Source organism: Thermobia domestica, chromosome 5 (assembly GCF_964235325.1).
Source record: "Thermobia domestica chromosome 5, izTheDome1.hap1.1, whole genome shotgun sequence".
NCBI classification, from domain to species: domain Eukaryota; kingdom Metazoa; phylum Arthropoda; class Insecta; order Zygentoma; family Lepismatidae; genus Thermobia; species Thermobia domestica.
This window is the reverse complement of record NC_137458.1, coordinates 219,833,164-220,075,698: the sequence shown is the minus strand read 5'-3', so window position 1 is coordinate 220,075,698 and position 242,535 is coordinate 219,833,164. Positions and strand designations below refer to the sequence as shown.

The following is a 242,535-nucleotide window of genomic DNA, read 5'->3' as shown; positions in this document are numbered from 1 at the left end:
GTAAAGTGATAGCACTAAAGTAAGTTGATCAGTTACTTCTTGACGGATCCAGTTCGGAGGTACGTGTCTTTCGTTAGCCTCGATACTTCAAGTTATCACGTCACGTTTACTCCATCTACTTTCTGTGGAAGAATATCACACACATGGGCTATAAGAAAGATTAAGAGAGAAAGAGAGAGAGAGAGAGAGAGAGAGAGAGAGAGAGAAAGAGACAGAATTCATAGATCACGTGCGCTGGCCAGGCTTTTAATGGGCTCTTGTTGATTCCTCCAATAAAACGATTAAAAAGCAGTTTCACGCAGCTAAGCAAGGCTTACCAACCGTTCTACTGTTTGCCCTAACCCCGATACATAAATTAGTTGTCTGCGGTATTCGCATATATTTTCTGACCGAAACGGCACACGCCGAAATTACGAGAAACAAAATATTATATATATATATATTTTCATATTTCGTGTGTTTTGTGACTACCAGTTCAATTTTTTCAGGTTACGCTTTGTTGATAACTTGGAACATGATGGGTTTGAAGAAAAGAGTTTAAATTGACGACCTATACCTTTACTGTAGACAAGCGGTGGCTGCGGTCAGAAAGATTACGAAAGGCATGGAAATTAATATGGCATATTATACGGTGGTTATAAAAGGGGTGGATGACACTTTAGGGGTGGATTGTGACACCAAACACAATTCGAAGCTTTCTTGCACCCACTGGAAAACGTGAAGTATATTAATATTTATTTGCATATATTGTTATTGTAGACTTTTCCCATAATGGCCACCGACTAATATTTTACAAAATTTGAGAAATAAATTTCACTTTTTATTTTGTTGTGAATTTGAAGGCATTTTGTTATACTACCATTGAGAAACCCATATACATCATATTGCGAATCAATCATTATTGAAAAATTTCATGTGTTAAACGCAGCAGTGGTACCAATCTTTGAAAGTTTCATTTACAACATTTTCCTTTTGTTTATTTTTTAATTGGTTTTGTGAGTAATAGTGCATTCAGTATAAAGGTACAATAAGATTTTCTCTCTCTCTCTCTCTCTCTCTCTCTCTGTGTGTGTGTGTGTGTGTGTGTTTCTAGTTTCCGGCGTAAGAGTGTGGATACTACCAGTTATACTTCCCTGTGTACATATGTTAGTGTGTGTGTGTGTGTGGCGGGGGTATATGAAGTATTAATTGGGTTCGCGTAGTGGAACTTATCAATATTAGTACGTATATACATGCGGCCGTTACTTCACACGACAACTTTGGAAGAATGCAAAATTTTTAATTCTGCTTTTTGCAATAAATAAGTAGAGTGATTCCTCTCGAGGGAGTTTGTCAATAGAGGTGATTCGCCAACTGGAAGTGGTAGAAATGTGTCATTTCCGGTTTCAACGTTGATCACTATAGAGCAGAAATGGTAATAAATAGTAAGAAGCAGTTTTCGGCAATCGATAAAGGGTATCAGGGATAACTTTCTGCTTCATCCTTAACATCCTGGTAAAACCGGAAGAGATAGAAATTAACTATGATTTCTGGCTTCAAATTAATCTACATAGTGAGATAAGAAGAAGCTGTTTTAAGAATGAATTTAGCATTGTGGGAATAAATATCGTATTATCTTTTAAACTCCTAATCAAATGGGAAGTAGCAAAATTCAACTACTTCCCATTTTACTGTTGATCACAACAGATTTAAACGATAGTAAATAGCGAAAAGAGGTTTTCTTGAATCAATTAAGTGTCCCAACAATATGTTCTATCTCCACCCTAATCTTTCTACTGAAACTTGAAGTGGCAGAAATCAATCGCTTCCGGTTATAACATTGAGCGTTATAGAATGGATAGCGAGAAGGCTTTTTAGGTAATTCATTAAGTGCTCCAAGAGTATATTCCATCTCGGCAGTAATCCCTCTACTCAAATCGTAAGTGAAATAAATATACTAGAACTTCTGGTTAACAAACCACTTCAGAAAATTTAACATGTTCCTCTTTAAGATTTTTTTATTATTAGGATCACGCAGTGGAACTTGTAATATCGTAATGTTAGTAGGTACGTACACTCATGTCCAAAATTATTGTCTCATGTCTATAAGTATGTTGTTGTAAGAATATAATTTGATAATGAATTTGCCCGGTATTTCTTATAATGTTAGTATGTGTATAATTGGCAAGGACATATATGTGGCAAATTTCATGTCAATAGAGCAGAAAATAAGAAAATTAAAAAAAAATTAAACTTTCTTGTCCATTTAGCAACATTTCGTTTTACTCATTCTAATTTTCGTATTTGTAATTATTTTCCCTTGAAATTTACCTCAAATATGTATTTCCCTATTATACACATAGTATCAGTATTAAAAGTACCCTACATAATTATCAAATTATATTCTTACAAGAGGACAGTTATACATATGCGACAATCATTTTGGACACGAGTGTACATATATATGTCCCTTACTTCGAACGATAACATTTGAAAGGATGCGAATTTTCTAATTGTTTTTGCAATAGGTATATAGTGTGATTTTCAATAGGTATATAGAGAGTTCATTAATAGAGGTGATTCGACAAACAAAACGGTATAAATGAGTAATTTCAGATTTTAACGTTGATCAATATAAAACAGAAACGGTAATGAATAGCGAAATCAAGGTTTAGTGGAAATCAAGGTTTAGAGGAAAAGCTACTTATGTCCATGGGAAAAAACTAGTAGAAAACATTAATATATTCTAGTAATTGCTAGAACATTGACATTACTTTTGCTATTTGTAAGTCCTACGATGTCTTGACTTTCATCCCGGACAATTTTCTCTTGGTATAGGCAAAGAAAACATGAGACTATTTCTTTTTTGTTGAACATGGATCAATAGTTTACTGCTGTGACATACCAGGACTTATAAAATAGATTGGTGTGACTTACAATGCTTCTGATCATAGACATTTTATCAATTCATCCAAATCAAGTTCAAAGGTTTCCTATTTAACAACGGCAATGTCGTGGGTCTATTCCTGTTGCATGTTCTACTCACATGAAAGAGACATATGAAAATGTAACTTGTTTGCTACATTCAGCGAATTACAAACAACACCAATGGCTTTCGTGTGGCGATTTTAAAGTTACAGTCCTCCTGCTGAGGCGTCAATCAGGATACACTAAACGCCCTTGTTATCTCTGCGAAAGCGACAGTCGTGCAAAGGGTGAATATAAGGTTAGGAAAGAATGGTCATCGCGAAATGTTCTGTCACCTGGAGTGAAGAATTGAACGTTCAAAAATTTTACTCCCTCCCCTACATATAAAGTTAGGCATCATCACAAAGTTCGTGCTCTAGATAAGGTCTTAAGTGTTCGCAGTACATATGCAAGGCATTTAGTACTATGACCTTCGAAAAACTCACAGCTGTATAGTTATTGATCCACAGATAAGAAAACTTATCAAAGATCCACGTTTTCAGAATCCAATGACCCAAATGAAGAATAAAACATGACAAAGCTTCAGCAATTAAGAAGAACTTCTTGAGTAATACAAGACTCTGTGATTACGAACTTATTGTAGAAAAGTTGCTGCAAGATGTTAGAAATCTTAGGTGTAATATGAGTGTCTAAATACAATTTTATATGCACATTTTGAAAATTTCCCACACAATATGCTTATAATGAAGAACACGGAGAACGCTTTTACTAAGACTTACAGGATATTCAAAAATGTATGAAGGTGGTTGGAATATTAATATAATGGACGACTATCGTTTGCTGCTGAAAAGGGAAAACACAGGCGTTGTAACTCCTCGAAAATTGACCAAACGAAGGAAATTGTTTCGAAGTAGTAGGCTTTTGTATGATTAAGTGTACATATTTGAATAATTTTCGAATTTGTTTGGATCTGTGCGTGTTTAGTTACTGTTGTAATTCTGAAACCACTGTATGTATTATCTGTCAGGAAAGTAAATGTACACCTGTTTTTTGAGTCTGGCATTCCTGTGCTCCATCCATGGAGAGCATGAGAATTAAATCAATCAAATGTTTACCGAGGGACAAGAAGAAATGTCTAATCTGAATAAGACATTGCAGAGTGTAAATAAAGGACGACACCAGAAACAGCTGCTAAATGAAAAAAAGAGCAAAAAGTGTCGAAGTGGGAACATAAAATACAAATACAACAAATATGCTAACAACTAAGCCTTTAACAAGCGACGATCTTGGTGTAGTGGTTAAGACGCTGTATTACAAATCTAAAGAACGGTGGTTCGAATCTGCTCCAAGTAGTATATAATTTTTTTTTTTAAATAATGCATACAGCACATGAAAGGTGGTAAAAGAGAGCGTATTACCCGTTTAATATGTTAAGTAAAAACGAGGTATAAATTTCGATAAAATTTATTAGAGAAGTGAGACAATGTAGATGAGGAAGCAAGTATATTTAATCAGGGGTTGTATCAGAGAGTGGTGACCGGAAAAACTGGAAATTTTCCCGAAATTCGCCCATGTGAATCTCTACGAAAGACAAATTTCTTTAGAAATGTGCCTATTGCAGAGAGAGAGAGAGAGACAGAGAGAGATATGCTCCCGGAACTGAGAGTGTGCTGCTGTCATTCAAATCAACGAGATGACAAATAGACGCTTACATAATAAGAAAATGAAAAATGAAATGAAATCTTTAAGTTTTACGTCCCACGATTATGCCGGTTAGGCTAAAGGAGACGGTGATGATGAGTAATGAATGAAATGGTGGAATGAAGAAAGTGGGAGGAAACGGGAGAACCCCAAGAAAACCCACGCACACGGTTACATAATAAGAATGCCGAATACAAACAGCCATAAAACAGCAAAGTAATAATTGCAAGCGTTATCACCTAAGGTTCCAAGATCCGAACAATATATCACTAATATCCCGAATGCCAAAATATTGTGACTTACACAACCCCCTCTCCCCAAATGTGTCCTGTGAAAACAAACACAAGTTTTGCGGTGAGGGACCATATTGAGACTACAATATTAAACTATATAAGTAGACTTTTACCAGATTCGTATTCAGTTATTTTTTTCCACAACCAGTTTTATTGATATTCATGACAGCAAAAGCACTATATTTGTTAACGACAAAGCGAAGTTATTGCAACACTGCGTTACACAGTGAGTCATGCATATTACACTCGTAAATTTTGCTGTGCACATGCTAGCTACCGAGCCACGCTGAATAACGCCTGAAGGAAGCAGCGAGAATAGCGATACAATAAACGGAACAAGCAATGCATTACAGACATTTCAAGAGGAAAAAGAAAGATCCTTCTTTCCACATTTCATGCTGTAGTTTTAACTTCCCCATCAACGTTACATGCCTAGACTATTATACATTGCACTTAATCCATTGCCTTCAAACAACTGTGTTCTACGAAGGGAAACGTAGAACACTACACTGATAGATATACCATACATAGACAGTTAAGTAGTAATAGATGAATGCAATTAACCCCACATAATATCGATTGTCTAAATATACATAATTTTCAAACAATTAGACACATAACGAACATTCAGAAAACCATTATAACCTATCATATGTTAATTCCACTTCACAAAAGGTAGAATGAAAACCGTAGACCGACCGTGGAATGAAAACCGTAGAAACTAGAATGTTTTTTTTAATTACAATTATAAACACAAGTTATTGAAGGAAACAATGACAGTCAATGAAAGGAGGATAATCCGAGGTCGGATTTCGAAAAATAACTTGATAATGAGATGGAAACAGAATTTTATAAAAGGAATGGTTATGATGCGCTAGGCACAATATGGTTGCTGTTTTATCTCGTCATGTGAAAATATATCGTTTTAGAGAGGCGAGAAAAAGCCTGTGTTTCGCCTTTGCAGTGGCGGATCTAGCTCGGGAGGATCTAGCCTTGGACCCCCCACTTTCAGATTGACGAAAATAATTTAAGCTATTATTTATATAGTTTTGAAAATTTATAGTAAGGTCATGATATACTTATCATAGTCTCAATTCAGTCAGCCCCCCAGTTTTTATCTTCTAGATCCGCCACTGGTTTCGTAGCTATCCCGGTGTCATCTCGTGTTTCCGAAACGAGACAAATTGTTATCTAATCTCCTTTCGTATAATTTTCTTTCGTAAACCTCATAATAATAGAAGTAAAATTGGATGCCACGCGGCTTCGAAATGTAACGAAGTTTACAAGTTAGAATTGAAAATCGGACAAGAGAGGGCTATGGAATGCTTTCAAGACATTTAAAACGCGACGAGTCCAGACAAGGACCTGTCACGTCTCGTCTAGGAAAACGACACGAGACAGACGCTTTGTCTCATCTCGTCTCGGATTTAACAAAACCTATATTGTCTCACCCATGCTTGATTGGAAGCCTCTCACCAGAGATGAAGTATATCGTGGGCCGTGGGTCAACAGGACGTGACCCATTGCAACCCACCCTCCGCCGTGACCCACCATAACCTACATACCCACTACGACCCACCAACACACTCTGCTTAGTGCATTGTATATAGCATCCTTTGAAAAGTGGCGAATTTCTCTAAATTTTACCTTTAGGATCTCCATTTTCCTTTTCTTCTTCTTCTTCTTTTGCATTTGTTTCTGTTTACTTACCTGAGATGAGTATGTCTAACAAGGACAAGGCAGACTTTGTTAAATGAATTTAGGGGCCATTTTTCGCTAGGTAGTAGTGCACATTTAAACTGGGAGAGCGCAATAGCCAGAAATAGCTTAGAAAAAGTCTCAAAGTTTCGACTCGCCGTATATATGGTATGACGCCTAAAATTATAAAGTGGCGGTGTGGCAGAGTGTGGAGCATTTACGATTCTCGTGTAAAGGGTCCAGCGTTTGATTCCCGCTCGAGTCAACTTGTTTTTGCTTTTTACTAATAAAGTAGTCATTTATAACTACAAGTAAAATATTAATTCACTATATGTTCATATATTCTAAAGATAGGAATTTTCAGATCTGTTTTAAAACTTTTAAATGTTTTATGTGAACTAGATACAAAATATAACCTAATTCATAAATATATTGATATGACTAGCTGTATAACGGTTACCACAGTCGTTGTGTCCCCAGTTTCGTGTCTATATCTGTGGACAGTGTGCGAATTGCAAGGGGGCTGAGGGGAAAATCCGCTAGGGAATACTGGATGTATGGTATACCCAAAGGGGATTTCCGAATATTCCCCCTTGCAATTCGCACTCTGTCCACACATATAGACACGAATCGTCAAGAAAATTTTTCATTTAACGATTTTACGAAATTGGTTATACTTGTATCTAGTTCGCATGAAACATTGAAACGTTTTACAACTGATTTAAAAATTCCTATTGTTTCATGCAGTATAAACATATGGTGAATTAATATTTAACTTGTAGTTATAAATGACTACATTATTGGTAAAAGCAAAAACAAATTGACTCGACTGGGAATCGCACTTGCGATCCTTTACACGTGAATCATGAATGCTCCACGCTCTGCCACACCGTCACTTGGGAAGTTTAGGCGTCGTATCATATATATACAGCGAGTCGAAACTTTAAGACGCATTTTCTAGGCAATTTCTGGTTATTGCGTTCTCCCAGTTTGTAATATTAACATTTTAAATATGCATTACTACCTCGCGAAAGTTCATTTAACAAACTCTGCTTTTTCCTTGTAAGATATAGTCATCTCAGGTAACTAAATAGAAACAAATGTCAAAAAAGAAAAAAAGAAAATAGAGACCCTAAAAGTAAAATGTAGACATATTCACTACTGTTCAGAGGATGCTATATACAATGCACTAAGCAGGGTGTGTCGGTGGGTCTTAGTGAGTCTGTAGGTTATGGTGGATCGCTGATTTATGGTGGGTCACGGTGGGTGGTGGATTCCAGTGGGTCACATCTTGTTGACTCACGACCAACTAACCGACTTACACATCTTGACCCACATGTCTCACTTGACACAAGACCCACTTCAATTCTGGTGAGAGGTTTCCAATTCAGCATGAGAGAGACAATATAAGGTTTGTTAAATCCGACACAAGACGTGGCATGTCCTTCTCTGGACTCGAGAGCATTCCATAGCCCTCTCTTGTCCAATTATCAATTGTAACCTGTAAACTTCGTTACATTCCGAATTCGCAGGGCTTCCAATTTTACTTCTATTGTTATGAGGTTTACGAAAGAAAATTAGAGGAAAGGAGACGAGATAACAATTTGTCTTGTTTCGGAAACACGAGATGACACTGGGTTAGCCACGAGACGAGACCAGGCTTCGTCTCGCATCGCTAAAATGAAACAATTTAACATGAGGAGAAGAAACAGGCAATCATGTTGTGTCTAGTGCATCATAATAATGTATTTTCTAAAGTTCTGTTTTCATTTCATTATCAAATTATTTCTCAACGTCCGACATCGGATCATGTTTAACTGACCGTCACGGTTACGGAACTTTAGGTGATAATGCTTGCAATTATAACTTCGATGTTTTATACTTGTTTCTATTCCGCATTCTCATTATGTAAGCGTCTATTTGTCAACTCGTTGATTTGAATGGAAGCACCTTACTCTCAGTTCCGGGAACACCTCTTTCTCTCTCTCTGTCTCTCTCTTTCCGTTTCAGAGGTGATGATAGACAAAAGGCCAAAATTGCTTTGAACTTTTACGGCATTTCTGGCAAGATGGTCTCTGCGATAGGCACATTTCTGAAGAAATTTGCCTATCGTAGAGACTCACATGTGCGAAATTCGGGAAAATTTGCAGTTTTTGAGATTACAACCCTCTGATACATACCCCTGATTAAAATACCTGCTTCCTCGTTTTCATTGTTTTACTTCGATAATAAATTTCACCTAAATTTTAACTCTTTTTCACTTAACGTATTAAACGTATAATCCGTTCTCTTTCACTACCTCTGATGTGCTCTATGCATTATTTTTAAAACCTAAGAAAAATATACTCCTTGGAGCAATTCGAACCGTCGTTCATTGGATTTGTAATCTAGCGCCTTAACCACTACACGAAGATCGTTGCTTGGTAAACGTTTAGTTGTTCGAATATATATCTTAGTATTTGTATTTTATGTTCCCACTTCGACAATTTATACTTTCTTTTTCTCCGCTTTCTCTGTATTGATTTAATTCTCATATTCTAGATCGTTAGAACGCAGGAATGTAGTGGCTAACAAGCTAGATTGAAAATACAAAGGACGTAAGTTCGAATACACTACAAATTGAATGTTTTTTTTAAATAATGCATACAGCACGTGAGAGGTGGTAAAAGAGAGCGTATTACCCGTTTGAGATGTTAAGTGAAAACTTAGTAAAAATTCCACTGACACTTATTAGAGAAATGATTCAATGAAAATGAGGAAGCAAGTATATCTAATCAGGGTTATGAATCAGAGGGCGGTGATCGATAAAACGAAATTGTTCCGAATTTCACACATGTAAGTCTCTACAATAAGCAAACTTCTTCAAAAAAGTACCTATTACAGAAACCATCATATTCCACCGATTGCGAGAGCCAAAGTTAGTTTAAAATAACAAATGGTGTATTGTATTTTCCTTAGAAAGATAAATTAAAAAGTGCATACTGCAGATGAACAAAGTGATTGGAATGTCCTAGTAATTTCCTTGCCCTTTCCCAATTAACATGCGTAAATCGTCTCTATCATTATACAAGTGTTCTTTCTTAAGGATTGCTCATTTAATACGAAAAGTCACTCTTTGATTCTTCACGATTGCTTTGAAAATGGAACTTGAAAAGGTTCTGAAGCTATATTGATTATCTGTATTACTCACAAGTCCAGTACTTCACCCTTACATTATCATCTCATCCAACATCATAAGCTAAATATTGCTAAGTTCAGCTCTGATGATTGGAACGAAACGGTAATGCTCCTCTAATGACATTTCCACCAAAGTGCATGCCGAAGTTAATTTATTCGATGATCTGGAGACAATTTAGTGCCCATTAATAAACTAAATAATATACAATGGAGTAAAATTACACAAATGATATTATACAGTAATTTCGCCGCGCAAGTTCAATAGTATAATAATAATAATAATAATAATAATAATAATAATAATAATAATAATAATAATAATAATAATAATAATAATAATAATAATAATAATAATTTTTCATTGGAAAGTGAGATTTAAATCAATCACATGTGTAGACAAGGTAAGGGGAAAGCCTTAACTGAATAAGACATTGAAGCGGGTCACAAGCTGGGAATAAGAATAGTGCATGGTGTAAATAAAGGACGACACCGACAAAGAAATCCAGAAACAGTAGGTAAATGGAGAAAAAAAGTAGAAATTGTTGAAGTGGAAACAAAATACAAATACGAATACGGATGAGCACGAGTCGAACCAAAATTCGACGCGACTCGAGTTAAATCCGAGTCGAGTCAAAGGCATTTTTCTTGAGTTGAGTTCCGAGCCAAGGCGCTGTTTTCGAGGTCGAGTTTCGAGTTGAGTCGAGTTTCATAATGGCTCGCTCGCTTGTTCAGCTCGTTTTAACTCGTTTTGAAATAATGGCCTGATTAGACTGCAAAGCGAAAGCCATGAGAATTGTATGGAGTAATGTGGAATACTTTTACTGTTGCTCACGACAGGGGTGCATCTCGTCTCGTAATTTTAGTGCATCTCCTGGGGCATTTTTAGTGTATCTCGTCTCGTCTAGATGATGAGAGGACAAGAGTTTTTTTTATTATTAGGAGACAGCCTCAAATGTCGTAGTCACCGATATTAGTATATACTGTAGTTCTTAAAATCAAGGCTGAGACCTGCACGGTCGAATTCTTGAGCCCAAGCAGAAGACCAACCCGGATAGTGATATCAACCAGTTCGGCTCGTATCAACGGAGCGAATAGCTCGATTCGGCTCGGTTGGGATGAGCCGTCGGCTGGGCCCAATTAAGCCGATGACCTGAGCCGGCTAAGTTGAAACTAGTTCATCGGCACGGTTTGACTCAGCTCAACTAAGCCGATGGCTCAAATCGGCTCGGTTGGGTGAGCTGTTGGCTCGACTCACTTCTCGGTTTGGTTCGGTAGTGAATATAAGCCGAGCTGCTTGAGCCGTTGAGAAGCCTAAACCCGGTCCCAGTTGTTTTGAACATGTTTGGCTGAAGCCTATAACTTCTAACAATTTTTGGCTCGAGCCCGAATACTTGCCCCTTCGGAACTCAAACCCAGAACGTGTCCTATGTCCTTGCCTCCTGAAGACTTCTCGACGACCGAGATCGACAGTCAATTACCTTTTACTATTCAGATACAAACCGCATATCTTTTAAAGATTATACACGGTGTTGATATAATAATAATAATAATAATAATAATAATAATAATAATAATAATAATAATAATAATAATAATAATAATAATAATAATGGCATTAAAAGTTTTGAACTTGCCGTAAAATTTGGCAAAACTTACTTAAATTAGAGATTTCGGGGCAAGGGTTCTGTACCTTCAAAACACACCTCTGCAACTACCAAAATTTTAAACTAGAGTGTTCCACTGAAGTTTCATGTAGAAAGTATTCTACTGTTTGTTTTAAGAACAATAACTAATAAAAATAACTGAATATCACGCAACAGTAAGGCATATAATATACTAATTTTTATGATATGCAGAGGTAAATATAAAACCTTTGCTACAAAAATACCTACACAGACCATAATTCAATGAGCTCTGAAATACAATGTAACGAAATAGCCTATGAGATTCAGTCTACAGAGCAATTGTTACTTAAACAATGGACATACACTATTTCGGGAATCGAGACAAGACGGGAAATATTTATGATACTTTTCGTCTCGTCTCGATTATCATCTCCAAATTTTGAGTTAGCCTTGTCCCGTCTCAGATATAAAATGATAATTCTCATGTTATTTTGTTTGTTTTAGAAGCGAGATGAGAAATTCCTGTTCTCGTGGGCAACATTAAACCAAACCGAAATATTCTTTCCAAATGTCACGTTTCTGCTTGTAACGGTATGACCTGAGCGATAATTAACTCCTAGCTTTTAATCTTCTACGAGATAATAATAATTATTACTAGTTTATAATTATTACTATTATTATTCCTGAAAATTTGATAGTTCAAGTATTGAAACATCCGAGTATTCAAATATCTGAATATAATAAAACGTATGTCATCGCCGATCAATCGCCAACAAAAATCCTAAAGTAAAAAAAATGCGACGTGGATTCGCACAAGCAGCTTGACCACTGAACCACGATCTTTACGCGTAAACGATTCGTCTTTAGTCTGGTTACGTTAGGTTTCTTTGTCTCCGCTTGCAAACTTGTATGTTATATTTCTTTGATTTAAAATGTCTTTCGTATTTCTTTCATGATGTCGGGAAAGTTTACATTAATAACTTAAGCTGTTTTTAAACCGTTGGTTCACAAATTTGTTTTCTCTCCACATGAAACTACAGATATGACAGATTGAATACTCGCACTCTCCATTTCTTTCACAGCAGTTGCTATTACCTAGTCAAAGACTTAATTCCGCCATGATTCATATTAACCAAAATAAATTCATTTTTCGGAAGCGGAGTTTTCATTTTCCGGATTTCGGATAATTATGGAATTCAGTTAAACTCCGGAATTGAGAAGAATTCCGGAACTCGGAAAGAATCCGGAATTTAAAAAATTCCGTAATTGAGAAAAACTCTAGATTTCGAAAAAATACGGACTTTTTCGAATTCCGGAATGTTAACAAAATCACAAATTTCGTTCTAAATTTCGGATTTTTTCGAATTCCGGATTAATTCCAAAATCGGAATTTTCCGAATTCCGGAATTTGTCCGGGTTTACTTTCGGGAGTCCGGAAAGTAAAAATTCCGGATTTGGCCTTCCCTAGTTTATACATAACCTTTCAGAACAATAAGCAAGAAGCTTTCTACAAACAAACAAGTAATGCAAAGCATTTTGTATCTTGCAATACGTCATGTATTAAAATCAGACAGGAGTTTCAGTATGTAACCAGAAATTGCATGTATCTAGCTACTGGAAGCTGAGGTATGAAGAATTGCATTGTGTCTTATCATTTTGTGTCTTATACAACCCAGCAAACCACTGAATATCTAAACGGATTTCGTTAAATCCAATATGTAGTACTCCCAGTTTCAACCATTTGTGTTTATATGATCTTGTTACTAAAGCTTATTATATGATAACGTAAGTTAGTATTTCCCTGCTTTCCCCTAAAATTGTGATACGATCTATTGCATGATACAGAACGAATTATCAATTTAACCAAGTTGTTGTATTACTACACGTCTGCTTCCGCCTCTGTCAACTATGGTCGATCTCGTTGATCGCGACATATTTGCTTTTTTATACCCCTTTCTTCGTTTACTGAACTAAACAGTAAATATTCTGAATTATACTACTGCGCATGCCTCGTAGATAAATATTTCTGATGCCAATAGTTTCCGTTTTGTCCAAGCAATGTTCTTTTTCTTATTCTTTTTCTTATTACCCTTTTATTACATTATATGAAGAGCATGTAGGTCTAAACACCTCAGTAATTACATAGAATGTAGGTTTAACACTTCCAGGAAAGAAGGAACATGTGATCATAGTATACAGCCCACAGAAGTGATAGATGGCAATACATTGGTAGAAATCCCTAACGACACAGGGGTGAGCGGTGTCCTACTCGCTGGTCTAGTGGCTAGCACGTGCGCCTTTGTGTATGGTGTCCCGGGTTCGATTCCCGTTGGGGGAGCATTTATGATTGTTAACTGTCCTCGATGTTTCTTTGTTCGTGTCCCTTCGTTATAAGTTATTAGAAAAAACAAAGTTAAACGAGTGAAGCAAGTAAAATAAGCAATAAGTAAGTTACTTAAACATGTTCGGTGAGTCAGTTAAAAAAAAGCGGACAAAGCACTGGGTTTTCGCACCGTCCTTCCGAATTCGAATCTATCTCGGCTTGATTTTTTATCCATTTGAGAGAAAGTATTGTTTGTTTTTGCTGCAGGTAGTCACTGTTTTCATATTTTTTGCCGTTCTTCACAGTTAAAGTAATTGGCTATTCTTATTCTTTCTACGAATGATGGATCTTCTCTTTGGTTTCATGTCAAACATGCACACGTACCGAAAAGACGTTGTTGATAATAATAATAATAATAATAATAATAATAATAATAATAATAATAATAATAATAATATGAAATATTACTAGCTAACTCGAGTGTGTATTTCGACAATATAATTTTATATTATTATGTGGAAATAAGTAAGGCTGTCTAGCGCCCCCCACTCTTCTAATTTTTTCGATGCGCCTTATGGGTCCACGGTGTCCAACGTTGGTCCCATCCCACTATCATCTCCTGTTCTCTCGATATAAGTTATCGACATTTTGCCTAAAGAGGGTTCTGCCGTGGCCCTATGACTCCCCATGACATGACCCTTCGTTCATTTTGCATTGAAATCGCTTATTTTTTCAGTACTATGAGTGCATACTGTCCAACGTTGCTCCCATCACTATACAATTTCCCGTTCTCTCGATATAAATTGCTAATATTTTGTTTGTAAGGGAGATATGGTGTTACAATCATTACGTTTGAAGAAGAATTGAGGAATATATTCCCTTCCCACAAACAACACCTATTATTATTATTATTATTATTATTATTATTATTATTATTATTATTATTATTATTATTATTATTATTATTATTATTGTTGTTGTTTTGCTTATCACTAATGTTGCCTACCTTTATTTGTAATGCAATGTGTTACTAAAAAGCAAATCAAATAACACTTCTCGCCATTCACGCTCCCGAACTCGAAATACATGATTTATAGTTCTCTTGTGTTAGGGGAAAGCACATTTATTATATTATTCTTTCAAATAACATTTCCCAACTTACTTCACTTTCAATGTGTAAATTAATATCGTCACTAATAATCATCTTGTTCCGATAGGAAAATATCCCCACTCTTGCAAAAAAAGCCTGACCATAGCGAAAGGACGTGAACCTTGTTTAGGCGATTAATCGGCTCCAATATTTCAATAAAAGAGGATAAGTCTCTGCACACAAATACTTCAATAAAAGAGGAAAAGTTACTCAATCTTTTTGAATACCTATTTATGGGCGAAATTTGGTTCCCTTGGAACTTTTTAAGAGTTTGAAGGGCCGCCATTTTGAACATTTTCATCTGATTATTCTGGTTAACGAACTCATCAAGATATTTCAACAGTTAATGTTTGTGCCAAGTTTCATCTCAATCCGCTGAAAATTAGGGTGGTTTTGGCATTTTAAAATAGCGTTATATATATATATATATGTATGTACCGATAGGTAGATAAATAGACACACAGAGGGAGAGAGAAAAAGTGTTTCGCTCCCTTCTCCTTTCTCGCACCTGTGCGGCGTCATAGGTAAACCGGGCTTCTTTGCAAAACGTATTGACCAGCCTAACCTAAACACAAGCTTGTTATTTGTTAACGTAGGAACATGGTCGAGAGGTGTAAGGCATGTAGGAATTGTATTTTTAATAACCATGAGTATGGGTGCGAACCCCTCCACTTCCATATTTTTTACTTTTTGCAGCTACGTCGAACGTTCAATTTTTATTCTTTACTAATTGCAAATGGCGTTTACATTCAAAATAAGAGGAATTTTGGTGGCATTTTTTCGAATATTCTTCTCTTTCGAAATGAAGACAAGAATAAAAGCAATACGCAAATACAAAAATAATTATCAGTACTAAACATTTCCAATAATAATTGCTACGAAAGACTAACTCCGACTTCTTTTACCATTTCTCATGAGCTGTATGTATTATTAACAAAAATTTTCAAAAATGTCCTTGCCGGGGATTCGAACTGACGTCCTTAGCATTTTTAAGCCAGCACCTTAACCACTACACCAAGATCATGGCGTGTTAAATATTTAGTTTTCGGCGTATTTTTTGTATTTGTGTTTTATGTTCCCACTTCGACAATTTTACTCTTTTTTTTCGTTTAGCAGCTGTTTCTGGCTTTTTCTTTGGTTGTCGTCCTTTATTTACACTATGCATTATTCGTATTCACAACTTGTGCCCCTCTGCAATGTCTTATTCAGATTAGACTTTTCTTCTTGCCTCTCAGTACACATTTGATTGATTTAATTCTCATGCTCTCCACGGATGGAGCACAGGAATGCCAGACTCGCAAAATAGATGTAAATTTACTTTTCTGACAGATAATACATGAAAAATATATATTATGTATTCTGTATTATAATGTATTTTGTACGTGTTGATATAAACGTGATGTGATGGGGGAGGAAGGATTTTCGGAAATATGTATCATTAGGGGCGTAAATACCTTTTTTAAAGGATAGTGTGTCTTGCTAATCCATGATGTAAGGAAGATGAAACTGGGCATATAAACTAACCATCAAAAATAACTGAACATGTTTCTCACAGTTTCGGTAGATTCCGCACCTAAACAAGGAAGGAGTAATTCGTATAACAATAATTTTTCAAATGTATTTTATTTCATTTATTTTTTGAAAATGATAAATGTAAGACTTCTTTATATTGGACACGTGCAATTTCAAAATTAAACTCATTTAAAAACAAACCATTACATGTACAGCTTTTCCGAAAATTATGTCCTAAGAGAAGGATGAAGGATAGTATCTACCTATTAACTTTTCTGCATTTGCTTAAGTTTGAGGTGTGAAATTTGGCTTTGACTTCTTAACCAAAAATAATTGAACGTATGTTTCCGGAAATTCCACTATTTTAAAGATGGAGAAGACAGCGGATTTCTATAATATTAAAATGTACCACTATTTATCAGAAAAAGTCATAAAATGTGAAATTCGCTTAAATTCGAAATGTGAAACTTGGTATATAAACTTTGAACTAAAAAGAATGGAATACGTTTCAGAGTTTTCGAAATTCTCCTTTTAAGCATAAGGAAGGAAGAAATAATTTAATTATATCTCAACATTTAAATCGGCGTTCGCTGTCTTATCATCATAGAATGTTCCAGGAGAATTACTGAACATATTTAGAACTATTCTAGAGCATGGTATCATCATAACACTTTCACTGAAATGCGTATCCTAAGGGGAGGAGTCACGTCTAAAATATTTGCTAAAAGTACAGTACCATACAAATCTCTCATGTATGAACATGAAATTTAATATAAAAACCAAATAGACACGCAACCCAGCGTTCTAGGAAATTGCACTTCCGTCTCATCTCATGAAAAATGATTGAGAATTTTAGAACATAGTTAACACTTGCTGAAGCCATTTATTAACCATGTCAGTTTCATTAAAATTCGTATCCTAAAAGGGTGGAGGAGTAAATATATAAGGCAAAAATTAAATAACCTCCAAGCCAAGGAGATGAACTAGGTATATAAACCTTTTACTTAACGACGTCACCATGTGAACATGCCCCAGCATTTTCGAAAATTCTGCTTCCAAAAGAGGTTAGAGGGTGTTAAAGTGTTTGAAACGTCTGAAATAAATTATAAATATATTTAGCACATGGGACATTTCTATTTTATAAACTCACTTTGAAAAAAAGAATCGTAAAAGCAGAAGAGAATTTAGATTTCTTGCAACGAATAAATACTGCATCGTATGAAACACATTTTTAAACATAGTCGAGCTAGGGGCTTTATTTCACTTTTGTTCAAATAAGTTACGTAACGGGGAAAGGGTGATCAAAAATAACTTTTAAATATTTCCCATAAACCTATTCTACCCGTACGAAGAACGGGCTTGCATATAATAATAGTAAATAATAAAAGCCATATTCTCACAAATTTATATTTATTTCCAGCAAGACTCCTGCATAGCACTATAGTGCAGTGGAATATTATATTTTACCAATTTTGCCCTTAATGAAACCACAGTTTTTACACATTAGTTATGTCGTGTTTAAATGATATTTAATTTAATGTTTGTTACAACATTCGTAATATTTGTAATTTTAAATTTAGTTCTGTCAGAGACTCGTACACCTAGATTAGGAGCTACATTTCTAAGGACTATCTAGAAACTTTGAATTTACACCTACATAGGATTTGTGACGTGGTGTACCAGTAAGAAAAATTTTTGAAAATTCACGAAAAGAGGAGGAATTGGGATGAGACTTATTTTAATATGATACCCTTATCTCCGAAGCGTATAGGACTGGGAACTTAAAATTTGGTATTTGGATTTCCAATTTAAAATAATTTAACACGTGTTTCAGCATTTCTTTTATTTCTTAGTAATAAAGGCGAAGTAAAAGAGGAGAATAGGAATTATTACTCATATAATAGCATATTGGTATCTCAGAATCCCTGAAAGTTACAAACATGAAATTTGGCTTTAGGACTTCTTATTTAAAACAAAATCTCTTAAAGACAGTAAACAGGACCACCCAATATTTGTCAATTAAAATTGAAACCAGAAGTTGTAGCAGATATCTACCACTTAGTTTTATAGACTAGTGATTAGAGTGGAGATGGAATATATTATAGGGACGCTTAATCAAATACGAAAACCGTGCCTATTTATTGCCGTTTGTCATATGCAGTCTTGTTCAAGAAAATTTTGCCACTCACCTATCTATGAAAATGCCCGTAGTCTTACCTACAGTTAAAATTAAATCAAATAAATGTGAATTTTGTTTGGTCGATTAAGAAGTTTATTTAGAGTCACAGCATTATAATTTCCTTTTGCGGTTGCAAGAATATCATCTTTCATAGCAGGGTGAGTGGTCAATACTTCTCGAGCAAGACTATACAACGATGAACGTTAAAACCGGAAGAGGTTGATTTCTAATAATTACGTTTGATTACAGGACAAAAGAAAAGAAGGTACCTATTTTAAGAACGCTAACTCCTTTTCTTTTTTTTTAAAAAAAAAACTCTTCTCGCTGTCTCTTATAGGTCATGTTGTATGTATATTACATTTAAACTGGAAGTCATACTGGATTACCAGGGTGTCTATCGGTCACGAAAGTGATTTTAAAAAGTCACGAAAACAGAAAACAGTCACGAAAGTCAAGAAAATGTCATGAAATTTTGCTTTTGTATCACGACTCATTTTATCTGTACAAATATAAGTACATACTTGAAACTGTTGTTCTATAAAACGTCAAAATTTACCACCAAAAACGTCTATGGTTTTAGACGCTACCAAATCACAAGCAAAGCACGCTTCTATCTCTTACATGAAAATTGGTCCAAGTCGCACTCGAATTCGCTTTTGAGAATGTTACTAAATGTAATGGTTTGTTAAAGAAAAGGTCATGAAATTTTATTTTGGAATTTTAGTAGACACCCTGTCATTTCTGATTTTATTAGAGTGTTATGGATAGACAAAATGTATTCTTGAGATGTTCAGTCGATTGTCGAAAACAGCTTCTCGTTCTCTATTACAGCCTTTGCTCCACAGTAATGGAAAGTAAACCGAAAATTGTTGATTTCTACCGCTTCTAGTTTTATGAAAGTGTTAAGGATAGAAATGAAAGGTGTTCTTGCAATCTTTTAGAAGATTTCTCAAAACTGCCTCTCGGTATATATTACTATTTTCCCCGTTCAATGTTAAAACGGGAACTAGTTTATTTCTGCCACTTTCTATTTCAATACAGTATTAAGGATGTAGTTGAAATGTATTCTTGGGATGCTAAATCGACTGCCGGAAACGGTTTCTTGTTATCTATTACCCTTTTTGGTGTACAGGATCAAGGTTAAAAGCAAAAATGGTTGATTTCTATCACTCCTGGTTTCTGATCCACAACATCCTAGTTTATGACCCTCTACTAACGAACTCTTTCGAGATAATTACTCTAGCTATCAATTACAAAAGAAGAGAAGCCAAATTCAGTTTCATTCAAGAGTTTCGTGCGGAGTAATGGACGGAATGGACCAAAGTACTAACTGTACAATATTATTATAAATCTTACTCTGTAATCCCAATAATTAGATACATATTTCAGCGTTTTTGATTGTGATCCAAAAAGGAAGAAAAGTGTTTGGAAAAGAATAGAGGTGGATATTACAATTATTATTATACTAAGATGTTTATATCTCGGGATTGCGTAAAGTTGAAGGCATGAAACGTGGTATTTGAAATGAAATTGGTATGCTTCCAGATATATAAAGTGCAAGGCCATAGGCCGAACAAACACGGTGGCCTGGGAGCAAAGCCCCCAGGTATTTCAACTGAAATTCAGTATACTTGCAGGTATGTGAGGTGCGAGGCCGTAAGCCGAGCAAACACTGATGATTGCAGGTTTGAGATGCAAAGCGTTAGATCGAACAAATTTGCGGGTCTGAGAGCAAAACGAAGGCTTGTATTCAATAAATTGATGAAGTCACTAAGGAGGCTCACACAATATTTTCTTAATTAATAATGAAATAGGAAGTGATAGTAGATTTATACCACTTTCGGTGTTAATAGAGGGATTGGATTGGTGACACAATTATATTCTTGCGATGCTTAATTGATTGCAGAAAATTGCGCCTTGCTATCTACCTCCGTATAGAGGTTGATATCTACCAGTTCCAGTTTTAGTAGAGGGTAAAGGATGAAGATGAAGTGTATTCTTAGTCAATTGTAGAAAACCGTGTTACGGTTTCTGCTCTGCAGTGATCAACGTTAATACCGGAAAGGGTTGATGTCTACCACTTCCGGTTTTAGTATAGGGTTAAGGATGGAGATGAGAACGGACGGTTAATCGATTATGTGAAACAGCGTTTTGTTATCTATTACAGTTTTTCTTCCATAGCAATCAATGTTAAAAACAGGAAAATAGTTAATCGCTACCACTTCCTGTTTTAGTTGTAGGTAAAGAACAGTGATAATATGCATTCTTAGGACTCTTAATCGATTTTCGGAAACAGCTTCTAGCTTTCTACTAACGTCTTTTGCTCTACAGTGATCAATCTTAAACCGGAAGCCGTTGATTTCTGCCACTTCCAGTTCAAGAGTCACCTTCATTATTTTTAAAACATTTTTCCTACATAATTATGTAACACTTAGTTTAATTCCAACTACACTTGATACATATATGTCTTACAATCTTGAAAGAAATACTCGGGAGGGTAAGGAACCCCTAGTATCCCAAGGAGTGGGGATGGAAGAGATAACAATTTAAAAATAATTGTAATGATCGATATTCGTGTTGAATACATAGTTTTCGGGTCAGTCGCTGATATGGATAATGACTGTTTCCATGCCGTTCAAGTTCATCCCTGAAGAATCGGGAAGAGTGGCATTTTAAAAGTAATCGAAAATGACGGATATTAAAGGCGAATCCATAGTTCTCATTAGTGCTAAGACGAATAGTGGTACTTTTGATACAATTTAAAAAGAAGTTAGAATGCAACTTTTGAATTTAATTAATGTAAACTTTTGCATTAAGAAAAACTGGACTATTTGCCATCCAAAGGTGTAGGTGCAACTGTAGAGTTTATTACTACTATTATTATTATTTTTAAAGTATAGTTTTCAAATAGCACCACAACATGGGAGGGAGAGAGATTGAGAGATTTCTGGCCTTTTCAACATATTCTTAAACGATTATAAAAATTTTGTTAAGATTTTCTTATAATTTTAATGTATGTTTTTTCTTATATTGCAAGTACACACAACTTGTAAGATATAAATACAACTTAATTTTGAAGAGACTCGAAAATGGTGACGCCCTTTCCGTTGCTCTAGAAGCTAACACGCGTGCCTTTCGTGCACGTAGACACACGTTCAATTCCCAGTGGGAGTCTCTTACAAAATTTGGACGATTACTGTGTTTGAATTTCATCACAATCTTTGAGTCTACGTCTCATATAACCTCGAAAAAGAAAGGGAATCCTAAACTTAAATAATTAACTAACTCGAAACCGATAAGAGTACAAAACTCAAGGTTTCGGCAGAAAACTAGCACAACAATTCGGAATAGAAAAAGTATCAAGTATCAAGGGGGAGGGAAAGGATGGGATCACGGACATAAGACCATAAAACACATTATTGAAATGGCAGTCAGTGATGATTATAGAGGTGGCTCTTGGGCCTAGAGCTTCGAAATTCCTTCTAGGGCATTTCCCGAGCGTGCTAAATCTGAGTTAACAGAATTTTCACAGTACTATATTCACCCATCGTTTATTCAATCCCCCCGCACTGGAAAACCTGAAATGAACATTGTCTCCTATCGTGCTCAATATGAATTACCTGTATTTTTGCAGTACTGCTTTTCACCTCTAGTGTAATGAAATTCTTCCACGAAAAAGTCTGTAATCAACACTCAGCCACGTAGCCAAGGTGGGGTCGGGGGATCCGAATCCCCCTTCGAGACCAGAAATGAACAATTAAGAAAGGATAAAACAAAATGAAATGACAAAAAGGAGGATCAGCGTTAAAAATTAAGAAAACTACAGGAAGCTTTTGCTTACTCTTTCTTATGAGGAGATTTGTATTACTTGCAATATACTGGCGAGGTAAGCGAGGTATTCTGGAAGAGTCAGGGAATTAAAATTTCAAGAAAAGTTCTGGAATTCTGAGAGTTCCTGCTACTTGTCAGGAAGATTTCAAGCTTTCGAAAGCACAAGGTGCCGTTGTGTAACAGCGTGGACAATTTTAATCATAACTTTTCGTCATTGTATCCTTGCAGTATCAAACATGCTATTTCAAGGACAATTTTATGTTGCTACTTTAACCTGTCATTTAGAACCGACAGTAGTTGACGGAGCAATAAAAACAAAAAAAAATATGTTGAAAGAAAGTTCTGTTAGCATTTGATTCAACAGGAGAAAGGAACGCATATATTGTAAAACTAGTTGAATATACACATGCTTCGCACAGGGGCAGTATTTGGAAGTCAACGCTTGTGGGAGTATCACCATTGATCTCAGTGACCGCGAAAAGTATGGATTTGATACTAATATTTGTCATTTTGGGCTATTTTTTTTTACATGTCTCGGTATCCATCCCCCGCTGACTCCCGGCCCGCATACTTGAAAGTCATCGCTAATGGAAGTATCACCATTGATTTCAGCGACCGCGAAAACTATGGATTTGACACTAATATCGGTCATTTTAGATTACTTTTAAATATCTTGGTATCTCACCCCCCTCCGGTGACCGCCGGCCCGGAGCCGAATAGCGTGAATTTGGAAGTTAATGCGACTGGATTTTCACCATTGATTTCAGCGACCGCGAAAATATGAATTCAACCCTAATAGCTGAAATGGTAGAGCGTTGGCTTTGCATTCGGGAGGTTGTGGCTTCGAATCCCGCTGCCTATCATTCTGACTGAGGTTTTCCAGGGTTTTCCTCAGTTCTGCTAGGCAAATGCCGGGATGGCACCTATTAAACAGACCCTGGCCAAGACCTTCTCAAATTCTTTCCATTGTTAATGTTGTTGGATATTCAATGTAGAATGGCCTCTGAGCTGTATCTGGTGATTGCTAAATAAATAAATAAATATTGGTCATTTTCAACTATTTTTACATGTCCCGGTAAACGCGCACTGAGACCCCCTGGTTCTAATTTCGACAAAAACGTTTAACTCTGGACTGGAGCCTGGACCAAGGTATTCGTGAGTAAAATTTGGTAACTCTCGGTCAATTTGTCTGGTTCCCAAGCCGGTTCCGGTAAACGCATCCTGAGACCCCACTGTTTCGAAATTTAAAAAAACGCTTCCCCTTGATCACAGGCCTGGGCCAAGGTACCCCTGACCAAAATTTGGTAACTCTCGGTCCACTCGCCTGGTCCCCAGGCCGCACACAGACAGACAGACAGACCAACACACAAAGAAATTCTTTATTTTATTTATATTACAAGATAGCTTACAAGAGAGTATTCAGTATGTACTGTTTATTATAATTGAGGTTATAACGAAAGGAAAATTGTTATATTTGAATAAACAGGTGAAGGACGTAAATATTGCAAAGTCTTTTTCAATGCTTTTTTTTATTATTTTGCTCGAAATTTTTTCATAGTTTGTTAATAAAGTACTTGCCAACATATCCTCATTTTATTGTCCTAACAAACCAATATATGTTGATAGTAAAATAGTTTAGAGTGATCGAGCCCCTTTTGTGATGGCCACAGTATTTCATGTCACGGACCCTCCCCTTCACGAAATTCTGGCTACGTGCCTGGAACACTGTCAGTAGCTACGTCCTCGACTAATATGCATTTACAAGTACAGCTTTATTTTCGTATTTTTTCAACAGTTAATCAATTTAAAACCGTATTATAATTCAAATTATTTATCATATTCTATCCTAAACAAGAATATGTAGTGAACTTCTTAAATACTTCGTTCCGCAGGAACCCGTTCAGCGCGTGCAATAAGCAAAAACAACGTTTGGCGTCTCACAAATAACAAAGGACAAAAAAGAAAAGCAAAACCAGCCTAGCAGTGCCTTATCGTAGTCAGAGCTGACAACATAGTTTCGGTCGCCACTTACGCCAATAGACCTACAAGCGGTATATAAGAGTTATACAGTTACCATATACGTTGTGCTACAGTAGCGCTAAAGGCGGAATGTGTTTCTACAAATGAATATGTTTCTTACAAGTATCAATCACTGTTGCACCCTCTTTACATTCTACACATCCATTTTTCTCCCACTTTTTGACCTTGACAAGCAGAAGTACCAGGCTTTCCGAGTTCACAACATTAACCTTTGCAATTTTAAATGTAAAATACCAATATAGAGCCTTGAAAATGCCGTGAGGATATATATATATATGTAAGGTTGTGTGTGTGTATATATATAAATGATATTGATATATTTTAATGCGTTACAACAGATATACAAAGTGATGTATTAATTGCTTTGATTATTTCAAAGCACTCGGAAATTAAAAAGTATGTATTTGTATCGGTGTTTGTATATACAATGCATCTAGTTAAATGTTATCCATAACGTTAGTGGTAGTCATGAACTCAAATTCTCCTAAATACGTATTACTGCTTCACATTTCTTTCAGAAACAAATCAAGTATTTTGGATGTGGTTGTAGGAATTCCAGTGATCACTTCTCCAGACGTGGAGTCAATTAACATAGTAAAAATAATAACACATGAAGGGTACGACAATGTGTTATACGATAATGACCTTGGTCTTGCAATATTGGAAAAAAATATGAAATATAGTGAATTGATACACCCAATATGTATCGCAATGCACGGTAAGTTACTGAAGTTCTATAATTTATCAACTAATCACAATTGAACATACATCTTGAAACTTATGTGTATATTTTGGAAATTGAATGTGCTATGTGGGGACATTAAAAATGTTCAAAAAGGAAATAAAAGAAATAAAGTACGTAACTCCAGAGTAAAACTTAATATCTAAATTTTGGTCGTGACATCATTTAAGAATAGTTCTGTGCGTCAAAAAGTATCCTTAAAGGAACATGTTGGGAAAACGAAGTGTAGGCTTCATCTTGCGTAAGTCATCCTAAAATATGCCGAAGTAAGGGAACAAATTGGGCCGTATTTTCATTCGGATACTTCAATGTACAAAGGAATAAAATTCGATTGTTATTATTTTAGGTAAATTTCACCTCTTAGACTTTATCTGAAGTATGAATCAGTATTTCTAAAATTATATCCGAACATTGTTGGCAACTTTCACATGGGGTTAGGATTGCTGCATATTATGTATGTTGTTTTTTTCTCTCGCAGGCTATTTAACTTTATTTAATTCCCTTGTGCTCTGAACGCCAAACATCTTCTTTGAGCCTCCTAGCTATTATGTGTATGTGGCAACATTTAGTTCTTCAAACACATATAAGGCATGTACAGAATGAAGTTGAAATGCAATAAAAATTACTGTACAATAATTTTATGTCAACACTTCTACAACTTGTGTGTTCAGTTGCAGATAATAAAACGTATTAGTAATTAATGGAAAAATAGAGTGAAGTAAAACGTACATTGTAAGGACAAATAACATACTGTTCTGAAATCCGATTTGTAGACTATAAATTTTAACTCAGTAACTGTCTGTTCGTCAATGGTGATCAACGTGTCCAAAAGTGTGAATAATATCACACACAATCCCAGATGAACTGTATACATTTGATCATCAGTGAAGCATAGTTGAACATGTGTTGTTTTATTGATTTTTTTTCCGTGAATATCGAATCATAGAAAGGAGAACAATTACAACTGTTTATGCGACAACCCATAATGAAGAAATTAATGCAAATGTGTAGGAGGACAGAACTTTATGAGGTGCGAAATAGGTAACAGAACCAGTTTAGGTCTTGTGTTCATTTAAGGTAGAAATAATGGGCACCGGTGTGGAAACATATTACAGGAAAAACTAGTTACAACGTTAATGAATAAAATTAGAAGCTAGTGAATACAATTAGTACGTTACAAACAAGTAACAAACTGTATATAATAAGTGAAGCAAATGTAACAAGTTGTATATATTTCATAAGTACAAGCTTTGTAGTCGTTACAACTTTCTGAGAAATGTAAAAGAAAAGAACTACAAAAATAGATTATAGAAAATCTCAGTAAACATTCACTTGGTAATTGAAATATAGTACTTGCAGTTCATCAGCTAAGAACAAACCAACAGAGTATTATTTCTTCAACATCTTTATTGGTCAATTAGCAGACTAGAATGTTTGATGCTTTCGTTTGCTCACACTAACACTTTGAAATATACAAATGGCGGTGCAGTAATGACATATAAATACTATATTAAAATCATGTATATCATTTAACAGCTGTATAACTCGTAGGTAAATCAGATATAGAGATTTAAAACATAGTTTCCTAACTCTAAGATAATATTTGTTTTCCGAACTTAAAAACCTCTATATTTATTAAAGTTCTACATTTTATTAAGCGCAATGTTATAGAAAACCAAATATATGTAAAAATAATTTATTTTTTTTAAACGGATATTTGTATCACTAAACAAAACGGTACTTCAAATAAGATGAAATGATTATTCATGTAACCATCAACTTCATGTCATGTCGTGTGTTGTGTGTTACCTAAAATGAGTTTCTTACTAATGTTGTTTCATAATGTAGTATACTGTCTATACACAGATAAAGTTCTGTCATTTCTCTTTATTACATCAGGTAAAAATGTGATTGAATTAATGACTTAAATTTAAATTCAGAGTTAAAGATAGACTGAGTTCATTCTTTAAAAAAATAACTTTATGTGAATGATGCGTTACGCAGGTTGCAATCTACAAATTGACATCACACTCTGAAATACAACTTACAGTTCTTTCATTTAAGTGATACTGTAGTCACAATTTCTTCTCCTGTGGCTATGTATATACACTTTTTCTTGATACTAGTAAATTTAGCGACACTTTCTCGCTGATTGGTAAAGGATTGTAAAAGTTACTGAAGGGGAAAAGAATGAAAATAAAAGACTATATAATTTTCAGGGATAAGGATAATAAAATGCGTATTTCCCGTGTAATGATGTGATGGAGTGATTTTTTCTGCGTAATAATCGCAGCATTTGATTGTGTTCAAACATCCGCTGTAAAACAATAAGTAGTTACACGCATTGAAAATTTGCAGAATACTATAATATTTTCAACTATTTAAGTAAGGCTAATTTTGTTATTTAATCCAACACTTGCTGCTATAAAGAGTGTACTAAAATCATTATAACTAATTCAGTATGACATAATGCCCGTCATCTATACAGAAAACTTAGATATGGAGGCCTCAACAATTGCAGTATTTCCTCATCTCATGGATTTACATCACAGCAGTATCGATTAAATCATCCAGTCTATATGTTCAAAAACTTGGACCCAATGCAATACAGTGTATACCAATATAAGTCAATATAAATGCAACTATCCAAAGTTTCTTTTTCAATAGACGTTCATAAGAAAAGAACGAAACATACTACAATGCGTATTGGTAATGAAGAAACGATCAAATGAGAAATTCTGATACTATATTTTTCTCTGTAATTTAATGTAATGGAAGCCGTGCGTTCGGTGACAGCACAAGTCCACCTTTTGGCACAGTATGAATTATATATATCGTTGTAATCGTCTAACTGAACTCTATCGTTTGATACTCAAAACAACACAAGTTCCTTATCTTCCGCATATTACTGACGTGTTGAGTTTCTTTAGCACAGTAGTCCACGAACCTGTATTGTTCTAGAAACCAATTAACCTAAACGTGTTTACCGTGACTGTAAATCATAACAGCACAATTCCATTGTCGCCGTGTGTAGGCACGTGTATCACGTAGTATTAATGCGGTTAAAATGGTACAAAGTATGATTAACCAGTTTTTCCCGGTGTTCCAATATTGAAACAATTTTAAAGATGACGCAAATACCTGCTGAACTGGCTACAATGTATCGCGATTAGTTGGGAACGTGCCAACTGCATTCACAAGGGATGGAATGAAGAGGTGATGTACTTGTTTCCTGCTCTATTAGCTTTTGCACCTCGCGGTGGTGACGTCATTGTTAAAGAAATTTTTACATACACCATGGAGGAAAGAAAGTAAGAAAATATTCTTTTATTTTTATACTTTAGTCCGTTTATTGCCTCAGATACCATGATTAATAGTTGTTCCAAGTCATATTAAAGATTTATAAAGAAAGTAATAATCTAAAGTACAATGTTCCAATAATGGAACACCAGGAACGAATGTGTCCATTATTTTCATTATTGTAAAATTTAATTTCTGTCTCCCAACTTGGAATGTATATTACTCTTTTATTAAAATACAAATGCTTTTTCCTTTCCGTGCGATTTCTACTTATATTTACTTTGTTTCCAGCTGCGGCTCAAGCACTTATATCATTCTAAAAGTATCGAAACTAGCTCATAATATTATTTGGTTGTAATACTATTTGCACTATATATATCTTATAAATTATTGTCTGAAAAGGTATGGAGCATTGATGTATGCTGGATGTATAATTCTTCACTGAACTAGTTTGTATCACTCATGTATTTGCTGCACTGAGTCCGAGGTTCAATTCCCTTTGTAGTAGGATTGTACATTCTACAGAGATACCTGATGGTTTTATGATTTTTTAATTGAACAAAAAACACTTCTCTTCAACACTGGACTTAGAGCTTAACATGGGATTTAAATCACATATGCTCTTGCAGAGAACGGAATTTTGTCTCTTGCACCAAATGCGAGAAAGTATATAGTAATAAGATATTATTATTATTATTATTATTATTATTATTATTATTATTATTATTATTATTATTATTATTGTGTAACAATTCATTTTTTTATTTGTGTGGTGTATGTGTGAACTTCGAGGATACCTGGTACAGTTTCAGCCATACGTTGGACGAGATGTAAATACACCTAAAGACCCTGGCTTGGGAGAATACGTTGTTATACAGTTGTCAGCTTGAATTCCAAAAGATACGCATTTCAAGATATACGCGGATAGACTATTTTCATCACCTTCATTAGAAAGTGAGTTAGCGGAATTGGGTATTGGTTTCACTGGAACTATTATAAAAAACCGAATAGAGAATTGCCCACTAAAAGATCTACAGGAACAAATAACGAAGGTGGGGGCATTTGTTTCAAACCCGACGCAGCTAGCAAATGCATGGTGGTGGAATGGAATGACAATCGTGTAGTTCATTTGGTAACTACATGCAATGGTGTGGAGCCTGCAAAGAGATGAATTGCTAGGGAGAAGAAATTACTAGTTCCACAGCCTAATACTGTTTTAAAGTATAACAAGTTCATGAGAAGAGTGGATAGGATGAATGAAAACATTGAAAGTTACATAATTTCAAGAATCCAGAAAACGATGGTGGCCTGCTTTTGAGTTCTGTATTGATACCCCTTTCCACAACGCTTGGCAACTCTACAGAAAAACAGAAACAAACCCATCATTAGATTATCTCGGCTTCACAAGAAGTATAGTTGAAATATTTTTGCTGAAATATAGTTCTCTACCATCTTCAAGCGGAAGGACGAAAACAAGCAAGGAATTTCTGTCACGCATCCGTTGAGGTCTAAGACATGACATTTCTGATCACTGGATAACTCCGGCTTCACACATTACCACACACATATTATCAGATCTGTCGGGAAGAAAATCAAACTTTATTACCTAAATGTTAATCTATATTGATTTTGCATATATCTGAAAATTTAACGTGTAAAAATTTATCCCTATACCTCCCTATAAGAACTATAGGATACATAGTTTAGAATAAAGAGTAGTAAAGAATATTTATATTCATATTCTGTAGTAAACATTTATATTTTATACTGTTCGTCCTGCATTTAATACTATAATATTCGTACGAAGTATATTTGCAAAATAAAAATATAAAAATTGATCGCTTGTTTTATTCAATATTTCTTTCTAGAAAAGGTAGAGGTATAGAGGAATGTTCTATTTGTAGAATAAATAACATATATATCAAACATAACTGTGACGTTCGTTCGTAATGTCAGTTTAGGAAAAATCTTACTGCTACCGTTCGTTCCTGGTGTTCCAATATTGGAAGAAATACTACTGGTCCCGTTCGTTCCTGGTGTTCCAATATTGGAACATGCCCAAACAGCCTAATTAATTACGAAAAGTGGCAAAATGTAATATTAATCGTACAAATAGAAGCTTCTCATGCAGAAAAACACAAATTTTCAGAAAACTCGAAAGTAAAAAAATTCGGTCAAGAACGGGTTAAACCTTTTAAGACTGTTTTTTTAATTAAGACCGCCTCCACTTACAAAACAACAATAAGTGGAAACTGACATTTTATTAAAAAAATTAACCCAATCAAAAACCATAACTACAAGCAATACATCAAGTGTCTCAGTTACAGAAACATTCACGGTGACAGGAAAAGCAATAATTGAGAAAAGAAACTTGGAGAGAGTAAATAGAGCTGAAATTCATATGAAAACTGCTAAAGACAGAGGTATTTAAAAATACCTGTCCTCAAATTTATCTGCACAGTAACCTCACTTGTGGAGCAGTATGGTAAAGATTAGAGTCCGAGTACTGAGGAATCAGGAAATGAAGTGTGGGATTCTGATTAAGTGAAGGTATGATATGAGCAAAGTAAATGTGTTGTTCCTGTACTACATTATTTTGAAAATAGAGGCTAGTTGTATACACAGTGACTGCTTGTTGTTTCATTTCCAAACAATATTGCATACATATTAGTATAGTTTCCTTTTTACAAATTATCTAAAACCATGTAATAGAATAATGAGTCACAAGGCCAGTGTTTTCATTGCTTGTAGACACATTACATGTAATGCTCGTTATTTTAATACCTACTTACTTTTGTTATTCAACAAAGTGTAAGTTTGAAAAAATCTGATTTCTAAGTTCACATTTCCAAGAAAAGGTAAGCGTTTATTGATTTTCTCAATATCCCTGCAGCTAGACTTTTGTGGTTATGGGAGTCACGATTTGAATGTGCGCAGGCTCACCCTGGTTTTAAATTCAGGTTAAAAGGAATAAATACTCTCTCTATTCCGAGGGTTCACTTCCATTGTTTTGAAGATGCAGCGGGAAATGCTATTTGTTGATGAAAGTAAGATTCATGTTTTATATCTTGTCGGATCCACTGAGTTTATGAAACCAACGGTGTTTGATTCACCGATTAGCCATTTCTATAATCAATTTCTATTCTACGAATTGGTGCAGAGTGTTCCAGTTTGAACTACTAACGGAAAACAACTTCGAATCGTATGTTCTCTGTGTTTCAGTTTTAATTATTATGTTCAACAAAACACAATATTGTGACTGAGTGGACACTCTAATTTGTTCACTGAGATCCCAAACTGTGACTTGGTATATCAAATCTCGGTACATCCTTTATAGAGACAGTTGTTTCCGGCGGGGTGTAAACTATTAATTTCACCAACCTAGAAGATATTCATTTTTTTTATTACTTTTTCATAGCTCTGTAAGAAATTGTGGTTTTACTTTCCATATATTAAAGTTACAACTTTACAAATTCCAATGAACTTAATTATTTATAACCATTTAGACTGAGTATCTAACTTTGGCGAGCGAGGGGAAAATACATTTGTAATCTAGTGACAAATTTGATAATTTATAAGCAGAAATAATATGACAATATAACGATCACATTTCTAATAAAACATGAAGATTTTAATATATGTCTAAGGTCTTGTTAAGGCCTTGTGAATTTCTATTACATATGCTCTTGTCTTTATGTTACCATCCCCATCTCCCTTGACACATTTTTTTTGCCTTCCAATACAAACCACTTACATATTTCCTCCATCTCTTTTACAATCGAAACCGTTTAAAAAGTCCCTAAATTAAGTGGCAGCCTAGCTGTGTGAGTTGTACAAACTTACTCGTATACAAAGTTGTTTTCCAATCAGAAATTTAAGCGAATATTATGGAACAAATTGAAGTTAATTATTAGACAGCAATAGCATTTTACATTCTCTGTCTCTTCTTTTTATATATAAAATAAAAAATTCTCAACATTTCCTTACAGTAATATCCCTATTACTTTAACATGAATTCTTAAACGTTGCACAAAGTTTGTATAAATGGAGTTGACTTCAGAAAATATATTTTAACTCAAACTTGGAAGATAGCTTTCCATATTTTTCTCGTACTGAACTATCGGCAAAACTTCTAAGAATGCCTAATGAGAATTCGTGGATTTCTATCAAAAATGATGCGCAAGAATAAAAGGTAGGTAGTAATCTTAACATGCCTTTTGTTTGAAGTTCTGTGATACTGATTACTCAAAAATATGATGTACGATTAAACACGCCAAGAGATATTTAGACAGGCAACTGATCACACAAATATTTAATATCGGAATGAGATGTTATCTCATGCTCACAATAGACTGTGTAGTTAAATAAAGGTAGTAACCGAATTCAGACATTTAGAAGCGAAGGAAACATGCATTATGATGCAATGAGTATGTGCATTGTTACATTGTGTCCAGATATGTTTCGATTGTAAGGTTTAAAAGGTCATATATAGCAGTCATATTTGAAGCAGTGATCATGCTCTTTCAAATAAATGTCAAAGGCGAGTTTGATGTTATGTTTATAGTCTTAGTGTTAGAAAGTCAGGTGTGGAAAATTGGATACATGGCACCAACACTTTCTGTGTGCTGCCACTTATGTAAAGTATGCACACATACACAAAATTTACTTTGCACAGAGCCGAGACAGAAATGAAACTGTTGCAAATGACGAGAGAATTTTCAAAAGTGACCACTCAGCGAAGTTTGCGTGACAAATTGATTATACTAATTATGTAAAAATTACTCGTAAATTGAACCTATTACACAACAAAGCAATTTATGAAAAAATGCGTAAGTATAGATTAACCTTCAAGAATAAATTGTTCATCGTTCGTGAATTCATATTGCGGGAACGTTTCGATAGATTTGATTGCATTAGCGGATGAAATATTGCAAGTAAGGGTGCCCACATGATCATTATTTCCAATACTCATAGAGTGTTTTTTTTCAGGAGTTTCAGCAGCAGTATTGCTCTCCTATCGTGGGCAGGAGATATACCATTAGGCCTTCACAACCCACACAATCATAATTCAAATTCTTTAAAACAAGTAAATTACCTTTGGACCGTTTTGTTTCTTTTAACGAGAATGTAGATGCGCTGGTTGTAGAATGTATAAAAATGCTTGAAAATGAAGTATTTTTTCTAATTTCTTAGGCATATATATATTTGTTAACAACAGGAAATGCATTGTTCCAAGTAGGAAACAATAATAGTGGCGAATACATTGCTTGGTGTTTACTTTTGAAATACAGTGGTGTATTCTGTGGGAGGGTGAGGATGAGTTTGTTCTTTTGCTGACCAATAGAAAAAAAGAAATCGTGGTTTCAAACTGTTATTGTTATTTCAACTTTTCAATTTGATGATTATATCCATAAAATTTGTTTTCCGAAATAGATTCATGTTCAAACCTTCCTTTTGGGGACATAGATTGCCCTTTTCCAGAAGTTGTTGCTTGTTTGTGTTATCCGTATAAGAGATAGGTAATTGTGTAGAATATTTTATATGAATTGGGTTGCAATACCAGAAAATAAGGGTACTGTTCTTGGCTCCACTTATCTGGTAGTATCCTTGGAAATAAATGAGGACAAGGGAAAAAGTTTGACCTCAAACAAATTAAATATATTACAATGAATTATGACATACACATTAAGTAACAAATGCTGCTGAACTGCAACCACTTGCCTAATAACTTCTTGGTCCAACTTTTGCTACCATCAACTTACATAGACATGACGCCCTGGAAATGGTGTGACACGGATTTTTGTGATGGTTGATATGTTTCCACGGCGATCTCACATCATATATTCCTGATGGCATTCCGCAGGAGTCATAGTGTGAGTAGCACGTTCCGCTACATCCCATATATGTTCTATTCGATTAGGATCAGTTTACTTTGAGGACCAATTCATATGCTACAGTTTCGTGGAATTTTCCTTAAGCCAAACAAATAGAGATTTGGCTTGGTGTCAACGTGCATTATCGTAATGGGAAATGGCGTGCTCGTGTGAGTAGAAACATTGCATTTTAAAGTGCACTTAGTTTTAAAACACCTGCAGGTAAATTCATAGATGTCTCGTTGTCGCTCATGCACAACAATAGCTTCATTCTATACCAGCTCAAGCATTCCCAAACCGTACAGTAGCCTTTATATGCCTGTGCAATACAGACCATGCTCGAGGGACCAATTACTACGTGTTGAGGGCGCCTCAAATGCACGTTCCTGTCCGAGATAGGTTAACACAAATCCTGACTTATCAGAACAACAATCCCTTTCGGAGTCATTCGCGGTCCATTAATCGTGTTTGTGTGCCCAGATGAGACGAAGTCAAGGGCGAGAAGTGTGAGGAGTTTTTAACGAGTCTGTCGCTTGCTGTGGAACTGCATAAGTAAGAGCATACGCAGTATAGGTGCATGAAATATGACTGTTTCCATCAAACATTGTATTGGTAACGTGATTTCCACACACTGATCGTTCGTTTGTGTGATAAGACGCTCGCATAACGTTTGGATCTTCAGTACACCCATTTACTTTCGGTTTTTACCCCATTTTCTTCCCTCTCTTGTACGCCTTCTTTTCAAAAAAGTAATGCTGTCTGGTTTATTGACGCATCTATTGCTCGGGTACTCTATTAATATGTAGATAAAGCCTGTCCATCTTCTATTAATGTTGTGCAGTTTACAAAAATGTAGCCTCGTTGTGTTCTTTCTCTCAAATATTATTAGTCGTGGTGTTATGTAATTACCTCGGCTGCTGGTCACATTTTCTTGTGTGGAGGGGTAGTTGCAATTAATTGAGAACTCAGTGTATATCCCACAATACTTTATGATATATTTTGTTCCCGTAGTCTTAACTGGGTCCCCTTCAGTAAAGACAGTATATCTCTAAAGAGATATTTTGCAAGAAAATCTTTCGCGTTATCCATAATCTTTCTTACCACCTAGAACAAGCACGCATTTCCATAGTTTCACTCGAAGAGTGTTATGGAATTATGATCAAAGTAGATAAAAAATAAAATTTCGCTTACATCGCTATCAAATAAGACTGTGATCCACATACGTGTACGCGTTTTGTTGTCTTAATAAAACTTTTACGCTCATAGTGTGATTTCGTATTCAAAGATCAGAAGGTCCTAAAGCAATATACTCAAAATGTTCTCAAATGCATTTTAACATACGTAATATTTCGTGCGTACAGCTTTTCTAAACAACACCAACAACGTTTGAGATGTGATTCTTCTTACAATGTTAAGAAACAATATTACAACCTGGGTTTAGAAATTCTTACTCCTGTCTCATTGACCAGCCAAATGTTAGTCATAAAATACAAACTATCGGATGAAATGCTGAAGAAAGAAAAAGTTCTTATTCATGTATTCCATGGTGACTAATTCGATTGGTATAGGGGCGGCGCGGATTATTCTTAAAAGATTTAGATAACAATTAGTATGGTTTACCAAAATTTCAAGAGAATGAGGAATCTCAAGAACACTATTTCAAGAAAAAGAAAAATAAGAAGATTGTTAGAATTCAAATAGAAGAAAAGGTACATATGTTTAGTTAATTTACTTTTGATCAGTACAAGAATAAATTCTTCGAAATAAAATTAAAATTCCAACGGATATGTAATATCATTTACCAAGATGGGACCCGGTGACTAATGAGGGAATTTTTTATGAAATAATTGCTAAAATAAGCGTATAAGTGGAGTCGTGAGGATCCCGAGAAAATTCATGGACCAGATGTTGTCTAGAAAAAATTTTAATACCTAAAACCTAATTAGGTAGCCCCCACAGAGACGATTATCATTGTGTCATTAATGCCACACCATGGAGGATGCATTAATACAATAAGTACTTCTTAAGGAAAACGTAATATACAAAAGTAATGATGGGCAAAGTCAGTAATTTGCAACGTTCTCTTCAATCAAAAGCAGTATGTATCTCCCTCTTATACAAATTCTAAAAATTAAAATACTGTTAATAGTGCATGAACCCAGCATGTAGGTACGTCTCTGACTTACTGAGTCTTGGTTATCTAAATTATTGGATGACTGAATGATACTGTCAGTTCTCTAATGATAGTGAGACGAGGAACGCTCTGCAGCCAAAACAAAAGATCGCATATCTAAATATATGTAGCTGAAAGGTCTCTCATTATTATGCGATTAGATAATGATTTCCTATCAAGATGTTAATCTTTTAATCGTTGTTTCAGAGTTAATTCTTCGAGACTTATCCAATTTACATTAATGATATGTTTGTGTCGATTGTCTCATCGAATAACAGTGATTTCTTTATTTCAGCGAATATTATATTCAATTTGAAAGAAATCAATCCAGAAGTGTCTGAAGTTTTCTAAACTTTCATATCATTGCAAATCTCTCGAACGAGATAAGTAATAAATATTATTCGATAATCGCAGCTACAAAATTTAAATTCAGGACTTTCAAGGGAAGATGGTAAACATAGACAGAAAATTAATGCAATTGTCAAGATAATTATGAATGGTAGGAAGTTGAAATTACATTAGTCCAGAAACTTAAACCTAATAGGACTAGAAGAAAGGATGTAGCAACACCAAAATTACTAATAATAGTGAATTGTTTGCAATGTACTAAACACGTATAATGAGTACATTAAAAAGTATTAATATGCCACCTAAAACACATATATACCTAGATTTATTCCAAACACTTGTATTTATTACACTCTAAGAGTTAATATGTGTATCGAATGTAAGTTCATTCTCTGAATTTATTCTGCATGTACAGAAAGTAAACTTCTAAAATAATATATATTTTTTCTTCGAATTCTGTGTTATTTTAACAATGCAGAATGACTTTATTAATTGAAATATTATATTTGATTATTTATTAATGATAATGCATTTCAGAAATTTCCTAATATTTCTTTAGATTACCCCTAATCAACTACTGCCCCACATAAAATTGACATTAATGTAATAATGGAAAAATATCGAATATTACATTCTTATCAATTTTGAAGGGATTTTTTAATGCTAGAGTTCTAACAGTTTTTTTTGTAGTGGTGTCAGGGATGATCTTATGAAGCTTACTATGACATTTAGACACATATTATATTCATACAGAAATAGATTAAACTAAAATCGTTTTACCATTCCTACTTTTCCTATAATTTCTATAATTTAGGGCAGAACAATATCTTTATTAACCTTTAATTAAAACTCTATTTGCTTTATTATGTAATTGTTACTTATTATGTAAAGTTTTATATATGTTCATTACTTAATAATATAACTTATCGTACTTTAATGAAGGCTAGAGAGATCCTTCAAGGATTTATAATTTGTTTATATAATTTATTAGGTACATTTTACAAGCAAAATTATCATATAATTATGTAATTAGCGAAAACTCCAATAAGTTAATAGACAGGTGATGAAACAACATTCATTCATAATAATTCAGTTTAATATAATGCATCTATTTCAAAAAATGGCAGCTTTTACGGACTTTAATGCAGTTAATTACTCATTCTTATCCTCACATTTCATATGGTATATGACAGATAATATAACTAAAGTATATGCAAATATCGCACTTTTCAAGAAAATGCTAAAATACTTTAATAGTACAGAGCGTTTAGAAAAGCGTTTATAATACATCTAATTGTTGCCGTTTATCATCTTTAATGGTAGAGAGATCCTTGTATTGGTAATTCTTAGTTATCCTTCAACACTATGAATTCATGACAAGATACACTGTATTATCTCAATAAAAGAATCAGGAACTTCGACGCATAAAATATGTTATAAAATATGAAATGAATTTAGAACTTGGCTACTTTGTTATTCAAACGATTGAAAATAAATTCATTAGTTTATGGTACACTTTGTCTTCACATCACGAAAATTCATTCGTGTGTACTAATTTTAAAAGTAGGGATGTTAAGCTTAAATATGATAAACCTAAAATAATATTAAATGGAAACTATAATACACCACTATATTAATGTTCAATAAATTTTCAGTTGTGTGCGAAACGAGATACGAGTTGATACCATAAAAGCTATATTATTTTATGAAGTTAATAAATAGGAAGTATACTTCAATCATTACAAAATGTAGATGTGGGAAAAGTCAAGAATGTATTTACACATTTACTGTAAACAAATACCTAATTTATATAATGTAAAACTGTGGAACGGGAATTTAATTAACTTGGCGATAACTTAAATCACTTTAATTTTCTTCTGTTTTGTTCTTCGATATATAATCTAAATAAACCTCGTATTGAGAGGTGATGGCTGGACATTGGTCTCGAAGATTTCGGTGAAGAAGAGGCCGTTATAGCTGGCTGGGTCTAGAGTCACCCAAGGGAAATATTACTTATAAACTGAATGAAGCTGTTTTGTCGTTAGTTGCTATTCATGTTTGTCGTACAGCAACCACATAACGAAGTACTGAAATTAGCGACATGATATGTGCTGGGTAAGAGGAAGGAGCAAGAGATGCATTTTGGTAAGTAAATTACTTTCCGATATTATAGAAAAAGAGTATTGATATTGTATGCTCGTCAGACAAGACACATAGTATTTTCACATATTTGTAATATTAACATATGTAGTACCTGGTAACAGGACTTTTAGGAATGTGTTATATATTGTATTTTATATCATAATATGGCAAATTTTGAAGTATATCTATCTTTCATATTTTGCATTTACTAAATCTACTGGTCTTCATGTACATTGATTTTGTATACAGGTACATACATCAATTGCGTAGATTAAACTATCCCTTTAGTTATCTCGTTATACATTCTACACAAGCATGTGTTTGATTTCTTAATCATTTTCTCGCGGATAGTTAATCATTATATTGCAAATGGAACTTATTTTTATGCAACTAGAAAACTCTTTTTCATCTTGTTTTACTTCTTCAAAGTATGAAAAGTTACTACAACAGAACGATAGTTATTAATATTATGAATCATTCCGGAGAAGGAATTCATTTCAGGTTCATATTCTATATTTTTCTCTATGCATATACATCTTATACTTCTCTGTTTTTATACTTATCCTTCCCTTTTTCTCGCTGTCATACTTACGCAAGATAGTAAGGAAACCTAGCTTTAAGTCTTTCCGTTGTGTGAGGTATTTTCTGTGTTCTTACACATAAATAATAAGGTATTTTTAGATAAATAATTAAGAGAAGTAAAAGCTTGGTGGTGCATCATTCACTTGATATGATGTTAGTAAATACGAATTACAACGAATAGCAACTCCCTAATTGAACTTTCATATTTGGAAAATATAACAACTAGACTTGCTCATATTTCCCAATACACTGTTCCTTGAATGTCAACGATTCTTTGATATTGAAACCGTGTCCGTGTCATCTTAAACACATTCCTCTGCACAAGCAGATATATTTACTATAGTACAGGAATCGCGAGATATTTTTTATAATATTCACGAAACTTGTTTCTCAAAGCTGATGAAGATATTTAAGAGTTCTACAGTAGATTTATGTTTTACATAAATCTACATGAAATTAATCACAGTATGTAAAGCCTCAGCTATTTTCAAGTAATTATTTGAACCATAAACGACTTATCTATCATAATGGAAATTCATAATTGAAATTATTCCTGACAAGTGAAACTTTGTGTGCGACATTACCTTCATGCGTAAATATGGTCCATCCCATCACATCCCATCAGAACTGAAGTTTTAAAATTATACCACACAGATATATGCAGCATTGCGAATTAACATTTGGTGTTCATGCTACACTACAGAAAATGACGCACATAAATATTGAAAATTATATCACGACCGGTTGCCACTATTGGTTTATTTTCTATTATTATTAATCGTTCTTCAGTAGATTCCCACTTGTAGTGTTATCTGCTACCTTATCTGAAGATTAGTTCAATGCCTCTAAGGAATTTTGATGTTTTTACCATTCCTTCTAAGTAAACATATGTTGAACACATTAGTTCATACATTGTAATAATGTACCAAGAACAGTTCATACACAATATTAGCCACAAAGTCTCGATACTGTAAATTTTAATGTGAAAACAATATGCGCTGTATAGTGTTAGTTGAACTTTTATGAAACGTACTTTGATGCTTTGACTCTTTATTCACACAATTGATGTAAGAAACAACTTTGTTATGTACTTATAGTTGTCAGATGCACTAAGGTTACTCATGTACGTTCTTTTTATTCTTCTGTAATTATCTCTCTTTAATCACTATTACCATATCTATAATGTTGACCGCATTACGGTTTCACCTGGGTAACAATCTAATTTGTCTCAAATCTATATGCTGTTTTAGCTGTTTTCTCAAGGGCGAGTAAGCTTAATTTGTCCGAAAAGATAGAACGTAAGCGTCAATGAAGCATGATTAAATAAAATAAAAGAACTTAATCAGAAAATTAGAATTATTTTACAATAAAAAAACACTCAAAGTATTAACTTATTTTTCTCCTATTGTTCTGAAATATCCTGTTAGAAGGATAAAGACAGTTGACTAAATGTAGTTTTCAGTAAAATATGAGGTTCATTTCCATTATTTTATATTTTAACTTACGTTTGAATGACAAATATGTGAAGTTATAGTTGTCACTGTTAAGTAAGGACAACATAACCGATACAAAGCTACCCGGTTCCAAAATGGAATACCAGAATCCAGAACTGTGAGAAGGAAAGTCACCTTCAGAACTCAACATCAATTGTTCGGTTCGTGGATCGAGAATAAGTACCTGAATTTAGAAAACTATAAATTCTCACACTTGCATTTATTACTTGTCTTACTCTGTTTTCTGGCTTGAATAGGAATGACCAAAAAATTCGAATTCGTCATTTCCGGCTCCAAAGTTAAGGCCAGATAAGGCAGAATCGGGTACCCGGTTCAAAACCGAGACAAAGCTACGCGGTTCCAAAATGGAATACCAGAGTCCAGAACTGAAGAGGAAAATCACTTTCAGAACTGAACATCGATTGCTCTTTTCGTGGATCGAAAACAAATTCCTGAATTTAGAAACGAGAATTTCTCACACTTGTATTTATTACCTTTCTTATCCAGTTTTCTGACTTGAATTTTAATGACAAAAAAATTCGAATTTGTTATTTCCGGTTCCAATGTTAAGGCCAGATAAGGCAGAATCGGGATACCGGTTACATAACAGAGACAAAGCTACCAGTTTGCAACATGGAATACCATAATCCAGAACTCTGAAGAGGAAAGTCACTTTTAGAACTTAACATCGATTGCTCGGTTCGTAGATCGACAATAAGTATCTGAATTCAGAAACAAGAATTGATTGTCTTGACGAGAACCGCAAATCACATAGCCGAATCTGAAGTTTGAAAATTGTGAAAAGTGTCGAAATAACAAAAGAGGAGATATAAATTTGAAAATACATTTATTTAGCTGACAATATTGCACAATCGCCAACATTGAACTGCAAAAGGAAACCATAGTGTAAGATCCTGTCGAAAAGAGAACAATAAGCAATGAGGATGCACATGACATTTACATGTAATTGCCTTTTCTATAGCTAATCCGAAACTGCTGTAGAGCTTTGGCTTACTTCTACTACAATAATGATTTAATAGTATTGGGCCCAGGTGCTCCAGACATGTTTCTTGTTCTATTGCAGCTCAGTGCTTATGTGAGAGCAGAGAAGAATTGGTCCTCGGAGAAACAAAACTTAATACGATATTAGCAAGAAAATTGGTGTTAATTTAGACTTTTGCCAGGGATTGGGCATTGAAAAATTTCTCTTTAAGAAAAATAATATGATCAAGAAGCAGATGAGACATATATATATATATATATATATATATATATATATATATATATATATATATATACAGTACGTGTGTGTGTGTGTGCCGTGTAACGTAAGCTGCGAATATACTGAATAAGCAGTCGCGGACAGCCGACTAGGAGTGGTTTTCCAGCTTGGGGGTTTGGGTAGGGCTAACAACCTCATCCTATAAAAAAGAAACACTTGTTCAGAAATATTCACAAAAGCCTCGGACAAGGACTGATAAGTTCGCACGACCTCAGCAAAAGAAAATGGACATGAGATTTGGAACATGGAATATTATTAGTCTTTATAGGGCAGGCGCGTTAAAATCCGTAACGAGAGAGTTAGAGAAATACAGGATGGACGTTGTAGGAGTTCAGGAAGTTAGGTGGGAAGGAAATGGATCTGAGAATTCCGGAAATTTTACATTCTTTTACGGGGAAGGAATTAAAAATCAGCAGTTAGGAACAGGGTTTTTCGTTGATAAACATATATTACCAACAATTAAACGGGTTGAAGTTGTTACTGACAGACTTTCTTTTATTACTCTTAAGGGACGGTGGTGTGATATTATTGTTTCAAATGTACATGCCCCAACTGAAGATAAGGATGACGATATAAAAGACAGTTTTTACGAAGAAGTGGGACGGATATTTGACCAACTCCCGCGATACCATATGCAAATTCTATGAGGGGATTTCAATGCGAAGGTAGGACGAGAGGATATTTTCAAACCGATTATAGGGAACAAAAGTCTGCATAAGGAAAGTAATGACAACGGTGTCAGACTCGTGAACTTCGCAACGTCCAAAAAACTAATCGTGAAGAGTACAAAAATCCCACATCGCGACGTTCATAAATTCACTTGGACATCACCAGACGGGAAAACACATAATCAAATTGATCACGTTTTATTAGATAGAAGAAGGCAATCTAGCATAATTGATGTCCGGTCGCTTAGAGGGGCTGATTGTGACACTGACCACTACCTGGTAGCAGCGATAATACGAGAGAGGTTATCGTTGAATAAAGGTAATATTCATTGTCCGGAAACGGAGAGATTCAATTTAAAGAAATTAGAAGAGAACCAGGTAAGAGAGAAATACCAGATTGAAGTTTCGAATAGATTCTCGGCTTTAAAAGATTTGGACTGCACTAGTGTCAATGATACTTGGATTGAAATTAGAGATAGCATTAAAATATCAGCAAAATAAAAATTGGAACACGCGGAAATACGTAGGAACAAACCATGGTTCGACCAGGAATGCATAAAACTAGCAGAGAAGAGAAAACAGGCCAAATTACTCTGGCTACAAAATCCGAATGAAAAGACTACACAAAATTTCGCAGATATCAGACGGGAAATTTCCAAAACTTTTAGAACAAAGAAACGCGATTTTCTGAATGCTAAAATTAAGGAACTTGAAGATAATTGTAAAAATAAAAACATACGGGACATGTATAAGGGAATCAACGATTTTAAGAAAGGCTATCAACCTCGATCTTATATATTAAAGAAGTCTGACTGTTCAGTTCTCACTGACACGGATAACATCTTAAATAGATGGAAAGATTTCTTTGACGATTTGCTTAACACGCAACCAAAAACTAGTGTGCGTGGAGAAAAGGAGATACACACCGCAGAACCGTATATTCCAGAACCCAACCGAATAGAAGTAGAAACCGCTATAAAGAAATTAAAGAAACACAAATCTCCGGGTGTAGATGAAATTCCGGCTGAGTTAATTTTAGCTGGAGGCGATAAATTGTGGAACAGAATACACAAACTCATTCTCCTTATCTGGAACAAGGAAGAATTGCCACAAGAGTGGAAAGAATCATCATTGTTCCAATTCACAAGAAAGGCGACAAAACTGACTGTAATAACTATCGAGGCACTTCTGTTCTGTCAACATCCTATAAAATCGTTTCAAATATTCTATTAGCAAGACTGACCCCATACGCAGATGAAATTATTGGAGATTATCAGTGCGGATTTAGACGAAATCGATCAACTATCGACCAAATATTTACCATTCATCAAATACTCGAAAAAAAGTTGGAATACAATACACCGGTACATCAACTATTTATTGATTTTAGAAAGGCGTACGACTCGGTTAGGAGAGAAACATTATACAACGTTCTTACAGAACTTGGAATATCGAGAAAGCTAATTAGATTAATTAAGATATGTTTAAATGAATCCCAAAGTAAAGTCCGGGTAGGAAAATTTTTGTCCACGAGGTTTCACGTCGAAAATCAAAGATAGCAACCAGGGCCTAGAGTTGAACGGTATTCACCAGGTTATGGCATATGCTGATGATGTAAATTTAATAGGGGATGATAGAACAATAGAAAGAAATGCAGAGATCTTATTAAACGCTTGCAGGGACATGGGTCTAGAAGTAAATGCAGAGAAAACTAAATACATGGAAGTGTGTCGGGACCGGAATACAGCAAATTATGGATGTGTTAAAATATTAAATAATACTTTTGATAAAGTGGATACTTTCAAATATTTAGGATCGATATTAACAGACGAAAATCATATTCACAAAGAAATTAAATGTCGACTAAAAGCAGGGAATTCGTGTTACTATTCGGTTCAAAATCTCTTGTCGACGCGAATTCTGTCGAGGAATTTGAAGCTTAAAATATATAAAACGATAATCATGCCTGTTGTTCTATATGGCTGCGAAACATGGTCACTTACTCTAAGGGAAGAACATAGACTGAAAGTATTTGAGAACAAGATCCTGAGACGAATATTCGGATCTAAGAGGAACAGGAAAGGGGAATGGCGGAAACTTCATAACGAGTAACTACATAATTTATATGGTTTACCCAACATTGTTAGGGTAGTCAAATGTAGGAGGCTTAGGTGGGCGGGTCATGTAACTAGAATGGAAGAAAGTAGAAACGCTTTCAAAATCTTAACTGGAAGACCGATCGGAAAACGACCATTAGGAAGACCTAGGCGCAGATGGGAGGACAATATTAAGATGGATCTCGCAGAGATTGGAATACAAAGTAGAAACTGGATGCAGTTAGCTAAGGATAGAAGTCAGTGGAGAGCTTTTGTAAACGCGGCATTGAACCTCCCGGTTCCATAGGCCATAGAGTTAGTTAGTTAGTGTGTGTGTGTATGGTGTCTATTGACTTCTTACTTTAGCCTTCAGAAACACGTGCTCATATTTAGATTTATGAGTAGGATGGTGGCACTTGACGTAATTTTTTTAACTACTGCGTATGCTCAATTTGCCCCAGTTCCTGTTCCGGTACCCTCGGGGTAGCCTACGCAGCGCGTAGGCTTTTACGACTATGAACACCGCCGGAACACGCAGGCGCAGAGGCATTACACACAACAGCAAAACTATGAACGACGGCCTGACAGAGCCGGTGGTGTTTTTTCACATATTATATAACATCAGGGGTATACTCGTTCAATTTTACGAGCACTTTACTAATGTAGAAAAAAGATAATATCAATATAGTAGAGTAAAGATATAAAAAAAATAACAACACCATTAAACGAGTCTGATTATTCACACACACACACTTACACATACTTGGTGGAGCACGCGCATTTCTAATTTAGTAGAAACTGTACTAAAATGCAGAAAAATTGCAATTCAACTCCTGTTTCAGCAACACTTCTGGTTCCGATTGAACACAGCAGTAGTAGCAGACTAGGCAGCCCTATTTAACAGCAGAGTTTGAACATAGCACATAGTCTAATCCTATGTAACAGCAGGGTTGTATTTATCTCTCTGATGCCTTTCACAATTTAAGAGTCAAAGTCCCATTAAGAAGAGAATGACAGATCTGAGACCCTCAAATTCGTGATCAGCATATCATCGGTATTTATTGGTGTCGAATTCGAAATCTCAAAAACCGAGACCGGACGTGCAGTTCTATGGGTCAAGATGACATCGTAGTCGATGGTTTCAAATTCGTGATCAGCGTATATGACATCGGTATTAAGCGGGTTGTGTCGATTTCGAAATCTCAAACATCAAGACCGGAAATGCAGTTTTATGGGTCAAGATGACGTCCTAGCAACTTGGTGATTTCAGATTCATGATCAACCTATATGACATCGGTATTAATCTGGTGGTGGCGGATTCGAAATCTCAAAAACCGAGACCAAAGTGTGGATTTTTTGGAAGGTGACTTTGTAGCGACTTGGTGATTTCAGATTCGTGATCAGCGTATGTGACATCGGTATTAATCAAGATGACCCCGTAGCGACTTCGTGGTTCCTATTCATGATCATCGTGTAGGACATTGATATCAATCGGGTGGTATCGAATTCGAAATCTCCAAAGTCCTGGCTGGAAGTGCAGTTTACGGGTCAAGATGACCTCGTAGGAACTTTGTGGTTCCAGATTCGTGATAAGCATATATGACATTGAAATCAATCGGATGGTGACGAATTCAAAATCTCAAAAAATCGTTACCACAAGTGTAGTTTACGGGTCAAGATTTCCTCGTAACGACCTGGTGGTTTCAGATTCGTAATCAGCGTGTATGACATCTATATCAACTGGGTGGTTTCGATTTCGAAATCTCAAAAAATCATGATCAGAAGTACGGTTTATGGGCCAAAATGACCTTCTGGGGACTCAGTGGTTTCAAATTCGTAATCAGCGCAGCGAGTTACATAAAAATAATGTTCCAAATTTTCAAAATTTAGGGGTCAAGGTCCTCTTTGCCGGCGAGTGACAAAGGTGCTCATAATGGTTATACAGAACAAAACCAGATGTCTCTGCTGGCCAGATAATGCGATTCTTATGTCCTATATTTTCAAATTTAACACTTGATTTGATATATAAACAAATTTGCCACAGTTTTGTTGCTGAAGAGGGTATAAACTAACGAGCGTTTTGTGACTACTTGTAATTATAAATCAGACCTGTAGATGGTAGTAAAAGACATTCAGAAAAGAATGATTTAAAATTCTGCTAATAGATGGCATTTCTTCATTGCACCACTTATTAAAGTTTTTTTTCCATTCGGAGATATTTCGCTGTGCCAACAGCGCATGTAATTAGAAATAAGACCAACAGATGGCAGTAAAATACAAGCAGAAAAGAATGGTTCATAAACTTGTTCATAGATCTCATTTTTCTACTTCTTAAATATCTTTTTATTCAGAGATCTTTCGTCTTTCCAAATGTGGCGCAATTGGTAAAGGCAGCAATCTAAAGAACAGATATTTGGCTGATAATGTAGGTTCAAATCCTGTTTGGAGCCGTATAATTTATTTCCTCGGACGGGATATAAAGGATTACTTCTCCATAGATTGCTGAAGAAAAAACTCTATCTCTCATTGGCGTGATCCGAGCATCCGAAGACACATAAATCTGTAAAAAAACGCAACATGATTAAGAATTGTCCAATTCATCCGCGGGATGCCCCGTATGGTGCAAGAGTCGATGCAATGAAACTTTACAAAAAGGTGAAAAGGGGAGAGCTTATCATCTATACCGACATAACCTTCCTCTATCGTTATTGTTGTAAGGTGAAAAATATCCTGCTGGTAATATCAAAATTTATGTTTGAGATGGAGAGTGCCGCGACATTTCAGAATTTGATATAATAATAAACTGTACAGTATTAGCTTCAGACAATCTCTATCGTGACCTATCGGAGTGGTGGAAATTTATAATTTCCCCTATGCCGACCATGAGAGGACACTCTGAATCAAGAAGAATGCACACATTGGGATAAGGAGAGAGCTTTGACCGGTATATGGGTTGTAGATGAGTCGCGGTTGGCTGTTGAGAAAGGATACAGAGTGATAGAAAAACAGGAGGTATGGTGCTATGAGGTCGTAATGTATGACGCTGGAAAGAAAGACTGCAGTCTTTTCATGGAGTACATTAAGATCTTTATGAAAATCAAGAGTGAATGTAACGGTTGGCCCGCAGGATGCACCATCGAGCAATGAAAAGAACAGTTCATACACGAGTATTATGAAAAAGAAGGCATGCACTTAGCCGAAAAAGATTATTCGCAACAAACATAAGAAACGTATTTCAAAGCTGGGTGTAAACTGCCTGTGGGGTAAATTCGCTAAAAGAGAGAACATGTAGCAAATTGCTATCGTTAAAAATCCCGAGTAGTATTTCGATAAATTAACAAATCGGAATATTGAAGTTAAATATATTTCGATTGGCGATAAAATCCGAGTGCTCAACTGGAGTGTAAACGTTAGCGTTAACGCTCGAGCTAAAAATATCAATGTGGTAATAGCCGCATACACCACGACACGCGCTCGCATCGAGTTATTCCGTTACTTAGAATTACTTGGCGAGTGTGTATTATATCATGATACCGACAGTATTATTTACAGCCAATCTCCTGGCGAGCCTCAGTTAAAACAAGATTGTATTCAGATTGGAAAAATGAGTTAGCGGAATATGGTTCGGATGCATATATCGAAGAATTTTGTGCTTGCGGGCCCAAATCTTAAGGCTAATCCGTTGTCAATACTCCTACTGGTAAAACAAAGTCAATATGTAAAATCAAGGGAATCACACTGAATAATAAAACTTTAAAATTTGTTAACTTTGAACACATGAAAGATATGATTTTAAATAATTCACCATCTATTAGCGTTCCTCTCGGCAGACAAATTATACGTACTAAAGATTATAAATGATTACTAAACCGGAGGCGCACAAAATCACCCACGTTACTGCTAGTAAAGGAAAACGAGGAGATAATTTCATACAATTCCATATGGGTATAAAGGAAACGTATAGAGTAAATACTGTATTAGCAGAATCATTTTTAATTAAGTAGAGAGAGAGAAAAATGGATAATCAAACATCAAATCAACATTAGTATCTTAATGAAATCGTAATATGTGTCGGTCTAGCATACGATAATGATGGAGAGAATTTTCTGTTATTATCTCTTTAGATAATTACTATAACAGTATTAATCTTTCAATTGATGAGTGGTATACTTTTCTATCATATTATCTATACATTGAGAACTACTTTTATGCTACTAGAGATTCTTCATTGCCTACACAATTTACCGTTGATGAAAATTATGAGATATTATTGTCAGATACTCTTAAAGGTGTTTGTTAGTGTTTTATTCTCTCGTCAGATGGCGATAGTAATGGTCAGGTATTTTTTTCTGTTTATACATGAAGAAACCTCCATCTTTATTTGCTATGCATTCAGTAGGCCATATTTACTCTCTCAATTATGTAAAGATGCAAGAAAGTATTCTCAAACATGTCTGAAACAGAGCACTAATACTACCATTCCAGAATTCACTACTACTAATCTACTATCTGAACGAATAACACAGGAACTATTCAATTTATTGAATCGTGATAATAATATTTTATTATATTCTTAATTATTTTGATGTATTAGAATATAGAGTTCGAACACCCATTTACCTGTATTATAGCCGGCCCAACCGCTTGTGGTAAGTCATATTTGGTAAAAGAGTTTTTAAAACACTATCCTGAAAAATGGTAAGCTATAGTATAGTGTTATGGTAAGTGGCAACCTCTGTATGAACCTCTCTCCTTAGGTTGTACATTTTAAGAAGGACTGCCAAAACTAGATGAAGTTTCAGCGGAAGATGGTTCGCATCTTATTATAATTGACGATTTAATGGGCGAGTATAATAATCAGGTTGCAGACTTTTTTACTAAAGGTAGCCAACACCGAAATTTAAGTATCATTTTTATAACGCAAAATATTTTATCAGACCAGAGGTATACGTGATATAACGTTAAATAATCATAATTTGATATGCTTTAGAAATCCACGTGATCAGGCACTATTAACTACCTAGCACGTCAATTGCATCCAGATAACACAAAACGTGTGCACGAAGCCTACCAAGACAAAACTCGAGATCCTTTTGGTTATTTACTTTTCAACTTAAAATAGAATACAACCGAAGAACATCGTGTTCCAACAAATAGTTTCCCCATAGATTCTTACAATTTTGCTTATGTAGCAGTAAAAAATATTCTCAATTTTGTATATATTTTAATAACCAGTTTTACTATTATAAGCAGTAAAAATGATTAAGAAAGAAAGTGCACATTTACTGACGCTTTTAGCTAGGGGAAAACCTAAAGTACGTAAAGGAGTACTACAGAATGCAGATCCTTTTCTAATTCGCTCCATTTGCGAATATGAATATAACGTATTGCAAGGAAACTTTCCTTAAAATAAAAAAGAGAAAATAAACATTAAGAGGATATAAAAAAGGTCTTAGGTATTTAGTAAAAAATATCCGTCATTGAAACAAAAATAATAACGAATTATCGTACAAAAAATGTTTTTATCACTGCATTGCGGTCTACTTTAATTAAATAAATATACAGGATGCGAAAAACTTGTTTTAATTGCACCAGAAAAATTGCATCAATATCAGACAATATCTAATCTAGATAACGAAATGAAAAATATTTTAAATAATAAGAGTATGAGTGTTAAAGAAAAATGGGTAATGCTAAAAGAGGTACTGAAAAAATGTATACACCTCCTACAGGAACCTACAACAACAACGACACCAGTTAATGTTGAAACAGTAGAGAAAGACGAGAAGAGAGATGGAGAGAATGATGAAATACCATCTACATTCTTTGAATTTGCTTGCGTTAAGCAAGACCTCTATTACGTAAATTAAAACAGAATCCGAACATTGATTGGGATGATAATGGTAATGTTTATATTTATGATAAAGCAATTCCTGGTGCTAATATAGTATATTTAATATTGGATTTTGTTAGATGTCGTAAGAAGAATATTCCAACAGCAGGATGGGAGCCCTTTGCTATACTATTAGCAAAATCTAATACTCCCTTAGAGTATATAGCTAATCCTCATCGTATAGCATATATTCGTAAGTTAACAACTGGAAAAAAAGAAGACGAAGAAAAGGAGGAGGAGCCACCACGTAATCGTAAATGGCGTGACTATAAAATATGAAGAAGCTAGCTGCCGTTTATTATAACCCCTCAAATCCTGCATTATTTTATACTGAATGGCATTATGGAATCCCGTAAAGAAATCAGTACCATTACACCGTGTGGAACAATCGTTAAAAGAACAACAGACATATACACTGCAAAAGCCTGCATGAAAACAATTTTCACGGAATTCGTATCTAGTGTTTAATATTGATGATCAGTGGCAGGCTGATTTAAACGATATCCAAAAACTACAAAAATATAATGAGGGGTACAGATATATTTTAAGAGTAATAAATCTATTTAGCTGGTATGCATGGGTCATGTCTGTGCGCACAAAACTAGTGTCAATATTGTATGTAATTTATGAAAATATTTGCATCTACCCGACGTAAACAGCTAAGTGTAAAACATTGATGAACAGAGTTTGTTAACAAACCATTTTAGATGTATTTGAAAAGTAAAATATTCAGTTTTTCACAACAAAAAAGACGGATATTAAGGCAAGTGTAGTGGAACGTTTTAATCACTCTCTTAAGCAGAGAATATGGAAACATTTTACATCGAAAAAGACGTCCGTTACATAGACATGTTGCCCAAGTCGGTTTAAGCATATAATTCTCGTACACATAGAGCGCATCAATTACCACCATACTGTGTAAACCAGGATATGTTTCAACAAGTGTGGAATAAATTAATATCGCCTCATACTAGTGTTGTTAAAGTTGCAAATATAAGGAAGGTGATGTTGTGCGCATTACTAAAGCAAAGCGTCATTTTAAAAAGGATTACAAATAAAATTGGACCGTGGAAATATTTTAAATTAAACACGTGCAATATAAAGAGAAGAAAGTGGTTTATGTGTTGGAGGTCTTAAATGATGAAGATATTGACGGTACATTTTACGAAGAGGAACTACAAGAGGTACCCGTACCCTCTGTGTTTGAAATAGATGAGGTTTTAGAGGTGAAAGGTAAACGTGTGCTTGTTCGCTGGCTCGAGTACCCTGTATTATTTAATTCAGGGATTTCTACATCGTATTTAAAGAGTGTTTAGCTAGAACAATAACACATCATTATAAAATATTAATATATTTGAGTACATGGCGAAATGAACGACCCTTATTTTCAATATTATTCTCCTCAGGCTGGTAGTGGTTATAATGTATATCGTGGTGCACCCTTCCGAGAAGAGTATGGTATTAGTAGTTTTCTAGGTGGTTTATTTTGTAGTGTATTTCCATTATAAGAACAAAGTGCAAAAACTATTGGTAAAGAACTGTTTCGTACAAGTATTAATGTAGCCGGAGATGTACTGGATGATAATACACCTATTGACGAGGCTTTAGAGTCACGGTGGGAGGAAGCAAAAAGTAATTTAAAAACAAAAGCTCAAAATAAATTAAATCAGGTATTAGACGGGTCAGGTAAGAGAAAAAAAATTAGATTTGCTCAGACAGGTGGTAAGAATAGGAGGAAGAAGAAAAAACAAACTTTTTTAAATTAAAATATGAAACAATGTAGTTTTTACCTCACTCTCCCCAGTAACAGTTCTATGGAATATTTTCCACAAAATATTTTGTTATGTTAAACGACGAAATTATTTCATAATCTTGTACTGGAGAAAAGTATGTGTGAAACAGCAGTTGTTGAGGTAAATTATATAGCTTCATTTCAGAATGTTTCCAAATATACTAATAGCATTTATTATCGTTTAACAAATAAAGAAGACTGGCGCATAACTACGATTTTGGCATGACACTATTATCAGGTAGATGATATTCGTTCGCAAATTAATCATAAAAGCGATACATTGAACTTGCATTTGAAAGTTAAAACATCAGCAAAAGGAATTGAAGTTACTAGACTGAGAAAAGGTTTGGGTGAAAATATAGAAATACGACTATCTCCCGAATTAGCCTAAATACTAGGTTTTGATCATGTACAAAAAGAAAATATTACACTTGTCCATCACACGCTTTACACACCTAATTTACAAAAATTACTACAAGTAAACATGTATATTTATAGCGATATTGTAGAACCACAACTGGTGTCGATATTGTAACTCCACTGTTAAACAACCAGTGTTGTTGCTCCATGCAAAAACAACAAATCTTCAGACTACTGTGTTTTAAAGATACTGCAGGTCATATGGATAATGTGGCCGATAGTAGTGTGGGGTTTAAACAGCGTCATCTTCTTACTGGGTTAAGTCAACCATTTGAATTACTGGGTTATTGAATGGTGTACAACTGCGTATTAAGCTAATTCCCGCAAAAGCGTCTTTTTGTTTAATGGCGAAACCGGTGCTGAGGGAAAAGTTAAAATTACAGATGCAACACGGCTGGTGAAAAATGTTGATGTATTCCTAGATGTAAAAATAGTACAAAATAAAGTATTACAGAATCCTAAATTTAGAGTGAAATATCCTATAATGAAGGTGCAAGTAACAAGAGAAACTTTACCACAGGGTATTATGGATAGCACACTTGCAGATCTGTTTTCCGGAAAAGTGCCTAAACGTATTATTATTGATTTTGTTACTAATACTGATTTTAACTTTACCTATACGAAAAATCATTTTAATTTTAACCATTTCAGTATGAACACCTATTCCATCCAAACCGTTACATCCAGATTTTGATAATAATCTATATATGCAAGCATATTCTACGTTATTTACAGGGTGTGGTATTTATTATTCTAATCAAAGTAAGAATATTTCGTTTGCCGAATATCCTAATGGTTATACTTTACTAGTATTTAATTTAACTCCTAATTCTAACGCTAGTGCAGCATTTCATACTAGTGCACAACGACGAGGAACTATAGTTTAGAGGTTCATTTTAAACAAGCAATAATATCTACTGTAACAGCAATTATTTACGACGAATTCTCTTCAGAAGTAGAAATTGATTTCCAAAGATAAATATATATTGATTAACATGTTGAATACAGTTCAACTTTATGAGGCGTTATATCAAAATATGTCTATCGATCATTTTATCGGTGTATACGCTGCAGAGCAATTACCACGTTTTATTCACACATTTCCTGTTACGATAATAATAAACATTGATTCTAGTGATAAACCAAGTGAACAGAGGGTTGCCATTTATATTTCAAAATTAGGGGCTGGTGAATATTTCGATAGTTATGGTCTTCCACCGTATATATCATATTATATAAGGTTTCTAAAGCTTAACTTCTTATTTTATACATGTAACCATAAACGCATTCAATGTGATTTATCTCAATTTTGTGTACATTACTCTCTTCTGCATTTACCATGTCGTGCATATGGTTATTCATTACAGAATTCCTTAAATAAATTTTCAACATCCACCGTTGACGATAATGATATTATGTGTTATTCATTTATGAATATATAAGTCACTGGAGCGGGATTAAGTTCTCCGTAAACCATATGTGTGTGTGTGTGTGTCGGTCAGTAGAGCGGGATTAAGTTTTCCATAAATCATGTGTGTGCTGGTCACTGGAATGAGATTAAGTTCTCCGTAAACTTTGTGTGTGTGTGTATGTGTGTGTGTGTGTGTGTGTGTGAATAACCAGACTTACGCTATATCGTTATATGGTGTTATTTTTTAATCTCGGCTTTGCTATGTTGCCATTGAAAAAAATGCTCGTAGACGAGAACGAGTATATCCCTGGTGTTATATAATGTGTAAAAAAACATCATATAACATCATATAAGAATACGTCCCAAATTTTGTAATTCGGGAACATCTTTCTTTAAATCCTTGAATTTTAGGTCTCCTGCATTGATAACGAGTTTCATAAATTAATTGGTACTGGTGCTTTAATCGTTTTATTATATACTTTTATATTCCGAGTTAACCCTTCAGATGTCGCGTTCTAGTTTCGTAACTGAGAGGTCGCGCACGGTCTTTTGAACCGTGCTTCTGAAACTAAACTTCAACGAAAACATCGTATTGAAAATATTATTTACATTACCTTGACATTATTCTCAAATGAAGACTACAGGGGAAAAAGGAGGTAAGTCAAGATATGGTCGAAAATGAGTTAACAGCAGAATAATGTAGCCTGAAAGGTGTAGTTTGCATGCACTAAATCTCAAGGTAAAAAGGAAATTAATCACTAAGAAATTTAATGCTAAAGACTTCGCCTACAGGGGAAGAAGTAGGTAAGTCAGTGGAAAAAAGGTCAATTGTGTAAAATCATAAACAACTGACTTACCTCCCTTTTCCCCTGTAGTCTTCAAATGCATTTGAAGATTCTTTAATGATTTATTTTCCTTTCATACAAGAAAAAAAAACAGTAATTACAGCTTCCAATAATACGTGAAGAAAACCACCGGTATTTTCTGTCATTTGTAGTATAAGGTACAGAAATGAAATTCAGTACTTATAAAGCGCTTGTATGCGTGTACTGTATTAATTTTCGTTAGCATGTTGGACGCTTGAGTGAGCAATATTCTCATTAATAATCAGAATATATTTCAAAATACACGCACTTAAATTGATTAGGTTATTTGAAAAGAAAGTCAATAATATAATGATTCCTTATTACTATTCCCACAATAAACAAACAACAACTAAAAGGAAATGATAACTCGCGGTGGCTCAGTGGTACAGTATATAGCTCTGACAAGTGGGCTCCCAGGTTCGATTCCAGCTTCTGGCAACAAGATTTTGTGGTTTGAAAACCCCTGTGCCCGGGTTCTCTCGAGTTTTTCTCGTTTGCTCCCACTTCCGTGCTTGCAGCACTATTATTCACCTCATTACCACAACCTTCCTAAGTATCGATGCATAATTGTAAGATGTTAAACTCAGAAAATAAATAAATAAATAATAGAAAGTTATAGTAAGCATAAAAAACAGTAGTAGTGAATATATATACTACATGTTCATCACAACTTAACATCTTGAATTTGATTTTATTTAACTAGTGGTCAGTTTCAACTTCAGAATCAAGACTTTCGGACTGTTTTACTCGTTGACAGTGATGATGTCAGGTGTTGGCATGGCGGATTAAAGTCCCCAGGAGCAGGGAAATTTACCCGAGATATGTTTACGATTGGATTGAAAGTAGATTTCCAATAGTTTTGTAGTGATACTTTCATCCCAAGTTTATTCAAAGTCACTTCCCGAGTAAATATTTTGAAATTACTATTGCACGTGGAGGTCACGTGCTCTCTACAGATATACAGAGTGATGACAATTTGTCTTCGGTTTCCTGTTTTTCTTCCAGTCACATTTTCCGGGAGCATTTCTGTCATTAGTGGGTGGTGGAGTAATGTTAATTTCTGAACTCTGTTATTTTGTTAAGCTTATGTTTTGTGCACGTATGATGTATTTTATTTAGAGGATGTCTTCCCAAATATTCACCGTAATTATTTTTCAAGCTTTTTCACACACTTTTAATATTCCAGTTCACTGCTCTGTCCAAGCACAATAAACCTATTCAGTCCAGTGTTTAATAGACTAACAAAAATAGCATTGTCCATCGTTTCGATGTTCTACTACTGAACCACGTCCATTGACCTCGCCTACAGTATCCACTGCTCCTTTAGTAAAATTATAAAATGTAAGCACAAAACGTTTTCTCTGCTCTTCTGATTGTGGGTCGATATTCTCAGTAGACAACAGCAATACTATTTTATTAATTCTTTGATTAGCTGTACTTCATACAGCGTAGAGTTCGTAAGAAATACAGTCCATGCCTCACATAATGTATTTGCAGCATCTTCTCTCTATTTTACTACAGAAAATCTGCATGCTAAATTGCATCCGCTCGTCCTATGGGTTAGGGTAGAACAGCATACGTTCCATAATGTCTTGTCTCCTTTTCATTTATATTAGAACAGATAAACTTGTGTAACCTATTTTAATATTTGTGTTGTCACCAACTAATTCAGTCATGATATCTTCTTCTACAATGTCTTTTTCATCCTCAAAATCCAACATAGAATTGAGTTCTATTACAGACAGATAATTTAAATAATAATAATAATAATAATAATAATAATAATAATAATAATAATAATAATAATATCCGTGAAATCGGCCGCACTTCTCTATAACTTACAGAAAATCCAGAGTTTGGTCACTTACGGCATAAAATTTATTTGTCAACGCGACCTAAGTGGCTTGTATTCTTTTCTTCTTTGCCACCCATGTATTACGTTCATTCATTATTCACAAATATCACTAAATTCACAAAGAAGGCAGTAACACATTAAAATAAACGAACAACGTTAGAAAAGATTGTTACAAAACAGTACTATTTTTACGTAATGCGAGACACGGTGCTGTCGACTAGGTTACTTTACCTCGAGGAGTCGCGCACGGTCGAAAACACCAGTTAGTGAACAATTGCTTTATTACGTGGAACTTATTAGAGCTAAACGGAAACAATAAGATTATATATATAGGGGACGAGTTGACTTGAAGGTATAGAAGGTGATAGGTAGATGGGAGCAGTGACATGTAACCTATGCAATATAATTCTTCAGCGCGGTCTTTAAGACCGTGACACGCCCTCCGAAGGGTTAATAGGCATATTCAGTTCCCAAAAGACATACAAATTGTATCTGGTTTTGTTTTACAGGGTCCTTTTAACAAAGTTTCTTAAACCTTTTTAGGACATACATTGGAACAGATGCAAACGTGGAAAACCCACAGGCGAAGAATGATAATCACAACTTAAGGATTTTGTAATACAGAAATGGTGTTCAAGAGATCTATACTTAATTTCGAGACATGAATGTGAATTCTTTACTCAAAAAATATACACTTCAATGTATCTTGAGAGAAAATCTCAATTAATTCATGATTCTGACTGATGTTGAAGTACTGCTCATCGTATTAAGAGCACAGACAAAAATATGTGTACTGTATGAGATATTAAACCTTTGTAACGAGCTTGTGTTGGAACACTTGTATTTAAAGGATAAACCATTAGATTTAACTCCCTTTTAAATTATCAGTGCTTTTGCTGTCTTTGACTCCCGGCAAAACACTGTTGCGATCGAACTTAAGAACAGCAGCAACGCTGTTGCTGACAATCTGGAATGCAAGCGTCCCATTCCTTTCTTTTTAAAGATGTGGATTCTGTGTATGCCTAAATCAACCAGGTAATTTATGGGAGTTAGTTCTTTGGTTACTAAGGAATCTTCACTGAACAATGTTCAATAAAAGTTGAAACCGATGAACTCCTCTGGAAACAAATATCCTTTTCATAACAAAACTAATTTGAGTTACATCAGTAAATGTGTACCAAAAAACTCGAAAATATCCCCAATTTTCTCTCAGGATCAGCAGGATTTAAAATAGAACCCCGCAAAACCCCTTTTCCCATTAATGCCTAAAGATTTCCCTAGTTTCATTACTTTAGCATATTGTTCTTCAATTTGCAAAAATTACTTGCATTACAACTTTTGAAAATATGACACAAGATGTTTCATTTTTGCTGGCGTAAGCTGCGATTGGTTGTACTCAATTGTCAAGAAGAACACCAAACATGAAAACTAAAGTACGATACGCAATGATTTTTCTATTACTCTAAATTTATTTGTGAGAAATGTACGAAACCATCTATTTTAAATAAAGCACTGATAAATTGAAGTTATTCTCTAAAGGTGTACCCCATACCACAGCAAAATAAGTTTGATTACAGTCCAGTTTAGCTAATAGTATTGCAAAGTTATGTGAATACCATTACTTCAGAGTGGCATTTGAGTTCTTTGCATAATCCTTGGCTACTTTTTTTTTAAATGTGAACATTCCTTTGTATATATGACTCCTCTAATGTGGAATATTCCTGACATATGTACACAGTTTTGGAAACTAAACACAATCTGCTGGTCACATCTGAGGCGATGGTAGAACATGTATTTTTTTTTCTAAATTCTCCAAAAACAAATTCGAAACTATGTTTGATTTCTTCGCATGAGACACATGTGTCCCGTTGCTAGTCGAAGGGTTGAATGTAGTTCAGTGGAAAAAGGCAAAAGAGTCAGTATCCACTAGGACACTTTAGGTTTAGTAACAAAGCGAGCTGTTATTCTTATTATAATTGAGCTGTTCAGTTTGCATCTTTAATAATCGAATTACAAATATGATTCTTATTCTGCCTTATATCATCACTACAGTGACAGATCTCAATTGTCAGCTGATTTTTAAACTGTTTATCTCAGCTTTAGCTGAAAACAGATTAATTTTAGATTATAATGTTTTCAAATTCGTAAGTTAAGTATTCAAATATTCTAATTAAACCTTGTAATTTTGTCTCATTGAAATGTATGTCCAATTATTAAATACTTTCTGATAATTATGAATTCCAGAAGTAATTCAAGAGAGCGTAATTGAATTTCTACCATTCCACTGAACGGTTATTGAACTGTATGTCTATTTTTTGCATAATTTTGTGTTTGATAAAATTTTTGTAAAGATCGTATTTCGTTTGCCATAAGCAGCAGACTGCGTCACGTGGTCCGGTCAAAAGTCACGTTGCATGCTAAATCAAGTCTGGAGATTCCAAATGAAGATGTGTGATATTTTAAGCATATAAGCTTCATGCGGAGACCCCTGGTTTATCTCGGCTTTATCTGAAAACAGATCAATGTCTTAATTTACTGTTTAGATTTTTAATTTGACTTCTAATAAATTATATTTTCTTCTATATCAGTAAATCGGTTGTTGATAAATCAATTTACCAGAGCAACTTCAAATCTTGGTAGAGCATAATTCAGCGATAAACGATGCAATGTTTCTCATCTCGGCTTGTTTCAAGTTATTTAGGTTTGATATAAGATTGGAGACAATAATTGATATTGATGAAAAACTAACCTTTGAAATTAAGCGTGTTATAATATAAATAGTCGGAATATAACTTATGTAGCTGAAGTTAAAATTTAAATTGCTACTTCATATTTTGTTTAGTCATAAGTTATAATTTAATCTAGTAGATAGTTTTCGCCCTATTTTGTAGATGACAGTGAAACAGCTTTCTGTAAGGATGATTAATTTCGTTTCCTTTTAGTTGCTGCTACACAGTTTAATTTGATTAAAATTACTAGCATTATATATTTAACAAGTAATAGCTGTACTGCTTGACTCCTGGGTGAATGATGTAAACATCAATGAATACGTTATATTAGAATTGTTCAAAGAGAGTGACGATATGGTTCCTAAATCATGGAGAAAACTCAATGTTTAACACAAATTTGATCTTTTACGAATTTGAATTTGACAATTTTTTAAAAAAAAATGTACTTTATTTCACATAATACTGACGTTAATTTATAATTTCATCGGGAAATATAGAATCTTATAAGAAGCCCTAAGATATATAGGGCATATTGCGACTAAACTGTAAATACTTTCACGAACTTTCGAAAAGATAATAAAAATAAGAATTCGAAATTCTACAAAATGCATACCCAACATTATATACCTTCCAAGATGAATGAATTCACACCCTGGTTTCTAAGTCTGAATAAATATATGACATTTCGAATAAACGTCTGAACATTTTTATGAATTATTTCATGACAAATATATTTAGAAAACTAAAGTAAATTGTTCCCTATCATTCCTGTCAAATTGCAACGTCATCTATTGAATATATATGGGAACTGTCGCAGAAAAAGTTGTCATATGGTATCAAAATTTAAATGCTTCATCCGAAAGTTTTGATTTTCATATAAATTTATGTGCATATGAGATCGTTAATAATTCTATTTCTTATTCTTAACCGATTTGAACTCATATATTGTGCTTCGTTCCTAAGGCCAGAGCAAACATTTTAAAATTTCGTGAAAGTCAGTTAAAGGGTCACCTGGTTCAATGATGTATAAGGAATTTGCGGGAGAGAGCTGAAATTCACTAAAATGTAGACGAGATAATGCAGATTCTATATTTGAAAAAGAATTGTTCTAAAATGGATGGAACATAGTAAAGAAACATTAACGATAATATCAATGGTATAAATAATGAGATACAAATAAATATTCCACTTAAGCTGATTTCAAAAATGAAAAAAGGGAGATGGCTAAAATTCAGCTCAAATGTAAAAGAGACTACGTAGATGCTATATATCAAAAGCAAACGTTTTTAAAGATAGATTGAACACTTTCCAGAAGTAGGAAACATTACATGAATGTCAATGGAAAAAACAATGACAAGCGAATAATTCCTCCATTTATCTCAAAAACCGAAAGAAGGAATTGGCTGAAATTCATCTTGAATATAGAATAAACTATATCGATAATGTTTTCGGAAAGCAAATTGTCCTAAAATGCATGCAACATAGACTGAAAGCACGAAACATTAACAATAATGTCAATGGAAAATCAATGAAAACCAATAATGTCGCCACTTATCTCAGACTGAGGTTATATTGTATTTTACTTAAATACATATTATACGTCACTTCTATTCTTACGGCCATAATATTCTTTGAGACACTTCCTACCATCGTCTTCTCGGTATTTCTAACGATATCAAACCACACATGAAGTTCATGTGAATTGTCTAATTTTTGGCCAGAGTTTTGGGGTTTCTTGCCCACTGTGCAACGGGGCGACAGATATGCCAGGCTTTTGATGAAGGTATCGTGACTATCCGGACAGTACAACGGTAGTCTAACATGTTTAAGGACGGAGACGAAACATATTCTTTATCTAGCACAAATAGTTGAAGTTATTGGAGAGATTAAAGACAGTTGACGATGCCAACACCAGTCTATCTGCTTTCTCAACTTATTGATATTTACAATTGAAACTATAAATGAAATGACATTTTGGTTGTACGTTCCATAATACCGTCCTTTATGGTAAAGATTAGAGATGAATGATAGCAATTGTATTATTGAATAATTCGAGGAAGAATATGCGAAGAAATAGAAAAAAGCGGAAGTAATTGCACGGAAACTACATTGTGCATTACAAACTTACATGTAAGTGGGATCAAAAAAGGGGTGAGAACTCTGTGACTGCTTCAAAGCGTTTCCCACTCAACTGATCCTATAAAAATCATTCTGATATAAAAATCATGAACACTCTCTTGTTTAAATTTAGACGAACACAAGAATTAGGTAATAGCATTTATCGTTTATTTATTTACTTACTTCTAAAATAGAGACAGGATAATACTTTCATGCATTCAATTTCGATCGTTTCTAAAGTGAATGTGAAATTAATTACACTATTCGTTTTCTACAAAACCTACAGCAGACCCACAAATGAACGCAGACTCTTAGTCACACTAATTCTTATCGATATTCAAACCATGCCGAACATGTGATGCAAACCAGATTGCATGAGGGGGCATCAAAATTTGCATCAAGTTCTACAAGTTTAACTGCAACCGAAATTATTGACCCCCCATTTCTCTCGTCTGTAATCAACCTGCTCTGCATGACGTGAAAATTGACTATTCTGTACTTACTGTTATTTCATAACTTAAAATTGCGATCATAACACTTACATATTTCTCCGTGGATCATTTGTTTGTGTCAACAGTAAAGAAAGCCCGTTTAAAATGTATTTAGAGATATTGAATCATTCTCTAAATTCTTTCCCAAAAAATAATTACACAAACATTGAAATTTTAGTTAGGTCAAAATTGCAAAATAAATTAGGAATTGAGTCTTCTTTTTTCCCCTTCATATTGATTTTGATATGGGCATAACAAACAATGATTCGAAATTCTAACGTATATTTTTTAGTCTTTGATGTAATGTAAGTTGTTTTGCATGTGTGTAGGGCAAATTTAACAAATCCACCCAACTTCTCTCAGGTCGAATACGTGAGAACATACCCACGGGGTTTATTCATCGCCTTATTTCGATTTCTCCCGTTGTTCAACATGCTGACAGAAAGTATTCATAGTTTTCCGTGATGAAAATTACGAAATTATATGTACGTAAGGCCAAACGATTAAAGGTCGTCTTTGTGAGGCAGGCGACCGCTAGAAAAAAAGAAATCATCACGTGTGTCGAGAGTAACATTAAATATAGTGACTTACACTATGTTGTGTTGCAAATACCACATTAAATAACTAGTCTTTCTTCTGTCGTTCCTTATTCTCATACATTGATAAATGTCCGCATCTTTCTCTGTTTAATTTGCTTCACATTTATTCAGAAGGCAGCAGTTTCTTATTACAGTACAGATCCATCCTTGTTTGCTTGTGAATTAAAGGTTAAGAAACCATATGATGAACAATTGTGAAAATTATCCAGTAGCAGATCTAGATAGTGATGAATGGTAGCTTGAGGCTCAAAACGTTGAACGAAATGTTTACTTTTAGATTTGTCATCTGCAGTGAGGCCTGTATTACATATTAACATGTATCCTGTACTACATTGTCCAGTTTTGATAACCTTAACTGATAATACAGACTCCCATGCAGTTCATTCTATGGAAGAAAGGGAGTATATAAATGATCTATATTCCATGTTTCTCCATCAAAATAGCACCTACTAACTTAAGCAGATCTCAACATTTTCCTTGAGGATTTAAAATTGTGTAAACAATAAGCCGAAATATTAGGATCGAGGCTCAAACATTGGGATTTAATTGGAAGATACAAGAAAGTGCATTGTGGTAACCACGAAACTGATTTTAAAAGCAACTTGTTGCAAGAAGATGATGTATTATTTTGTTATACTATTAGAGTAGTTCTAGAGGCTCATGGACATAAACACTCTGAACGCATGGCAATTGTTCGTAGACTCCTCGAAGATTACTTTGAAGGGGTACTTCTGCATAATGGCAATGCGTTAGCATTAAAATCTGCGTCCCATGCAGCTGATGTGAAAGAGACATCTAAGAAAACTAAATGATATTAGATAAGCTAGAGCACACAAAATTTTACCTGAATAACTCTGGTGATTTAACGAACTAATTTTTTCACTTGGGCTTGCAACTTGGTTATCCCAAATTCTGGTGTTTGTGTAAATGAAGAGCTGAAACAGGAAGGCACGATACTTTAAGAAACAATGGCATTAACGCAAAATTCTTAGTTCTGGGGGCAAACGTTTTAGATACATCCCATCCAACCGATTGTACATTTGTTAAGATGAGCACTTCGAAGAATATCGTGAAAGCTCTTCAGAATTTCTTTTCTGAGTTAAATTTTTTTAATATACATTTTCCAAAATTAGTAATGCAAAAGGGACGAAAGAAATATGTATTAAGGCACAAATGCAACCATTTTGGATTTTGGCAATTTTGAGGAACAGTTTTATCCCCGGGAAACAAAGAGTGCAATAGTTTCAGATATAAGTCGTAGTTTTCTTGCAAAATTTAAAGTACCTTGAAATAGTAAGTCTTATGAAGCTATGGTATGCATTTTGTCTTTAAAAAACTCACTCATGGACATATAATTTTACACATATAATACACATATACACGTCACATATATTTTTTTTTTTCAGAAAATCTTGGCTCAGACACGAATATGGGAGGAGACTTCATTAATAATTTACTACAATGGAAAAGTGGTTCCAAGGCAAATTCCGACCCCAATGCTGACTGACAACTTGCGGTTATTGAAGAGAAAGACCTCAGAAGCAAAATATAGTCGAAATTCAGCATTTACAACTTCTTAAGTAAATAACATTTACTTCTTCTTTACTGTACAAAAAAACATCTTCGTACAAACTGAATACCTATATGTCATGTGTGTCCCATAAGGTGTTTAACGTTTTAAGGTGTGCTTCGTAAGATGTTCCACTTTATAATTTTGTCGCTCGTTGTTAAAGTGCAGTAAGGAAGAGGCAATTGCCCAATTAAAAGTACAATTACCACAATATTTTATCGAAATCCAATTACTTTACACTTTATTATGGGATCGATTACATCATCGATAGAGCATGAAACTTCCGCAATAATTGTATATCTAAATCATTCTTTTACATTAATAAACAGATGAGGTATGTAACTCTGAAAATATTAACGCTACAAGAAAATGTGGTCTTTTTTGCGTATACCGTAAAGAAAAACCTCATAACAAAATTTTGTTTAATGGGAAAAGGTTGATTAAATATTGAAGATAGAATATGAAAGAAAATTACATTTTGTTTCTTGTGTGAATTTCCTTCTTGTGAAAGGGCATTCATTAAAGCACATCAGTGTAATTATTTGTTCCACTAATTGCTGACATATAAATTTCGACGATTTTTAAAGATTGAATTTATTTGAAATTCAAGACTGTTTATAAGTAGAAAAATTCAATATGGACACAAAAAATCAGTTATTCTTCCTGGATATCAAAGTGGCATTACAATAGACGTCGGCGTGAAAGGGAACGCTGAAAGGAATCGATTGTTTGAGAAGTTTAAAGGCCATCTCTTGAAATGAATTTTATGTCAAGACAAAAAAGTCGACTCCTGGTAAAAGTGCCCTATACATATTAAATTTAGTATCTACTGTCAGTTGTTTACAGAAGTGTTTCTAATTTTCAAATTGTAAAGCTCTAGGAGATATTCTATGAAACATATGTTCTCAATTTCGAAGTTTACTTTCTTAGTGTATTACAAATTAAATTATGTTTAGTTATATCATAATAACTATAGGTTATATTTAAGATGTTTTGGACTTATATATATATATATATATATATATATATATATATATATATATATATATATATATATATGCTTTACGGTAGGTTTTACAAGTAAGCCCTGGTGTAACCTGTAGGAGAAATTGCAGAAGGGGAAACACCACTGTTCGGCCTTTCAAGATAACAATTATTATCTAAGAGATTTAAATAAACACGTTTATAGCAAACACTTCCTATATAATAAGAAAAACAATGAAAACGTTAAAAAAAGCTTTTTTTGTCAAGAAACTTCCACGTTTTCTCCAAACTTCGTTCGTACCTGAATTTTGCAAATAAATTAGTTCAAAATATTGATTCATTTAATAGACAGCGCGTTGGTCAGTGGTTGAGCGTTCCCCTCTTCAATAGTATGAGCACTAAGCTCATCCGCGATCAAATATGTTGTAGCTTTGTGCTCATCATTCTGTGCAGACATTTTTGATATTGTTTTGAAATTAGAAAAAGATAGTGTATGCGCATAAATAATAAAAAATAAACTATTAAAAATGTAAACGAATAATACGAACCTCACAATGTAAAAAATGAAAACTGATTTTAAATAAACATGCTCAGTGCGCGCTTGGTTCACCCCTCGACCAACCGTGTGACACAAATCAAAGCCGGGCTAATGTCAAATTTCCTTTCTTTCTCTCCTAATAATACTCAAGATTTAAATTGCATTTTATTACCCACGAATAAATTCAAACCCAGCATCAATAATCTGCATTACACAACACTGAAACAAACTACTTTTCACTAGACTTGCACTAAAACATACACTAACATCTACTGTTATCAGAACAGTTTTTGTTGAAATTCTGAATCTATACGTATTGTTTCATCATCTTATAAATTGACTTTCTTCATAGTATATCCTTCTCTCCCATGATGCCCATATTAACATGTTTTGAAGCGTTTCAAAATGTCTATTAAAAGTAATTTAATTTATTTACACTTCTCCAAAATATAATTATACAACTGTATTTTAAGTTTGGTAACTACTCTGTCGAAATAAGAGGAAGGGAAGTCAAAAGGAAAACTATTGAATCCTTCCCAACATAAGTTGGAAAGTACTCAGGTTCAATTTCATTATTTAATGTAACGTTAACTTCTGAACAAAAACGTACTTGACAATCCAGAAAACATTGTTTAGGTAAATAAAACGTTTTTCTAAATAATACGCATATTTTCTAAATTGGAAAGTACTAGAGTAAGATCACTACTTATTGCAGAATCGAGCGCCCCTATTTGGTTTCAAATTTTATTTGCTAGTTTTAATATTAGTAATGTTACACCTTTGTTAGATACTTGTTCTTTGCTATGTTTCTATTTTGAACAATTTCTTATCCATTCAGAAACTCAATACCTTTTTTCCGATTATTAAGTCTTCCAACGTACGTCTTCTTCGTCCGTAATGATTAAAATCACCGATTTTTCATTACCATCTTCATACATAATTTGAATTGAATTGAATTGAAAATGCCTTTATTCACGAGGCGAGGTTCAGCCGTAGGCTGCTCTACCACCTAACCTCAACAAAAGTACAATCAGGAATGTCACATGGGAATATATATAAAGATATTATACACGTACATATATAACGACAATAAACATATAGCGTTTAGTTAACTACAAACTAATATTATATATATATTGAAGAAAACCAATAAGAAGTAAGAATATAATAGTTGTTCAGATACAATAGGCCTAATACTTGTCCTCTATACTACAATATGCATACAAAATTGGTTTATTTGCTGCAGGCTAAGGCGTAGGTGTTCAAGCTAAGTTTCTGTTGATGTAAAAGATGATCCTTTACCCTACGTTTGAAGGTCAAGAATCCTTTGCACTCGATTACGTCGGAAGGTAATGAATTCCAGGCTCTCACAGCTGAAATAGAGAATGATTTCGCTGCTTTTGTTAATGTATGCCGCGGGATGTCAAATGTACGGGAACGTTTTGTTTCGTATGGATGGATTTCATTTCGGAACGTCAGCTTACTTTTAAGATATAGGGGGCCATTATTGTGTATGACCTTATGTATCTGGCAGTACAGATGCAACAAACGCCTCCTTGACATTGTTAGAATGTTGTTTTGATTTAGTAAGGGCAGTATATGTTCACATTTTCGCGTGTTATAGATAAATCTCATGCAGGCATTTTGAACTTTTTGAATTGATATTGCTAAGGATTTAGTAATGGCTGGTCCATATACAGAATCACAATAGTCGAACAGTGGAAAAATAAGCGTGTTCACTAAATACAGTTTTGTGTTCTGATTTAGAAAATCATTATATTTGTATAATAATCGCAGAATTGATATTGATTTATTAGATACAGTAGATATATGTCGCTTCCAGTTTAACTCACCATCTAGTATTAATCCGAGATTTTTTACTGCAGGTGAGTAATCTAACGGCGTGTCTCGAATGGAAATATTAATTTGTCCAGTTTCCAATTTCCTAAGATTTTCTCTTGTTCCCATGACTGTAAACATACATTTACTTGCGTTTATTTTCAAGGAATTGGACAAGCACCAATCACTAAATATTTCTAAGTCCTCATTGATGAGGGCTGCACTTTGTAAGGCGTGCTCTGGAGACGTGGCTAAGCAGAGTTGTGTATCATCCGCGTACAGATGTATTCTAGAGTGTAGCTTTGGTACGTCTGCTGTATATAGACAAAATAGCAGAGGTCCTAGTATTGATCCCTGTGGCACTCCTCTTTGAAGACTGATTCGGTTTGATACTGCAAGTTTAGGATCTCTTAGTACCACCCTTTGTTGCCTATCTGAAAGATATGATCTGAACCACTGGATCGTGTTGGTGGAAAAGTTATAATATTTCATTTTAGCTAGGAGTAAGTCGTGATGAACTGAATCAAATGCTTTAGTAAGATCTAATAATACCAGGAATGATATCTGGTTGTTATCTAATGCTCGAAAAATGTCGTCAGTGATATGAAGTAGGGCTGTGGCAGTGCTATGTGAATTGCGAAAGCCTGATTGGTGTAGGGGTAAGATATTATTATTAATGATGTAATCATTGAGCTGGTTATGCACAAGTTTCTCCATAACTTTGGACAATATTGGTAATAGGCTAATAGGCCTAAGGTCGTTTAGAGATGATACATTTTGCTTTTTCGCTATAGGCATTACAAAAGCTTCTTTCCAGGTTAATGGAAAGGAGCATGTGGTTATGGAATAATTTATTATATGTGTTAATGATGATATAATGTGTGGTAAAACAAGTCTAAGCATATTTCCTGTAATGCCTTCGTGTCCAGCTGCATTTGAATTTAAATTTTTAATAGCATTCTGAACATCAAAGTTGCTTATATTACGGAGTTCGAATGAATTCATACTTGAACAGAATTTAGTATTATTATATACAGTTAGGCGGTTTTGAACTGCATTCTCGTCGATATTTCTATCATTACAAATTTCACCAAAGTGCGCGTTAATCTCATTGCAGTCTGCAAGATCATCTGGTAATGCTTGGGAATTTTTTCGACTACTAATACCGAGGGTTCTTAATTTATTCCATACGTCCTTGGAGCTCAGATTATAACTATTGAAAAACTGTGTGAAATATGCTCTTTTCTCTTGTCGTATCACGGCTGTAGTAAAGTTCCGTAGTTGTTTGTATTCATTCCAAAGAACATCAGTTCTTGTCCTTTTGAATTTGAGATATGCACGATTTTTTAATTTTATTAAAAGCTGGACGTTGTCAGTTAACCACGGACTGTTGTTTTTTGTAATCCTCGAAGAGCATAGAGGGGCATGTTTATCAAAAATGCTAACTATGATGTTTTCTAAGAATTCGACTTTCTTATCTACGTCAGGTAGGTTTTCAATTGGTTTCCAATCTATGCGTTCTATATCACTAGTGAATTTGGACTGATCAAAATACTTAAAATTGCGATATGTCTTTATTTTGCTCTTGTCTTTTGTTGGCTTTTCTAATTGCAAACATATATATGCTAAAGAGTGATCTGAAGTACCGATTGGTAGTTTTACTCCACTAGAATGAATTATATTGACATTACTAGTAATAAATACATCAAGAAGTGTTTCAGTGGTTTCAGTGATGCGTGTTGGTTCGTTTAAGATTTGCGTTAGCTGAAAGCTATCAAGTATAGAACATAAATAAGCTGTGTCGCGCTTCGAAGGCGTAAGGAAATCACAATTTAGATCTCCTATGATGAGCAGATTATCAGTCATAGAGCCTACATTCGTAATTACTTCTTCGAGCATCGCCAATTTAGTGTATGCAACGCTGGGTGGTCTGTATATGGCACATATGCCTAACCTAACCGAATTTATGGTAATTTTGAGACATACACAGTCAATTTCGTCTTTATGCGAGACATCAACATTAAGCAGTTTCACATTTAAATTACTACGGAAATATACAGCAACTCCTCCTCCTCGCCTGTCCGTCCGATCACTTCTCAACAAACGATAGTTGTTTATTTCAACGGCTGTTGAGTTTAGGGCACTATCGAGCCATGATTCAGTTATGACAATAATATCGTATTTTTCCTCGTTTGCCAAGATTCGCAATTCGTCAATTTTTGGAGCAAGGGAGCGAACATTTGCTTGAGCAATGCTAAGCTTCGTTGATTTTTTATCGGGAGGCCTATGCTGTATAAAAGATTCATTAGTACTGTTTGTGAGAGTTGTATTGGTTCCTACTGTATATGGTGTTCTATTCATAAATTAGAAATCTACTGGGTATTGCATAAAAATTGAATATAACCTGAGTGCATGGATGACTATGTAAATATATGGAGATATTTAACTTAAGATATTCTATTAGCTTACCTTGACCTGCAGCAACCAAACAACCAATTAAGATACACACATTTGAGCACATTATAAATATTATACCTATACAAACACTAGAAATATAATTGTCACTATCAAAAGTAGAAAATACGAATTGCAAAAGAATAAACGTATCAATATAGTAGACGGTAATGAGTACAAACTTTGCGGCAAAATATCCGTGCTTACAATTTAGCATGGTTTATGCTTGTTGTGCTGTAGTCCCAAATTGTTAAATACATTTAAAAAATATACAATTAAAAAATACATAGGCCAGAAATATAACGAAATATTATTTTATGAGGTGTGAATTTTTACAATTATGGTTAGTAAATGATGTTTACACTGATATTGATGTTATGGATGAGTGTTAAAAACCTATTTCAATCTCTTGAATATCGTAATAGCACTATAACAATCCTAGCATCAGTTTCGCTACATTAACTTACAAACTTACTCCGCAGAAGGTTTACATATATTGTAGTAACATTTAGGAGAGAAGTCTGTTTTTTTTTTTTTTTTGCTATAGTATTATGAATGAAAATTGTATAGAGTTCATGCTCTTTTTTTGGAGTAGGTTAGATTAGGTTTTCTTTACCTGTGCATATATTTTTGAAAATGTAATGCTTCTCCGTTAAACTTGGATAAGTGAAGCAAGTGGAATAACCTAACGATTTGCATTTACTATATTTTTCTTGTTTTAGTTCACAAAGCATTTTGTTATGCTTTTAATATTTTGATTTTACATCACTTAATCAAGAGTATAGTAGACCAATCAAATAGAAAATTGAGTCATTTTAGAACAGGTTATTTTATCTATAGTGATGCTATATTAAAATTGACAAGAGTAAACCAACGATTCTTCTTCCAAAGTTGGCATACATTGGGCGGAACGTTCCAATGGTGGTTTAACAACTTTGGCATGCGACTTTCACAATTTACACACGAAATTTTACACACCATTTGTATACTGTATTAAATTGTGATAAGCGTAAATTAACGGTTCTTCTTCCGTAGTTGGAGTACCTCGCAATTGAAAAATTATAGCACACAAACTATGGACATTTATCTGAAGTAACTCGTAAACAATATCCACTTTAATTCACTGACTCTGCTTAAAAGCTAAGGTTCGAAAGCTGTTGCAATGTTGTTATGAAATACTTAGAATCACCATTCACAACCACAATTTTGCCGTCTTGCGTAAAAACTCTTTTTGCCCCATATTTGCTCGAAGCCTTCCTCAGGAGCTCCAGTCTTGCCTGGCACAGATCTTCTCTTATTGTGATGCCTGTGTTTTTTAGTTTCCTCTTGTTCTTGAAAACCAAGGACCGTGTCCTGTAGCTAGTGAATTTCACGATTATGGGTCGATGTTTGTCAGCTGCTCTAGGACCAATTCTGTGGCTTCTGGATATTTCCTCCTCGGCGACTTTTATTCCCAGACGTTCTTCAAACAAGGAAACAACAATTTTGTCGGTGTTTTCTGCCTGGGTTTCAGGGATACCAAATATTCTGATATTATCCCGTCGTTGGTACTGTTCTAGTTCGTCAACCTTGTCTCTAAGTTCTTCTATGGTGTCGTCTCTTTGCTTAATTTCTCTTCGCAGTTCCTTAACTTCTTCTGTATTGAAATTTATTGTTTCCTCTAAATGCTGCACTACGAGTTTTGTGACAGACTCAGTTATCGATTCCACAATCGCTTTTATAATTTCTGGTGTTTGAATAGCATTTCTGACTTCTTCGCAAACCTGTCTGAAAAGATCGTCTTTATTGATGGAAATGGTACCAGAGTCTGCAGTGCGTTTTCTAGGCGCCATGTTTACAAATATTTTTCGAGAGACGTAAAGCTATATGTTGACAGAATTAACTCACATTCACTCGCTTCTTAAATTTAGAGATGATAATTTTACCACGAAGTGCTCCAGCCATTTAATGATTAGATACTGCTCAAAATATTGTAATATGTTTCATAATTGCACTAAACACAAACACATTTGGGAGAGCACAGTTACAAGGTTACCGACCGTCCGCCATCTTAATATCCATATCCCATAATTATCAGTTTCGAACAAATTGTTCGCATATTTTTGCTATATTTTCCAGAAATGATTCAATTCGTGAAGTAAACTGGTAAGAGCTATTATCCGAATCCAAAATATTTCAATACAGTTATCCAGGGATGTTCGCACTAAATGATATCAACTATTTTATATTTATATTTCTGTTTATTATAACTCTCATTGGTTAATTTTTATTGATTAAATTTCCTAATTTAGCAGCTTGTACACAGAATCAATGTTTATTTGTCATTCTTGTAATTTTATCATTTCTTTGTAGAGCTTATGTTGGACAATCAAATTTATGATTTCCATTTCTTCTAAGTGTTAGATTTCATCCATTACTATAATGTATCAATTGTATTTACGTGCATAACTTATATTGTATTACTGTACCATGTCTCTACTATTTAGTTAAGCTCGCATTGTTAATGATTCATTGATAAAATGATTTTTTTTAGTAATGTGGAAAACCTATTTTGCGATCATATACCATTCGTTCCATGTAAGCACTGAACTCTTTAATATTCTCTTTAGATCGAGTGATTTGTCACCTGTTTCGTATACTTTCTAGAATATTTCTCATGGATTTTTACACCAATGGGTCTCCGATATGATTCATTTTTCATCTATATCTTCTAATTAAGGAAAGCATGCTGCTATTCCCAGTTTGTTGCACCTTGTGATCTAATGTCTTAATAAAGTTGTTAACATTCAAAGCTTTTCTAATCTTTGAAGTAGTATTTGTAATTTTATGTTCTCCTAAAATTCCATTGTACCAAGTTTACTCCACATGAAGATTTTGGCTATTGATACTTTGGCATCTTTTCAGTTACTTTCAACCTTTTCTCTTTCTATTTTTTAGCTTAGTTGTGATACCTAAATTTTGAAGAATTCATTATAACTTTCCATCATATGTGCAAAAAAGGTAAAAAATATAATTATTAACTGATCTATTGCCTGACACGAACTCAGTCTCCAAGATTACAAATCACACACACTGCCCTCGAACACTTAGGAAAATGTACTAAATAACCGTAGCAAGATTCCCAAAAGTGAATTCATGATATAACGCATTACATCTTTGGTCAGTTAAGTTGAAAAATATTTTAGTCAACAAATTGCACTAACAGATATGTTAACGACCTCGTTCATAGTACTTCAGTACTGGGTATTTTCGTATGGTACGCACTTTTCTGCCTACTCTTCAGTATTTGACTATTTTACTATTGAAAAAAGATTATTTATATAAGAAAGTAGCAGACATTTCATATTGTATCGAGATATTATTATATCTGGTATATTTGTAATGAAACATCGTTCCAGAGAGGAGAAATCATTAACTCCATTCCTTCCAAACTTTTCTATCATTTTTAGAGTAATCTTTCAAGATGAAAAGAGTAAACAAACTACAAGAGCTCCCGACTCTGAAGTAATGGTGCTTGATTCTACGGCGTCATAAGCATTCCGAACCTTGGTAAGTTTAGGTATTTCCGCATTGAAATATTTCCCGCGGATCTACGAAATTCTCCCCTCGGCAATACATTCCTACATGTTTAATGGAAATTAGCCCGTTTGATCCCAGGGTCCTCAAATGAAGACAGCCTACTTAAATTACGATTTCATAAAAGGTACTTTGCCTTTAGGTCTCTTATATATTTAATATGTTCAAAGAACAGTCAGAGAGACTGAAGTAATATATACTCTCCGAAAATAAAGATACGTTTCATCTCAATGCGAAAACATAGTTTGGTCGTTTAAAGTGTTCTCTCATGTATTAATTATACATTTAATTTTGTTTTTGTGATGATTAATCCTAAGCAATCGAGCTGTAATCGAATACGTGATGGAGGGATTGTAATTTTCATCGGAAACTTGGCTTTTGTAATTACTTCAATTTTTCCTGCCAACACTTAAAATAAATCGGTGGGTTCCTTAATGGCATGTTTTCGTTAAATGCTAAAATGCGTTCTCTACTGTTATTAAATTGCATGTTCTCATTTAATTTCTGTATTGTGGTCAGTAGATAGCACTACATTTATTAGTTGATTACTAAGTTTTTACACAGGAGCTTTTGACTACTTTAAATTACTTATCAGTTAAATAAAGAAAAAAAATAGTTTATTTGTAATGTGGAATTTTGATACAAAATCAATGGAAACTGCTTTTGTTGGATGTATACAAAGTCTCGTAAAAGTTATTTTGATCCATGCCCTTATAAAGAGTGGTCCACCTACAATGCGTGATGTTAACTGTAAATAAAACGCAAAGTTTTCAGTGAATAATCTTAATATTTTTTATTATGATAGAAGAATCTATGACAATTATGTGTGAAACATAATATCGGCCAAATGCTCGCCACGGCTTCGGTGTCAGATTTCTATCCGATGGTCCATATTTTCAATGACTCTGAGACATAATTGAGGTTCAATATCATTAATGTACTGAATTATCGCATCCTTTAGCTCTTGAATTGTTCTTGGCTTATTGACGTACACGTTTTTTCATAAATATCCCCACAGAAAAAAGTCCAATGGTGTCAAATCACATGATCGTGGCGCCCAGTTAACATCGCCACCACGTGAGACTACACGGCCATTGAATTTTTCGCGCAAAATAGCCAATGTTTCGTTGGTTGTGTAGCACATGGCACCATCCTGTTGAAACCCCATACCGTCCAGGTCCATACCCTCAATTTCTGGCCACAAGAAGTCCGTTATCATCTCGCGATAGCGAACACCAGTCAAGCTAACTGCTTGGCCGACCTCATTTTCAAAAAAGTACGGCCCGATGATGCCGCCAGCCCATAACCCGCACCAAAGAGTCAATCTTTGTGGATATATCGGCTTTTGAACAATTACTCGTGGATTCTCATTTATCCAAATGCGGCAATTCTGCTTGTTAACGAATCCACTGAGGTTCTCGCGGTGTGCTTCGTCGCTGATGATGATTTTCTTTGTGAAGTCACCATTCACTTGTGTCTGTTCAACCAACCATTCGGAGCATTGACGACGCTGAAAATGGTCAGTAGGCTTCAGCTCTTGAGCCAATTGAACCTTGTAAGCGTGTAAATTCAAATCTCTCTTCAGAATTCGCATCAGTGATGTTCGTGAGATGTTCAATTGTTGGGCACGACGACGAGTCGAGGTTGACGACTCTTCTGCCACACTATAGCGAACAGCAGCAATGTTTTCCGCAGAACGAACTGGGCGAGCATGCACAGCTGTCTTCACATTTCCTACAGACCCTTTTTTCTGAAATTTGTGCACAATTCTCCCGATTGTTGACACATTTGGTCGATTATACTGACCAAAAACATCACGAAGTGCACGAAATGCATTTTGATTTGAACGTCCATTTTCGTAAAAAGCTCCAATAATCTTCAGGCGTTGCTCAATTGTATACCTCTCCATGGTTGAATTTGCCAAACCCTGAAACAAAGAAATGTCAAATTAAGTTGGGCAAAAACCTTGACGTTACGGTGTGACATATAATTAACATCGTGCATTGTAGTTGGACCACCCTTTATTTACTATAACTGTGCTTCCAAGGTTTGACTCGTGAAATAACCTCCACGGACATACAGTCCGTCATCAAGCGGAAACGTAATACTGCACCAGGATTCGACCAAATAACATACAGATTACTTAAGGAATGTTTTCATATTTCTAGCATCGATATATACATTTATCCTTCAAACTGGTTTCTATCCTCTCGATTGGAAAGTATCTACAGTCTGTATGTTTCTGATACCCAACAACCACCGCATTCTGTAAAGTCCTATCGTCGATTCCAGTTAACGTCCACGTTGGGTAAAGTCTTTGAAAAAATACTCGTATCTCGTTTACACCCATACATTATACATCTACAACTTCTACCTCTCCATTAAACTGGATTTGGACCTCATTATGGCATAAAAGATCAACTACTTGGTCTAACAACCATTATTACCAGTCACTATAATAAGCATCTTCCGTCCTGTGTCGTTCTAATGGATTTGGAAAAAGCTTTTGATCGGATTTGGCATTATTGATTATTTTATAAACTTCTAAAACTGGGTCTTCTTGTTACATATCTCCGAATCATATTTTTTATATACTCAACCGAATAGCCTACGTCAGCATAAACAATTCATTTTCACATCCGTTCTTCACATACACAGGAGTATCGCGAGGCTCTAATCTATCTCCTCCTTTATAGATACTCAATGCTTCTGATTTACCGTTTCCACCGCCGAACACTTATCTCTTTCAATATGCTGATGATACAGCTTGTCTTACACTGGGAAACACGATACAGCAGACCTATACAAACTTTCAGACTACAATTACTAGCTTTCTTAATTGGTGTAGTAAATGGAGACTTTCAGTTAATGAAGACAAAACACTTACGCTTGTTATTTTACCTCCTAAATGCCGCAGCAAAGTTAGACGAAATCAAAATTTACTACAGATACGTGTGGGAGATCACTTTCTTCAGCCAGCTAAAACTGTAACATACTTAGGAATTATTTTTGACAATAAAATGCAATGGACACCCCAGCTTCAGAAACTTGTTATCATAGCAAAGAACCGCTTTCAACTTCTTCGTCGTCTTGTTGGCCAGTCCTGGGGTTTAAATTCCAAATTATTGCTTAACACATACAATGCATTTATGAGGAGTAAACTTACATTTGGACACAGCCTGGTGTTAAGCGTTTCCAAAATTTTACAATAAACTTGAAATTCTGGAGAGGCATACCATTCGTCTTCCATTTAGGATCAAAATTCCGTATCATAATATTGACTTGTATGATAAAATTATCTTTCCTCTGCTTGTTCAACACATAGTACACTTTCGTCATAAGTTCATAACTATCAGTCTCCATGATCGTAAAGATACCTTTCTTGACACCATATTTACTGATTTACAACAAGAATCTCAATCTAAGTACTGCTATACACCACTTAGAGTTTTGCTTTCCATTTACATCCGCACTCTTCCAGCAGATCACCATGCCCTCTTCTTCCGTAACCAACTCATCCATCAACATCTTCCACATATTTTTCCATCATAGCACTTGTCTTTCTACAACACTAATCTGGGCTTACCCCATGTTTCTCATCAGTCCTGAGAAACTCCAGGACAGAATATTAATCTGCATTCGTTTGTACTAACACTTATATGTTGTGTTGTGGAGTTACGAGCACCTCACTCATCACCATTTATCCATTTTTGCATTTTCTACGTTATTCATTAGTTTCAGAGTTTTTTCCCACACCTTTTTGTTATATTTTTGTATGTGAACCTTTCGTTACTAGTTTGTTATTATTGATATATTATTAATGTTATTGTTGTTCATATCTTTAATTTTTGATTTTTGTGTTAGTGTATAATACTAATGATTGTTTCACAACTCCTTGACCAGCTATGAGTTTAAAAAAGAATAATTAATGCTCCCACACACTTGGCCAAGAGAGAGGGCATAACCCTCTGGTGGCCGTTTCTTTTCACGCATCGATTCCAAGTTCTTCAGCAACCAACAAATGTTTTACTTAAATTGATGCCCACCACCTTCCAACTCAATAAGTAAAATACTGTTTCTAGCCACACTCTAAAAAAAAGCTTCTAAGGTATAAAGTAAAAAGTTGCTCAGTTATATGATGCTCAGTTGCTATGATTGCAACAATCTAGGATATCGTTATCAGAGGTGGCTAACATTGAAAGAAATTGCTGATGAGTTAGCTCGAATTGATTCAGCAGAAATCATAACCGATGCTGTTCTTACTATTCTCCCGCCAAGTGCCACAGGTGATATTACATAGGAAGACGAAGGTAATGACGAGGATACTGGTGAAGTGGACGTTATCGTTTTTCCGGGGAACTCAAGTTGGAGGGTACTGTTGTTGATTATCTATGTGCTGATAACCAAGACGATAATCTGTCCACTAATAGCAAATGTACTTTTGAGTATCAAACGTCTATATGGAGGAAGAAAGAACCGTATTATTCGAAATGTGTGAATAGTCACTGTGATGCTGCTGCAGGAGCATCTCAGAATGTCAAGGACCAACTACAGAGCCATAGTTTGCCCCAAATTTTTGAAGAGTTCATAACGTTTGATGTGTTAGAGTATATTGTGAAAGAAAATGTTCTCAATGCTACTATTATCACGAATGGTACCAAGTTAGTGTTTTTAGTGGAAGAACTTACTGTTTAGTTCTCCTTACTTACTGTCTACTTATTACTTAGAACTTAGTTCCGTGTTTACCTCGGCATTTTTATCCTTTCAGGTTACAATAGATTGCCACAACAGAAACTATACTCGAGTCAGAGTGAAGACATAGGCGTTTCCGTTGTATCGCAGTCAATGCCAAGAAATCGGTTTCAGAATTTGAAATTATTTCTACATTTCTACGAAAAAGATGATGGTAATTTTGACAAGGTAATCAAAGATCTACCATTCAACGATATGCTAAATTCAGGTTTTCAGTATTTGGATGTATTCGAAAAGCATATTTCAGTGGACAAAATGATCGTAAAATATTTTGGCCTCCAGAGACTGAAACAATTCATGAAATGAAAGCAAATTCGATTTGGTTACAAGTTTTGGGCTATATGCGGTGCTGATGGTTACGGCTCCAGTTTTGATTTGTATTGTAAACGTGCACCTTACGATAAGAAGGATAGAATACCACTTTGTACAGAAGTTGTTGAAAACCTTATCATTATTGTAAGTGACCCGCTCTCTTACGAACTTTTTAATTAATTATTTCAGTAGTTTCCAACTGATGTGTGAGCTTAGTTTGTTAGGATTGAAAGAAACAGGAACTGTTCGTGAAAATAGGTTGAATAAATGTCCGCTTGCAAGCAACAAGAAGCTCCAAAAGAAAGGAAGGGAAGCCTATGACTTCAGATTTGATTCAATAAACGAACGTTTAGTGGTAAAATGAAATGACAACAATTCTGTCACCTTAGTAACAAATTATGATGAGATAAGTACTACTCTACAAGCCAGAAGATATTGACGTTAAAAAAAGAAATAATTACTAGTCCACAACCTCAACTCGTTGCAAATTACAACAAAAGTATGGGAGGGCTTGATTTACATGATTGGCTGATATCAAAGTATCAATTTTCTATCAGTATCAAAAATTGTATTTTCAAATATTTGTCCGAATGCTTGATATGGCTATATTCAACGCTTCGCTGTTACACATAAGGATGAGTTCGCAATTACTATGCTAAACTTTAGAAGAACAATAGCTTTGGAATTGATCAAGACAAAAACTCCAGGACCTCTTTCTACATCAGTTGTATCAAGAACCAAATTAAAAGCCCAACTTCCTCGTCAACCAGATGACATTAGTTTTGATGGAAGAAACCACTTTCCTGGGAAGAGAGAAAATCAAAAGAGATGTCAGCAAGAAAATTGCAAAGGAAAACCGCGGACCTTTTATACGAAATGTAATGTGTCATTGTGTATTGAATGTTTTGCCGTTGACCATACGAAATCTAGGAGAAAGAAATAACTAATAAACAGCAATAATAAAATGTCATGTTATCATACTGACTGAAAGTTTATTCCAACATAAATTTTGTTCTTATAATTCCTGAAATGTATGTATCTATTATAAAGTCTATTGTTCTAATTCCTGAAATATCATTTTAAATAGTATTTCAATACTGCATTAAAGAATTGTGAAAGATAGAAAATAGCAATGCAATATATGTTTATTCCATATGTATGTAATGCGTTTATTATTGCATATGGAAATAATAATAGAACTTAGATAAATATTTTTATTTACGAAATAATATATTCTAACTTATGTTAAAGAAAATAAATGTTTAAAGCTAGGTGCATTGTTAGAAAATTATCAAAAAAGAAATTCAGAAAAAATATATGAAAGTATATCATAAAAAAAACACTGTCCTCAAATGAGGACGGGCCCCTCGTGCTCCCGCTTCATCTTGGTTCTTAGAAATTCTGTCAAACTGCAAATGCTTATCGTTAATACGAAAGGAATTTGAAAGAAATTCCAAACTTTCTTTTAAAAAAATATGTACTTTGTGCTTAACGGATTAACATATTTTCAAATGATACTTCCACCTTCTCGTTTATTTTAATTCCCATTTTTCCACACACAAAAGAAAGACTGAAATAACAACTGGTCGGAATCTATACAAGAATTGACTATTATTCAAAGTAGTGTTTGGAAAGTACTTTAAGAAATTAATCAAACTCTACCATCCACAGAGAGGTCAATGATGGAATATAGCTAGCTTCCAATCTCCTGTTGTATTATTGAGTAGCAGGTATAACGTTTTCTAGCATACTGTGTGTGTTATGTCTGTACTCTTCACGGACGAGACGTGAATTCGACATTGAGCATGTATCTACTTGAAAAATTACAGTGTATACATGTAATTGTACCTTTCTATAAGACATAAAGATATCCTAGTTTTGAGTAGGGTATCCTTAAGCAGCATACTTTCACAATCCACTTTATCTTTACTTGAATTCTCAGTTGAAACAATGCAATATTTCCTTAGACTGCACCTTGATTCAACCATTCTATCACGTGTGATTGTCAATGATCTCTGAAAGTTGTACATAAAGTCATGGTGCCTTCAATGTATATATATATCTTTCCATTCCTACTATCTTGTTCACGATTTTTACATGATTCTACTTAGAAAATACACTGATTAGAGTTTATGCATATGATATTGTTGTACTTTGTATAAGAAACGCGGAATATGGTACTTGTCTCTGAAAGTAAAATTGTGCTTTTCTGCTGCTCATTCAGTTTTTTTCATTAGTGGAATCCACAAGTGCCACATAAAACACTTTCCCTGACTGTACCCACATCCGACTATTCTTTCGCTATTAACATTTCTGAATTTCAACAAAGTTTCTGTGATATTGCTTAGAACCAATGAATTTTTCGACTATAATTAAATATCTCAAATCATTTCTTCTTTCATTGTCCATCGTCTTAATTTCAATGTTTATAAATCATGTGAGTAATTTAGTGTTGTTGAACAAAGACCGTGTGTCTGGAAGCGCGTTAATGATGTGAAGGTACATACTAACAGCAATATTTGCTTATTAACACCATTTGATGTGAATTTACCTTTATACAACTATCTTCATCAATATTATATAATTACAACTCAGAATATATCGTATAAGAGATCTTCTTCAACGCTGGCAATACAGCAAATAATATTAGTTACTGAAATTCATAATATTCCTAAGTGGGGCGAAATTTGTTTGAAACAACGTTGGTTACCCCTTCGAATTATATCAATTATGTTGTAAAATTGCACAAAGTTACACTTAATACTACTTTCGATGCTGCGTTATCCTGAACTACAAAGTAAGTGAAGTAGTGTGTGTTTTTTTTTTTAAGAAATGTCCCAAAAAACACCTTGAAACTAGTTATCTTGGATTAGGATACTGTCAATTTTCAATTAATAATTCTCAATTTAGCAATGTGATCCTCATTTTTTTAATGAGATTAAATTATCCACTCAATAGAATTTAAAGCATACTGATTGAAAATTATTCATGAAATTTAAACAATAATTTACCAACCAAATCGCAACATTAATTGCATATTTCTTTTATCAAAATATATATTTCCATTGATGAATTTTAAATAATATCAATGTATTTTTATACACTGTTTTCTTCTACATAAGAAACCCTAGATATTTTGAAATAAATCTCCACTCTACTTTATATATATATATATATATATATATATATATATATATATATATATATATATATATATATAGATATAGATATAGATATAGATATAGATATAGATATATATAAGCACTAATTTGTTATGTAATGTTTGTCAACATAGTTTTGAAAAAGAATACCGAAATCTTTTAGGAACAATTTTTGTATGGGAATCATTTCTTTGACATACACTAGTCAAAGTAAAAGCTTCAAAGCATGTATTGTATCGAGAAAGTTTATGCATATGAAAGAATAGGCTCAAAACTCCTTAAGTGGGGAACTTTTAATCTTACCTGTTTCAAGTGTTCAATGCAGTTTTTCAAATGATTCATAGGTTTTTTGATTCAGTCAGAAAAAAGGTTTTTCGGCTGCATCTGTAACTAATTTTGCACCGCATCAAAGACTAGCCAATGGTTTACGTTTAAATTTCTTAACTTCTGGTGATGACAGCTGCTTTCAAACTATGCTACGCAGCCTTATTTTCCGGTTCGGGATGATATATTCAAGTTCCTCACTCGTTGAGGTCGATGGCCTGAAGGATCTTTCTTGTCACGTAAAGAAGCTCTTTCTTGTTTGAAACGCTCTATCCATACTTAGCTCTTTCTTTGCAATAAACAGCTGTCGCCATACTGGGCTTGCATTCGATAAATAATGTCCGCAGGTTTCACACCTTGAGCATGCAAAAAGCGAATCACTGCTCTAATTTCCTCCTAGCTGTAGATCACCAATGAAGCTGTCATGTTTAACGGTCTGCGACACTCCAACGAATAATGAAGGAATAAAAGTAACATATTGTCTCGAAATGTTGCCAACTAATCTCACACAGCGCCGGTTACTAGCAGTTTGCCAATCCCTGAAAAGAGAAATTGTGAATGTGTCTTTACTTTTTGAATTTGCCTCGTATATTTACAGACGTGTTCAAATTGTTAGACTCACGCCCGAAAAGTGGAAAGTTGGTGTTGCAGTTCTAATTTCGGAGTTCTAGAATACGTAATTTAATTGCAAACCACCAACAAATGATCCTTAATTTTGTTACTGTACAGTTGAAGTGGTAATAACACCGCTGAAAAGCATATGGCACTAGTAGAGAGAAGGGAGTTCTGAAAGTGATATTTCAGTTGCAGACAGCTATTGTGGTTTCTGTCAACAAATTAGAAGCTGAAGTATTTTGGTTGCAGTCGTAAGCGGTTCCGTTCAAAAAGAAGTAAAATCTTTGAGTTTTACGCCCCACGATTATGCTGGTTAGGGTAAAGGAGACGGTGATGATGAATAATGAATGAAATGGTGGAATGAAGAAAGTGTAAGGAAACGGGAGAATCCCGAGAAAACCACGCACACGGCGGTTGCATTCAAACCGTTCGACAGTTCGAATGGGCAAGTTTAAAGTGTCTTGACATATTTTGTGTATTAATCTTTTATTCTGCGAAGTCCTGTAATTGCGGAATGGGAAAAACCAAAGACTGTGTAAAATGGAAGTTGTCAAAACCCTTCTGGCAGAACGAAGATATAAACAACGACCAATTGCTAGAAGAGTTGCGCTAGGGTAAAAATCTGTGAGTAAAATATCAATTCAGGAGAGTAAGGAGGAAATGTATCAGCAAAATTGGGTTGGGAAATGTGGTCGAAAACTCAAGCTATCCATTACAGGCATCAAAAGTAAAGAGATTGTCTCTGGGAAACGCAAAGGCAATTTCTAGAGACTTAAACATAAAAGTGGCTGAGTATGGTGTAGATAGTTCGCCTGAAAATGTTCGAAGGATTCTTTTTGCTGAGGGAATAAAAATACTCAGCCCAAGAAAGAAACCGAAAATTACTCCAATCATGGTGAAGAAGTGCCTTAACTGGCACGATGCCCAGAACATTGAACTACTGATGATTGGAGAATAGGTGTTTCAGTGATGAATCATGTGTCTACGTGTCTGATGAATGTTCACAATATGTGCGACGTCGACCCAGGGAGAATTCAAGTTGGAATGCCTGCAACAAACTTTGAAGCATCCTACATCAGTCATGGTTTGGGGTTTGACGTTTTGTCTTGGAGTTTGGAAAAGTGTATATAAAACAGGGAACAATGAAGCACGACCAAAATTTCCCAGACTGAACACATGTTTGATGCACTTGTTATCTTTATGCGTGATGCAGCCCTATTTCACGTGGTACTATGTGAAAATTCTTCGAGAACAACGAAATTACTGTTCTTCTGCGGCCAGGCAATAGTCTTGATATGAACCCGATTGAAAACACTTGGAGCTTCAGAAAGAAAACCTAGGGAAGAAGCGAAAAAGCGTATTGTAACCACACATCAATTGATCGGGATCAACAATGTGTGCTATCATGATGCTGAATTGAAGTCAAAATATGTTAACCTCGTGTATAGCAAGCCACAAAGGATTAAAGACTTAATAAAGAATAACGGATTTCATACCTAATAGGGTGGGTCGAAAAAAAAACTATTTCTTTCAAATCGAATTCTAATAGTGCGGAAAAGTTGGACCATCTATCGAAACGTGTAAGTGTATTTTTTTTTAAATCGCGTAATATCTTCAGTTCGCGCATCCAGGTTAAAGTTTCACCAAATTGTCAAAATTCATACTTTTTTGGAACACCCTGTATAGAACACATGTTACTTCTGATAGTTGTAATACAGCGCTAATTCTCAAGTAGGCATGTAACAATACACAGAAGAAAAGAAAATCAACATTGGATAATATCTTCAGTTCTTGCTCTAAGGTCAAAATCTCGTGAAATTGTAAAAAAAAACGTACTATTTTAAACACCCTGTATAAAATAGTTTATGTTGTTATAGTTTTAGTATAGTGGTTATATTTTTCCCAACCCTGCGGGAATATTCAGGAAAAAAGAAAGTAGAAATTGGATAGTATCTTCAGTTCGTGTATTGGAGCTTAAAAATCGAAAATTTTACGAAAGGAATCATTTTCTGTTTTCGATCTGACCGTGCAGCTCTTCGCTCATTTCTGATCTTAGAAATGAGCCAGAACTCACCACGAGGAGTTGGCTTCACTTCGAGTTCCAACCATACCCTTCCCATCCACCCTACCATTGCAGAAGTTTCAAATTTATTTCTTTTGTATTTCGGACATAACTTTTAAAATCAGACTTCTTACTAAAATCTGGCATTATAGAGCGTGACAAAAGTATGGTCCGAATAAAACCATCTCTGTTTAAGGAGCCACACACTTTTGTAGCAGCCTCTGTTACAAGTTTAACACATCTTTCTACGGACTGCGTGTGACATGCAAATTTTATGTAGTCAAACTCTGGTAGTTCTTTTGTCTTTAGAAATGACAAAATATGCGCTGGTGTTACATGAACCATTATTGGTGGTGATGAAAGTTTACACGTTGACCAATCTATCAATTCGGTATAGTCAGTTGCTTCAAACTTGAGGTCAGGTGGTAAAAAGTTTCTCACAATTTTACCTGATGGTGGTTGATTCCTCCATTTCAACTATTTTCTGAAAGCTAATTCTCTTATGTGTTTCCGTTCATCCATCGCCATGGCCAAAATAAGGTTTTCAGGGTGCGCGATAAAAGCGTTTTGCTGTATTACAAGATCGATTATTTCTAGTAAACTTTCCGGTAGATATTGTGATGTCTGAATCAATTTAAACACATGTTTTGCACCATCTTTTACAGCAGAAATTTGTCTAATAGCAAATCAAGCTGGTGCATATGTTTTCAAAATGTAAGTCGCCTATGTCTTCAGCTCAAATAAAGGATCTTCCGTCGAAATATATAACCTTAAAATACGATCGATATAGTAAGCCACCATGAATGACTTATTGGGATGGATTCTTGACTGCAAGACCACTTGGACACTCGCGCTGTTTATAGCTCTAACAATATCAAGAAGATATTTTTGGTCTTTGCTCAGGTCATTTTCTTTTACGGAGATATCTTCGGTCTGAATATTCTCATAAGCAACAACAGGAAGCTGCTCACAGTGTTTCAATTGTTTGCCTATAGTTCCAGAAAATGATTTGGAGACTGAAGTGTCATCATATAGGTACTCGAAAAGATGTGTGAAAGATAACTCATTAAAATGTAATGAACGGAAACACATAAGAATATTAGCTTTCAGAAGATTGTTGAAATGGAGGAATCAACCACCATCAGGTAAAATTGTGTGAAACCTTTTACCACCTGATCTCAAGTTTGAAGCAACTGACTATACCGAATTGATAGATTGGTCAACGTGTAAACTTTCATCACCACCAATAATGGTTCATGTGACAACAACGCGTATTTTGTCATTTCTAAAGACAAAAGAACTACCAGAGTTTGACTACATAAAATTTGCATGTCACACGCAGTCCGTAGAAAGATGTGTTAAACTTGTAACAGTGGCTGCTACAAAAGAGTGTGACTCCTTAAACAGAGATGGTTTTATTCGGACCACACTTTTGTCGCGCTCTATAATGCCAGATTTTAGTAAGAAGTCTGATTTTAAAGTTATGTCCGAAATACAAAAGAAATAAATTTGAAACTTCTGCAATGGTAGGGTGGTTGGGAAGGGTGTGGGTGGAAGTCGAAGTGCAGCCAACTCCTCGTGGTGAGTTCTGGGTCATTTCTAAGATCAGAAATGAGCGAAGAGCTGCACGCTCAGATCGAAAACAGAAAATGATTCCTTTCGTAAAATTTTCGATTTTTAAGATCCAATACACGAACTGAAGATACTATCCAATTTCTATTTTCTTTTTCCTGAATATTCCTGCAGGGTTGGGAAAAGTATAACCACCATACTAAAACTATAACAACATAAACTATTTTATACAGGATGTTTAAAATAGTACGATTTTTTACAATTTCACGAGATTTTGATCTTAGAGCATAAACTGCAGATATTATCCAATGTTGATGTTCTTTTCTTCTGTGTATTGTTACATGCCTACTTGAGAAATAGCGCTGTATTACAACTATCAGAAGCAATCTGTGTTCTATACAGGGTGTTCCAAAAAAGTATGATTTTTGAAAATTTGGTAAAACTTTAAATGGATGCGCGAACTGAAGATATTACGCGATTTCAAAAAAAAATACACTTACACGTTTCGATAGATGGTCCAACTTTTCCGCACTATTAGAATTCGATTTGGAAGAAATCGTTTTTTTTCGACCCACCCTAATACCTAATATTAATAATTGTGTGAGTGATCATATTCTTGTAAATATTGCATTTCATTTCATGTTTCCAATTTAGATACACACATTGTATAGTGCGTATATATATATGTATATATATATATATATACTTGAATGTCACGTTTGTTTTATTGGTATTGAAAATCATGTGCCATGATCACAAAAAATTAGAAAAGAGTTACAGTATAGTAATTTGGACTATGTTAAAACACGTTTTCTGTCGTAATGTTGTAAGAACATTAAAAAATTCAGAAAGTGAACGTTGAGTCTAATAATTTTCCCACATCTCTATATTAAAAGTTTCCTTTGCTTGATTGCAAACAATACATACAAAAGATCGTTCTTCCTATTGGTATACAGTGTAACATCCTGTATGTCTCAAAAACTATGACAAAAATTTACAAGGTTAACGTGGCAATTATGAACAACTTTCTAAAATATGTTTCTTTTCAGGTATCATTTCATGGAGAAGAGGATGTAGAATTCCACGCACCCCTGGTATCTGTACGAATATTGCTAGATATATCAATGGGATTCAAGCCATGTTCCGATTTAAAGTTGCGTAACGAAATGCATTGACTAAATTCAAGAGTTTTATCACAACTTTTTCAGGAACTAATTGAAATAATTTTAATTTTAATTTGTCGTTTTTTATTACTTTGTTAAAAATCAAATAGACAGACGATCATTGTCTCATACCAACATTTATTTAAGTTCAAAATAGAGTGGCATGCCTTTGAAGTTGCATGAAATCTCAGTTTTTTTTCTTTTGTTATTTAATTACCTAATAAACTAACAAATATGTGAGCACGTTTTATTGGACAAAGCACAGTAAACTCATTCTAGTTATGCTAAACTAATATAGTATAGAAAAATATAAATTTTAGAGTGAGCTAGGTTTTGTTTTGTGATGTGAAGAACTTATAAATAAATAAAAATAACACAAAGTAGCCAAGTTTATAACATGATTGTAAAGTTGAATAGATTAGTTTCTAATTTATTAATGAAACTGAATCCAGTTGGAGGGTTGTATTGGGTTGTGGAGAGTCGTCTGTATTCTACTGCCCATCATCTGTAGTTCATGTTGTTAGCATATGCGAGGGAGGTTGTGTAACTATCAAACCAATATATTCAACTAGTGAGATATCGTGGGAAATCGAAGGCCACGGATGTAGAGGATCATTGTGTCGATACAAAAAATAAAGGATATTACGCGCAATATTAAGGTCCAGATGATCCCACCGGAATGTGGTCCAAATAATATCTGCTCTAAAGAGAACATGATCGGGTCCAACATCTCGCCAATCTTTACTTCACTAGTAAGTGTCCGTCAATACGTACAAATATAGTACTACCTCTCACCGTAACGCACTTTGATTCTGCTATAACATTCCCGCAAACAAAAGCGGGATTCGTATGAAACGAAGATGTCCAGCCATTCGTCTGAAAAATAAGGTGTCCAGCCATTCACCTCAAAAGAAATTGTCCAGCCTTTGGGCTGAAATGAAAATGCCGACTATCGACGTTATCGCTACCAGTGTCTCATCCTATTGCATATTTGTAGAGTCAATAAACGCGCATCAATGGTCAACACACAAACATGGCACGCTCTGTCGAACGACATAAAATATATATTGGTATAATGGGTGCATTACAAATTCTTCACCTTTTACTCCAGTGTACGATATGTCCCTCTACACTTCACGAGAGTCATATTCACAATAATTTTTCGCAGCTTTTAGGATCTGATATCTCATTGCATAATGCCTTCATTGAACCGATGGGTCAGTAAGCGCAGCACTGCGGCGAAGTTTCACACAACGATATATCACATTCACGATACACCACTATTCATCTGCAATCAAATAGCGAATCCTGTTTGAAAGACAGCTGCATCAATAAACTGGCATCTTTTGACCACCCTGTCAAGTCTCATCAACCTTCATCAACTACTGTATTGTAACTGCAAGAAGTTTCTGCTTGTTATTATCTAGATGATATATCCCGTATTTGCTGATTGAAGGAACTGAAGCCGTGACGAGTCGTTTACTATTCCCTGCTCCACTTATTCTGCAAATTTTGATTTCCTACGCTGTCTGCTCTTGGTATTATAATTTTAATGGCCAGCAGGTTTTTGAGAGCTTATGAAAATGATTAAAAACCAATAAACATGAAGTTAATTATGTTTGACTTATGGTTGTTTACTACTTTGTTTTCTTTCTTTAAAGTTACCTAGCTTAATAATGTTGAGCACAGAAAGAATCTGAATGTAGTGTGTGCTAGAGATACTGTTTGACTGAGGTGAATACAGTCAAAATATATCATCAATAAGTTCTCAAATGTATGTGTTACGGTGGCATTCTGTAGTAAAGTGCTTCATATAAAGTGTGGCACGTAGCAAGTAGATAACTACAACTTTTCGATGACAAAATTGATTTTCAGAGAGAGTGTTAAACAAAACTATTGTCTTTTACTGATTGCGTCCTGAAACAAACAAATACTAATTGGCAGGTATTCGGTCTACCCAGAAACAGATATATTTGGTGGGTCTATTATCATGTTTAATTATGTACTTTAATCTTAACCGGAGAATCTTACATATTATGTGCAGTTTGGAAAATGGTAATGTTTCGTAGACTCGTGAGAGAATGCACTTACACGAAATTTTACCGACGATGTATTCATGCTTTAGGTTCAGATTTTATACACCTGCAGATAGCACACTCATATGACAAGGTGTGACTTTGTAAATGCATCCTGAATATATTTTGTTTGTCAGACGAAGGTCACACCATCAAATTCAGTGTCACATATTGTACAGTTACTAAGAGATGCTGAAACATCGGTATTATACTACTCTGTTTATTGGAAAGGATAGTATGTCTTTGCTTTTTAGATAAGCATGTGCGAAATTACATGCTATTAAACCTCCATTCACAAAAGGGAATCTAGATACTTTCCTATAAAGAATTGTTTTCATTGACTTCCTACTTGTTTCAAGGATGAGAAAATCGTACTGAAACTTGCGTATATACATTGCGATTAATATAACAAGTTGTTTCAGTTTGATTGTTATTTTATGTTCAATCATGGTATGGTTTCATTATGTATATAATAGTTTCGTAAAGTAAAAATGTTAATATCAAACTTCACTTAAGAATAAAATGAGATTCTCAATTCTGGAAAAAGATCATCCTTCATTGATGTAAAAAATATATGTTGTGGGACATTGCTCTGCAAAAATTTCGTTAACTTGAAAGTTCAAATTTAATGGCTTATAACTCAGTATCAAAACTCTTTTGTATAGCAAGCCCATCTCTACCATAATACCGAGATCCATCTACTATTGTTACGATTATTCAACTTTTTTCCGAAATTTGGAATCGAGAGCTTACACACCATAATATCACATTTGACATCCTTGTGTAGTATGTCGAGCTTTACATCATATTGCCAACATACAACGTTGGATACGATAAAAGTTGTGATGTTAGTAATTATTATTAATAATCGAAAGGTTTTACAACTTGGACTGAATTTGGTTAAAACCAACAGGAATTCCACTATACAGGATGTGGAAAATAATTTGTTTCCAACTCTGTTCAGTCTATTTTTCCAATTGGAACATCAATCGATTTTTTAAAGCCCACAGATTATATTATCGTTAATAAACTGTGTCTGTTCATTTGGAGGAAAATTTGAAATAAATATCTAAACCTACGAAATGGTGTAATCTTTTCTACCATCATTACTCTTGTATTTAATTTATTTCTAAACTTCTAAAATAGTAAACCATTATATTTTCAAAATGCATACAAATCTAATTATTCACTCGATTTTGGCAGGGCTTAAAGTAAATGGTTAGTTCACATGGGTACGCTGCAGAATACCCTGGTCCGAATATTCGTGGAAAGTCTTATGGTTCAGACCTCCATTAAGCTGTACGTGCATGTCTTAATCGATCTTTGTCCCAATAACTATCAAACTAACTAACTCTATAACCTATGGAACTCGAAGGTTCAAAGACGCGTTCAAAAAAGCTCTCCACTGACTTCTATCCTTAGCCAATTGGATCTTGTTTCTACTTTGTATTCCTATCTCTGATCCATCTTAATATTGTCCTCCCGTCTGCGCCTAGGTCTCCTTAATGGTCGTTTTCCGATTGGTCTTCCACTCAAGACATTGAAAGCATTTCTACTTTCATCCATTCTAGCTACATGACCTGCAAACTGAAGCCTCCTAGACTTGACCTGCAAACTGAAGCCTCCTAGACTTGCGGTATACCGTATAAATTATGTAGTTCCTCGTTATGAAGTTTCCGCCATTTCCCATTCCCGCTTCTCTTGGATCCGAATATTTGTCTCAGAATCTTGTTCTCAAATACTTTCAGTCTATGTTCTTTCCTCATAGTAAGCGACCACGCTTCGCAACAATAAAGAATAACAGGCATGATTATCGTTTTATATATTTTAAGCTTCAAAATCCTCGACAGAATTCGCGACAAGAGAGTTTGAACCAAATAGAAACACGACTTTCCTGCTTTTAATCAATGTTTAATTTCTTCGTGAATATGATTTTTCTCTGTTAATACTGATCCTACATATTTGAAAGTATACAATTTATAAAAAGTATTATTTAATATTTTAACGCATCCATCAATTGCCGTATTAAGGTCCCGACGCAAATCCATGTATTCAGTTTTGTCTCCATTTACTTCTAAATCTATGTCCCTGCAAGCGTTTAATAAGATTTCTGCAGTTCTTTATATGGTTCTCCTATCACCCTCTATTAAATTTACGTCATCCGCATATGCCATAACCTGGTGAATACCGTTCAACTCTTGTCCCTGGTTGCTACCTTTATTTGTGTTTATGGGATTTTGGAGCACAAATAATAATGCCGAAATTTCATCTCCTTGTCCCAGGCCATTTTCGACGTAAAATCTAGTGGACAAAAATTTTCCTACCCTTACTTGACTTTGGGATTCATTTAAACACTACTTTATTAATCTAATTAGTTTTTTTCTCAGTATTCCACGTTCCGTAAGAAGGTTGTATAATATTTCTCCCCTAACCAAGTCGTAATCCTTTCTAAAATCAATAAATAGTTGATGTACCGGGGTATTGTATTACCACTTTTTTTCAAGTATTTGGACATTGGTAAATATTTGGTCAATAGTTGATTGATTTCTTCTAAATCCGCAGTGATAATCTTCAATAATTTCATCTGAGTACGGTATCAAACTTGCTAATAGAACATTTGAAAGGATTTTATTGGATGTTGATAAAAGATTAATGGCTCGATAATTATATAGTTAGTTTTGTCGCCTTTCGTGTGAATTGCAACAATAATTGATCCCTTTCACTCTTGTGGCAACTCTTTGTTCCAGATAAGGAGGATCACTTTGTGTATCTTGTTCCACAATTTTTCGCCTCCAGCTAAAATTAAACAGACATTACAACGGTATGTTGTATATTTTTACTTGTAACGATTATTAACTTCTAATTTTGGGCCGTAAGGTATTTTAAATATGTACTAGGCTGATTCTACTATTAGAAAAAGAGAAAGAAAAATAAATAAGTTAGATATTATGTATATAAAAAATGTTCAAAAGTTTTTAAATAATAGGATTTTGGAATGTCGTTGTCAGGACAACCAAAAATAAATTGTTTTACTAAGTGAGTTAAGCATATATATTAGAAAGTTGTGTAAAAGGTATATGTACACTTCTTCATCATATTTATTAAAGATAAGTACATAAAGGATACATTGATGTATGATGTATTATAATGGGCTCAACAATTAATTTGATAAACAAACCGTTCTGAAAATTGGTACCGAAACCTCGGGAACGCGAAAAAAAAGTGCATCGTTTAGAAGTGTAGTAAATGAGCACCATTGAGCCCAACGTCAATCTCAATATTTTATGAAGTCAGACAGAAATGACGGAAAGGAATTCTCATAACCTGATAGATGTCTTAAAAGAGATATCGCGACAAATTAGGGACCAAGCTCAACAAATTGAGAAGTTAGATCAAAAAATGAATCTACAAGCACAGAAATTAGACCAAAAATGGTTCTACAAGCACACGAGTTAAACCAAACAATGGAACATTTCGATGAAAAGCTAGAGCAATTACAGCAATGCAACGACGGCAAATGTGACCAAATACAGCAGCAGTTGATCCAGATAAATCATCAAGTGGATGCAAAAGTTGAGCAATACAATAATAAAATATAACGAAAGGATCAGCACATGAAACAGGTTGAAGAAATCTCACCACATGTTAATACGAGTAATGAAAAAGAAACTGAACCTTCTACAGAAACAACGGAAAATGGAGATTTTGAGTTTACATTAGTGAAAGGTACTAAGTTCTCGCAAAAACTTACTGCCGTATTAGTTGGATCAGACTATCTCATCTTTTCTTTTCAATCGAATGTTTTGATTGTCTTATGGATGCTATGTTTAATGAAGATTTTGGTATGCATCAAAGTGTGAAGAGTTATGATCGTTTTCGTCTAGTGAATGCTATTGACTACTTGAATTCACAGTATCATGTTGAGTATATATCATTTCATGATATTAATCCTGAAGATGAAGTAATGATAATAGAATAATTTAATGGTATGTACTCCCATGCGCAAAAAAAATTGCGCGTATACTGTAACTCAAGATTTTTCGCATTTATTCCATTTTCCTTACGTTTATGGGTAAAATTCAGTTATTAGTATGTGGAGATAATAGAAAGCAATCCATCTAAGGAGATATTTCCAAAAAATATAATAAAATAATAAAAATATAAACAAAAAACAAAATTATGCTCGGTTTTGTGTATACTGGCAACGATGAATTCTAGGGATTTTTTCAGTAGCAGATCACAATTGCGGAGGGAATTCAGTAGGGGAATCGAGGAGTTGGATCAAGGAACTCGATAGTGGACTAAAATGTTGCATTTATTGGTTAAAACCTAGTGTGTAGATTGCCTGCCAAATATAAATTAGCTTCTGTTACTAAGATGTCGTACGAAAATATAGAATTAAACAGAAAAACTCTTATCTTAAGGTTCGAAGCGATACGCACAATGGTTATGAAGATTATTTCTTTTTAAAAAAGAGCCAACACAACGTAGCCTCCGTGGTTAGGTGGGTAGAGTGGCGGAGTCGTAGTTATTTTATTATTTTGACACCACATCGAATCCCATCCCATCCCATCCCATTTCTTTCTTTTTTTTTTTTTTTACAAAGCATTATAATTTTCATGTTAATAAGAACCGAATTAATATAATAAGGACAACTTACTGATATTTTGCTGTAATGACGTATTTATCCAGGATTAGAAAACTATTGTTAATAGCTATTGTTTTCTATTCATGCTGTTGTATAGTTTCTCTCATCCTGTTTTCTTGGGGAAAAACAATTTTATCTCCAACGAAGTGTGAAGGGTATATACGGATATAAAAAAGACATCTTAGTACGAAACGTGATTTATCGTGATGAAGTGGACTAGTTTGCCATTATTAAAAAAAAATGGAGTTGGCTTTTCTTTAGGTTTTAGCTAAAAAAAATTTTTTTTATAAGACTATACTTTATGAGGCAAGGTGTGTGATCATACCCACAAATTTAGCTAGGGAGTGAAAGATAATTGTTTATACAAACATTTTACAGGTTTAGTTGCGTGAAACACCAATACACCATGGTCTCGCTTATCCGACCATCCTTTGTTCCACATACCATATGATCCGATATATCATTGCAAATAGCACCAATCGGCAAGAAGATCTCCAAGTTGTGGTCTTAATCTATTTTTCATGCTGTCGAGTCTATCGCCTAGCGCGCCCGTCTACACCTTGACTCATACGTCTATCATTCAGTGCAGACACGTATCCAGGTTTTCTATTCGGATTGGGCCCAACACGAATCCTCGTAAGCACGTAATTCTAATGTTTTTAAATATCAATAATAATTAATAATAATAATAGTAATAATAATAATAATAATAATAATAATAATAATAATAATAATAATAATAATAATAATAATCATAATGCAACAGTTCTGTACCTCTCTTAAACTTTTTTCCTACTTTTCATTTATAAACCGGTTTATTTTGGAAACTGCATTATAGCACAAACAAAATGAAACATATTTTCGAGAGAAATGTAACTAAAGAAAACTGTCTGCTACGTATATCACATAACAAAAATAGCAAGAAGACATGGAGTGTCTCGTTCTAATATATTAAAGTTAAAAACAGAACGGAAACGAAATGTTAATCCTATTTAAGACTGTTCTTTAATTCCACCTGGTCAGTGGCGTATTTACGATTTTGTTTCGGGAGGGGCTTTGCTAACTTTCGGGGGGGGGCTTTGCCTGGAAATGTGAAAATTGTGCAAGATATTTCATTTACTTTACTATACTAAGTAAGATTTCGTGGGGGGCTTAAGCCCGAAAGCCACCCCCCTAAATACGCCACTGCACCTGGCATAATGGCATTATGGTATGTTCTTAGAATTATAACAAGACAACAGCACATTGCCCAAAGTTTGGACACTGACTACTAGTAAACTGATATAAAAGAACCTCAAAAGGGTAAAGGCAAGTTTATTAAAAAGTGCTTGAGTTTCGGAGAGAGACAGCTCTCAGGCCCTCACGCTGGATACGTCCCTGATTCAGTGCAGTGCAGTTATTTGTTATAAAACATTATTATTAGATGCGTAATATGTAAAATTATATCATAAGTTTTACTTTTAATAGGTCTTTTCTTAACACATCCATATTATCCAGCGTTCTGCCTGCCTGTTTATGTCGGATAAGCGAAACTCTACTGTATTTCCAAAGCTAGCATATACATGAACTAGAATTGTATCGTCCTAGAACAGACAATAGTCTGAAATGCTTATATTAAAAGGCTGGAATAAAAAAAGCATAAGTACTGTTTTGGAAGCGTGAGAACAAATTAAGAACAATTCAATATATTTCCTAGGTATCAGATTATCATCTTATTATGTCGATGTGTATTTTTTTTAAACATATTTTTAAAAGTTATACCATTCGCAATATTCCTAAGGAAATCTAAAGAAAAACTTCTTGTGCCTCTTATGGCAAAGCGGCTTAAGTGCATGGTCCGAAACCGATTCCCACGTTAAGGTATAGATAAAGTTCCCGTACTTCAAAAATGCAAATCCGGGACGCTACTAAATTACGAGAATCTTTGAAATGCTTAAAACTGAAAGAAGTGTTGAATACTAATTTGCTTTCCTCCATTAGATAGAGTTGTTCAAGTATTACGTTATCACATTTTTATTCATTTCACTAGATCTTCCAAGGACGCCAATTTCTCTGTAAATTGGGGGGGGGGGGCATTCAAATGCAGAAGAGATATATATATGAAGATTTTAAGACAAATTACACTCAAATAATGCCAAATATTGTATATTCATAAATACAAAGGAGGCCTACATGAGATTTGAGCGGGCCCGGCCCCCAAGGATCGGCGCCCTTGCCTTCTTCCTAGTTAAGCAAACGTAAGCAGATGATTTATTCACTCCCCCTGGTAAGCAAAATTGTGTTGTTTTTTTTCCCTCAAGATCTGTTGTGTTTCGTGAAATAACAGCAGGAATTTCCTGATTACTTAACCATCTAAATGAATGTTTTCACTTAGAGCCATACCGTCGATTCGCGTTGCCTAGGACTAAAATAAATTAAGGGTCAATAATGAAGATGAGACTTCCATATCAAACATGAAGAGACATGTGGATCGGAGATCTTTCTTTGTTCCAAGTTTGATTTTTTCAAATCCATGATGGGAAATTATATTATGAGTACAATTTTCGAAATTAATAGTATACAATCGTAAAAATATCTCACAAAACGATGGTTTATTGCAAAATACTTTGACTCAAAGAATAAATTACAAGTAATAAACTTGTTACTTTTCCTGAAGAGTCTAAGTCGTGAATGAGACGGAAGCTGTCGAGCGTAGTGCTTGGAACGATTGCCTCACGTGTTCTACCTTCCCGTGGCGCAGCCTTGATTCGACTTGATCCTAAACGGATTATTCAGAAGTCGAAGTCGGAAGATGTTTCCCATTTTTCCAAAACACTCTTGGTCGATTACAATCTGCCTCACTCGTGAGGGGACAATCAGATGCCGTAAGCGTCGGTGGACCACCGATAGGCAACTAGTGACATGTCCCCAAAAATTGGCGGTCCCGCAGCCAAAAATTGGTCCTACTTCCGTTTTGAAAATTATACCACCACCAGCAGAGAAGCGACGGAACGCCAACGAACCACAAAATTATTCCCCTAAAATACGTTAAATCGCCGATATGCGTAATTTCTTTGCATCAAGATGAGTCTAAAAACATTTTTAAAAAAATAAAACGAAAGTGCCCTGAGCTGGGCGTGAACCATCAACCTTAGGGTTACTAATTGCGTGTTCTTCCGAATTCGTCACGGAGGCGATTATGAAGACACAGCTTGTAGAGTGATAAATCGTTGAAGTCTTTTTAATATTTCTAATCAGAGTGCTTCTTTAACCGTGTATATTTGAAGACAACTGTTCGGAATCAAATCAAATGCACTCGTCATGTAATTTTATAACAAAATGGCAAGCGTCTATTTACTTTTTTCATAGTTCTTTCATATTCACTTGCTAGTGATCGGCGACAGTTGCCAACTAAATTCATACAATTATACGCACCCACCTCAAGATTTTTCATTTCATGATGTAAAGGCAGGAGTTACTCTTGACCCCCGGAGCTCAAATATTGTCCTTATAATAACAATTCGTCAGGGAAAAATAATATATAATAATAACCGCATGCACATGACTGGCGATAGTTCATGTTGGTCCCTTTACGATTCTCCGTGACAAATCAAACGAGCGCGGACCAAAACGAAGTCCTCGTTCTTACGTTGTGGTAACTTCAATACCCCCGATTCTAGATATCTGCTTCGACTCGACGAATCCCTGCCACTAGTGGCACGCTAGCGGCAATCCTTCAACGCGTCGCTATATCGACGATCGCCATTTACCGGCAAGTGAGCCACTAGGAGTTGGCGACGTTTACGGCATGGGGAAGCTAATAAACGAACAAAAAAATAATAAATCTAAAGCCTTATATAAAAGTTTTCTGAAAAGTTACATCTAGCAAAATCATTTGTTGGTATTCCAGAACTGTGAATTCACCTTTATTCATAATTTACTTCTATCGTAGTTTTGATATGAGAATGATATGTCTGAAACTAACACAGGTCATTAATACTTTTTTTTTTGCTTTACTCGGATTTAGCAGTTTTACTTAACAGTCAGTCAATTTGGATCTGTGATATCAGAGTTTTAGAGATTTCCTTATTTTTTTCATTTCTAAAAAAGTTTGCAAATAACACCATTAACGTATCTCTTTCGATATTTCCATATGTAATGGCTTGGTCACTCCCAATATATTTCAAACAATAAAATATTTACGGTGTCTTACTCCATTAATCCGAACTACATTTTATATCCAACAACTCTGTGCATTTTCCCTTAAATCTGCAAACTTTCTACTAGGTTAAAACTCAGTATTTTCTATTTTCTTCCTTTCTTGCTAAAACGAAAGTGTTCTTTAGACAACCTGGAATGATGACTCTATACTACATTATGTTGCATAGAGCATTTTATGTAGCATATCATTTGACAGTTGGACACTTTCTTTTTATATTGAAAGCAACAGGGATTAAGTCCTTCTACACTTATATGATAAGTAAACACATTCTTTTTAATTCGTGGAATTGTGCCAATGCACTAGGTTCAGAGAGTTTTTAATTTAAGATGATAATAATAATAATAATAATAATAATAATAATAATAATAATAATAATAATAATAATAATAATAATAATAATAATAATAATAATAGTAATTATTATTATTATTATTATTATTTTATTATTTTATTATTGACTTAGGTTTTCCTGAATATTAAGCAATATTTCACAAAAAGCTGATATTTTTAAACAAATGTGTACGATATCAAGTTTTCATAAAAGTAGTCACTCTCTCCTATTAATAATTTCAGAGGGGCCGCGGTGGCTCAGTGATAAAGCGTTCACCTTTGGTGCATGGGATCATTGGTTCGACCCCAGCTCGCACCAAGTGAATTTTGTGGTGGAGAAACACCATGCGTATGGGTTTTCTCGGGGTTCTCCCGTTTTCTCCCACTTTTTCATTCCACCATTGCATTCATTTCTCATCATCACCGTGTCCTTTAGCCTAGCCGGTATAACCGTGGGTCGTAAAACTTAAAGATTTGATTTCAAATAATTCCAACCCAAACAGTTGCAGGAAGTATGTCATTTCGAATAAAACAAACTACTCTATAAAATTCTGAGTATTATTATTTTTTATATATACAATTCTAGCGGACCTTATTTCTAAATCGAAGGGTAAGAAGACTAAATTCACTCTCTTATTATTATAAATTCATTTCAATTGAAGCAGTTAAAATAGTTGGGAAAAATTAGAAAGCCATACCCTATATTCCAGTGTGCCACAACCGGATAACGTGGCACACTGGCGTGCCCAGCAAAATGAACAGTGTGACGCAAACTTTTACCTATTATTTACAAGAATATTTGTCGAGTTTATTTTATTTATTATTATGAACGATTCTTCCACGGATCAGCTCTCTGTATGCAATTAAACAAACAAGTATCACATTGAGGGAATGAGTGTAATTGTTTACTTTAATAGTAATAGAAATGTGTATATATATATATATATATATATATATATATATATATATATATATATATATATATATATATTGTATTTTCTACCGGAAATAACTGCATCCGGTCTAGAAAGCTGGGACTAACAACAAAGGAACCCGATGTGCTAAACATACACCACCTACGCACTTCAATACACCAACGAAGGTGCAGACTATTCATGAATTAAAGTCTCTCACCCAATGTATTCTCCTAACATGTCTCCCAGCGATTACAACATTTTTTGGTATCTCAATCACTTCCTAGTAGGATAGCTTTACCTAGAGACCACTGATTAACCTGGTACTGGATGTTTCACTTTCTTACCTTTGGAGTTGACAGTCATCGGTTGGACAATCTCACACGCAAATATCTAATATTAACAACGTTTCTTCTATAATTTCGTAATATTGTATTATTTCTTTGTATTATTTATTAGGTTGGTTAGGCTTGTTTCAACACTTTTCTCTTTGCACCTACTTATTACCTATACCTTAACGTTGGATAAAATTACATTAGCTCTCACCGGGAATCAAATCCAGAACCAATGGACTTGAACCATTTGGCAACAACAAGGCACATTTAAATAGAAGTTTCGATTTTGTTAGGAAAATTGTGATTAGGTGTAACATTTAAAAATATATTTAAGAATGGGTACGGATGAAACGCACTGAATTTTCTCGCTCGAATTTCTTAAACTGACTCGTGTTAGGCTGCAGCTATTACTGAAACATTTATTTGGGAAATGCGAATAAAATAATGTGTTTCTGGAAAACTTTGTTCGAAGCAACTTATGTCCAAAAGTAAAGTACCCATTGGTCATATTTCTGTTAGAAATAACTTATGCCATATATTAGAATTATTAAAGAAATAATTGTATGTGAACTATGAGCAAAAGCGTCTGAGTACTTTCTGAGAAATCGTCAAAAAAAGTCATCCCCAAGAATAAAATATCCCTTGTGTATCTTTTCAGGACAAACGAGTTAGGCTATTTATGAAATACGAACAAAATTGCCAGAGTCATTCTCGACAAAATCGTAGGGTAAAAATTGCCCCGAAAAGTAATATACCACTTCTAGCTTTTTAGGATAATGGGATTATACCATATCGTTAGGTTATTTATGTGACATTCATTTATGAAATATGAACAAAATTGCGTCAGGCGTTAATGGGAAAATCGTCGGAGAAGAGTAAACTACCTCTTCTGAATGTTTACAGGACGAACGAGTTGTGTCATATTGTTAGGTTATTAATGATACAATTATTTATGAAATGTGATTGAGAAAATTGCTCGAAAAAACGAATCCCATACAGTAAATTACACCTTATGTATTTTTTTCAGAGCAATGATTCAAACTATATTTGTAAAAAAAATAAGCAAAATCTTTACAGCTATTTTTGAAACAATTTAATTATTTTAAATTTTCATCCTTCAGTAAACTACCCTTATTTTTAGGTGTCGGAGAATATAGAATTCGAAACGATAAAGTGTTATAAAAACTTCATGTCTAGACTTAGGTCCAGATACGTCGAACAGTATGGCCTCTATTTGAATGCATGTAAAAGCGTGACGAACCAACAAACGAACAGATGGACAGGCATCAAAATAACTTTTTCGATATGTGGGGGTGTGAAACTTGAATTCATTGAAATCTCGAATTCGATTTTTATCACTATTACTACAATTTCTTCTTTCGTCGCTTGAACGTGAAAAAGAATAGGAATACAACGACACGTAAGGTGATAATTTGTAATTCCCAAAATTTAATGAGTTACGTTTAATGTGTTGCCATGCTAGAAAAAAAGCTTATGCCTGTTTGTTATATCATTTTAATATCAGTTTTTCACGCTACTATATAATGTAGAAATATGGTATGATTATCGTTCATATTCATTCTATATTTGGAAATATTCGTGTTCCGTATACATAGATCTGTATAATTTAGTTACGTTCAACGAAAGCATTCTTGCACTTGTGAATATGAAGAAAAAGAGAGAGAAAGTCAATACTCTAAAAAGGAAAAAACAAGCACACACACACACACACACATAAACGATCATTTAACATCAGGTCGATGTAACAAGGGGTAAGACTGCACAGATTTTCAAGGTCGCGTATGTTCTTCCTGACACACAAACCCGAAGTGAGTTGTCTGCTGTTCAAGAACGGGAAGTAACATACAAGACTATAAACTGAAAACAATAACTGCTTCCAATAGTACACGTATTCTAATACTGAATAAATACGTCGATTAAAGGATACTACCAATAAATTTTTTCCTTATTATATTGTTTCGGTTCTTATTAACATCAAAATTATACACTTCCTATAATGTTTTGTAAAAAAAAAAAAGGGATGGGATGGGATGGGATTCGATGTGGTGTCAAAATAATAAAATAACTACGACTCCGCCACTCTACCCACCTAACCACGGAGGCTACGTTGTGTTGGCTCTTTTTAAATAAGAAATAATCTTCATAACCATTGTGCGTATCGCTTCGAACCTTAAGATAAGAGTTTTTCTGTTTAATTCTATATTTTCGTACGACATCTTAGTTGCAGAAGCTAATTTATATTTGGCAGGCAATCTACACACTAGGTTTTAACCAATAAATGCAACATTTTAGTCCACTATCGAGTTCCTTGATCCAACTCCTCGATTCCCCTACTGAATTCCCTCCGCAATTGTGATCTGCTACTGAAAAAATCCCTAGAATTCATCGTTGCCAGTATACACAAAACCGAGCATAATTTTGTTTTTTGTTTATATTTTTATTATTTTATTATATTTTTTTGGAAATATCTCCTTAGATGAATTGCTTTCTATTATCTCCACATACTAATAACTGAATTTTACCCATAAACGTAAGGAAAATGGAATAAATGCGAAAAATCTTGAGTTACAGTATACGCGCAATTTTTTTTGCGCATGGGAGTACATGACATTAGAAGCAAGAAGAAAGTTGAGTCCAGTATCTGTGAAATTCAGAAGGAAGACGTGGGTTCCCACCAATGTTTGTATTGATTGGCCGACTGAGTTGAATTAGTTGAACTGTGCATTCAATGACAAGACGAATATGATAATCGCGAACAATCCGATGATATCTTTACGGAACATGATACAGTGTGTTGATTTCAATCATCTAAGTATGACATCGCGATATTTTGAAAATCATTCAATGGTCAAATACAGTTATAATTTGAACCAAACGAACCCTAATCGAAAGCAACTTCGATACATTCATGTGAGATTAAAGAGTGATCCCAGTGTACAAGATAATGTTACATACATATGTACCGGTAATGTTACCAAACCTAACAACAGAGATGGGAGTCAAGATGATTGGCGAAGAGAAGAGTGGATCCACAAAAGGAGAAAGAAGTCAGACAGAAATTATCCGCCTGACAACAATGCGGCTATATCTAAGAAGCACAACAAAAAAACCATCAGATGCTCCGAGGAGTCTTCGCGGAACAGAAACCATGGCAGGACAGACTACCGTGGATGTTATGTAAAGAACAAGTGCAGATCCATTAGGAGACACGATATTTCATCACCAGTGAAACGAATGAGAACCGAACTTAATTTTACCGGTAATGTAAATGAACCTAATCCTAATAGCAACAGTGATAGTAATTGTATAACCGAACCTAATCTTGGTAGTAATGGCAATAACAGTCGCACTACATGTAGAAAGCATGTTGTCATTAGATATGACTTTCTTCGAATTAGATTTCGTAGAAAAGTCATAGATGGCAAAAATTCTCAAAATAGGAAACAAGGAACTGTAGATGTAAACAACACGCAATACTGTATTCCGGTTTACGACTTTCAAGGTAACCTAAACGAATGCGTTGTTCAAGTAACTTAACCTAATCCGAAATGATATATTCAATTGATTCTTGTTTCATTTCACTATAAATATCGTTTATTAATACAAATATAATCGTATAGTATTTGGATTGATAAATAGAAGTTATGTTTTATTTGATATTGGCATTTTATATTATTCATGTGTTTTCCTATGCTTGCAAAACGCAATATTAATCGCATTATTCATGTTTCATATTATAAAGTATATTTGAGAGCATCTTTGCAATGCTAGAATATATTGAAGTTAATAATTTTTGTTTTCTATAAGGAATTTGTATTTAAACAATTCTTACTTGTGTGTTCTTGTTACATTCCAATTATATGTTAATAATATAAATGTTAAAGAATAAAAGATGATATTTTTAATGTAAACGTATAAAAGAAATGACCATTATGTAAAATTGATGTCATGTATTTCATGGAAAGAAGTACGAGTAATCAAAATCAAAATTTGTACGTTTTTCAAAGAACTTCGAAATTAAATGTTATTACGGATTCAGTTTTGATTTCCCTAGAATAAATGAATATCAACATCTTTAGTTATTGGCCCAAAGTCAAAGATTTAAATTTGTTAACAATTAACCTTTTTATGCCCATAACGGACTTAAATTAAGTGACCGTAATTTTTTTGTGCCTTGTTATCAACGATTATTATGAAATATAATTAATAATAACGTTTTTAATGTAAAACTAAGAAAATGCATGTGTATTATGATATGGTATATTTTGTATGTACAAATGACACTTAAAAGGTATGTTAAGGGTAACGGTCCAGAGTTCTTTTCCTTTTATTAAATAAAATAAATAAAAAAGTCCGTCGAGCGCCATAATATACTACGGTATGTTATATATATTTACTTGTAACGATTATTAACTTCTAATTTTGGGCCGTAAGGTATTTTAAATATGTACTAGGCTGATTCTACTATTAGAAAAAGACAAAGAAAAAGAAATAAGTTAGATATTATGTATATAAAAAGATATTCAAATGTTTTTTTAAATAATAGGATTTTGGAATGTCGTTGTCAGGACAACCACAAATAAAGAGTTTTATTGAGTGAGTTAAGCATATATATTAGAAAGTTGTGTAAAAGGTATATGTACACTTCTTCATTATATTTATTAAAGATAAGTACATAAAGGATACATTGATGTATGATGTATTTTAATAAGCTCAACAATTAATTTGATAAACGAACCGTTTTAAACTGTCGGTCACCTTTCTTTAATATATAAGCACAAGGTTGATAACATTTCTTAAATTCACCGATCCCCTTATACATGCCCCGAATATTTTTCTTTTTACTATCATCTTCAAGTTCCTTAATTTAGCTTTCAAAAAATTGCGTTTTTTGTTCTAAAACCTTGGAAGTTTCCCGCCTGACATCTGCGAAATTTTGTGTAATTATTTCATTTGGATTTTGTAGCCAGCGTAATTTTGCCGCTTTTCTCTTCTCTGCTAGTTTAATGCCTTTCCTGTCGAACCATGGTTTGTTCTTACGAATTTCCGCGTGTCCCAATATTTCTTTTGCTGAACTTTCGATGCTACCTCTAATTTCAATCAAAGTATCCTCAACACTAGTGCACCCCGAATCTTCTAAATCCGAGTATCTATTCCAAACTTCAATTTGGTATTTTTCTCGTACCTGACTCTCTTTTAATTTCTTTAAATTAAATCTAACCGTTTTCGGACATCGAATATTATCTTTATTCAACGATAATCTCTCTCGTGTTATCGCTGCTACCAGGTAGTGATCACCGTAAACGACAGTACATCAATTATGCTAGATTGCCTTCTTCTATCTACTAAAACGTGATCAATTTGATTATGTGCTTTTCCATCTGGTGATGTCCAGGTGTATTTATGGACGTCACGATGTGGGAATTTCTGCTCTTCACGATTAGGTTTTTGGATGTTGCAAAGTTCAAGAGTCTAACACCGTTGTCATTACTTTTCTTATGCAGACTTTCGTTCCCAATAATCGGTTTTAAAATATGATCTCGTCCTACCTTCGCATTGAAAGCTCCTTATAGAATTTTAATGTTTTATCAAGGGTAGTTGTTTAAATAAACGTTCCACTTCTTCGTAAAAACTGTCTTTTATGTTGCCATTCTTATCTTCAGTTGGGGCATGTACATTTAAAGCAATAATATCACACCACCGTTCCTTAAGAGTAAGAAAAGAAAGTCTGTCGGTGACAAATTTAACTAGTTTAATTGCTGGTAATATTCATTTGTAAACGAACAGCTCTGTTCGTAACTGGTGATTTTTATTTCCTTTCCCGAAAAGAATGTAAAATTTCCGGAACTCGCAGATCCATTACCTTCCCACCTAATTTCCTGAACTCCTATCAGGTCCATTCTGTATTTCTCTAACTCACTCGTTAAGGATTTTAACGCGCCTGCCCTATAAGGACTTCTAATATTCCATGTTCAAAATCTCATCTCCATTTTCTTTTGCTGAGGTCGTGCCAAGTTATCAGTCCTTGTCCGAGTCTTTTCTGAATGATTCTGAACAAGTGTCTTTTTTTTACATGATGAGGTTGTTAGCCTTACCCAAACCCCCAAGCTAGAGGAGCACTCCTAGTCATCTGTCCGCAACTGCTTATTCAGTATATTTGCAGCAAACCTCTATATCTAGAGGCCTTCTCCTCGATCCGCAATCTGGGGACGCGCCATGCCGTGGTGGCAGGGACCCACGTTCTTTGTCCCAATAATATAACTTTTTTTATATTTCAACATAATGTTTTCATAGTTCAGTACATACTAATTTTAAACATGAGAGGTAATAAAGATATAAGGGTAAGAATACCCTATAGTCTTTTTCTTAAAAAGAAAAGGTTATTTACAGCTTCCAAAATTGTAGGAATAATTGGCAGATAGTTTTTCGAAGTTTCGCTACATTCCCAATCGATGAAACCATACAGCCACATAATAAACAAATTTTTGAAGCTTCACCTTATTTCCAGCTATTATGCTTGTGAAATAAACAAAGATATGTAAAAAATTATTTATTCACCGTAGAAGTGTAGAGTCGTCATTACATAGTGCGTAAAGGTAGAAGTTTAATAAACCGTTATGTCAACGCGTTATTACGAGAAGGAAACAAGCTGGAACAAATGGGCACAAGGAACATCAAGCATCTTGACTTCTACTTTGTTGTCAAATCTCGAATGGGCATTAACGCATTTATGCCCTGGTGGGTCGTTATCGACTCAACAACTATTACGGATAGTTCATGCTTCAGGGTTTGTAACATTGAAATGACACCGATTTGTTGCTAAAACTAGACCAAACAATAAGAAGTGATGTTTGTTGCTTTAGTTGGGCCACTGGCTGATTCACAGGAGGCCTGAGTGTGAAAATTGTAATTTTTCAGTGTAAGTAAAAATGTTTCAAAGTAAGTTTTATTCTCATCATAAATGATACGCTACATTTAATGTTTTGTTTATAATCACAAAACATGAGAGGTTAATACTGCCATAAGGGCAGTTATTATATTTTTATATTTTTTTCAAAATCGAAGATTATTTTCGCAGTAGGTCGCCAACGATCCGCTGGGCATGACCTGCATTGATTCCGAATTGAGAATATTGGATTTCATATTTTGTATCATTTCATGTTCTCTCCATAAATTATGATTTATATTAGGTTGACGAGGGCCGTACGCTAGGAGGGAGGGATCTGGGGTCCAGCCTCTGTTAAAAAAAAGTCGATGTTTCTGTACATTCCTTCTAATTTGGCGGAGAATTCTATATGTTTTATACATAACTTTACATCTTGATATGGAATATCTTTCAAAACTTATGAACCTTCCAAGGATAAATTCCTGCGTACTTCTATAGCCATTTCCCCCATTCAAATAATTTCAATTACTGTTGAAAAAAGACAATCTTAATGTTAAGTAGATATCTTCAATGTGAATTTCACGGAGTAAGGTTCAATTTCTTTTTCAACAATTTTTTTACAAGTGGTAAATTATTGGATGGTCTCAAAGATCGTGATATGAATGGAACTGGGAGTGTTAGGGTCAATAGTACAGGGCACTGTCTTATCCCCACAGAAAAAGAAGCTTTGAAGAGGTGAATTTGAATCCATGGTTGACAAATCTGTCAGGCTTGTTGTGGTAACTTGCAAAGATAATGGTGTAATGAGTACTATGTCAAATCATACTGGCGTGGAACCATTACAAAGTGAGTATACATTCTTTGCAAGATAAACGAAGAATCACATTGCAACAAGTCCATGCCTTTAACGAGTATGCCCGCAACATGGTGGAAGTAGACTTTATGGAAAAGGACATATCAAACCATCGTATAAGAATTAGAGAAAAAATGGTACGTGCCTATTCTGGTCTGGTATTGGATATTACGATGAATCAGGAAAGGACACTCAGCCCAACTGACGAAAAAAATCTGGATGATATGGGTTTCAGGCGGGCGTGCACTAAGGCTCTTCCGCAGGAATATAAAACAGCCCCAAGATCTGCAGGTCTATGAAGAGGTCTTGATAAACATTAAACCCCAACCCAACTTCAGCACATGGGACATCTGATTATTACACGTTAAAAGCTCCGTCATTTGAAAATTTGTAGTAACAAGATAGAAAAGCATGCAAAATCTGTGAAGTTTTATTGGATGATGGGTGCTTCGACAGTTATTAAGAATAGTAAAAGAAACGAGAAGACTAATGGGTTAAAATGAAAACATTTTATATTATTGTGTGTTCTAGTATTTATATTACTATGTTAAATATTGTTCTTTTGGCTTAGTAGATACCACGAATTTCACCTTGTAACATCCATCTTTTAGTATCTAAAATAAAAAAGCTTTTGAATAATGCCAAACATTTTGAATAATGTAATATAATGGATAATATACTAACAGAATAACCTCATATTCATGTAATAATATATTTCGAAATTTAAATTATTTTTTGCAGCTAGCGCCCAGCGGGTAATTAACGACCCATGCGATTTTGCGGCTTTCAAATTTTGAAAATCTGAAAAATAATAAATTTCGTGTTTATTAGTGTTAAATGAAAAGATTTATGACAGTTTTTTTTAAGCAATTCTTGACAAACAATAATTCTGGGAATAAATAGGTTAATCAGAGTTCCACACTGCGCATTACGAAACCTAACATTGTTGTTTCGTCTTCTTTCAATTATGTACAAAAATACTTGTCCATGTTTATTCTTCTTTAACTAGTTTTCTTCGTATTAATTTAAAGTAACATTAGTTATAAAGCTACCCCTTCAGTAATCCATAGCATCTACGGAGTAAATTAACTGAACATGGATCTACAATCTTTGTTGTTCGCAACAAATCATGAAGAACCGCTTATTAGCATTAAGTATCACCAATTAAACACACAGTATGCAAGCATAAAGCATTTCCTATGTAAATTTGTGATAAGGGGCAAGGGTGCATCAGCCCTTCTAACAACAACACTGAGATTCATCATTGTCCCGATTTTATATAATATATTAAATCAATATCTGGTTAAATTATGACATATCAGATAAGACAGATATCAAAGAGGGGAAATGTATATAATTAACCAAACATGATCTTCATAACTAACGCATCTGCATACTATTTTCTAATTCAATCTCAATCCATTCTATCCAATATCTCTATATCAAAGGCTGGGCATTCACCATTCTGTTCGCCCAAACTGCTCATATATATATGAGCAGGAAACAGAATATAAAGCGCCACTTCCTATAATATTGAGTTATTAGGTGGATCATAGAACAGTAGGTAGGTAAGTTAATTCTGAAAAGTACCTCCAGATGGCAGAGGAAAATTTCTTTGTTATGTGTCATTATACTAAATTATATAGAAATGAACTTTCTTTTCAGTCATACTATTTCCTTCCGCTAAACCGCTCATATGTGTATGTATGTGTCGGCCTGTCATCATCTTTCAACAACAAAGTTAACTATATCAATGAAAGTTTGTATGTTCATATGCGCTTTTTTAAACATCCGATTTGTAGTTCTCAAGATATTCAAAAATACGTTTTTAAATTCCTCAACCTGTATATTCATCAGATATATCCGTGCACGAAGTCACTTTTTCTATTCTTTCTTCGGAAGATTTTCTGACATGGTAGAAATGGTGTATGTTTCTGGATGTTTCTATGAATACCTTGTATATATGCAACAAACACTAAAGTTACATAGGACTCAATTACATAAAATATGAGCGATGTTTATTATTAGTGTTAATTTAAAGAGTAGTGCAAATAACCTCATTGGTTGCTGACAATCCCAAGATTATTTAAGCATGGATTTGCAGAATACTTCTCTATCACAATAATGATACGAATTGAACAACTTGTAAACATAATCTAACCCAACCAATATTTCTATTTTTTTCTGAGTTACTGAGATGATTGTAATACTCTCAATATCATTAAAGTCTAAGTTTAGACAAGAATATTCACGTGAAGTACCTGGGAATTGACATACGCAACGACGACGATGATACCGACGACTCTGACCAGAGGAAAATCAAAATTGTTTTTTGTTGTAATTCATTTCAATCATATTGATGAAGTGCACTATATATTACTCTTTGATCCTTTTTACTAAAATTGACAAGAAAAATGCCTAAGGAGATGCTCTTAGTTGTTTTTGTATTTCATTCACAACGAGATGAACGTCTCGTTTGCTCTTCTTAACTTTTATTTATTTCACAAACTTTAACAGAGATAATACCTACGTCGCTTTAATTAGTCACTTATTTATTTCACTATTTTAAATTCAAATATTTTAATGGATCTTATGTTTCCTGTACGAAAAAGATGTATAACAGTTACCAGGAAATATTGTTCGTCTCATATAGCAAAATCTATACGAACGGCCACACAGAGACGGAAACTAATACGGTCTGTCAATCTGTGACCACCTGTAAGAGGTTATAGTCGATGGCTTCTCGAATTCTATGGCAATTAAAGTTGGGTATTTATGGTCTGCCAAAGGGAGCTTATTATTCCAAGTACTAACATCATCATAGACAATGTTTCTTGGTGAGCATTGGTTGGAGACTCATTTTCAGATGCCTAAATGCTAATACCAGTGTAGCGTAAATTAATCACCGTCAATTATCTTTTTAAATATCATCTATATATAGTGCATTAATATTTGTGGTTTATTCATTACACAAATTTAGAGCATTGTTTAAAAAATAATTATCGAAATGTTCAATTCATAAGTAATCTATTGTAATAAAAAGTGATTTCAAAGTATTAATAATAAGCATTATATGATAATTTTCCAGTTCTCGTATCAATCAATGCTGGAAAGGTCAATGTCGGAACAAGAGCTTTATTTGCACTGTTGTATAAATTTGGATATATTTTTCATTATTTTAATAACTCTTGTGTCAGAGTGTTAAACCAAGGAATGCTCTACTGATGCTTCAATTTATGTTAAGTTTCTGATTTAGATTATGTACTATATTAAAATCGCTACATTGTAATTTTGTCTAAAACACGTCCGCTTAATCGACTGTCCGTATGTCTAATTATATCATCCACAATTTTAACGCACATTGATTATTGTGATGCGAACAGTAAATTAAACAGTTTTTTCTTGCTTTTCGTTTCAAATGTAAAGTCGAAAATTGTCCTAGTGCAGAAGTTCTTGTATACAACAGTAAATGTATTACATGAATTACTACCTTTTGAATTCAAAAACTCTATCTTTTACGTGGTTGAATGACAACGTGAGCCACATCTTTACTTTATGTTTATTTAATGAGATGTACAGGTAAAACAACTGTGCCATTCAGTTGATTTTTCTAAAAAACATATTCAAAATATAATGCATAGTATATTATATACATATATATTTGTACCTCTTCATCATCAGAAAGCCATTACTTCGAGTTTAAGCATAAAGAAAGAATGGTGCAAAATATTTCTTAAACTAGTGACTTCTAAAACTTTTATGCTGAAAATTTGTTAACTTACATTCTGGTACCAATGTTTAGGTACTACCCTAGGAATAGAAGCAGAAAATATTCAAATTATAATTTAACCATTCAAATATTTAAATAGAAACAGACATAATGATACTTAATCATTATTCAAGTTATTCTTCAAGTAGAATAATTATACACATCGTGAAGAAAAATCAGAATGTATATCGCATGCCTTATGCGGGCTAATTTTCACAAAAGTGAAGGTATTATTAGTTATAAAATAAGAGTAAAAACTTTAATTCCTAATTCAACTCATAGTATTTAAACGTTATATTTCTTTTAGAAATATGTAACAATTGATATGTACTATCTTTGTTTGCTTTCTTATGTAGCTGAGTAAATATATATATATATATATATATATATATATATATATATATATGTGTGTGTGTGTGTGTGTGTGTGTGTGTGTATTTCGTTTATATCATTTCCTACTTTCTTAACAACTTTTGGTGTTCCTTTTATTAGTTACCTTTTATAATATTGAAATAAATTGTATTCATTTCGTACTCTGATAAAATAATCACACAGCATTTATGCGGAACACCGATCATCAAATGAAACACAGTTCTTTGCATTTCATCCAAAACGTAAAGTTAAAGAATTATTTTAAAAATCATCGTACATAATCATAACTTCAATTTATACTTTGCAAAGAAACAGAAAACAAAGAATGTTGAATATGCATTCACATTCATGCATACTTGAATTCGTTAGTAGAATAAAAGAACAAATTGATAACCAAAATATATATTGCTAGTGCGTTCTCCGACTATGTTTTCAATACCTCAGAAAGATAGATACATAATTAAGAGTACTAAATATAAGCCAATAAACGAAAATGTCTTTGTACAATGACAGTCAAGAAAGAAATTACGATGTACTTGTTGCAGCATTTTGAACAATTAGGTTTCTTTTCCATTTAATACCAAATACATTATGAACAGTACATACCAGTAATAATAATGTTCGGCCAAATCGATTGAAAACCAATTCACTAAAAATCGGGTATATCACAACTAAAAAGCTAATTAATTATTTGATACCAAATTTGATCACAGTGAAATTGTAATATACTATATACTCAAGATATCCACAACTGGTGATACGAAACTCACCTTGTAATAATCCACTTTACCACATATATACGTCATCATATCAAGGTCTATTACAGCTAAAGCAGAACGATAGTAATCAATAAACTATTAAATATCAGCAAGAGAGTTATCGCATAGGGACCTAAAGTGAGTAAGTTTATAATGATGTGCGTATCCAAATATTAAAAATCGAAATGAAACAATTTTGGTAATCATTGATATATGGCATTTTATTAGAATAAGGTTTATTGTATGACACCTCGTATAAACGTGAAGCAAGCAATAAGCCTTTCCCTAGTTTATTGTCTGAGACTACACCGTGAAGACTACATACTTTTAACTATTTCCTAGAAGTTATGAAAATGATTCTAAGTTTCTGAACAAAATATTTGGAAATTATTAATATAAAAACACACGCCCTACACTATTCACATGACTGTAACCCTATAACTTACTATCTAAATTTAGGGGTAAAAATAAACTAATATGCCACCCTGAATTACCAACTTAATTAACCAGTATTAATTGACAGAGGGATGATTCCATAATGCGGTCCCATATAGATTTAGAAAATGTAATATTGAATAACCAAAAAAATACAAGTATACAAATATGTAATAACCCTATCCAGACGGGAAGACCAATGCATGCTAGCCGAGATTCCGATGGAAAAGAATAAATTAAACAAAACTATCAGTGTGTGTGTCTGCACTTTCTGTAGCCACATTAGCAGCAAGCAAAGCAAAGATGCATACTCTTTTTCCGTAATGAGAGACGAAAAGTAATTGAAGATGGAAAATGAGACAGAGGAATGGTAACTATTGAATAGTGGTTTTTAGTGAATATAGTTTGAATTATTGGTTATATAAAACGAAGAAGAGGACCAATCGCTATTAAATAACTGATTTTCGTTATTGCAGATTTCCTTTAATCAAACAAGTGGCCATTTACTTTGTTCTCTCCAGCGGGGGTGACTATTTTTTGTCTGGGGTGCTTATATATATATATATATATATAAGCAGACCGGACAAAAATTAGTCACCCCCGCTCGAGACGAAGGCTGCGTTGGCAAACAGGTACAGATGGTGTATTTGTCGAATCACATGGCCAAATGTGTATACCCTGCCTCAAGGCGATCAGAGGGCATTATTGTGGAGAGACAGAGAACCGATCAAAGCTGTGTGTGTGTGTGTGTGGCAAGATGGGGAAGAGTGCGGACGTGACAGTGGGAAAAAGGGGCAATCGTGTTTGGCTGTGCCCATGGCCACACAGTGACGGAAGTTGCCCGATTTGCTGGTTTTTCGCTGCGGACTGTTCACCGTGTCTACAAGCAAAGGCATAACACACGTGGCCATGAAACATGACACCAGAACTGTGGTCGGAAAAAGATCCTCACAGATCGGGCCCGAAGACGGCTTTCCAGGCAAGTGAATCGAAATCGCTTCCAAACCCGCCAGGAATTACTGCAGTCCGTGAATGGAGGCCCAGTCCAACCTGTCAGCGGGAGAACATTGCGACAGGAACTCCATGCAATGAACATATAGAGTCGGGTACCTCCCAAAAGGCCACTGCTGACACGTGCACATAAAGTTGCTCGTCTGCAGTGGGCCAATAGTAATCAAACATGAACAGTAGCAGACTGGCGCCGTGTCATATGGTCTGACGAATCACGATTTTGCCTGTATTCGAATGACGCCCGGCGTCGTGTCCACAAACGGCCAAATGAAGCTTTTCACTTGAAGTGTGTGGAAGGTCATATGCAGGCCGGGGGTGGGTCCTTCATATTCTAGGAGTGTTTTTCGAACTATGGGGTGGGCCCACTCATTGAGGTGTCCCCGAACATGAAACAGCACGTTTATTTTAACATCCTGGGCAAGCGGGTGTTGCCCTACAGTCACTTTCTTCGCGATGACTTTGCTATAGACACCCCTATTTTTCAATACGACAACAGCAGGGTTCACAGAGCTGGACCCATATGTGACAGGTTTGAGGAACACACAGGTACTCTACCACACCTCGAATGGCCCACAAAATCACCGGAACTCAACCCAATTAAGGATCTGTGGGACCAGTTGGAACAGCGAGTGAAACGTCGATATCTGCATCCCCGACGTTTCGTGGAATTGCGTGACATTATCCTCCGTGAGTGGGTTCAACTGGATGTAACGGCCTTGCATACCCTTGTGGACTCCCTTCCCGACCGCATCCTCGCGGTTATCCAGGTCAGGGGCGGCGCTACTGGTATTAACCTAAGTACGAAGGGGGTGACTAATTTTTGGTCCGGGGAGCTATATATATGAACAAAGCCCCTTTTTTGACTAGAGACATCTTTGGACCAAGGGTTTAAAATATCACTAAAACCAGCAAATCAGCAGCATTGTGGACGACAGTTATGTAGCAATATAGAAAATAAGTTATACCAGTCGGGTAATCAGGACACGAGGTTAACATCATTATTTCGACTCCCGACTTCAGAAAGGTTCTAAAACTGTCACGAGATTCTTTGTATAGCAAGCATATATATACAGTTCCTTGGAACCTAGGGCATGATGATAAATCATAGCTCGTTATTGTATTGTTATTTTGATTATTGTTATTATTAATTATTAATCATGTTAGTCATGATTCATTATTTATATAAACGGGCAACATATTCCTTTTTCCTAGGTTGGAATGATGGAAGTTGGATTCCTCTTTGAATCAATAATCCGTTGGTAACAAAGTAAAAAAGTCAAATGTACGAGTGTTCGTGCCAACCGAAATCTATAATTGGTAAGAGAAATAGTGGATCTGTATTTCTTGGTACAGAATATATTCTAAGCTACACCAAGAAGCCTTGAGTACTCCACATAATTTGTGGTGTTCCTAGAAAAGTTTCTCTCTCCATAAATATTAAATAACATATTTAAGAAAAGATTAATAAAACTATATGCGCCAAATCTTCGCAGTTCTGTTTTGTCTTTTCACGCGTTAGTTAGTTGTGTGTGAAACGCGGTGCTGGATTTTAAATGAGGCGCACTTTGTACATTAAATGGTAGGATTGATATGTAACGTAGACAGACAACTCGATTCATTGATGGTCTGCAAGGATTTAGTGTTTGACGACGGAAATTGGAGATACTTAGTCGTACCCAATGCCGCTTGCCCGAGATTGCTTTTCGCACGACAGTTTACCCCGTTGTAGCAATTGGAAAATATCTAGTGTATCGGGAAGTGGTTTACTGTATTGTACATGTACTGATTGACACTTAGATTTAACTCGCAATTCTAGCTATTATCCTAAACAAACAACGCATTCAGAACTTAACAGTTTTTTCTGGAATTTACTATTCTCAGTTCTAAGATTTTACTTAGTTATTTTGAAAAGAAGAAACACAATATTCAGTTTCAAATTATTAGGTTCATTCAATCACTAATTTATATAATTTAAAACTCAAGGCAAAATAGTTCACTCAATCGGGAGAATGAAATATAAGTCACTCTTTGTAAACTAGAGATAAGTTACTCAAACGTCTATAAAGAAATTCATTTGGTTAGTATTATTATATGTATTTCTTTTCAACTCTATCCTAATAAAATGGTTAATAGTGGAAATCGGTTGTTCAATTCTATTCAAAGAGAATTAATAATGTCCAATTGGAACTAGTTAAATGAAAGTGAATTAAATGAGTGGACACTAGTAAAAGGCGTCTGACAGGACCACAGTAGGAACTTTTCCACAGTTCATACTCTGTTTAAGGGAGAAACGCTCGAAAGGTATGACGCAATAATCCCCGGTACCAAGTGATTCTATGTTCGGGAAATAAGTTCACAACTAATAGAATAAAGTGTTCGTTTATGAACCGACCCCTAACACAAAAGCTGGAAAACTTGTTGTTCAGCAAAATCTTTTCTTACGCTCGCAAATAGACACATAGAGTTGCGAGTTTGAGATATGGATTTCATCTCTCTTAACCAATAGTGGCGTGGTTTCAAATTTCACACATCTCATTTAAGTAAATGAAGAGCAACAGGCAAAAAATACAAACTTTCTCCTACTCACGCTTTTGAAGAGAAAGAGTATTCTTTCAAAGTCCCTAGACGCATTTTAATCTCCTCAATTTGTGCTTGACTGGCATTGGATTAATAACAATCTATAACGAAGACGCTATATTTACATATTTTCCACTAATCTTCTTTGCCATGAAAAATACTTGATGAACACTGGAGTAAATAGCTAACTGACTTTCCAAATGTAGGAACGTGTCATTCCACTCGTCAGTGACTTATCATCATACTGGCGATTGATTTCTAAAGCTGAATGCAGGTTTGTAAACGAATGTGCTCGTTGGAACTTGCTCAATTAAATGGCTTTGTTTTTCATGTTTTATACCATGATATAAAACACTTTCAATAAAGCAAATGTGCTATAAGCATTGCACAAAGTACAAGGAAGTTAAAGCGAAACACTTTGGTCAACTTTTCCCTGAATTACGATTATATATAGCTGATTCCACGTCAAATGCAAATCGTTACTCGTCAGTTTGTACTCTTATGATGAATCATTCTGTACAAATTTGATATATTCTTACTTTAGATGGTGATAGATTGAAGCAATAAAATGCCAGAAAAAAATTTTGTTCTGTCTTTAGTGTATTCAAAATTTAAATGAAAATGAATCCAAGTTCCAGAAAAGTACAAAAAAGATTGGAAACTAGACCCTAAGAGAACTTATATGCATATTTTGATCATTAGAAAACAAAATTAATAAAACTTCCAACAGAAGAGAAATGTGTACTTAAGTACTCAAATTGTCATTTTACGTTTTAACTAGCCGAGGTTCCAACTAATACGTTTGAAACACACAGGATATCATTGATGATCTATTACTCTATACCAAATACATCCTCAAAATATTTTGATTTGATTTTGAGTTTAACGTCTCGTTCAGCAGCGAGGCTGTATGAGACGTGGACCTACTTATTAACGTGCAATCCGAACCACATGATCTCCCGGCGGGAATCAAACCCGGGTCTACCACGCCAAAGGCGAATACGCTAATAGCTTAACCAGGAAGTGCAATCTCAAAAGATTTATCCATTCTAAACAATCTCATGCGGAATGTTGAGGTAATAATACTGTTCATGTCTACTGTATACAGCTATACCTATGTATAAAAACGTTTCCTCTTCTATTATAGTTTCATAATTTTGAATGACTGATAGAGTAGTATGTCGTAGAAACTGAAAGAGATTTTCGAGTATAGGTCAGAGGATGGTGTTTAGATCTTCCATCCTAACTCGGTATGTATGCTACAAGAGATATTTGTTCACTGCTAGTAGGAAAATGGTAAACACACTAAAGTGGTTGGACTTTAAACTGTAAAGCTTCTATCTAGCACCGTTGATCATTAATGACGAAAATATTTATCAATCAACAGAAGGAATGATCGAGGAAAAATAATTCGTAATGAAAAATGAAAGAGCACTGAGAAACTTAAGGATGAGGTTTATTGCATTAATAAAGATGTACACACAACAAAAAGATATAAGAAAAAATAATTTTGCTTATCAACTTTATAGTGCGAAGTACGAACGACATAAATTAATTCAACTCTGAACCCAATAGCTAATTAGAAAATTTATTCACGGTTCTTCTAGCACAAATCTAATTAAGAGAAAATAATCTAATAGAAACACAACGGAATCTCCAAGGAAGGATACTGAAGTAAGAAGGTTTGAAATTTTGGACTCGGAAGAAGGTGTGTGATACGAAAAAAGTTAAACGAATTTTGTAGTGAGAAAAATATGAAAATAAATATTATTTCCCGCACCTAAGAAGAATTCTCAAGCATTTTCAATATTATGAAAATAAACTAACAACAATGTACAGATCTCCAGAATATATGGAGATCTGTAACACAAGAACATTTTCGGGACAGGAACACAATGATAATGATTTGACTGTGTGATATAGCATAGACACTCAACATATTACAGAGAAGAGCACGTTAATGCCCGTGTTTGACACCTAACGTTCTTTGCAACAGACAATCTAGAACTCCAATTGAAAATGATTTAGTCGTATTTTCACTGGTATGTAATAGTGACCTTCCCGGTCAACTATTTTTTCTCTGTTGTAAAAATAATTAGAACTCTGTTAATTTTTTATTGTGATTTGCAAGATCTTGTTGCAGTTGTTTGTTTTATAACAATATCTTCCATACAACAGTTTGTATATTGCTTTGGGATAATCACAAACGGTATCGTTGTGTGCAATAGTAATGTGGAAGCAATTGGACTATTTCAGATGCGAGCAGCAGTTCCCGGCAATGGTGAAACAGTTTCCGGTATAAGCTCCTCTACACACAACTTAACCAACTTTAAATATTCCGTCGTTACTTAGCGAACAGTTACATTATTTACCTTCATGAGATCTAATATTATCTCAAAACTTGCATATTGGTTATTCAAAATGACATCTTTAAAGCTACGAATCATTCAGTTGTTCTCGGAGATCTCATTGGAACTGGGAGATTACGAGTTCAGTAATAAATCTAGACACAATTTAAACAGTAAGAAACCAATTGCCCACACAGACCTTTCTCAATATCACAATTTTTTCATTCCACTATACACGGAGTGAGCACACAACTCGAAATTTAATGTGTGTTTGATTGCTGAAATAGTGACGAGTTATGGCAACTGGGATTTATATCCAACAGAATCATAGCGACATATGAATCTCAAAATTTCTGCATGCTTCCAAGGTTACACGCATGATGTAACTAGTATGGAAAAAATTGTCACCGAAATAGTACATCTCTTTCCTAATTGGATAGCTATGTGCGTATAAGAAGAGCTACAACAAATCGTTGTAAGAGCCTTTTGCTTCAAAATAGACAGAAAAACAATTCTCATTTAATTCTAAAGTGTAAAAATCAACGATTTTCCAGCTATTATCAACATTAGCTTGTAAGTATATAAAAATAATGCACACTGTGTTTGACTGGACCTTAATCCGACATTTAAATCTCGAGTTATGGTCATTCTTGTACCGTTGCGACAAATTGTTTGCGGCCTCTATCTTCAAAACGACGCATTTGTGGACACTAGTTCCTATCCTTAAACTGCTTCTTTTGGCATCGTCTTTCATCCCCCTGAATTTTGCACAGCATCACGAAAACACCCGTTTGGTCTCCATTATAGAATAAGATTATTTTTCTTTTGATACGCCCTAATTTTTTTATCTTTACCATTACCAAAAGTTTATTAGTTATTATTAGTATTGCATTTATGCTATTACTTTTGTTATTTGGTTGTATAAGTTAATGTTGGATTATAATTAATCTGCGCCACCGGTGTACTGGCGTTAATGGCTCCGAAATTATAGCCAGTTGTATTCTTTTCCTCTGTTGAATTGAGATTTTCTGCTGTTTATATTATTAGTGATTGAAATAAAAAAAATAGGCGTGTGTATATAATAATGTATTTCAGAAGAGAAGAAACTTAAGTATATCGTACTAGATCCAACAGTCTGGAATCATGAGGATTCCGTAACTGGATTATCTTCTCTCTCCTGTTTATTAGTTATATCTTCCGCATCAGGAAGAATAAAATATCTTGCACACATAATTCGGATGCATGTACAAATATGATAGGGTACTCATATAATAAATTATTGTGTTTGCCATGTTAAACTATTCATTTAGCTTTCTATGATGAAATGATCATCCCTGTGCTGTATGCAATGGTCAGTATAAAAGTAATATAAATGTGTATTCGTATATATGTTTACATGAAACACGGTGATTTAAAGGATTAAATATGCATTGGAATACGATGACGTACCTAAAAATACTAACTATGTGTATTGGTGGATGAGTCATTTAAAACGAGAGTACTGGTATAACTTAGATGCTAATGTGAATAAGTTTGGAGATGTGTATGAATGTGTACACTATTATAATCTACTGGCATAACCGTGTTAACTGTAGCCTATATGAGATGACATCAGTTGTGTGCTATATACAATGGCGGTAATAAAAGCGGCTCAATGTTCTATAGTTGTATTCGATTTCCGTTGTAATGTTATGAAATGTATGGTGTGCTTTATTCAATTCTTTATGAAGTGCTTTATTCAATTCTTATGTCATGTTTCTTTCCTTGTAAGCCTGTCCTACGTTGGCAACGAATCAGCACTCGCATTCCGATGCTTTAATGTTAACCATAACACTTATTGTAGGAGTGCCTGCGTCGTACCAGAACGGCGGATAAAAGGGCATCACATAGTTTGTAATTACTACATTTATTCTTCCTTCATGGAATTTTCAAGTACCGAATCCTGATGAGTGTTCTCTGATCTTCAAATGTTGAAATAGTCTTTCCTCTTTAACATCCATGCAGTTGGAAAGGGCAATAAACTTCAACGAAGAGATAATTTATCCAAAATTAACTACGATACAGTCCTCTTCAAATTATTTTTTTAATTATTATTGAAAAAGAAACTGGTTCATTTTAGACACTCAATGCAATGTGAGATGACAAATTGCAATTTCTTTTGTTTTTTCTTCGGATAACAAAATTACTATCAGTGCAACATATGGCCATTTAGCTACATAGTAATTAATGTTAACTCTGCATTCATTTACTTATCTTTTCTAGTTGAAATTCCTGCTTTCAGATATACGAAAACTATTTTCTGTCCTCAATGACCTACATTCGCTTCCAGCTTTCTTGTCTGATATTAATACCTTATCTCCTGAGGTAGTGCTGGCAGATATCTAGTTAGTATTCTCTTAACATTTAATTTTCCACATTTCTTTTGAGTAACTATTTGTTAATTTTCTAGAGCTTTAAAGAAATAAATAATCTTTTCCAGAAATGCAGCAATATGAATTGAGTTAATAGAATACATAATGAAGATATTCTTTTTCGGTTTCCTCCTATCAAATATTACATATTTATTCATTCTTTTAATATGTATATATTTTTATTCAATTTTAGCACAGACCAGAATCCAATTTAATTTCATAAACAATTTTATCTTCTCATTTTTGTACACTGCGCATCAAAAAATGCGACAGCAAACGCCGTGCAATTAGGCCACCCAATACACACATTCTTATCCCGTAATCGTGTCAGGTAAAGAGACCTCTCTCTCTCCTCCTTTCTTCTCTCCAATACTAAAATAAGCTAACAACATGAGCGCAATTCTAATTTCAAATTACACATGTATTACATTCGATAAAATAAAATAAAAAAACCGAGATGAAACAAGATTCATAAGTTGATGTAGCGAGAAACTGAAACACACACAATGAAAAACTGAACAGGAAATGAGGCAGAGAGAGAGAGAGAGAGAGAGAGAGAGAGAGAGAGAAATTGAGAGAAGAGGACAGAAGAAGGAAACGAAAAGGAAGAACAGATAAAAAAGTGGAATTAACACGTAATAAGAAAAGAACATAACATTATAAAGTTTCGTTTCCACAAATGTAACAATAATAGAAAAATAACGTTTGATTTTACATATTTTTCAAGAACTATTCGAATATATAGAAAATGCTTGAAATATTCATTAAGTCACTTTCATAAAGAATACCATACTCAACTTCCTGTAGATCTGTAGATATCCGAGACACATCTAGGATCATGTCAAAAGTTTCAATCACAATGTTTGTTTCTGCGTGGTTCGATTACCAATTCGGTAGTGTTTATTGGACGTACTGATCCAAACTACATTCTGATAAATCCAGTAGGTAGTGTTGGTCGTATCCTCCATTTCAGACTACTAATACAAACAGAACAAACAAATAAAAACGAAAAGAAAGAAAAACCAAGAAAGAGACAATTGAATGAGTGCTATTTTGCTACTAAATTTCTACTAGAAATACACTATATTAAAAGTTCAAACTGTATCGTAGTGAAACGTAACAAATGTTGGAAAGGAAAAGTTTCTGCTTTTCATAGATGTAGCATGTTTCAAATTTTAATGTAACTAAAACACATTGAATTATAGGATGGAAACAATTTTATTTGACGAACTAGTATAAATCTAATTTTGTCTGCAAATATCCAAAGAGATTACCATTTTGTTGTCATTTCCTAAGATTTATCTGTTCCGAACATCCAGCATCGATTTCCTTTCTTGTGGATATAAAGTAATTTGCGCAGAAGGAATGAACAGTCTAGAGCTCAAACGGATCATTGTGTCAGTTTATGATGTTGGTTAGGTTATAGACCACCACTGGGTCGTGGAATGAAAACCGTACTGACCCGGTAATTCAACTGAGACTCGGTAACCTAGAGGATAAAAAAGAGATTTCACTTATTCCCTTGCGTGTAAAGAGTGTTTCAATCAGAGATGACCAGGACTGGAGATATTATCCGCAGAGTACGAAAAACACGACGCCGAAGTTTATAACGCGCCCGTAAAGAATCCGGTCAGCAGGAAAGAAAAAAAACAAAACCTTCATCAATCAGGCGCTTTGGGTGCGGGACATCTAAATCTTCTTTTATATAAGATCTCAGCTCAATCCTCCCCAACAACCCTTACCTTTTATTGGTTCAATCAGTGTTTCTTTCTCCTTCAACTTTCAGTAGAAAATAGCGTACAAAAATTCGGCTGCAAAAATATAACACAATCATACATACACACAAATTCTGGAAATAATCACACCAAATCCTTGATTTTATAGTTTTTATTATATTCCAAAAGTAGATAACAAATATTTTATTAGAATAAAAAAAAATAAGCAAAATGAGTATTTGAATACGATGTGAATAAACAATAACTTCAACGATTAATAAATATATATATTATACGACGTATTTGAACGTTACGTTAATCAACAGCAATTTAAGGAGAAATTTAAGTCTTTTATTAAATTCTTTGAATAAATACGAATTCTTAGCAGTTCTTAAAGCTATCTAGTGAGAATCTGAAACAAGCAAATGTTAATCGATACTGATTCACAAAATATGGGGGGGGGAAACCTCCACCTAACCTTATGTATTATACAATTGTACTTTAATTTCTTTCTTTTATTGAAAAATTTGAAAAGCAAATCAAGACTGTATAGACAAGAGACAATATATATGAGCGGTCACGCCACACACTAATAACAAATGGTACTGGGATTGATCCAGTCAATTTATTAATATTAAATTTTTCAATAACTCTCTTTCTAATACAAACGTAGTATTTCCAGACAACAATGTAATGTTTCTCCTTCTTCCAATGCTGAAAACGTTATTACTAAGGATCGAGCTGAGATTTATAGTAAAAAGACGGTAATTGAATCCGATAACAGATCAGACAACTTCGCATTTATCGAACAACGGAAGAATCCTGCTTAAAGAACGAATACTACGAGACAACCAACAAGTACTAATGAAAACATATCCCTAACAGTTAACGAGGGTCACAAGGAAGTAAAATTGAAATAGTTCTTACCTTCTCAATAATGGTCTTATACCTTTCGTTACCAACTCTGTCTCGCTGTCCTCCTCTGAATGGAAATCGACCTTCGTTCTGGCTTACTAAACCAACTCCAAATACCACAAATAAGTAAGGAAAGACGTAAGACTATCCTCTTAAAAGGAATCAAATAACGTATTTAAGTAAACGGAATAAAGTGGAGTATTCGAATTTATATCGAATCTTGCTGCAATCAACGATCTGGTAATATAAGTAGTTATACAAAAAAAATCATTCACTTTAAATTCTTTCTTTTCAATACCAGAATTGAATTGCACTAGGAATTAAAACAATCCCTTGATTTTCACGACCGCACTTTCTTGCTCCACTTATTTTTTTTTTTTTACGAGAGTGTTTTCGGTTCACTCTTTCTTTTTTTTACTTCCCGATATAACCGTTATTAATAATTATTAAACTTTGTCTCCTTTGAACCAAACATGCAAAATTATCACGAAGTTACTAATACCGATTGCACAAACTCGTGTTCGTATTACGATTTCACGTTTCCTCTTGTTCACACTAGCCTCCATTAGACATCTTCACACCTTACAATTCCGAGCGCAACTCACCGGCCGGGAGTCCGCTACGCCCGGAGGAAAGAAGAAATCAGTGTTGCCTGGAAATACTATAACAATATCACCTTTTATTTTTCTCTTCTTTTTAATCGCCAGGATCTTTACTTTTTCAAAAATTTAAAAAAATATGTTACAACAATTTTTCTCTCTTTCCTTCGATGTTTTACAATATAAATTAAATTATTTTTAATTCTTCTGATTTGTAATAAAAGTCGTCCTGACGATTTTTCTCCAACTCAGATTCAGTGGCGGCTTTTGTTACAATTTCCCCCACCTCGAGGGAAAAAAGACACATCTGGCAGCATCATGAACTCAGGATACAAAACAATGCTAGGAACACAAAAATTCTCATTATTATATTGCATATATTAGAAATTTGTGTTAAAAATTAGAGAAACACATTAAAATTTATTTTATTCTTTAAAACTTTCAAGCACCTTATTTCGACTAATAAATTTGCATTTATTTATAATTAACATGTCAAACTTATCTTTTTATATGTAAATTATTACTAAAAGTAATATTCTTGGAAAGACTTATTTGAAATATACAAAAACTTACGTATACCTTAATAAAAGTTTATCTTTGGAAATATTTATTTACACAATACAACTTACTGATGCCTTTAAAAAGTTTTATCTTTGGCCAAAGATAAAATACATTTAATACACACAAAGATACTAAAACACTATTTTGTCAGTTGATATCGAGCATTGCTGTCTATTTAAGCGTTACTATCATTCTGGTTTCTCCTCTGAAAATATTTCTGCACTTCGGAAACATGAGCCCTTCTATATGACTCTTGGTCATCATTTTCATTCGAAAGTAAAAGTGTATTGGGTGTAAGGAATCTCCTAATCACAAAAGGTCCGATCCATTTGTCGCTAAGCGACTTAGATATATTTTCTCTTATGGACGATTTTACATGACTTCTAACTAAAACTCTGTCATTAATTTGAACAACAACTGATCTTCTCCGTTGATTCATTAGTTTTTTCCTCTTATTCCAAGCCTTTTCCATATTGGATAAGGCATTCTGCCATAACTCCTTACCTGATTTAACTTCAAGATCAAGATCTGAAATGTGCCAACGGTTTTCTAATGGTGTAAAATTCGGACGTCCATAATAAAGTTCCATTGGAACACCTTTCAGTCCTGAATGTTCGCAGATGTTTAAAGAATACTGGAGTTCTGGAATAAGATTTGACCATTGTGTTTGTTTGTCTGAGCAATAAGCTCTCATCGCCGATTTCAGAGTTTTAATGTATCTTTCCGCTGGATTCGCCTCTGGGTGGTATGGGCTAATTCTTATATGTTTAATACCCAGTCCAAAGAGAAACTTAGAGAAATACTCCGATACAAAAACCGAAGCATTATCAGTTGCTAGAGTCTCCGGATACCCTAGACGACTGAAAATGTCCATAAACATCTTAGCTAACAAGGAGGAAGTAATCTTCTTCATTTTCTCTAAGACTACGAACCTGCTTGCATAATCTACCCCTATTAAAATGAACTTGTAGCCCTGTGAGGATGGGAGTGGACCAATAATATCATAAGCCCAACAGGAATTTATTCTTTTTGATATTTTAGATTCTAAAGGACCCATCCTCTTTTGATTCGATTCCTTAACACGCTGACAAATATCACACGATCTCACATATTGCTTTACATCCATCACGACATTATTCCACGTAAATCTTTTCATGATTTTCCTTAAAGTTCGAAAAGCCCCAGAATGAGAGCCCGTAAGTCGATCATCATGAAAATATTCAATAATAATACGTTGTAGTCCTTTTGGAATCACTATTTTGAAGGGATTTATGACAGAATTCGTTCTTTTCATCAAAATCTTATTATTTAAGGAATACCCTGTAACTTGTTCACCTGTTTCTAGTCTTTCTATTATTCTCGATAGTTCAGGATCTTCCTTTTGCAAAACATCTATTGGCTCCCTAACTAATGGCAAACGCCAAGTATTTGCTATTTTCATATTATTCCTAAATGAAGGCAAACCAATAGGACTGTCACAAATATTGAATTCAAAAGGATCATGCATCCGTGTTAAAAAATCGGCTATAATGTTATCTCCTGAGCGGATGTGGTGAATAACAAAATTAAATTGACACAAGGTCTCTACCAAAGGGCCATATTTCAACAATCTCTTTGAGTTGTTTAGGATCCAACTCAAGGCTTTATTATCGGTATATATATCAAATTCTGAAATTAAATAATGTTTATATCTTGAAATTGTTTTTACGAGACTGATAAACTCAATCTCGTAAATACTCCTATGTTTGTCTGCTTCCGAGAGTCGTTTACTATAAAATGCGACAGGGACAGCTATACCTTCATCGTTTTTCTGAGCGAGGACCCCTCCAATCGCACGTCCTCCCCCGTCAACATGAACTATGAACCTTTTATTTAAATCTGGTGTTTTAAGAACTATATTGTTAATCAACAGATCTTTCAACTTATCCAGAATCTTTTGTTCCTCACTTGTCCAAGTAAATTTTCTATTAATAGACTTAAGTTCACTTAAGGGAACCATAATTTCCTGCAATTGAGGAACAAATTTAGAGTAATATGAAAAAAGTCCTAAAATCTTCATTAAACCCCTTCTATTCCTGGGTGGAGGTATATTTCTTATCGCAGAAACTCTAGATGGATCTATTTCCATAGTGCTACCGTCTATAATATAGCCAAGGTACTTAATTTTCCTATAAAAGAACAAACTCTTCTCTGGAGAAATTGTTATATTATACTTTCGAAAACGATCAAGCACCTTAATCATCAATTTCTTATGTTCTTCTATAGTTTTTGTACTTAAAAGGACATCATCAAAATATATGCGTACACCCTCACTAACCAAATCTCCGAGAATCTTTTCCATTGCCCGGGCGAGTATATTACCTCCAGTCTTAATTCCGACCGGAATTCGAGTAAATTGATAACTACCCTTAGGTGTTACTATGGTAGTTATTTCTCTAGAGTCTTCATGGAGGTAGATTTGTAGATATGCTTTCTTAAGATCCAGTCTGGAAAACACTGTATTACCCGCCAAGGCAGTCAAACATTCCTCGAGATTAGGCGAAGGATATACGTCATTAACAATCAATGAATTCGCTTTACAGAAATTCCCGACTAGACGATGCGTACCGTCTTTGTTTTTCACGAGGAAACAAGCACTGGCATAATTAGAATGATCGACTTCGACTAAAATCCCTTGATCAATCAATTCCTTAATTTGAGAATCAAAAATCTGTTCCTTTTGTCGAGGTATCGGAAATGGTGTTTCTTTAAAAGGTTTTTGTTCTTTCAAGTATAATCGACCAACGAAGTCTTTAATACATCCTACTCTTTTATTTATAACATCATTATAAGATGTTTTAACCTCAGATACAAAATCCTCAATATCCGAACCCGAATATTTCCAAGTCTTAAGTTTATCTTCCTCTTGAGTAGGTTTATTCACCTGCGTGTTAATACAATCACTTTTAGTAGGTTTATTAACCTGTGTGTTTAGTTCAGGTTGGTTCCTCCCCTTGTGAGTTAACTCCGGGTCTAAATACTTTTTATTTCGATGTAATAATTTGTAAAAGTTATTAGCCTGTTCTAAATCAATGTCCAAAGCTTGCGAATCACTTTCAAAATTATCCACCGGAGAAACGACCCTCTGTGTTAACGGATTCTCTTTTGATACCATCTGGTTACAGGTGACATCATCACTCTTCTTTTCAACCTTCCTTTTCTTCTTTTTATTCTTTTTCCTCTTCTTTTTCTGTTCAACACAAGAAACTATATCTTCTTCCCGAATATTAATATCCTCAACAGGTGACAACACCTGTTGGAGTGCCTGGTCCCTTCCACGTTGATTGACGTTCACAACACCACTGGGTTCAACTAGATCTTCCATCCGGCCTGGGACTACTGAAGCAAAACCATAATGCGATGTGTTAGTTGAAATGTTACAAACGTCTGCTTCAATCCCATTATCGCATATACTTCGATCCCCTATAGGGTTCTCCTCCATATTACGAACCAGATCTCTAAGTTCTTTAAAGTTGGAATCATTTGGAGCAGTAATATGCAATAATTTCCGTTCAACGTCATCTAAACTTATTTCACATTGCACACCAATGTTCTGAAATCGATTAAATTTCTTCTCCGAACGAAGATACAACGAAACCATATGTTCTTCATAGCCATAGGATACACCAGGATGTGAGTACAAGAGATCATCACTCTCTTTCATAGCTACATGTCCATCATCCTTACGACGTTCTCTATTATCCATCATTACTGAACTTCGACCATCCGAACGTTGGCCATCACGATCACCCGATGGTAATCTGGAAAAATTTCTCTGTTTCGATTTAAATTTCGTAGAACTTCCAAAAGATGTTTTAGAACTATCCTTTCGAAAGTGGCCTACCACATCTCCTGATTTAAATCTAGATTGCGGATCCCGATGGTCAATCCGATCGCCAGATCTAACTTCCGATGAAGATTGTCTTAAGGTTCCCGGAACCTTAAAGTTCCCGGAATTACTATTCTGTCTTGACTGGTCACCCCTATCTCCGGATCTAAATCCTGAATAATCACCATCCACATGATTAATTCTTTTAAATTTTAATCGAATACGTTTATTGCCATTCCTAAGCACTAAACAATTCGATGCATAGTCTATGGTCGATTGAGTTCCACGTAAGAATGGTGTGCCTAATATACAGTCACATGGCAATTCATTCACCACTTTAAATTTAATTTTTTCAAAGTGTCCGGAAAAATTAAGAAATAAAATAATTTCCGCATTCGTCGAAAATTGTAAACCAGATGCTGCATCTACAGTTCGTTCGGGAACTTTTCTAATATATTGAAGTGCACCACACTTTTTCACCAACCTATATGTTGTTAAATTAAAAGATGACCCACTATCCAAACAACAATCAACTCTCTGTCCATTTATAATTCCATCGATAAAAGAAGCTACTGTATCACTTCGTTCGGAAGGAATAATCTCTCGACCTGGAAAACACGGTACTTCAGACTCGATTATTTGTCTCTGAGGTTTTACAAAATTTTTATCTGACCCCGAAAAATCATGAACGGAGATTACATTATGTCCTGAAAACTTTCTATTATCAAATTTCCAAGAAGAACTAGGAATAATATTGTTTTGACCTTTACTAGATGTCATTCTTCTATTAAAGTCTAATTGACTACGTTGTCTTAATACATATCTCTCAGAAATTTCAATCAGTTCTGATCGGCTTTTAGGTACATAATCATCTAACATTCTAAAACGTATTGAAGGGTTCATACCATTCAATATTAACTCAACTAATTCGCCTTCAGACCCTACAAATCCTAAGACCTTAATTGAATATATAATTGATCGAACATAATGGTCTACTAATTCCGAAAGACCTTGCCTACGAAATATTTTCTCCGATATTAAAGTATGTTTAGAAACAGAAGTCATAAATACTGAGGTAAATCTCTTACAAATTTGATCCCAATTTAAATGATTTTGTAGGGCACACTGTATTTCTCTCAAACAGGCTCCATCACATTTCGATATAAGAACAGTCAGAATCATTTGTATTGAATAACTAGTGGAATTCAACAACTCTTCAATTCTATACAAAACCTCAAAGGTCTGTAAACTATCATCACCACTAAAATTTTTAATATCCCGGAACCTTTCCTCAAGATATTGACTAGTTTTATTAAAAGTATACTTTAACATCAAGTTCCCTTCAATACCTTGATATAAATCTTGCCTAGAAACTCCAGCTTCATTAGACTGCAAATTATTAGGTTGTGAAAACTGAACATCATTACGCTCGGGAAATCTGGATGTCAAAGGGTTAAAGTATGTAGTATGAGCAGTAAAACCTTTCGGCGTCGAATTCCTAATCTCAGTTACTCTTTGATAAAAATTACGCATATTTAAATATCTATGATCCTGTGCCTGACCACTCGTATTATTCTGATTTGGCATTTCAAATTCGACTCGCCTAGAATAGGGATTAACGTTATTTACAGAGGAAGCATTGACATCTCGACTTGCCCTTGACAAATTAGAACACCCTGTATTATGCTCACTAAGATTAAGGCTAACGTTTCCCAACCTTCAATAATTATTAATCCCCCTTATATTCGATGGAGGTGTAAGAGACATTGATATTTCATCAATATTACTATTACTATTATCGGGAAAGCCAGTACGATCAACCGTAACGTATTCCGAAAATTCCTCAGGAATATCAATAACACAATCATTCAACTGCGAAGAACACATGATTAATAATATAACTAACAATTTATACATAAATATTAATATAAACAAATAATATATTATCAACAAAATACCTAAAGTACGGTAACACTACAGAGATAGTACCACTACACCAGCAACACCACTCAATATCAACTGAACAAAAGTAACTATGACTGCGATCAGAAATTTCGTTCATAAATATGAAATCCTCATAAATATTAATGCAAATTAAATCCAAATACTTATTTATTCAAGTTTCTGATTATCAATTCCGTGAACAAACTGTTTATTAACACTTAATACTTATTCACTTAACATCACAGTCCAAAGCAACCGAACTCTACTAAGGAGTAAACACTTATGCGGTTGAGTGTACAAATTAATCTTATATTGAAAAAATAATGAACGCTATTTCTAAATAAACTCGTATTCTCTTTTTTTTTTACTACTAAATGAATCAAAAAAAACTCACTGAATGAACCGGAGTTGCGCTCGGAACTAACTTATAACGCGCCCGTAAAGAATCCGGTCAGCAGGAAAGAAAAAAAACAAAACCTTCATCAATCAGGCGCTTTGGGTGCGGGACATCTAAATCTTCTTTTATATAAGATCTCAGCTCAATCCTCCCCAACAACCCTTACCTTTTATTGGTTCAATCAGTGTTTCTTTCTCCTTCAACTTTCAGTAGAAAATAGCGTACAAAAATTCGGCTGCAAAAATATAACACAATCATACATACACACAAATTCTGGAAATAATCACACCAAATCCTTGATTTTATAGTTTTTATTATATTCCAAAAGTAGATAACAAATATTTTATTAGAATAAAAAAAAACAAATAAGCAAAATGAGTATTTGAATACGATGTGAATAAACAATAACTTCAACGATTAATAAATATATATATTATACGACGTATTTGAACGTTACGTTAATCAACAGCAATTTAAGGAGAAATTTAAGTCTTTTATTAAATTCTTTGAATAAATACGAATTCTTAGCAGTTCTTAAAGCTATCTAGTGAGAATCTGAAACAAGCAAATGTTAATCGATACTGATTCACAAAATATGGGGGGGGGGAAACCTCCACCTAACCTTATGTATTATACAATTGTACTTTAATTTCTTTCTTTTATTGAAAAATTTGAAAAGCAAATCAAGACTGTATAGACAAGAGACAATATATATGAGCGGTCACGCCACACACTAATAACAAATGGTACTGGGATTGATCCAGTCAATTTATTAATATTAAATTTTTCAATAACTCTCTTTCTAATACAAACGTAGTATTTCCAGACAACAATGTAATGTTTCTCCTTCTTCCAATGCTGAAAACGTTATTACTAAGGATCGAGCTGAGATTTATAGTAAAAAGACGGTAATTGAATCCGATAACAGATCAGACAACTTCGCATTTATCGAACAACGGAAGAATCCTGCTTAAAGAACGAATACTACGAGACAACCAACAAGTACTAATGAAAACATATCCCTAACAGTTAACGAGGGTCACAAGGAAGTAAAATTGAAATAGTTCTTACCTTCTCAATAATGGTCTTATACCTTTCGTTACCAACTCTGTCTCGCTGTCCTCCTCTGAATGGAAATCGACCTTCGTTCTGGCTTACTAAACCAACTCCAAATACCACAAATAAGTAAGGAAAGACGTAAGACTATCCTCTTAAAAGGAATCAAATAACGTATTTAAGTAAACGGAATAAAGTGGAGTATTCGAATTTATATCGAATCTTGCTGCAATCAACGATCTGGTAATATAAGTAGTTATACAAAAAAAATCATTCACTTTAAATTCTTTGTTTTCAATACCAGAATTGAATTGCACTAGGAATTAAAACAATCCCTTGATTTTCACGACCGCACTTTCTTGCTCCACTTATTTTTTTTTTTTTACGAGAGTGTTTTCGGTTCACTCTTTCTTTTTTTTTTACTTCCCGATATAACCGTTATTAATAATTATTAAACTTTGTCTCCTTTGAACCAAACATGCAAAATTATCACGAAGTTACTAATACCGATTGCACAAACTCGTGTTCGTATTACGATTTCACGTTTCCTCTTGTTCACACTAGCCTCCATTAGACATCTTCACACCTTACAATTCCGAGCGCAACTCACCGGCCGGGAGTCCGCTACGCCCGGAGGAAAGAAGAAATCAGTGTTGCCTGGAAATACTATAACAATATCACCTTTTATTTTTCTCTTCTTTTTAATCGCCAGGATCTTTACTTTTTCAAAAATTTAAAAAAATATGTTACAACAATTTTTCTCTCTTTCCTTCGATGTTTTACAATATAAATTAAATTATTTTTAATTCTTCTGATTTGTAATAAAAGTCGTCCTGACGATTTCCTCCAACTCAGATTCAGTGGCGGCTTTTGTTACAAGTTCCAAGTTAATTAGATTTTCCAGACCCAGTATATCGGGCTCTTGCTCCGTTTTAACTTTGGAGCAGGCAAACCCATATGAAGTGCGTGTTTGTGTAAGAGAGAGAAGGGGAGAAGTGAAAGAAGCAAAGACAGGATAGGGAATTGCAAGAAAGAGGGAAACGAATATAAATATAAACACACTTATCATTACAGTGTTTGATATATAACACACACACTGTTTACTTCAATTATCGCCAGTGATACCTTGTAAGTTCTCAAATAGAAGATGGATCTCTATTTACAGCCATTATTTTATCCGAAACAATCATACTACTTGATGGAGAGTCGAAGCAAGATTTTCCCTTTGGAAGTCTAGCACTTTACCACTACACCCCCAAACTGTGCTTTACCCAAACTGTGTTTAACCAATGATGTAATGTTTCCTTCTGTGAACGATAACACTTAAAGTATATCTTGCAGATCAATGATGTGTTTTGAATGTCTGCTAATTCCCTTGTCCTTTCCCAACCAACATTCGTAAATCGTCTCTATCTAGATACTGCTGTGCGTGTTTGCTTCCATATTGTTATGTATTCCTATTCCAGTATGATAAGTGGATTCTTAACAATCACTTTGTGAAAAAATCAAGTTTGGCGCAAACAGGATTTGAACCTATTTTAGATAGATGTATTATTCATAAGACCATTACGTTAACCCTACACTATAAGACACCTTAAACTACAAGCCAAATATTACTTACTTTCGCCTAGATTTTTGGAACGAACCGGCTTCTACCTCTAAGGTTATTTATAATAACGACATTCATTTATTCCATCACCTAGAGAGAAATTAGTGCCCACTAATAAAGGAAACAACATACAATCCAGGAAAAAATACAGAAATGAAAACATATTATGCAGTAATTTTAGCATGCAAGTTGAAAAGTACGCAAATAATAATGATAATAACCTATATTATAAAATTGAAAGTAACTATGTTTGTTCCCTAATCTCTTAAACCATGTGGCCGATGTCGATACATTTTGAACATTGATGAGATTCGTCCTGGGAAGCTTTTTTATCATTTCATTTTAACGGTAGAACTTAGGGAGAGAAGGGGGGAGACGTATAAAAGTGAATAAAACGTAGTAACTTTTGAATTACCAGAGTGATCTTTCTCGTACTTTCAACATAGATAAGGTTCGGATCTGGTATAACTTTTATCATTTCACTTTGACAGAGCAACGTAGGGGCCCGAGAAGGTAGATGTATGCAAAAAAAATAAAAAACAAAGACTATTTGTCTTTGTGACTTCATCACTCTTGAACCACCCGACCGATCTCGACCAAATTTTCAACTTAGATGAGGTTTGTGCCTAAGATGATATTTGTTTATTTACTTTGACGATATAACTTAGTTTTGAGGGGAGGGAGAAGTTAAAAAATAAATAAAACTTGATAACTGTTGAACCAAACGACCAATCTCGATCAAATGTTTAACATAGATGAGATTTGGGCCTGAGATGATTTTTATAATATCACTTTCACGGAAGAACTTGAGGAGTGGAATGGGAGAAGGAGATATATAAAAATAAATATATGGGGAGGGGAGCTACATTTAAAAAAGAACGAAAAATCGCCGGTAATAGTGGCGAATGTAAAACTTTTGGAGTCGCTGACACATCTGATGCTGTTTAAATCAAATTCAGCCCCGCAATTTGGTGGATGGTGAGACATAAAAATGATCGAAATAACCAATATCAGTTTCGAACTTATAGTTTTGGGCTCGTTGATATGAATAGATAGCATGCTTCACAACACAGGGTGGGAAGTGGATATATATCACTCATATATGACCGATATCAGAGAGCGCCTTAGTAACAGTACAAAGTGACTCAGTTTCAGAACATATTATTATTATTATTCGTGTATTTTTTGACATGTACTGCGAAATTAGTGCAAAATATGTTTTATTTCTGTAATTTCTCCTGGATTATATGTTTTTCCTTTATTGATGCTCACTAATTTCTCTCTAGGCCGTCGAGTACATGAATTGTGTTGTGCACTTTGGTGCAAATAACCTTACAGGTAGAAGCCGGTTCTTTCCAAAAATCAAGGCAAAAAGTAAGTAATATTTGCTTTGTAGTGTAAGGTGTCATTATAGTGTAGGGGTAACCTAATGGTCTTATGAATAATACAGCTATCTAACATAGGTTGAAGTACTGTCCGAATCAAAGTTGATTTTCTTACAAATTGATTGTGAAGAATGCACTTATTATACTGGAATAGCAATACTTAACAATGCGGAAGCAAACACCAGTATTATGATAAAGGCGATTTACGAATGTTTGTTGGGAAAAGGCAATGGAATTAGCAGACATTCGAAACACATCATTGATCTGCAATATATACTTTAAGTGTTATCGTTCACAGAAAGAAACACTACACCAATTGTTAAACGCAGTTTGGATAAAGCAATCGGTTGTGTAGTGGTAAAGTGCTAGACTTCCAAATCGAAAATCTTGGTTCGATTCCCCATCAGATAGTATGATTTTTCGCATAAAACAGTGGCTGCAAACAGAGATTCATCTTCTATTGGAGAACTTACAAAGCATCACAGGCGATAATTCAAGTAAACAGTGTGTGTGTTCTATATCATACACTATAATAACAAGTATGTATCATATTTATATTCGTTGGCCTCTCTCTCTCTTTCTTGAGTTTCCCTACCCTGTCTTTGAATTTTTCAATTCTCCCCTCCTCTCTTCCACAAACATGCACTTCATATGCGTGCGCAGGTTCCAAAGTTAAACGGAGCAAGAGCCCGATATACTTGGTCTGGAAAATCTAATTAACTGGGAACTTCGGCGTCGTGGTTTTCGTACTCTGGGGATAATATCTCCAGTCTTGGTCATCTCTGATTCGAATACTGTTTACACGAAATGGAAGAAGCTAAATCTGTTTTTTTATCCTTTACGTTACCGAGTCTCAGTTGAATAACTAAGTCACTACTGATTTGAATCACTACGGATTTGAATCCTCGATCCAGTGGTGGTCTAAAACGTAACCAACATCATCCGACTGGCACGATGATCCATTTGAGCTCTAGCCTGTTCAGTTCTTCTGTGCAAATTATGTTATATTCGCAAGATAGGAAATTGATGCTGGAAGTTCGGAACAGGTAATCTTTGGAAAAGAGTAGAAAATATTAACCTAATTTTTTATTTGAAACCAAAATTTTATTTATACTAGTTCGACAAAAAAAATGTTTCCGTCCTATAATTCAATGTGTTTTATTCACGTTGAAATTTGAAACATGCTATATCTATGAGAAACAAAAACTTTTCCTTTCGAACATTGGTAACTTTTTAGTACGTTACAGTTTAGACTTTTAATATAGGGCATTTCTAATAGAAATTTAGTAGCAAAATAGCACTCATTCAATTTTCTCTTTGTTTCTGTCTTTCTTTTTCTTTTCTTTTCGTTTTTATTTGTTTGTTCAGTTTGCATTAGTAGTCTGAAATGGAGGATATGTCCAAAGCTAACTACTGGGTTTATTAGAATGTATTTTGGATCAGTACGCCCAATAAACACTACCGAATTTGCAATGAAAAGATGGAAAAAATATGTGCATGAAACTTGAAATTATCCTAGATGTGTGTCGGAGATCTACAGTTCTACTGGAAATTGAGTATGTTATCCTTTATGAAGGTGATTTAATGAATGTTTATAGCACCCTCTATATATTCATACAGTTCTTGAAAAATATGTAAAAACAAACGTCATTTCTATATTATTGTTGGATTACTGGAAACGGAATTTATAATGTTATGGTCTTTTCATATTACCTTTTAATTCCAAATTTTTGTCTGTTCTTCCTTTTCGTTTCCTTCTTTTCTCCTCTTCTCTCTCTCTCTCTCTCTGCCTCATTTCTAAATCTCAGTGTAATAGACATTCATTTGTTTCAGTTTTTAATTGTGTGTGTTTCAGTTTCTTCGTACATCAACTTATGAATCTTCTTTCATCTCGGTTTTGTTATTTCATTTAATCGAAACTAATACATGTGTAGATTTGATTAGAATTGCGCTCATTTTGTTAGCTAACTTTACTATGGGAGAGAAGAAAGGAAGAGACAGAAGAGGGGGTCTCTTTACGTGACACGATTATGGGATAAGAATGTGTATATTGGGTGGCCTAACTGCCCGGCGTTTGCTGTCGCATTTTTTTTGATGCGGAGTGTACACATTCATTTTCATTAACGTCAACTAATATTATTCAACTGTCCACCTTCACGATATTTTATCAAAATTAGTAGGGGATACATGTATGTTCTGCAGACACTTTTCCCCTTCCACCCCCTAACTGTCAAAAAAATTATGAAGCCACCCCTGGCTATTGTACTACAACACAGAGGGATAACCCAAAGTGAGATTGAATAGGTATTTATGACATTTAAAATCAAACAAAAATGAGCTAACTACTTTGGATATTTTATATTTAATAAATCATGAAAAAATGTGTAATTTGTGGAGAATTAAAACAATTCCAAGAGTTCGCTAGAAATGGAAACAAGAGGTCTGATAACTGTAAAAGATGTTATAGAGTAGAGAATCTCAATAAAGAAGTTGAACAGGATTTCCAATATTCCGGACCGTTGATAGATTATTCACTCTCATCAATAGAACGAGTGGTTGAAAGACATAATAAAATACTAGAGCATGACTTTATAAAAATAATGTATCTTTTCTTTAAGGATATAGATACACGATTTAAGATTTTAAGACCAGCTACATTATCAGAATGTAAGTTTGTAGATCCAACATATAACCCCGTAGATTTTACATTACCGGCACCACAAGTTATTTTATTTAAAGATATAATACGTGTTGGTTTCCCACCATATTTTACTAGAAGGAACGAAATTACATCTTGTTATGACTTAACTAATGAAAGTAATATTAATAATAAATGTGTTGTATGTGGACTTCCTGCACATTATAATGAGAACTTTTGTTCCATATCCCATATAAAACTACATGATTGGATACAAAAAAAGATTGTCAGAATTTAAAGAAAAGGGATATATCATCACTAACTACAAATCACCACTAGATGACTAACGTAATTACTAAGCCCTTTCTTTGAATATTTTTTTTGCTTTAACATTAGTTGACTAGGACATAAGGACCCAAGAAACTAATGCAAAGTATTCCCATAACTACAATGTAAAGTGAGATTGCATAGGCTTTTATGGCATTTAAAATCATAAAAACTTACATCTAAAACTTATAACTTATAGTACTGTCTTTAATTTAACAGATACTTTTTATTTGATTAAAATTGGTTCACAAATGCTTGAGTAATAAGAAGATGAACTTTAGAGTGTATATGAGTATTGAATAAATGCACAGCCAAATAGTATATATATATATATATATATATATATATATATATATATATATATATATATATATATATATATATATATATATTGTTATATATGATGTTGTTTTTGTTTTTGTTCAGAGATTGGCGTAGCAATTGTGTACACTTTCCTTTGTGAAATCGTAATTGAGATCACTTCTTCACTCTCCACCCAGTACGACGAAGTTGGTTCGGAGTCCAACTCCCTAATAGCCTCGGTTTTGAAAACGTCTTTAGCCTACTGGTTCGAAGATGATGAGAAAGTGCACTAACAGTGGTAGAGCTTGGTACTGGAAAAATCGAAACCCAGGTAACACTTGAAGACTGTGAGTTGAATCTAACTAGGTGGGATAGCTTGACTGAATCAAAGAGACCATTTCACTTTACTTTTTATTAAAAAAAATAAAAATAAGAATACAGATGAATTTAACAAAATCGGTTACTTGGAGTTACAACTTGGAAGTTTTTCCTACATTATTCAAGTGGGAGCACAACCCTATAATACTCAATGGGTGCTAGAAGGTATTAGCACATACCTGATTTTTCTGAAGAGCGTCCCTAACCAGAGCGAAGTTCACTGTTAGCCGTCCGTCCATAGAATCAACCGGTGCGGCAGACAAGCCTCGTTTATAAAGGCGCTTCGTCCCACGCATTTCTGCCTTTTCTGACGTAGCTCGAAGGCGACGTCACGAGCCTCATCGAGCATGGGAGAGACTTCTTCACGCGCATGCTCAATAGTGGTTAAGACTTCTAGTATTTCTATGATTTTTTCTCTATCACGCCGGGATTGAAATTCCTATTTTACATTTCTTTTTACAGTTTTTGTTTTATACCTGGTTCTAACTACATAATAGATTTCATATATTTATTGCTCTCGTGGTATTTCCTAACTATTGCCTCTAGGACCCAGCTCTGTGATCTGAGTAAAATCAAAGCTAGGGTCATACCACTAATACATGCGTGTGGATTGGTGTCAATGAGGCATCAGGTTGCTAAACCAATTTAAACCTCAACTGACTCCGCTCTCCCTATCTCTCTTTTCCTTACTACACATACAATTTGAAAAGCGCGGGCGTCTCGCCCATAATGTGAGTCCGGCTTAGGACTACGAGGCACAACTGTGTAACAATATATATATTCATCTAACTCACTGATACATGTATTCAGACACACACACAATCCAGCCAAAGTTATCTACTTCCATTGTATATGAGAATGATTCCACATGCAAGTTGTGTACGTGACTTCCATATGAACATAGCTGTAGTAGAAGTCACAAGTTGCATTCCCCTCAGGCAGTCATGCATGTTTTTCTTTTCTTTCTTTTTAGTAATCAAGCAGTATATGGAAGTGTAGTAATAACAATAACAACTCTGTCACGTTACATTGTCACGTTATATCCTTACAGTTTTCTCTCTCTTCACAATCGAAAAAGTTTTAAAATTCTTAGTTGCAAAGAGATTTTTTTACCTTCACGTGACAAAAAGGGTTGGAAACTAATTCTATTTATCATGTTTTTCCAGAATTGTTAAAATAACGAATTAAGCTTTGAAATTATTACGTATGAACTAGTACTAAATAAGGTAAACATGATAATTTTTTCGGAAACGATAACCAACCCTGACATCAATGGCGGTTCATAAGGGAAAATATCTCCAGATCGTTATAACTTCGTTGTTTATTAACCGATTTTCAAAATTCAAACGACAATCGATAAAGAAAAAAATGCTATTTTTTGACTGTATTGCGGATTGCATAACTCTAAAGATACTATTTCGAATTTGTTATAACTTCGTCAAATATTAACCGATTTTCAAAATTCAAACGGCAATCAATAGAGAGAAAAATTTACTATCTATCGAATGTCTTATAAATTGCATAACTCTAAAGATATAATTATAAAAAACTCAAATAAATCCCTTATTTATATATATATCTTTAAAATTCAATTGATATTATGTTCTGTATATCGAACGGTCTTAGTTTTTTATAGTCTGATACTATAAAAACACTTATACACTTAAAACATACTTAAAATTACAAGTTCGGATATTGATAATGAAACCATAAAAACACTTATACACATAAAACATACATAAAATTACAAGTTTTTTTGTTATTTTTTGGATTCATTTCTAAAGTAAAACTGATGTATTTTAAAACCATTATCTAAATCTTTCAAACCTTCATACTTAACAAACAGCTTATACCTTTTCAAATCTTTCAATACTTGCTCAGATTCATCATTATATCTTTGTGGTAATAACGTCTTATATTTCTCATCTAAATGTACTAAAACTCTCTTACCATAACGCTGTGTGTGAATCAATTTCCATAATGTTATCTCGTACGCTTTACCTTTTTTCTAACTCATCTATGCGAAGGAATCTCAATGCTTTAACATCATTTTTTTATTCAAATAAGTATCCATAGCTTATTTGTTATAAGGAAAATGTTCGTTTTATGAAAATATTCATAAAACCAATCCTCATTTACATACAGAAAATTTACATAAAATTTACATACCCAGTGTATTTGATTTTTATTCCATCTTTAATGATCTCATCAATCATTTTATCTGTTAAGTGTTTTGTAAATCTAGGTGGAAGAAAAACCTTAAACTCCTCACACTCAACTAAAATACTCTCTCCAAACTTAGTTTTAATCTTTTCCGTTTTCACCATCTTATATTCTGTATGTAATTCTAATTCTCTTAATCCAATAACTTGTTTTTGTTCAAGATTTCCAAGTTTATTTAAAAGCTCAATATGACTCGTCATCGTATTTATTATATAGAAAATCACTGAACACTCTTCATTTTTTCTCTTCACCAAAAATATTCAATCACTTTTTATCAATTTCATTTATGGAAAAACTTGCATAAATCAATACAAACATACATTTAACTATCTAAAACTCTTCTACTACTTTCTCATTCTTGGGATCATATGTAAAGTTCTTTTGTCCAACTAAAATCGCATAACATAGAGTATCAGCAGCCACAGCTTCTGGAAAGTCTACTACAATCTTTATATTTGTTCTCTCATTTACCGATACATTCTTCCCCTTACTACAATTAATCACATACATTGGTCTGTTATCTATAAACTCTTTATAATCATAGTACATTTCGGTGTTGCCACATGTTATTCTCTTAAATGCAGTTTAATCTTCGTACATCTTAAAATAATCCTTGTTAGCAATATCTAAGTTTCTTGATTCTTTTGGAAATTAAATACTTTACTGATCTAATTTGTTTGTAAGTGCATAATGAAATAAAGAACATGGCTTAAACAACTGTGCCTTATTTCGTCCAAAATGAGCAACTACTTGCTTTAAGATAAGATAATGATTATAAAGTGACTTTAGTAGTTACAAGAAGCAGCAATTGAATGTATCAAGAAGTCGCGTAAAACATGCTGCCGATATCTCGCAAAAGTAACTAGGTATATTTCTGACACTTGTACTGAAACAGTAAAGGTTTATAATGCTTAGATTAATGAGAGTTACAGAAAACCTCACGTGCTGATTCTGCCTTAAACATTTTCAGTAAATCAATACCAACTTTCAAGGCTGAGATGGTTCAAGGTAGAGCACTAAGCTCTTGCGCGTGTGGTATCTTATTCAAACAAGCCTAGCGTCAAATGTACCTTTTGCTGAATGAAAACCTTGTACGTTAGCCTCCTTGCGATCACTTCGTTTTCTCCCACTTTACCCACACCAAGTTTTCATCTATTTTCGCCCTTTTATCACGACCGTCCTTTTTCGCGTTATAGCGCAACGGTAGTAGGTAACGATACTTTTATTGTTATTGCATTGTGATTACTTGAATATTAAGTAGCTATATTCCGATTGGTTAAACCAAATGAGTATATGAGTGGTAATTAATAAAATAATATAAATAATGAAAATTACAGCTCTAATAATAAAAATACTACAATGAAGTTAAAATTTGAAAAATAAAGGGACTTTTATGCGAGTGATTGTCAGTATAAAATTAATTTTATTTGCCAGCTATGTAGAACAAAACAAAATATTGAAAATAATTCTAGTTAGTATTTCAATTAAATATCGTGAAAATGGGAATTTCAATTCATCATGGTATGGACGTTGATTAGAAAAGAACGGATCTTGGTATGACAAAATAAGTAATATAACAGAAGCATGAATGTAATAATTTAACAAGTAAGTGAATTATAATAAACATGATATAAGTATTATTTGTGGGCTATGACCTGAAAAAGATAGATATTGAGATGAATACTAGTAGGGGATACACGTATGTTTTAGGACACATTTCCCCTTCAACCCCTTTAACTACCAAAAAAATTATGAAGCCACCACTGACTATTGTACTTTTAACACAGAAGGATAACCCAAAGTGAGATCGCATAGGCTTTTATGACATTTAAAATCATAAAAACTTACAATCTAAAAATCTACATCTAAAATTACACTACACTACACTACTTATAATTACACTTTTACTCTATCCCATAATGATACCAAGCTAATGTTTTTATACCATCTCGCATAATATATCTTTTATCGTCCGAATAATCTAATGCTAGTTTATGAACGGTTATGCTATATATATCGTGCTTATAACTTCTAATGAGGTTTATGTCTTTATACGTTTTAACATTTTTAAATAAGCTTTCTTTATAATCATTAAACCGCAACTCCTTTCATATTACAGCTTTAGTAACTCCTTTAGCTTTTTCTCTTCTTTATTTTCTACTCTATAAGCATAAATCTTTGATCTCAATCCAATAAACTCCGTCATTATCTTACCTTTATTCTCATCTTTCATTTCACCTATTACTTTTTTGTTTATTAGTGGTAGTCCACATATATTATTTTCCTTCTATTCACTCGTGTCAAACTGGTCAACTATTTCTGCTATATCTTTATAAAAGTCTTCACTCTCAATCTCATATATAAAGCTATCGGTATCCATGTAACATAAATCTATATTGTTTCGATATTTTGGCTTCATAGTGTTATAATGAAAATCGTACATTAATAGCTTAGATAGTTCTAACACACGCATACCAACATATATTTGTTTATTAAATGTCAATCGCTCTTTTTTTCATATGTATAGGACACAAATTCTCTGTAAATATTGTTCTGTAATCAAAATTAGGTTTTGCAATTAATTTTTCTACTCTTTCAGGATCGCATTCTAATTGTATGGGCTGCCTCTTTCTAATATTTTAAATTGTTTTTCCGAATACCGAGTTATTCATGAGCTTATAAAAAGTCTTCTTCAAACATGTTTTTAGCTTGCGTTCTCATATTTGTATTTAAGTCAATGTAATTCTTTAGCCAGTCTGATTGTTTGAATTCTAATATTCTATGCACTTTCTTTAATCTCATTCCAAGCGACATATATAGTTTTAAGTTTCTATAGTGAATTACTTATCTTTCCTTATTATAAAGTGTCGTTTATAATTTTGATTGTTTAGATTCTGGTGGACACGTATTTTCTCGAGCTAATGGTAAATCAGAATGTTTGTTGTGTAAATACTTCGGATACTCTAAATCTACTTCCAATATGTAGCCGGTTTCAGAGTCATCTGGAATGTTCATTATATCTATGTAAGGTTTAACCCACTTAAAATCTTTATAGTGCATGTATTGAATCATTGCCCATCCATATAGGTTTTTTGCGTCTAGATATGCTAGGTATGTTGAACACTCATCTTTATTATAATCTTGCATATATTTGTTATTTGCTTTTACATATATTTTACTACATTGTGAGATTCCTCCTCGTATACCCTTTTCTAACATTAGTATTTTATCATAATCAGTCAACATTTCTAAGTTAATTTTAGTCTTTTAACATTGCATCCCACGATAGACCCGGTGCTGTATAATACCAAGCAGGATCTAATCCATATGCCTTTAAACACACATCTCTAAAGTTTTCAAATATATCTGTTAATTGAAAGACATCTGTTTTGTTATAATGTTCAGTTAAGTCCCTCACTAACTTCAGATCGAATTCTTTACAAACTTGAACCTGAAGCTTATGACGTTCAGGACTCATTTTTTCTCCTGTTAATCTGTTTGTAAATTTGTCTGGAGATAGTGGAACGGGTTCTTCTAATTTTTCAAATGAATCAACGAACTCAAATGGATAATCACCTTTAGTATTAAATAGATCAAGCTTATCAATCGGGAAAAACTTTAATGTTTCTCGAAATTGTTCCGGCTTTAAATTACTAGTTAACTATGCTAAACTCTTTGGCATAAATCTAAATGAATCAACAAATCTTAAATTTATTCCATCTTTTTTGATCTTGCTTTTACATATTTTCCATATGTTATGTACCTTTCCTCATTATTAGCGATCAGTTTAATTTTCTGTGTATCATAAGCTAACTCCTTAATAAACAAATGCGTATCATAACCAGTTAAATTGTGAAGAAATACAGAAACAAAGTTGGGATTTTTATAGTTTAAATTGCAATAACTGTGAGCTGCACCTCTAGACTTTCCAGTTAAATGATCATGATCTCTTACTTTTGCTTTATTTTTATACAAACACTTTTTTAAGTCATGCTTCCATTCCTTTATTTTTTCACTCATATCATCTTTATCCTTGTAGAACAGTATTTTCTTGTTTAATATATTTTTTTTTCTCAATAGCTGGTGGTAAGTCGTTCAAGTTTTTCTCGCATATATGACAAGTATCCGAACTGTTATAAGCTTCTATTTCCTCCTCACTAAGCGGGGTCATATCAACTACCCTGTTATATATTTCCTTAATTTCTATTGCTTCTTTTTGTAACATTTCGATAAATACTTTCGCAGCATCTGGACATATATAACTAACAGGGGCTTTATAGTTCCCATTTGAATATTTGACATAGTAACAAAAACTCATTGGTTCCTGCTTTTGATATTTTACTGTTTTACTACAATTATGCTCCATTTTTAACTTACATAAGATACATTCAAACTCGGCAAATATGACAAATGGAACTCTTAATGAACGATTATAGTTTTGAAACTGTATTTGATTGTCGTATGGTTTTGGAAGTTCTATTCTAACAGCCTCATGTTCTTTACAATAAAGCTCATGGTTTTGTAACTGCTTCTCATTTCAAAAGTGTCTTGTTAAACATCTATCTCAAAAGTATAACTTCTCAGTATGTCACTTGACTTCTTATTAATCGTGATAAGTCTTTTATCCAACAAAAATGACAGTTTTTTCATCTTTTACATATAATAAATTGATATGAGTTTCCTGCTTATTTTTTGTGATTTGAAGTGGATATACATTATAGTTCTTGTCATAGCTGTAAATATTGATGGAGATATTACTTCTTCTTTCAAATTTTGGAATATCTTTTAATTGTACAGGAAATTCAATGTTATCACAATACTTCTTTTGCAACTCATTAACAAGCTGTTTATAATGTGACGGTCTTTCAGGATGTATTTCAACAGGTTTTAAGTAACTTGCAATAGAATACAAGAAACATTTATTGTCCTTATTTTTAATATTAATCACTGCTTTCTTATCTTTAATTGGTTTAGGAAGTTCAATATAGGAAGAAGCTCTTAATGGTACATATTTGTTTAATCTGATTTGTAAGTATTTAATTTGGTGTAATGTCTATCCTGATCCTCTACCTTCAAACTCGTCCATTCCTCTACGAAGTTTTTGTTTTGTATGATGTATATATTCACTTAAGTCAGTTGATTCTAATATTCTCTCGTTTGATGTTTTGAAATTGCGTTCTTATATTTCTTTATCTTTAATATAGTCACAAATGAAAACAAGGTTAACTTTAACAGGGTGAAATTTTAATTCTTCTTTAATTTTGTTAATAGCAACTCTTCCACTTGTATCTAAAAATTTTATTGGATTTTTATATCCTCCTATATTTTCAACTTTAATAGTTTGTAAACGCTTCTTGAGTGCTGTTTCTTCTAATTCTACTTTTATAGGTATACGTGCTGGTTTCACTTCTTCAATTACTTCTTGTTTAAATGGGAATATATTTCTAATTTGTCTTCTGCTTTGTTCATCATCTTATTGTTTAAGAATGTTTATTAGTTCATGTTTTCTTAATCGGGAATATCTTTGATTCCCTTTTCTTTACATTGTCGTCTTAACTATATTACAGTAAATCTACTATAATTACACATCTTATTTACTATATAGAAAATCTTACTACTCAAATTTTATCTTCGCCGGATTATTACTATTCATTTTTGTACTATTTTTAGTTCCATATATCCTAATACAACGCTTAACATTGTACACTCCTGCCATTGTCTACAGATTACGCGTTGTATTAGAACACGACTTTGATGAGAATAACCCATTAAAGTCACATATACACACATTAAAATTAAATCATTTTTGTAAACTTACTCATCATTGCCATAATCATCACTACCATATTTATATTCATCATCACTACTCAAATCAGGTGCTTTTGTTGCATTATTAATAATTCTCTTTCCTTTAACAGTATTTGCTCCTCTAGTAGTGCTGCTAAGAGTTTAAGATCATGATGAATTAGTTTAAGTCTATCATGTAATAAATCAAATTCTTTCTCCATATTTATTATATAAAAAACCAACAAAAATGAGATAAATTTAAAAAATCTAAGAGTAAAAACCAATATGACTAGTGCTAAGGAAATATTATCTTATAAACCTATATTTGATTGTGTATGTAAACATTTAGATACTGGTGGTTATAATGATGAAGACAAAATAAATTTTAGCGTGTCCATAGGTATGTTAGATCATTTGTTCAAGAAAGCAACTAAAGAAAACAACTCATTTCTTATACAAAACATTCTCTATGCAAATGTTATGAATTTGTCTGATGAAATATTAGATTCAATGAGTGATGAACAATGGTTATCTATAGGTTATGATGATTATGAGGAGGACTATAACTATGATCACATTACAGAAGATTTCATACGTAAATATCTGCAGAAAGTTAATTTGAGTGAAATATGTTCATGGAAAAAGTTATCGGAAGAGTTTATAAGAGAATTAGCTGATAAAGTTGATTGGGAGATTATTTCAGGAAGCCAAGACTTATCAGAAGACTTTATAAGAGAATTTGCAGATAGAGTTGATTGGAAAGATGTATCGTATAATCAAAACCTATCTGAAGAATTTGTTAATGAGTTTATAGATAAAGTTGATTTTGATGCTATATCTTATGGAAACAAACTCTATGAAGCCTTTATACGAGAACATGCAGATAAAGTTTCTTGGGGGCGCTTATCTGGAACTCAACAATTATCAGAAAACCTTATAAGAGATTACGCTGACAAAGTAGATTGGGAAATAATTTCATTGTTTCAAAATTTAACAGAAGGATTTATTGCAGAGTTCAAAGACAAAGTTCATTGGCATAACATTTCAATTTATCAACACCTCTCTGTAGAGTTTATATATTTATTTAGACATTACGTAGATTGGAGAGTTATAATAAGAAAATATCATAATAATATTTAGGTAGTATATTGAATTTAGCATTCGATGTTACAAAAGGTGGTTTGTTTAATGTTTAAGTAATTACCTTTTATGACTATTATATCACAAAAGTCGTAACCTTAATTATCTAATATTAACCTTAATCATCTTTTATGACTATTATATCATAAAAGCTGTAACTTTGTTTATCTAATATTAACCTTAATTATCAGATATTAACCGATCATATAAACAATCAATTTCTTTAACCATTTCCTTTTCTGATGAGGTGGTCCAAAAACTCATTACCCTTACCTTTACGAATATCTACTTCTTCCTGCATTAGATTGAATAGCTTAATACTGTTAGGATCTCTAAACTTATCGTATATTATTACATGATTCGGATATTTTTCTTCTGCTTCATTAAGAGGCTTATATAGACTTCTCTTTTGACATCTAATATCATAATAAGGGTAAGGATCATTAGGTTTGTTCTTCTTATATATGATTAGACAATTATCTTTTAAATTATTGCTTGTATATGGTGCTGCGATTTCTTTTAAGCCCTCGTTTTTAATCCTTGTTCTCTCCATTGTTTGTTCTATTTCTTCTACTTTTCTTTGCAACTCTTCTTGGTCTTCTTGAATTTGTTTAAAATTAGAAACGAAATAGTCTTCGATAATATCATAGCATTTGTCATAGAAGTCTTGTGATACCCATAAAGCAATAGCGAGAAATATCTTTTTATACATATATGTTCCTGAGATTAGATTGTTTATTTCGTTAACAGCTAGTTTTACTGTGTAAGATGAGTTTCTGAAGTGGCCGGAATCCTGGGAACTTCGAATTTTGTTGTAGTAATCTAATAACTTTTTTGATCCTTTATTTTCTAACCAGTGATCAAACCTTTTTCCACCATTTTGACACAGTTTAGTAGCATTGAAATATCCTGTACTCTTATCTATAATCAATTTAAAATCACCAAAAATACCATACTAATAATTACCTTTAATCTGTTCATAGCAAATATTATTTAAAATAAGAGAATTATCCATATTACTCATATTTATTATATAGAAAATGTTAATTTTTTAACTTTTTTTGGAAATATATGCTATGAGAGTAACGTTCTGTTACCCTTATCTCATTAAAACTAGCCTTTTGTGGAATAATGACCATAAAAGACAACATTTATATTTACACTACAACATTACTTTTATCTATCCAACTATTATGTGAATCATCAAAACCTAGCCATTTAACATATATTTTATCACCTTTCTTTCTTAACACCTTTTCCACCAAGTATTCATCTTTATGTTTCGTCTTTAATAGTTCTGGTTCGTAAAATCTACCTTGTACATCCTCTTCTTCTAAATCTTTAATTCTATATGTAGGTGGAATAGATGGAATAACTTCACTAATAACAAATACTTCTGTTGACCAATTAGGTGTATATCCTTTCTCAAATAACCCTTTCGATTTACTTATACGAATATGATCACCTAATTTGTATTTGGGTTTAACACGCTTATATTCTTTCTTATACACTTTCTCCAATATTGTTCACTCATTCTTCTTATTAACTTCTATAGGCTTTAAACCAATTGTTCCATGTACTCTATTATTATACTCACTAACCAATGTTGGTAATATCTCTATCCATTTATAATTCCCTTGTGTTGTAAACCTTTTCCACATATTTTGTTTAAGTGTTCTATTAAATCTCTCAACAACAGAAGCTTTCTTACCACTATAGGTTGAGTAATGATTAATCTTATTTTCCTGCATTAACTTCTTAAACTCTTTATTGTAAAACTCTTTACCTTGATCAGTTTGTAAGTTACTAGGTTTTCTCATTCTTAATATGGATTCGAATGCTTCTGTAATATTTTTACCACTCTTATCTTTAACAGGAACAGAAAATGCATATTTCGAAAACACATCTATAATCGTTAGCAGATACTTATAACCTTTATTTAATTTGGAAATACCTTTTAATACTCCACTATCCATTTCAACAAGATCAGCTTGCCAAAGATCATCGATACCTTTTATAACTACACTTAATCTGTCAAAGTTTTTTCTAGATGGTTTGTGAATTTCTTCTATAATTTCTTCTCTAACACCTTTACCTTCTTCTAGTCAATCGGGCTTTTTAACGAATTGAGTTTTAGCAACACCACATACAGAGCAAATACCTTTCTTTAGATATCTTCCATTATTTGTTTGTTCAATTCTAATGGTATCTTTCTCTGTATCTCTCGATTTCTTGCACTTAACACAATGCATCATCATTATTTATTGTATAGTAAATCAACAAAAAATAAAATTTATCACTACCTAATACTATACTTTTAACATTATCGTCATCATTACTTGATTCGTTTTCACTTTCATCTTCTATTTCTATATACATATTAAGCAATAATAATTTACCTTCTTTCAATTCAGAATCTTTGGATGGTCTAATTGTAAACTGATCATTTATATTAAAGTGTAATGGAAAACTTTCAACTAAAACGTCATTTAAAAATAAGTCAATAAGATGTTTATTAAGACTTGATTCTATATCCAGTAACCTACCTCTATAAAGAAATTTCTAGGCAGCAGCTAAATTATATACAAAAAAGGCTGGTTTCCCAAGATCATCTTCTGCCAATCGACATGGAACTTCAAAAATGTCTTCTCTTGTAAGTAAATTAAACTCTTCTTTCACTGATTCAAGCTGTTCTAATGGTACATCATCTTGTTTATCGATAGCATTAGCTACATTAACCAATCTTTTATTTTTAAAATCAACCCAGGATGTAAAAACGTTTCTAGATTCTTCCATTATACTTTTAACATTATCAAAAATATCCATTTTTATTATATAGCAAACGTCCTTAGGAAAGCTCTCTTTCTATGTACATTATAACAAACAAAAATTGACCTTCTTCCATAGCTGAATTTTTATTAGGTGTAATTGTAATTATATCATTCTTGTTAAAGTTAAAAGGTACATTTTCAATCAAAGTATCACCTAAATATATGTCTAAAATGTATTTATCCAAACTTAATTCCATGTGCATTATTTTTCCATTATAGAGAAATGTGTAACCATTAGTGAGATTGAATATTCTAAAGATTGCTCCCTAACATTCTTAATTCTCAATCGATATAATAGAGGTATAGTTTCTTTTTGCATAATCAATTTAGTAGTATCCATCCTAATCTTTTGAAAATCTTCTTTCTTGACGTATGTGTCTAGTAACGTTTCTAATGCATCTTCAAATCGTTTTCTATCGTCCTCTAATTGAGCTTCTATTGATTTAAGTTGACTTACGCTAACAACATCATTTAAATTCTCAAACAATATTAATTTTTCTTCACTAATATCAACATTATCTTTTCTATCTTTAACATTACCAAATATATCCATACTCATTTATTATAAAGAAAATGTCCATCCTAATTTTTCAAAACATTTCTTTAACATCTCTATTTGCTTAGATGTATGTTTAAAATCAATATCAAGATGAACATCGTGCTTTTTCAACAGATAGTACAAAACACATTTTAAGTTAATAAACAATACTCTTTTCGAATACAATTCTTTAATGATTTCGTATAAGTTTTCGAAGTCGTTTATAAGTGTTTCTTCCATATGTCGTAAGTTTAATGGTTTTTGATCGGTAAGGTGATAGTGTATTAAATAAACATCATCATAATATTTTGTGTATTTGTTTTCCTTTAGTACTTCTAAAATATATTCTGTTAATATTAAATCTTTTGATATATCTCTAAATTCATCATTTAACACCTTGAATAACTCTTCAGGAATAATTCTATCCTGTAAAGCTTCTAAACGAGATAACTGTAACTTAAATCTTTTTATAGTATCATACCATGGTTTTCTTACGCAAGCAGCTCTCATTCCTTCACAAGTACTGTAAACCCAACCATTCGCTACAGAACAATTATCACAAATATATGTAATCCAACCTTTTGTTAATGACTTACTACCACAATTACTGCATTTTAATGGTGCGGTGCTATAATTTGATAACATATCATTTAAGGTAATTATTGGATATAACTTTACCAACTCTTCTTCCGTATACAAAAATTTAGATATTAACATTTTCCATAACTGAACAACTGTATATGCGTTGTTTTTATCTTTTAAGTCTATCTTACTAACATCCCGAAAATACCAATTAAAATTAAATCTAACTAGTGCATCTAGTTCATCCACATGCTTCTCAAAATAATCTAAAAATCTATTGTGTATAGCTTCCATATTTATCTTAAAACAAAACTTTTATGAATATAAACCATAAAAGTACTTAAACTTAATAATATTTAATCATTTTTCATCATATGCATAACATCACTAAAAGAATACCCTTGATTTAGAAGATTTAAAACCTTAACACAAAGATGACCACATATAACTGAATTAAAGTCTTGTGTTCGTACGTCATTGTAAAATAAGTTTTCAATATCAAGATATTGTACTAGTTGTTTAGGAGGAACACCATCATAAGAATCGAACACGTACTTTATGTTGTTATCTTTCCAATAGCATATCCAATGAGTACCAATGTTTTCTGATTTATCAAAGTTAACTACACCACACTCATTTATATAGGGTTTTTGTGGAAATTCATCACTCATAAATACACCTCTAGATCGTTTTATCTTTAATTCTTTAACCAACCTCTCTATATTGAAGTTGGTCAATGGTTTTAGTTTTTTGACTTCTTTGGTTTAATTGCCCCCTGCTTTTCTTCCATAGCCATATTGTGCCTTTTATGTTCTTCAAATTCTTGTTTATTCTTCTTAGCATCAAGTACAGTTTTAGTAATCGCTGCTGCACCACCTGCTAATGAACCGACTGCACCTAAAGCTGCCAAAACGGCTGGAATTGTAAAAATAAAACCACCCATATGCTCTTTCTTAATATTTTTCATTTGTTTAGTAGTTAAAGTTAAATTCATTCCTTTACCTTCTTTAATTTTCTTAGATTTATCGCTAAGTTGTTTCCTTGTTAATACATGATCGATATTTAAATCCTTTAGTTCGTTATAAGGAACACTAAACATACAACCTTTAATAGAACACATCTTCCTATTTATTTAAGAGAAAATCTTGGTTTTTAAAAGTACAGTTGTCGTTGCTCCACCAAATTCAATTAAGGAATCATTCTCATCTGTTATCCTTATCTGAAAATTATCAACCTTGTCTTTGGATATAGAGAAAAATAATGGATAAGTAGGCTCATAAATAATACTATGTTTAAACTCGGCATCTGTTTTAAATGATGCTATAATTCCTGTTTCTCTATGTGTGTATTCTGTATCTTTAACAAACATACCATCTGCTATATTACAGTGAACATTAATTGTATCGAATGGGTGAAACTTTGGTATCTTATCTCCAACATGTTCTGTGTTTCTAACTAACTTCTTCTCACTAAAACCTAATACAGTATTAATGGTATCTAAGGTTATATCACAATACTCGCTAAATATTTTAACTCTATTTTTCTCTCTGTCCTCAGTAAATTTAATATTTTTAAAAGCATCTTCGGAGTATGGAAGATTTGATTTAATATATTCTTCTAATTATTTTAAACTATATTAACCAGGTTGAACTAAGAGTTGTTTTGTAAGATTAGGATGAAGGTTACTACAAACTGTTAATTTATTATTTCTTTCTCTAATGTTTGGAGTTAAGTATGTTGTGTAAAACCCAACTAGTCCTATACTTAAATAGTTGCTACTGTTGTCTAATTCGTAATGGAGTTTCTTCCTAAAACAGAAGTATCACTCGTTAACTTAAATACCTTAGCCATTTATTACATAATAAATTAATGAGTTTGATTTACCTAGAGATATTCCAAGAGAGAAAGTAATCAAGTTAATAGAAGATGTCATTCAAAAGTTAGAATACAGTTTAAAGAAGAAAAAGAGAAAACTGCGAATTGTTAAATATGCATACTACACTTTGATCACGTTGTCGGTTATACATTCTGCAACAACTGGATTTATTAATATTTTTATACCTGTAACAATTTACTCAATATTGATAACATCTCTTGCAACTGGAAGTGCTATAATAACAGGTTTGTCTTCTAAGTTAAACATAAGCAAAAGAAAAGATGAATATAAAACCATTGTCACTTGTATTAACTCATTTAAAGTACAGTTAGAGATGGTAATAACATTAAATGGTGAAATGGATAACGAATATATAAAAGATACATTGCTTAAGATCAGAGAACAACTTAAAGATATAAGATCATAAAAGAGACGATTTTCTCTATAATAAATGAGTAAGAAAATTACTAATTGGGATGTAAAAGAGATGATAAAAGAAACAACAGTTAAGAAAAGAAATGAAGAGTTTATAGCTGATGATATTCGATGTCTTATAGTGGGTTCAATTGGGTGTGGTAAAACTTTTTTGTTATTTAATTTTTTATTACAGCCAGCCTGGTTAAACAATAATTACTTCTATATATATTCTAAAAGCATGAATCAGCCAAAGTATGAGCAATTAAAAGATCGATTTGAAAAAGCAGAACTAAAGTTTAAGAAGCAAATAGCAACGTTCTTAAGCGGTAATAATCGTATTGTACCTATTGATGAATGTGAAAAATACTATATAGTTGTGTTTGATGATTACATTTTGGAGAATCAAGATACTGTTAGAAATTACTTTACAAGAGGTAGACATAGACATTTAGACTGTTTCTATCTTGCACAAACATATTCAAAAGTACCTAAACAGCTTATAAGAGATAACGTTAACTTCCTATGCATATTTAGACAAGATGTTACTAATCTCAAACATGTGTATATTGAGTTTGTTGGAGGAGATACGTCTTATGATAAATTTAAAGAGATATGTTCAAAATGTTGGCAAGATGATTATGGTTTTATAGTAATCGATATGGCAAGGAACGTATGCAATGGTAAGTATAGGAACAAGATAAAACACTTCTTAAACGTTTGACTTTTTTTCACGTTTATTGATGTTCTTTGACGTTTGTTGACGTTTGTTCGTTTTTTATATAATAAATGGATGAGAAAGATATTAATAACAATATCAAGTTAAAGGAGTTCTTGATGAAGGGCTTCAAATCTTGGAAGAAAGAAAGAGCAGGTATATATAAATTTAAGACACAAGAACAACCTGTAATTGATGCTACCCAAAATTTGGGAAGTGAGATCAAAAAGTAGTAGAACAAAATAAAAATCTAATAACTGAACTTGTTCCAGTTGTACATAAGACGGCCTCAATAGATCCTAGTCTACTAGAAACACCTAAAAAGATAACATATGATAGTTCCCCAAGTAGTAGTGATACACCTATAAAAGGAGAAATAAAACAAATGAGAAAACAAATTAAAGATAAAGTTGAAGGAGTTGAGCCTTTAACAACAGCACAATCATTTGGTAAGATTGCAACGAAATACTATAGTAAAAGAAATGATAGTGTGTTTGGAATAAGAACTGTAGAAGATCATCGGGGTTATTATGATATTTTCTTATTATAACTCTCCAATCTACGTAATGTCTAAATAAATATATAAACTCTACAGAGAGGTGTTGATAAATTGAAATGTTATGTCAATGATCTTTGTCTTTGAACTCTGCAATAAATCCTTCTGTTAAATTTTGAAACAATGAAATTATTTCCCAATCTACTTTGTCAGCGTATTCTCTTATAAGGTTTTCTGATAATTGTTGAGTTCCAGATAAGCGCCCCCAAGAAACTTTATCTGCATGTTCTCGTATAAAGGCTTCAAAGAGTTTGTTTCCATAAGATATAGCATCAAAATCAACTTTATCTATAAACTCATTAACAAATTCTTCAGATTGGCTTTGATTATACGATACTTCTTTCTAATCAACTCTACCTGCAAATTCTCTTATAAAGTCTTCTGATAAGTCTTGGCTTCCTGAAATAATCTCCCAATCAACTTTATCAGCTAATTCTCTTATAAACTCTTCCGATAACTTTTTCCATGAACATATTTCACTCAAATTAACTTTCTGCAGATATTTACGTATGAAATCTTCTGTAATGTGATCATAGTTATAGTCCTCCTCATAATCATCATAACCTATAGATAACCATTGTTCATCACTCATTGAATCTAATATTTCATCAGACAAATTCATAACATTTGCATAGAGAATGTTTTCTATAAGAAATGAGTTGTTTTCTTTAGTGGCTTTCTTGAACAAATGATCTAACATACCTATGGACACGCTAAAATTTATTTTGTAATAGTTTGTATAAAAATAAAGCAAAAGTAAGAGATCATGATCATTTAACTGGAAAGTTTAGAGGTGCAGCTCACAGTTATTGCAATTTAAACTATAAAAATCGCAACTTTGTTCCTGTATTTCTTCACAATTTAACTGTTTATGATACGCATTTGTTTATTAAGGAGTTAGCTTATGATACACAGAAAATTAAACTGATCGCTAATAATGAGGAAAGGTACATAACATATGAAAAATATGTAAGAGCAGGACCAAAAAAAGATTTAATAAATTTAAGATTTGTTGATTCATTTAGATTTATGCCAAAGAGTTTAGCAGAGTTAACTAGTAATTTAAAGCCGGAACAATTTCGAGAAACATTAAAGTTTTTCCCGATTGATAAGCTTGATCTAGTTAATACTAAAGGTGATTATCCATTTGAGTTCGTTGATTCATTTGAAAAATTAGAAGAACCCGTTCCACTATCTCCAGACAAATTTACAAACAGATTAGCAGGAGAAAAAATGAGTCCTGAACGTCATAAGCTTCAGGTTCAAGTTTGTAAAGAATTCGATCTGAAGTTAGTGAGGGACTTAACTGAACATTATAACAAAACAGATGTCCTTCAATTAACAGATATATTTGAAAACTTTAGAGATGTGTGTTTAAAGGCATATGGATTAGATCCTGCTTGGTATTATACAGCACCGGGTCTATCGTGGGATGCAATGTTAGAAGACTAAAATTAACTTAGAAATGTTGACTGATTATGATAAAATACTAATGTTAGAAAAGGGTATACGAGGAAGAATCTCACAATGTAGTAAAAGATATGTAAAAGCAAATAACAAATATATGCAAGATTATAATATAGATGAGTGTTCAACATACCTAGCATATCTAGACGCAAACAACTTACATGGATGAGCAATGATTCAATACATGCCCTTTAAAGATTTTAAGTGGGTTAAACCTTACATAGATATAATGAACATTCCAGATGACTCTGAAACCGGCTACATATTAGAAGTAGATTTAGAGTATCCGAAGTATTTACACAACAAACATTCTGATTTACCATTAGCTCAAGAAAATATGTGTCCACCAGAATCTAAACAATCAAAATTATAAACGACACTTTATAATAAGGAAAGATATGTAATTCACTATAGAAACTTAAAACTATATATGTCGCTTGGGATGAGATTAAAGAAAGTGCATAGAATATTAGAATTCAAACAATCAGACTGGCTAAAGAAATACATTGACTTAAATACAAATATGAGAACGCAAGCTAAAAACAAGTTTGAAGAATATTTTTATAAGCTCATGAATAACTCGGTATTCGGAAAAACAATGGAAAATATTAGAAAGAGGCAGCCTATACAATTAGAATGCGATCCTGAGGTAATCCTGAGGTAAAAAGTAATAGGTAAGATAAAAGATGAGAATAAAGGTAAGATAATGACGGAGTTTATTGGATTGAGATCAAAGATTTATGCTTATAGAGTAGAAAATAAAGAAGAGAAAAAGCTAAGGAGTAACTAAAGCTGTAATATCAAAGGAGTTGCGGTTTAATGATTATAAAGAAAGCTTATTTAAAAATGTTAAAACGTATAAAGACATAAACCTCATTAGAAGTTATAAGCACGATATATATAGCATAACCGTTCATAAACTAGCATTAAATTATTCGGACGATAAAAGATATATTATGCGAGATGGTATAAATACATTAGCTTGGGGTCATTATGGGATAGAGTAAAAGTGTAATTATAAGTAGTGTAGTGTAGTGTAATTTTAGATGTAGTTTTTTAGATTGTAAGTTTTTATGATTTCAAATGTCATAAAAGCCTATGCGATCTCACTTTGGGTTATCCTTCTGTGTTAAAGTACAATAGTCAGTGGTAGATTCATAATTTTTTTGGTAGTTAGGGGGGTTGAAGGGGAAAAGTGTCCTAAAACATACATGTATCCCCTACTAAACTTCATCTCAATATCTATCTTTTTCAGGTCATAGCCCACAAATAATACTTATATCATGTTTATTATAATTCACTTACTTGTTAAATTATTACATTCATGCTTCTGATATATTATTTATTTTGTCATACCAAGATCCGTTCATTTCTAATCAACGCCCATACCAAGATGCATTGAAATTCCCATTTTCACGATATTTAATTGAAATACTAACTAGAATTATTTTCAATATTTTGTTTTGTTCTACATAGCTGGCAAATAAAATTAATTTTATACTGACAATCACTCGCATAAAAGTCCCTTTATTTTTCAAATTTTAACTTCACTGTAGTATTTTTATTATTAGAGCTGTAATTTTCATTATTTATATTATTTTATTAATTACCACTCATATACTCATTTGGTTTAACCAATCGGAATATAGCTACTTAATATTCAAGTAATCACAATGCAATAACAATAAAAGCATCATTACCTACTACCGTTGCGCTATAACGCGAAAAAGGACGGTCATGATAAAAGGGCGAAAATAGATGAAAACTTGGTGTGGGTAAAGTGGGAGAAAATGAAGTGATCGCAAGGAGGCTAACGTACAAGGTTTTCATTCAGCAAAAGGTACATTTGACGCTAGCCTTGTTTGAATAAGATACCACACGCTCAAGAGCTTAGTGCTCTACCTTGAACCATCTCAGCCTTGAAAGTTGGTATTGATTTACTGAAAATGTTTAAGGCAGAATCAGCACGTTAGGTTTTCTGTAACTCTCATTAATCTAAGCATTATAAACCTTTACTGTTTCAGTACAAGTGTCAGAAATATACCTAGTTACTTTTGCGAGATATCGGCAGCATGTTTTACGCGACTTCTTGATACATTCAATTGCTGCTTCTTGTAACTACTAAAGTCACTTTATAATCATTATCTTATCTTAAGGTAAGTAGTTGCTCATTTTGGACGAAATAAGGCACAGTTGTTTAAGCCATGTTCTTTATTTCATTATGCACTTACAAACAAATTAGATCAGTAAAGTATTTAATTTTGAAACGAATAATATAACTATTAATTTGAACACTCGTTTAATTTATGATCTAACATTATATTCAAAATAGTTATATTTATTCCATAGTTTAGAAGAAAATTGTAGTACGTTTTACAAACTGATTAGATTATTTCCATATAGATTACGGCCAAGAAAATGGAGCAATAGCAGGTTGGGGCAAAAATGATCATGATGACGAAGAATTCTCCAGAGTGGTACATGAGGCCATACTTCCCATTATTCCTATACACAGATGTATAAAAGAATCCCGATACTATTTCAACGAACTTACTGATAACATGTTTTGTGCTGGGCACATGAATGGAGGAGACGATGCCTGTGAAGTAAGTAACCTCTTTCATTCTACTCTTTGTAAGAAAAATATTTTTAGATCCATCTCCTAACAGGAGATAATTATGGAAGATGTATTTAGGTTCACTCCGCATCAAAAAAAATTGCGACAGCTAACGCCGTGCAGCTAGACCAACCAATATACACCTTCTTATCCTATAATCTTGTCTGGTAAAGAGACCCCCTCTCTCTCCTCCTTTCTTCTCTCCCATACTAAAATTAGCTAACAACATGAACGCAATTCTAATTTCCAACTACACATGTATTAGTATCGATTAGAAATACGTAGCAACAAAGCATGGTTCAACCAGCAGAGAAGAGAAAACAGGTAAAATTACGTTGCTACAAAATCCGAATGAAATAACTACACAAATTTTCGCAAATATCAGGCGGGAAACTTCCAAAACTTTTAGAACAAAGAAACGCGATTTTTTTGAAAGCTAAAATTAAGGAACTGGATGATAATAGTAAAAATAAAAACATCCGGTAGATGTATAAGGGGATCAGCGAATTTAAGAAAGACTATCAACCTCGTCTTTATATATTAAAGAAATCTGACGGTACAGTTCTCACTGATACGAATAGCATCATAAATGGGTTCAAAGATTTCTTTAACGATTTGCTCAACACGCAACCAAAAACTAGTGTGAGTTGAGAAAAGGAGATACACACCACAGAGCCGTATATTCCAGAGCCCAACCAAATAGAAGTAGAAAGCGCTATAAAGAAATTAAAGAAACAATAATCTCCGGGTGTAGATAAAATTCCCGGCTGAGTTAATTTTAGCTGGTGGCGAAAAATTGTGGAACAAGATACACAGACTCATGCTCTTTACCTGGAACAAAAAAGAATTGCCACAAGAGTGGAAAGAATCAATCATTGTTCCAATTCACAAGAAGAGCGACAAAACTGACTGTAATAATTAATGAGGCATTTCTCTTCAGCCAACATCCTATAATATTCTTTCAACTATTCTATTAGCTAGATTGACCCCATACGCAGATTAATTTATTGGAGATTATCAGTGCGGGTTTAGAAGAAATAAATCAACTATCGACCAAATATTTACCATTTGCCAAATACTCGAAAACAAGTGGGAATATAATACCCCAGTACATCAACTATTTATTGATTTTAGAAAGGCGTACGAATCGTTTAGGAGAGAAAGACGATACAACGTTCTTACAGAACTTGGAATACGAAGAAAGCTAATTAGATTAATTAAGATATGTTTAAATGAATCCCAGGAGCTTTCACGTCGAAAATGGACTGAAACAAGGAATGCGTTGTCGCCATTATTATTTAACTTTGTTCTGGAACACGCTATAAGGAAAATAAAACATAGCAACTAAGGCCTAGAGTTGAACGGTTCTCACCATGTTATAGAATATGCTGATCATAAAAAATTAAGGGGATGGTAGGAGAACAATAAAGATAAATGCACAGATCTTATTAAAGGCTGGCAGGGACATGGGTTTAGAAGTAAATCCAGAGAAAACTAAAGTTACATGGAAGTGCGTCAGAACCGTAATACAGCAACTTATGGATACGTTAAAATATTAAGTAATACTTTTGTTAAGTGGACAGTTTCAAATATTTAAGATCAGTATTAACAGAGGAAAATCATATTCACCAAGAAATTAAATGTCGACTAAGAGTAGGAAATTTGTATTATTATTCGGTTCAAAATCTCATGTCGTCGCAAATTCTGTCGAGGAATTCGAAGCTTAAAATATAAAAAACGATAATCATGCCTGTTGTTATGTTTGGTAGCGAAACATGGTCACTTACTCTGAGGGAAGAACATAGACTGAAAGTATTTGAGAACTAGATCCTGAGACGAATATTCGGACCCAAGAGGAACGGGAATGGGGAATGGCGGAAACTTCATAACGAGGAACTACATAAGATATATGGTTTACCCAACATTGTTAGGGTCGTCAAGTCTAGGATGCTTAGGTGGGCGGGTCATGTTGCTAGAATGGAATAAAGTAGAAATGCTTTCAAAGTCTTGACTGGAAGACCAATCGGAAAACGACCATCAGGAAGACCTAGGTGCAGATGGTAGGACAATATTAAGATGGATCTCGCAGAGATTGGAATACACGGTAGAAACTGGATGCAGTTAGCGAAGGATAGAAGTCATCGGAGGGCTTTTGTGAACGCGGTTTGAACACCCGGATTATAGAGGCCATAGAGTTAGGTAGTTAGTTTTTTAGACAGTAACGACTTTCCGCTTACAATTTGTTACCGTTGCTGGGATTTGTGCGAATATGAAATGCATATAATTACACATAGAATGCACTATTAATTGTACTTTTAATACATAATTGTAGACACGAACACGTTTCTTCCCCATTCTAATTTCCTAGTTACACACACAGAATATCACCATATTAAGTGTTTCAATGTTTTCAACCTATAGGAGCTCTAGTTCGTAAGGTGGTACTGTGATTCATAAGTTTTGCAATCAGTTTTGAGAGAAAATATCTCTTCGCGAAAGCCATTATCATCTATACGATTTTGTTCAAAGTACAAAATATAATAATACACAGTGATAGTTACAATATTCATTGGTTCAATTGATTCGTCTCTTGGCTGTTCTCACGTTATTTTGAAGACTAATTATCATACAATTTTTTTCATCTTTTTCTTTGTTAGAAGTGATATTTTCTTAAGACATTCAAGCATTTCTTCCTTGGTAATGTTACTAACCTTACTGTTCTACTGATATGGTAAAATAATCTAATTAACGCTATCGAAATCACTAAACAATAAGAAAAGCTGCAATCTGCTTTTGTATTCTCTTTTCAAAATCAAATTTATGATTATACGCAAACACACACACAAAACCCGAGTTTAACTTTACCTTTTGATGTGGAAAACAATGATCAAAACTGACATGTACTTGTTGTGTATGCTTCACGGGATGTAAATGATGAATATTAAAAAATTGGTTGAAGAACAATTTGAGACCAGCTATACGAGTCAATACTTCGAGCGGCAACAGAAATGCTCAGTACTACAAGCCCAGTATTTTTTTTTTTTTTTTTGGAATGTATTCTTGCTCATCAAACAAGACTAGAAATCATTGATGTAAAGAACAAACATTGCCTTAGGAATACCATAACGGTCATTTCAAATGAAATCAACACCAAAAAAGCACATTTTCCCCTCACATTTTCGGATTTTCAACAATTTCATGTCACATGAAGGTATTATAGCAAGATTTAAAAATACCAAATTTAAACCTTCCAGGCTGATTAGTTTTCAAAATTTGACAGTTTGAAATATTTCAAAAATTTCATATATTACGTTTTTAAGTTTAATATATCTCGGAGCTGATTAAAATATACCTTACTAAGACTTACGTCATTGCAAAGCCGTTGTTTTAAACTTTTTTCGGATATATAAATCAATGGGTGTGTACTAAAATTCTGTTTCGAAAATGCGAATTCGAAATTTGAAATTCGAGTTTCTCGAAAATGGGCAATTTTAAATTTGTGAAAAAATCTCATATGTAAGTTAGGTCTTTATAAAGATACGGTGAAAATATAATTTTGGAATCGTCATGGGATCACGAGATTCAAATAATAGAAACAAACCGGGTGAAGGCTTTCCACTAGAAAACGTCCAGCCGTCAGGGAATTCTACCAAATTGCTGACATTTCTACAACTATGCCAGGCATAAAAGACTCTCTTTCAGTGGGAGACAGTATTGGAAACAAAGTTTAATGTTTCTAAACGTATTTTTTCTGTAATTTGCGGGAGGTATATTGGTTATCTAAAAAATGGTTTCCTTATATGATCATAGGGTTTACCAAATTTGCAGAGCTTAGCCCCCAAAATGTTTGTTAGTTGAAGCATAATCTTTGTTTTTGTACCCTACATCAAAACATGAAGTTAATAATAGAAAATCCGAAGTTGCAAACTCTCACCAATGGGTACATAATGTGTTCGATTCGCGGCGGGAGATCGCGTGATTAAGATTCTACCTTAATCAGTAGGTCAAGATGTGATATAGCCTCGCTGCTGAACGGGTACTTAAACTCAAAATCAACTCAGCGGTTCCATTACAACTTACAAGGACCATATGATGACGTCTGAGGACTGCTCTATAGGAACTTGCTCTTCTTACCCAAGAACTGACGTTATTAAAACTCTGCTGGAAGATGCCCTAGAGGAAAACAATCGAAACTGTGACTTTCCATCAATGGTTTTCTGTTGATATATGCACATCAGAAACTCTTCAGAAGTCATCAAAAGAATTTATTGAACTATTTTGTCAGAAATTAAATTACCTTTATCATCAGTTCATAAAAAAGCAACGTTTCCTTTCCAACCATGTTAAAGGGAATATGTCTGAAAGAGAATTTGTTCTTGTTTGTGACTTCGTGAAAAATTATGGTTGTGTTGTACAAGATGAGGCATAATCATTTCACTGGAATGCGAACAGAACTACAATCCACCCCTTCGTAATTTAACACCTCAAAGGTAAAAAAAAATACCCCTATAACTTGGTTATAATAACTGACTGACTTAAGCACAATAATGTGTCATTCCAATCTTATCAGAAGAAGCTTGGGGAATTCCGTCGAAGCAACCACAGTGTTGCCCCTGAGAAAATTTTCTATTTTTCGGATAGTTGAGTTTCATTCTTTGCCAGAGCCCATGGTAAAGGCCCCTGTGATGGTATAGGAGGGCAGAGTGAAGAGACTGGCAAGAAAAGCAAGCTTCCACCGCCCATTCTCAGATCAAATCTAGGAAACCATTACAATTGTATGATTGGGCAAAGAAGAGCATCTCAGGAATTGGGTTCCTGTTTGTTACTCACTGAGAATATGATGCTACTAATGAATTTCTTAAAAGAACTGTTCGAAGATATTCACCAAATTCTAGAGACACGAAGACTCCATGTCTTTGTACCCCGTGACAAACGTATATAGTGACTGGGCCCTTCTCATTTTTTTCAACATCCAGCATCCTGCACTACAGTTGAGTAGTTTGAATGATTACCAAATGTTACAGCGAAAGAAAGTTCAGTGGACACTAAGCAAATCATGTGAGGCATTTTTTCTTATTTGCATAATTTCCTTCGAATTGTGTACCTCTCGAACCCATAACGATCCCAAAATTATATTTTGACTGTATCTTTATAAATGCGTAACTTACACATTTAAAATTTCCCTTTTTGAAAAATTCAAATTTGAAAACCCTAATTGGACTTTACGAAAATTATTTTTAGCACACTTCCATTAATTTATATATCTAAAAATCTAAAGATAACGGTTTTGCAATGATGTAAGTCTTAGTTCGGTATGTTAATTAGGGGCCGAAATATATTAAATTAAAAAAGGTGATATATAGGCAGTATTTGGACCAAAATTAGACATTTGGGACAGTAACATTTCGAAAATTAATCAAGCTACAAGATTGAAATTTGTTATTCAACGATATCTTCATGTGACGTAAAATTATCAGAATCTGAATCCGTAAGTATTAAACGACGTATTGAGTTGATATGGAATCACCCATACTCGTATTTGCTGCTTGTAGTACCAAGGATCGCATTTGCCTGTAGTGTTTTAAGGTCACTTCTGAATCTTTAGTAGTTACTTTTGAATAACTGCAAAATATGAAAATTAAAAAAAAGAACAGTAGATGTGCATCTTATACAAGTATGTTCAAGACTGGTTAGATTTAAGATAGTGCATGCATTATTGATATTAGTTTAATTATTTGATTTTTATTCTGTTTATACTTTACACGTTTAAACTCTTGTGTATTAAATGAATAGGAAACATGTTATATAGTCATCTTTTAAATAAATAAAGTTTTAAAATTAATAGTAAATATAATCAAAAATTTATGATGTATCATATTTGGAACATATTACTTTTGTGATGGGATGATTTTCTCCTACAAAACAATCACATTTTATACATCTCGTTTTTTCTTTCTCTGGACTGTCTTTCTATTTCTTAGATGGTTCTTGTAGAACACGTTTTACATCGTTTCCTTGGGAAAGGTACAGATGATCATATCCTTTCTTTGATAACTGAAGACGAATATTTATTCCCAGAATTATTTGTATTGATGGTATTTTTGTCACTTGTTAGGCCATCACTTTTCATTGATCGTTTTCCTATATAAGGTTTTATGAGGGAAACAGCAAGCTCTAACAAGAACATACGGTGTATTTCTCTTTTGTTCATATCCTATTCTGGATACTTTAGTGTGAATAAAGTGTAGCTACCTAGGGCATCAATAACATTACGAGTGTAAAAGAGCGAAGACATTTATAATTTCTTACCTAGTTTGTTTAACATAGACGAACCATTTGGGCAATAACATCAAAACAATCTTTTATTTTGTCATAATAAATAATTAGTTCAGGTTTGATTTGCTTATTTTTGTCAACTCGGATATCAGAGTTGTTTTAAATTAACACAAGTACGTTTCGTAATGTTTTTCTTAAACAATGTACAACACTAACATAGTCGATGACTTAAAACAAGTATGATCAACAAAAGCAAACTTCAATGTATATTCATCACAATCTCTGGTTTCTTTTAACTCATTTAATATACCTTCTCTGTTCTACTGCAGAGTTCCAACGACTATTAGTTTACTCTCCGTGTATTGTTCTTCTGTTAATTCAACAAAAGTGTAATACCGTTCCATTGTGATGTTTCTACCAGTCCCTCTGATTGGTACAGTGATACTCCTCGCTAATATATGTGGACCTCTATCTAACTGAGACCTCTCATGCTTTCCTACTTACAACTCTTTTTTAATACGTAATGAGTTTCAGAATCTTCATACATACGAAAAAAGATACCGTTCTTCCTTGGTTTATTTTTCACGAATTATGTAAACGGACTATGTGCTTCATCGATTGTTAAATATTGACTTTTAGCAATATCTTTAAAAGAAACAAAAGCTTCAAAACATATTTTTATATCTCTATTCTGAGTGACATTTCAAAAAAATAACTAAAACTGTAGTTATTCTATATACGTAGTTTGATTTAAGGAAAAACAAATTTAAGTTCGGCAATTACACAAAAAATCGCAATAACAAAGATAGGTTAGAGGACATACATCAAACCGCATGATACAAAATATTTTTGTATCTATTTTCAGTAAATCTGTTTTAAATGAGATGGGTATATACTGAAACGAACAATGTGAAACACTTGGAGATATCTAAACAACTATATCCTGTAAAAATATAAAAAATAAACTTATAGTTAAAGTTGACACATTGCTAAGTATTAGGGTTAATATTGCAGTACGATATGGTAATTAAAATAAAAAGAGCAAAAATATATTTGAATTCCCATTGTTGAACTGTAAAGTTTTTCAATTCCAATTTGAAAATCTTGGTTTCACATATAATATTTTATTTTCCAAAATGGTGAGATATACATAAAATGTTTCACTGTTGAAGTTCAGGAGTGACAATTTTAAAAGGAATTTAAATGTACACAAGCAATTCTAATCAATCTTTAATTTACTGCCTGAGCTATTGACCTTTCAACCATCAACTATATACCACTTATTCAGCATAGGGCGAGCGATTTTATACATGAAGCTTTGTAATTTCTTAAAGACCCGTGTGTGCTCTAATTTCTAGTTTTTCGGTCAAGGTAGTGGTCCACAAAAACAACAACACTTCACAAATCAAAAGAAGACGTAATGAAATCCCCTTATTTCGCAACGACAAAAAATTCCTAGGGATAGAGCCAAATCCCCTAGGGATCAGGAATCTAACATCAAATACAGTTTTGGTGCTTGAGTGGTAAGGCAGGCTTGTATCGTTCTTTGGTGCTGAACACCTATTTACCGCATCTCATGGTATGACAAGAACCCAATTAATACCAAAAAAAAGCCGTGATTAACTATTATTCCAAACGAAGCGATTTTCCGCTCCTGCCTACAAGAGAACTTTCAAAATCTTTGCTGAGCCACACGTACATAAGTTTCTACGCATCCCAGACAAAGTCGCACTTACTATTCGCTAATTCGAAAGATAGATTTATGTCTGTCTTCCTCATGTAGAGACGTTCCAGTTCACCCCTTTCTTGGGAAACCCGACTGCTCTATTAGAGATATTTAGGTACCTACAAGTGAGGTGATAAGTATATTTCATACAGAGCGAGACACATTTATATATTCAATTCGGAGCTACTGAGGGGGAAGTCCTCTTTCACTGGTATAAGGAAAAGGGCACAAATTCTGCCTACTTCAATTACGGTTGAAATTACCACACCTTATATCCTTATTTAAGTTCATTGCCGATACTATTACCTTCATTTCACATATATAACCTATTATAAGGTAGATGTGGCAGGTCTACCATATCTGAGACCAAAGTTTCTTATGTTTAGGTACTGAGGCACTACCCCTACTTCAAATCCGAAACATGTATGCGATGTCAATTTCAGAGACAAACGTCCTCAGCAGTTTCACGTCGGCATGATCTCTATTCTCCTATAATCAGTGTAGAATAAACCTGTACGAAATTCTGATATATATGCTCCTACGGAACACAACTTCTCACAAGGCAACTCTTAGATGCGGATAAAATATTCCTCTACTCTCATCACGATCTTCGGACTATGCAACAGTTAGTTACCATTTTAAAGCTAAACTTCTTTCCTTCAGTGCAGTCCCATTTAGATAGATGTCAAGGCCTCTAGGTGTGTCGATATGTGATTATGAATAACGCGAAAGAAACTTATTGCAAATAGTAAACTTAAAATTTATTCACTTACTATTAATGAAAATAGTAGACATTATTTAATTTCCAATTTCAACTATGTTTAAATGCACTTAAGCTATTTACCTTGTATTTGAATGATCATTAAATTCAACGATAATTTACAACTACTTTTCTTCTGCGGCCGTCATCCTAAAACTTCTATTTCATAAGGACATGATACCTTCATACATATATACCTTCTATATACCTTCATATATATATATATATATATATATATATATATATATATATATATATATATACATATATATATGATTTTAAAATTGAAGTTGAAATCATGAGAACTGCTACAGCAAGGAAAGTGGCTGAAACTTGGTTAAATATAATATCTACACAAATGCAAGGTAACAATCTAAACTTTCGTTATACAGTAAAATCAATTAAAACGAATTATATTATCACCTTGTTTAGTTTATTATATCTATATCTATATCTATATCTATATATATATATATATATATATATATATATATATATATATATATATATATATATATATATATATATATATTCTTCTTTGTTATACATTATATAGAATTAAAATACTTTTTAAATTTTTCTCAGAAAGATGGAGGAGGGCCTATATTTGTAAATTTACCTCACGACGGAGAAGAACATTTTGGACAAATAGGTATGCATTCATATCAAATAGAATAATATAAAATATAATTTTAGAAGACATATAGAACCTAAAATCTCTTTCTTTTTACAAATGTATAGTACTTGTATTTTTCGCTTGTGTCATCAGACGTTGCTGCACTGTGTCGACAGATTCGTATTGGCACATTATCGTATGCCATTTGCAGAGCTCTGAACTAATTAAGGTGATCCAACATTCACAGATTTAAGTAATAGCTATAAAAGCTGGTATGCAATAGAACCAGAAGGGTTGTTAAATTTACAAAATGTGAAAGCATACTTAAAGGGAAAGATGCTATAAAAATGAGCCTAAACTATTAACTCCGACTCTTATTTTAGAAAAAAGTACATGTACTCATAATCGTAAAAGAACTAAATCGAAATAATCTTTACAAAGGTCAGTTTTACAAATCTAAAATATCTACTTTTGGAAGTATTAAAAACTATGAACATTCTGAGCAATACTGTTACATCCGTAAATCATTAAAAATCTTATCTACTTATTTTTTGAAATAATGTTTAGCTATATGCATGTGCTATATAAAAATTAAAATAATTTTAGAAAATTAAATATACAACAACTAAGAAAGCTACGTTTATATTACCGCATTTCTAACGAAAGTAACTTCGTTACGTTTTGTTTATTATATGTAAAACTACTAATTGGAATACGGAAATTGCAATTAAAATAATATTTGTAATTCTAGTTACTTTTGCTTTTATAGATGAGTATTACGCAATAAACAAATACAAAAACAAGATTATTAATTGATTATTTGAGAGTGTCCTCACTTGCGCAAGATGATAAAATAAATGACTATGGTATTACACATTACTGTGTGTTCAGCACAAATAATGTCAAATTCATGTGCTGTGTTGAATTCACATTAAGATGCACCTTCGATTTCGGTAGTATAGAAAATGAAAGATACACAAAATCCCAATCGAATATGTATACACCAGAGGTGTTGATTTAAAACATGTTAGTGTAGAAAATGAAAATTACACAAACTCCCAATCCAATATCGAAAACACCAGGGATATTAATTTAAAACGTATCCTGTAAGAATAAATTGTAATAAGATAATTCCACTAACATATCGTCAATATATTACACTTTTGAGTCCATCACAATAATCTTTCACGACAGAAATGTCGTTATAATTTTTACAAAGATTTTAGTAATTATCATAAATTTCGACACTTGTGGATGACATGTGTAGTCAAGAGAAAGTTATTGATTTTTGGTCAATATAATTCGTAATGTGCTCATCCAAGGCAAAAAGATAGTGAGAACTGTTACCTTAAGCACAGAAGTGGACAGTCTTAAGTGAACGCACAGATTATCTTGAGAAAATCAGAATCAATGCTTCGTAGCAAGCAGAGGCGGGTTAAGTGGTTAACGGAGCCCCGTAGCAGTCTAAGCTGCTGAGGTTAGGATTTTCAGATAAAGCCCCGTAGCAGGCTAAGCCAGGAAATAAAATATGCGTAATCCTGTAGCAAACTAGAAGCCTAGGGTTAGGTTACTCCAAAAGTTTGTAGCAAACTAGAGGAGGGCTACCTAAAAACTGGTTTTAAGTTGTTTTTGTCCATCCAATTTATAGGGTCCTTTGGGTGGCGGTGGCACTGCTGCTCTAATGTTGTTTTTTCTCCGTAAAAGGGGCGAAAAGCCATGTTTGCATGTGACTGTAAATTTATTTGTTGGGAAATCTTATTGCCAAACCACGTGGTGGTGTTTGTAAACACTGATGAGTGAAATTATTTGTTTACAACAGCATATAAAATATTACAATATACATGGGAGATTAGCACTGTGGGGTTGTCACCGGTATAATCCCACTAAGTAGTTATGTTTGCTGCTCCAAAACATCCTTGGAGGTTGACGTTAGTGTTTAGCATAAGTATATAGACCGTCACCAAAAAAGGAATGATAATGATGGAGGTCGCGCTTATAACTTATAACTCATAACTGGGGTTTCAATAATTGGGGCTAGCCATAACTAGGTCTTTGACTGGCTAATAACATATACCTGTTTGTACAACATTATCCTTGATGCCCGATGCAACGTATGTGGTTGCTGCTGACAGTTACGGAGTAAGACTTATGGATCTTAGAGTTTCGAGATACGAGCTGCACTGATCGCCAGATCAATGTTGGCAGTTCATTCTGAAATCACTCAGGTTAAATCACCTGTATGTACATGCAAATCGAATATGAAAATGAATTAAATTTAACTTAATCCACTAGCCACGACGCACAAAACATTGCAATAACTTGATTGTATTAACGTTTAGATAACGAACTGTCCAAACGATGCAGCTGGCGTCCTTCTGTTGCTCCAAGAACTGCATTGCTTTGGATCGCAGTATTTCCATAAATGATTGGAAGAGACATTTAATTCAGTTCCAAATAACTATAGAACGTAGTTTTTACATATTAAGTCAGGAAGAAACACTGAGAACCTTCGTCGCTCACTAAAATGTTCTCACCATAAAGCAACGTTTCAGCTATACACTATGTGATCAAAAGTATCCGGACAGCCCCAAAATATAGGTTTTTCATATTAAGTGCATTGTGCTGGCACCTACTGCCAGGTACTCATTATCAGTTACCTCAGTAGTCATTAATCATCGTTAGGTAGCAGAATGGTGCGCTTCGCCGAACTCACTGTCTTCGAACGTGATCAGGTGATTGGGTGTCACTTGTGTCAGATGTCTGTACGCAAGATTTCCACACTCATAACCACTACTAGGTCCAATGTGTCTGATGTGATAGTGAAGAGGATACGTGAAGGGACACGTGCAGCACATAGCGTACAGACCGAAATCGTCTGTTGACTGACAGAGACCACCGACAGTTGAAGAGGGTCGTAAGGTGTAAGAGGCAGACATCTATCCAGTGCATCACACAGGAATTCCAAACTGTATCAGAATCCACTCCAAGTACTATGACAGTTAGGCGTGAGGTGAGAAAACTTGGATTTCATGGCCGAGCGGCTGCTCATAAGCCACACATCACGCAAGCAAATGCCAAACGAAGCCTCGTGTGGTGTAAGAAACGTAAACACTGGTATTGATCAGTGGAAAAACTTTGTGTGGGATGCAGAATCACGGTACACAATGTGGCGATTCGATGGCAGAGTGTGGGTATAGCGAATGGCCAGTTAACCTCAGCGTGCGTAGTGCCAACAGTAAAATTCGAAGGTGGTGGTGTTATGGTGTGGTCATGTTTTTCTTGAAGGGGGCTTGCACCCCTTGTTGTTTTGCGTTGCACTCTCACAGCGCAGGCCTACAGCGATACCTCTCATCCGTTCAGCACTCCGTGAAGAATGGGCTGCCATTGCCCAAGAAACTTTCCAGCAGCTGATTGAAAGTATGCCTGCGAGAGTGGAAGCAATCATCAAGGCTAAGAGTCGGCTCACACCATATTTAATTCCAGCAGTACCGATGAAGGGCGCCACGAACTTGTAAGTCATTTTCAGCCAGGTTACCGGATACTATTGACCACATAGTGTATATATTAATAAACGATGAAAGACTTCTTTGTCCTGTTTTCTGGGAAGAAAAACAGTTCACATCGAAGAAAGAAATTATTGCGTCGGAGAATAAGGTATAAATAAAAAAAAAATTACTGCCTTTACAGAAATATACAGAGCGTCCACAAAAGTTACATCTATAACCTGGTGATGGTTATAGTATTGCAATTTTGATTGCTAGCAGTTTATTTGATTTCTTGTCTTAATGCTGCTGTATTGGTTTTGTACTGCCCTTTCCTTTGAGAGATGGGATAGACGAAGCGTGTTGTTGCGCTAACAATGTTCTAGATATTTTCTCAAGATGATCTGTGTGTTCACTTAAGGCTGCCCACTTCTGTGCTTAAAGTAACAGTTCTCACTATCCTCTTGCCTTGGAATCCAGCTTGTCCACCATGATATAAATTAATATTACATCCGAAGCTTCAGCTGGAATTTACAGAACCTCTAAAGCATGCAAACACTCATTTATTGTATTGACTAACTTCTGCACCTTCAAACTAGATACTTTGTCCACCATTTCTCGATATAGCAGTCATCCGATTGCATCATTCACTAGCATACGCTTCTTTTCATAATATTGAATTAAAGCGTCCAAACATTGGAATAACTATAATCTGAAATGGTAATTCCTTGAATTAGTATGGTAGCCTCACATCTACTGTCATTTTAAATACTCTAGTTTTGGTGGGTTACATATATTAGTGATTTTGTGCACTGTTATTATAAGTAAATTTTTAAAAGTTTCCCCTTCTCTTAATACACCATTCAATTTGGGCAAGTCCAAATTGGATAACCGAACTACAGAATTGGAAAGTGAACTACCTGAGTTATTCTGAAAATGATGCTGCGAACTAGCCTTCCGCTGTAGTGTCCTCCATCAAAAGAGTCCTCCATTTCACTTATTTCATTTTCCAAAGGCGCAAGTGCTTCTATAGCTATAACTGCAACTTTTATGAATATTTCTTTACATTCTTTATCCATGTCAATATGACACTGGGTGGCTAATTGGTTTAATGACCTATCATCTATTTTGTTTTTAACCTTGTAGTTATACGTCTTATTAATGTTTTCTTGCATGTCACTACGCCATGTTCATACCTAATTATACACAATACCAACGTATTTATAAGAAAAGTCAATAACAAAAGTCATACTACATAAGTCACAAAACAATCATAGTGATTAGACCTGATCACTCTCCCGTCATTTCTGTATTTGAACTAATGTTACACTATTGTTTCGAATATACATGAAACCACTCTGTGCCACTAGAAGTGAACAACTCTGACCATATGCACCGCATTCAAAGCTTCCTCAAACAAACTTCTTTCTTTTCAGGGTTACCACTTGCTATGCCCTAATATAACAAACTTAAAAGATTACTGATAATTATATACAACCCAATAACTTCCAAGTCTCTTTCTAAACCTTAAGGTTAAAGATATATGTTTAGAAGAGGAACAGCAAAACTGTGGAAGAAAATAGAGTGCAAGCAGTTTGCATAGAAGCATCCACATAGTATGCAGTGAGTAAGTCGAATCGTTCGTCTTTAATCCAAAGTTTATAGATTCAAATTCTTCTTGATACCATTGTATGCTCATATACATTTACGACATAGAATATGATAGGGCTGTAACAAAAAATGTATGTAAATCAAATGTTCCGGCGTATAACTTCACTAACTGTTATTCTCCCTACAACAATTACCTTCAGTATGACCGCAATGAACAAGGAAGATACCAACTATAGATATCAATTCTCGTATATTCGTTACCGAAGTCGTTACGTTATGACTTTACGCATAAGATGTTCAATCAGCAATATCTTGAATATATATAATTATTAAATCAACAGCCTTTTTCATTTGTCATTTTGCTGATGTTGAGCACCAATTTAGCATAGGTCAATTGAAAGTGGAGCGTTGGAGTTGAGAGCTCATTTTTCTGTAAAAATGAGTTTGAGAGTGGTTAACTTGATTTCTGTACTTTGCGTTTGAACTCAACTATGTTAATTTCAAAAATGAGTATTTGAAACCTTGGTCACACTTTCCTTATTGATATCCGTTAGCAGCTCCAACTCTGGAATGTGCTTCACCTCCTAAATATATTTTTTAAAATACAAAAAAGAAAACGCTTTACATTTGCAAAAACATTCCTGATAATTACGATAAACCCCAAAACTGCTATAGCCTTTTTCGGCACTCTTTGATTAAAACGGAATTTGCCCATTCTATTATGGTGATCTACTGTGGGTCTGTCGAGGTCAATGGATTTTGATTAACCTCAAAAGCACAATCCTATGTTTATATACGATTATGTAAATATAATGATGCATTATCGAACTTGGAAACTTGTTATATGAATACAATTTCTTGGAGGGAATGGGATAGATTATTGATGTGAAATACATCGAGATATTTGTAAAGTCGATTACTACCATTCTTCCAAACAAGTGAAATGTAGCCACGGAATTGAAGAATGGCGGAGCATTGTGCATAGACCAATACTGGTGGCAGTATACAGGATGGTCAATCCATCTGAAGTGGTCTAAAGATGCGGAAAATGGTTGATCGACAATCTCCGAAAATTATGGAAATTGGAGTTTGATGAACCTTGTGTATGAGAAGGTCAATAACATTATTCACGCTGTTGTATGTACAGGTGTTCCTGAATGGCGGCCATTTTTGTTGTCGGTGGAGTGTCATATTTTTGCAATTGCAAGCGTTTACGAATACTACAGTTGCTCAGGAACTACGTATCAGACGAGCTCCAAAGAAAAACAAATGTTTAGAAGAGAGACTAAGGTACAGGGGAGCATATACTCTTGCTTCTAAATAAATATACAGGGTTGCAAACCAATATACGAAATCACTAGAAAAAGTACGGAAAATTACTCTTTTAAAGGGGCTCTATTTTGGAATGGCATAAAGTGGGGGTTCATAAGTTTTGTGCTGAATACTATTGCATCTAAAGAGTCTGTGCAAACATCCACACATATGATAACACTGACATCGTAGATTGATGGGTTCCGACGGTTGAAGTTTATAATTTTGATTCCATGTTTGGGACGTAATATCTGAGGAGGGCAAAGCGCTAAAAACTGCTACTTAAGCCACAAAGTAATTATGTATATAAATAAACTATTGCAAAAGAAATCATGACTAATATCAAATGGAGAAAAAAGTGAGGACATTGTAAAAACGCGAAAAAAGCACCCGCGTGACGATGAGCGTAGCCTGGAAAAAATTAAATGTTTTGATATGTTTCATTCTAGATCTTAAAAACTGCGCAAGGTTCAGCAGTTAGGCCCGCTTTTGTTTGTGTTCAGTTGTGCAAAAGCTTGCGAGTGGCGTTTGTTCCACATTATTAGCTCCATGATCATTGCCAAGTATATATGGTAAGGGGGTTTGCTCCCCTTTCACCCACGACACCCATTGCCTAACTGGAACGCGGTATTAAAGAACTCAATATATCAGCAAAGTCTCACTGAAATCCAATCAAAGTTATGGAAGGTAATGTTTTCACAAGGTTGCGTCCACTAATCTACCATATCGTACCGAAAATGGCGTATTTGTGGGAAATGTTTAAAATATTTGTGGTTTCCCTTCTCTTCTTTAGCGTTGCAGCAATAGTCCTGAGCAACTGTAGGATTCGTAAACGCTTGCAATTGCAAAAAATGTCACTCTACTTACAACATAAATGACCGCCATTCAGGAACACTTGTACATACGAATACGAGAATGATATTATTGACCTTCTCATACACAAGGCTCGACACACTCAATTTTTTAAAATTTTCGGAGATGGTCGAGCAACCACCTCTGGACCAGTTTGTTTGGATTGACGCAGGAGGGAAAACCTATATGGATTTCTGTCCAGAAAATCCCTGGTAATGAATCTGTTTGGAATATCCTACAACAGAAGTGTAAGCGGTCACGCTAAGAGGTAAATAAACAAAAGTTGAAGTTGATTGTGTGAATACCTAATAGAATAACATATCGCATGATGGCATTGATAACTTATTGAACAGTAGACCAATAAGATTCGATTGTTACGTAGTGTAAATCGAATGCACTAAGTACAAACATATGCATAAGAATGATTTCTTCTTTGCACTGGTACTTAGCAATGGCAAGGGTTAGTCTTTCAGGTGCCTGTATTTGTGTCAGGGTACTTTATTGAAGACAGTAGTAGTATCGTTTGTATAATTCAAAGTCTACCTAATTTGATGTTATTACATATTACATCCCATTGTGCGCTTCTAATCTTCAAATCTTAAACAAAATATAATTCATCTAAGGTAAAATTTACAAAAAGCTTAACTTAAAACTAATTAATTTATACATTTTCTTTCTAGGAATAATATCTTGGGGACGAGGTTGTGGAGAGCCCGATTTGCCAACAGTATTTACGAATCTTTCAAACTACAAGAACTGGCTCTTGAAGCATAATCCAAAAATAAAAATTTGTGACGATTAATCATTTGAAAGTTTAAAAAAGTAGTATTATTTGTATTACATATTCCAATCAACAAAAAGACCTATTTTCATCAGTAAAAAAATCAAGTCGTCATAACATCTTGTAAAAAATTACGAGCAATTCGAAAGCGGTGTTCTATAAAACTAGGCATTGGATTCAAATATGATCATTAGTAACGTTTGGGTGTTAATTTAAACTAACATAATATTTTGCGAGTAGCTTTTGAATGTACAATAACATTTTTGGAATTACTAAATTGCATTTCTGATATATTTTGTACGTACTACTATTTATTAAATCAAAACATGTAATAAAACCTAACTAATGACTTTAAGTTGCTTGTTAAATATAATTCAATCTCAATTTTCTCCGTATAATACTAATACATATGTTTCATGTCGGTTAAATGCGTCATTGTACTTGTTTGTTTCAACGGCAAGAGTATGAATTGTATTGGTATAAAGCGTCTTCATTGAAGACTTTGCTCCAGCCACTAGTTGCTTTAAATAATGACAAGTACTTTGAGATGTATTGTTAATATTAATAGTAAATATGCAATAGTAAGTTTATTTACCCCTTCCACTTAACGACAAATAGTATTTTCGTGGTATTCATTTTGTATATTAAGTTTGTATTGTCAAAAATACCCCATAACTCCTTTATATGCATATTGGCCACTTTAAATGTAGAATTTTCACTGTACTTAAATAAGGGTAACGGAATCACTAACAATAAAGGAGGACATGTTTTGCCTTCAAACGGCGTATTCTACCACAAACTTAAATTTCAAAACCTTGGTATTGTTATTATGATTTTATATAATTTCTGACGAGTCTACTTCTAAATATGGAACCATGAATATTTACGACCATTTATATAACTCTTGGTTTATCCTTGTGCTCAAGTAGCAAGCTCTAGTGCATAGTATCATCGCACAAACTATAACAATTTCATCTTCATTGAAATCCAGCTTGTGGAAGTTTTGCAAGCTAACCGTTCAAATCTGGACGTGAGCTCTGACGTTCTATTGTTTTAAGTAATCATATTAAATTAGTTGGCTCTTCCCGTTAAAGTGTACACAAAGTGATAGATCATATGGAATTCATCGAACCTTTGCTCGTTTTGAAACTAGACAAGTGTATATGTAAGAGAACACATAACTATGCTTATGCAAGGTATAGAACTCTTTTTTGGTTACAAACTATAAGCGCCTGAGGTCTGTCTTAGAGAATTCTATACATACATTCTGTATATTTTATTTTCATGGCTGCGAACGTTGTGCGTACATATTATGCTGCTTCAATATCTAGGCTGGTAAGTCTTACTTTTGCCACCAGATGATTCGTGTGCATTGTTCACTTAGTTGCCAAGCGTTTCTATTGAAAGGAGACTGCAGGCAAAATGGATGCTGTGCCAGGAATCTCAAAAGGTGAGTCTTATTTCAGACTCTTATAGGTACTGGTAATCAATTGTTCCACTCCTCTTTGTTCCCTAGATTATAGAATTTAGTTATATTATATTTCTTAGCAGTTTCGTAACCAAGAGGGCTAGGAGGCCAGGCCCTAAATTTTGGCTGCCCCCTAAAATTTTCACGGTCGGCTTGCAAATCAACTATAATATTTCGATGAACTTTACTATGGTTTGATCGGGTCACCTAACTTTTACCTGACACCCTATATTTTTATGCTGGCCTGTTTCTTTGTAGAAAAATTAAGTTTTCCGATAGGCACGGCATATTTTCCGTCTATATAATATGCTCTATACATTGGGCCGTAAGATCTTAAGACAACATAAAATATCCATGAAGTCTCATCACTTTCAGATCATTTTAAATTTAGTCAAAAGTGATCCAATATTCATTTGGGCTTCTACGGTTCCGAAGAATATAATAAGTACTATTTAATTTCTCTCTACTGACAGGGGCGTACGCAGGGGTTAATTCACTTGTCTTAACAGTTTTCATAACTTAGATGATGGAATTAATTATTTATGTTACCATTCTCTTATTTCAATAGACATACTTTTTAAGTTTCAATCTGATTTGACTACCTTCATGTTGTTTAAAAGAACACTAATTATTCCAACTATTCTTAGTTGAGAATATCATTTGATTTCTTTTTCTTTATATAGTTCGCTTAGCTCAACTACAACATGTTATTGAAGCCACTCGCAATTTTATTGCAGTAGAATTGGGATCCGATAGAAGACTGACTAAGCAAAAAATTTCCTAGAATTCGGTATCATTTCCTGGAATTGGGAGGCAAGTTTCGACAAGCCTTTAGTTGCTATGTTCATATCCTTTTACGGCTAGTACAGAAGTTCGTGGCAAAAAGGTTTTTTTATGAGAACAGTCTGTTGCTATGGTGATAGTCTTGGATGACTTCATCGTCTTGGATGGTTATACTCTTGGACGGATCATAGTCCTATCAGTTATCATGATCAAAGCTTCCCAATTGATTGATTGATTTTTGCTTTTCGTTATGTATTGAATAGCTAGATGCTCTTGGTCTTCATAGTCTTAGATGCTCATACTGTTGGACGGATCAGAGTCCTATCAGTTATCATGATCGAAGCTTCCCAATTGATTGATTGATTTTCGTCTTTTCGTTATGTATAGAATAGCTATTTTGCATAGCGAAGAGCATACTTAATGTCTTAAAATATTCAGTGCTTTCTCATCGAGAATCGAACCTGTACACTAAATATGTTTTCATTTTGAAAGCTCTCTCATTGAAATTGAACGCAAGACCAGTACTTCACGATTTAGAGTTGAATTAATTCTTGCGTGAAAAAAAAAAAAAAAGAAATTCATGTATTGATTTTAGCGTAGCATATGATATGTACATTGTTCGAAGCTCTTCATTTCGAAGCACCATAATGTTTTCAAGTGTTCAATGCTCTCTTTCTCTCTCCTTCTCTCTCTCTCTATCATCGAGAATCGAACCCGGACCAAAGTGGTATTAAAACATAAATAACAACCATACAAAAAATTTAAAAAATACAGCATCACATTATTATTATTATTATTATTATTATTATTATTATTATTATTATTATTATTATTATTATTATTATTATTATTATTATTTTGGGAGTGAAAGTGAAGCAGGCAACTATACTAAACCCGTAGCCTTTCACGAGTATAGAGTGTAGAGTCAAGATAAAACGTATGTTTTTTTTCGTCGTCTTCTTCGTTTTTCATCTTTTTGTCTTGTATTGGGTAGCTATTTGGCCCCCATCTACCCCCCTTCTCGCACAGCATTAGATTAGGTTCTCATGGAGACGTAGACATGTGTAAACTTGAGTCTGAAGGCCATTAACCTAAGGGCATTGTCTTGGATGACTATTAGTTATAGCCCTCCCCCTGCACTATGTACTAGCTATATATTGATAGCTATTGATCCACAACTCATGTATTGAGTAGTTATGTCATTGTTTTTCACAGAGAATCGAACTTGGATTCTATTTTCTTTTCAATATCGGAACTCCTTAGCTCCATCCTGCCGATTCAGGTTAGGACATGTTTTATCATAGATCGTATTCTCATACTCTCAGCCCATACAGATGTACGTGCTGAAAAATTATTTGAAACATTATCTCATAACTCAACGAAATTTTATAGTAGTGATGGTATTCCATGACAAATTGTTTTGAAACACGTCTTTCCTAAGAATTACTTATGCAAAGATACGCAAAAACCAAAACAAGCAATAATGATTAGGGATATTCTTGTATATTCTTGTTTGTCGAAGCCAATCACGTGTGTGTGTGTGTGTGTGTGTGTGTGTGTGTGTGTGTGTGCGTGTGTGTGTGTGTGTAGTTCGAAAAATCATTCCAGTGTCAGACTTGACAGTCTCAAGACGTGTGTGTTTAGTGTAATTACTGAATCTTTCGCGTAAAATTAAGAATACAGTGATTCGTCTGTGAAGATACTGTAAGACGTTTTTATTAAATAGGTAAGTAAAGTAATATATTTGTCTTTATTTTTAGTCTTTGTCTTTAAAAACAAGAATAAAGTTATAAAGTGTATTTATTCATAGTTGTTTCGTGTGTGATAAAGAAACCAGATTCTACAAACAGACACAGACAGTCATACATATATACAGCGTCAAAGAAATGTGTTTTCGCAGTATATTTTTTTTCTTTGTCTGTTGCTTCGTATTCAAGAGAAGAGAAGATTAGCTTATCGAAAAGCAAAACACTGACCTACCTACCGCTTTATCAACCAAGCGATGATAAGAAAACGTTGCATTGAAGTGACAAAATATCAGTGAACACCGGCTGACGTTTGTCTGTCTGTCTGTAGCATATGCTAGGAAGATGAATAGACCAATGAGTCATTGTGTCCCCCCTAAATTTAGGAAAGGGAGCCGACATAAGACTGGTAATTAGGATATATGTATATCACTAGTAACGGAACTTCTTGGTTTATTTTTAATAATAATAATAACTTCCAATTTTAAGTTTCATGGATATATTGACTAGACTGAAGAAGACGGTGATGATGAGAAATGAATGAAATGATAGGAACGAAAGTACACCGAAAAAAACCCACACACGTGTTGTTTGTCCAACACAGAAAGTTCACTTGACGGGGGAGCAGGGGGTTTGAAACCAGGGCCTTCCTCAAACACCGGAGGTGAACGCTGTACCATTCAATCAACGTACACTCAAAAAGTGGGAGGAAACGGAAGAACTCCGAAGGAAATCCACGCATACGGTGTTTGTCTACCATAAAATTCATTTGTTGAAAGCAAAAGTTGAACACGGGGAAGGAGGGCTTCATGCTCAACTCGGGACCTATGCACAAAAGATGAACGCTCTTGTTCACCACAAATTTCACTTGTTGCTAGCTAGGATCGAATCAGGGATCCCAATGCACCAGAAATATTCGTTCGAGTCAAATCATAGTTTTACGTCCAATTTTTATGTCTGTTAAACTAGTAATTTTGTCTACCAGAAAGTTCACTTGTCTGGGCTGGATTACAACCTGGATACACCATACATCAAAGATGAGCGCTGTACCATTGATCCACTAGGGTCCCCCACCTGTGATGAGAGAGAGAGAGGTCAAATCATAGTTTGACAAGAGGGCCAAAGAGAAAACTCTTAGATACAATGTTGTCTAACACACAAAGTGAGTTTTACGTTCCACGATTATGACTGTTAAACAAATGATTTTGAAAGACGGAACTTTATGATGTGAATGATGAAATAATAATCATAGCTTGTGTGTCTTAAATTTTTGATAATATGTCTACTTGTTTCTCCGTTTGTCTATGTATCTGTAGTACGTAGAGTCCAGACGAAGCGAAGATATGTGCGTTTTAGCAAATGAAAATAGTATAATCTGTGTGGGTGGGACAAGTGAAAACTGAGTTTAACGTCCTACGGTTACGTCTACTAGGCTAATGAAGGAGAGGTGATAATGAAAAAATGAATGAAATGATGTAATGAAGAAAGTGGAAGGAAACTTGTGAACTCCGAAGGGAAATCCACGCATACGATGTTTGTCCACCACAAAGTTCATAGGGTACGAACTGGGATCGAACGAGGGACCCCAAGCACTTAAGGTGAACAATCTATCATTGAGCTACCGTTCCCCATGGAACGAAAAAAATGAAATGAAATCTTTGAGTTTAACGTCCCACGATTATGCCGGTTAGGCTAAGTGTACTATGCTAATGGAAGACGAACGAGGGACCCCCAAGCACTTAAGGTGAACGCTCTACCACTGAGCCACCCTGCCCTCTGGAACGAAAAAAAATGAAATGAAATCTTTGAGTTTAACGTTCCACGATTATGCCGGTTAGGCTGAGTGTACTATACTAATGACGGCGATGGGACAAGTGAAAAGTGAGTTTTACGTCCTACGGTTACGTCTACTAGGCTAGTGAAGGAGAGGTGATAATGAAAAAATGAATGAAATGATGTAATGAAGAAAGTGGAAGGAAACTGGTGAACTCCGAAGGGAAATCCACGCATACGATGTTTGTCCACCACAAAGTTCATAGGACACGAACTGGGAACGAATCAGGGACCCAAGCACTTGAGGTGAACGCTCTACCACTGAGCCACCGTGCCCTCTGGAACGTAAAAATGAAATGATAAGGACGGTTTTCCGGGGACAGTCAATAGCATCTTTTCGTTAAGTTGTAAAGGAAGCAGGGAATTTGTGGTCGCTAAAATTAATGACAAGTATATAGAAAAAAGACATGTGATTTGAACACGGGACCTCATGCACTAGAGGTGAACACTCTACCACTGAGGCACTGAAGTTAATTTCATAATTTTCTAATGTTAATAAGAGTGAAATCTAACGTTAAAAACACATACATAAGTCAACGAACTGAGAGAGTTTCTGTATCTGCAGTGTCTACTTGGAAAGAGCAGAAAAATAAGATAACAGAACATGTTTTGTATTTCAATGTTGTTCTCCAGCTGTCGCGTCAACATTATCTTAGGTCATGGTTTCAGACAACACGAAGCGAAGATATGTATGTGCGTGCGTTTTAGGTAACATTAAAACAGTGTTTGAGATCTAAAACTTGACAAAACTAGTGTTGCCTATTCATCTCGGATGTCGTTACCCATGTACACATGATGTTGATTGATTTTTGAGTTTAAGGTTCCGTTCAGCAGCGAGGCTATATGCACCACAAAGTCCACACGGCGAGAGTTAGGATCGAACCAGGGACCCCAATCACCGGAGGTGAACACTTTACCACTGATCCACAGCACCCCACGATTTCAACATGGGCACAAATCTTCAAGTTAAAACAATTGTCTATTCTCAAATAAGAGAACATTTCTCCATTTCTTTAAGTTGATCTAGGAAGTTGAACTTTGTACAGTTTTCTCTATATTATAGTCTAAGCTGTATGTGATATTACTTTAAAAGGACGAAAGTAGTTAAAATATTCCCTATTATTATCATCAATTTCTTTTAAAATGCTCAGAATCCCGTCATAGAATTCGTATACTAGCTATGTACACAGGCGTGCATCAAGAAATTTTTTGTTGGGAGAGGTCCAAGCTTTGGGCGACGGGGCTCAAACACTACAAGCCTCTGTGTAGTATTGAACGCGTATTATTCTGCACTCGAAAAGACAATAAGTACTTGTAAAATACTTTCAACTATATTGTCATAAAAAATGATAGTATTAGATTGTTTTTATAAGAAAGAGTACACATGCAGTGTTATATGTTTTGAGGATACAGATGACGTGAAAAACGTCACGACTGGACATAATGAACAGAATGTATTTCTAATCTATTACGAAGAGGTATTTTATGTATTACGTCCAACGGTTGAGGAAACGGGAGAACTCCGAAAGAAAACTCACGCACGTGGTGTTTGTCCAACACAAAAAGTTCACTTGACGGGGGAGCAGGGTGTTTGAATCCTGGGCCCCCAAGCACCGGAGGTGAACGCTCTACCACTGAACCACCGTACACTCGAAAAGTGGAAGGAAACGGAAGAACTCCCAAGGAAATCCACGCATACGGTGTTTGTCTACCACAAAATTCATTTGTTGGAAGCAAAAGTTGAACACGAGGAAGAGGACTTCATGCTCAACTCGGAACCCATACACAAAAGATTAACGCTATACCACTAAATCACCAAGGTCCCCTATCGCATCACAAGTGAACGCTTTACCATTGATTCACCGAGTCCCCTTAGATCAAAGTACAGTACTCATGTAATAATATTATCTAACATAAAGTTCACTTGACGAGGGGCTCCCGGGGGGTAATATTCATACACGTAAAATATTTTAAAATAAACAATATTAGTATCGAATCCATAGTTTCTCAGAACGTTGTATTCAATAATGGCACTTTAAAAACAGTAACATGACATCTAAGGGGTAAAAAGTGGTGGGCTCCCGGGGGTAATATTCATACACGTAAAATAATTTAATATAAACAATATTAGTATTGATTCCATAGTTCTGGAAGGTGTTGTATTCAATAATGACACTTTGAAAACAGTAACATGACATCTAAGGGGTAAAAAGTGGTGGGCTCCCGGGGGTAATATTCATATACGTAAAAAAATTAAAATAAACAATATTAGTATCGATTCCATAGTTTTCGAAGGTGTTGTATTCAATAAAGACACTTTGAAATCAGTAACATGACATCTAAGGGGTAAAAAGTGGTGGGCTCCCGGGGTAATATTCATATACGTAAAAAAAATTAAAATAAACAATATTAGTATCGATTCCATAGTTTTCGAAGGTGTTGTATTCAATAAAGACACTTTGAAATCAGTAACATGACATCTAAGGGGTAAAAAGTGGTGCGCTCCCGGGGGTGATATTCTTACACGTAAAATAATATAAAATAAACAATATTAGTATTGATTCCATAGTTTTCCTGTAATCCATAGTTTTCCTAGTGTTGATTCCATATCGTGACAGGATTCCAACCTGTGACTTCCCGTGCACTAAAGATGAACGCTGTATCACGTAAGAAAAAGAGATGAAATCTTTTAGTTTAAAATGTCTTCCCTCCCTCATTCACACGTTAAGGGGAGCATATGAATAAGACAAGTAAGACACATGTAGGAACGGTTTTCCGGGGAAAGTCAATAGCATCTTTTCGTTAAGTTGTAAAGAAGATAGCATTGAATTTGTGGTCGCTAAAATTAATGACAGTATAAAAGAAAGACGTGTAGAGAGGAGGAGGAAATACGGATTTCGCGTTCACTAAAATTAACGATAAAATTCTAAAACAGAATAAGTATAAAAGGCCGTGTAATCTACATATCATCATTAGTCAATACATTTGAAAGAGACTGTGAGCATACATTTGTTTTACTCCTCATCCCGTGGAATAGGAAGAAAAGTTAAAAATATTTAAAAGGTATGATGAGAGATTATTTCATTGACATCATAAAGTTCTGTCTTATATAGTATATATTTATATATTTAATATATATTGATTTATAAGTAACAAAATTCATTTCTTTTTTATTTTAGGTTGCATACAAATAAAGATAAGTGTAATCCTTTTCCCTATTCCTGTTGATATTATTATTATTCCTTTTTAATTACTTATATATCACATTTTTACTTATTCGTATATTATTTTAAACGCTTATATATCCTTTCAAAATATTTATATACATATATATTCCATTTAAATAAGATTTATATATCCTATTACATATACTATTATATATCATATTCATATACTATTACATATACCATTTACATATATTGCATTACGTATATACATCTGAAGAAGAAAAATGGCAAAAGAGAGTACGCAAGATTTACTGAAGGAGATTACGGTCTTCATTAATTACATTGAAGAAGAAGAAGAGGTAGTGGACGTAAATAACGAAACGCAAGTTCTTTTAAGTGAAATAAATGCCATAATCGGGATAGAAGAAGAAGAAGAAGAAGAAGAAATGCAAGAAGAAGAAGAAGAAGAAGAAATGCAAGAAGAAGAAGAAGAAGAAGAAGAAGAAATGCAAGAAGAATAATAATAATAATAAGAAGAAGACGCAAAAGAAGAAATGGAAATAGACCATCATGAAAAAATGCAAGAAGAAAAAGACGGAGAAGAACAAATGAAAATAGAAGAAAGAATAGAAGAAGCAGCAGCAGCAACAGCATCAGCATCAGCAACAGAAGAAGAAGAAGAACAAAGATAAACTATTGAAATTCAAATTGCAGTAGAAAAAGAAGAATATGATGAAGAACTATTACAAATATTCAACAGTGCTAGCAATAGAACGATAACAGAAGAAGAAGAAGAGGAAGCATCAGGCCGTATTAAAGAAATTATAAAGTGGTTACAAGAAGGAACAGAAAAAGACGTCGAAGAAAGGAGAAATGAAGAAGAGCTGCTAAATCTCACGTTTTCCCAAATAATAGGAGAGGATTACAATAAAGAAGAGATGAAGATAGAAGAAGAAGATGATAAGTTTTACAAGAATGAACTAGAAAATTTGATTAACAATTTGTTTCCCGATCCCAGAAAGAAGAAGAAGTAATTTATCCCTCAATTATGGAAATATTAGCAGAGGCTAGTACAGAACACGAAGAAATGGAAGTCGATTTAGACGACATAGAAAAAAGAATGGACGAATTGCTAGCCGTATTTCAAGCACAACGAAATTCAAATATACAAGTAGGATTCGGAAATAACAACCGTAATGATGGACACAATAGATTTCATATAATAGAATAACGAAGAAGACAATACAGAAGATACGATATGGAGGGTAGAATGCTACGATTCCGTCTAGCCCCCGTGCGTGCAGATGAAAACCCTTTTACGGCAATTGAAGCAAGTCTACGGGCACTAATAGATTATTTACTACGTAATGTGGACCAGCATGATTACGTAGGAATAACAATCACAAACGAGAGAGAAGGACATCGTCCGTTTTGGTTGTCATTCAGAGAAGCAAGAAATCTTTCAGCAGAAGTTCTATGGACAAGTTATGAGAAAGTACTACAAAGTAATGCGGCTTTTCTTATAAATGAATTTTCATCGTGAATTTTCATCATGTACGTATGCCAAGAGGACAAGGTCCTTTAAGACAACATATTTTGAATACTGATGAATATATAAAGGCAAAAAGTGGTATTATCACAATTAAGAACAAAGGAACAAAATGTTTAGCACATGCCATCGTTGTTGCTATAGGACTGAAAAAATACAAGGGGAAAAATCAAAGCCAGTACAATAGATACGTAAAAACTCAAAGTAAATATATCATAGAAAAAGAAACAGAAGACCTGTGTGAAGCTGCCGGTGTAGATCTCAGTCATGGTGGTGGAATTCCTGAAATTCGTAAATTTCAAGAACATTTAAAGGAATATAAAATCACAGTGTATAGGGGCTTTTCAGGAAGTGATGTTATGTTTGAAGCACCTCCAAGTGATCATGAAAGAACAGCTTTAAATGTACTGTTCATAGATAACCACTACAACGTCATTGAAAGCTTGACAGCATGTTTTAGCTGCGGTTATTATTGCGAAAGTTGGCATAGGAAATATCAAAATAAACATGATCATTTAAAACAATGTGCAGCTGTATGTTATCGTTGTCATCAAAAACCATCATGTGATTTTAAAGAAGCCCATATTACTTGTAATGATTGTAATCGAGAATTTTATGGCCAGGCATGCTTCGATTATCACAAGTCAGCTCCTTATCAAAACGGAAAGCCTTTATGTTCCATTGTGAAATGTTGTGCCCAGTGTTTGAAAATTTATGTAGTAAATGAAAAAGGAACTCACGTATGTGGTGAAACATATTGCAATGTTTGCTATGCTATTGTACCACCCAATCATGAATGTTACATGAAAGTGAATGAAAGAAGAAAATCGAAAAAAGCCAATGAAAAAATCATCATTGAGAAGAAAGCTATGATTCTGTTTTATGATATTGAATGCACACAAGATACGAAAATAGAAGATGAGGACGCAAACATATATGAACACATACCTAATGTCTTGGTTAGTCAACATGTATGTTACCAGTGTTATGAAGATAACAACATCAAGAAAGATTGTGTCATTTGTGGAAAGCGAGAAAATATTTTTGACGGAGAAAATGTAATATAAGATTTTCTAAAACATCTTCAACAACGTCGAGCAAACATTAAATCAGTAACCTGTGTTGCCCATAATTCAAAGGGATATGACGCACATTTCATCATTAAGACCATGGTTGAGAAGATGAATTGGACTCCAGAAGTAATCATGAATGGAACAAAAATTCTCTCTCTTAAAATAGGAAGCGTAACCTTCATCGATTCACTAAGCTTTCTTCCTATGCCCTTAAGTAAATTAAGTGATGCATTTGGGCTTCAATCGTGCAAAGGATATTTCCCACACTTCTTTAATCGACGTGAGAATCAAACCTATGAAGGGCCGCTTCCAGACATTAAATATTATGGAGCAGATACTATGAAAGTAGAAGAAAGACGCAAGTTTCTCGAATGGTATAACGAACATCAAAACGACACCTTTAAAATGAAAGAAGAACTCATCAAGTATTGTGTACAGGATGTCGAAGTATTACGTCAAGCCTGTATTTCCTTTATGAATACATTTGATTCTGAAACTAATGTCAATCTTTTACTTGAATGTATTACAATTGCCAGTGCATGTAATTTAGTGTATCGTAGAAATTTCTTAAAGAAAAATACGATTGGTATCATACCAAAGAACGGATATCGATGGAGAGATGTACAATCAATTGAAGCAGTGCAATGGATAGCTTGGGAAGAAAAAAACAGAAACATCCAAATTACGAATGCTGCACGTAGTAAGGAAAAACGAATAGCATCAATGAAAGTAGATGGTGTATGGACAGAACCCAATACAAGAAAAATACACGTGTGGGAGTATGAGGGATGCTGGACACATGGCTGTGTCAAGTGTTACCCTAACGACAGAGATAAACCCATATATAACAATGCTACAGGTACCATGGAATTTCGATACGAAGCAACAAAATAGAAAATTCAAAAATTAAAAGATTTTGGTTGTGAAGTGCACGAAATATGGGGATGTGAATTTAAAAAACAATTGGCAGACAATGAAGAGATGAGGAACTATGTTACTAATCATCCATACACAAAGAAAACTCCACTGAATCCTCGTGACGCTTTTTATGAAGGACGTGTGAATGCCATACGTTTGTATCATGAAGCACAAGAATCTGAAGAAGAAACCATTTCTTACGCAGATGTTATTTCCCTTTATCCATGTATTTGTAAGACTAAGAAATTCCCAATTCGTCATCCTGCTATCTATCTACCTGGAGATTCAAATATTCCCAGCATTGAAGAAGTAGAAGGATTAGTTAAGCTCAGTATTTTGCCTCCAAAACAACTGTTTCATCCTGTCCTCCCTTATAAATCAAATGATAGATTGATGTTTCCACTTTGCCGTACATGTTGTGATGAATTAAACCAAGCACCTTGTAATCACAACGATGAAGACCGAGTTCTACATGCAACATGGGTAGCAGATGAAGTAAGAAAGGCATTAGAAAAAGGATACAAAATAATAGATATTCATGAAATATGGGAATATGACGTTGTTCAATATGATGAAAAAACAAAAAGTGGCGGCTTATTTGCAGAATACATAAACACCTTCCTGAAAGCAAAAACAGAAGCTAGTGGATGGCCATCATGGTGTGAAACAGATGAATTAAAGAAGAAGTACATTCAACAATTTAATGAAAAGGAAGGAATACGTCTAGATGAAAACAAAATTAAACATAATCCAGCACTTAGGAGTTTAGCTAAATTAATGCTAAATTCATTTTGGGGAAAATTTGGTCAACGTGAGAACATGGGTCATGTCAGCATTATTAATGAACCCAAGGAATTATATGAGAAATTAACATCTCATGATATAGATGTTCATCAAATATTTCCAGTAAATGATGACATGTTATATGTATATTGGCAATACACCGATGACGTTCCTGTTTCACTACCAACAGTAAATGTTGTCATAGCCGCATACACAACAGCACAAGCAAGATTAGAATTGTACAAATATTTAGATCAACTACAAGAAAGAGTATTATATTTTGATACTGATTCCGTCATTTATACGCAAAAACCTGGTGAAAGTACAATTCCAACTGGTGACTTTTTAGGCTATTTAACAAATGAAGTCCTCGAATATGGTAAAGAAGCCTATATTTCAGAATATGTATGGGCGGGCCCGAAGAATTACAGCTTACGTATTTTCAATCCCAGTACGAAGAAGGAGTTTCAAGTATGCAAGATACGAGGCTTTTCATTAAACTATGAATCTTCAAAACACCTAAATTTTGATATAATGAAGAAAATGATAGTAGATAATGAAGAAGATGCAGAAAAAGAAGTTCGTCCAACCGAAGTTAAAATTACCAACGAGAAAAAAAGTATCGTCAGCATGCCCGAAACAAAAATTTATAAAGTAAATTATATAAAACGTCGTAGAATTCCAAATTCATATGATACTCTTCCATATGGCTACATTCCTTCCAACAAAAGAAGAAGAGAAATGTAATACGGACCTTTATTTGATATTGATTCCGTCATTTATACGCAAAAACCTGGTGAAAGTACAATTCCCACTGGTGACTTTTTAGGCGATTTAACAAATGAAGTCCTCGAATATGGTAAAGAAGCCTATATTTCAGAATATGTATCGGCGGGCCCGAAGAATTACAGCTTACGTATTTTTGATCCAAGTACGAAGAAGGAGATTCAAGTATGCAAGATACGAGGCTTTTCATTAAACTATGAATCTTCAAAACACCTAAATTTTGATATAATGAAGAAAATGATAGTAGATAATGAAGAGGATGCAGAAGAAGAAGAAGCTCGTCCAACTGAAGTTAAAATTACCAACGAGAAAAAAATTTGTCGCAGGAAAGATCATACTATCGTCAGCATGCCCGAAACAAAAATTTATAAAGTAAATTATATAAAACGTCGTAGAATTCCAAATTCATATGATACTCTTCCATATGGCTACATTCCTTCCAACAAAAGAAGAAGAGAAATGTAATACGGACCTTTATAAAATATTCGTATGAAGAGAGAATGTTCAGTGTTCTATACTCAAAATGATGCCTATACAGGAACGATTACTTCAAATCCATTTCATTTCAAACACTTTGACATCAATTTCTTGTCTTTATATATTGATGGAAAACCTATACCTTCAAAACCTTTATAACCAAATTTCGAAAACAAGCTCTGTTTCCTCATATCATACCTTATTCTGTGATTCAAGTATTCACTTTTCCAATCATGACAACAATATTCCTCTCTTTGACTTCCCTCAAGGATACAATATCTTTGTTTTCGACATTACTCAAGATGAAGAAGCCAGCGCTGTGCAGCATAGGAATTTAATACGACAAGGGTGTGTTCGTCTGGACGTCCATTTAAGAACTCTCTACCAGTACCTATGGCATATGGCGAGTTCCAATTTCTCTTAGAAGTGGATCATCAGAGGAATATCATCATGAATTTTAAAGGTAAGGATTTCCGTATATATTAATACTAATGTACGTGCCCACTACTTTGATACGTTTAGATTTCCTCCATTTGTAATGCAACATATTCAGCTTTTTTACGTAGAAATTCCATTTCGTATACATTTAATAATAAACTAATTCAAAGTGTGAAATCGTACTTATGTGGACATTATCGATATCTTTACCTTTGCTTCAAAGCTAAAGAAAAATCTTTAAATGTCCTTCATCAACTCTAGGAAACACGATCATCTTCTACTTCATTTCTTCTATACATATTATCATGTCTTTATTTCTTCTTCGTTAGTTTTGAATAGTTTTTATTATACATAAAATTCTAACTATCGTTGCAAGTAGTTATTTCTTGTTCTTCTTTACTATAACATGTTTGTTGTTTTTATTTGTTTATGTTTATAGATAAAATAAATTTTAAGTTATGTTTTTCCGTTTTTCATTTCAGAGAATAAAAGATTATCAGCGTGTATATGGATAGAATCAACGTACAACAACGTAAGATCATCTGTGAATTTTGTGTATTGTGTATATTGTATGAACAACAAAAGTGAAGAGTATATGGCAACTGTAGTTATCAAGTGAACGGTGACCCAAAAAAATCTAGAGAACTTGGTCATTAGTATATGACATCTGTGAACTTATCAAGTGAACGTTGAAACAAAAACTTTAGTGAACTATCTAATATCTATCTAGTGAACGGAAATATACTTACCGTCGATTTATTTGTGTAAATATTCATTAACAATAAATACTTTGTATTCTTCTTTTTTCTCTTTGAAAACTAACGTTTTATTTCTTATTATTTTGTTCCATTCCTTAATAAATATGTTTTATGATCAATTGTATTATTAACTACATATATCATAAAACAAATTTTTTACTCATTGAATTAAAAAATCCATACTATGTTTTTATAAAAAAAGAATCTAAAATTATTTTTAATTCAATGATGTAATCACATTAATAATAATGAATTCAAATACTTATTCAGTTATTCTTTCGTAAATTAATTCAAGTATGATAGAACTTTATTTCAAAATTTCATATTCATTATTTTAAAGTTTCTGTTTTTTTACAATACAAAAAAGTTCTATCATACTTAAAACAGAGTTGTATAATAACAATGATTTCAAATCCGAACACTTTCTTTTATCAATCATTTCAAGTATTTGAATTCATTATTATACATAATACTTCTACAAGAAAAAATGTTAGGATTTTTTCTTATCATAAAATAAAACATTAGTACATTAATAAAAAAATCCTAGCATATTCAAGTGTATGAAACGAACACAAAACATTTCTCTTTCACTATATATTTTTATTGTTGAATTGATAGCTACACTGATGAGTATAAGTCAATTTTTCATCTTTATGAACAGGCGTTAATATCTTCCGAAGGTTGAGTATTGGTTTCCTTCCACCATGGCTGTGTCTGTACACTATCAAATAAGTCACTCACAATTGAGTCTATGAGTTTTTGTTTGCAGAATACTTTCATTTCCAATTTTAATCTTTCACCATCACTGTTCTTATTAAGAGCGACACTTGGAAAACTGATGTTCAATCCATTAATAATACTCTGTTCATCCACACATGTATGAATTCTGGCAAGCCCTCTACATGTAAGACATTGCAATTGTACATGATTACGTATAGTATTTGCACACAAATCAAAGTATTCATGTAGTACAACAGTGTAAACTTTAATGTTTTTCACAGCATGTTCTATACACGGTAATATTACCAAGAAATAAAGCCAATCACTTGAAGTTAAGTATACAGTATTTCGGGGAGCATGAAGTGTACCTTTCTTCTCTAACATTACTAATTTTTCACCCATTAGTTTTCGAACCACTAACTCGTTTTTGCGACCAAGAGAATTTACAAATGTACTTTCCACTTGAGAATTTAAATAATCCGAAACAAATGGGATCAAATGTACAAGTGTTTCCCATTCTGCTACACTTAACTCGACACCAAACACAAGTCCTCTGCCAACACGAATCACTGGTTCAAATGTATCACTGTCCAGGCCAACACAAATTACTTTGGTTTTCATTGAATTAAGTCCATATTCCACATTTAATAAGTACTCTTTCTTGGTATCCATAGCTCATGCACAAGCACTCAAAGACATATTACTCCAGCAGATGACCAACAGAGAATAACGTAAGTATACATGCATGGAGGATGAAGAGGAAACATGTTTCAACTTGTTTGTTACCATACACTTATGATGAGTATACCAGTTCAGTAAATTCAAGATAATGTATGTTACGTCCAGCAAAATAGCTACCTAATGCTATCAGAATAGCTTTTATTTTCTATAACCAATAATCGATACGTTCTTCTTACGGTATTCGCAGGAGGGGAGGACTATAACTAATAGTCATCCAAGACAATGCCCTTAGGTTAATGGCCTTCAGACTCAAGTTTACACATGTCTACGTCTCCATGAGAACCTAGTCTAATGCTGTGCGAGAAGGGAGTAGTGGGGGGGGGCGAATAGCTACCCAATACAAGTCAAAAAGGTGAAAAACGAAGAAGACGACGAAAAAAACATACGTTTTATCTTGACTCTACACTCTATACTCGTGAAAGGCTACGGGCTTAGTATAGTTGTCTGCTTCACTTTCACTCCCAATATAATAATAATAATAATAATAATAATAATAATAATAATAATAATAATAATAATAATAATAATAATAATAATAATAATAATAATAATAATAATGTGATGCTGTATTTTTAAAATTTATTTTTATGGTTGTTATTTATGTCTTAATACCACTTTGGTCCGGGTTCAATTCTCGATGATAGAGAGAGAGAAGGAGAGAGAAAGGGAGCATTGAAGAGCTTCGAAATGAAGAGCTTCGAACAATGTACATATCATATGCTACGCTAAAATCAATACATGAATTTCTTTTTTTTTTTCAAGCAAAAATTAATTCAACTCTAAATCGTGAAGTACTGGTCTTGCGTTCAATTTCAATGATAGAGCTTTCAAAATGAAAACATATTTAGTGTACAGGTTCGATTCTCGATGAGAAAGCACTGAATATTTTAAGACATTAAATATGCTCTTCGCTATGCAAAATAGCTATTCAATACATAACGAAAAGACGAAAATCAATCAATCAATTGGGAAGCTTCGAACTTGATATTCAATCAATTGGGAAGCTTCGAACGTGATAACTGAAAGGACTCTCATCAAGATCCGATAGCCGTCCAAGAGTATGAGCATAGTAACAACGTTCGCTTGCGTTCTTCGCAGGAGGGAGTGAAGTGGAGGGGTTTGGGGGTTCAAATCCATAACGAAAATACAAAAATCAATCAATCAATTGGGAAGCTTCGATCATGATAACTAATAGAACTCTCATCCGTCCAAGAGCATTTAGCTATTCAATACATAACGAAAAGCAAAAATCAATCAATCAATTGGGAAGCTTCGATCATGATAACTGATAGGACTCTGATCCGTCCAACAGTATGAACATCCAAGACTATGAAGGCCAAGAGCTCTAGCTATTCAATACATAACGAAAAGCAAAAATCAATCAATCAATTGGGAAGCTTCGCCGTCCAAGAGTATGAGCATAGTAACAACGTTCCCTTGCGTTCTTCGCAGGAGGAAGTGGAGGGGTTTGGGGGTTCATTTTCATAACGAAAAGACAAAAATCAATCAATCAATCAATTGGGAAGCTTCGATCATGATAACTGATAGGACTCTGATCCGTCCAACAGTATGAGCATCCAAGACTATGAAGACCAAGAGCATCTAGCTATTCAATACATAACGAAAAGCAAAAATCAATCAATCAATTGGGAAGCTTCGATCATGATAACTGATAGGTCTATGATCCGTCCAAGAGTATGACCATCCAAGACGATGAAGTCATCCAAGACTATCACCATAGCAACAGACTGTTCTCATAAAAAACATTTTCCCACGAACTTCTGTACTAGCCGTAAAAGGATATGAACATAGAAACTAAAGGCTTGTCGAAACTTGCCTCCCAATTCCAGGAAATGATACCGAATTCTAGGAAATTTTTTGCTTAGTCAGACTTCTGTCGGTACCCAATTCTACTATTGCTTTCTACGTTAGTGTTAATTATCAAATTCATGAACAATTGAACTTATCTTTTCTAGTTTCTAAATAAAAAGCCAATAAATGTGTGAAAAAACATATTGTTCAAAGACTACTGATATGTTTGCCAGATGTATTTTTTAATCGTGGATAATATTATCATCTTTACCAACGTCAGCATCAAAATTTTGTTTTGGGTTTATGAAAGCGTTCTCTTAACATTATCTACTTTTAACAGTATTTGTTTCCTTATTAGTATCATTATTAGTTTGAGATTTTCATCAACTATTTTAGTTGATTGTATATCAAACAAAGAAGCTACAATTTTTAGAACAGAAAATATTTGAAATTTCATCTAATAGCACTCTCCGAAAAAGAGCATCGAGCGTCATTCTAGCAATTAATTTGGTGTACCTATCAATCGGTTAGATTCTTTATCGTTAAGTCAATTTTACATACGTTTAGCACATATACTTTTCTTCTCTCTCACCATACTAAATATTATTACTAATAAAGGTTTGTATATATTTCTTTCACTCATCAATGGTACATTCGTACGTCAATTTGCTGTTCTGTTACACTAAACCTTTGCTGTTCTTCTTTTATTACTAATTACATTAATGAGTCAATGTTTTAAGTCTATTGGAAAAACTTATTTCAGGTTTGAGTACTTACCACTTTCTTCCTTAAGGTGTCTTCCTACGCCGATGTTTTATAATTTATTTTATATTTTGACTTTAAAGCATTTGGATATTTTTATATCGATGATAATAAAAACGTTTAAGTTCTACTTGTCTTGTCTTTGAATCTTGTCTAATTTTACATTTTTAAGTAACTTTGAGTTTAATAGTGTATCTTCGTTAACATGTCTTCTGTTTCTTGTGATTTTTGTCATTGTGTTCGTACTTCTTCCCAAAGTTAATGTGATACTCTTTCATTCAACAAAATTCAATATATATATCCACTATTCTAGAGATTGATCTTTGTATTGTTAATTGCTTCAGATTGTTCATGGTTATCCCTTTTAAAGTAATTATTGCATCCTTATTTTTATCAGTTAAAATTCTATCCAATGAAAATTACTTTATTACTCTTCAACTTTACTTGTTTTGACACAAACTTATAAACTCTTTACCACAAGCTTTACAAAGTTTTCGAGCAAAAAATGACGAGCGTACCAGATACAAGTTCAATAAAGCCAAACAACATACAAGTAATTGTCTTTTACGTGTTAGAAGGAAGTGTTAATTAAAACTCATATCCTCTTTATTACATAGACCTTTTTCATTTTCATGAGCCTGAATTAAGAGCAAAGACATAATTATATATAGATATACGTAAAATATTCTTATTAAGTTTTCCTATTGATTTAATATAATAAAGAAAATTTTGATTCGTATGTTCGTTGTCAAAAAACATCATCCATTGAAACTTGTTTCCAGCTTTGGGTAGAAAATATTTCAGCCCCTAACTTTGTTTTAATATGTTTAACTAACCTAATCAACAAGAATTCAATAAAATATCTTTACTAAGGCATTAGTCGCGTTTAAGAAGTTACGAATTTAGTCGCCTGGAGTTCCGTTCCTGAGAATGGATATGACGTAGAACGTTTGTAATAGCTGGTTTTCTTCATGTTTTGCATTCATAATACTTTAGAACAGTGGCTTTCAAAGTGGTATCCGCTGACATCTGGTAGTCCCGGGTAACCTATCCAGGAGGTCAGGGACGCCTGAAAATTAACATGTGTTGTAATACAATGGAACTCGCAGCTGTTTCTAAGATTAAGAAATATTTTTAAGAATAACAAACTGCAGCTGTGTCAGTACAAGTACTAAATAATAACTATTCATCATTTCCAGTGCTCAATGATTTCATTGATTCATCAGGTGAAAAAGGCTTTGCTGAAATTCAAATAACACCTCAGAGCATTAGCTGAAAGTTTTTTGAGAATATTCCCCTGTCTCACAACCACACAATGGTCGCATCGAAAATCCTTCAGTAATGTAGAAATCCATGACATACAGGTATGAATCACAGTAACACAGAACAAGAACTGCTATTGAAACTACATTGAATCTTCATGGAAAACTGTTTTTAAAGAATATTAGCTGTGTAGATTTAGTTTACATGTGAGTAGTGAATATGAATAGTTGTCTGAAAAGGTATTCCAGCATTTGATGCCTTCCCCTACCACTTATTAACGTAAACAGACATTTTCTACTTTATGCAGTATTAAAACTTGAAAGCCAAATTGTCTTAAAGTAGAATTGACGAATGATGGTGACAAAACTTATTCCAAATTTCAATGCAACTATGGAAAAACACAGAGAATTTAATTCCTCACATAAGAGACGAACAATTGTGAATATTGTTTATAGAGTGGTTTTCTTTTTAAAAAAGAAATTGAAGATCAGCCTTGAAAGACACAGTATTTTCAATTGAAATTTCGTTGATTATTAAGCAATCATGTATCCTTGGAATAAATTACTAGTGGCAATTCTAATTAGTATATTTTAACACTATGTGAAATTTCAGACAGCATTGAAAAGAGTTCGCAGATAACTTTCCGAATGAAAAAGAGATCCGCGTTATCGGAGAGTTTGAGGTCCACTGCATTAAAATATCTTGTATAAAGGTAACCTAAAAGGTAATGCCGCTATTTGTGGACGTCTGTGTTCATTTGCTCTCACACCGCGAGTTGAATGTGAATGGAGATAAGGCGGTCAGTTGATGCTGTTGATATATGCAACATACAACCTGGTTATGTCAGTTCAAATACAATGTAGACTTCTGTAAGGACAGAGTGAACATGGAACCTCCACAGAGCGTCATAAGGCCGTGTATGTTGTACGAGTTCAAACTGGTGTCAAACGCTGCTGCAGTGGGGAGGAAGATATGCAGGACTGATGCTCTGGTGACTACGACGAGAGTGCAGTGATGGTTTAACAAGTTTAAGGACAGTGACGAACACTAGAAGACGCACCAAGTGACGGAAGACTAACGCATGTAAAAATGAAGATCATCAGGTAACAATTGAGACGAAGAGTGGCACGACATGTGGGAAACTGGTATCACAAATGAATCCGAGTTGAGAAACCATTCGGCAGCACCTCACTCAACTTGGGAAGCACTGAAAATTGAGTCCAGGGGACCCACATAATTTGACTCTGGGATAGGAGGTGACACGAGTAGACACCAGTGTTTTTTGCTGTCTCGTCTGAGTAAGGAGCCATTTCTGAACTGGGTGTTGACATGTGATGAGAAGTGGACCGTGCGCGAAGCTACAAAGAAACGTCATCACTGGTTATCATGCAAAGAGCTGCTCCCAAAACAGCCGAAACCAGTTCTGCAACAGAAGAAAGTACTCCTGTGTTTTTGGTGGACTGCTCGCGCAATTGTGCATCGGGAACTGCTACTAATTAGTCAGAGCATCAATGTAACTTTGTACTGTCAGCGGTTGAGTTGTGGTATAGAAAGTCTCAAAGCTCTGGAGCCAGAACTTCTGTATCGCAAAGAGGTCCTCCTGTTACAGGAGAATGCTTAGCCCCACATTACTAGGCTGTCGCGGGACACCATTCTACGCCTTGCATGGAAAACATTCTTACATACACCATACTTCCATTGCACCCTCGGATTATCATCTATTCCATTCCTTGGACACCAGTTCATAGAAGTGGTAAATGCACTTGATACCTTCTTCGCTTCACTATCCACCAAGTTCTATTGCGATGGAACCCGTGCCCTTCAGAACGTTGCCAGGAGGTCGTTGATGCTGACAGGGACTACGTTTGATCTTCCATGTACGTTTTAGGTGACATATCTATGTCCAAAGGATGTGTGTGAAAAAGCGATGCAATTTTCTTGGTTGCCTTTATAATAGGGTATGTATATTTATTTAGAACATATTTCCTTCGCAAATTATGAACACTTAGGAATAGCAATAACTAAAGTAATAAATCACTGTTGTTCTCCCAAACAAAATAGGTAAAATTCCAGTAAGAAATTACCAGGCCCATAAATGACAAATACATATTACGTAAATAACCCATACCTGAAAGACAAAAGGAAGTAATTAAAAGGCCAATAAAGTAAAAATATGAAAGTTTGGTTAATTTTCAATCGTGATAAATATTTTTAGAAAATCAGTCTGAATTCGTTATTTTTCTATTCTAAAATCTACATGTTCTAGCCTTGTAGGTTTATAACGAACATATTATTGTAATTATTCAAAAATCAAATCATTTTTGACCATAAATCGTAGGGTATGATATACTCTTCTTATACAACCCATGCTCACTAATTTCTTCACAATTTGCAGGTAATACTTGCACTGAAAGCACAGCGTCTTGAATGAGGGACACGCTAGTATGGAAGTAAGGAAACCTTCTCAAGTAAAACAATTGTTAAATTGATTTCAGCAAATTGATAATTAATAAAAGATACCGAGTAGCCAACTTGCAAAACGTCAAATGAGATCTGTACCACTTTCTATATTGCAAAACATACTCATATAATTAAAATGGCTACGTTAAATTTGAAAAATGGAATCTTTAAGTTTTACGTACCACGATTACGCTGGCTAGGCTAAAAGAGACGGTGATTACGGGAAAGGACCAAAATAATGAAATGTAGAAACTGGGGCGAAACGGGACAACCCGCAGAAAACCCATGCAAACGGTATCTGTCCAGCACAAAGCTTACTTGGCGAGAACTGGGATATGTTAAATTTGAATATGATGCATAGCTAATTTAATCTTTGACAGGACGAACGTTTATCATAACCACGTTGATTAGAAAAATCTTGTGGACTAGCGAGAACATTCCGCCACGGTTTACGTCAATGCAGCTCAAAATTTGCTACTTAATCTGTGATAATCGACATATCAGGTATTATGATTTCCTTCATCCTTACGGTTGTGTTGGTGTACGCAAATGTTTCAGAAGACTGAAACGGAATGTCTCCCAATATAAGAATTCCTAGATTATTGAACTCTAAACCTAGTTGCCTACTTTGAATGAAAAAGAATTCTGCGTAGCAAAGGCTTTTTTGCAAATGAATTTACTGATAAATTATTATATTTCTTTAAAACCTCAGTCATCGATTCAATTATTTTCGCGACGTATACTACATTGCTGGTTACTGCTGTTAAAGACTCCTATCTTTGTGAACTAATGAAATCCACAAATGTGAAGTAGTGTGATATTTATTTAAAAAGAAGACGACGACAAATACTATAGGAAGAAAAAAAGACATACACAATCTATGTCGAGTGGAATATGTCGAGTCCCTCCGCCTACAGTGGCTCACCATGGGAAAGTAAATAGAAATGTTCAATATTACAGGAATAATACAATCAAATTGAATTATGCCTGTGCAAATACTTTTAGACTAGCATAGAGAACGAGAGTAATCAATATTTGATCGTATTGGGTTGACAATGTTGTCAACCTGGTAGAAAGTGTTATGGTTTCAAATAGCAGTAGACGTCCACACCTTAGGCTATGATTGTTGACATCAAAACATTCCTAAATATTGGGTACTGTCTTCCGAAGTTTATGTGTGCCATAAATGAACGCTGCGTCAAAATAATCCTCATCACCATCCAGCGGAACTTCACGTGGTTGGGTTTAACGTTAGTCAATACGTAAATGACTCATATAGTCTTGCTGTTGAAAGTGACGTTCAACTCCAAATTGACTCAACTCATTAAGAACACAGTTCTGAGTTAAATATCAACTTGAACCATACGTCCAAAATGAAAATTATTAAAACTATACAGAGAGAGAGAGAGAGAGAGAGAAAGAGGGAGGGAGGGAACAGAATAAATATGGTTGTATTTGTTATAGGGCCGCGGTGGCTTAGTGGTAGAGCGTTCGCCTCTGGTGCATGGGGTCCTATGTTCGATCCCAGCTTGCACAAAGTGAGATTTATGGTGGAGAATCACCGTGTGGGCGTGGGTTTTATCAAAATTCCCCTGTTTCCTCCCACTTTCTTCGTTCCACTACTTTCATTCATTCCTCATCACCGTCTCCTTTACCTACCTGACATATGCATGGGACCTCTAACAAAGATTTGATTTCATTTCATTGAAAAAATAGTATAATTCATAATCTGCATCCTTATAAAGTAACTTGAATAATTATGTAGATGTATAATCCTTAATATGGAATTAAATCGCAATTTCAGTAATCTGCAATATCTTAGGTTTCTCATTTATTTACATCAAATGTTTGGTTATATTATATTTTACAGCAAGAGACATAAAATGAAATCTTTAGTTTTACGTCCAACGGTTATGCCGGTTAGTTTATAGGAGACAGTGATGATGAAATGGTTCGGATTCCATGTTAATCAGTAAGTCCCGTCTCATATACCCTCCCTGCTGAAAAGGACGCTAAACTCAAAGTCAACTCAACTAAACAATTATCTATACATTGAATTTAATTAGGAATTCGATATTGTTATCATAAGAGCAAGTTTATGAGAATGAAATGTATAATAATGGTTGTATATAAAATAGAGTTTGCGCAATTTTATAATGCCCAACTAGGGTTGCAATAGTGGACAGTTCAAACTGTCAATCCCATCATTCTAATTATTTCACTTCAATGTTCATGTTCCAAAATTGTGCCCGAAGTGCATTGATATACCAGCAAAAGCAAGCAAATAGTCGCTGCTCAAACGGTGAAGTCATGGACTATTAACGAAGTCATGGAGTCCGTGAAGAATCTCGCTATGGTCATAATTGATCATAGGCGGGATTCAATTGCTACAAACCATATCTTTATTTCGCTGAAGCACTTAAATATCTTCTATTTCTAACAGTAGCTTCTATTTCTATCAGTATGTGCAGTTGGTTGCTCCAGCAGTTCATAAAAATGTATTTTTTTTTAAATTGCTAACAGCCAGAATTCACTCCTTATTTCGATGTATGTTTTTTGACTTAAAGTGAGCACTCCAAAACTGTATACTATTCTGTTTCACTTTATTGCAGGCAATGTTTACACGTTAACAGGCAATATTGTATTGACCTTGTAAATGCCTCTAGGCATAAGACAAAATCAAAATGTTAACACACTGTTCTGTTTGTATTAGCTCAGCAGAGGTTTCGATTTATGTTTACTTGCTATGTTTCTGCTCTCTTTAGAAACGACAGCTATTTGTCGTATAAAGAAATTAATTCGTTCCATTACTTTTTTAACGTTCATCCGCTAAAGCTAAACAAGCATCTGTTAAAAAAATATGTAATGTTTTGTTTTTCTGTTTAAAATCTAATCCTTTTCCAGTGCTATATGCTAATCAGTGCTTTATTTGTAGAGTGGGGGAGGGATTTTTGTAATTACTGCTTTCCCAATGTGCGAAGAGTAGATCCACCTTTGTAGAAACCTAACAATGCTCACAAGGATTAGCAGTTAGGCAATATTCCTTCTAGAATACTGCAACTATAGTTTTCATCTCAAGTAATACGTAACTTAATAATAATAATAATAATAATAATAATAATGATAATAATAATAATAATAATAATAATAATAATATTTTAGTATCAAACTTAAAGAGATTTCTACATGATACATGTATTCATGAAAATAGTCACTACTTGTTACGTACTCACTTAGTCTTACATTCTTGGCAGGATATCATGTGATTTGGATCCCACGTTAATCAGTTGGTTCTGTCTCATATAGCCTCGCTGCTGAAAGGGACGTTAAACTCTACAATGAAACGAAATCTTTGAGTTGTAAGTCCCACGATTATGTAAGCTAGGCTAAAAGAGACGGTAATAATTGAAATAAGTGAAAGGGTGGAATGAAGAAACTGGGAAAACCCGGAGAAAACTCACGCGCACGGTGTTTGTCAACCACAATGTTCACTTGGCGCGAGCTGAGATCGAATACACCAGAAGTGAACGCTCTACCACTGAGCCACTGCGGACTGGTTTAATTTCTACATGTCTAACATGTAATACTTCCCAAGTGTAACACTTTGATTTTGATAAAATTGAGCAGGTAGACACTACACATAAACGAACACGTGTTTTCTATTTCTGCGGGTAAACCGGTTTTAAGAGGCAAAAGCTCCCACCAAAAATTTTGAAAGTTGATGTCTGAAAGGCAAGAAAAGTGGACCGAAGTGAATGAAATTGTGCACAGATATTGTAGACGTAAAATGAGGGAAAACCTGCTTCACATTTTCCTGGAAAAATAGTTAGGTCAGGCACGGACCCTTCCAAACCTTTGATCTCGAAATATCAACAGTTCCTAAAGAACATGAAGAATTGCAACGAAACTTTGTATAGGGACAATACGCCAAAATAAAGAAATACTGTTTTCTTATTGTCTGCGGAGAAACGGTTTTATGGACAAAAGTACCCACTCTAAAGTTTGATAGTTGACGCGCGAAAGGCAAGAGTGGACCAATGTAAATGAAATTGTGTACAGATATTGTAGACGTAAGATGAGGGAATACGTGATTCTAAATTTCCTGAAAATAATAATAATAATAATAATAATAATAATAATAATAATAATAATAATAATAATAATAATAATAATAATAATAATAAAAATAATAAAATAGTTGTGTGGACCGAAGCATTGGTTGGCATAAAGAGTTGACCGAAGCAAATGAAATTTGTGTAGATAAAATAAGACCTTTCGTTTTAAACATTTGTCCTCATCCGATTTCTTTAAAATTGTTATATCAACAGTAAGCACAAACAGTATAGCGTATTTTATAGTATTTCGGCCTTTAACCCTTACAATGTTTTCTATCATAAACAGAAAGACGTGTCGATTTATTTCCTATTTACTGTTGTTGTGACAAATTTGAAGCAAATCGGATGCGGACACTTGGGAAACACGTGAGACCTTATTTCACATAACCAATACCTACACACAATTTGATTTGCTACGGTTCAGTCCTTCCTGCGCTACTACGGTAAAATTTACTATTTTCGGAGGGTCCTTGGCACCCAAAACAATATTAGGGCCAAGGCTTCCCCGAATTGCACTTTTGATATTTCGTAATCAACGGTTTGGAAAGTCTGTGTCCCGCCCAACTCTTCGTTTTCTTTTAAAGAAAATTCGAAACAGTATTCCCTCATTTCAAGTCTACAATATCTGTGCACAGCTTCATCGTCTACGGTCCACTTCTTATTGCCTTTCGGTCGTTCTTACTACTACTACTAATAATAATAATACTAATACTGATGTTAATTCTAATACTACTACTTTTACTGCTATTATAATAATAATAATAATTATTATTATTATTATTACTAATACATTTGCTATGGATTTGTATAGTATAAGGGCAAACTTATTCTAATGAAAGAAGTTTAATGAACATTTTAAAATAGCCGTTAAACCACTATTTGAATATTATTTTTAATTAATGAAAGAAGTGTTTAATTATTTAACGAATTTTAACGAAATAATTTTTATAGATAATAAAGATAACTTTCCTTAGGTAGGGTTTGAACCCACGCCAAAAACGATTTCCTTACTAACATGTTGCGCTAGGTCATTCGGCAACGAGACCCGTAAGCATCAGGCGTTTACTTTGTGATGTATGTAGATCATAACTCGTGATGTCGTGCCTGTATCGGCCAATCAGAGCAGAGGATATCTCAGAAGTTTGGGATCCACAAATATCCACTGGTCGGTTCAGTGGAAAAGCTCCGCGCCACTCACTAGGTAAACGGCTAAGCGAAAGATACGATGCATGTTCTTTTTTTTTTAATTTGTAGGACGTTCCTAATAATACAAAGAATAAGAAAAGTAACATAATTTAAGGTTTATTTAATAGGCAAACCATTTATTTATTTATATGTTTATTACCAATTATTTGAATATACTTGAATATCTTAAGACAAAGTGCAAGTGTACTAATTTGCTATATTATTGACATAGTTTGTAGCCTGAAGTAAGAAACTAATTAATATTCTTATGCAAGCGCTCCGATTTCTCTGTACATTTGGGGGGGGCATTCAGATGCAGGGAATATATATATATATATATATATATATATATATATATATATATATATATATATGAAGATTTTAAGACAAATTTCATTCAAATTATGCCAAATATTGTATATTTACAAATACAGTAGGAGACCCACATGATGTTTGGGGGGAAAGCCCCTCTGCTCCCATGATCGGTGCCCTTGTTTTTATGTTTCCGTCACCGACCGACCGAAGCGAATTTTAATCACTCTTAGGGAAAAATAAATAATATAAAAGCATAGTTTTTGTTAGTAGAGTGCTAGTTTCTTATATGCAAGTTCATTCTAGATTACATAGTTATGTGCTCAGGGGGAAGCCCAAGAAAAACAATACATGAAAAAAACATTCTCTAAGTAAAGGTAATCTAACTTCTCTATTGAGCTTAACACAAGGACGCACGAACTTACGATGATAATTATGTTTATGAACATTCTGATAATTTGCCAGTGCTATTATCGAACTACTTTACACAATAGCAATATTTTTCAGCATAATATCATCGCACATATTGTCGTTTTCTTTAGAAATAGAACATATTCGTAAATTGTTTATTTTAGTCCATGTGAACATTTTCAAATTGGCTAAAGTGTTTTGAGCACATGAGTTTACATTTAAACCAACAAATGAACAGATGTGGTCTCACAGTAATGATAACAAACTACTTATAGCGGCTTATTACTGAAAAAATAAAATGAAGTTTATATTTCTATGTTCCACGTATATGTCCTGTAGGCAAAAGGAGACGGATGATTAATGAGAGTGACTGATTGTAAAAGAACCAGTGGAATGGTCATGTGGGAGGAAACGTCTTATTCCCGAGAAACCCACGGACACAATATTGTCCATTACAAATTCATTTGGCTTGAATTCAACCAGGTAGCACTCACACTAGAGGTAAGCACTCCGATATTGATCCACTGTGTCATTTCATAATGAACGTTTGTGATTTATGTCTGAGTAAACAATATAAGAGAAATCAATCTCCTGGATGAAACTTAACAAAGGCTGAACGCTCAAAACGTTTGCTTTTATGTATGATTTTTTTACTAGTGGACCTCAGAACACAAAACACAATACTTTCACATATAATATTTTGCAAATGTACTACCATATACCAAACATTAATCATCTCAGAGCTAATGGCAGGTTTGTAGCTTCCCCAGAAATATAAAGGTAGGCCTGTAGAAGTTAGGGGGATTAATCCAACCATATTATAGTCCATCACCATATTATGGTTTATTTGCAAGTCTACCTTGAAAAGTTTAGGAGGCAACCTCCCGGTGATACTGGCCTATCTGAAGGGAAGAAGAATATAAATGAACTTATGTTTGTATACTTAGGACACTATTTCGTGTGAGGTAATTGAAAAGAAAAAGCTAAAGTTTTAAAGTAACAACATACGTAAAACATAATGCATTTCTGTCAATATTTCTCTAGTTCAGGATCAATTAAACTTGGACGCCTGTTAGTAAAGCTGATTGGAAATAGGAGCCTGGCTGATAAATATATTAAATCAAAAATAAAATTATGAAGGCCCACGTACGAAATTATATTATTATGGTGGTTACATTTGAGAACCGGCGATTAGGTCAGAAGAAAAATTCTGCTGCACTTATCTTGTTTATGATGTTTTTTTCGGCAGCCTAACCATCTGTCTGCATCTATTCGCTACAGTTTCTTTCAGCTTGAAACCAGCGCGGTGACCAGAAAAGCATTTCTTTTGTAGAAGTATAGGGAAGTAAAGCGCTATATAATACGATTCTTGTAGCATTAAGACAAGAATAGTTGTAGCAATGGTGTTGGGTGACCGATTTCTAATATGCACAGTAAATAGTAGAAAAATAAATGGATATAACAGAAATGAGTATTTTCAAGGGATTAAGAGCTATTTGGTGCATAAGCTGCTTATTTGTAGCCGTAGCATAATAGCATGGAAATCAACGACAAATCTTCAAAATAAAGGAAAGCTATATGGTGGCGTAGTTATTCTCAATCTGCGCATGAACTGGTATAGTGATTAGGATTCAATATTTTTGGGATAATACAATAGTACAGTACTTGTCCTTAAGTGTATAAGTATCTAAAATATTTGTAATGATAGAACATTACAGATGACAATTAATGTATTTCAAGCTAGAAAAATAGGTCTTATTAACACTTTACGTTTATACAGTAAGTGTATTACTTATTTTGCCATTTCTTCTTTCACTATTCTACTAAATTTATTTGTAGTTTGCAGTGAGAAACTGCAATATGAAAAAAATCCCCGAAGCTTCCCATGCCGTTCCCAGCGCGCTTACGAACCTGTGACGTCACACCAAAACCCTTGGCTGTTTTGCCGTGACGTAAGCAGCTCATTTTTCCGTTGTTTAAAGCATTATATCTCCGTACCGAAGAAATATTTTTCTGAGATTTTTGGTATGTGGTATATTGAAGACTAATTGTACACGACGGTGTCTTTAAAGTTCAACCATTTGTCAAAAAGGAAATGTCCATACATACTCCTGTTGTTTGCCAATCATTTTGACTATTATCAAACAACTATTTTGAACGAACTGAAAAGGATCTTTATTTAAGCAAGCCAGAATTAGTAGCGCCGTTGATGAGTGGTTAGAGTTGCGCTTTCCTAATCTCGCAGTTCGAGTTAGATTCTGTTTCTCGACCTTTGTACTTTTTACTATGTTTCATTTACATGGCTGAGCTCCAGTTGTATGCCACTAAACGAAGATAATCTCCAGTTGAGAAATTCAGTGACGATGTAATCCTGAAAAAGAGGAAGAAAAATTAATGGAGAGAACAAATTACAGAGTTAATTCTCTTAATGGTTCTATATTTGGTATTATCCTTAATATCGTGTATTTTTAAATTGTTGTTAATTGACACTATAATCTCCCCTTTTTCTCCTTGTGTGTCAATTTGTAAATTTTCACAAAATTATACAAATCAGGAACCTTCAGTTATACTTGCAACCTAAGGGGAAATACGTTTAGTACGGATAAGTACTCCAACTCGTTTTCGAGTTATTGAATTTTCCATTTTTTAATATTTAGAAATAAATTACTGCAAACCTATATTCACAATTTTCAAAAGTTACTTAACGAATAATGAAATCGAACAAATTCTTCTATCAAAGTAGTATTACGTATCAATCAGTGGCACCGGAACCAAGGAGCTCAGGCCCTGTGAGACACCCAATTTTTTAATTGAAGGCCGGGCTCTTCCCCGAGTGATCGATCCATATTTTAATTGATTTTCAGGTAGGACGACTGTTAATAGTTTCAAAACTCAGCGCAAAATTTTGTGTTTACTTAAAAAAAATACCGTATTAAATATACCGCATACTCTATCCGCATATTATTGAATACGCATATATGTATTGAAGTAAGTTAACTTGTTTATAATCCCTCATTTGAGATAATTATAATATTATTTAAGTTCCCTGACTGTTATGTACTTATCGGCGCCTCTAGTGTCCGTATATTTTTTCTGGTATTGTGCTGTTTACTGTGAGTACAAGTATACAAAGACTCCCTTTTGTCACTTAGTCAGCCAGCGTTTCTCCTCATTCCTGTACAAAAACACACTTCACGATCTGTTCTTTTAGCAGTTGGGGCAACTTCATGCTGCTGTTCTAGCTACTCTACCAGTCGTAATTAATCTTGGAGCAGGCTTTTGTTTGGTTGCCTGCCTATCTCGCGGACTTTGTACATCAAGAACTTCTGTGGCACAGTGTACACTATTCCGTAAGTAGCTTTAATATGTGTCACGGAAGTTACCAATGTTTCAGGATTGTTTATGTTACCAGGAAGTTATGCTTAATATATTCTACAGCGCTGACCTATCGTTTTTAAAGTAATAACGCAGATTGCATTCAAACTTAGTAATCTGATAAGTTTTTCTTTAAAATATAAAAGTGTTATATACGTTACTGTGACATATGTTACCTAATATCTCAGTAATTTACTTGACCATAGTGACTTCAAAGAACGCCTCTGACGTAGAACAATAATTATTTTATCAACAAAGGCTATTCTATAGCACAATGATATAAATAACAATTTCAAAAATAATGAATAATTATCTCAATCAATCTAATAAAAAACGTACTATAATCGAAGAGCTTGAATCTGCTATAAAATTAGTTGGATTGGCTTATTGTTATTTCTTAAACATAAAAATTTAGTTTTCTGACTTCTTTGGCTGAAGTACTATGTGCTGAAATTAATGATGCAATAGCGCGTTTGGTGCAAAAGTCCAAATCAGCTTTATATGTTTTAAATTGAATGTTGGTTAAATTCTTAAACATGATTTTCTTAAGTACTATTCCAACTAAGGACTATTCTTCAGGACGTAAGGACTATTAAAACATAACATAATCTCTTTTCATTCTTTTGTAAATCTGTGAAGTACAGGGAGTATTATTTAAAACATATATTATTATTTCGTTATTATTTTACTTTAAAATATAGGAGAAAATTTTAAAAAAATATATTTAAAAGTGCTAACGAAACATAAAGTATTTTAAAAGCGTAATGAAAAGATTTTTTTTCTGAACACTCGGTATTTTTATCTGCAAATAGGTAGGTACTGAAACGGAAAAATAGAAAACTTCAATGTGAGGTCTTATAAGGGTTTTCGGAGTTAGTATTCTCTTTCTTGACTAAAATCTGAAGGCTAGTAAAGTAATTTTTCAGTTCACAGCACAGAAGTTGTTATAATATTTCTAAGTCCAAATTAATAACAAACTCTAGCCCTGTTTTCTTGCGCATCTAGAAATACATGTCTCAATCGATTAGTTGTTTCTATTATTCAACACAACTCCTCCCCCTCCTCCACCTCCACTTGTCTAAAGCAGTGAGTGTGATGTAGTACACTCTTTCCATTCAGCTGAAAAAGAAACAGGAATCAAGTTTACAACGCTATAGCCTTAAAACAGTCTTTTCCATTCCCTTGTTCTGAAATATTTTAAGAGCCTAAATTTAAAAAAAGGTCACACAAAGTTCCCAGAGCTCATAAAGATCTTTAGGTCATTATTTCCCTTCTTTAAAGATTGCAAGCTAGTAAGATGCTCCCTAAGAAATCTACTGAAATTGCCAATAACGGCAGTAGGTTTTGTGCTTCCGGAAGTCTGTAATGCACGCACAGAGCTCTAAAATATTTACTGGCAGAAATCAGTTACTCAATGATTCATTTCTTTTCTTTTCATTAATTGCAAGCAAATGTTTTAGGGGGGTCATTTGGGCACGACAGGAGGGTGTAATTCCCCCTTCCTTGAGCTTCATAAATACGTATTGTTTGATCCAATGTATAGTAATACACTAATAAAAAAGTAAAAATCGTATGTCGGCGGAGAATCTCCCCCTCCCGAATAAAACCTAGAAAACACTGCTTTTAGCAAAAAACCTATAGAGGTACGATAGCTCATTCCTAGAAAGCTTACATTTGGTTTGAAGAGTCGAAGGTCTGATCTCAAGCCATATGAGTTCCTCGGCGACATTGAGAGAGAGAGAGAAAGAGAGAGAGGAATAGAGAGAGAGAGAGAGAGAGAGAGAGAGAGAGAGAGAGAGAGAGAGATTCAAGTATGGAGACAGAGAGGGATGATTTATATACACAGACACACAGATGACGAAAATTGTGATTTTATGAAATAGAAGAAGGAAAGGTTTAGAACTGCGAGGATCGCATTAAGCAGTTGTCGAATTAAGATAGAGATCTCTTTTTAGAACTTCAGATGATTAAGAAGGCAAAGAAAGATATTGAGAACTGAGGAATTAAGAATTTAAAAAAATTGAAACTTCAGACGAGTTTGGAACCACGAACCTTGCAGTTATCGAACCATGACTTTATCCATTTACGTTCATTCTACGGAGAACTCTATGTACTCGTTACATACGTTTCCATTAGCGACGTAGAAAGCTACCTTAATGGGATATTCCAAAATTTGACTCCGTGGATGCGACTTTCAGATAGGACATAAGCCTCTTGTAACTTAGTTACAATGTATCGTGGCGGATATAAATCATTGATCAAGTAATGATGACTGCTTTGAAACAAATGCCAAGTATGAGAATTAAATCAGTCATATCTGTGGTTTCGTGTGGAGAATAAAAAAAAATTGTGATCCAAAGGTTTAAGAACAACTTAAGTTATTAATATAAACTTTGCCGAAGATTATTCACTTATATCACCATAAACGGAATATGAAAGACGTTCTGAAACGAAGAAATACAACTTTGCAAGCTGTGGCAAAGAAACCTAAATTAACTAGACTAAAGACCACTTAATCATCGTGGTTCAGTGTTCAAGGCGCTGGATCAGTAATCTGGAGGTTTGTGGTTTCAATCCACGTCGGGCATTTTTTTTTACTTTAGGATTTTATGATTGTGATTGATCGACGATGACACACGTTTTATTATATTTAGATATCTGAATACTCGGATGTTTCAATTCTTGAACTATAAAATCTTCATGAATAAAATTAGTAATAATAATAAACTAATAATTATTATTATTGTCTCGTAGAAGATTAAAAAAGCTAGGAGCTAATTGTCGCTGAGTTCATGCCATTACAAGCAGAAACGTGACATTCGCAAGAATATTTTGGTTTTGTTTAATGTTGTCCGTGAGAAGAGGAATTTTTAATCTCATTTCTGAAACAAACAAAAAACAATGAGAATTAACATTTTATGTTGGAGACTGGACAATGCTAACTCAAATTATCATCTCACTTTGGAGATGAGAATCGAGACGAGACGAAAAGTATCGTAAACATTTCTAGTCATGTCTCGATTGTCGAAATAGTGCATGACCATTCTTTAAGTAACAATGGTTCTGTAGACTAAATCTTGTAGAGTTTTTGTTACTTTGTGCTTCAGAGCTTATTGAATTATGGTCTGTGTATGTATTTTTGGATCAAAGCTTTTATAATTACCTCTGCATATCCTAAAAATTAGTTTATTATATGCCTTCCAGTTCAGTGATATTCAGTTATTTGTATTACAGTTATTTTCATTAAAACATTAAAACATTAGAATACTTTCAACATGAAACTTTGGTAGAAAGCTTTTGTTTAAAATGTGTGTAGTTGCAGAGGGGAATTACACTCTCCTGTCCAGCCCAAATGACCCCCCCCCCGGAACATTTGCTTGCAATTACTGAAAAGAAAAGAAATGAATCATTGAATAACACTCATTTCCGTCAGTAGATAATTTAGAGCTCTGTGCGTGCATTACAGACTTTAGGAAGCACAAAACCTACTGCCGTTATTGGCAATTTTCATAAATTTCTTTGGGAGTATCTTACTATCTTGCAGTCTTTAAAGAAGGGAAATAATGAAACTAAAGGCCTTTATGAATATTTGGGATCATGTGTGACCTTTTTTTATAATTTAGGCTCTTAAAAATATTTCAAATCAAAGGAATGGAAAAGACTGTTATAAAGCTATAGCGTTGTAAACTTGATTCCTGTTTCTTTTCCAGCTGAATGGAAAAAGTGCACTACTTTACACTCACTGCTTTAGACAAGGAAAGGTGGAGGAGGGGGAGTTGTATTGAGTACTAGAAGCAACTAATCGACTGAGACATGTATTTCTATATGCATAAGAAAGCGGAGCAAGAGTTTGTTTTTAATTTGGACTTAGAATTTTTGTACATATTTCTATGCCGCGAACTGTACATATATGTTACTTGCTTGTCGCATATGTTACTTTCGTACATGGTAGCAAATTTCCTTGAATAAGAACCGTTAAAAAATACAGGTGGCTTACAAAAAATTTAAAACCACTTCATACAGGACACGTAAGTTTGGGCCTCCTGTGTACAACTTTGTTGCGGTTGCCGATCCGTTCCTGATTTCAGTGTGTCATATGGACCTTCCTCTTCCGTTAGCAGTAACCAGTTCACTTGTGAGTGTTGTGGTGTGAAAGTAGTGCGTTAAACTGGGCTACCTGACAGACTTCCAAAGAGATCCACATGATCGTTGGTGCCCGTCTGGTTGGAGCTTCAGTGGCAACAGTGGCGAACATTGTGGGGGTATCGAAAGGCACTGTGTCCAATGTCACGAGAGCATACACAATTCATGGGTAAACGACGTCTGCAAAGCACACCAGTGGTCGAAAAACCATCCTGTAAGATAAGGACCGGAGGGAATTACAACGGATTGTATCAGCTAAAAGATGACCACAGCAATGAAAGTGACGTCTAAACTGAATTCCGACCTTCAGAACCGGTTTCATCGAAAACAGTGCGACGGGAACTTCATAAAAAAAATTGATGGCAGGGCCGCTATCGCCAAACCCTGGTCCCAGCAGTAAATGCAAAGAGGCGTATCCAGTGGTGCAAGGACTATAAGGCGTGGACTCATGAGCAGTGGAAATACGTAATGTTGTCCGATGAACCGACCTTCACCTTCTTTCCAAATAGCGGTCGTGTTTACGTATGGAGAACACGTCGCAGACCTATGATACAGACTGTATGCTCTCAACTGTAAATCATGGGGGTGGTTCTGCTACAGTACGGGCAGTGATATCGTGGTTTTCTGCAGGTCTCATCATAGCCCTGCATGAAATGATGAATGCTAAGGCGTATGAGGTCATTTTGGGGGGCCAGATTTTACCTATGGCCCAAATATTGTTCCCTGATGGTGATGCCAACTACCAAGATGATTTGGCACACTGTCACGTTGCAAAAACGGTGAAATCGCGATTTGAGGAGCATGACCAGGAGCTATCACACCTCCCCTGTGTCCCACAATCACCAGATCTGAACATCATTGAGCCATTGTGGTCTGAGTTAGAAAGGCGTGTTCGGTCTTGTTACCCTCCAACGTCACCCCTTAAGTAGCTGGAGCATGTTTTGGAGAAACAATGGTACAAAATTCCACACACCACGATTAAGGAGCTGTATACGTCCATTCCACGTCGGATCCAAGCTGCTTTGGACGCAAGAGGAGGCCCCACACATACTAGATATGATTTTTACATTTTTGCGTTTTAGAGTTTTTTGTCCTGTATTTATTTCATAACATAAAACATATTTTTTTGTTTTACAAAACAAACCATTTCCACAAGTACAAAATAACTGGCTTTAGTGAAGAAGTGCATACGATAACGTAAGTAACATGAATTATGACATCTTTCTAAAAATGTTAATTTTTCGTAAAATGGAGATACAACTGTTCGAGAAGATACGGAATCTTTGCTGAGAAGTACTAAGGATCACGACGAAAAATGTAAATTTTGCTATTTATTGGAAAGCATTTCTTACTTTTTTCTTGCATAACCTGTCGGAGTTAATTGAGGGTGGTCCTACTACTTGCTTTTCTTGAACGTTTTGTTTAGTCGACCTAACGTAAATTATGTTTTATGCTTCTACGTTGAAACAGTAAGTAATTTTGTGCCCTTTCCATAAAGTCCGTCAGTTCCATAAAGTTTTTACTGTAGAAATATTCGCTTTGAGGTTGCTGAATTTTAAAATATTTCCTAGTTTCTAATGTCTCACAACATTTTACAACGTGAAATGTTTCATATATGTAAATGGAACAGTTAACGAATACTTAGAGAACACATCAACGATCATTAGAAAATATTTATAACTATTGCTTACATTCAAAGCTGCATATCATCTTCCAATATCAATTTTAGCAATGTTTACTTGCCTTGCAACATCTATTCAATTAGTAGCAACGTAATACTATATTACTCTTTTTTCATATTTTATGTGTAACTTCGACGATTTCATCTTCAAATTATTTATGTTCTTCTAGGCAATATTTTCTTTATAAACTATGTCTTAGCAGTATTTTATTAACTTTTCTTGCATTTTGTATCCTACCATTCTTGATTTGTTCTATACTTATTTTTTTTCTCTTGGTATCAGTAGATTTTCATACTTACCAAGCAGTTGATATTTATTTAAAAGAAAATCATTATAATTATATATATATATATATATATATATATATATATATATATATATATATATATATATATATATATATATATATATATATCCATAAGACAATTCTTATTTGGTTGAAATATGATCACATGGTTCTTTGTTAAATTCAAGAGGAAAATTTTCAATTAGATTATCGTTTCAAAATGTGTAGAAATATTTATCAATCTTTAATTACATTTATATTATTTTAATATCAAAAATACATTTTCAACTATTAAAGATATTAAATATCTGCTACAGTGCTTCTTTAACACTTTTACTTCTCAATCTATAAAGCAACTTTATAGTTTATTAGTGTATAATTGCTTTAAATATATTTGGTTAAACTTGAATGTTTTCTGTCCTACATAACTTATCTTGTGATAAATACTGTTAATTTAAATTCAGTTTTAGGGAAAAAATGTAATGATATGGCGGTCTCCTTGATGCTTCACTCTCATTCAGAGCCACCCACCACACACACACACACACAATATATATATATATATATATATATATATATATATATATATATATATATATATATATATATATATATATATATATATCAAAAGTACCCTCACATAAGACAACAGTCTTATTATCAGAGTTGTAACAAAATGTAAGAGGGATAACCATCTCCAAATATGTTTTCAATTGAAAGTAAAGGGACGTTTTAATCGGACGATCCGTTTGGGCTGTACGCTCTTTACGCGCCCAATGTGAAATGAAAAGTCAAACTTGCCATTTACCTGCAACCAACAACATAAGTAAATAAAGTTACTGTTTGAAATGGAGGCTGGCCATTGACACGTTAGTGCAGAAGACAGTAACTTCACTGACTTGTGTTGTGGGGCAAGCAATTGGCAAAATTGAGTATTCATTTGACATTAGGCGCATAATGAGTGTACAGCCCAAGCAGCTCGTCCGATTAAAAAAAAAAATCCTTCAGTTTAGATAGAAAGCATCATATTTGGAGACGGTTTCCGTCCTACATTATGCTGTAACTCTAATAAGAACAGAGTTAAAACAAAAACAGTATATAAGAACAATATATTCTAACACATACATAAATATGGATGGAAAAATTATTATTCTTTGGTTCATAAATTATAAAGGCCATAAAAGTATCTAGGGGAAAGTGCAAATAGCAGTCTTAATTTAGGTTCCGCATGTACGGAATTATATGTAAAATTAATATTCTGAGCATAAAATCCTCTAATAGTTTATTTGCTAAGAATAATATATTAGGAGCATTATACTCATCTGTAAAAGCTTTTGTCAGATCATCCTTATAGTGTTTTATAACAGACCAGAATAGAAGATTGTTCTTTAAATTAGTAACACTAGTATTTAGAATTTGTTACCTTGCTAGACAATAAACACTCCGTACACTAATTGCTAAAGTTATCTAAATGAACAAAGGCTATGGTGTGGATATTCCGTGCGTTTGTTAACAAGTTGATCACTTCAGCATTAACATTTTAGAGGTGTTGTTTGTAATTTAATTTGGGCTTTTCTTCATTTTTAACTCATGAGTTCTGAACACAGTATGTTCACTATATTAAAGATTACTAGTTAAAAAATATTGCATGGTAACAGTGTAAACCGAGAAAACAAACTGCATATTGCTTAAAATAAGATATATTTTCTTAAGATCAGGTAAGTCATAGGTTGGCAAAACTATCAAAAGTTATCTAGTACAAAATTCTACTGTACAAAATTAGTAGAGACATTTGGCATTACTCTACTCAATATTTTCTATACATGACCCTTACAAGGAATCAAACTCATACTCCTAAATGTTCAGCAATACACTCAAGTAACCTATATGGTAATAAAAAGACAGATTAGTCTTTAAGGGGAAAGATAAGTTACAACAAAACAAATAAAATGTTTCATCAAGGAGTAAGATTGGAAATTCATGCATAAACAGTAAAAGTAGATTTAAATTCTTATAGTAAAATAAAAAGCTAAGACCTGCCCATGAAATAGTAAAAACATGAGTCTAAACATACCAGGTTTGCAATATAAAGCATTAACAAGTAGACCTCACGACTTTACCGTTGCGTTAGAAAAAGAAAACAACTACTATCTTATGTAAGTTTCAAATACGACACTCACAGAAATTTTAGCTCCTAATAAATACTAAAAACCTGGGAAAACGAAATAGAGACATGAATGTGGGAAAGCCATTTATTGTGACGGACAGAAGTGAATGAACAGGTAAGGTGACTGCTGAGAATCAAATGCAAAGTATGAGAATTAAATGTCATATCCTTAGTTTCGTGTGTGAAATAAACGAACTTGTGAATCAAAGCTTAAGAACAACTCAAGTTTTAATGAGAACTATGCTGAAGTTTATTCACTTATATCATCATAAAAGAAGTACAAAAGACGTCTTAAAACGAAGAAAAATAATTCACAACTTTGCAAGTGGAGGTAAACAAATCTACCGTAACCAGACTAAAGACGAATCATTTACTGTTTAGTGATCGTGGTTCAGTGTTTAGCGCGCTCGACCAGAATCTGGAGGTTCTTCAATCGAATCTATGGCGGGGAAGTGTTCTTCTTCCTTTAGCATTTTTGGTGGCAATTAATCGGTGATGATACACGTTTTATTATATTCAGATAGTTGAATACTCGGATATTTCAATACTTCAACAGGAATAATATTAGTAATCATAATCATTATATCGTAGAAGATTATAAATTAGGAACTTATTGTCGCCCAGATCATACCATTACAAGCAGAAACGTGATATTTGAAAAACAAATATTGCTGTTTTCTTTAACGTTTCCCACGAGAGGAGGAATATCGCATGTTGTTTCTAAAACAAAACAAACAAAATCGGGATGAGAATTAACATTTTACATTCGAGACGTGACAGGGCTAACTGAAATTATCGTCTCTTTTTGGGGATGTGAATCGAGGCGAAACGACAAATATCGTAAATACATCTCGTTTTATTTCCATTCTCGAAATATAATATTTTCACCCTTTAAGTAACAATTACTCTATAGAAAAATCTAATACTATTTTGTTACTTTGCGTTTCAGAACTCATTGAATTATGGTCTGTGTTTGTATCTTTGTAGCAAAGCTTTTACTATTACATCTGCATATCCTAAAAGTTAGTTTATTATATGCATTACTATTCAATAATATTCACTCTTTTTTATTACAGCTATTTTTCTAAAAACGTAAAGTAGAACACTTTCAACATGAAACTTTAGTGGAACGGTTTCGCTTAAAATTTAGGTAGCTACAGAGGTGTGTGCTGAATGTACGGAACTCCACAGAAATAACGACTTTAACTAAGTTCTGTCAAATTGTATTACAACTTGAACACAATTAATATCTTGATTATTATTATTACTGTTATTGCTATTACTGAATTGTTGTGAATTTAACAGTTCACCCTGTTCAACCCAGCTTACGTGTAGTGGACATTGTATGGTACAAACGCCGGGTCTAGGTCAAAACCTCCACAGCCAAAACCCCCACACTCAAGAAATGTCTAAACGCCCACACGTTCGGTCATAACTCCCACACAAATGGACAAATCCCCCAAACGCACGAAGGTCAAAACCCCCACAGCCAAAACCCCCTACACTCAAGAAATGTCAAAACGCCCACACGATCGGTCATAACCCCCACACAAATGGACAAATCCCCCAAACGCACGAACATTCAAAACCCCCACAGCCAAAACCCCCACACTCAAGAAATGTCAAAACGCCCACACGATCGGTCAAAACTCCCACACAAATGGACAAAACTCCCACACATAGCAACGGTCACAATCTCCACATAAATGGACAAAACCCCCACACAAATGGACAAACCCCCCCCCCACAATCGGACAAATCCCCCACACTCTGAAAATACCGTGATTGCACGTCTTTGTTGCAGCTCTTTACGACGCCCACTTTAGTGTTTCTGTCATTACAAAACAGTGCAAGAAGAATAGTTGCAACATCGGTTTAAGTGGAATAAAAATGTTATTAAAAAGTACAAGGGCAAGACATACAACCAGGATCATTTCAGAGTGTGGGAGATTTGACCGATTGTGTGGGAGTTTTGTCCATTTGTGTGGGGGTTTTGTCCATTTATGTGGGGATTGTGACCGTTGCTATGTGTGGCTGTTTTGTCCATTTGTGTGGGAGTTATGACCGTTGGAGGTTATGACCGATTACCAGTGTGGGGGTTTTGGCTGTGGGGATTATCACCGTTCATGTATTTGGGAGATTTGTCCATTTGTGTGGGGGTTATGACCGATCGTGTGGGCGTTTTGACATTTCTTGAGTGTGGGGGTTTTGGCTGTGGGGGTTATGACCGTTCGTGTGTTTGGGAGATTTGTCCATTTGTGTGGGGGTTATGACCGTTTGTGTAGGCGTTTAGACATTTCTTGAGTGTGGGTGGTTTGGCAGTGGGGGTGGGGGTTTTGACCGGTTCCCCAAACGCCATGTGTGTAAGTTATCTACGGGTTCCGTTTCTGCACACTTTCTATTATCCAATATATCTTTCATTCTCATCATAGATGTCTTGTTTACCTTATTCACCGTAACCATTACTTGAAAACAAATTCCGTTAGTGATCTTCTGAGTTCGGTAGCACCACTTTCTATATGAAATTTGCCTGGAAACATCTAGCTAGTTTTAGTCATGTATGCAGAGAGTGTAGCCTGATGTTGCGGATACTTCCTTTCAATCCCTACTATGTTGTAACTCTTGTCTAACCCTAGGAGCAATTTTACAGATTTTAATACAATTTATCGTCATATGGAATTTGTCTTCTGTATTATTTTTATTACTTAATATTTGAGACCTCGATATTACGTCCTATTCAGACGTAAATAATAATACTGAAGTTAAAAGGAAAAAGGAAACGAAATTGGCTTGTTGAGCCTTCTCCGGAAGAGAAGGAGGGGGAAAAGAAACTGTCAACTTCTTACCAATATGAAAATCGAAACTACGTATGCCTTAACAGAAACTAAGTTGGAATTTTCTTTATCATAATACATAGTTACGCCCTTTATTAGGGCATACATTTCGGTTTATGTATGCTCTATATTGATATTTTAATAAATATGCATACACGTATAGAAAAGAATAGTTATATTTACAAATTTTGGCTATACATATATATATGTAATGTCTAGGAAATTACGGAATGAAAATATTATTATTATTTCTAGTAAGAGTGGAAGAACTTACAAACAATTTCACAATGAAACAATATTCATTCAGACAAATTTATTACTCATTCTAGGTCTTAATGATGACTCTTATGTATTTATGAATTGTTCGCTAAACATGTTACATTCCTAGACAGTATAAATCTACATTGCAAGTGTGTGACCTCTTGTTCATATATAAAACTTGTTGGAAATGACGAACAAAAATGATTTAATTATTTATAGTAAGAGTGGAAGAATTTAAAAGTAATTCCATAATGAAACAATGACATTTCAAACACATTTATGACTCATACTAAGCCCAAAACTGACCCTTTTCTATTCATGAATTGTTTGCTAAATCCGCCAAGTTCTCCAATAGTTTCAACCAAGATTGTAGACATGTGAGGTCATGCTCTTTGTATTTACCCTTTGAAGAAAGTCGTTTGAACCCTTACTTGTTAGACAGAGAGAACTGAATGTTTTCATGTTATATTTCATCATATATATCAACATTGCAAATGATAAAAAAAATCCTTAATTATGTCAGTGGGAATCGAACCACAGACCCCGAAATCACGAAACAAATGCTCAAGTCACTACTATAAGATTGCTTTGTTAAGAGAATCAAGAAACAGTGGTGTACGTAACAAATTGCATATGTTTACGATTCCAATATTTTATTAACGATGAAACACTTTGATTTCGGTCATTGCAAAATACTATAGCCCATGGAGTACAAATTCAAATTTAAAAGAGACATACAAACACGCGCATACGAACATAGGACATAAAGGAGGAAGTGATCTTAAGAGTAATTAAAACCCTTAACTGGAACATGGTTTCTCAGAACTTTTTTTTTCTGATTCACCGAAAGTATCTCCGTAACTCACCTCTATTGTACTCGGTTACTTCGTTTTACTGTTATTTCCAGTAACTTTGAACGACAGGGACACGAAAAAAGGTACATAGAAGACATTTAAAATTTCAATAGCTGTCCCACCGGGAACCGAAACCGAGACCCTGCCTACTAAACTATCTGATTCGTTTCCAATTCATATAAGCTTGAGACGGACAATATTGTGTTTGTGTCTTTTTCTCGGGACACTCTCACTTTCTCATTCCACCAACTCGTCCATCATTATTTAATTGGTTTAACCATAGTCTTCCTCAACCTAACAGCAATAATCTTGGGACAGTAATGTAAGGATTGTATTTTTAAGTTGTTTACTCAAACCAATCCGAACCGTAAAACAGTTGTAATTGCTATTGTTCACGAACGTGTTTTTACAGAAGAAAAAATGTTTAGAGAAAAAAGCATGGTGTGAAACAGGATACTGATAATACCTAAACCTAAAACGAAACTATTCCATATCGTTTGGATTCTTTCCAAAATATTTACGGGCATTATAAAGTGGAAATAAAGTATCTGTTTTCGAACGAAACTGAACCGAATTCCAAAATAAACTGACAAATTGTGTTTCAAACTTAAAGAGAACCCTAACCAGGTAACCGTGTCATGTGTCAATGAAATTTGACTCACGACCCACTGATCCACCAACCTAACTGACCCACTCTGACCCACCACCGAACCTGACACACTTTGAGGGCCGCGGTGGCTCAGTGGTAGAGCGTTCACCTCCTGGTGCTTGGGGTCCCGGGTTCAATTACAGCCCCCACCAAGTGAACTTTGTGGTGGAAAACCACCGTGTGCGTGGGTTTTCTCGGGGTTCTCCCGTTTCCTCCCACTTTCTTCATTCCACCATTTCATTCATCACTCATCATCACCGTCTCCTTTAGCCTAACCGGCATAACCGCGGGACGAAATCTCAAAGATTTCATTTCATTTCAATTTGCCCCACTTTGATCCACCACACACGTTGACTCACTTTGGCTCAGAACCCAACATGAACCAGTGACCCACGAAAACACATGTTCAAGAACACTGACGCATGATCCACGGCCTCTTCTCAACCGACAAAGACTTTACATTTGTAATAAAACAGATTGTGAAATGTTAACTTTTCGGAGCTTGAATTCCTGTGGTCAATCGCTCAAGCACAGCTCTATTACAATAAGGATGGATTTGACCTTTACGATATAAAATAGTAAAGCTTTTGTCATGGGTAAAATTAAGAAGAATTTCAATTAAATTATCATGGTCTTTTTATTTCCTTATTTTTTCAGTGGAAAAACGGATGAATTTTTTAATACTCCACAATCAAGGTCAGCCGACCAACGTACAGAGGGATACGGACAAAATCTCGCGGCTGAAACATCGCCGCCCAAAATCTCGCCACCCAAAACATCGCGTGGCCAAAACCTCGCCGCGAATGAAACTTTCCTTTAAAATTTACCCAATTCTTAATATGCAATTCTACATTACAAATAATAATAATAATAATAAGATACAAAACATCGTGTGCATGGGCTTTCTCGGGTTATTCCCGTTTCCTCTCACTTTCTTCTTCGATCATTTCCTTCATCCTGGTCATCTACGTCTCCTTTAACCTACAGAACATAAACAAGAGACGTCGTAAAAACTGATATATTATTTCATACTTTCGTAAATATTATTAGATTTTTGTAAAAATTTTATGTTTTTGGATGTTCCAAAGTTCAGGAAACTAACCCCGTTAGTTGTCATTACTTTCCTTATGCAGACTTTCTTTCCCTATAACCAGTTTAAAAACATCCTGTCGAGCTTCCTTCACATTGAAATCCTCTAATACAGAAATAGAATTTTCGTATGGTATCGCGGGACTTGGTAAAATACCCCTGATACTTCTTCTGAAACAGCGTCTTCTATACCGTCATTCTTATCCTCTGTTGGAATATTTATGTTTGGTCAGGCGAGATTTTGTCCCGCAAGGTTTTGGGCGGCGAGGTTTTGGCCAGGCGAGGTTTCGGCCCGTCGAGATTTTGGGCCGCGAGGTTTTGGGAGGCGAGGTTTTGGCCAGGCGATGTTTTGGTCTCGCGAGATTTTGGGCGGCGAGGTTTTGGCCAGGCGAGGTTTCGGCCCGGCGAGATTTTGGGCCGCGAGGTTTTGGCCAGGCGACGTTTTGGTCCACGAGGTTGTCGCCGCGAGATTCTGGCCGCGAGGTTTTGTACCCAAACCACTTACAGAAGCTGACATTACAAATTTTATGGTTATTTTTCTCACAAATTTATGGGTTGATTGCCGTGTGCTCTAAACCCTCCATCCCATAAAGAAGCTTCAGTAATTATTATAGTAGAAAGCGCATCGTAATCATACATTAACTCATGATGCATACCAAAGTATTGTTTGTTTTTCCACTAATATTCATCGTTTCCGATTATTTTTGCAAAATAACCCATTATCATTTTACCATATGTAGAACGTACCATCTTTTCCTATAAAGGAGTAGTTTCACAAATGCTAGAAGACGTTCTGTTCATTTTCAGTAAAGAGTTGATATAAGGAATTTTATCACCGTAAGTTGAAGGGCTTGTGAGATAATCATTTTTTGCAAGAATTCGTATCCCCAATTCTCTAATATTCCTTAGGATATTCTTATAATGAAAGCAATATGATAACATCCCAGTTTGGATTAAGGCCTAAATATATAACAAAATTAATTTCGTTTGACTGCCATTTGGCTTTGACGATTTGGCACACATTCTTACATTCAATTTTTATATAATAATTTATATTTTACAGTGAGTCAAAAATGTACTTAACGCCTCTACAAACTCACATGCTGTATGTCTCAAAAGCCAAGTGTTAGTATAAGTCCTATTACTATTATTACAATTACAAATATCAATGTCCAAAAATTCCTCAAGTTCTTTTTTCACTTAGAGATACTGATCTCAGGTAAGTAAACATAAACAAATGACAAAGGGACATGGAGGCCATGAAAGTAAAACGTAGACAAATTCACCAGTATTCCTTAGCATATTTTTAAATCACGTTCGACCCTACTCAGAGGAGCAAATACGCAGTTCTTGTTAGTTAGAATTATCAGTTTTTCGACACGTAGCATAAATATACCAGAAATCGAATGGCTGTTACTGATGGTCTTTGTGGCCGAGCGCACAGTGTGGCGAAAACGCAAAAAGCTGGCCAAAAGTAAAAAAAAACGAAAGTTTGTAATATAGGAATTTTTTAATGTAGTTGGCTAGAGTGATGTTAGAAGGGCCCAAATCCATAAATAGAATAGGGGTTTTACTTTATTCCGACTACCTGAGCCACTCTTAAGTAGACCCTTCAGCAGGTCCAATGCGTACAGAATAATAGAAGAATTGTGTGTGACGCGTCCGTTTAAATGGTTGTAACTTTCGAACGCGTTTATAGTTTTTAAATCTGTAAAGTTTTCCTATATCGTACTGGTAAGTAGAATAAGTGTATGAAGTGAAAAATTAATAATAATGATGTAATAATTTATAATTTGAATCGTAAATCAGGCAAAATTTTCACATTGTTTATATATTTTATTAACTTAAAGCGTTGAAAACATTATGTGCACCCTCGTGCACCACGTTCATATTTTGTAGAATGGTAGTCTGAATATTAATTAATGCTGTCGACTATAAAGTAGCTGCCAAAACATGCCAATTACGAAGTGTGTTGATGTTAATTATTGTTCATTCAATGTTACAGTGACAAGCCGGTGCAGTTATCATAACCGAAGCAAATACCAATAATATGTGTCATTTAAGTAATAATACATTTCTAATAAATAAGAACGTAAGTAACATGTAATTGTTCATCAAAATATGTGAAAAAAGTGAATGTTGTTAAAGATACATTGTAAAAATTACGAAGTATGTTGACATTCTTTTTATTTCGCCATTTTGGATCCGGCATTTGGTTTTTCTTCAACTTCAGTTGCAGAATCGTAATAAACAACCTCAATAACCCCTTTATCGCCACGTTTGAGAACATTTCTACGACTTTTTCGAGTTTTGCAAATTTTATTGCGCCATTTTGGATCCGCCATTTTGTTTTTTTTTTCAACTTTAGTTGCAGAATCATAATTAGCAACCTCAATAACCCCTTAATACTAAATTTCATTTTATTTGAATATAGTTATCATATTTTGGCCAGCTTTTTGCGTTTTCGCCCCACTGTGGAGCGTACTAGTGCAATGAGCTAATAATTGTAATTGCTTTTGGTGTGGGTTTAAACCCGGGCCAAGGGAAGTTTTTAATAAGAAATAACACTCAAAAAAGTTATTTACTTACCCTACGTATGCAAGTTTGCTATACGATTCCATTGTATAAGTAGTATTAGTAGTTGTTGTTGTAGAAATGGGTTACAAGCAGCGGTGGGCTCGTTTTGTTAAACCTTGACTGCCATGATATAAATATAACCTCAACTGCTTCTTCAATGTTCTGCTACAATTCCAACAAAGTAACACTTTTCTTCCATTACTACTATAATACATAATACATAAACCAGAAGGTTTGGACAATCGCAAACTGGAAACAAACAGAAACGTGTTTAAGAATATATGGCTAGCGTCGAAAGCGGAAAAATATGCTGTTGAGAGGATGATGTCTACAATGCAGTGAGCAGAGTGGCTCGTTGGGTCAGAATGGATCATGGTGGGTTGTGGGTCACAGTGCGTCAAGGTGGGTGATGGGTTGCAGTGGGTCATGACATGGGGTTGGTCGCAGTGGTCACATGCTGTTGACCCACGACCCACTGAACACTCTACCCAACGACCCAGTGAACCACTCCAACTCTGGAGGAACACGTCTAGTACATAGATTGCAGTTGATATTACTATTGTCTTGTGAAATCAATATCATTATGTAGATAAATTTGGAAATAAAACCTCTATAGTCCACTATTTCCGCCAATATATATATATATATATATATATATATATATATATATATATATATATATATATATATATATATATATATATATATATATATATAGATATCAATAGATATATATATATATAGATATAGATATAGATATAAAGATATAGATATAGATATAGATATATAGGGTGTTCATGAACTAAACCGACAAAATGTAAGAGGAGATTCCTCACTTCAAAATAAGTCAAATAGTTCCCGTACACCTGTGGGGAAAAGGGTATAGGTTCAAAGCTATGGCTGTCCACATTCGCGAAAAAAAGAAACAAATTTTAAGAAGCCCTGTTCCAAATTCGAGAAAGCGTGGAGTTTTGGTTCGTATCAGCGTAAAGAAAATCACGCCTACACAATCCAAAATGCATATTTCATTAATGTTCAATGGGTGTGATGAACATTCCCTCCAGGGTGGTATTCCCAGACATGCCATCAACATAATTTTGAGATATGCTCTGGCAATATGTTTGGTCCAAAGTAGGCAAACAGTAAGACTTGGTAGCTATGAACACGGAATCCTTTGGCACGAAGTAGGAAGTGTTAAGAATCGTAAACAGCACGGTCTCTTCTACTCGGAAAGAAGCACGATGTGAAGAAAACGTGAAATATACAGTGACGAAATACATCGCCTCACACGTTATTCCGAACTCAAACCACGGAGCGGCAGGTTTCTGTCAAGAATTGCCTCCTGCCTACATTGGACTTTCCTTGAAATCAAGATATATCCAATGAGAGGATATTTGTGACTTATACCCTGCACGTGATACACCCATTGAAAAGAATCGTAAACTACATTTTGGATTGTGTATGCTTGACGCTGATAAGGACTACCATCAACATTTTCAAGAATACGAAATTGGGCTTGTTGAAATTTAGCTTTTTCGTGATTTTGAACATCCCTACCTCTGAAACTATGTACTTTTCGCGGCAAGTCCATATGAAATTTTCCTCTTACGTTCATGGGAGGTATCAACGCTTACAATTTGTTGATACAGGTTACTAACAGCCTACTGTATGGCGCGAAATTCGTTGTACAAAAGCAGAGGGGTGTATCCTAAGAGTGAAACAAACAAAATGTTCCAATAAACACAGAGCGAAAACCGCGTCGTTTACGTGTTATAGACTGCCGAACGCGTGGGAAACAAATTTTAATGTTAAATATTGCCCAAACTACTGAGCGTAGACCTAATGTGGCAGGATATCGTCAAAGGATCCTAACCTGTTCTATCCAAATTTGCAGTTTTTAGATTTGTGCAATGGCAGCGCAAGGGACTCCCCAAAGGACATTAGGGATTCCCGGACATTTTATGACGTAAATTGAGTGGACAAGAGCATGTAAAGGGCGTCTCACTACCTGGAAATAATACTATATGGCATGTTAGTACTCATACACGAAGATTAAAAGATGGCAGATGAGGTAAAAATGACTGTGCATGGTTGCATACCTCCATAAAACGTACTGGTAAAGACGTTGTTCAAGAATTCATTGGAAACGTCAAGTTGCTAGAATGTAAAAATACGTACAACACAAGCTCATCGATAACAGAAAAAAAAGAAATTCCGATTGCTGATCTGGCCATGTTAATAATATGACAATGCTTTTAATTATTACTGCTGCTGTCGTTTAGTTTATATAATGTATGTTTCGTAATGTACACACTAGTTTGTCATTCTCTTCAGTATCTTTTTTGAGCTCCTTCGTGGGTAGGCGGTTAACGTTGGAAGACCCGGGTTCAATTCCCGGAGGGCCCTCATGTGGTTAGAATTCCACGTTAATCAGTAGGTCCTATCCCATATAGCCTCGCTGCTGAAAGGGACATTAAACTTAAAATCAACTCAACTCCCCAGCATCTTTGTAAGAAACAACAAAACTTCAGCAACTTGATATGCTTTTGGTTCTTTCGCTATCCTTTTTCATTTGTTGCATTGTACGTGCACTGGAGTCCTTATACATGAGTGAATGACCTGGTTTGTTTGTCGCATGCTGGAAGAACGGTGATCAACACTATAGACAGTTAAATGAATACTACTTAGAGGACTAGTTCTACTCGTGTGTTTCTCACCAACCGTTTCAAAACGATAAACTAAGTACTGTATACCATTTCTGTTAAGGGCTACTTTCTTCTATTTTGGTTCATTAGAGTGCATTGCTCTTCTAATTTGGATGTATTGTGTTGTGTGTGTTTCTTTAATGAAAAGAACCTCGTTTGTGACATTAAGTGTGCCTTACAGGAGAGTGACACGACAGTTGTGAATGTGATCGATAAGATATTAAATACTACGTCTGTCGTACTAGTGATGCGTACACTTTTGTGTCTTGTGGTGTGGTATCTTCTCCGTAATTTTGTAGTCATGTACATTTCCTAATCGGCATACACAAATACCAGTGATGTGTGCATTTCTGTCTTGTGGTGTGGTGTCTTCTTCGTCACGTTGTCGGTCTTGTATATTTGCTAATCTGTATACACAAATATCATTCTTGACCGAAAAGTTGCACTAAGTTGCAAAATCGCTATCTTCGACTCAGGACGGTGAATACAACAGTGGAGGGAACATCTACAAATTCCGACTTAATTTCGCCTCATTTCATCGCCATATTCTGTTCATGCCAACGTCTGTGATTACAGAGGAGATGGAGCAGTACACACGTGAGGAATTAACAGACATTCATCTTGTATACGGGGAAGCGGATGGTAATGGCCGTCTGGCACAACGTCTACATAGACAAAAGTTTCCTAAATGGAGAATTCTACATCGCGCAACTTTCTCCAGTGTAGATCAAAGACTATGAGAAACAGGGTAATTGGAAACACACAGGCTCCTTGACGAAACAGAACTGTACGGACTGTGGCTTTTGAGGGGGACGTTCTTGCTCGAGTTCAGGCAAACCCTTCCACCAGCACTGGGTACTAGCTGCTGAAGCTAACGCCCATCATCGTCAGGTATGGAAAGTGATTCACGAAAATCAGATGTATCCTTTCCATCTCCAACGGAGGACGCATTACACTACTCTGATTATTCAGGTACACCCCTTTTCATGCCTCGTGTTCTCTTTACAGATGAAGCCACGTTTTCCCGTGATGGAGTGTTCAATACTCACAATCAATATTTGCGGTCTGAGGCAAAACCAAACGGAATGACAATTAATGCCCATCAGGAACGGTATTCTGTAAATGTGTGGGCAGGAATCGATGATAATTATCTTATTGGTGTGCCGTGTCGACTTCGTGCGGAATTAGGCCGACGAATATGGACACGACACAAGAAGAATCAATCGAATGAAGGATAAAAACTCTGGAAAATAGATTGAGTTATACATAATTCATTGTAAGAGTCACTATAGGTTGTGTAAGATCCATTGGTTTTGTTTATTACGTTCTTCTTTTTTAAAGAAAAGAAAATATAAAAAAGTTAGAAAGGAAGGAACAAAAAGTATGAAACTTGTTGAAAATTTAAGTAAAGATAGTTAGAAAGACTGTTGGAGGAAAAATTGCAGTTGCGTTAGTGGGCGTGGTCATCGAAACCGAATCTACAAGCTAAAGTGGGTTACGTGCCTACTTTACTTCTGTTCGTATTGTATACCTGGAAGATTGTCAAAACGGAGTATTGGTATAACGAGAGGATTGTTCAGTCAATGGAGTGTTGTTTCGTTTCGGCAGGGTTTCTCTTTTGAGAATTGTTCACCGTTGTTATTCCTGTTAGTGTGACGAGTGTATTATCGACGTCTATCGATGAAATCATATTGGTGTTATGTCAGTTAAATATAACGAAGTGATCAGTGGAAAAAGGAATGTTTTATTCCTCGTTTATTTAATTCTCGCAAGCAAACTTAGTGGCAAGTCAAACGGGCTCTTTTCGTTTCCTCGTTTTGTGGCTGCTAAGTAATGAATGTGAATAGGAGAGTGAAAGTTTTCTTTAATAGTGTTTTTTATGCTTGTGAATTAATAGCACAGAGAGTTATTTGCTTTGTAAGCTTATTCTTTCTTTTTCTGTTACTTCTGTGCAGAGGAATAGTGAGTTTAAAGGGCAGTGCTGTGTGGGGCCTATTGTGCCAAGTGAAAGCCCGCTTAGATCACATTATTAGTAATTCCTATTGGGCACTAGCTGGTGTAGTTGGCTTGAATACCAGAAATAATTCTTTCTTGCTTTACATTTTCGTTTTGAAACTAAGGCACAGAAGGATTATTGTAAGGAATTACTTTATATTCGAAAACTGATGTTTTTCCACCAATCTGATTTTACTCGAATACCAGAAAGCTCAGACGGAAGACAAATTACCTGAAGTGAGAGTGAATTACACATAGAAGGTAAATACATATTCGATACAAGTCGAGGTGAGTGTAATTTCCGACTTATTTAAAGTAGTGGCTGTGACTTTTTTAATTCTTTTTTTTGTGCGGTTGTTTGAGTTGAGATTCACTCCAGGTTGTATTGCTAAGGCAATTCCACCATTTTTTCACCCTTACGAAAATTTCTAGATTTTTATGCAATTTTCATCTTTCACGGAGTTAAGTAGTACGGGGGACAAAACTGACCTATTTTTGAAATACCTTTATAATTCCAATATTTCCAGTTTAATTTGGTTTCTTTTACAGTTTATGGTTAATATTCATTGTATATGAAGAGTTTCGAGTATTTTGCCGTTAGAAAACTAGATTGCAAATATTTTTCCTCTAACATTCTCATTACACTTTTATTAAAAAGAGTAATGAAAGATATTAATATAGTAATGATTGAGAATTGTATGAAATTCTGAATAATATATGTATAATCAAGATTTGAAGTTTCAACATTTTTATTCTACTATTCTAAAATTTAAGACTGAGAGTTCCATAATAGAAGAATTGTTTAATACACCATAAAGCGAAATTATATAGACTTATTTTCTTGAAATTGATTATTTCAGTAGTTGAAATCTTATTAGAATTCGTAAAGAAAGAGAAATATAGAAGCGCGCTAATAAATTGTTAGTATTTTTGCTTATCTTTATGAATTCAGATTATGAGTAACTTTGATAGGAATATTATTGAGAATCTTTGATAGTAAGAGGAAATTAACGTAACTTATTCCATTTGTATTTACTTGCCTAATAGAATCTATCAAGAATAATTTTGGATATTATTACTATTAGTCAGGTTCCTTAGGGGCCAATCATGGTGTCCCGTGTGCAGTTTGATGGTTAAGTATTGCGAGTGCTTTCATCTTTTCAGGTGCATATTGAAGAACACGAAAAGCGATGGTGGAAGTCTGAGGTCCGCGACTGGCCAATATGGCGGCCAATTCAAGATGGCGACCAAGCTAGGTTTAAAAACCGCTGTATCTTGTTTACCTCTCATCCGATTTTGATGCTCCTTTTTTTAAATTGTAGGTCTATATTAAAGCTGTATTTAACGTTATTACACATTTTACGCTAAATACAATAGTTTCCTAGATATTTCGCAAAAGCCAATTTTTGAAAAAAAAAAATGTTTTATGTTTATTAAAACAAAAAAAAATGTTTTCTGTTTATCAGAAAAAAAATGTTTTCTGTTCATCAGAAAAAAATAGTATTGCGGGTGTTTTCATCTTTTCAAGTATTTCTTCGAGAACACGAAAAGCGATGGTGGAAGTCTGAGGTCCGCGATTGGCTAATATGGCGGCGAATTCAAGATCGCAGACCGGTCTGGGACCTCAGACTTCAACCATTGCTTTTCGTGTTCTACAAGAAGTACTTGAAAAGATGAAAACACCCCCAATATTTAATCATCAAACTGCACATGGAAGACGTTAGTGAACCTGACTATAACATGAAATTAGAAATTGTACGTCCATGAGGAAATTTGTATTGTGTTCGAAAGATCCAGGTGTTCATTAAAAACTTCTATTCTGATGAATCAATGCGATATGTAAAATATATAAGTTATAAATTGAAATGAATAATTTATGAATTGTTAATTGTACTACTAAATAATTATACCATAATTTACAGTATTTAAGACTAATAGTTTCCATTTTCTGGGCCCTTTACTCATTGTCATTTTCGTCAAACTCTTCTTCATCACTCGCGGTGGCTCAGTGGTAGAGCGTTCACCTCTGGTGCTTGGGGTCCCGGGCTCGATCCCAGCCCCCGCCAAGTAAACTTTGTGGTGGGCAAACACCGTGCTCGTGGGTTTTCTCGGGGTTCTCCCGTTTCCTCCCAATTTCTTTATTCCACCATTTCACTCATCTCTCATCATCACCGTCTCCTTTAGCCTAACCGGCATAACCGTGGGACGTAAAACTTAAAGATTTCATTTTCATTTTCTTCTTCATCAGTGTTATCAAATTGTTCACATTCCTCATTTGAAGGATTGTCACAATTTTGTTCATTTCCAGAATAGCTGCACATCTCTGTACATGGAATTCCATGCCTGAAACACTTACAAGGGGGCGCACAACGTGATTGCACACACGAACATTGTATGGATGACAGAATTTCTAGAGGTCCACAGGGAAGCTCACTCATCTCTGTAACAAACTGACCATTTTCCAACTTCCAACCACATTCTAATGCAGATGGGAGGCAAGGTGTAGCAATATCTGATGTATTTCAAATCATTGCTTGCAAATGTGCTCTTCTAACTTCAGGACGAAGTGAAAATAAAGTTGGAGAAAGACTGGTCTCTTCAACTTGTTTTTTTGAAAATAACCACCATCTTACTTCACTTAACTTTTGAAGATTCGGCTCTTGTAAGTACACTGAACAAAGATACTCTTCCAAACCATTGTAGATTTCATCTGAAACATGCAAAGTTCTGCCAAGAGATGAAAGTGCGTGAAGCACTCTTTCATTTGCTTCCATGAAGTGGTTGCAAAAAGTAGTTTTTGTTTTTCCAGAGAAAGCACCAGTTACGTCAGTACCAGATATAGCATGCATCCCAGTCAGTGCATTTGTTTGCTGTGGTCCCAGTTTCGCATACATTTTCTCTACCTCAATTTTCTGAGGTTTAGTTCCAATGAGAAAAAAGAATGTTTTCGTTGGGGGCTGTGGATACCAACTGTTGAGCAATACTAGTACATCAGTGTCAGGGGAGAACACATTTGTGACTTTTGCACCTCTTCCAGTGGCACGTAGGGCATGCAAGGTAATTTTCGTGTCAGCCTCTTCTTGAGTAGTTTTCAAATCTGATACAACTAACTTTGAAGCTTCTGCAGTATCCTCGTAGGACACAATGATGATTTTATTGTCGTCATTAGCCTTTTTGATTAGTTCTTTACTTAAATACTCCATCAGGGGTGCCTTAGTTTATATATGTGAAAGCAGTTTCTTAATGGGAACTGATTTGATGCTGGTGTGAGCCTCAGTTTTATATTGAACAGGTGGTTTTCTATGTTGACGACGGTCACGACAAGCATATTTCAATGAAGTTTCGAGATATGTGTCAAACAACATGAACTTCAGAGTAATGCCCATATTTCCGAAAGATTTTTCTGCAGAACTGATTTGCTAAATCTAACACATTCTTTGCATTATTGTCTAACTTCAGAGAATTGAGCTCTTTCATTCCATCTACGATTGCAACTGGCATTACTGGACTGTCAGAAGCTGCAACTTGTGATTCATCAGGATTTTCGCATGTTTCCTTGTCTTGAAGCTATTCTAAATGATGAAGTAGCTTTCTCTTAACTTGTATACGATGCATGGACCCATCACTGCAAAACATAGATCTTGGAACGACACTCAGCTCATATATACCGATACAGTCATCTAATTTTAAATCTGTTCGTGCTCGACACAAAAGGACAAGTCTAGCAAACAACTTCCTGTCTCCTTAATCTCCACTACCCCATCTTTAGTTTGCACTTTTACTTTCTTTCCCATCGAACTATACAGTTTATGTTTCTTCTGGGGAAGACTATCCCAAAACTTTCTTGTCCGTAGCATTATCAGCTCTTCTGCAAAAGACTTGTCCTGTGCTAATCCCTGGACTGGCATGGAAGTGACATCATTGACAACTTCAGATGGTGCGACAGTCATTGTTACAAGGTTGATCAGGTCATTACCTTCATGTTTGAAAAGGTTTACAAAATTATGGGCACACAGAGTTATCTTGGTCAAATTATTTTGGTAGCGAGATCATTTCGATCGGCTTACCTCATGATGAGTCTTTCCTTCTGAACACCTGGAACACGTTCTATTACTTCTAAACAAATCTTAGCTAGTTCAGGTGTTACCAAATAGAATTTGGTGAGGATCTGTGGGCTTTGTGTTATGCCTACTACTCCACCTGCTACCTTCATTTTTCGGATTTCCTGTTCAAGAGCTTCATCAGATCCAATATTACAAAATAAGACTTCAGATTTATTTGGAGCCCGTACGTTCCTAATATTGGTCCAAGTTTCTGTATCTGACGTCTTTAAAAATTGCATTTCAGCTGTATGCCAAGCACATAATGCATTATAGTTTCGCATAATCATGGCAAAAAAAAAAAATAAATACTTTGTGAACTCCAAAGCTACTAGCCTTAGATCCCAGTCACGACTTCAAATTGCTCTTAGAAAAGCTAGCCAGTTGGAAGTTGATTCCCTGAACATGCTTTTTCACAGAATTCATCAAGCTTTTCAAGCGTGTTTTCTTCAACCAAGGCAGTGTTGAATTGATGATTCTTGAAGGATACTTCTTCACTGTCTCCTTTTTGCTACGCTTTCCATAGATTTGTTGCATGTGGAGACATTGTTTGTTTAAGGTCTTTTTCGTCCCGCCATTCCACTTGCTGACTGAACAATGCATGAAGTGTCAGTATATGAGCTCGAAGTGATCGCAGTACAGGTTTCCCTTCTAACATTCTCTTGACAATATTTTCGCTATATATCCCACTTTCAACCCAAATCTCAGGAGTACCACTTTCGTCAATATAGTTACCTATAGCTCTTAATTCTGCCATTAAAATATGCAAGACCCCAGGTATCAAAACCCAGTTTTCCTTCGCAATAGTCATTTTTAAATGAAGTAGTGGTCGATATATGCCCAGGCCAGCTGTGACATCCAATTTCTTAGACTGACTTCGAACTTTTTTATGTACTTTCTCCAAATGACTCATCACAGAGTACAACACAGTAACATTGGTTTGTGTTTCTGGAAGTATTGACATTATGTTGTTCGTTTTTGCATTGCTTTTACCTACCATTAAATTATGTGCAGACCATGTTAGAGGTAGCCCAGACTGATTGCTAGCACTACTTTCAATACCAATGCAACCAGTTAACATCCACACAAAATCTTTGGTTGCAGCAGAAATTAAAAGTTCAGGCTTTTTTCTGGTGGGGGGTCTATAGAGATAATGGACTATTAGATTTCAACAACTTAGGAATGAGCAAGGGCTGAATTGAGTATACTGAGTTTGGTAACTCTCTATTTTCCTTCCTAACAGAGATATCTAGAACATTTTTTAAAATACACTCAAATTTACTACACACAGACAATATAAAAATGTCTCACAATTCTATTAATGTTATAATATAATCCTTAAAAACATTGTATTTAGCGTAAACTGAGTAATAACATCAAAAATAGCTTTAATAATGACCTAAGACAATTAAAAGAAGATCATCAAAGTCGGGCGAGAGGTAGCCGAGATACAGCGGTTTTTAAACCTAGCTTGACCGCCATCTTGAATTCGCTGCCATATTAGCCAGTCGCGTACCTCAGACTTCCACCATCGCTTTTCGTGTTCTCGAAGAAGTACTTGAAAAGATGAAACCATCCGCAATACTATTTTTTTCTGATAAATAGAAAAAATTTTTTTGTTGTTGTAATAAACATAAAACTTTTTTTCAAAAATCGGATTTTGCGAAATACCTAGAAAACTATTGTATTTAGCGTAAGATGTGTAATAACATTAAATATAGTTTTAATATAGACCTGCAATTTAAAAAAAGAGCATCAAAATCGGATGAGAGGTAAACGAGATACAGCGGTTTTTAAACATAGCTTGGGCGCCATCTTGAATTGGCCGCCATATTGGCCAGTCGCAGACCTCAGACCTCCACCATCGCTTTTCGTGTTCTCCAACATGCGTCTGAAAAGGTGAAACCACCCGCAATACTTAACCATCACACTGCACACGGGACACGTTAAGGAACCTGACTATATTTAGAATTCAAGTATATTAAAGAAACTTTTTTGCTTATAGATTCATTCAGATATTTCAATAGTATTTTTAATAATATTTTTTGTTGTATTATTTCGTTAGTGTATCTACACTATTCTAACACAATAGTGTAAATACACAACCCAACATTGTTAATAAAATTGTTATTTAAAAATTGAAATTTTGTTGTCGTCATTTATTTATTATAGAATAATTTGGTTTGAAAATATTGGAATGATAATTAACTTTCACACTGACTGGTTGTACGATGGAGAACTAAATCTTCCGGTCCATGTCCCATCGACTAGGTGTTAATCGGATTGCATTCGGTCTGACGATTATTATTATTGTTATCATTATTATTATTATTATTATTATTATTATTATTATTATTATTATTATTATTATTATTATTTCTTTGAATGATAATAGTTGTCGAACTGGAAGCTGTCTGTGTATGCTTGTCATAAACTCATTTATTCATTATTTTGGCTGTATGCAGCTCAAGCAGTTTAATTCTCTTTTTAATTTAAAAGGACTTGCATATACTAGCAGACGACGTTTCTATGTGTATGTGTGTGTGTTCTCTCACTCCGAAGATGCGTGTGGGTGGCGTGACCTTGATTAGCACTTCTTCAGCCAACCACAGATCAGTCCGCTCTTACGTCATCCAGCACGTGAAACTCGCGCGAACAGCGAGAGCTAAAGAGACTTGGCGATAGGCAACGCCATTCGGCGCGAAAGGACTCACTACTCAACAGCATGATTTTCTAGCTGCGACATATACTTCAACAGTTATATAATTATCCATTGATATCAGAGTATTAGAAATCCACCAACATGTAATCATCAAAATAATATCCCATACTATAATATTGGGACTTGTAAGTATTTCAATCATTAAAATTTTCGAATCGATTGACGAGTATTTTCTGCGATTGAGCATGTCATCCCCTCACGGCTCGTGGTGATTCGTTTAGGTACATGGTGCAAAATTTACTTTTTACTTATTATTTGTGTAATTTGTTAATTTTCGGAAATATGATGCTGAATCTTTTGTGTCTCTAAACGTTGTACGTAGAATTTTTGCTTATGTGTAGTTGGCGTTGAAACGAGCTTTCTTCGGATAACTTGTTTCATCGTCAACGCTCGAGAAAACGTCCTATTTACGACTATATAATATAATGTTTGCTCTATCTGGATCACCATCCTATGGAGTAAACGTTATATGCTAGGTGGAAGGGGCGTTACATTGGGCAATCTTATTGAACATCTTTTGCAGTGACAGGTCCGACAACCATCCTGTTGTCCTTTCAATTAAGACTCTCTTCTGTACATTGTTCCCAACAACTCTCTTCGTAGTGCCGTTATACGATTTGGGACCAGAAATGTCAGTCCCTGTTGCAACAATATCGCAAGTGGAACGAATGTTTTGTTTCATGTCCGCCAGTTTAGAAACACTGATTTAAAAGAAAGGTTCTGTAGATGCATTTGTGTCATGTACTGATCGAAACGAATGTGCTGAAACAGGTATGTGTATTATTATTATTATTATTATTATTATTATTATTATTATTATTATTATTATTATTATTATTATTGTTATTATAATTATTATTATTACTGGTTCTGTATGTGTCTTTTAATAGTAATTCTTGTTCAATTCCTGTAATCGTAAAATTAGACGCGTTCTCAAACTCGTTGCCATATTATTAACATGACCAGATTAGCAATCGAAATTTCTTTATTTTCTGTTACCGATCGGCTTGTGTTGTAGGTATTATTACATTGCAGCGACTGGATGTTTCCAGTGAATTCTTGTACTGTATATTTACTACTACTTTTTGAGAAGATATGCAACCACGAACAGTGATAATTACCTTATCCGCCATCTTTTAATTTTCGTGTATGCTTACTGACCTGCCATGTAGTATTATTTCCAAGTAGTGAGACGCCCATTACATGCTCTTGTTCACTCAATTTACGTCATAAAAGGTCCAGGAATCCTTAACGTCCTTTGGGGAATCCCTTGCGCTGCCATTGCACAAATCTGAAAACTGCAAAATGTATACAGCAGGTTAGGATGCTTTGACGATATCCTGCCGAATCACGTCCACGCTCAGTGGTTTGTGCCACATTTAACTTTAAAATTTGTTATCCCACACTTTCGGCAGCCTATAACACATAAACGACGCGGTTTACGCTCTATATTTATTGGAACTTTTATGATTGTTTTACTCTTAGGATACACCTCTCTGCTTTTGAACAACGAATTTTCTGTATATACGCCATATTATATATATATATATATATATATATATATATATATATATATATATATATATATATGGCGTTTCAAGAAACAATGACGTTTCAGGGATGATTACTGACACCAATATAAACAAATAGTATAGACAGAACTGGGAGAACAAATGCTTCCTTCTGGATCTATAGTCTGCCGAAAACATGAAAAAATGAACATTAAAATGCCCATAGATCCCAAAGTATGGAATACATTTACGGGGATGCCCGAGAAAACCCACGAGTACGATGTTGTTCATCTCAACCTTGCTTGCCTTGGGAAGGAACATAATTACCTTGATTTGGGACTTTACATATTTCATCCGTTTTTCCAATGAAAGTATCGATAATTAAAAAGGGAAATAATTATACCATTATAAATTAATTGAAATTCATCATAGTTTTACTAATGACAAACACTTTACCATTTTATATTGTAAAGGTCACATCCATCCTTTCTGTAATACAGCGGTACTTCAGCGATGGATCATAGAAATTCAAACTCCGAATAGGTAGAATTACATATCATGCTCTTATTTCAAATATAAACTCTTGTCGGTAGAGAAGAGGCCGTGGATTATGGAGAGTTGGTGATGATGTCTTTTGGTGCGTCAGTGGTTCATGGTGGGTGGTGGAAATTGGTGCGTGATGGGTTAGAGTGGGTCTCGGTGGTTGGTGGATAGAGTGGGTCGTGGGACAGTGTGGGCCACGGTAGGTAGTGGGTCGGTGGGTCTTGGGTCACGGATGGTGTTGGATCAGTTGGTCGTGGGTGAAGTTCTCATAAACCCATGGATCGCTTAACTGGTTTGGGTTCGGTTTGTGCTTGAAACACAAAGTGTACTTTTATTTCAGAACACGAAACGTAATTTGGTTTAGTTCTGTTCGAAATACGGACGTTATATTGTCACTTTACAGTTTATCCGTACATATTTTGGAAACGTTCCAAACGATATGAAATGGTTTAGTTTTAGGTTAAGATATTATGAGTCTGCTGTTTCACTTTTAAATGGAATTACGATTCCCCATGTTTACCTCTATACATCTTTTGTGAAAATACGTTAGTGAGCAATATAAAGTACAACTGTCCTTCGGTTAGGATTGGCTTGGGTTAACAGTTTGAAAACGTAATTTGTACGTTTAATGTCCCACGATTATGGCTGTTTGTTTGAGAAAAACTATGATTCAACCAAGTCAATAATGATGAACGAATTGGTGGAATGAGAAAATGCGAGTGTCCCGAGAAAATCCATGAGCACAATGTTGTCCGTCTCAACCTTACTCGAATTGGGAACGATCACGTAACCCACCCGTCAGATAGTTTAGTAGGGGAATTCTAAATTTTGATTCCCAGTGGGAGAGCTTTTGAAATATTAAATGTCCTCGACGTATCCGTATTCGTGTCCTTGTCGTTAAAAGTTACTGGAAATAACTGTAAAACGAGAATAACCGAATATAATAGAGATAAGTTACGGAGACACTTTTGGTGAATCAGAAGAGAGTGTGGTCTGGGGCACCAGGTTCCACTTAAGGATATGAATTGCCCTTAAGACCACTTTCCCTTGATATGAATTGCCCTTAAGACCACTTTCCCTTCATGTTCTTGCGTGTTTGAAATTCTTTTCTAATTTAAATTTGAATTTTTCGACTATAGTATTTATCATTACGAAAATCAGTGTTTCATCGTTAGGAAAATATTGAAATCGTAAACGTGTGTAATTTGCTATATAAACGAATGTTTCTTGATTCTTAAAGAACAGAGCACTCTTAGGGTAGTGGCTTGAGCATTCCTTTCTTAATTTTGGGGTCCGTAGTTTGATTCCCTGAAGGTGAGAAAATCAACAAATTGTGAGGAAATGATTCGTTTTTATTCTGGTTACGTTAGGTTTCTCTGCCTCCGCTTGCAAAGTTCTATGATACGTTTCTTCGTTTCAAAGCGCCTTTCGTATTCCTTTTATGATGAT

General features: G+C 34.3%; 1 protein-coding gene across 1 annotated transcript; it reads left to right on the top strand.

Moving 5' to 3' along the window:
- The first annotated feature begins 24,960 nt into the window (after positions 1-24,960).
- On the top strand, positions 24,961-178,091 carry LOC145684772 (trypsin-2-like). The gene is made up of 4 exons (XM_081757143.1): positions 24,961-25,154; positions 160,406-160,608; positions 169,967-170,033; positions 177,934-178,091. The coding sequence occupies exons 1-4, from the start codon at positions 25,109-25,111 to the stop codon at positions 178,053-178,055; spliced, it is 438 nt and encodes a 145-aa protein (XP_081613269.1). The 5' UTR covers positions 24,961-25,108; the 3' UTR covers positions 178,056-178,091.
- Positions 178,092-242,535: the final 64,444 nt, after the last annotated feature.

What these genes read in the sequence shown, in the direction of transcription:
- LOC145684772 (XM_081757143.1), top strand. Translation starts at nt 25,109, where the DNA reads ATGAAATATAGTGAATTGATACACCCAATATGTATCGCAATGCACG. An exon ending in GAGGAGACGATGCCTGTGAA is followed by an intron (nt 160,609 to 169,966) that starts GTAAGTAACCTC and finishes AATTTTTCTCAG; the next exon opens with AAAGATGGAGGAGGGCCTAT. An exon ending in AGAACATTTTGGACAAATAG is followed by an intron (nt 170,034 to 177,933) that starts GTATGCATTCAT and finishes TTTTCTTTCTAG; the next exon opens with GAATAATATCTTGGGGACGA.